Source organism: Calypte anna, chromosome 2 (genome assembly GCF_003957555.1).
Source record: "Calypte anna isolate BGI_N300 chromosome 2, bCalAnn1_v1.p, whole genome shotgun sequence".
Taxonomy (NCBI): domain Eukaryota; kingdom Metazoa; phylum Chordata; class Aves; order Apodiformes; family Trochilidae; genus Calypte; species Calypte anna.
Genome location: NC_044245.1, coordinates 68,079,831 through 68,368,188, shown reverse-complemented (window position 1 = coordinate 68,368,188; position 288,358 = coordinate 68,079,831). Strand labels below are relative to the sequence as shown.

General features: G+C 38.5%; 1 protein-coding gene across 1 annotated transcript; it reads left to right on the top strand.

The window, feature by feature from the left end:
* The first annotated feature begins 159,943 nt into the window (after positions 1 to 159,943).
* EXOC2 (exocyst complex component 2) lies at positions 159,944 to 278,642 on the top strand. The gene is made up of 29 exons (XM_030446225.1): positions 159,944 to 160,084; positions 171,129 to 171,188; positions 174,310 to 174,443; positions 179,082 to 179,258; positions 180,686 to 180,812; positions 188,921 to 189,034; positions 194,388 to 194,512; positions 200,509 to 200,589; positions 204,297 to 204,442; positions 204,543 to 204,624; positions 205,156 to 205,258; positions 208,261 to 208,379; positions 219,048 to 219,173; positions 220,989 to 221,113; positions 225,086 to 225,151; positions 225,404 to 225,561; positions 227,086 to 227,207; positions 230,843 to 230,904; positions 233,588 to 233,668; positions 234,367 to 234,426; positions 235,286 to 235,347; positions 235,947 to 236,013; positions 238,074 to 238,190; positions 242,126 to 242,267; positions 267,455 to 267,510; positions 270,633 to 270,755; positions 273,054 to 273,115; positions 274,866 to 274,925; positions 277,086 to 278,642. The coding sequence occupies exons 3-29, from the start codon at positions 174,326 to 174,328 to the stop codon at positions 277,177 to 277,179; spliced, it is 2,775 nt and encodes a 924-aa protein (XP_030302085.1). The 5' UTR covers positions 159,944 to 160,084; positions 171,129 to 171,188; positions 174,310 to 174,325; the 3' UTR covers positions 277,180 to 278,642.
* The last annotated feature ends 9,716 nt before the right edge of the window (positions 278,643 to 288,358 follow it).

Genomic DNA, 288,358 nt, shown 5'->3' with positions numbered 1-288,358 from the left:
TGTAGAAGCTCTTTTACATTCAGGCAGATGTGTGAACTTTGTCAAACTTCCTTCACATGTTCTGCCTGAGTTTAGGTTAACTTTGACGGCTGCTCTCATTAAAGTACAAAGCAGTTCTTCACACGTACATATCTTCCCAGTAGATCAATCCATTAAAAACGAGTTAAAGAGAATGCTTCAAGGCAGAAGTAATGGAACTGCTGTGACTTTATTTTTAGCTTTAGTTGACTTAAAAAATGAAGGCCCGGTTTAAAAATAAAGGAAAGAAAAGATAGATATTCACACCAAAACCAAACTGAACCCCATCTTCCATACTCCCCACAAGAAAACCAAAATGTGGGGGGGTTGTGAATAAAAGAAGAACATACATGTCTTAGCCTTGGGGTTTAGAACCAAGGCATTAGACAGGCTAAACTTATGGAGACCACTGCAGCATTTTAGGCAGATTTCAAATCCTTACTACTGAATTAGGATTAAAAAAACCCAAAACAATAGAAAGCCTCTCCTTTCTTCTTCCCTCACTGCAAAAGGCTACAAACTATGAGAAATAAAATAATAGAGTAATCCTTTTTTAATAGGGGAAGCTGGGGTGCATTTTTCCATGATTCTTGCTCTCCTCACCACTAGACAGGGTGGGGAGCATACTTATTCCTGCACAGAACCCCAAGTTTATAACTATGTTAAGAAGTTGCAGTAATGTTTCTGTGTAACCTCTTCCAATCTGAAGAGGGCTTCTGGAGAGAAATATTCCCAAAATTATCTGAGTTCAGAGGTGAACACTCCTTTGCACATATGAGCACAATCTGGTCACCCCCTTTCAATTTAGGTAAATGTGAATATGAACATATTACTTTCTTCTTTAAAATGCCTACAGATTGTCACATATTGCCTCAGAATGACTAAGGCTCTGAAAAAAATTACAGAAATGTAAATGAATGCAACTGCATTAATGGAGCTGCACTGATTTATACTTGCAGTGCTATGGCCTTTAAACAGTTTTTTATTTAGTTAAGCCTCTAGCCTACTTTCCAGACATATTTGCATAAAATATTACCCTTAAAACAGTAGATTATGTATTACTTAAGAAATCAGTTTTACACTAGAACTGTGTGAAATTTCCATTACAATGGGGAAAATGTAAATCTTTAATAGCTACTTTCATTACACAGATAGGTGTGGTTCTTAGAGTGCTGTTTCCCCGTGGGGGGAGGAAAAAGCTGCATAAGTTTTTTAAATACAGAACCGTGAACATGTGCAATGAAATCAGTTGAGAGATTTGAAATCCATTTTTCCTTTTATCTTTAAAGAAAGCAATTAAATTAAACACATGTACATTAATGTAAAGTTAAAGTTACAATTATGATCATGGAGTCTTTGAAATCAGTGGCAGAATTCCCGTTCTGTAATGATGAAAGCCAACACTCAGGATAAAAAATAGCAACAGGAGACTTGGCAAAAATATCTGTTTTCCTCCTGGGACTCTAAGGGAAGCAGGCTGAAAGTACTATCACTGTAGCAGTGATGGATAAAAGGCACACTTAGGCTTGGAATCATAAGATGACTGATTTGCTGTCAGAAATTTTGTCTTACAGAAAATTGTTGCTGGTTTTGTTTGTTTGGCTTTTTTCTTCTCCCTCACTAACTACACATTTCAAGGGGGGTTTTTTTGGTTGTTTTTTTTCTTTATCTGTGAAAGCTATTCTGTATTTCATGGAATTTAGAACTGTTGTACATGTGGAGGAGATGATTGCTCCTTTGGCATTTCTAGCTTGGGAGAGTGAATATTCTTGTTCCCTTCACTGGGTCAGGCACCATTTTGGGATGGTTTTCTTGTTGCATAGAGTGAGTGCTACCTCTCAGTCTAATTGGGAAGCTTGATAAGGTCTACAGAAATGAGATAGGAGCAGACTTCTGGCTTTCTGGAATACAAAGATTGAATCTGATCACGGAGCTCTTTGCATTGACTAGAGAGGAAGCCTGGGCAGCTGTTGTAAACCAGATATTTTTTTAGCAGTTAAAGGAAGATGAGATGAGTCCCATTTTTAACTTCATCTCTCCCTGTATTTCTCTGGGGAATCTGGTTAGCTGAAAACCAGACAGCTAGAACAGGGGGAGTTAAATTACTTGAGGGATGGGGGAACTTCTGCTTAGCAAATGTTTTTGTACTAAGATTTCATGCAAATTTATAGGGAAGGCCCTTCACTTGGATCATAGGTGGCCTGAAGGTACAGAGGGAAATGTGGATAAAAGTGACACAGCACTGGTTTCTTGGTGTGTTGCCCTGAGGAAGAGCCCCAGTACCATCCCTTTCTTGTGGTATTTGGATGAGTCAAACTAGACGAGTTTTCTTATGTATTATTTGTTGCAAATTAACATCTACTCTGTGGTACCACCTTAAGGTCTGACCAGGTCAGGAACTCAATGTGCTAATCATAAACACAAAGCAAATGACTTTCCCTATTTCAAAGGCTCATTTGAAATTTTCAACAAATTCTTTCTTTGTGTTCCAGCTCTCCAGTGAGTGTTTACTGGCAGGAATGTTCAAGAAAGCTGTGAGTGTTTAGCACAGATGACAAATGCAGAACCATGAGTATTCCCACCAGAAGCCAACTTCTATGAGTTAATTTATCAGAGAAGAGAAGCAGAATATTCCAGATGTCCTGTAGATGTAGCTTGAATTACAAATACCAGCTAGTCACACTGAATTGTTCACATGCTCTGTCCGAACAGTTCAGGGAATAGCCATGAGTAAGCCACAGCCTGCTAATGGGCAGACCAGTGTAAAAGGGTTTTTATTGCATGATTATACATTCCTCACACATGAAAAAGAAATAATGGCCAGGCTTCAGGTGTACTTGTAGAGAATAGTCTTTGTACAATTAAAAATAGAGACACTGGAAAATAATTGCTAAAAACCTTCAAGACCACAACTTGCCTTCCATTTCCCTCTGTGGGATGGAGAGTGGGATCTTTGTACACGGAGGGTAAATCTATGTACATATTTACATACATGTGTGCATTATCCTGTGTCCTTTGTGGAATGCCAAATTAGAACACAAGAGTTCATTCAAGTAGTGATGGGCCAGCTTCTCTGGAAAGCTTCAGAAAGTGTACCTTGAAATAAATATTGGATACATTGGCAAAGTCAAATACTCTCTAATCAAACTGTGAAATTGGAGGCATTCCTGTTTTGTTTGTTTTCTTTTGTTTTCCAGAACTGAGCAATTGTATTTTAACTGTTCAAGGGTTTGAAATCTGGGAATTCAAAACCTCATTCTATCCTACTGTGTTAGCAGTCTTTCCTCTGGTTTGAGTTAATGGCATGTAGCCATCTATAAAAGTGTAATTTGTGGGGATTGAATTAGTAGGAAGGAGCAGTTATTAGCTGTCATTTGAGTTAGTTTCATATCTATCCTGTGTTTCTGCCTACCCGGTAATCTCACACATGTAACTAGCCATGGAAATGCTGTTGCCCCACAGTACTGAGTAGCTATACTTTCTGGCACAATGCAAGATCTGCTCTGTTACTGACAATACTGAAAAAAGTCAAATATCATAGGGTGCCTAAGAGTAACTTGGCTATGAAGGACGCTATCACTATTTGGTGTGTACAATGTGATGCAAAAACATGGAGGACATTAGCATTTAAGGACAATATTTGAACACTTGGGAAAGGAGCACAGGGTTCTGCATCTGCTTGCTGAAAAATTTTGGAGATCATCTGCATGCCCATGCCTCATCCTGCTTTAATATAGACACTATGTCTGTTTAAATTGCACAACTTTCTGATCCCACCATGTACCAACTGTTTCCTTGTGTTTCCCGTCTGGATCTGTTGTCATGCTTTTTCATGCACGCGTATCGGAGAGTGAAGCCAAGTGACACTGTAATTGCTGATTCCATCCTCTGGTTTGGCAGGTCACTCTATCTGTGCAAAACAGATCTGTTCTATCTGTGCAAAAACCCAGAGAAAGGGTGCTAACTTCAGCCCATACTTTGTCAGCCTATTTAATGTTGTTGGTAAGAGGTTTGCTGTAATATTTGATTTAGAGAAATTGCATTTCATTTCCTTGCAGATCAGCCATCTGAATATTCTGCTTATCTGCTATATTAAAAAAATTTTCTCCCAGGCAATAATCATTGGTCTGATTACTTGGATGAGTTCTCAGTACCAGGAGTGTTAGGGGTTAGGAGGTCCATCTGAGAGCTGAGCTGAGATCTGCTGTCAACCCATGTGGCAGGTAAGAGTCTAAGCTTCAGTCCCAGCCAAAGCAAATGAAAACTATGTTTCTAAAATGCCACTGAAGATTTGGTGCCTGGAAGCCATTGCCAAGCTATATGGCAAGAGTTCAGGTGATCAGGCCAAAAACTATTCCTAGGTGCCGGAGGAATAGCAAGCGTGTAAGCCTCCTGGAACTTGCATGCTTGTGTTCAGCACTGACAAACTCCAGGTCACGTTGGCTCCAGTTGCTAAGGGCCTATTTCAATACTCAAGTAGGCCAGTGGACATTTTTCTTCCTCTCTGCTTTGGAGTGGAACCAAGCCTTGTGGAACACATTTTTTCCCCCTTCTGAGTTTATGCTAGAAGTGTTACAATAATCCACATGCAATAAGGAAACATTATTGCCTGAGAAGCTACCCAAGAAACGGAGTCATTGTGGTATTGAAACCTGATGGTGTTAGCATGGAGAATCCAGAAAGTATCACTGTACTTCTTTTCTTTAGGCATTTGGTGTCCATTTCAAAAAATCAAGAATTTTAACAATGCAGAGCATTGCATTTCCTTCTCTTCTTGTGAGATTAGGTTTAGCATATCTCTAAAACATATCATGCTGTCAGTGTTAGTGTCACTGAGGCAGTGTCACTGAGGCAGATGAATCTTGTGTGCTGTAATCCCTGATTTACTGAAATTTTTCTGAGTCCCTTGTAAGCATGTTTTCTTTTTATTGGGTACTTTGTCAGGTGAGCATACAAGGGAGGAAGTCAGTCCTCACAGCATCAAAGAACAGCTGTACTTCAATTTACTGAAAATGTTTGGAATCTAAGGTCAGCTAGAAAAGAAAAGTAAGACTTCCATAAGCCACGTAGGTTTTGCCAAAACAATTTTTATCAAAATCCCCTAGATCTCCATTGAACTGTTCCAGATAGCAAATAAAACAATCTTTTTTTTTTTTTCTTTTTTTTGCATACAAAATGTCTCCTTATGATAACTCAGTCCAAGACTGAAGTTGTTTTCATACTCAGAGAAAATTGCTTGAATTGCTTGAAGTCTGGTCATTAGCATAGTTCAAAGCTGGAGCTGTTCTATAGATATTTAGCATTTGGAGCAGTGTGTGGAACCAGTTGGGGATGAGAACACAATGTACTTCCAGAAAAGAAATCTTTCTGTTAAGCAGAGGGTAAGTTAATTGCTGAGAGTTTCTTTCTCAAATCTCAAGTGTTCTTTTTTTTTTTTTTTCTTATTAAAATCACAGAAATGTCTTCAGCCTCTTTAAATCTCATTATTAAAATATTTTTATTAGTGAAATTTCTGATTCAAATGTCAGTTACTTGTGTTTTGATGAGCAATTCTTGGCTGACTAAAAGGAATCTGTAGGCTGCTATAGTTTCTTTTAAGGTTACTTATTTAATAGGGCAAGCTGATTCATATTTTTCTTGCTAGGGTCATTCTTCATTTTCCTTGCTGTTATATAACTGCAATACAGCTAATATATTTTTGTAACATGAGTTGTATTTTGCAGTGAAACTGGTATTTGTGCAATGCGTAGCTCTAACAGTATCCAGCTTCTCTTCAGATCAGTTCTTTGAACAGCAAAATAGAATCCTTCTCCATGGCTTCACCTTGCTGAGCCTGAGGTGGATTAGGATGCTGGTGGTGAAGATGATAGGGACAATATTCACGTTCACTATTAATTGGGTGGAAATAATCTGCAAGTGGGAAAATCAGACCCACATGTGTCACTGAGACCAGACTCTGGGTCACTGCAATGCCCTTCTCAGGACAAGCCCTGAAGCAGAAGGTCACAGGGAAGCTGTATCAGCCTCTGCAGCTCTGCAGATTGGAGCCCCATTTTGGGGACCTAAATTGTGGGCTGTAGGGCTTTTTTGTCTCTGTTCCCTGATACAATATGAGATGCACACCCAGAGCGCCCCTGCCCTTTCTTGGGAACACAAGGTCCACTAGGATGCAAAGGACTAAGCAATTAAGGCAGAGTGGACTTCCTGAAGAGCCACCTCTACATCCATCATGGATGTAGAAACACAGGTGTGGTATGGCAGGGCTAAAACAAAGGCATAAAACAAGGTAACCTTGAGCTGGATGTTTAGCTGGTCTTCTGCATCCAGTAGTACTGTATCTCACCTGTAACCACTGTTGGGGGGCAGCAACCTTTGTGACTATCATAATGCATTGTGAGGAGTGATAGGTATTAAAGGTGCTCCAGAGGTCTCCAGCATGTGATGCTGAATATAAATGCTTTATCTTGAAAGAGCTATTGCCTTTAAGTGAGTGACTTTACTCACTGTTTATCTTCAAAAGCAGTATTAAGGATTTACCTAATTGCATTGTTTGAGAGCAAAGTAACCTGTGTGGGACATATAAGTGCTTTAAGATGAGAGGAAGCTAGTCGCAGTAAAAGTGCCACAGACCTGTGGGAGCACTAGTTTTTTTAATTTCTTAGGTTCACTCTTGGATTACTGAATTGTCAGCTTAGTCCTCTCATGTGACTGATCCTTATCTTGTCTGTAGATGGTGTGGCATATTGGTTTGGAGCAAAGGGAAACCATTTAAAAAGCACTGACATCCGTGAAAGCACTGACATGGTGAAATTTTGGCAATAGAAGGTGCCAAGAATGTCTCAAGGATCTGGGGGCTCTTGTTAAGATTTTATTCCTTCTGGAAATGCCCTCTTCTGCCAAAAGCCTGCACCTCAGGCTTCCAGGCTTCCTTCTGACACTTGTGTAATGTCTTATTCAACTGCTGTGATAGGCAGCATCTAGGAGAGAAGTAGATGAATTGTAAGGAGTTATGCTATCCCCAATAAGGTATAGTTTACTCATCTTGTGGTATTCATAGAGTTTGGTGGCTAATAGACCAACTATCTTCCATTCCTTAAGTATGTTTATACTGAGGTTAATAGGGAAATTTACCCATGTGTGGGAAGGATGTTTGGGGAATATTTCTCTGCTTGAAGTCTTTAGTCTCTGACAGTAATTTGCTGTGTTTGTCCCTTCCTCACCACAGCTTCTAACAAACAGTTTAGACAAACATCTGCCAGGGGTGGCTTTGACACTGTTGATCCTGCCTCGATGACCTTTTGGGGTCTATTTCATCTTGTGCTCCAATGCTGTGGCTTTCCAGTCTTACTTGTATGAGCTTCTAAAAATATTTGAAGATCAATGGCTTGCAATGAAATTGCTACTTCCATGGAGCATTAAAGCAGTTGCAATACAATGGGATTAAAAATTGCCAGCAACTTAGTGTATACTGGATTTATACAAACTAAATTTCTTTTTGTAAACTTTACTGCTCTGTAACTGTCTCTCAATTTTTTACAAATGCCCTCTGAGAACTTTGTGGGGTGAGGTTTTTTTCCCTTTTCTGGGACCTAAACTAAAACGTCTAGATAAATCACACAATACTAATTATATTAGGCAGCAAATAGATCTATTAAATATGAATTTTATGTAGATAATAGAATTCTTGCTGGAGCTGTCTTTGCCTGCAATAGGAGCCACAGAAATAAAATGCAGATATGTCTGTACTCAGCTCTCCATGTGAGTTGCATAAAGGAGGCTCGAGTACTGTGTCCAGTTCTGGGCCCCTCAGTTTAAGAAGGATGTAGAGGTCCTGGAACAGGTCCAAAGGAGGGCATCCAGGCTGGTGAAGGGACTCGAGCACAGGCCCTATGAGGAGAGGCTGAGAGAGCTGGGGCTGTTCAGCCTGAAGAAGAGGAGGCTCAGGGGAGACCTCATTGCTGTCTACAACTACCTGAAAGGAGGGGGTAGCGAGGTGGGAACTGGACTCTTTTCACAGACGACCTTCAACAAGACAAGAGGACACAGTCTTAAGTTGTGCCAGGGGAGGTTTAGGTTAGATATTAGAAAGAATTTCTTCACGGAGAGGGTGATTAGGCTATGGAATGGACTGCCCGGAGAGGTGGTAGATTCTCCGTCCCTGGAGACATTTAAAAAAAGACTGGATGTGGCACTCAGTGCCATGGTCTAGCAACTGCTCCGGTGGGTCAAGGGTTGGACTAGATGATCTCTGAGGTCCCTTCCAACCCGGCTAATTCTATGATTCTATGATTCTATCAATTGAAAGGCAATAGGACCACAGAGCACAGCAGAGGCAGAACTCTGTTTGTAGGTGGATGCCCAAAGGTTTTTTTTTTCCTCTACCTCCGAGAGACTTGCTCTGTGTTGCTGATATAGCTATGTTACGTGACTTCTCTTTTCTTATCTGTGGTCCCCCCCACCTCTCTGTTGTTTAATCAGAGGTTTTCAGGTAAGGGTGCATTACCACATCCATGAAAAATGTTTTGCAGCTATGTGATTTGGTAGTCAGTCATTACCTTACTATCAGATAAAGCCTATCTGATTCAAGCATTTTATTCACTGTTGAATAAACATTTCTGATATTTTATATTTTTTTTATGGGAATAACTGAAAGAGTAAAGCTCAGTCATTGCCCTTTGGAGGCATGCCAGTTTAAAAGGCACCATCTTATTTCCTTCCAGTTCTCCAGCAGCTGTTCCTAGCTGTTGTAGATCTATTTCTTTCTGCACTTCTTAGTTAGTCACTCATGGCAAATAGGTGTTACTGTGAATTTGGGCAGATGTGGGCAGGATTAGATCAGATTTCTAAGGCCTTTGAATTGGGCCTCTAGACAAATTAGGGAAAAGAAAAGGAAGGGGAAAGTACAGAGCAGTGGTCAGCGCATAGACCAAGAGCTGTGATCTTCCTGGGATGCACCGGTTGCCTTGTCACTCTGCTCTGGTCTCCAGGTCTCTTCCTCCTGGTGAGTACCACCACAAGGCTTAGTCAGTGCTCCTGCTTTCAAAGGCAGGTGGTACCAACATGCAACCCAACAGAAACCAAGAAAAGCAGCCCCAGCTGCAAGACATCTCATCTGTCCAGGTGAGCTTGCAGTCTGATGGAGGTCTGGTTGCAGAATCAGGTTGGTGTTTGCTCCATCTGAGAAGCAGGGAGACAGCTGTGCAGATGGGAGCTCAGCAAGTAGGAGTCAACTGGGGAGGAGACATCTAAGCAGCATTTCCAAGCTGCTATTGTGGGTGGCCCTACCTTCTCTCTTCCCCCTTGTGTACAGCACCGCAAGGTGTAAGAGATGTAATGATCTCTTCTTGGGCTGAGAAGGAAGGAATCAGTGTGTGCAAACCGAGGCCACCAAAACAAAGTGTTAGAAATGTAGTTAGGCATGAGGGAATGTTTTTATTAAAAAAAAAAAAAAAAAAAAGGAAAAAATACAACTTCAACAGTGTCAAATTTTATTTCAATATGGGAAAATGGCTTTGTTTTCTGTTGAGGGAAGCATTTTGGAATTTTGTGTGGTTTTTTTTTTTCCTTCCTTTCTGAGATGCTTAAAAAGATATAGTTTTTGTGGGTGTGTTTTGTTTTTTAATTTTATTAAAAAACACATTTTCAAATGTGGCAAAAGGATTTCAGGGGAGAGAAAAATAATTTTCCACACTTGCATTTTTCTAAAACTTTCCATTTTCCAGCAAGGAAGAAAAAAAAAAGGATTTTTTTTTCTCTGATTCCCTTTCTTAAATCTTCGCTTTTAATGATAGTTACTTTATCTTTTTTAAAGGAGGCAAAGCTATTAGGGGTAAAAAAACATCCACTTGTTCAGATTTGACAGAAAATCTTCAATGATCGTTGGCTGCAGTAATAAATACCATAGTGTAACAAATGTTTCCTTTTTCTTTATTCATTGCAATTTTATCTGTGAGTCACCTTACTCTTTCAGCAGCATTGAATTAATAGAGTCTGCCAGCTTTCTTGCATACATGGCAGAACTGCTCTTTTAATCTGATTTTTTCTGGGACAATGTAGTAGTACAAGTATATGAGGAAAATAAGATTTCACAAATGCTTTAGAGCAGCAGTTCCATTGATTTTAAAAGTTAAAATGTTAATTCAAAGTAGAATGTGTCCTTAATTTTTTACTGCAACAGCTACATTTCCATTCAGCCCCCTTCTCTTAGTTGGTCACAGTCACCTGTAACTTTCAATCTTATCCAGAATTTTGCAGTCTTGGTTTCTGTACAAATTCTGTGTGGTACCTGGAGTCTGATGTCTCCCTTTCCCATTCTAGCAGTCAAGTGGCAGGTTTTTTTTTCTGATGTTTTAGTGCTGGTATGATGCAATGGAGTGATAATTTCTTTAGCGCAGTTAGAAGTTATGTGGGAACACGTATAACAAATCCATTTACACAGGACTGGAGACAGGAGTGAAGTGTTGACAAAGGGCAGGGCTTCACGATAGTGTTTGTGTTAGCTCATTCTGTTTCTGGTAGAATTCAATTTGCTATTTCCATAAACTGGGTCTGCATCCAGGGTAATGATTGCAATCGGGCTGGCTGGCATTAATGCCAAAGAGTATTGTCTTTAGAGAGATAGGCTGGGCTAGGCTGAGTGTTATACTGGATGGTTAAATTCAGGCTGGATAAACAATGAACCCCAAGGCAAGACAAGAGTTCTTGTGTTCTTTTCTTCCTTTTTCTTTTATGCCTTCCGTAGTAAACTCTTACAGTGCTTTTAAACATGTTGACTGTTCTCAATATGAATAAATGCCTGATCTCTGAATGAAACTACTGAGAAAAGAAGTACCAGTCAAAGGACACGTCTTCAAAAGAGTAGTGGTGGCTTTGCAGATTTTTGTGCAAAGGCTACTCATAAAGTTTATCATCCCCAAAAGGCAGAATATACTAAAATTGAAAATTCATGCTACACAGCACTGAGTTATCTTGCGTTGTCAGTGCACCTCTAGACTCTGTGTACCTCACTCTTGGCTGCTGAAGGGGAATAATGTTACTTGCTAGCTTCTGCAAAGTGATTTGAGATTGCTCTGAGCACACTAAACACACCAAAGCACTGAGGGTAATGAAGTTACAAACCCAAACTCACTGCAGTGAAATTTTTAAGATTGTATAGAAAGACTTGGTGCAATCAAGAGACTCTAGAAAAATTGCTTGTTTCTATTTTCTGAGGGACTACCTGGGAAATCTTTTCCTTAATTGCTGCTGTTGGATAAAAAGACTTCCAGTATGTTTGCCTAACTGGGGCAGGTAGGGGGGTTGGTGATCTTTCTTTTACAAATGGTTCCTTGAAAGGTGATAGGTGATCTACTGTGGGACAAATCAGACAGGAATCTGAAGTTGCATGGCAGCTTTTCCTTGGAGAGATGGATGAAGTCTCTTTTTACTAACATTTGACTGGTGGTATAGTTCACCTGCTTGGGTTAAATGAGTGTATCTCATATCTGGCAGCATAAAAGTATCTGCTTTGCAGTGACCAAGGGGTAACAAAGCCTCTAATCAGGTCAGAGAGTGAACAAGTACCTTCCTGTGTGTCCCTACAGCCATAAACTCCAGGGCTCTTAAAGGAAGTTTACACAAAAGTTGCATACACAGGTTGGTTTTTTTTTTTTCTTCCTCCCTCCCAGCTCCTTCAAAAACCTGTCCTTTGGAAACATACCTGTGAAGAACAGAGAGCACCGGCTTTCAATCAGAGCAAATTTTTTCCCCCCAAAATTTTTCCCCCCCCAAAATTTTTCCCCCCCCAAAATTCTCTACTTCACTTTTGCCATTTAGTCTTCTGAAAGCCAGCAGTGTGTGTCGTTGTGTCATTGTGTCTCCCAAAGGTACAAGATTGTATAAAACATCCCCTTAAACAAACAACACCTCTTACAAAAGGCAGGTATGCTGGGGGTCAAAAGGGTCATCTCTTTGTTAGATTATTTTTTTTCCCTCTTGCAGCTGGAAATTTCCTGTGTGAGATTTACCTACCTATACATGCATGTATATGTAGCCTAGAATATAGAATATTTATAAGATCTACCTATAGTTTTTTACTAAAAATCTATATACATACATATATGTACATATATATGTGTGCACCTATGTATGTCTGAGCTAAGCAGTAGGCAACTCCTGGTAGGTGCAGACCAAGCCAAGTAACTCCCTCGACAGCCTTACAAGAATGCAAAATCTGTTCTGTATTAAATAGATGGAGTAAAAGAAGTTATAATTTAATTTTTGGTTTTGGATTTCTTGCTCAGTTTTGTCAAGGTGGAGGGCTGTAGGGCAGATTTTGAAGGCAAAGTAGCTGGTAAAAAAGGTCCCTGAAAGCATAGGAATGAGGGACTTGTATGAGGGACATTGCTGCCTCTTTTTGTTTTGTTTTTGTTGTTTTTTTTTCTTTCTTTTTTTTTTTTTTTCGAAGTAGTGTTGGCTTTTGGAATATGCTGCACCTCATACCTGTTCAGGAGCTCACATCTGTGTATATAGGGCTGATCCAAAATATTTTCTTTCCCAGTGTTACCGGCAGCACCTGTCAGCAAGAGTGCTGGCACGCAAAGCACAAGCACATTGAGCTCTCATGATTACACCAGCAAGAGCTGGTGTAACATTTATAACATTTATAAATGTTATATTTACGTTTATATCTGTTCAAGCAGAGAGACCCAGGCATTTATTTGTGAGTGCCATGGCAAGCCTAAGGGAGTATTTATTACCATACGAGTCACTGGGGAGAGCCAAAGCATTTTTCTGGGGAGATGTGCATTTGAACAAACCCCATCGTGGTATGTGCACTCCACTCGGGGCATCAGGAGGTTGTTTAGATATCTTGCAGGGAGTAGAGTCTGGATTGCTGAAGCCTGTGTAACATCTGTAGTTTATATGTCACTTGGACAGTAGGGTCAAACAGAAAGATAGGAAAGCAGGAGTGCTAAATCACTGAACTCTTTGCTGTTCCAAGGCGAACGTGACATGAGCTTGTAAACATCTTTGTGTTTTCCTTCCTATGAAGGTCTGCAATGAGCAGTTACACCTGAACAACCTCATCAAACCTTTTAGGGTAGGCTGCTCTGGATGAGAGCTGTTGCTGAGGTATAGTGGGAGTTGAGAAGGGGAATGAGGGAGGTGATGAGGTAAGTGAGCAGCTACGAGCACTCCTTTCTCATCAACACACGGATTCCTTGCAAATGTGGTTTTTTTGTTGCTGCAAGTCAAGAACAAGAACTGAGGAGATGGGAATGTGGAAGGGAGCAGGGAAGTGGTGCCAGAAGCTGTGCTGTGTCCAGGGAGTTGTAGTAATTATGTTTTCCAAATCATCAACTCAGGCAAAAAAGCCAAGAGATTTTCACTCCCATGCTTGAGAATTTGTCTCTGTTCTTCTTAAGCAGGGGTAAGGAAGTAATCCCCAGAGCAATTAGGAACCACTGGTGGTAGGCATTTGTCTTGTCAATTTAACTCCGATTAAATAAAAGCCAACACAAATTAGGAAATGAGAATCTAAAAGAAAGTAAAACTTGCAAGGTTGTCTTTTCTCCCCTCTCTCCCCTTAAACATAATTTTTTATTGGGACAAACAGGGAAACTTCTTTCTGCTTATCCAAATGTCAGATTGCTTTGCACCCAGCACAAGAACTCCTCTGCATTTGGGCCCAGTGTGGTCTCATGTGGCCTCAAGGAGATGGTGGAGTAATGTCCCATCAACTCTTGTTCTGTTAGAACCCTTCCAGAAGGTGCTGCTGACAGCCACAAGAGATGCATCCCCCATGACTGCTTTCACAGCGGAACATGTCCCATGAAAGCCCTGTTCTCCTTCTGGTGAGAAGGCAGGAGACATTTATTTCATATCAGTTGTGCAAGAATATGCCAAAACCTTTGATTCTTCAGGTTATTTGTGAGTGTTGGCAAGGCTGGTGCTTTTTAGGCAACAGCTGGTATGTGAGACTTTTCCACAGCATTTTACCTCAAAACCCAAATATTTTTCTGCTTATTAGGTCACTAGGCTCTGGAAGAATCAACAGCCTAGCAGCTGTGAGTGTCTGAAAGTTGCCTTCAGGTGCTTTTAGGATACAAAGAAGAGAAGGTTTTAGTTTGAAGTGGTGGATGAACCCTGGAACAAGCTGGTGGGACACTGGTCAGTTCTGGGTTCCTTCAGGTCTAGATCAGAAGCCCCTCTAGAAAATATGAGTTAAATGCAAACTTTTGATTTAACAGTAGTAGGAAATATAATGATTTATGAGATACTGAAGGTCGTAAGTAGTAACATGAAAGGGGTTTTTTAACAGGACTGTGAACCTGTGAATGAAGTGTCTTAGGTCTTGGGCAGACCAAAACTAAACAAAGTAAGAGGAAAATCAAATCCAGGTGGAGAAGTAAATAATTAAATTATATTATCCACATTCCTGCTTGGAATCTCTCAAGTTTCTTTATTTCTTGGTTGGATCCAAGGCTATATGAGTAAAAATCTTTGTAGTGTCTTTTCCCATACAGTAATTTTCCAGTTATTATCTGGGCAATTTGAAACCAGAGGTGTAGCACTAGATAAATAACATCTATGAAACAGCAGGGTGAATTCTTTGCAGTGACAAACCTAATATTTTAATATCAGTCCAAATAATGGTTACTGGCAAGATCAGCTCTCCTTGCCCCTGACAGAAAGCAGGGCTGCTAACAGAGCTCCAGCCACGGATCTTAAGCTCATTCTTGTCATCCAGATGATGAACTCCTTCCTCCAGAACATGGATGGGGACCACATGAGAGGCTATTAAGACTCTGTTGCCGCAGATCTCCCCTTGCCACCTCTTGTTTTGAGGAGAGCTGCAGCTGCATTGGCAGGTTGAGCCTCTTGAGCCTGCAGCATTACTGTGGGGTCTGCTGCAAAAGGGGGCTCCTGGTGTGGCAGGACTTGTATGTACAGCAGTAGGCTTTGATCCAACCAGCACCCATCTCAAATCACTCACCTGGAAGCCATTACCTTTACCCTGATAAAGCATGTGGACAACTGGAAGGACCTGCCATATTCAGTTTATTAAGAAAGAAAGTTTTAAGCAGTGTATAGGAAAGCAAAACTGCCCCACATCAGAGAAACATAAACAGAAAGGATAAGCCTCAAGCTTTTTGGTATGGGAAGCCTGGAGATATGAAGCATCACTCTGTGACAACTACGAGTTTTTCATATGTAAGCGGGTTATTATAAGGCTGAAATGAGACTCCCGAGGCATCAAAATAACACCAAAAGCAATCTTGGAAAAGGTGGGAGTGGTGCTGCACATTCTCATCACTTTCACAAAAATATATCTTCAAGGAAGAGACTATATTAAAAAATGCTGAGCCTTTGGATGGAAGCAAGCACCTCAGGGGAAATTTTACAAATAGATCTTACTTGACAAGACAAAATTGACTCTTCTACTTGACCCAAACAGGATATCACTATCTGGAATCTTGTTACAGCAACTTGCTTTTCATAATCAACATTGTATGCTGCATACTTTACATTTAGAGGTGTCCCAGTTGCTGCCTGGATGCTCATCAACATAATACTTCTTGAACTGACTTGTGGTGTGGACTTTGATGGGATCTCACCTGTTTGTCCTTGTAGAGAATTTTACCTGTGGGTTTTACTTAAGATACTTGAAAGTTGCTTTGAATCTGTCTTTCTGGAGCTTGGAGTTTTAATTGCCGTACTCTAAGTGGATTTACTGGAGAGGGAAGAGGTCAATGTTTTGAAAGTGAAAGCATCTTCAACCTGCTTAAATTAATACATACAAGATGTAACAACTCAGGAGTAATTAATTTTAATAATATTAGGTAGTTAATTCAGAGGCAAGTCTGAGTGGAAGTGTGAGTGTCAAACAGTGCAGCTATTCTTCATCAGGTGTGATCTGGTGCAGGCACTCGACTGATTTTGCTGGAGCTTGGCTGGAATGCATGGGCTGAAGAGCTGCTCTGTGGCATCTCCTGTGGCTTCTTTGAAGCCTAGTCACATCTTTGCTCAGCTGTGCCTTTCCTCTCATGTGCTGACCACAGTCTCTCCAATCCGAACAAGGCAGAGTGTTCTCATTGGAGCATAATGCCGTGTTCGTGTACCTTACCAGCTCCAGATTTTGGGTGTGAGATAGTAGAACATTTGCAATAGAAAACTGAAGATGAGAGGGAGATTTTTGGCTGTAAAGCTGAGATGTGCTTGAGTGAGCATGTCAGCTTAATGTTTAGATTTATTTAAGTGGAGGGATTCTTTTCCCCTCTTTTCCTAACACTTCCACACCTGTAAGGAGTATGGCTTTTTGCCTTCAGTAGCTGTGACAGAGAATCTGTCTCCTCTCTTGTTCTCCATAGGGAAAGGAGGAGGTGGTTTATCACTTCAGCCCATCTACAGAGTCTGGCCTGCTAAAATTGTTGCTTTTGAATTTGAGTGTGAGAATGTATTTCCCAGCTCGTATGGGAGTTTGCTGCTCTGACTGTTGAGCCCTTGTGGCTGTTGATGATGCAATCAGGTTGGGAAGGTGAAGCTCCAGGCAGAGCAGCTTTTCTTTGAACTCCTCCTGCTACAGCTATTAAAAATAGGTCAGGGTAAAGAAAAGTAGGTCTAGTTTGCAAGTGTATATTTAGCTGATCCTTTTTGTATCATAGACTGATACATGATCAAGATGATGACAGAGCCTCTTCCAGAATACTAGCAAATTTTCTCAGTCATAACCAGTTGGGCTCACAAAATACAGTTTATACACCAGATGAGAAAGCTGAAATTTTCCATAGCTAATTCCTTACATAGCTAGTTCCTTTTTTACTCTTTCCACTCTCCTCTGTACAACAAACAAACAAACAAAAGCCAAAAAACCACAACAAAAACAAACCCTCCCCAAAGTTCCTCAAACCTCGCAAAATAACAGCAACAAAAGAATGATCTGGCTGTCAGTTTCTGTCTTTAATAGATACTTGCACCATGATGAATTAACAAGTAAATCCCACAATAACAAATCAAGATGAGCAGCTAAGGAAAGATTTCAGAGAGATAAAGGAGGTTTATTATAAGCTAAGACAATTGACAAAAATTGTGAATATTGAATGCTGAGAAATTAACAGTTTGGAGCTACTTTCTGAATGACATTTAGGATATTGATCAACCAAAATTATGTATGGATAACTTCTGTGAGATTTGCATTCAAGGAGGAAGCAGTTAGTTCTTTATGTTGGGTTGTAGTTTTGCCCTGTGCCAAATCAGTGTTACATGAATGAGCTCAGGTTGATTTCATTTGTATTCACAGAAGTTGTATGGCACAGTTTTTGTATGTTCTACCTTGCTTATGCAAGGTATGTTCTACCTTCCCTATGGAAGCACAAACCAAATTTTTCAGAAGCATCTAAGAGACTTGAAGTCCATCAGTGGGATGTAGGTACTTCCATTATGAGGCTTGTGGAAGCTTTATTCCAGTTCTTTCTTCATTTCAGGGGCAGATGTTTTGGGGTTAGTGAAACAGATTTTTTGCTTTCATCTTGTTGTTCCTATGATACTTAGAGACAAGAAGAAAAAAACAAACCAAAACAAAAAAACCAAACAAACAGAAACACCACAACAAAAATGTTTGATTTTCTTAGCTGGACTCAAAAACTGTCCCTTGTGGCCTTGTGCACACTTTTCTTCTGATGGTTCATACTCTGGTCCAGAAGATGGAATGTAACTTGGGACACCTCTAGTTGTGTTATTTTGTGGTCCTGTGGCAACCAGGGTAGCAGGACCCACAGTCATAGGCAAAAAGGAGTCCATGAGGCATAAACAAAAAAAACAGGTAACCCTCTCTGCTTCCAGAGAACAAACATATCCCCTGCAGCTGTGATAAAAAGTAAATAGAGTTTTCGGGGAATGGGATAGGACCAATGCTCTTTGTTTAGCCAAGGGCTGATACGAGGCTACAATAAGTGCCTGGTGGGGTTACTTCAGGGTGATGTGTGACAGCCCAGTTTCAGGCCACATCAGTAAATCACTGATGCATTCATAAATCACTTTCAGAATTGGTGTTAGATTTGGGTGAGCTCATGTAATTTATAAAGTACCTCCATGCTTGGTCGTGTATTTTGATAATCAAATGTATGTATCTATTTTAGTAATTTTTAGATTATTTCACTATTCTCCTATTCAAATTTACATCAGCTAGTGTAAAAAAAAAAATCCAAACGTAGAAACAGACCCAACACCCCTTTCCACTGTTTGACTGCAGAACTTGTGTTTTCAGTGAGAATGTGTTTTGCTAGAAGCATAATTCAAAGGTACTTTCCAGAAATGCTGGCAAGTGTTTGATGCATTGCTTTAATTTGTTGTGGCCATTATGGTTGCTATGATATTCTTGAAGCTCCCAAGGAATGACCCTGACCTGTGCTTGAGCATGGCCAGTTCAGGCATCTTTTTGGTAGGGCTGGCAGAATTAAATTTACTGGCCCAAGGTAAAAAAGCTACTGCCTGTCTGCTCCTGCCACCAAGCTGGGTAAGCGCCCTGAAGACAACTTGGGCTGGCTGCCACTCCTTCTTTTGCGTGATGAGAAATCTGGGGATTTTAATAGCTGTTTTGGGAAGGTTGCTCTTTCACTCCATCACCCCTACATGGCAGTAGCCAGTACTTCTCACTGCCCACAGCAGCAAGCTTAGCTTTCCCAGGAGTCTGCTGCCTTCAGCATCTCTCTTTATTACCCAGGCTGAGTTAAAGCACTCACTAATCCTCACCTGCACCACGGATGTCTTGAAATGGCTTGGATAAGCTGAGTTGCTTAGCATGACCATATCCTGCCCTAGAAGCTTTGGTATCTCCATGTCTTCTCTCTCACCTTGCTGGGGAAGTGAAGAGGAAGCTCGTATAATGACCATGCTGCAGAAGGAGCTAAACACAGAGATTTTTCATTCCTTTTTTTTCAAACTCCTAGATTGGCCCAGAACACTGCTGCCCCTCAGATATCTGGGGGAGAGGAGAAGAAAATTGAGAGACAAGTTTCCTGCCAGTAAATATTTTATGTTGGTTAAAAAGAGGAAAAATTAAGAGAGGAGAAGGCAATGCAGAGAATTATCTCAGAGGCAAAGACAAAATGCAGACGCCAGAACCTTGCTTGGAGCCAGCTGGCCCCTTAGCTAGCCTGCTACAGGACTCACTCTTGCTGCAAATATTAGCCTGCTATACTTCTCCCTTTTTGTTTGAGATGAAGCAAGTGGCTGAACATTGGATGGCACAGAAAGGGCCTCCCTTCCACTTTGCAGATTGAAGGGTCCTCCCTGAGTGAGTCCAGGAGCAGCAAAAATATAACTACTCCATCTCCTGTTGGCTGCAGTGGTTTCATTCGCTGGGAGGCTGCCTTCCAGGGACTTTTCAGCAAACAATAAAATGGAGAAAGAGAGCTAGACTTAATGTCTCTCAATTGAGCAGATCTCCCCTGGAATTAGTGGGTTGTTTACTGCTTTGCAGCCTGCAAACTTTGACCCAACACTCATTTGCAGACTCCTGTTTTCTCTGTTAGTGTTTGAAGGAAAAACTTGGGGGGAGGAGGAGGGAGAAGAAAACAAACACTAAACAGAGCGAATGTTGAACTTAATTCTGCTCCCTAGTGCTTTATTAATGTTTCCAGTGGATTGCAAAGGAACAGGGAAATTATCCTGGTGTAAGGAGTTCTCACTCAGCATAGAGTCAGCCTATTTGTCTTCTGTCTCTGGAGCATCTCTTGCTATATATATATATATATGTATATAGGATAGATAAGAAGGTACAGGTGTTATGTGATGTGTGGAGCACCAAGAGAGCTTGGCTGCCAAGCAGATCATTCAGAACCATTCTGACCTGCTGGCAGCTCTGAGAAGGACAGGTGATTTTGGGACACATGGAGAATCTAACTTCCTAGATTGGAAGTGGGATTGGTTTCTTATAGCACTTAGTTATTACAGTTTGTTGAGCCTGAGGTAGAAACAGCAGGCAAAGAGAACAGAATGTAAGGGAAATAAAATTTACATGCTCAAGTAATCACTAAATTTTGCATAGGAAGTTATCTTTGAAGTGGAAATGCAAATGAGTCTGGATCTTAACCTGCCTGAAATGATTTGGGTTTGCCCATATAACCAGGAGAACAGGAGTTCCCCATCACCCCAAGCAATCTAGACAATAGGAAGCAGATAATGGGACATTTCTGTCACCACTAAGGAGGGCTCCCATTAAATTGCTTGTAGGTCTTTGCAAAGGTCAGTCAAAGCTTAAGCAACCCCCTGTTGTTTGACAACATCAGAGCTCAAACACCATGATCCTGGAGGACCCTGCACTTTGAAAAAGGGGGATGTTTAATTACCTTTTGAAAGCTGGCAGCAGGACAGGATGCAAGGATGTTTTCTTTCTTTTGTGTCAGTTGAGCAAGTTACTATTTTGGTACATGAGAGCAAGTAACCCACTGCACTAGAGGAGATTGTCCTTTCCTCTGACCTGCTGTTGGGAGAAAAGCAAAGGCAGGAGGATATTAGTGAAGGTGAGCCTGCTGCAGGAAGGAAGCCTTGACACAAGAATGTTTGTGAAAGCGGAGGAGGAGGCGGCTTCCAATGCCTTTCTTAATGCTGTATTGGCATGTCAATTCCATTTGCCTTTAAATATATACATATTTATTGGCCTTGCTTTGCAGGAAGACATCGGTGCAGTTGCAGGAAACCTACTGCTGTCACTTTAATGGAATTTGCTTTCATCACCAAAGGAACTGGCAAACGGGTTGCAGAAGTTTTAATTTTTAAAATTGCAACGCATCTGCTCCCTCCCAGGGGCAGTCTTTCACAGTGCTTTGTTTATACTCTTCAACTGTTTTTTGTTTGGGTTTTTTTGGGTTTTTTTGCTGGTTTTTTTTCCCAAGAGTTTGGATTTGTGGCATCTAAACGTGCTAAGCAGAAACTGTGCCTCAGGGAGAAACATTCTCTTAAGTAGTTGAAAATAAACTTGGATAGCACGCCTTGTGTGTTATACACATTCAGCTGTGCACATGGTGGGAATGGAGTATTAGACGTGGTTCTTACTGCTGTAAAGAGAATGTAAATGTATGTGTCACGTACGCTTGTGGTAACCATAAAAGAGAAATATATGAGAAAAAGATTGTTCGGTTTGGATATTTCCAGCCAAGCCTGGTCAAGAGGTGGAGTATCCCTCATCCTAATGTCATGTACAGTGCCTGTAGTAAGAACAAGTCCTTGCTGTGCTTGCTCTTCCTTCCCTCAACATTCACAGGGATTATTTGTTCCCTTAGTGGAAGGCCCAGTTGAGCGGTGCCCAGGGGTTGTAGCCAAACACAAAATATGAAGCAGGCTTGTCTCACCCAGAGCATGTTGTCTGATGATCAGGCACACCAGCTCAGTGAAGAAGAGTATGGACATGATGGTCTTAAGAAATGAAAGTCCAGCTAGGAACAAAATTTGATGCTATAGATTAGTAAGAGATTTTTTTCTATGGTGTGATATATAAGACACTGAAGTGGAAGAAGCAGATCTGGGTTTGATGTGTTTATTAATAAGGGGTAAATTACATGGCAGTCGTGAACTCTTCTTCAGCTATGTGCTTGTTTTGGCTGAGATAGAGTTAATATTCTTCATAGCAGCTAGAGCAGGGCTCTATTTTGGATTTGTGCTGAAAACAGTGTTGGTAATATGGGGATGCTCTAGTTATTGCTGAGCAGCGCTGACAACAGAGTCAAGGCCTTGTCTGCTTCTCATTCCATCCCACCAGCGAGGCTGGAGGGCACCAGAAGTTGGGAAGGGACAGCTGACTCCAGCTGACCAAAGGGATACTCCATACCATATGACACCATGCCCAGCAACAACTGCAGGGAAGAAGGAGGATAAGGGTGAGGAAGGCATTTGGAGTTGTGGCATTTGTCTTCTCGCGTAACTGCTATGCATGATGGAGCATTGCTTTCCTGGAGGTATCTGATGGGAAATATTGAAAGAACTTCTTACTTTGCTTTGGTTACACACAAAGGTTTTGCTTTACCATCTGAACTGTTTTTATCTCAACCCACCAGTTTTTGCCCTTTTACCCTTCCAGTTCTCTTCCCCATCCCACTGCAGGAGCAGCAAGCAAGGAACTGTGTGGGGCTCAACTGTTTATTGGGATTAAGCCACGACGAGCTGGTAGACCACAATGTCCACTAGCCTTTGTTAACCTTTTGGAGATCTATTTACACAGGTAGCCCAGAGCTCTCGTGCCTTCAGTAGCCACTGTCTCTGGTGCTTATGGTTAGCTTTGCTGTGGCCAGGCAAAGCAAGTGATTAAGAACTTAAGCAATATTAAGAAAGGTCAGCTGTGCGTCAGCCGCTCATCATCCTTCACCTTACTGCATACATGCAGTGACCAGCCTTGGAGGCCCCAGGCATGATAAGTCTTGGAAACCTGGACGTGGCCACACCTGAGATTGCTCAGCTGGACTCCAAGGGCAGCTTGGAAAACCTGGCCCAAATAGTTGCTTATTATGCTTGGAGGTGCTGTGAGTGTTCTTACTGATGCTCATTTTAGCTGGTATGAAGCAAGGTCTGGAAACTGTCTGAAGGATGTGGTGGTAGAGTATTATATATCCCTGAACTGGAAATGTGGCATCTATCATGCCTGGATAATTAGTTTCATTGCCACATATTAGGCAGAGAGATATTGGCTAAGACAGGTAAACCATACTAATTGCATACTGAAAGAATGCTGCAATGCTAATAGGTGGAAAGAGGCATGTGATACCTCTCAGATCTGTTGCTGCTGGTCAGTGTTAGTGCAGATTTATCTGACACTGTGCAACATTGGCTTTATGCATGTGTGACAGTGTAGTTTTCTTCATGCCCTCTGCAAACATCACTGAGAAAAAGAAAAATCTTGGCATTTTGACTGTATGCATTGGTTCCCAGGTGCCATGCATCTTATCAGGAGGTGATGTAATTACATAAGAGGAATTGTCCTGTAGTACTTAAAACATTCTCTGCAATATCTATTCTGGGCGTTGCAGACCAGCCTTCTATAGATCCTCACCCATTTTCCTCATCACCTCAAGCTTAGCTTAACAGGAGGAAGGTTTATATCTTGATTGCCTTGTGAACAAGGATATTGCTCTTGTTCCATCCTACCTGGAAATTCTTATGTTGTCATTTGTTTCTGACAAAGTGTAAAGGATTTTTTGCTTTGCCATGCACACTAACAATTTTGTGATGACCCTGTTTGACAACTAATTGGCTTCTTACCAAAAGTGAAAACAATAGATACCTATTTTCAGCTGGGAAAGCCACACTCAGTATGTTCTCTGGCCAAAATAAAGCACTGAAGCAGCATGACACAAAGTGTTATCAGCTCTGTCTGTGGCTTTTCTTTTTTAGCAGATCTGCTGATCAACTTGCCTCTTTTTCTCCCACGTCTTCACTCTTCTAAGGCATTGACTACTGACTGAAAGTATGTTTTTCTATAGTCTAGATTTTTCTTCTGTGCTAGCTGAATATCTGTGTGTGTGTTGCTTCTTGAGAACAGACATGGAGCTGTGCATGTTACTAAGGGAGATATGTGTTCACAGACTTTGTGAGAAGTTGGGAATTCCTGACATGATGAAAAAATGTTCCTATCTAGACTGAAAATGAAACCTTAGAAAAATGCTTGACGTTTCTCTATTATTGTTTCCCTGGTGCATACTGTTGCTATGTTTAATATCTGGAAACTGGTGAGAATAAATCAGATTGCTAGAAAGATTAGCCATACTTGAAATGTTAACTGCTCTAATTGACAGAGGAGTGGTAACTTATCTTTTCATATGCTTGTGGGTAAAAGAGAAAAGTCACTCAACCTTTGCACAGATGTATTTGAAATACACTGTTCACAAATGACTAAAATTGGAAAAGAGTTTTTAAAATTGCTATTTGTGGGATGAAAATGCGTATATCTCTTCTATGTTAGAATATTTTGCAGTCATCTTTTTAAACTATTCTTTGTTAATGCAGCAGTTCATATTAAAATCAGTCCATGCAGGATGTCTAAGTACAGAACCAAAAACCAAAATCAAAGCAGTTCCTACTCTACACACCTTTCTTTATATTCTTTAAGTTTCCTTCCCCCGTAGAACAATTTAGTGAAGTGAGGTCAGTCTTTCTAGGTCAGACATGTCCCTGCCCATATTTCTCAGAACACTGCATCAGGATCTGTTTGGCCATTTTTTTCTGATGTGAGTGCATATGTAGTGTCCTTTCAAATGGCTTGAGATGTTCTCTATCCTATAGTTGTGTGCTAGGGTAGCAGTTGGACTGGATGATCTTAAAGGTCTTTTCCAACCAAAATGATTCTATGATTCTGCAAATCCCTTTTTGCAGTCCACCTTCACTTTGCCAACCATAGCAGAAGACAAAAAGAGAAGCTTTTAAATCTTCACACCACGAGCTTCCAAGATTTTACCTAGATACAAGTCTCTTAGTCCTACACTAGCATCTTTCTGAGGAAAGGAGGGATAGTAGAAAGAGCTTTGTAAGGAAAGATGGCTGGATCCCTCTGCCCATGGCTCCCTAGCAGGTGGGGAATGCATGCAGTGTCCCTGCCATCCAGCTGTTAGGATTGTTTATCTTACACTCTTGATGTTTGGTTGAGTCAGTGGTGATGCATAAGATACAACTGGTCTTGACTTTCAGGTACACAAAGCCTATGGAGCAACCAGAAAGAATCCCAACCATTTGATTCTGGCAGAGTGCTAAATAAACAGTAGCAACACCTGCCTGTGTGGGTGGCAATTAATCACATCAATCAACCAGATCAGCTAGCAAAGCCTTTTTTTTCCTTTCCTTTTGTTCCCTGTCTCCTCCCACCTGATAGTTTCCTGGTGATTGCTCCTTCTGACAGTAGAGCTGGTGCTCAGCTAAGCAGTGTAGGTCAAATGCCATTATGTGGCTATGTTGCATAAACATTGTGCCACCCCTCCTCTAATGTCCTGGCAATTTAATGCTCTCAGCTCAAGCTGGCAGAGGACTATCACCCTGTCTTTGGGCATGGTTTTCTTCTTTCTTGATTTCCTAGAGAAATGATCCAAAACCACTGCCTGTGTGTTTGTAGATTTGTGTGCCTGTCCAACTGAAAAGTCCTCCCGGGAACTTTTGAATTCATTGTTTTGTTTTTGCTAAATGGAGTGAAGGAGTAAAATTTTCCAAGCTAATCCATTTCTACAGCTTTTCTAAAATGTGCAGAGGAGAAAATAAATTTGGTGCAGAGAAATGTACGATCACAAACTCTTCTTTTATTGGGCATCTGTGATCAACATGGAAGAGAGACTTTGAGAGATGAAACTATGGGATAACCATCTTTCAAAATTTGTGTCATGATAAACACCAGTGGTAATTGGCTGTGAGGCATAAGTCTGTAGGTGTGTTTACCAGGTTCCTGTTCCTTATTTAGTCTTTCTTTTTTTTTTTTTTAATAGGGAGATAATGAAAATATTTTTTTTCCTAACATTTTTTCTTTGATAAAAGTTATTTCACTTAAAGCTGGAGGAATATTTTCCCAGTCCTCCAGTTTTGGTTTCTTTTTTTTTTCTTTGAAAACAACCCACCAAACCTACATGTTAGACTTGCTGATGTCAAATGATAAAAACTGGGGGAAATAATACCTACATTAAAACAGAGACTTATTTGGAGTGACAGTGGCAGCTGATGGAGAAGAAAAGATGATCTACTGGGGGAACTGGTTATTTCTTTAAAGACCTCACTCCTCTCAGACACGAGTTTGCCCAGAAGTTGAAAACACTGAATAGCAAGCACCTTTATTTCTTGGTGGGTTGTTTTTCTAAAATGTCTGAAACTTTTACAAGGAGGAGGCAGTTAAATATTTTTTTAAAATTAAATAATCTCAAGACTTGGACAGCTCTCAGTTTTCCTTCCCACCTATGCTATTTTGAGTTCATTTTTGACCCCATAACGACATCTTAGGGTTGGTTTTTGTCACAGTATCTGTAAGGGAGAAGAAGCTGCTGTCTGAGCATCCACACACCACTTGAGTAGTCTCACACACATAGTCTGAGATTTTAACTGCAAAGACTGGAGTGCTTTTGCAGTGGGTGATGCTTACAATCAATACACTGTTCTTCACACTCCTTTTTAGCTTTTAGGATCCTTTAGTTTTTAGGATTGATTTCTAGACTAGGGTCTTCTACTTGCTCACTGGCAGAGGACGAGAGGCTGAAAACTCCTGAACTTAAGATAAGCACTACTTAGCAACAGCTAAAACATCAGCACTGTATCAACATTATTCTCATCCTAAACCCAGAATACAGCACTCCACCAGTTACTAGAAAGAAAATTAACTGTCCCAGCCAAAACCATATCTACCTGAAAGTCAACAGCCTGTGGTGTATGGCTTCATCAAATCTAGCTACTCAAGCTAAGTAATAAACAGTATCTCGAATTGCATGCTGTGACTCCTGAATCCTAAAGTTAAATGAGCAATTCGTTCCATGTAAAACTTACTGATTTATGCTAAACTAATAGTATTTTTTAACTTGTCCATGATGTCATTTTTCCTGGAGCTGAATCTCGACGATAGTATCTTGGCTGCTCAACCTGATGGGATTGAGCTCCCTGTTCATATACCTTTCCTCTAGTCCTGTTTCCAGTTTCATGTTATACACCTAACAGAGGAGTAATCTAGCAAGACTTAAACTGGCATTAAAGAAAGTGAATTGTGTATAAATACACTGAAGTTGTGCTTCCTTAGAATGGTTGTGCCAAGCCAAATTACAAGTTCTTCTAGCCTTGAATCCTGTCTCCAAAAGAGCTGCATGTGCGTGTCTAAGGAAAAAGGTTACAGATAGGGCAAGGAATCAGTGATACTCTTCCACCGTCCCGTAATTTGTGGTTATAAGACTTCCTGAACCAGAGATGAAGTCTTTGAATAATTATACAATGCTATGAAAAATTCCAGCTGTAAAGCAGTATCTTTTATTTGCATATTATAACATTAATTAATTATCCCTGCCGTTTTACCATACCTGCCAGGAAAGAGTTGTTTAAGCTGTTTTATCTCCCTGATGGTGGTAATTGATTTACACATAATAGGATAAGAAATACCAGAGCAAGAAGAAAATTTGCAGGAAATAGACAGGTGGGAAATTTTTGCCATCATCTGGAACTGGGCAGACAATAGTTTATTTCCATGCAGACTGAAAGATGTGAGCAGTCCTAACTTGTCTGCAATATTCATACATCTTTTGCATAAACTTAGGTCATTTTTGCAGCCAACCTGATTTGTGGGTATTCAGAAATGTAAAATTGTGGTCTTTGTGTGAAGCAGGAGGAAGTGCAGAACTTCACTTGGTGGCTCAAGCTCATGCTTAGGCTGAAAGACTTGAGGTGTATGTTACCATCCAAGCATGCAACCAGGGGAGAGTTTCACTCTAACCTTATCTGCCATGGAGCTGTAATAGGCATTTCAGCTTGAGGGGCTGCAGAAATTGTTTCTCAGTAGGTTGCAGGCTATTTTTGAAACTCAATCCATTTAATTTCTTTAATGGCATAGGCACCAATTGACATTGTGGAACACTGTCACTTGTCAACTTGCAATACAGTAAGCACAAGCTTTTAGTATATTAAATAGCTCATTTTAACTCTGTCTTAAAATAGAATCCTTGTGTATCTTTCATTTGATGTTCATTACATAAGAAACAACCATAAACCATGACCTTAGTCCCTGGCCCTAGTGGAAAACATATTGAATAAATATCTCTCTATTGTGGTCCTTGGCAAATAACAGATTTAATTTAGTGAATTTGGAGTTGAAATTTGTTCCTGTGTGAATCTTAACAAAGGCTGCATGTTCCTCAAAACCTTCGTATTTCACTAGAGAAAAAAAATATCCTAGACTAAAATACCTGATTCAAAGCCAGATACCTGGCTGTCTATTGTATAATTTTTACAGTAGATCCAGTTAATGATACAGGGAGAAATAACTGGCCAGATGAAGAGTGGTGAAGTAATAGAGGCTGCAGCCAGGAAATTCCAGGTTTTCATCTCTTCAGTGATTTGTTAGAATAATAGTTGTTTTTCCAGTGATTTTTAAAAACTTCATTAATGTAGAAAAATATCTACCCCCACTGGAATGGAAATGGCTTATGTACTCAGCATGATATTCAGACTCAATTTGCTATTCAGTGTTCAAGTGAAAAAACCTTTATGATCGTTTGGTTTTAGAATAACTTCAATCACACAAGGGCTCAGCAATTGGTCTGAAGGAATATTGCATCCATGTAAGCTGAAACTTACATTCTAGGACTTTGTTGTTGGTAAAAGCCATAAAATCACCTAGTGACAATGTTTTAGCATATTTTATCCAACAACTGTCTTGGAAATGGAAAGCTACCAGAAGCTGACAGTGATTAATTTGGCTAGGTAGCATTGTCAGGCTCTCTACTATCAGGTCCTTGACTTGTAGGTTTGGTCAAAAACCTTTGTTTTCTCCCCTTGCTCTTCACCCATATGTATTTTTTAATGTTCATTTCTTAAGTAAAGAATTTAGGACCTCCAGTCTGCAACACATCATGTTGGGTTGCCATACTGCTCAACTAGCTTTTCATATACTGTTTTTTTCTGACCAATATTAGACGAAGTTGCTTTCATTAAAATTTTGATTCACTTCATTGAATAACAGGAAGGTGAACAGAAGAGTTGAAAGCTTCAGAACAGAAATGCCTTTATTAATTCAGGAATGTTCTGCTTTTTACAAAATCAGCTTGTCCAGCTGTAGCAGGTAATAACATTTTTTGTGCAGCTCAGAAGATGGTGTGTGAAAAAAAGAAATTCTTTGTAGTGTTATTACCAGCTACCAGTGAAAAAGTTGATTACATCATCTTTCTTTAAATAAAAAAAAATACTTACACTTGCAATCTGACTTCAGTGAAATTATTTTACAATCATCAACTGTTACAATGAAACATCAGAACCCAACAACTACCTGAAGGGCAAAATGGTCACATCTTCTACTCCTGAAGAGTCAGATTTGTCCACTCATCTAGCAGCTATGTTTGAATAGAGATATAAATGTGCATTTCTTATATTCACAATGGAGGATTAAGGAGGTGCTGCTTAGTCTGAATAACCAGCAACAAATGTGATTCCCTTTCAGTCTCTCCTCTTTCCTTTCCCACATCCAGCGAGTAATACTCACCATAAGACCTCCACTTTTTGCCAACATGCTTTTTCTCTCTCTTTTTTTTTTTTTTTTTTTTTTTCTTCTCCAGACTGCAGACTGTAGGAGAATTCTGAAGTCCACACAGAGACCAAAGAGCTCACACCTCTGCTGAAATATTTCAAAGACAGGAGGCTTCAGGATGTTGTTAATACTTTATGAACTTTAAGGTAAGCATTGTCTTGGCTTTACCCTTGGTTTTTTTGTGTTCTTTTTTTGGTTCTTACATTTTCTAGATGAAAGAAAGAGGAATATGTCCTCAAGTAGTGCCACTCCCAGTGATGCAGATCTCCTCATACTCCTTGTCCTGTCCATCATTTATTTCCTGCTTAAAATACCCACACTGCTCTCTCCATTGTGTGTTTATGTTTAGTGGGTGACAATTTGCCATGTCCTATATGCAGTCATTTTGTCTCTGAATGGATGCAAGGTAATATTTATAAGAACATACCTGGTTTTGTTCTTTTGCTCATTTTTATTACATCAACACAGCTGGACATCATCTGCTTTGAAAACCCTATTCAAGGTGTCCTTCTCAAGGTATTTCAGGCCTTAATTTTGAAAAATATCTTGGTGGACTTGCCTTCAGAACATTTTATTTCTCTCTGTCCTGTGTGACAGTTACTCATGTGAACAAGGTTTCTCTGTTTTTCCAAGTTTCCTTTCTTCAAGAGAGACAGAACAAGTAGTAGTTGTGGGCGTTAGTAATGTTTGCAGATGAGGAATAACAAAGGAACTTCTGGGACCTGATGTTTGAGGAGGAATTGTGAGGACTAATTAGACAATTAATTCTCTAACAGAAATGGACTGCAGTTAATTTTTGCTGTGGACACAATTTTTAGCCTCAATTAAATTTTATTATCTGAAACTGTTTCAATGAAATTGCTGAGAAAATCCAGGGAAGACTCTCAATGACACAAACCCAAGGAAATACATCAGTGAAATGAGAACATCAAGATTTCCGTTTAGTCTGAAATGCCACCTAAAGATGCTTTTTTCAAGACTTTCTGGTTCTCTTGGAAGCTTTACAAGGATTTTTTTCCCCCTTGGGACTTCTAGAATTTCCCTGTTTAGACTGCAGACTCTCTGAAGCAGAGGTTGTTTTGATAAACTGTGTGTACAGCACCTTACACAATGGACCTCTGATCACAGCCTGCATCTCTAGGTTATGGCAATGCAAATAAATATATGAACAACTGTTCTTGAATGGGAGAGAAAATAAAAATTTGATTCCCCAGAGCACTGACACATATAGGGTAACCACTCTTCTATTATAATTGTTGTATTTATTGAAATCCAAGATTTAGTAGATGTTGAGCTTTCTTGAGAGGGCAGAAGTACTTTCTCATTTTGTTCTGTATCCTTGTGCTGAATTTCTTACTTGTTTGCTCTCTATCCTGTTTTGCCTGACATTAGGGGAGACTTTGTTTTACTAACATGTGTAGCAGTCACTTTGATCTGCAACAGGAAAGCTAAAGATTGGCTTCACTGCCCATAGGGAAATAGATGAGATCAGAACATGCCAGTTTTAAAGCCCTCATTAGATTGGTTATAGAAGAGATAGTCTTGTTCCTCAGCTAATTGTAAATTACATCTTTATTTTTAACAAAAAAACCCCTATATTTTCTACACATGATTAATTGTTTGTGAGGGCTGATGGCTGATTCCCATTTGTTCCTAACACACATGAGGCTACTTGTTCCTTGTAAATAAAAAAATATGATAGTTTCCAAAGTCTTTCATTTACTGCAGAGTTTTGTGCTTGCTTGTTTTCTAATGTCCTTTTGTCCTGGAGTTTGTTAGCAGAATTGCCACTCTTGAGAACTACTTCCAAAAATATATGTAGTTATAGAGCAGGGTAGTGTAATATCAGATAGGGTGTGGGTAACAAAGGGTTCCCTTCAGTTCAGCAACCATTCTGTAATTGCACTGATGATCATGACTAAGCTGGTTTCAGATCAGTTTCCCTCTTTGCTAAGAGGAGAAGATGGTGAAGTTGTTCAAGGGCATTCTGGAGGATCAATGAGGAATGTCAGAGGAGCAGATGAGGGCCATGCCAATTCTTCAGTCAATGTCTTCTGCCACAGTACTCGTGGATGGTGGTGGCTGGGGAGAGAATCATAGAATAGTTTGAGTTTGAAGGGACCTTCAAAGATCATCTAATCCAGTCCCCTATCAGTTAGAAAGGACATCTAAAACTAGATCAGGCTTTTCAAAGCCCCATCCAACCTGACCTTGAATGTTTCAAGGGATGGGGTTTCTGCTAACTCTCTGGGCAAACTGTTCCAGTATTTCACCTCTTCCAACTTAAAATTTCTTCCTTATCTGAATATTTTATCTAAAAATTCTTCCTTAATCTAAATATAGGGTGTTTTGGAAGGTTTTTTTGGGTTTTTTTGTTTTTTTAGTTTAAAACCATCAACCTTTCTTCTCTCGCAAGAGGCTCTGCTAAAAAGTTTGTCCCCAGTCTTATAGCCCCCTGTAAGTATTGGAAGCTTTCTCTTCTCCAGGCTGAACAGCCCCAACTCCCTCAGCATGTCTTCACAGGAGGGGTGTTCCATCCCATGGATAATTTCTGTGGCTCTCTTCTGGACCTGCTCCAACAGCTCCAGACCTTTCTTGTGTTTGTGTGCCACAGAAATAGACACAGTACTCCAGGTGGGGTCTCATGAGGAGCAGAATCAACTCCTTTGTCTTGTTGGCCAGACTTTCTTCAATGCAGGCCAGGATATGATTGGCTTTCTGGACTGCAAGCAATGGCTGGCTCCTCAGGGCTGCTCTGAATCCCTTCATCCCCAGTCTCTATTGACACTGGGGGGTGTCCCAGCCCAGGTGGAGAGCCTTGCACTTGGCCTTGTTGAACTTCATGAAGTTCCCATAAGCCCACTTCTCAAGCTTCTCCAGGTTCCTCTGGATGGCATCCTGTCCCTCAGGTCTGTCACCTCACCACTCGGTGTCTTCTGAAGATGTGCTGAGGGTGCACTCAGTCATTTTGTCCATGTCACTGGTAAAGTTATTAAACAGTACTGGTCCCAGTACTGGCACCTGAGGGACACTACTTGTGACAAATCTCCATCTGGATACTGAGCCATTTTCCACTATCCTCTGGATGCAACCATCCAGACAATTCCTTATCCACTGAACAGCCCACCCATCAAATTCCACTCCAATTTAGAAAGAAGGATATTGTAGGGGACCATGTCAAATACTTTACAGAACTCCAGATACAAAATATCATTAAGGGACTTGCCCTTAGTTAAACCATGCTGTCTGTCCTGAATCACTTCCCCATCCTCCATAGCTTCTAGAAGGGTCTGCTTTGTGATCTTCCCAGGCACAGAGGTGAGGCGGACAAGTTGGTAGTTCCCAGGGTCCTCCTTTCTACCCGTTTTTAAAATGGGTGAAATCTTTCCCTTTTTCCAGTCAGCAGGAACTTCACCTGGCAGCCATGACTTTTCAAATATTATGGAAGGTGGCTTGGCAACTACATCAGCCAATTCCCTCAAAACTCTAAGATGCATCTCATAAGGTCCTATAGACACAAATATTCACTTTCCTCAGGTGGTCACAAACCTGATCTTCGCTTACACTGGGAGGGTGGAGGGAACTTTGCTCCCCTAGTCCCTGCTTTGTGGTCCATCCACTCAAGAGGTGTGGAAGAAGAGGTTGCCAGTGAAGACCAAGGTGAAAAAGTTGCTGAGTACTTTAGTCTTCTCTTCATTTTTTTTGTTGCCAGTTTGTTAGTCTTGCTCATCAGGTGGGAATTACGCTTTCTTTGACCCCAGGTGTGCTGGCAACTGTGCTTGTCCACAGTGTTCAGCCTTTGGAGCAAGACCTGCCTCAGGATTTTGTAATCACCCAGAAGAGGCTCAAGTCCATTAATTAGAGTCTTCTGGTGGGCAGAAAAATTGTATATATAACTATGAATGTGCTAAAACTCCAGGATCATAGCTACAAGTGGCTCAGATATTGCAGCACATCTTATGAAAAAGGCAACTGTGCAGTCTGCTATAAAGGGCTAACTTGTGCAAAATGATTTGTGGTGGCTCAGCAGTACCCCCCAGACACCTAGCTGAGCTTGCTTAGACCTTCAAGGCATTTTCTCTGTTTCTGCTTGTTTGCACTAGAAAAAGAGGGAAAAGTCTTCCCACATTCCTCCCCCACTACATTGTGACTGTTCAAGGGAGCCTAGAGTTTTGCATGATAGATATGACTGGGTGGAGAAGGTGCTTCCTTATTGCCAGCTTTCCTCTTCCAGATATTTCATCCTTGCCTCTCCTTATGAAACCAGGGATTTTCAGGACTATGGAAAATTCGCTATAAGGACTCAGTAGATGCTGGAAAGCGTTTTATAGAGATACTCATTTAAAGTTGAAAACGAATTTTCTTTGACCTTTTTCATCCCCTGTTTGTGCTTGTTTTCCACCAGTGTTCATGTTGGTGCAATTTGGGGCTGGGGGGTATAGGAGTGGTCATAGAATAATAATTAAGTTGGAGTATTTGTGGCAAGGCTTTTCATTAGCACCAGAGAAGTGTCTGATTATGAGAGAGAACCTTAAGGCATCATGAAAGCAAAACAAAACAGTTGTGTCCAGTCAGGACAACTCCAACTGTGAATTTAGCTTATAAGAATCCTTACAAAGCATTCAGTCATTATGAAAAAAATGATGTAATAGATAATTTTATGTGAATAAATATGAGAACTCTGGATTAGGTGGCTGCCAACAATAATAACTTTTCTTTCCTATCCTCCCTTTCATCAAATGTTATCTTATTGTGCATTAGGTAGCTACTGAGACAGTTTATGATTACAAATGGGAAGACAGCTTCTTTATCCAATTATAGGAAAAAAAGGGAGTTATCCATAATTCTCTCTGCAATGTGTGCTATATAATGGAGAATGGGTGAAGCCCTCTAAGATTTGTAACTTTCAATCTTCTTTCTCCCAAAGTATATGCCAAGAATCTAGGGGGGTTTTGTGCCGGGGAAACTACAGAACATAACCATGCAACTTATTTGGAATAACAAACGCGTCATTTTTCTTTGGATAAAAGCTCTACTTGCTGGCAAACTTTGTCTTGAACAAACATTGTGAAATTTGGTGCTGGGCAAAAATTCAAGAATACCCCAAAACTCTACTTATAAGGAAGAGTGTCCCATATTTGTGCAGTAGCTTCTAGACTGATGCAGTCTCTCTCAAGAACTGGGGTAACTTTGCTTTACAGAATTTATCTCAAAACTCTAAATGTTATATTTCTAAAATCCAGAAAACAAACAAAAAGAAAATCAACTCAGCTGTTAAGGAGTGTGCCTGGCAGGTACCAGCAAGTTACATGGTAACGTGACATTCACATGAACTTCCTGTAGATAATTCAGCCTTACAGCAAATCCTATAATTCTCTTCTCTTATCCATCTCAAATATTGCAATTATTGCAAATATGACTTGGGTATTTCACGAGGCATTAATCACCTTTATCAGATATTTGGCTTCAGAAATTATTTTGTAATGTTGTTTACTTTGTTACTCAGAGATGAGTTATTACAGAACAGTAATGTTGGCCATGGGAAAAGGCTAAAAGGAGGTAAAAGGCTTTATCCTTTACATTTAGAAGCAAGTATAGAATGCTTATGTGGCTAGATGAGCACTTTCATAGGCAGCTATGCCTATTCATTGCTATTAAACCGTGAACAACAGTTCCAAGGTCTGCTGCTCAGTTTGGATTTCCACCCAGCTCTGCTTTTCCAGGTCTACCAAATTCAACACACCTGCAAGGTATAACTTAATTAGGAAAACTAGTGTCCATCAGATGAACTTTCTTAAAAAATAAAAAAGTAATACAACTCACAACTTGCTCTCTTGCATCTTGTGGTGTGTGCATACGCTACTTGTGAAAGATGTTGAATCCAAATCCTGGGCTTGACTGGAGGCAGATGCACTACAAATCCCAGCAGTGCAAATACCAACAAAAGAGGTCTCTGCCCTGGTTGCACCTGCATTAATGGTTGATAGGAATTAGTTAGGTTATCCATGTGCAGCATGGTTGGCAAGTAGTTGCTAGAAGCATCTGACGAGCTCTTCTGAAATTCTGCTCCATGGGGCTGGATTTCTGTAATTAGCATTGAGTTATGCTACTGTGTAGTCTCTATGTAGGAGGGTATTGCAAAGTATTATTTCTCAGGGGAAAACCAGCCTAAATCTCTGCTCTGGAAATGAGCTATTTAGCCAACATGGAAAAGCTGTCCAGACTTCTCCCCAGGTATCCTGATTTAACTTGCAATTCAGCATGTTATGTCTGATTAATATCTCTGTTAGCACGTGGGTGAAGTGTCCCCTGTTTTTTTTTCTGTAATTGAGCAGATGGGCATATTGCTTTTTATGTGGCATTCATGTCTGAGATGTCCAGTAGTGAAGTGAAGTCTAGGACAGTAGTCTGTCTATGACTTGTGTATCCTCCATATCTGTGGAGTTCTGCAGCAGTGAATGGAAGCCATAAACCAGAGAGTAACAAGGAGTCACTCTTCTTCAGACTGTACTCCTTGCTCTCCCTGCCCTGTAACCCTGCTATGGATGAACCTCTGAAAAAATAATTCCCCAGCACTTCCTCCTCACAGGAAAGAAGTACCAAAACATGTTAAAAATAAAAAAAACCATTGTGGAGTCCTCAGGAGATTAGTTATTCTCCTATGTGGTTGGTACAGCTTAAAAACCAGAAGTGTTTTAAGGCTGACTTCTGGTTAAACTGTGAATACAAAGTGGTGGTGTGGGTTATTTTCTTGTTTGATTGTGGTTTACTTTTTTGTTTGTTTGTATTCTTGCTTGTTTATTTTTTTAAAATCAATTTTATCTTTTTGTTTAAGAACAGGCACAGAGAAGTGAGAACCATGTGATATACAGTCCTGAGTATTTTGTTACTTTAAAATAGATGTTGTTGGCTTTGGATTCAGGTGTCTTCACATAGAGGAATTCTCATTTTCTCACTTCTCTTCCCTTCTTGGCTTGTTATTAAAATGAAGGAAAGAACATATTAGCAGCTCAATGGAGGAAGAAATTTTTGACTGCTGTAACTGCTTCATATTGAAAGAAATTGTCTGGGCTTGGGAAGTTTACAGACAGCAGAGAGAGAATGGCCAAGGCCAATCTCTGCTGGACTTGCTTGAGTGACATGAGCTGTTAGTGAAAATCTGAGTCCATCTTCCCACGATCTTGCATGACTTTTCTGACAGTGGGGCTTGTAAAGCTTGACTGATTCGAATAGAAAATAACTTGTTCAAGTTTAATGGAAGTAAAGGTATGAGGCAAATGTTCTTTATTTTTAAAAGTATTGTTTTATTTTAAAACATAAAACAACTGAAGTAGAAGAAAATCTCCTTCTGAATGATGGGATGGGATCTGGGGTTTAGGGAAATTCTCTCATCTTTCAGAGTGCTTTAACTTTAGGTTTAGAGTGTGTCTCTCAGGAGAATACAAATTAGATGAGAACTATTGAAAAGTCACTGTGATTTTATCATATTTACTACCTTGATCTCAGGACTTTTAGACTAAATCAGCAGTCTGAGAATACTTTCCTATATGAAACTGTAGCTTTCATGTCTGCAAATGCCTAGAGTCTTGCATTCAGGGATGATGAAGGGATAACTAAACACCAAGCCCAGAGGGAAGAAACATCTTGCAGAACCTGACCATGAGAGAGGTAACTGCAGAAAAAGGAGGAGGAAGAATGCCTACAAATAGAGGTATAATTCTAAAGGAACATGGTTGTGGAAGAAGCCTGCATATCAAACCAAAGCAGATCATGCACAAAACAATTCAAAGTAACCAGAATGGAAGGCGAGCAATGGATTCTGCCTACAAAATGGAAACAACAAAGAATCCCTCTGCATTTATGTATATATTAAAATATTTAGGACTATGATGAGAAGATGATAGCTGCAGTGTTTTCTTGTTTGTAAGAGGAGAGGGAAAGGCTGGAATAAAACAGAGAAACTAAGTGGGTGTAATGGTGCGTTAGATAAATGGACTTACTTGTTCTTTTTCCGTCTGCTCCTCCATTTCCAAATCATGTTGCATTTCCAGATTGTCTTGCATCCTTTGGCTTCTTCTTACCACATGCTTCTCTAACCCATCAAATGTTTGTATGCGTTTTCCATGCAGTACTACTGAAATTTCAAACCCCTGAGAAACTTGTGCCAGTGATGATCACAAGCCAATTATTAAAACCAGAACCTTGCAAGGCGGGTAATTATTCCAGGCCAACCTCAACAACAAAAAAAAAAGAAATCCAGTTTAGATTGCTAATCCCCACTCCAACAGTAGACATGCTTGTGACACACTGTTATGATAAGCTAGATCAGCAACTGTCTTTTTCAGTCAGTTCTTGTAAATTAATCCTCCTTGAATGAAACTTGTCTAAGTGAAAGCATTCATTTCTATATCTGGGCTCTTTGCTGCAGGTGTAGGGACAAGAGATTTAGCAGGAGTGGTTTGCAAGCCAGTTTTGGAAGCCTGATTCAACAGGAAACAATGAGCAAAGCTTACTGAGTAGGGCCAGCCCTGGATCCACAGATTACGACACATAGAGAGGCCAGAAGGAAACTTTGTGACTCTCAGTTCTCTCCTCCAGTATAAAATAAAATGTCACCTGAGGATTTTTTTCAGGCATTTCACTGATTTTTTGAATATGTAAGAGCCTTTTAACCTAAAACACTGTTTAGCTAAACCTTTAGGTATAAAATTTGAATTTGATTATAGAATCATAAAATGTCAGGTTGGAAGTGATCATCCATTCTAGTTTCTGACTCACCAATCATAACTCCCTAGTCTTTAAAAAGCTGAAAACTATCCTTGAATTTGTGCACTGCCATGGTTGTATTGCAGTCATGGGAACATTTAACCTGTTACACTCAGCTCTCCTGAAGGACATGAGCAACAGACCCCAACAAGAGTTTCATACCTGTATGTTTCATTTGGAGTGAGGTGCCTGAACAGAATTTAGGATCCTATGTACCTTTGTCACAAAGCTTGGCATGCTTTGTGACAATTCATGTTCTAATCACTTGCTAAATTTGTAGACCTTTTTAAAAAAATAAGTGAAATTAAGTATTACTGATAGTTACAGACCACAGCACTAGTAAATAAAAATTTCCACCAAAAAAATGTTTTCTTTTGTTTTCCAATTGGAAGATCAGAATTGGATACCTAAGATGAAAAAAACCATAGGTTGTAATAAAAATGGACAACAATCTAAGTCAATTTTTGTGAGTTAAAACTTCTGCGCTTTCCAGCTGGATCCTCTCAACAGTTATGTGTTGTAGTAATCAAGAATTTTGACAACTAAAATTCTATGAAAATACCATCCATTTCCTACTGGAAGAAAAATATCAGGTGTTTAGTAGAGCTTGGAAAGGTGATGTTCCTTTACAGCAGCAGTATATAAGGGAGAAGAACAAAAGAGGCAAAATAAAGATTTTTTTCCCCCTCTCTCTTTAGATAAAAAAGTCCACATGTTAATCTCTGGAGGGAGCAGAGTGCAGGTAAACTTGCCAGATTCCTGTGTCATCTTGGAAAATTTCTTATTCCTGTTCTCAGCTTTCTGAATTTTAAATCGTTCAGATTCACTGTCCTCAAGCGCACAGAAGCATTATATTAATGTGTTTCTATAAAAAAAGTATTTTTTTTCTTCCTCTCTGCTTCATGCTTTTTTAGATTAATTGTTCTTTGCCAATCTGATCCTTCCTGCCAGGAAATGCTTGATGTGTAGTTCTGGATTGGGGCATTCCAATAGTTATAGATACAAAACTTGTTAGGAAGATGCAGACATTGCCAGAAAGGTAGCCCTGATTTAGAAAGTGTCTCTCCCTCTTAATTCAGAATTCAACAAGTCATTTTATTGTTCTCCTCTTTGAAGTAAAACAAGTTCCAAAGTTTAAATCTGGGTAGGTGCAACTAAGTGTGGTGTGCCCTTCACGTGACAGTGACTTAACTAACAGAATATCAAAGGACTCCAGACTGTTTGCATAGCAGGAAGATGGAATCAGCATTATTGTACTAAGAGTGGGGGTAACACAATTATGATTATCTTTAAAAAGGCACATGAAAATTACAGCCACTCTTCTTCCTCCCTCCAGCTTCCTCCTATATTGCAAATTGTAACTGAAGATGACCTGCAGAGCACTGTGGCTAGGTTTTGAGGTTTTGTTTTGTTTTTTCATGGATGGAAAAAGTAAACAAGGAACATTTTTGCCCATTCAGGGCAAAGGAGTTAAAATTCTTAGGCATTGCCTGTTGTTAGCTTTGCTTGCAAAATTCTGCTAGCAAAATTCTGAGGTCTGGCTCCTGCTGCTAAGCTTATGGTGAGCCCAAGTGTCCCTCCCTTCCATTATACTCTGCATAGTAAAAGCTAAATATCAAAGAGCAAAGCTGTAGTGGAACTAGTCAATTCCTATTTGTTGAAGGTGATTTTAGTGTTAAGGTCTTGAATGACCATTGCTCTCCAGTGTCAGTGTTTTGCTCTATGTTTCTAATCATATATTAAGATCTACCTTGATAGGCTACTTGACTTGTCTTACTCTGATTGCAGGTTAATTCTGTCTAGGGGTTTTTGAATCAGTTGCCCAAAAAACCTTCAAATGTGCAGTCACTGCTGACATTTAAAAACAGATTGAATAAATAAATTCAAATGCCTGCTACAGCTATTAACTGAATTTTGTCTTTAATTACTGAAATATTATTATCAAATTATTTGCCAAAAGCACAGAAAGTTCTTGCTCCCCCGTGTGCTTTTAGTTAAAGGCAGCCATGGAGAGAACCAGATACAGAGGGAAGTCTGGTGGATTGGTCTGGAGTAAGAAGGATGATTTGGCAGCACTTGTTATCACCACAGTGCATGTTTGCTCAATGCACATACTCACAAATATAGGACTTTTTAGGATTGTTAGGTACTCATCCTTCCTAATCCTGCAGAAACATTTCTTTGCTCTTTTCTTGAAATGTCTGCATTTGTTGGCTTTCTGCAGGTGGATGCATGAAGTGCAAATGGGCACTCTTGTAGGCAAAACCTGGTTAGTTACACAGTAGTTTCCCTTGCCTGAAAACTTCTCCTTTCCTGCAGAGTTTATACAAACAGTCTGTGTCCTACTGGCAAAATGCAACTGCTTCCCTTCATGGCAAAGGCCTCCTGTGCCAATGAGCATCTTTGCTGGAGAGAGTAGGGATGCAGAGCTACTAACCAGGACTGCCTTATCATTGGGAACATTTATGTTGTACCAGGCTGCTAAAGTGGCAGCTGTAGTTAGTGGCACGTTTGTGTTGTACTTTTAGCTTAAGCCATCTTCTCAAATCTGCAGGACTTTTGGCACACCATCTAAAAGGCAGGGTTTCTTTCCTCAGAATCTTTGCTCACAGAGTCACAGTGGAGAGACACAGTGGAGTCAAACAAATACACATTACCTCAGTGGTGGAAATGGGCTGCACAAAGTGAATATAAACACAGCACTGATCTGGACAAACATAATGTCTTCTACTATCAGATATTAGCATTAATTTGTGTCAAATACAGATAGAGAATGGTTTCCTACTCCTGCTATTAAAGGGGTAAGAAGTCATGGATATGAGCATATAGAGAAGTCATCTTGAAGTACAATGAAAAAGGGAGAGTCTGTGTTTGATTTCCATTTCTGTGGGAGTTTTTGTTCTGTGCTAATGAAAGGTGCCATAAATACAGGGGTGCACAAAAATCCTGATTTTTGTTTTTAGTTAAACTCTACAAGCAGTAACAAGCACAGAATTCACTAAGGATCATAAGAGATGTGGACATTGACAGGAACTTTTTCAAACATAGAAAAAATACCCAACTTGGTAATCAGAACAGGATCTAAGTAGTTAGTGGAAAGAATAGTGGCATCTATCTGGGAATTCAGGTGGGAGAAGAATGTGGATTAGAAAGAAGACTAGGAAAGAACAAATGAGTGAAGAGGAATAAAAGACGTAAGCGAAAAATAACAAGCAAAAGACAAGGGCAAAATGGAAAAATAATGAAGAGACCAAGGACACAAAAAAGTTTTTCTGTAGTTTTAATTTTTAGAAAGCTTTTCTGGTCCTGACCATCAGCTAGATTTTTTGACACATTGCTTTTCTGAAAAAAGTGATTTATTGCATGTGTAGTCCTAGTAACAACCGGTCCTGACATGCTTAACTCTCTGTTGTATCTTCGTTAGTACTATTAGTTATTCTGAAACAACTCAGGGTAAGACCAGCACAGAACATCAGTAATAAAGTCCTCCACACTTTCATACAGAGGATGGGCTATATGGGATTCTGAATCATTTTACCCTAAAAATGTATGCTATATCTTTTTTTCATGCCAACAGTAGCCAAGAAACCGTAACCCTAGTAACTTCATCTCACTCAATATTTTGTTGGTTTTTTGGTTTTTTTTTTCCTAGCTTAAAAAAAACCCTCAACATGTTGAAACACAGAAGTAGGTGACTGTACAACAGAGCCCAAGGCTAACTTTTGTGGGCAAGCATTAGCTTAATCATGGAGAGACAGATTAGGAGAGAGAAGAAAAAAAAAAGTAATTGGATGTGTTTTATTCAGTAATTTAATTTTGGTTTTAGAAGAAGGTTTCAGGCAAAAAGATAATGACGGCAATTTTTTCTATTTATCCAATGAAATGTTTCAGATTATATTAACAGACTGAAGTGATGTTTACATGTGTAGTTGACTTTGTAGAGTCAAAGCTGGTTAGGTCAAGTTGCCTTTCACTAGTTGTTCTCCACCTAGATGCAGGCTACTGAGAAGGGTATTGCAAAAGCACAGGACTTTCATACTGATAATGTGGGCTAGAATTTCTTCAACAAACTGTCTCTCCTTGTGGTAAGAGGGTACAGACAAGATCTGGTTTGTCAAAACCAGAATAACTCCTGTGAAATTTTCAGATTGGGATTATTTCTTATTGAAATAATGTTTTGGAAGAGTTCTAAGGTCGTCAAAATGACCCGTTAGAATCCTTTCTGAAAACCATTTAATTGCGAATTGAAATAAATCTCCCCTGCTTTCTCAATCAACAACAACAGCAAAATTCAAAACTGAAACAGGAAATATTTTTATTTACTGGAGCAGTGGTGGGTTGTTCGTCAATTTTGTTTTTTCTTTTGCCTTTGGCTTACCAGTTCAGAAAAGTGTTGAAGGTTGGTTGCTTTTTGTTGTTGTTGTTGTTTTTCCCTCACTATGAAACAAGATAACTTTTCTTACCATTCGTGAATTATGGGTAAAACCAAAATGGTTTCCCTGGACTCTAGCACTCAGGGCAGGAAACTTGTTTTCTGTACGTAGCAATGCAATGTATGTAAAATATGCATGCCTTTAACAATGTGGCCCATTCTGGCGGGTGGCCAATGTGTAGATAGCTATCAGAGGTGAGCTTGGGAAGAAATAGATGAGGAAACTTTATGTAGTCTCACATTTTTCTTAGATTTCTTTTGTTGTTGTTTGGGGCTTTTTTTTTTTCCTCGTTATATTTAGTTATTCCTATAGTAACTGAGTGTGCAGTTATTCAATCAGTAGATGGAAAGGAATAGTCCTTTTCCCATGAAGGGTTGCATATACTAACCTGTAAGCTTTTCTAGGACTTGGCAAACAGCTAGAGCTGTCTGTGTTTAGATGAACCCCATAAAACACCTACATTTGCATAGCCAAATGCACATGCCAGCAGTGCTTGCACAACATCTCCCAGCTGTACACACAGGTAACCTACGTGGCAGCAAAGGCTCCAATAATCTCTGCTGCTTTGTGCAGCAACTGCTCACGTAGAGAATCCTGAACATTGAAGTTCAGAGTTCAAGTTGGTCCATTGAATTGCATGTGTGAGCCCCAGTAAGCAGATTGCATGGAGCCAGAGTGAAGCCCTGGAGCCAGGTGCAGGTCTTTGGAAGCAGAGCTAAAAACATTCCCTAAAAAGCAAAGGTGAAAATCTGGGGCAATTCCAATTAGTTTTGATCTTTGAAACAACAGCCTTTCACATATGTCATTTCTAGCTGGAATTACACAAGCAAATTACTCTGGAGACAATAGTAAGTTTTGAAGCACATATTGACCAGAAAGCTATATTAATATTCCAGCAATGGCACATGTGGTCATACATGCTGGCAGCTCACTGCCATTCTGCATATGTAAATGTAAAGGGAGCAGAAGTATTTCTCAGCTGTTTGATCCAAACGCATCCCACTTCTGTGGCCACAGACTCCCAAAGGCAAATCCTTTCATTCCTGCAGTGCCCTCTACTTGTTTCTTTGGTTTGGAACTCTGGGTGCATAGATGCATAGACCAGAAGGGAGCAGTAGATGCTGGGGGCCTATAGCTGTGGGATGCTCCAAGAAAATCCTCTGAATCTCAGTCATATACATCTACTTGCCTATTTTTTTTTATTATTTTATTTTTTTAATTCCAACTGGCTTAGAACAGAGTTTTTTCTTATTGCCTGCTAAGTGGAGATTCTTTTGCTTTGGACAACTAAATATTACTCTTATGACATTGATTTCACTCCTTAAGGCTCTATATAATCCTTTAAATTCCCTTTAGGTTGGTGAGGCCTCTCCTTTTTCCTTTTCAGCATTGATTACTGCTACTTCCCTTTTTGCTAGCTCCTTACCTGTGTTATAATTCTGCTAAAGCATATCTCCTCTAGTTTAAAACAGTAAGCTCCTACATGCTGTTATATCCTTAGAGGAGTTGACATAAATCTGCCACATTTCTGATGTCAAGAAAATCAGCTCCCAGAGAATTAGTGGTCAGTCTGCTGGAGCCCATTTTAAACAACTCAATTGATTAAACCCAAGCTCCATTTTATGCTGTTTTCTATCTACCCTCATGGAGTAACAATGCAACAGCAGTCAGGTTTACAGGACTGCAACAGCCACCCAATTCCTCCTTTCACTTTTCTTAGCTATTGAAACAGCTATTTGCTGTTCTCTACTCGGATGGTGTTTTGTTCCCATCACAGAAACATAATATGATAGAGGTATTTAAAAGGGAAAAACTACGATAGCCATAAATAGCTTATCAAGCTAGCAATTGTACTGATGTATTCCTCAATGCAATAATAATTCTTTACAGAAAGGCAGAAAGCATTTCTCCATGCAATTTTATTTTAAAAGTATAAAATATAGAGGGACTTAAAAGTTAGGGAATGTTATTACCTCTGATCTCAGTATCTGTTGGTTGCATATTATGTCAGCAAATTGGAAATAATATACCTATAACAGCTTAGTAAGCAAAAATTGTTGGAGACTACCAAATAGAAGTTAAAAAATTGGTTAAGGAGGAGGCATAATTAACTTTCAGCACACAGAGACTTAATGTGAGACTTACGTGCTAATGAGTAAAACCTGTGGGTAGCATGGTGACCCAGCAAGTAGGTGCTGGGGTGGCAGTTCAGACCCCTCAGTCACAGCCTTGGCCCTGGCCATGGTAATATATACAGTATTAAGTAGAAGGAAAGTGCATGAGGATTTCTATATAACTTCAGTTCATTGCTGTTGTTGATGCTGAGGATCAGATCAGCATTTATTTGAGTATAGGATGTTTAACATGTTGAAATGGGCTTTAATTATAATGTGTTGAAAGAGCTGATGAAAATTTGTCTGCTTTCTGCTCTTAATTTAGCTAGAGGCATTGGAAAAGAAAGCCAGGGGGTGGAAAGAATTTCTTCAGTCACAGTAATGGCTTCACCCGTATTCTTCAGAAAGCTTCCTTGTCTTTCCTTGGTGTTTAGACCTAGCAAAGCACAGCAACACATTTTTGACCTTGACAATATAAGTCCTAGGAAGCCAGAGGTGCACTTGAAAGCAAGCATACAGTATATATACTTCTGCTGGGTTTGGAGCTAAGCAGGTACCAGTTTGGATTCAGTTTTATAAATCACATGTCAGGCAAACCTGCAACAGGTTGGCTTCCTTTAATTTCTCCCTGCTGTCTGCACTTTTTCAAGGCAGCAATTCCCAGATAAATTCAGTATTTGAGCAATATTTTCTCATGCCTGGACAGTGTTGTCTGTTCAGTGAAGTAATGCTTCGGTATGCACACCACAAAACTACACTGGGCTATCTTTGGGGTTTTGTTTGGTCTGTCTCTGAGCTTCACCTTGTCACAAATGCACTTGTAGTTTGTTGTCCTTTCTCACTTCCAGCTCTCTATTAGCCTTAGTGCTTGTCAGTTTTCTTTAAGCCTTTTGTAGCTTGCCAGTGGTCTCATTGTTTTTCTCATTGTTTCTTTGAATTGGAAATCTAGGTGCAGAGACCATAGAGTCTTCTCCCTTTTAATGTTTCTTCCAGGCTAGTACCAATAATGCATATAATATATCAATTATTTCCCCCGGTAGGTCATAAATTGCATCCTCCCTCTTTCAGGACTTAATCCTGTAGGGTTCTCCACAGCTTTCAGGAGAGCACACGAGAGCATGCCATGGGAAGAAGTTGTGTTGGTTTCTTTGGGGCTCTTTGGGTGGGGAAACCAAGCACCCGTGTCAGTCCCTTGTGGTCTGGTCCAGCAGGTTTGGCCTCAACTGGTCAAAAACTGTAGAGCATGAGTGCTGGAAACAGGGCACCAACTCTGTAATGTTCCTGAGCAGCCAACATCTTCCTTCCTCTTTCAGAGCAGACACTGAGGTGCCCCAACAGTGCTCAGCACAAATGGTTGTAGTCACTCCCCACAAAGTCTCTTGAGCTGCTTTCTCTATGGCTCAGTAGTGAACCTCCAAGAGTGCAGCCAAAACACTCCCCTGGGAAGGCTCTGAAGTCGTGACAATGCAGATGGTACTGTGGAGGGAGGACTGGGGAGAAGATGGGTTGCTGAGCCAGAGGGCAGGAAGAGAGAAGGGGTTAGAGATCCAGAAAAATGTGGGTATTTTCCACCAGAAAACTGGCATCTCACCAGGAAGTCCTCAGGTCTGCTTGGAGAGGATATTAGTGTTTCCATTCTTGCTGCGGGGCTCTTTGGCTCCCAGGTATTTCTAGATAATTTTCAGAGTTGTTATTGCAAAGTAATATTCACATGAACTGATCTAGGAGGCAAAATCCCCGTCAGCTGGGTATGTGACTCATGGTGAAGCTTAATCAGTTTTTTAAGATATATTTTGTACCCTACTGTTTAGAATAAATAAATAAAGCTTCATATAAGAATTAGGAGTTTTAATAGACCCTCTGGGTAGGTTTTTTCAATATTTCTTCTATTTATAGCTTTTTGTGAGGAATGGCCACTGCTTTGCCAAGCATTCAGCAGAGCTTTTAATATGCATAGTGGCATTTCATGAAATTTTTTGGTTAGCTATTAGCCTGCATTTCTGGTATTTTAAAGGGATGGTTACCACCTTAATGTAACTGATCTTGGTGTCTGTGAGTGTGTGTTATGGCCTCCCATTTTACTTGTTTTTCCTTAAAAGAATGGGACAGAAATTAAATCTAAATAAAAGAATGCTAATGATGTTTGAACAAACTTGGACAAAGAGGTAGCTTGTGAAACTTGGGTTGTGAGTCTGGGTCAGATGATTTTTTTCTATGCTTTTTTGTCTTTTTTGACATAAAGAAATGTATCATATACAACTATTCACATACTACAAAAATAACTGAAATACATAAAATATTTTAAGCATAGAGACATACCATTGAAGAGAAGAAGCCCTTAAAGTTTTTGCTCGTCTCTGCATCTTCTCTAGACACCTGAATCTTTGCTCTCTATATTCCCTGAAGATGCTGTGCTCAGGTCCTCTTCCCTCCTCCCCAGGTTATGGGACTGTAGTGAGCTCTTAGTTTTTGCAAAGACTATTTGAATTGGTTTGGGAGGTGAGTGCCTGCCCTGTAAGGACACTAACAGGGATCAGATTCTTATAGTTCTGTACAAATCTATTTCAATAACTTGGGACACTTCATAGAGAAATGTATTTTGTCTGGAAGTATTCCAAACATTTATGGTCACTTAGTGTCTTTCTCTTTACTTAGGGGTATATTCTCTTGAGGTTTCATGCTATTCCTACACACTAGCAGTAACTGTTAACTGTAGGCATTAATATCCTCTGAAAATAATTTGCAGTTTGCCAATTGCGTGCTTAATTTCAACCACTTCTGCGTTCTGTGTATGAAATATCATTATGAGACTCCTCTGAAAATTTCAGCCTGTGTTTAATCTTGCTCAAAGCTCCAGCACTGTTATTTCAAGTTCAGCTTGCAGTTTGTTATAACTCCGTGATCCTTTTTTGAAGAGCTGCTAACCAATTACTCTCCATCCTATGACTGTAGACTTGTGCGTTTGTGCCAAAACCATAATGCTTTGTTCTTCTCTCAACTAAATTGAATGCTGTTTTTGCAGAGTATTTCTCCAATTTTCCTAGAGGCGTGCATATTAATAAGAATGAAGTTGTGCCCCTAAATCAGCCTTAACCAACTCATTTAATGAAGGTCAAGGTTTTTTAAAATTAAGTTGCAGGAATCCAAAGAAATGAATATGTGCAGATGGTGAAGAAGAGAGCTATAGCATAACACCTAAAACCATCATAGTTCAAGTTATGAAAATGTTAACTCTAGGAATTGTGTTACTATTGTACATTTCTACAAGCAAACATAAAAAAAGTATATTATTATACCAATAAACACAACCTTAGGTCCTTTTTTGCAATTAATCTGAATACCCAGACTGAAGTTATTTTGCATAATAAGTGGTTTCTCAAAATGACCAACATGTATAATTATATTTTTATATAGGTACATACTTGCTTGTATTTTCATTAAGAGGTTTTTTTTTTTTTTCAGGTTTGTTCCATATTTTACATTCTTCACTGTATATACATATGAAAACATGCAGTCAGTGGTAGGAAAAAATCAGAAGTCCTCTGGGTCTCATATCTGTGTCACATCTGATTATGGAAGGTGACAACTTATATGTTTAAAAGTGCTGATGTGATCACTGGAGTGACTTACAGATCTTCCTAATTCAGCTTTTCTAAAAACCTTCTTACACTCTGGGTATTTAACGTATGTGTGCTAGTTAAAATCAGTATGGATAATTTCAGTTGTAAAAACTGTTCAGACATGGGTTCAAGGAAGCTTTGCTTGTTTTCTTAGCATATATTTTAATCCACAGTTGGAGAGCTATTAAAAAAAAAAAGCAACACAAAGGCAGTACAAACACTAATGAGAAATATTGGACAGACTTGGCATGCTAATGAAATCCTTGCTGAAGTTCCTTCCTTCCCTCTCCACTCTTAATTTTCCAAGTACATCTTCTCATAAACTACCCTGATTGTTTGACTGCTGAGATACTATTAATTTCTTTTCTTTCCACAAGATTCCAAGATTTTAAGGCTGGCTATGGATCATAATTTTCTATATGCATGGAGAAGCCATAGAACCACACAGGTGATTTCTGCAACAAGCCCAGAGCAACTAGATGAACTGTAGCATCTCTTTAGAAAGCAAGTGAGCCTAAACTTTAAGATGTGAGTGAGGGCAAGTCAACTGCATCCATATGTAATCTGATCCAGAGGTTAGATTCTGATCTGAATTTCTTTATCATCTATTTCAAAATGTAAACTGTCATTATGCTTTTATTTTCCACAGCCTGCTAGGCTAAGAGGATGCCTGCTACTGGCAATTCTTCTAAGTTTTCTTTGAGAGCTCACTTCAACAATTTTAGCATTGTCAACCCATTTCTACATTTCTGTGACCCCCAGGATATTATGCTTATTACATTTATATCTGATTCATTAATTTGCTTCATTTAAAATTAAAAATATTAGAACACTGAGTGATCTTCCCTGCCCTACCCAGCCTAACACCCTGTCAGTGAGGTTTTACAATGAATTTTATCCCTCTTTTCTCAGGTAGAGCAATAAACCCTTATGGATTAAAGTAGTTATTTCTTATTTTAAAGTTCTGGAATGCTGTCTTATAGACAACATAGAATATTGTCTTCTAACAGCACCTGAGGTGAGCTCAAATTGTGCTCTATGATCTGACTCTTACCCTGCAAGTCATCAATACATTCATGTGTTGCAAGATTACTGCAAAATTCACCTATGTTTGTGAAGCTAAGTCCAGGCATAAGCCATCAAAGCTGAAAATGTTATTAATTAGTAATTAGACTACTAAATGAACTGAGTAGGATGAATTCTTTAATTCTACATTGAACCTTTCTTTTTAAAATATAGGATAGTTTCCTTAAAGCAAAGCGTTAAGAAAAAAAAAAATCAAAATAAACATGTATTAGCTATACTCCTGGACCTGCTTATATGTCAAAACTATTTTAACAGTATTGTTTCATTGTTGAGGGTTTGTGTACTTTACCAGCAAGAGGCAGAACATGTCCTAAGTAGGGATTTTCCATCACATGCTGCAATTACAGACAATTGACATTTGATTATAATAACCAGCAAACTTTCATAAAATAAATGACACCTGAGTTAGTTTCATAACCTTTTGCCTCGCCCTATGCTGGAATGTATCTGTGCTGCGTGAAGGCTCGGAACAGTTCTGGAGATTACAAACTGAATTATTTGAACCCAGGAAGACAGCAGAGGTTTCCCAAGACAGGCTGTACAACCTAACTCACAGGCTTTGGGAATAATTTGAGAAGTATTTTTTAACTTTGAGAGTTATCTGTGGTTATGAATACAGTAGCAGGAGTAAAGTAGCAGTTTGTATATGGATTATACATGCTTACATCCAACTTTCTCTGTTTCCTGGGTCTGATTCAACCATGCCTTGCATTTTTACCAGCACTCCATTTACGTCAGTGAACAGAAAGCAGAGGTGATGCTGCCAAAGCAGGATCATTTTTCACAGAAGTGCAGGAATTGTGACACTTGTTTTTGGTGCCTGTGGTTTGAGTGGCAGCAGGCAAAGCTGTTTGCCTGTGTGAACTGGTCAATTTGTTCTATAACTCTTCATTATAAATTTGCTTGCTTCATCACCAACTTCAGCTAAACTCGTAAGAGTGCATAAGCAGTGTGCCAAGAGAGTTAGGGTTGCAGATGTCTCTGGCTGGGAGTAGTGATATGTAAAAGGTACAGAGCAGGAAAGATACATAAAGGCAAAGCTTTCAGTGAGCAAGGTAGAACTGTATTTCCATAGGCAGAGTTTCTACTGAGTGGCCAGACAGCACACACACTTCTTCCACCTACTCAGTGAATCATCTGAAAGTAAAGTTTCTTTCTTAAAAAAAAAAAAAAAAAAGACTGAGAAAACAGATTTGTACCATCTTGATGCTGTCTGGAGTGGGATACGATGCTACCACACTGTGTATTGAGCCTTGTTGCCTAGATTGCTGGCTCTCAGTACCCTCAAAACTTTTCCTCCCTGCCACCCATCTGTGCTCCTTCACGATCACCCACTCACCTCCTGGATCTTACTTCAGTGTCGAGAGTGCAGCTGGACTTGAGAAATCATCCTTTAACACTTCTTGCTCTTACATTCTGCCAGGGAGGAACAAACCCTCGCAGCTGCGGTGGTCCCCTTGAATGGTGTGTACCAGGGGTCACAGAGAAAGCATAGACAGTGTCTGAAAGATGTTTCAGATGCTTAACTGTTGCATAGCATCAAGAATACTTTTACAGTGTAATCGGATGATATTTATTGTGTCCCTAGCAATTCCTTTTTTCTTTCCTTTTTTTTTCTTTTTTTTCTAACCCTGGTTTTGCTATTTTAAAAAATAGGCTATTAGACCATGGAATTTATTAATCTTAAATGTAGTCAACAGCTTAACAGGTCTGACATCTGAACTTTGGAGAACCCTTAAGAACTCTTGCTCAGTTTAAAAAAAAAAAGCAAAACCAAAAAACAAGGCCCAGCACAGAACAGATGTATAGTAATAAACTTATCTCATAATGTCAAATGATTAAACAGTGGATTCTTTTTTACATTTAAATATACAAGACTTTCCATTAAGGGGCTTTGTTGACTCTGATAACAATTTCACAACCATTAAGTTTATTTCTACATCTATTTGTTAAAAGCTAATAGGGAAAATAATAGAAACTAATTGAAAAGCAAAGCAAACAGAGCAGAGTCTAGAATGTTTCAGTTAATAAGCAATAGAGATTGTATTGATTTCATTTTATAAACAACATTAATCCTGAATAACAATTAAAGTGTAGACAGGTTGCTTGTTTAAGTTATCAGATAAGATGTCCTACTCAGGTATATATCTGGGGTAGTAATTTGAAAAGGATATGAGGATTCAAGAAGCTATTGATCTATCCATCATGAGCCTGTCTCATGAGAAATGTTCTTGGCAAGGTGCAGTAGTTCTTAAAACCACTACTGCTCAAAGCCTGGCAGTGCAAAAGTTCCTGCTGCTGGAAGACACTGCAAGTCTGAATGAAAATGTTTGAGTTTCCAAAGTAGCTTTCTGTATTTTCCTCAAATTATAGGGATGACTGAAGTCAGGTGTCAGATCTTGTCTTCACATAATACCCTGACAGTGGAAGTGAGTGCTTGTAGCCTCCAAGTAGAACCTGCATTTAAGACTATGGGAAGGTTTGTTCCTGGGTATCCTCTGCTGGCAGAAAACTGCAAAAGCTGTTCCTGGGATACTTCTGCTCCTAAAGCAGAAGCAGAATATGATCCCCCTTCTAGCTGATGAATTAGAAAGGGAAGGAGGTCTGGAAAATAATGATATGCAAACCTGCAGAAATCTGTAGACCAGCTTTTTGCACTTTACAAAGGGTAGCAGTGCAATGTTCCCGGCTCTGTTATTGATGGATATTTATTTGCAATTGCTCTGTGGCTCTGTGTGCTAGGTGGTGACTGAAAGCTTCCAAGGTATGTTGGTATGGCTGGCTCCTTCTGTTTCTCTGATGGTGTAACAGTGGCTGGGAAGAGCAGTAGGACAGATCCCAACAGGGTCTCTTTTAGCTTTGTGAGGAATCCAGAGATGTAGGTGGCTACCAGACTGCTGAAGGTAACACTGTCCCACCATAGCTGCTGTTAGTTTCTATGTAAGCTTGCTGAAAGCTGTCTGGGCAGATGTGTTGTGCTGCCCTAATACCTCCAGCTGTAGTGTGAAGATGAAAATGAAGCTATGCAGTGGCAGACTGAGGGCTCCAGCATGGTCGGAGTAGCAGGCAGGTTGGTACTTGCCTTGTGCTTAAGCTGCCCGTGGGTTCATGAATAAGCTGCCCTCTTCATCTCACTGTCTGCAGGACCTGATCCAGTGGTTTGTGGTCAGAATGCCTAACGGGCCATGGTTGGAACAGAGCTTGGTCATCTAGCCTTACATGCATCTGTTTAGTGTAGAAACACATGGTACCAAAGTGGATGCTTGGGTTCAGGTTCCCTCTGTGCCACACAGGATGTTGAAGTTATATTTCATTCTCTTGGCAGATGTATGGCCTGACTTGCCCTTCTCCTGCTGGAACTGGGCTGATTTTCAGAGTCTAGTTCAATGTTCAGTAGACATTTAAAGGAAGGAAGAGATTAAAAGAAAGAAGGAGACTAAGTGTGATTCTGTGATCTCATGTTAACCACTCGCATAGAAGAGAAGACACTTTGTCAGTTCCTGTTTTATTAAACATACAGGACAAAAGTGTGAAATAGGCAGTAAAACAGGCACTCTGGTTTCTTCCATCCAGCTGAACATCCAAGAGACTATGGACTGTCTCTGGCCAAGAAAATATCTGATTATTCCTAGTAGAATGAAGCAGGAAAAAGAGGACACTGACACCACAGGACACCACAGGAAAAGGGGACACTGACCCCAAGCTGTCTTATAGGCTCTTTGGGAGAATTAATTAAAATTAATTCCAAGTCAGGCGGACAAACCAGAAGAACCTTCCTCCAGCTGAGAACTGAGAAAAAAAGAGTGTGCTCCTGCTTCTGGCTACAAGAGAATCTACCTGTAGCACAGGGGGGTTGAAAGCCCCACAGGGTTTCCTGTGTCCTAAAAATGGTAGGATTTAAGATAGTCTTCTCAAAGCATTTTCTATTCTGTAAAAACCCTAGTCTGTGAAAATAATATATCTGGACAATCTCAAGCCATCCGAAGGCCTTTCCTCAAGAAGATACTCTGAGTAGGCTGTGTGAGGGGAGGGAATCTTTCTCTTTTCAGAGCTGAGATGCAGCCTTCTACAGAAGTGCAAAGCTCATAACTTTGGTGGAGAGGTAAAAGCAAGAAAGGCCATGCTACAAGCTTGTAATTCAATGTTCTTTGCTCAAGATAAAATGCATTGTACGGTATACAGATCACCTTTTATAATGGAGTTGTAGGCTGCATATATTTGCATTCCTTCTTGTTTAATATACGTGATTAATTAAAAAGAGCAATAGAGATTGTTGGAATTGAGAAATGACTGAGAGATAAGTTAGCAAATTGACATAAATGGAAGGATTTACTCCAAGTACGTACCTGTTTATGATACGATTGCTTGAATTTAGCAGAGGAGACTAGAAATGGTGGTGATAAAAAGAAACCAATGAAGCTGCCTGTCTGAAGGTAGAAGCTTGCAGTTGCCCTTGGTAAAAATTTCCTGGTAACTTTTGCAGTCCTTGGAGAGTAACCGACTGTCATCGATTCCTGGTCAATATTTGAATAAAGCTCCTTGGCAAGTCACACCATTTGCTATTTGCTCAATCAATGTATAATAGCCCAATGACTCAATATTATAAAACTCAATGACCTGTGAAACTTCAACATTTACATTTCTGTTAAAATCTAAAATAATTCTTTATTAGTAGGAACTCAAGCTAAAATGGCAATCAGATAAGCATGATGACAATTATTAGCTATTCTCTTAGTCACATTTAGGCAGATTCTAGTACTCTCTCTAAAACTGAATACTATGAAATGAATGAAACTACTCACAAGGAAAGACAAAACTCATTGTACATTTGAGAAACTGGAGGATGTGGAGGTCAGAGTCTGCTCCAAGAAGCATCAGGAACCTGTCTGAATTTTCCTGTTTTATTCAGCCTGTTTGCTATGAGATGCTGTCATTATAGCCAAGTGGGCATAAAGCCTGCTCTGTCTTATAGTGGGAGTCAAACATTTCACAGGAACTCTCTGCAAAACCACATTTTGTGTCTGATTATTGATGTCAGTGCAGGTTTTAGGGAGGTAAATATATTATGAGATGAAATCCTGACCCCACTGAATTCAAAATAAAATTCTAAAGGTGAATATCCCAGTCCTTATGGGGAATATAAAAACCTTTCCATTTGCAGCCTCCTGGAATACTGTGGTTACAGCCTGTTTCCCATGTTCTCACTGGCTCCTGGCAGCACAGGAGCAGAGCAGAGGCAGAGCCTACCTTAGGCAGGGAGGAGCAGGGCTGTTACTGCTAGGCTGGGTGTTCAGGCAGGGTCTGACTGTGTCTCTGTGTTGGGTGACAGCTTCTGCAAACACCTTTCTGCTGACTGGGCACTCCCAAAATTCTTGGAGAAAAATCAAACCTGGAAACTTAAGTTGCTACTGTAGGTGGCTTACATGGCTTAAAGCTCTGTGTTTGTCTGTTCTGAAAACATTAAAAGCACTCAGGTAGGCTATGAAGTCTGAAAAGCAAATCAGGAAACTGGTCCTCAGGGGTTACAGCTCCAGTTAATGCTCAGAGGTGGGTGCAGCACTTTACTTCATTTCAGTACAATTTCATATGGATGAAGTTAAACTACTTTCTGCTAAACACAAGTTGTAGACACCTGAACCTGCCCACACCAGCAGGTACAACAGAGATGCAAGCTAATTTCTGTCTCTCATCTGTTGCAATTCATAACCTCTAAGTTCAGAGACAAGTGCTGCAATACTGTGAATGTCCAACGTCAAGCTTGGGTGCTGATTTGACCTATTTTTTCTAGGCAGAAAGTTCAGATACATTAATGCTTTGGTGTGTCAGAGTTACATCTCAGAGTGGTAGTGCTGGGCTAATAAAGCAGGTTTAGGTATGTTTGGACATTATCTTTCGATGAATAGCAGCTTGAAGAATCATCAACAAGCTAGTTCACAGACATGTTTGACAGAACAACCATTTTGACAAGAATTCCAATTTATTTTTCTTATTAATAAACTGTTCAACAATCTATCAAAACTGGTTTCAGTTGTGAAGTGAAAACTCATAAGGAAAAAGAAGCTCTACTAAATAATCTGCCCTAGTTAATTATAAGGGCTGGTATAAGAACCCTCCGTTGATCTTTGATGAATAGCACTTGCAGGATTTAAGGAGAGAGAGAAAGCTGGCAGAATATGTGATATGGGACAAGAGAAGCTCAGTGCTGGCCTAGCCTTTTTTTTCTGTGGCAGATAAACATAGCACAGCCCATCAAAAGGTAGGTCTGAGTCAGCCTCAGCATCTATGCAGGACAGTGCAAAGTATGTTCCATTGGTGAAATGTTGGTGACATGCCCACACTCAGAGCTGTTCACATTTTACATTTTAAGTAGCTCCTGTACACTGATCCTGAACAATTATTGTAACAAGAATAGTTGAGATAGGTGAGGCATATCCAAAAACACACATGAGAAAGATATCTGGTGGCAATCAGGAGAAGAAAGATAAGTTTTATCAGTCTCACAGTATCTCTGAAGAACTTTTCTGACAATTTCAGCTGAATCTGACCATACTGGCCATAGTATGGCACTTCTGATCCAAAAGCATGGTGTGTCTGTTCCTTGGCACAATGGCTTCTGTTTACCTTGCACTGTATGAACGCTCTGTAAACATACGTGTATATGTAAGTGCAAGTTGTTACATGCACTTACTACTTGAAGCAACTAGGAGCAACTATTGGGTCACTATTTGCATGAAGAATTTGTGTGGGTTTATCATTATGCAAAAGGTACTAGACACACCTGCTGGAACAAATGAAGCATTTCTAGAGAAAACAAACCTGCCTTTTGCCTTAGCGAACATCTTCAGTCCTTTCTCTTGTGTCTTGCACCATTTCACCACACTTGGAGTGTCAGTACTGGTTTGGGGAAGTTTGGGCTGCCTTGTTTCATGCAACTCTTGAAACAAATGCTCAGGAAGCAAATTAAACCTGAAGCAACGTGAGGGCAGGCTAAGGGCACGGTGTGCGGGAAAAGGGAATCCATCTATGAAGGGAAACCTAAGGTTGTGTCAACATATTACAATGCTGCACAGAGCCAACAAATTAATAATCCTAAGCAGCACAGTTGGACCTAGATCCCTTAAGTAACTTCTTAAACTACCTCGATACAATCAGTGCTTGCTTGTCAGAGCTTGGTGGCAATGCCACTAGCACCATCAGAGCAGTTCTGTCTGTACCCTATGGTGCTTGCACTGATGCTACCCTGCCACATCTTTCTTTCAGACATTTCAGTAGTTCATAGGGTTTTTTTTGTTGTTGTTTTTTTGTTTTTTTTAATGGAAGGGAACATGATCAGGCTGCCTGTGAAACCAGGCTCTTACATCTGGGAGAAGCAGCTGCCCTTGGCTCCCAGCTCACTCTAAGGGCAGCCTTCAGCAGGAGTCCCCACCAAGCCTCTTCACAGAATCACAAAATCCTCATGTTACACTGAGGAACATACCCCACTTTTCCCCTTTTTAGTATGTGAAAGGAGGTTGTTCAACTCGGGGAGTAAAAACAGACTTTGGAGGCTAAAGTTCAATTTACCCTGCCTACCTTTTATTTATTCTGATTGCACTGTAGTAAATGTAGTCTCACCTACAGCTTCTCTGTTTAGAAAGCCTGTGAGGCTGTTGAGCCTTCTAAAAAGAAGCTCTGTTAATTGTACTATGTTTAATACAAAAATTGGAGCTATCAATCACATATGTATAAAATAGCGAGTAGGGTAGCCCTCCTGGGAATAAGCAATGGAAAACCCAAGCAGCACAGAAGGCAAACCACAAATGTCATTCATTATCATAATTATTTGAAGCACATGAACAAGAAACTACATGGACATTGAAATTACAGTGACTATAAAGTAAAAGCAACCAGCAAAGCAGTGAATGTCAGTTTAGTGTAAGGTGCAGTAAGTAGCAGCATGTTCCAGATATTAATGGAATACAAGGTATACAGAGAGCTCTAGCTTTCATTACTGCTCAGTATGTGGTGCTGAACATTACTTTTGCTGTGTGTGGATGAAACAGAGGCATGGACAGAGTTAATGGACACAATCACAATAGGTAATTTACCCTCAGTGTTTCTCATGGCAGATTTAGAAAGCAAATAATTTGCTTTATAAAGTATCTGTGCATACAGTCCTGAAAGCTGTTTTCAACATTGTGAGAGAAATGCACCTACAGAGCCCTGAATCTGCTTCTGTAATCTCGTGTTTCTCAGCCAGTGCACTAATGATGTGCCACTTTATGTTGGTTTCCTCTCCTGGATTGTTTGTTGTCTACTTAGGCACATTTTTGCTAGTTCTGTTTTTGCTTCCCCCCTACTGAGTCCCCCAATCTTAAACTGGATTAGAGCTTAGGCCATTGGTGGAGAAAGAAAGATTTGAGTACAGTTTCTCTTTCTCTGAACTAGGGAGTCATTCTAAACATGGTAAATCTGTGCCATCAAACAAGGTATTTTGCTCGTCAGTGAAAGAGAAGAGAAATGCCTTCATTATTGATGTCAGGCTTACAAACTGCAGCAGCAGTGAGGAAGATGCTGCCAAGGTAAAGGAAAGAATAATGTGCATATGTGTATCCCTTACATGCACACAAACTGAGAGACTGATTTAGTGAAATCACTCTCTGGTTTCCCAAGTGCATTGCTGAATGAATGACTGAATGCAGGAGTAAACAGGGAAGCCAGTAAGCCAAATGAATCTTTCCAGTGATTCAATTAAGGTGGCAAATTTTGTGCTTTTTAGTGAGAGGAGTGACCTCCAAAATTAGTTTGTCCTTTTATTTAAAAAATCCAAGAGCAGATCTGGCACCTGCTTCTGGTTAAGCATGTAAGTAATCTTAAGGAATTCAGCACAATTCTTTCCAAAGTTTTGTGTGGTTTCTATCATCAGATCTGGCACCCCCCCGTCACTCCCAACCTATATCCATGTAGGCAAATAATTAGCTGAGTATCAGTCCTCTTGCCTGAAAGGTGGTGTAACCTGCTCAGCAACCGATCGGAAATACTATTGAAAAGCTGAGAAAACAGGAAAAATAAACAAGAACCACAAACATGCACTGCTACAAAAGAGTTTAGAGATCAACATAAGGAGAGCTGCTCAAGTGATACAGACTGACAAATCAAGTTATACTCATCCTCTTTGTATATATATTACAAAAATGTATACAAATTAACATTAAAAAATATACATTTATTGCAACCCACAGAGTGTATCTTGTTTTCTTACTATGCTCTTGTGGTCTGGCACAATCTTTTCTATTACAGCATCTAGCTAGGAAATGAAATAAAATGAACTGTTCTTTTCTCTAGTTTCTTGCCCCCCCAAACAGAACACAAAAGGAGCAGATGCACAAAGGTTAACCAGTTGCTGCCATTGGTAGTGCAACATGTTCTCCAGGGAGCTTCCCACCCATGCCATTGCATTCTCTGCAAATACAATTGATTAACAGTATTGAGGAATGTCTAGAGAAATCTGAAACATCTTGGGTTTTCTGAAAAGTTTCATGTTGAGCCTACATTTTTCTGTAGAATGCAAAAAGTAGCTGGAGAGGCAGTGGGGGAAATCTCATATTCTTCTGTCTTTACTACAGAGGTTTGTATTTTACAGCTTATATTTACAAATGATGTAAAATAGTTGAGTTCTTCCTTGCTTTCATTCAAAAGGATTAAACCCTTTAGACTTTCAAACAGCCATGACAACTCCATTATAACGTTTACATTGCATTCCCTAGCTTAGGTTTTTATGTACACGGTTCCCAGTGGTTAAATGGCACTCGTCACCCATTATTTTAAGATTAGACCTATAAGTGCTGCAGGTTCCCTCTGGACTTAGGAAAACAGTAATGGGGATAGGAAGTCCTGAACTTCTAATAACCTCTGTTAGGATTACAAATATCATCTTAGTTTTGATTATAAAAAACTAAAGGAGTATACTGGTGCATCTTTGTGGATGTATCTTTTATGAGATGACGCTTTCTTAATTTTTTAACTGCTCTGCTTTTCCTATTCATATTCAACAGCTTACCAGTGGTTCCCCCCCTTAACAGATACTAGACATTTTTCCTTTGACCATTTTGATTTAAGCATGAAAAGTCTGAGTTGCTAACAATACATTAGTTTTTGGTTTTGTCTATGAGTTTCAGGGACAAACCAATAGGGTCAACTTCTCCTACCACATTACCTGAATAAAGGATTGATTTCTTTGACTCTTTCCATCTTGTCTCCAAATGATACCTCCTCCTGTCTCATGATGGAAACTTTTTTAAGGCTGTCTGAGAAAAGGGAAAATCCTAACATGCATGTGTGCATGCACACAAACACCAGAATTACCTTCTCAGACATTCTTAGGGACTTATTCTTAATGCAGATCACACAGGCTAAAAATCAGGCTCTCTTTTAGGCCTAATTACATCCCTTATATAAGTGGAGCCAGCTGGGTTTTTTTCCAGCTTCTTCAGTTCCTAGAAGGTTGTCCCAGCTCAGTGCCTATCAGGTTACTGTTGCCAAGGAGTATACAGCTGTACTCAGTATAATATGTTCTCACTATAATCTGTTATCTCATCTGTATGATCACACATAAATGTGGTATCTTGGGGACTGGTTTGTTTTTGTTCTTTTTGATTTTTGTTGTTTTGTTGGTGGTGGTGTTGGGGTTTTTTTGTTTGTTTATTTGGTTGGTTTGGGTTTTGGGGTTTTTTTGCCACTTCTGACATGCTGTCCTCCATCATCTGGCTGCTATTAAAAGAAGGAAGATGCTGGAACACTGAGAACAACTTTCAGTACTCAAGAAAGGCACTGATAGCTTAGCTTCAACAGGGATGGGTGAGGGGTAACAGAGTGAAGAGAGATTTCCTCTGAGCCATCATCTGTGTAAAAAGCATCCTCATGGTGCATGGTTTTTACAGAAATGAAATGCACCTCATATTTCAATTCTTTACTATGCCAGTCATGTTGGAGGATGGATTTTGAGCTGTGGTAGGAAACCTCTCTCTTTCTATTCAACATAAAGTATTCCAACTGTTTGAAGAACCCTTGTCTCCCTTCCTCTATTTGAGCTCAAGTCTTCAATTAGATGTAATTGAAAAAGGTAGAGTAAATGGCAGGTGCCTGCCTCTTTGGAAGGTGTAATTATGACTAGCTTGCAGACTTGGAATTTTGATGACTGAATAAACAAAGAAGACAGATGTGTTTGTGTACACACCGACAGCAGAATTGACAGGATGACACAGTGACATTTGTAGCTCTGTAGCCTGTAGAATGGGGAAAAAGAATGAGGGGTTTGTGCTGCTTTCTCCCTCTTATGTAGAAAATGAGCATCTGTTCTCTCTTCATGTCTATGGATGAGGTGAATTTCTTTATGCCTATGAAATATAGTAACAGCTGCACTTAGGACTTTGGCATTGATTTTGTGCTAGGTTGAGGATTCCTAGTCAACTTATTCAGTAAGATGTCCTCTCTTGTATTTCTGCTTCCATTTTTACTCTCTTTTACTTTCTCAGCATTCTATAGGTAAGAAATAACCTTCAATCTGATCAGAAATTAGAATGTGTTGCCAGGTAATCCTGTCTCCTAAACTTGAAGGTATTCCACATAAAAAGGCTGTGCAAAGGACTTTCATTTCCTGTGAGCTTTTATGAAACATTGTCTTAGCCTTGTTTCTTTTTGGCAAATTATCAATCATAAAGAAAAAAAGAAAGAAAGGCCAGTTCAAGTATTGCTTGGAGTGGAGCAATAGAATGTTTGGGTAACCAAGTTCTTCCCAAGGTCTTCATGCTCACTGCCATGGCTTGCAGGTGGTGATACTGGAGCAAACCATGTTTTGCTAACAAAACAATTACAAGCTGTTATCTAATCTCTAGCTTAATAAAATATTGATGCTTCTAAGGCTTCTATCTTCTCTTCATGCATTAACTTACCTATCATAATTGTATCTGGAATCAAAAAATGTTCTCAAAACACTGTTTTGTCAGCAGTCCTCTGTTTTTTTTTCATTATCTTGTATGTTGCAGATTCATGTACTCATATTATGTTGTATTCTTTGCACACAGTCACAGCGTGGTCTCTGTTTTAAATGACTCATCATTTTTTATTTTATAGAGGCCCCATGAGAAAACTGCTGGATATATTTTAGTACATTTCTGGAGATCTGATTAAAAAATGGTGTGCTAGTTTAAGATTATCTGTTTTAGAGCTGGTATTACAGACTCCATACATGGTCAGAATTTGCTAGACCTGCTCTGATGCCACTGTTGCCATGTGGAAAGGGTTCTGATTTGCTGTAGTCCACCCCTTTCTTCTCTTTTATTGATATGTAAGCTTAAATAGCCAATATGTAAATTAAAATAGCTAGCATGAGGATAATAAAAGTTTTGGGATGGGAGATTTCATTATATTTCTTTGTCAGTTGGGAATTTACCTCTGTTTTAAGTACAATTTCTTATGAACAGTATCTGAGAAAGCCAACCCAAAGGATGGTTAGGATTGGCTAAGAAAACAGCTTTACTCATGTATTTATCATGCAAAAATATCAATTGCCAGGAATATGCTTTCATTGCTCCCTAAGGAATAATAGAGAAAAAGAAAACATCTAATCTGAGGATAAAATATCTAAGCAAATAGTAAAGGAGAAACAGCTTCAAAACAGATTTTTTTTCCTATGGCAGACTATAATTTTTTTTTAGACTGGGTTTTTTTCTGTTCAGCTATTCCCCATTAGTTCACACTTCATTAATGGTTTCCCACTCTATTCTGTCCACTGAAAGAGTTTATTTCTGTAGCTGAGTGTCCATGATGTTGTGTACTTGGGCCCTTCGAAATGAAATGCTTTCATACTTCTCTTTCCTTCAACTAAAACAAAGGCTCTTATCTGTGAGATATCTGGTTTCTAACCACTGTACCCACTATTGTGGGCTCCTTTGTTGTGTTTATAGACCTGCACAGTCACATCTGCCTTTACATACTTGCACAATGTGCATTGTTCACTCTAACAAAGCTATTTTGACATATGACCTGGTTCTACCACATATCAGGCATGATTCCTGATAACATCCCCATACCCTTTGCCAGTTTTATGCCAAAAAAGAAAATGCTAAAGTATATCAATATCAGTGAGGTTGTTATTGTGGAATTGGTTTATTTCTGCCTCTGTTGATTTGGTCTTGCATTCAAAGGTGGTCTTCTGCCTTCCTTTTAACAGGAATTCTGCTAGTACTGCATGCTCAATGAATATGATGAAGATCATTGCTGTGAGAGCTCAGTTCAGCTTTATTACTTTAGATGATAAGGTAAAAGTCCATGCCATGTGTTGCAGGATAGTAACCCAGAAGATGAGAGCATTTGCTTAGAATTTCTGAATGTGGTACTAATTCTTGATTACAGCCCTCCTCCTGCTGCAAGCACAATGTGTAGCATTAAATTTTTACCTAGGAAATGAGTAATGGGTGCATTTAATAAAAAGAAATTACATCTGCTATCTAAGGCCATCTTCCTGTCTTGACTGGTGGGAAGTAACCCTGGAAAGTTCATTGCCAGAAGAGGTTTCCATTCTGACTACTGTACATAGAAGCAAAGTGGCATTTTTATTTTTATCATTTATAGTTGCTCCTGTTTCCTTTCATAAATTAAAAGAACCCCCAATTTGCAGATAAAGCTGCCTCTGTATCACAAAGGCAACAGTACAGTTGCCAGTCAGTACCTTTGTCAATGGCTGTCTCTCTTCACAACCCTTGTTTTTACTGGGATGTCAGCTAAGGTTGTCATATAATGCTGGTCTGAATCAAGGAAGACTGTGGTGTGGAGATATATAGGACTGCAAAGAAGGAGGAAAGGGAAATGGTTTCTGCCAGGTCTCATTTAATTCTTCCATTTAATTTAAAAATTACTTTTGCTAACATCAAAATAAAAAAAATTTAACATAGTTTTATTATTTTTTTTCCTTTGGTCTGGTAAAGGAGAGGAGAAAAAAGAATATCTGGAAAATAAAATGAGAAGTTCCATTTAAGGTATAAAGAACTGGAATTACATGGGCAGTGCACATCCATCTATACTGTAGAAGTTACATATGTACAGTGTTGTAAGGTCCCGCCAAATTCTTATACTATCTGGAGACCTGGGGACATGTTGGGAAGGGTGGAGGGGGGTCGGGGTCAGGGGATGCCTGGAGCTGTAGGGTAGAATCCACACAGATAAGGAAGCAGACAAATACAAGATCTCATACCACAATAGTGCACTGCAGCTATTGTCCTGGATCTGTGAGTCAGAAATGACATACTTCATACTTTCACAAAAGCTTTTGAATTATTGTGAAATATTTTGAATATTTTTATTTCCTCTATTCTTATCAAATGTAAGAAAGAAATTTCTTATGTCAAAATATAATATAAAAGGTAAAGGAAATAGAAGTCAGTGTTCAGGTAACTGTAATCTATATGAGCCAGATTCAGAAATGGAGCAAAACTTCAGTGCAAAGATTGCAGTTGGTCCAAAAATATATATTCTCCTGGTCCGTATATAGGGCATGTCCATTTGTCCGTTAAGTCCAATTTGGGCTGATGCTGTGGGCTGATGTTAGTAAAAGAAGTGGCACTCAGTGCCATAGTCTAGCAACCGCAATGGTGGTAAAAGGGTTGGACTCGATGATCTCTGAGGTCCCTTCCAACCCAGCCAATTCTATGATTCTATGATTCTAAGTGCACTTGTGTACTGCTTGCTTCCCCCACAGGTCTGATCTGAGTACACTTTTTTCACAAATTATCTTAGAAGTTAGGTGCATATATACAGAAACTGTTTAGTAGTATCTCACCCAGAAAAAGTAAGGAAATATTAAAAGAAAATGAAAATTTATTATACAGTTTGTTGGAATGGGTAATGTTTTGAGTTGAACAACATGCAGTGCAGTGAAGAAGCATGTTGCAAACAGAATGTGACTGATAGGACACAAATGATCATCAATCTTGATGCAGTTTGGAGCTTTGCCAGCTACACTTTTGATAAAACACTGGATTCTGGTGATGTTATTATGCTGTATAAAAATATCCCCTATTATACGATATAAACTATGGATTGCTGTAGTTCGTGTTCCAAAAATGTGGTTCATGTTCCAATTATGACTTTAAATCATCATGAGAATCCATCAGTTTCTTTAGAAGGTGGTGTTCCAGTAGTGATTCTCTCACATGTAATTATAAAATTATTCACGCAAAATACTTTGTCTCTATGATATCAAACTGCTGCAAAAAATTTGTATTTACAGTGGGAAAAATATATTAATCTTCTAAAGAAGAAAGTGATCAGTGGAGTCCCCAGAAATACTTTACTGGTGTTTCTGTTGCAGTGTATCCAAGCAGGATGCCTCTAGTCACATTCAAGATTTTGCAAGCAGAATGTTCAGGATTCTAGGCTATTTCTCACTTCATTGATTAACAGGGTACCCACTGCTGCATAATTTGCTGACTTAATATAATGTGTAATTGTTCCATTAATTAACTGTACCATTAATATCTGGTGTAGAGAACATCTTTTACGTCCTTTGATTCACAGTGATCTTCTTCTTCTAGTATTTCTGGCACAGGCATCCTAGCCTTTAAGGATTGGTTGCCCCTCTTTAGACAGCACAAGTGCAATTAATAAACTTTGAAAAAATCCTTTTCCATTTCATGTTGAGTTACAGATGCATATGCTTCAGCTAGCAGTCATTCCACAGAATAGAAAAATCACTCTTCAGATCTAACAGAGCTGTTCCATCCCGCACCCAGTTTCCATATGGAGATGGTGCTCTTGGGATGCATTAAGAACAGCAGGTCAAGGGGATTCTCCTTGACCAGTCAAGACCACATCTGGAATATTGTGTCCTGTTCTGGGCTCCCAGCTCAAGAGGAACGGCAGTATACTAGAGAGAGTCTAACAGAATGCTACCAGGGTGATTAGGGGAGTAGGACATCTGTCATTTCAGGAAAGGCTGTGAGATCTGGGGCTGTTTAGTGTGGAGAAGAGAAGAGCAAGAGTGGAACTTATTAATAATGTTATAAATATCTGAAGATTGGGTGACAAGAAGAAGGAGCTGCTCTCTTCTCAGCGGTGCCAGATGATAGGGCAGGGGGCAACAGACAGAAAATGAAAATCAGTAAATTCCACCTCAATATGAAGAAAAACATTTTTACTCTAAGGGCGATGGATCAGTGGAACAGACTGCCCAGAAAGGCTGTGGAGTCTCCTTTTCTAGGGATTTTAAAGACCTGTCTGGATATGCTTCTGTGTGACCTGCCCTGGGTGATCCTGGGGTTGGACTCAGTAATCTCCAGAGGTGCCTTCCAACCCCTACCATTCTGTGATTCTGTGTTTCTGCTGTGTTGCTACTCTAGTTCATGAAAATCCTTGTCAAGATGCTTTCTCCCTCTTGCAAAGGGCAACATCTGGCACCTTATCAGCATCCAACAGGCAATACTATTTCTTTCAATACAACTTGGCACCTCTTCTTTTGTCCTCTCAACCTCACAGAAATTTCAACTCTGGTATTTTCATTGTGCACTCTTATTTTATTTCTGGGTTTGTTTTTTATTTTGTTTCATTTTATTTCCTGGAGCATTTAGTGAGTTCTTAGGAGTTTTCTCTGCTTCAGCCATTGGCACAGCATAGCACTGCCCTGACAATGTGTCCTCAGTCATTTCCTGTTCCAAGTACTGCCCTATCTCATATTATATCTCTGTGCATAACTCTTGCCAGGAAAAAAAGGGTCTCAAATTGATTTTTCATAGAAAAACATGGATGTATTTATTTGGTTTGCTGCTACAAATATTCTTCCTCTAGATTGTGACCGGGTGAATTCCAGACCCATTGAGGCCAATGGAAACCTGGCACTTGGCTTCAGTGGAGCCAGGATTTCCACCCAGATTTTTGACTGTTTGGAGAATTAGAACTGACAATGATTGTTGACAAAAACCCTGGAACAACACAGCAATTTTTTATTTTTTTTTTTAAATCCCCATGATTCCATCACTTCTGCTACTATCAAATAATGACTTTTTCAACACTGTGTGAAAGCAATTCAAACAACTGAGCCTTATGTTTTGTTTGGCTTTTCTTTTAAATCATTACCTGTTGTTATTTGTGTGATGATAGGATCAAGGAGTCCCAGCCACAGATAAGAACCTCAGTGTTGTATAAACAGAGAAAGAAAACACAGCCTCCTTCAGGCTTGCCAAGTGAGTACTTACCAAGAGATGAGGGAACATAGGAAAATGCTCTGTCTACACTGATCAGCACATTAAGCTGCACATTTTCACCCTGGGAGTCTCTTAAGCTTTTCTAGCTGTGTTGGTAGAGGAAAGCTTTAGGAAGCATTTTGGTGAATAAAGGGGAGATCCACACTGGCAGACAGTTCTTTCAAAACAGAAAGAAAAGAAAAAGGTGTGTAAAACACCAAGGAAGCTGATAAGGGAGACTGGGGTTATGAGCTCTTGTCTTTGGTAGCCAAGAGAAAGATAGAGGTGAAGGATGAGCCAGGCTTGGACATGCAGGGAAGCATCCTTGGAGCAGCAATGGCCATCACAGCAGGAGCAGTGGGACTGGATGGCCTTTCCTCAAGAGAGGAAGCCATCTCAGTTCTCTCCTCCTTTCTGTTATTGTCCTCAGCATGGCTTCTTAACACAAATCGCTGGTGTTTCTAGTGTTGTTTGTATTCACAATACAAAATTCAGAGGCTCAAATCAAATAAATGTCCACATACAGACACTTTTCTCACACCATCAGCAAGTACTTTTGGAACTGGATGTAGCCCAGCTGGAAATAAGATGAGAACAGATTTTCTTGCAAGATTTCTCATAGAGAAATTGGCTGCATTGGAAGCATTTAAAAAGAAGTACGTTTTCATGTCATTTCAGCATTTCTTCCTCCAGTCAAAGCCAGAAAGCGTGAGGACAATGCTTTTAAAAGAGAAAGAGACTGAAACTTAATTGCAAAGCTACAGTAACTGATCCAATAGAAAGATGATAAGGAGATTTTTTTATTTGAAAAAAAAAAGAGTAATGGGGGTTTCAGACAATCTATGATCTAAGTGAAAATTCAATTAAGCCACTCTTCCACTGCAACCCATATTTCATCTTTATTTAATATACATGGGTTCAAACCAGATCCCATCTTGTAAATATTTTTAATTTTTGAGGCTGATATCTCCATCTGTGTTATAGTTTCCATATAATGAGAGTAAATAGCTCATCTAAAGTCAAATCTAAGAGTACAGCAGATCTTGGAAGCACAGTAAGTACTTTAGAAGAGTGACACAAGAGATGTTCTTTGTGGTGAAACCAGGTCTTTGAGCTGCTGCCCTCAAACAGCAAGTGCACAGCCTGACCTCTACCTTTGTAACAGCTGAGCAGAGCTTGTAGTTGAGCGTAGGTGTATGAAACCTGGATTTTGATGTTGCAGCTTGTTCCTCCCTCCATTTGACTGTGACAGGGTAGATCTCCCTGTCTTTTTCATCTCTATTTCGCTTTGTTCTCTTCTTGAGTCATGGTACCTCTCTCTTTTGCCTCTGCTCCTTCAGACTTCCTGGTTTATTTTTTTCCAGTCCCTTTCTATATGAGCACTTTGCTCATGTAGACACTTTTTCTAGACCCTGTATTTTTCTGATGGTGGTGGGAAGAGGAGATAAATATTGTTCTTGTGTATGATCTTGGGCAAGTGTTGCCGTGCATGTTCTTTTGATTGCTAAGCCATATTTCCTGCTGGCTTTGTTACCCACAGCAGCATGTAACTTTCCTTCCTTTGTCACATTCTTATAAAAGGAATCCATTCAGAAAGCAGTTATGGCTTCACAAATTCCAAATTTTCTACTTTTTTTCTTATTCCTTACTTCACAAGCATGTTCTTTAACTCTACAGGAATAAATGCTTACCCTGGTTTATTTGTGCCACGTCAGAGGTGCTCAATACATACCTTCAGTTTCCCAGCATAAATACTCCTGCCTTTTCTGGCCACTGCAATTTAAGAGTTGGAAGTGGTGTTTCTCTGCTTGTGCACCACGATACTTGATATTACCATGGCTACAATTGGACAAGAAACAGCTTTCCTCTTCTGCAGTTGGGTTTCAAAATTGTGGCTTTCATCCCAGTTGCAATCAGTTGGGAATTTTTTGCTTGGACCATGAACTTACATTTTCACTATAATTACCAGGTAGCTAGGAAGGTTTTTTCTAACTAAAGTAATTTTGAACTTGAATTGGCACCAGTGTGAACTTTTCTAAAAATACAAACAAAATGTTTTGCTGCTCTGGAAACATTTTTGTTAATATTTCTCAGATTGTGAGATTTATCTAAAGTGATTGTTTCCTGCAAAAAGAAAAAAATGTCTCTTTTTGACAAATGGGTGTTTTTTTAATGGAAAGTTATATCAAGAAATTCTCCAGGGCCTCCTCTACAGGCTTACCAATTTAGAAAAGTGACACATTAGAGAGCTGCTTTAAAAACTTTAATTCCAGTACTCATTCAGTAGTACTACAGTTTTTTGTTTTTTTTTTTCTAAAGCCTGATCAAAACTTGTTGTTATCAGTCACTCTGTGTTTAAGGGACTTCACACTTGGAAAAAAAAAAAAGGTGATCAGCAGATACTAGTGGCTTCAAATAACATCTCCCTGGAGGTCAGTGAATTTTCTCAGTCTTCCAGGGGATGGATTTGAATCATAACAAAGTTGAAGAGACTTTCTCAAGGCCATGCTGTGAGTGGGTAGTGAGATCTTGAACAGCAACAGCATCTCGTCACTAGACTTTGGCCTTTGGTACATGGGTCAGAATATATAAGCCAGAGCAGTAGTAATAATCTTTATGTTCAAGGTTTTAATTAATTTTTTAATCCAATGGTGAGAAGGAGTTTTGAATGTGTTAAGTCCAAGTGGATTTGCAAGCATATTCATGCAGTCCTGTGCAGTGCTTACTACTGCTACACTTAGTGGAGAGCTATGCACGTTGGATAATAAAGCAGAGTTTCAGAGGGAGCAACACAGCCTTAGGGATCACCCGGTGCTCTGAAAGTATTTATAAAAGAAATACTTATCCCTGTGTGCAATTCCAACTGGCTGTGCCTAATGCTGACAGCAGCTTCACTCTCCATCCAGTCCCAGAGCCTCCGTCTGAGCAGCTTAAGCCTTTAAGGCAGAGCTCTCAGTACCATAATATCTTTTTGATAGAGAAATAGCCATTAAAACCCCAGCAACCCAATAGCTGTAACACGAACTACAGACTGCTACACTCTCTCTGTGGGGTCACATCCTGAGCAGTTGTTTCAGCAAGAACATATTTCATGGTCCGTATTTCATCTAGACAAGGCTTTTAAAATTAGGTTGGCTCCTACCAAATTTAGTTTGTTATCCTAGACTTTCCTTCAAGGCTGAAATGCATATGCCTGCACCATCAGCCTCACTTACATTTGCCTTGCAGATCATATATTTGGAAGCTGGGGGGGGAAAAAAATGTAATTGTACTTTTTAAAAAAATGTTTGCCAGGCCTTTTCTGGGAAAAATGGTAGAGTGTTTATAGAGAATTTGAAGTTAATATAGGCTTGTATCAGTAAATATACCAAACCTTTTCAACCCATGACTTAAAATTACAGCTGTCCTTCTTCACTTCTAGAGCTCCTGATGTCTCAAGCCATCAGATGTCAGTTGACACTATATTTTGCTGTCAGAACCTGAACAAATATTTTTTTACTAACTTCTTTTTAATTTCAGTAATTATTCCAGTATTATACTTTCTGATATATAAGCAGTTCTGGGACATCTTTAATTTCTCTAACACTCCAACTTTATGCACTTTCTCTGCTCCATTAGACCAATAAGCTACTACTTTTCCAATCTGTATTTTATTATCGTGAGCAGTATTTTTATGTCTCCTTTGTCTGTCAAGGGCTGAACTCAAGTGAAGCATCCCTTGCTCTGATGTCTTTTTTTCCAATACATACTTTTCTCCCTTTTGCACAGACTTTTTCTTGTCATTTTCAATCTTGCTGTAGCACAGAACATCTGTCACTTTTTCCAAAGTTTCCCTGAGGTTTAATTATGTTCTTCTGCTGGCTTTCCCATAGTCAGAAAATTCCACTCCTGTTGAATATAAGGCCTAATGTAGATCAAGGCAATCAAACCCTTGCATGTTCTGAGGTAACTGTTGTGTCCTGAAATTAACTCAAATGTAGTTTGAAGAAATACCACCATCCAAAGTGCTGCATCTGCTCAGACTCGTTTGTCCTGATATGGTAAATGTTAGCTGGCACAATATCATGAGTTACAGGGGTCACCTCCTGTTGTGTTCTGACTTTAAACTGCCTTTGCTGCATTTTTTATGGCTGCCCATAACAGGAATTTAACAGAAGCCTAAACAGACCCTCCTGGAAAACTCACAGCATAAAACCAGGAACCTCAGTAGCAAAAAGAATGATTTAAGCGCCAGTCTCTGAAGGCATGACAATCAGTCCAACCATTGATGGTAGCTGTGATGTAGAAGTAAGTTGGAGATGTTTTTAGGAAAGCTCAGAGTAGTGAGCCTGGAAGCTGTGGAGTTAGCTAAGATGTAGGGTGTTTCTGATGCAGCTGAGGCACACTACAGGACAGTGTATTTAACGTTTACCTTCACTGGAAAACTACATTTGTGATCATCCCAGAGTGGAAGCGGATCTTACCTAGCCTAGTTTATTGGATGTCTCACTCCCATGAGTGCTTCCTGCCTGTGCAGGAGACACTCTGTATGAAGCATCTTTAGGGGTGACTATGTAAATTTTAAGGATTCCTGCAGAAGCTTAACCTGTGAAAGAACAGGAGGGACTGACTTGTTACTGGACAGTCCAGTATTTATGTGATACATCTCTGTGTTGCCTTCTTTGTGCCTTGGGACAGGGCTACCTGTCGATCCACACTTCACATTTGATCCACTCCACAAAAAAACCCAAACCTGTGCATATCCTGCACAGTCCTGAGGCATTGAGGAGAAGAAAGGGATGGGATTTTTGCCCCTTTTCCACCTGCAAATTTCTGTTGCTGTGACTGTTTAAAAACAACCTCTGAGTTGCTGCACTGTGTCCCTGCTCCTGAATTCCAGCTTTGTTGGGCTGTGGCTTGGAGCACAGGGTGCAAGAGGGAAGTAGGGGGAGGCAGAGCAGTGTGAAAGGGCAGAAAGGGCCACAGTTCAGCCTGCTGTGTGTGGAAAGGAGGTCTAATAGCACTAAAGAAAATTACTCTTTGGAACTAACTCTGGGGTAAGAGCAGCAACGTGCTAGCCATCAGATGGAGCAGGCAGATATCTCTCTGCTCCTGTACCAGCATCAGCCTCCAAGAAGTCACAGGAAATCCATTGGAATCTTTGCACATTTCCCCAGAAGAAACTGAAGAAGTGTGTGATCTCTGATGCTTATCACCATTAGAAGCTATGGCATTAGAACACCTGCTAACAGGCTGTCATAATCGTAGCCCCCTCAGTCTGGAAGAACAGGAGTTTGTGAGTCTTGGGAAAAGCAGCATTAAAGAGTCATTCTTTATGTATGACACACCATACATGTTCATTTCTTGACATACATACACTGGGAGATTAACTAGATTGTCATGTGTATAGTTGCATGCCTGTCTTGCAGGCATTTTATTCATGCCTAATTTCTAGTAGCAAAACAGCTCTGTGACCTAGTTCAGCACACATCCCAATGTAACAGGCAATCATAACTTTGTGCTTTATTTTCTAATTGACACAAAACTCTTCTCTCACAGCCTGAAGAAAGTGAATTGCTACACAAAGTCTTCTCTCATTAATTTACTATTATTGCAAAACTCCCACCAGTCAAGCCTCCCAGGGCAGATACTTTTCTTTAGCTGGCATTTCTGTGTTGGTAAAAGCCCATTGTAGTTAATAAGATGGAGGGGACACAATTCATGGCATTCAGAAGTGCCTACTGTCTGTATTTTTCATGCCAACCCAAGTCCAGAGCATGATGAATAGAAAAGCCAGATCTGGAATAAATTATGAGTGACAAAAGCTCAAGAAATAACATTTCTATTGAAAATTATTCATAAAATTATAAATACTCTAGAATTTATTCCTTAGTTTACATAGCCTATTTCTACACTATCTGTTAAGTGGTTTGTAATAAACCACTTAATATAATGAACTAAAAATCAGCAGAATGAGTAAGCTAACTGCCTGCCTGACCCTGGAATATGGCAATATTTGGAGCCTAAGTGAGAAACTTGTAGTTTTCTGCAGGATGTTAAGATTATAGTGCTACCACCATCCCTAACCTGTGTCACGAAATTCGGGGTTTCGATTAGGTTGATGTAGAAAAGCTTTACTAAAAGCTTGCTTATTTGTTTATTTTGTTACTGAACTTTGTTCCTGCTTCTCTTTTATGTGCTGGTTTGATCTGTGTTTTGGTGGAAGATGCACCGTACGTGCTTTTCTGTCTACAGGCACCTCTGCACCTACAGAGCATTCATCTAAATGGGAAGTTTAAGATTTAGAGCAGGGTGCCTTGAGGCACAGGACAAAGCTTTCCCCCCAGGTTGATGAAAGGCCCACCCTCAGCTCCTGCTGGAAAGCTGTAACTCTCCTGGAAAAGAGAGGAGAGTAGATCAAAGGCAAAATATAGCCAGAGAACAAAACTTAACAAAGATTCCTCACCCTGCCTAATTATCACATCACACTTTCAGTCAACATGGGAGGCTGCTGGTGCCAGCTGTGAAAAAAGGCAATAACTTTAAACTGAGCCCAGCTCTAGGCTCAGGATGAGAAGCTGTGAAGAGCTAAGTATGGGTAATAGGCTTCTGTTTTAGTCCCTTGATGTGACACAATGCTTGCTTCACGGTAGTGCAGCAGGGATGGCAGAAAATGCCTTTGAGAGACTTTGAAAAACATGATGAAGCCCAAATAGATTTTTAAAGGTCTCTGTTGATCCTAAAATGATAGCAATGGTGCCTCAAGAGGACAGGGCACATCACCGAGGCTGGAGCCCTGCACTGCAAGTGCTGCAAGGGAAGGAGCAAGGGGGTTGAGTTCTGCTATCCTGAGGTGAACTTTCTAATGGGAATATGGTTCTTTAGTGACACAAATTATACTCTGGCTTCCTTCAAAGAACCTTACAGATTCCTAAACACTCCTGGTAGAATCACTGCAGCAGCAGGCTATGTGAACTTTGCAAAGGTTACGTCTCCTTTTTACAAGAAAGCTTAAGCACAGGAGGCAAAAGGTCCATGAAGTCCCAAAAGGGAGGACAGCTGCTTACACCCAATCTGACTCTGAGTCGTCAGCTGGGTTCAAAATTCCAGTTCTGAGTCTGTGCAGGGCTTGTGTCCACCAAAAGAGGGCTCTTCCTTGGCACTGGATGACACTCTGAGTCAGAGAGGAAGGCTGTGGCTAAATGAAGGCTGTGAATCAGATGTCTTAATTTCCATATGTTTTCCTTGAAACATAAGACCTCTATTTCATCTTTTTAGCATTTGAATAACCCGTTCCACGTGTCTTTTAATACCTTCATGCACCACACACTGAGCATTTGCCATCAATGGCAGGATTGGCAGCCAGAAAAATGTTCCCCAATACCTGATATGTAGTTTATCGAAAGAAGGATTTCATGACCAATTTTACCACACATTAAGGGTGAAAAAAAATTGCCCAAGTGTGTTTTATATATACATCTAGAAAAAAATCCCTGGTATTTCTGGAGTTGCTTCTAAACCACCTTGTTTCAATTTGAGATTTTGCTATAAAATAAACCTTCTTAAAAGCTGCATGTCGTTATGTTTTGACTTAAAATTAAAAGAACATTGTAACTCCTTTTATTTTGCTAATATTCCAAAAATAAACATTTTTACTTATAAGGCTTTTAGGAAAATTCATTCCTGTTTACAGTCCCAGCACAGGCACCATGCTGGTTCCAATGCTGTCAGCCAAGCAGCTGTCCTGCCATTAACGCTCTTTAGCAGCTGTGTTCTCTCTGCTACCCAGGGACCTGTTAAAAAGCGTTTACAGAGTTTCATGCAGACAGGTGTCCCTGCAAAACCAACACTGCCCGCAAAGGAATGCAATAAGAACGACCTCTCTGCCAACACCTTCAAATGTTTTAGGTATTTTATTTCAGTAAGAAGAGAGAAAAGCAAAATTATTAAGGTGCTCCACCCATGGACTGCTCAGATAATTTAAACAAGGAAGTTGTAGAAGTTGTACCTTTGCAGGAGTGTTCACTGGCATGGAAAAGTCTGTCTGCCTGGCTTTGTTTCAGGAGTGCTTTCAGAAATGAACTAGAAAGGTGCTAATGAAGGAACTGCTGCAGCACGGATATTGTACGTCCCTGGCAGCTGCCTTTTTGTGCAGGCTTGCACAAATGAGGTGTCTTCTTTCCTACTTGGGTATCCTGAGGACAGGCACCACAGAACAATCACTCCCAGGTTTGGCAATATAAATTGTCCTTTTGCTTAGTAAAGGAGTTCACCTAATTCTCTGTCCTATCTTAACACCAAAATATTTTTGACTTACATTAAAATAAATTCAGCTGCAGAACTGAACATGACTGTGGTCTTGAGAAAAATAACTTGGGTTTAATCTCAGCAGTAACTGGGAACTAAATGTCAACATTCATAAATGTATTAGGCCAGCTCACAAAATTTTGAAGCACGCATGATTTCCAGAAGCATCATAGAAAGAAGCTACCAGCAAACATTTTAATTCATCAACAAAGTTAGGCACCTCAACAAGAGTCACCCAAAATACAAGCAATGCAGAAATGATCTTGTTTCCTCCCAGTCAGTGTGGCTTGCTCTTGGGCTCTTGGAAAGTTCTCCCTTTGATACTGAGAAATGGAGCTGTGGGGTTTTTTGTGTGTTGCTTTGTATTGCTGTAAATCTTTAAGAGACCACTGAAGTTTGCAAGGGTTCCTTGAGAGCTGGGTGAATGTAAATGGGTCCATGTTGTAACACCTCTGTTACGCTCAAGTGCATCATGACACGGACACTTTGTGGTTGATGAGTGTCTTTCTCAGTAGCCTTCCAATCAGGTTTGTCTACCTGCAGATGAGCTAAACACGTTCTGCTATGTCTGAGACCAGCCTTTGAAGAAAGCTTTTGGCCCGTACATGATCTAAGTGCCTTGTAAATCCTTAGGCTGCTCAAAGGTCTCCCACAAATCAGAAGGTGACCTGTCCAGTGGTATGACACATGTACATGTTGCCAGTACCTCTCTCTAGAGGTGGATGTAGGTTGTATTGGTGGTATGTCTGCATCAAGCATTGACCTAGAGACACCTGGGCAAGCCTCAGACCCAGTGTCCTAGCTACCTCAGACCCCAGATGCAGTGCAGTTATGTTAGCAAGGCTTGCTCTCTGACTCATCAGACCTCATTTGTAGAGCACTTGTGTGGGATATGGGAATCTTTGATCCAGGCCTCTGTCCTGGACCTGACCTGAGAGAGGTAAGATCTAGACAAACAGACCCCTCATTGCTGGAAAAAGTTCCTGGTTTCTTCTCTGCTAGATAAGGGAGCAGTAGAGACTTGGTTTTGCCAGGTATGTCCCCCTCATATTTTCAACTTCAAGAATTTGAAGAAATTCAAAACTAGATATCTAATTGTCTAGCCCTCTCTGCTGGAAGAAAAAAAGAAACCAGAGAAGGACAACTTTGGCAGTCAGCCAGGAATGGGAAATCTCTTATTATCTGCGTAAAACCATAGGACCACAGAAATGTTGGCTGAGAACAGCCTCTGGATTTCAGCTCTCCACTCAGACTTCACCACCAAAATCCTAAGCTTTATGTTATGGTTTAAGAAGGCAGTATTGTACTTCTGCTGTATAATTTCTTCATGTCTAGTTTTCTGCCTGAAAATAAGATGTCTCTGAGGATTTCCTCTCTTCTTGTCCAAGCCCGTCATGTTTCCACCAACTTTACAATATTTCTGGTTAGCTACAGGTGGATCCTCTTTTTATGCAGGTCTCTAGAAAATCTGGAATTGGCATGTGGTCATATCAAGCTGCTCTTGGCAGATGGTGGCTACAGAAATGGAATACATAAAATTCAGAGAGAAAGACAAAAATCATCACTTAACTTGCTTACTGAGGCATATGCAGTTAGACACAGGTGGGCATAGAATGATGCCCATTGGACTAGCTTCGTCATTTTCAGCTTTGCTTTCGGGGTTAAAAATTTTCATTTAAACTAAAATAAACAAAAGTGTCTGAAATTGCTCTCATAGATGTGACCAAAGGGGTTTAACCAGTAAAGGAAACAGGGCAGAGAGATTATCTCAAACTTCTTCCCTATAAAACAATTCATTTCATATACTGCTACAATGCAGCAACTTTATCTGAACTTCCTTTCAACCTCTATAAACATATCCTTAAAATAAATGCTGAGAATTAATATTTGAAAAATATACTCTCTGGACACAGGGGAACATTTTTTGAGTAGTAGTAATAGAACTTGCTTTGAAACAAAGTATTGCATTATTGGACGAAAGAGAAGTTAGTTGGAAAATATTCCTAGTGTGTAAACCAGCTATAACTTTAATGTAATATTTTCTGTCTTCTAGTGAACTCTGTTGCATAAAACTGAGGTTGGGATCTAATAGCTAATTGTACAACGGAGACAAAGCCTCCGTTGAAATAGTTTGAAAATATCTGTGCAGTACAATGGATAAGAAAAAATATATTTTTTCCCATGCTATACTGATGTTAATTATAAAATATTTTGTTAGGGAATATCCTTTTTCGATACTCAGTCCCATTCTTTGGAAAGTGCAATGTGTTTTGAAAGAATGATGGGAAAAAATATGAATTGGGAGACAAAGTACTTGTTCTAGGCATGTGGTCCAAGGTGACAGAAGTTGGTTCTGTCACTCAGCAAGGACTGCAGCAAGGCTCTGGTGGAGAATTTGAAACAAAGTTATAGATGAAGTTTCATATAAGCATGACCCTAAAACAAAAGAGAAAAAATAGGATTGTGTATCTAGCTGCATTATTGTTCTAGCTTTTAAATTTGGATTCTGATTTGACTCCTTTTATTATAATGTGAGAGTTTGGGTACACCTGCTGCCTTAACAGGAGAAAACTGTTCTGGAAAGCAGTATATACGACAGAAAATTTAAGACTGAGGATCAAGGGAAGGCTTATCAGGCTCCAGGCCTTTACTGTGTCTTTGGTCTCTATCTCAAAACTTGCCACCCCTACCTAGCTTCCCTCCCTTTCAAATGGCAGAGCACTCCAGGCAGACTTGGCTTCACAGTGGGGCTTATAGATTTTAACGTTGTTGCCTCAAGGTCTGTAGTCCAATTTCTTGCACCATAAATGCATATCAACAAATCAGTGTGGGTGAGAAAGCACTTCAGTGCATTTCAAGTCGGGAATGAGGAGCACACCTCCACCTCTTCCCCCAGCCACGCAGGTGTCTGCGGGAGGGCTGTGCTTCTGCTGTTTCCGAATGGTGAGGGGTTTGTAATGCCCTGACTTGACACACCCTGGGGGGACTTGCTTCCCGGGGAATAGAGTAAGAGAATTTGCTTTTAAAAGACCTGAGTGAGGTCTCACACCAAAGGCTCAAAATGGCAAGGAACAACCCTCAAAGATGGAAAGATGTCCACCACGAAAAATGCATTGGTTCACACAGTGGGATCAGAAAGCTCAGTCAAACCCCATGCCTACAGAGAGCTCATTTTATTTCAAACTGAGGGGTTGGTCAGACAGGGGACCCCAAGCCTCTCACCCTACTCCCCTTTCTCTTCCTGTGTGTTCTTTTTTACCCCTGAGGGGATTTTATTTTTTTCCTTTCCCTGGCAACAGCTTCTTAATGGTTTTACTCTGCCTACAGCAGCAAGCAGCAAATGCTTTGTGCACCTTGAAATAATTTCTTTTGCAGGCCATGCTGTGGAGCAAACCTGAGCAGCTGAGGTGCTGTCAGTACAGAGGAGCTGGGTGCTGGCATGCTGCAGGGGTGTGAAGCTGCCAAAATCCCATTGAGCTCAGCAGGAGATTATTAAATGTATGTTTAGGAAAAGCAGTGGAAGGCACAAGAGAGAATGGAGTCCTAAGGAGTGGGAATTTGGTGGTGAATTATGAACTCCTGTATTTTTCTAATTGAAACCAGAAATAACTTAAAACACCATGGTAAAAGGCTTTTTTAATTTATTTTTTTTTTAATTTCCACTTATTTTGGACACACTCAGGTTTAGGAAGGGTAATTTGTGCTCCAGGAATGCCAGGTGTCCAGAGGACTGATTAGATCCCTGGCGTCAGCTCGAAGAGACCAGAAGGCTGCTCTGAATTATCACCCCTCACTCAAAATGTAATTTGGCTGTTCACTGCAGTCCGGACCAGCTGCAAGACCCAAATTTTCTTGTACAGTGAAATTTGGGTTTGGACCTAGACAAATACGAAAGGGCTTTGGCATGCGGCCACTGTTGGTGAGAGAAGGTGGAGGCTACCAGCATGATGGAAAAAAGATCCTACAAGTAACAGGACAACCTACAGGATAAAATGCCTTGAACTGAAACATGAAGATTCAAATCTAAATTACTTAAATATAAGTTATGTAGAACAAGGTAGGGCTTTCTTCGTTTCGAACAGCCACCTAAATGTCTTACAATATTTAAAAGCCAAAAAGATGTTGTCAAGATGTTTGCCTCAAAGTCCAGTAGCAGGAAATGCTGCTTTTATGCAAGACCACAGCCATGCCTTCACAGAATCATTCTGGCTGGAAAAGACATTTAAGACCACCAAGTCCAAGCCATTAGCTTAACTCCACCAAGACCAGAGCTAAACCATATTCCTAAGCACCACATCAACACATCTTATCAACACCCCCAAGGATGGTGATTCAGCCACTGCCCTGGGCAGCCTGTTCCATACTTGTGGATGCACTGAAACTGTGCTATTGCAGAGTTGCCTTTTCTCAATCCCCTGTTGCAAATGATCTCTCAGCCTACCTGCACGCCTGCCGGGCATTCCCCCCTGGATGATGGCAGTAGCTTCAGGCTGGCACTTAAATGGAGAAGCTCATTCTAATCTTCTGCTTATCTGCCAGAGGAGTGTGATCAGACATGCTATATGAAAGGTGTATTGGGGTTTCTAAGCCTCATGAAACAAGGGAGAGGTTAACCCAGGCAACCATCAGGCTGTAGTTGAAAATTGGCCTGCCTTCAGAGGATAAAAGAGCGGTGGGAGGGTCTCTTTAGGCAAACACAGCAAGCTAGTGAATTGCTAAAAATCCTTGATCTTCAAGACACAGAAAGCAGGAGCTTTCTGAACTTGGAGAACGTTGGTAAACTGGAGGTTGACAGTGAAACTTTGGTGCCCCCCCACATAGAGGAGATGGGGACTGTGTTGCATGGACGCGTTCCAGTTGGAGGAGAGCTTTGCTATGAGGAGGATGCTCTCGGGTCAGGTGAAGACAGTGGGATTCTTGCAAACCAGATAGGTAAGTCAGCTCCTCAGAGCTGGATTTCAAATGAAACCTGGACCTGTTCATTATTCCGGGGTGGAACCAGGAATTTCCATGGCTTTGATCAAAATCCTACAAAAGTAATAGTTGTGGAGATGGCTAGCTTTGAAGTTTCAAATTTGAATTTTGAGAGAATATAAACTGCAAACTAGAATAGACAGAAATTTGTTTCAATAAAAAAAGTGAAAAAATAAATTAAAAAAACCCCAAACAAACATAAGCTCTCATGGAAAGGAAGGTGTTTTTCAAATTTGATGGAAAATGTATATCACATTCCAATTAATGCTCCTGATGAAAAGACAATAAAAATGTAAAATGTTTTCACTGAAAAAGGATTGGCTTTTACACATTTTCTCTGATTTTTAAAAATTTTAATTTCATCAGAAAGAACACAATACAGACTCTTGTGTACTTGATAATACAGTGGTGTGAGGAGTCAGATTAATAATTTTCTCCCTATTTTCCAACTTGCAAAAATCTTGAAAAACATAATTTAATTTAAAAAAAAGCATTTATTTCCTGAACCTTCCTTTGGGAAAATCTTTCAACCTCTCAAACATTTTTTCTTCTGTAAAAATTCTTAGGAGGTAAAATTCTATCTTGATACTCATCTCTAGTGCAACATAAAATCATTTTGTACAAACTCTGGTGATCAGAGACTCCTGACCTTAGCTCCTCTCTGTTTCTTTTAGGTAAACTGATTACTGTTATTGAGGAGGCAGGAGAAATATTTTAATGGAGCTCCAGATGTGGTTTTTGTCTGTGCGTGTACATGCATATATATAAAGGTACTATGTACTGAATATATGTGTAGATATATATAAAGTACATATGTTTGTGTTTTCCAGATTACTGGGAATTCTTGAATAAAGACACTGACATTTGATTGCATCCTGTGAGAAGAATAGTTTACGCACGATGAAGAACACAGTCACTATTTAAATCGTAAAATACTCTGTTTCGCACCACTTTTATCTTGATGGACATTAATGTAACTTTCTTTTGCCAAGATGAAGGTAAACTGTTTGTCTTGCAGTCTCATTCCAAAATAAAGAAATTACTGTAAGTGCCTCACCCCTAAAAGGAACAGTATGTGATGAAACAGAATATGCCTGAACTTATATTTAATTTTGCTGACAAATGTCTTTTGAGTGACTGGCTGTTCCTCAGCTTCTTTTCCAGCCCTCTGTTTTTACGAGAGGTTTTTTTTAATATTGATCTTTCCACAAACTGGTGGCACAATGTCATCTCAAGATTGGAATTTGTCAGAACATGTTTGATGAAATATATTTTAACAAAAATATGCTGCTTCTTGGACACCAAAACATTTTGCAGAAGTGCCGGTGTTGACGAATGGGGAGATTTCTGTATCCCAAGATGAGATCTCTGCTAATGTCTGATCTGAAAGCCTGATTGAAAACTTGATCTCTCTGACACAGAAATAGATGTTTCAACACAATTCCACACCCTTCCATTTGAAAAGTTTTTGTTTTCATTTCGAGATCATGTAAAAATAATTGGAAAACCTGCACAGTTTTGGAATGGGCTTATTCCACTGTCACCTAGCCAGCTCTGGTCGAGACCTTCTCTCCCACAAAAGACAGATTGCTAGAAATGCGTGCAGGGCTACAGCTGTAGTTCTTTAGCTCAGAAGTCACCTGTCACATTCACTGTAGCTTGAGCTTCAATGCACATCTTTTTTTTTTTTTTTTTCTCCTCGGGGTAGGCTACAGGCTGTCAGAGCAGCCCACATTCATGGCACAGCCACCATTCTGACTCAGTTTGTTGGCTCTGGGTTGCTGTCACAGCCATCCTTGATGATTTAGGCAGTGTGATCACTGTGACTAGTTTGTTTTTTTTTTAAAAAAGGAAACAACCCAAAAAGTTTAGAAATGCTTGACTTCAAATTCCTGCACAAGGACAACTTCATTGAAACACACAGCTGGTCGAACAGGGTTAGGCTGAGCCAAAGCAACCTCTGTGCCTGTTTCATTTGAAACTTATGGAGGGAAGATAGGTTCTTACATCTGCAGTTTCTGGAAGCGTCTTGTGTTGTTTTGTGTTGTTTTGAGCTCTTGTTGTGTTAAATGAGTGCAATGTTAGTTGTACAGCCTGAATTTGAATGACCTGTTTCTTGGTTTTAAAGAGATGGAGTCACATTTTCAACAGTTGAAACCATGACTGAAGATTAGGTAGATAAACTAAAAACCTTACCAGGTGCCCTTTATATTAGACTTTGGTTCTTGCAGTAAATGCCAAACTTTATTGGTCATGTTTCCACTCCCTGAGCTCTCAGACCATTTCCCAATAGACCTTGAACTTCAGAGTAAACCTGAAATATGCCATTGGAAATATTTTTCTTTGGATTCCCTGAAAGTCCTAGGCTTGATCTGGAGACAAAATACGTTTTAATTTTTTTATTATTTTTTAATTTAAGGCATTCTTTGAAACTGTAAGTAGTTTTGAAAAGGGTCTCTCTTGACAGTCAAAATATTAACAGCAAATACTCTGTTCTTTGAAGAATACAAGGAAAAGCAGTAGACACTTCTATCAAACTTCTCTTCCACATATGACCCTGTGTTGCCATTCTCAGGTATTCATAAGGGGTGAATTCTCCAAGTGCTCATAACTTGTTGGGAATCTAATGTCTCAGTACTGCTTGAGGAGGTGGCATTGGAGAACAAAGCATTGATGTCAGTCTGACAGGCTGTGGGCTCCTGATCCCTCAGACCATTTCTGAAAATGAGACTTGGTAGACAGAATCCCTGTAGAAAAATGGGGTGCAAACCTTTGGGGGGTTCCTTTTGCAGACCTTTGGAAGGTGCATCCTTGGGGTGACTGGTGTGAATGGTTTGACAGTGGTCTCTGTAAAGCTGAAACTGGCAGGTTGCATGGTTTTTACCTAGTTAAACCACCTAACAAGCATGCTCTGCAGCTGGTGGGCAGAAACCAGAGAGGAGCTTATAAGAGATGTCACCAAGATGACTGCAGTCCATTAAGGGGAAAAAATCCAACTCCACCTTCTCACAGTAGGAATTTATCATCGTGCCTCACTGTTACAGTGGGTGGTCTCTGTGCTACTAATAAGATGTAGCTGTTAGAAAGGTATTCCCATCCCTCATAATTTTGTAGTGTTTACTTAACCTTGCTGTGACACTGCTATTGACTCTGCAGCTGTAATTATAACTAATAATTCAGTAATCCGGATGATATATTGCAACAAATTGACCAATGATTACATAGGAAACAGTACTGTGGCAGTCACTGGGGACGGCCTGGCATCAGAGTACTTTAATTAGAGATGACTAATACCTTATCCAGCCTCCAGGGTGCAGAGTATGTTGAGTGATAAATGCTAATATTACTGTTTATTTACGTGATCTTAGAAGATGGCATTTAGCTAATTGTTCAAATAAAGGAATCTCTTTTTACAAAAAAGGGTGGTTTGTAGTGCATGGAGGAACACCATTTCAGCTGCTTTTAACTGAAATTAGCAGCATCCTGGATTGCCAAAATCAATCAGTTCTGTAAGGAGGAAAGGAAGTGCTTGCAGAACTGCCTGGCTCTTCAAAAGCCACTAAGTGGAAATCTCTTCCTGCATTCAGAAAATATTTCAAAATTCAAAATATGAACAGAGAGGAAGAACGGAGAGAAAAACTACCCCTCTCCATTCCAGCCTCCACAAGAATGATGTTTATATTTTCATTAAATGTGTGGCATGTGCCACTGTATTTTTCAATGTAATAGTGAGATGCAACATGGGAAGCCCTTGGGATTCATAGGCTACTTGTAAAGGACCTGTACCCCAAAATTAAGAGAAGACAGTCCATATATTCTGTGCACAGCCTACATGTGTGAATTCCAAAGTATATCTTCATTTACTTTAGAAAACTTGCAGTTGCCTACAAGTGGAAATCACAGTTTGTGACAAACACCATAACAAAGACCAACAGATACCTGCCTGTTGTTTGGATGGCTGCTGTTCAAGGTAAGGCTGTGCTTTCCTCCTCAGCACTGCTAATACAAGCACCATCATCATCATCCCTGTCTTCCTTTCAAATTGCTTTCCCATATGCAGGTCTGCTGCAAAACCAGCCCCTCTGTAGTGGCTTCAGGGCAGTGGAAGAAATGCATTGAATTACATACTCAAGCATAACCATGAAAATTAAAATGGATTCAGCTTCTTCCGTATCTTTTTTATCTTGCTTGTTTTCTTTACTCAGGGACAGGAGCCTTGTTTAAACATATGTTACCCTAACACCCTAATTTTAAATATGGACCTGTAGGCAGCAGTATAACATAAGTGTTAATACAATAACTTTGACTGCAGACCTTAGCTGAACCCTAGAGCTGTAGTTATTCTGCTGTACAAATATAGTCATTCAGGGGTGATCCTTTGCCTGGATAAAATGCTTCCACTCAAAAGTAATGATAGTGTTTATATTAATTAAGTTATAACTGAAGTTTTTCCATGATGCTATCTTAGAATAATAACCTAGCAGTGGTACCCACAGCCTAATCAAAATCAGGCTTTGTGGTTTTAGGTGATACACAGACAGTACTGTAGACTCAAGGTAAAATAAGTGGAGCATTTCTAAGGGAATTAAGAACCTCAAATTCACCTTCTAAATTCACCTTCTTAAATACCTCCCTCACTTTTAAAAGTGGGAATCAACACCACAAAGCTTATGCATGAACAGAGCAATGTGAGCCTGAATACCCTTAGAAAACAATTTTCAAAGTTATATTGTCACCTTCGGTTGTATATAAGCTGCCTGGGAGAGTTTCTTGCATGAGGTTAGTTAGAGAAGTAACCTGAAATATCCTAACAGGCATTTGTCTGTCTGCTCAGCTGGCATCTTGTTTAAAAAAAACCAGTGGTGTGCTAAGTACTCCACACTTGATCATGGGGCTCCTAAATTGGAAATTGTCTTTAGAGTTGCCCTGAAGCACCTGTACTGTACCTGGGAAAGGAATGCACAAAGGAAAAGAGCTGTTAAAAGCAAATACTTATAACAAAACAGGGCTTTTTATGTTAAAAGAAATGGCACGCTTTGTGTAGTGTGCTCAAAATGTCAGAAGCTCTTCTGTCTGAAGCAATCTGTGAAGTAAACAGAAGGCAGAAGGAAAGCTCCTTAAAGGCTCAGGCTCACTTTGAGCTTTCACTTGTATAAATGCTTTTTGACTGGTGTCTTGTATAAATTAATTTATTGTCACTTGTGCTGAAAGGACATGTTGGCTCTTGATCTTATTGCTCACAGGCACTTTTCTTTGTAAATCAGAGGGACAAGAAAGCATTCATTAAATCACATTTAAAAGAAAAAGGCAGAGAGGTCTCTCTCCTTCCTGTCTCCACATTTCAACTCCAGGAGTTTCAGAAAGTTCTGTCTTGCAGCTCCCTTCAGCTTCCCAGAACTGCCCATCAGTTCAGACCACCCCCAGCACAACTTTCCAATAGAGATGTACCAGGCTGGGATGATATTTAATTAAGTTGGTGAAATCAGGAAGAGGGCTTGAGCTTGGTTACGATGCGGGATACACTTGAGGGATTTTCTACTGTGTACAAACCAAGCTTGAGTTAATTCTGAAACTAATTTGACATCAAAAGCACAGAGACTGTTTGAAATCTTATCTGAATCAGACTGACAGATCATTTAAGGCAAACATTAAGTAAGATCACTTCAATTACTTCAATCAGTCAATCTCAGTAACTGAGATTGGGCTATTGAGATCAGGGGCTGATCTAAGCTATTAGAGTAGTAAAGAGGGTAAATTAACTGGCATGTATTTCTTAATGCTGTGGCTAAGCATCTGGAAAGTAAGGTCCTACTTATCTGGACCACACCATGGCACAACTATAAACCAGACTTAAACATCCAGGTTTGTTGTCTCCAGTGTCCAAATGGGTCAGTGTCAGGGTTTGGGTTTGGACCCACTGCCAGTTTGGTCACAAAAACTTTCTCAAGCTTTTCAAAGGTATTACCTTTGTAAATAGCATTATGATATTAAATAGAAAAAATACCTGAACACTCTTTGGGATAGCTGAGAAGCCATAGGACATATTCACTGTGATATGACATAGTTATTAAAATGTTTTTGTTGAATTTAAAGTACACTCACGTGCAGGCTGGAATCCTGACAAGCTCAGGTCATTTAAAAATACACCTGTGTATGAGGAGGTTGGCATTGTTTCACCTGCAGTGGTTTGTATTTAGAGGTAGATAGCTCTGATACCAGTTTATATGTACATATGAGATCTTTTTTCTCCCCCTTTTCATAGCTGGTTTTGGCTTGCAGCTCCCATCGTTGAGAGTTTGGGTTGGGCAGCTGAAACTTAGGACTGAGAATCTGAGGCCAAGTTTCTGGTCTCTGCCTTACAGTGCCTGCCTCAAATAATGTCACTGAGTACATTCCTGCTTCTCTTCACAGCCTGTAAAATGACTGTCAAAGCATTTGTCTGTCCTAAAAATTGGTTAAAGTTTTTCACTTTCACAGAAGAGAACTTTTACTTTTCCCTCCGTGTTGAAGCTGTTCAGGACCTGTACCTCTCAGGCTCATCTTTATTCTTGTTAATTCACTCTTTCTTGGAGTAAGAAATAAAGTTGTGTAAGAAAAAAATAACTTGGGTCAGAAAAAAATACATGGTTTCTCTGAATTACAGATCTTCAGCTCTCAAAAATACAAACTTTTTGTTCAAACTAAAGTCAGGCATTGGCTTTTTTTTCCTCTTGCTATGCATGCAACTGTTTCTTGTCCTTGCAGAGAGAAATACGCATTTTAAAAGAGAACGAGGGCCCAGGTCTGAGAGTGTCTTTATGCATCTCTGTGGAGGTACCTCAGCTCTTTCTGCAAAGCTCACTTTTGCAGGAGCCCTGAGCTGCTGGGTTTATAATGTACCCAAATGGAATCTTGGAGTACAGCCACCAAATTTATTTTCACTCCAAACCTCAGGTGGGGTCTGAATACAGATAAAAGGCTGAGGCCCCAACCCACCAAGTCACCTTACTTGTAAAAGAGGCTGGAGGAATCAATAACATACGTAATTTACAGCACAGCAGTAACAGTGGGATTTTATAGTGCCTTGCAAATATAGCCTTGAAATTGATTTCTTTACCTTCTGTGTATTAAATATGCATAACGCTGTGCCACAGGACTAGAGCAGGACAAGTGATGTGCATTATTCCAGTACAGCAAATAGTCTCAGGGTAATGTATTCACTCATTTTTTTGGGTACCTATGATACATGGTAAGCTCCCATGGCTCAGATACGCTTGCCCCTCTTTCCATATATATTTCACAAGTCCACAAGCTATAGCTGTTAATAATACCAGCAAATTCTTGTTTAAAACAAAAAAGAGAGGCAGATTCTTTTGTAAATATAAGCAACATCTGGTTGTGATTGGGGAGGAGACTAGTGTTGGAAGTCATTCTGAGAGTTTATAATGCTTCTCCCAAAACTGTTAGAAACTCCCCTCCCTCTTCTGCCCCAAGGCCTAAAAAAACCCCCAAATTTCTTTTTCACTTTGATATCCTTACATCTTCTCTAAGAAAAGCTCTAGTAAAGAACAGTGCTTAAGATCCAATGGAACTTATCTATTCCCTCAAGCTACAGCTTTTACCTGTTTAACACCTGTAGTTTGATTGATAACACTTTACAAGATGAGATAAAGACACTTGATGCCATTAGCAGTATTCCCATACTAGTAAACTTTGCTTGGAGTTACACAGTTCAGTCACTATCAGTAGCAGTTGCTATTTTCTGCTGCAAAGTAATGTATCAGAGTGTGCAAACTTCACTTTGGGTATGTAGTCCCAGTAAGAATATGACCAAGCATGTTCTCGTTTCATGACTGGATCTATATAAATCTATATAAAAATCAGGCAGCAACACTTCCTATCACCTCATATTATAAAGCAGCTGTGGACAACACAGTTAATGTGACAATGCGAGGTGTCATTTGAGATATTTGCCACACAGGCTTAGCATTAAAAAAAAAAATCCACTTCTTTCTTTCTGTGAAACTCTTCTTAGACGTGATGTCCAGCCTTAGCCTAGAGAGATAATACATGGTTTTGCACGCTGACCTTTGGGTTACGGCAGGTATTTTGTCAATAACACAACCCTATATTTTTTCAGTTTTCTTCATTCATAGCCCCAGATTTTCAGCACTGAAGGAATGCCATACTGTACTGGCACAGAAAGCCTGTTTTTTCCCCTATCTGGCTTCGTCTCTGGTTACTGTTTGTTTTCATTAAATGAATGCATTTAGTGGTGTAAATGAGTTTTCCCAGGTGTCAGGTAAAACATCGGAGAACTAAATTAATGAAATAAAAATTTAAAAATAATTTTTAAAAAGAGAATGAGAAAACGGCATCATCTTAATGTCCCCTGGGGCTGTACAGCTATACCAGTGTGAAAAGAAAATTTCAGCTTGGTAGGTCTTGGAAAGAGGAATAGACCAAACTTGTAGGACATCCAGTAGCTGAGGGCTATCTCCTAGACTTCTGGTGTTTAAGGACAGTCCTGACAGAAAAAAACTTAATAGCATTTTTACATTTACCATCCTACAGAGCAAGAAAGAATTAGGTTCAGGTCCGCTGAGATTGCCAGGCTTGTCTCTACTTTGGTCTCCTTCCAAGGCATCACTGATGTCTGTGCCTCCCTAGTCAAATCCTATTCTCAGAAAAATCCTTGCAACCACAGTGGTTGCCTGGAAAAGGCCACCCTAGTTTGATCAGCTCCTGGGGCAAAGTTGTAAATGAAAGAAGTGTTCCTAGTAATTCTTTTGCATCCCAGCATCGCCACTGGAACACAAAGAGAGCCAGTGTTTTTAAAGGTCTTCCTGACCACTTGTTTTGCAGGGAAGTGTGTTTTACATTTATTTTGTGAGTTATTTTTAAATATTAGCATCAATGATCTCTATAAATGACAGAAAGTGATGCCTTAAATACCTGTTCAAAAAGCAACTTTATTATGATCTCCTCAGCAGGACAGTTGTGCTTTTTATTTCTTCACTTCAGTTGCAGAGAGTTGCTAATTAAAGATGTCATGCAGACCCACACAGGAAGGAAAGAATTTCACAAAATATCCTGTTTCCCACCCGTTGGATGGGAATGGAGTGGGGGGAGAGAGAATGAATCAAAGGATGAGCACAAGAATATAGAGTTAAAACTGCAATAGTGACAATAAGGGTTTGTTCTTTTCCACAGGAGCCTGTCCCAAGAAAGGATTCCTGGTGGGATATTTCCTGTTCACATTGCTGTCTTTCTCATGAGAATCCAGTCTCAGATCCCATGCCTCCTTGTGGACTCTGACAGATGGTGGCATCCAATTGCACCCTGCAAAGTAAGGATGGGTTACTGACAAGAGACAGTACTGGTGGTGCTGGAGTGTGAGGCATAATCCACAGCCAATACTCACATTATAAATGTGAATAAAAAATGTTTTTGTGATTGCTTGTGGCTACTCCAAATAAAAATAATGCAATAGGTTTTAAGAATGCAAACACTTTATTCTATTTTAAGGCATGCTAAAAGATACCTATGGGGTCCTGGTCCTATGAAAAGATTTATTAAGAAGTGTTAATCAGATCTGATGTTCATCAAGGATGCTTAGGGATAATCAATAGGTATTTGGTACTCTGTACAGTTGCCCTTGGAATAACTGTTCTGTCAGTAGTGCTGTTGGCCTAAACTCCTACTTTCATCCATTTCGAGTGAAGAATCCTTATATGAGAAAGTTTCAGAAAGCAATATTTGCTAAGTAAATATTGTAAGGATGCTACTGTTCAGCTGTGTAGTGGCACACACTGCACCTATGTATTGCTGGTCTGCATATCTTACAGAAAAACTGGAAGCATCGAATCAGAGTTCCACTGAATGCTGCAATTAGTAAATTACACACTCTGGGCTTGGAAACCTCTGTCTTTAACTTGATTACTCTTCTAGGTGCCAAAAGAAACCTAATCAGACAGCACTTGACCTTATGGAAAATATACAAGATTACTTTTCTAAACTGCTAGTTAGGCTTTGATAAAATGAGGGCAAAAAGGCTCTTCCTGTAACTATACTCTCACAAGTAAAACCAACTTATTAACCAGGTATCTTAACTCCAAGTTTCAGAAGTGCTCTAGACACGTAGATATGGAACACTGGTGACTATGGAAAGGCCTGGCAAGACATTTTGCACATGGAGACAAACTGAGGCACAAAACCATTACAGAAAGCACATGAAGCAAAAATAATGGAAAAATTTGATAGGTCTGATATTTTTAATGTCTTTAAATACAGAAAGATACCTCTAAAATCTAAGAAGGATGGATTTTCATACTCAATAGGACTCAATTACTAGCTAGCCCTAGAGAAATAATCTATAAGCCACCAAGAAAAAAAATAAATCCATTTTTTCCCCAAGCAATATGACTGCTTTGGGGAAGTACCTTTTATTCCTGATAAGGAATTTTACATAGAGCTGATAAGAGAGTGGCAGTACTGTCCTTTAGACTAGTGAATAAGTAGATGGTGATCTTTGTCTGACCAAGTGCAGCCATTGAAGCCTGTTGGTAACAAGTGAACAAATACAAAGTCAGAGTCCTGTCCTGGCAGGGAGCATGAGGCAGTGTTGCTCCAGAGAAATCCCTTAAGACAGTCTTGGAATATTTCTTGTGAAATTAAATGTATGTTTGAATTTCTGCTTCTGTTAAACTGTTACTTAGTCCCCTACATTTCATCAAATTTTGTATGTATTGTCAATCTTAGTTGATACCATTACTGGATAATAAATGCAGATGGTGAAAAATTGCCAGAGGCTTGATTTTCAAAAATATCATCACATGCTGGGGTCTACAGTTTTGTCATGAAAACCTGGCCCATGACATGGGCCAGAAGGTGGTGGTCTTCACAAGAGCAAAGACTTGGCGATGCATTTTTACATCAGCAGGTCTGCTTTTACTTTTTATTTATAACTTTAGTGCTCTGTTTGGAAGAAATAAGTAGTGTACAGAGAATGAAAATTCACCTCAAAATAGAATAACAAAAATACTCAAAGGTCACATGGAACATAAATACTCAAATATCTCTCATATCAATAACATCAGGTATCTCTATATCAATTAATCTCCTGACACTGTTTTTCAGGAAGAGTTGCAGAACAGCTGCTCTATGATAACACCTCTTGGAGATAAACCTGCCAGGGTACAAATGAGTATTTTCAAAAATTTTCATATCATTGGCTAAAATCAGAGGGAATATCATAGTGTTCCTTATTATATCTGTGAGTGGCCTCTCAAGATCAAGATCTCAAAGTGCAAGAGAAGATGCCTGCAGGTTGAGAGAGGTGAAAGCAAGCATTATTAAAGAGAAATCCTAGAGACTCTGTGGTTCATGAGCACAGTGACAAAATTCAAACTTATGCTCCAGTATTAGAGTAACTTCAGTTCCAAATCCTACTCAGGAAATGTGATTTAATTTGGGGGTTTTGCTCCTCTCCTGCTGACTAATTCTAACTTTTTACTTGAAATCACTGTTTATATCATTCAGTAGTTTATCGCCAAGAACACCTGTGAGGGAACTGAAGCCATTAATCAAATTTTCAATACATCATTGTTTTCTATTAGCAAGGTGTGAGCATGTATAGAAGTTGCTATCTTTCACCTATTTAAGATAAGGGAATTATAAAATGAAGTGTGTTCTACCTATGGTCAATATGTAAAATCCCACCTGAAGAGATAAACATTTGGAAACTGTACATTAAACGTAAAAAAAAAAAAAAAAAAAAAAAAAAGTCTCCAAATGTTCACTAAGGGATTTTATCATGCATTTTGTTTCAGAACAGATCTTGTTTTGTATTCTTTTTCTATAACATTTTTAATGGCCATGCCACAGTGAGGCATTCACTTACATCTCAATTATGGAGAATTGTGTTTGGCAGCTTATGGTTTTTATCCTATATTAGTGCTTGCAAGGATGTATAACTGAATACAAATGTAGGGAGAATCCTAAATCTAGTAAAGTAGTTTTTCCCAAACAAAACCTAAGGAACTGTGCTGAGTTAACATGAGGGTTCATCTTTGTAACCTCACTCCAAGTAGAGTAGAAAGGTAACTTGCCCTTTGAAAATACTCTTCTTTGAAAACATCCTGCACTGGGGATAATACAGCTGAGGGGAAGGATGGACTTTGTGGACAGTACTGGCCTGGGAACCAGGATACCACTCATGAATTTTTACAGCTTCTCCTTTCCTGAACAGATAAAAATTGTCTAAACAGTGCTAAATTCAGTAGCCTTGACTCTTTTTTGAATCTGTGCATTGACTTCTTATTTTTGAGTTCCCTGATAAAACATCAATGCTGCTATTATGACATTTGTCTCACTTTTTTTGGACTGGAAGCTTCTAATCTACTCTTGCCCTTTGGGTATTACTGTGATACTGTAAGACTGATCTACTTCACTTGAACTGATGCAGCTGGTTGCTTATGGTGTATCCTTCACACAAACAGAGTAAAAATTTTATATGCATAGAAACACCATTGTCTAACCCGAGGCATTTTCCTACCTCTGTATTTAGTATGCAAATATGTAGCCTGGCTTTCAGATCTGTTAAATGCCTAGAGCATCCTACCACTCTCTGAAGGGTTTGTTCTGCTTATCTTGCTTTCTCGAAGCTTCTCAAAAGTCTGCTTTTCTCCTGCACATGAGACGACTTCTCATTGCCATAATGCAGACCTTATGGTGTGCTACTCCAGCATAGCTGGGCTTGAAAGACCTTGCCAGTCTTGTTTTGCATTGATTGAGATTTATCACTGTATCTATGCTTCTTGGCAGGGACTATACAGAAATCATGTTTCCTGGGACACAAGACAACCAGGAGACTTATTTTGAGTGTGGAGATCTTGGCTCTGATCAGACCTCACTGATCAGACCTGTGTCAAAAAAACCCAGTAGTCCTGTTGCTTTTTAGGGTTCTTCTCACAGCTCCCTTTGCTTCCCGTGTGAGCCACTGTCTCCTGATATCAAAACCAGACAAGTCTCCCTGGGAGAGCTTAGGTCTCTCTCTGCCCATGCCAGGCAGCCTCCATTGCTAGCAGCTGCTTTGCTATGTGAAAATATTTCTGTTGCTTCCTCTGAACTGAAAAGAGTGGTCTTGGCAAGCTTGTTGGCTTAATGAGGTCTGCAAACTGTCTTTGAATCCAAGACTCCCATGATGGCAATTGTTAGCACTTTTCAACACAGCAGTCTTTATATAGGGTGAAATATTCAAAGTGCTTAAGTGAAGGTCAATAAGACCTAGCTATTAAAATAAATAAATAAATAAACCCCAGACCCATAATTAACAGATGTTTGTGGTACTGCAATAAGTGAAACTATTTTAACAGCACTTTGGTAGAAACCAAATGTTGAAGTAACTCTTTGGTTAAAAAACAGCATAACTGTATAACCTGATGGGAAGAACTCCCTCCTTGAGAATAAGCAACGCCTGGGTTTAGGGAACACCTAATTACCCAGGAAAACTGAAATATGACTTAAAGGAGAGTGCTTGGTACTCCCCTATTGCTGTACCTCAGAAGAGCATCTCACCTGCACCAGGGTAATCTGTTCCTTTGTAGGCAGCTGGTTCAGGTTTTGGCACCTCACCTCATTTCTCTTTGTGTTGCTTTCCCATTTGGGACAGCAGAAAGCAGGCAGCATGGGGGAAAGCTGCTTGACTGGAGGGCTGTGTGGAAAGTCACATTCTGCTTGTCCCCCTTAGCCAAGGGATGGTGAGTGGCATCCCCAGGGAGGAGAGAGACAGCAGCTTCATACACCTCAGGAAGCCAAAGGATTTCTCTCTTGTGCCCTGGCTACTGAGTGAAAAGGGGAGAACATGACTTCTTTCTTTGTGAAATCTGGCTTTTTCATTTCCTTTGCTTTTACTACATGTGTCCAAAAATGAAGTGTTTCATTTTGGGGGTCAGAAGGGGCTTTTCTACACAAAATGACATTTTCTCTTTTTTCATTTTGTGTAGAAAAAGGTGAGAGAAGGGGGAAGTTGCATCAGTTTAATCAAGGCTTACAAAATATTTCCAATTCAGCAGTTATGCTGAAAATAAATGCATTTATTCCTGCAGCCCTACTCACTTTACACTCAACAGTTGTGAGATGATACACAAACGCATATATTTCGTTTTAAGGCATTCATTTACACAGTGAAGTAGCAAGGCTAAGCATGGGAATACATCTTTCAAATTCAGAGCCTGGATTTGTGAGCACTTATGATGGAAATGGGTGATAGAAACTGAGTTCAAATCCCACTTAGATTTGACTTCCTTCTCCTGTTAAAGCCTGCAGTTTGTGCAGTGTGTCTGACTGTTATTTGCTTTAACAGTAACAACTCTGTGTGGGTTGGAAGTAAAGCTTTGTACAATAAACCTCAGCTCTACTAACCTGACTAGATTTGACCCAAATGTTAGACTACTTTCTACTGCAGGCTGTGGGGTACAGTGTAAAATGTGAGAAGCATCTGTCCCTGGGCTGAACAAATGAAACACAATTTATGGAAGAAAAAAAAAATGTGCAGGCTAACTGGCCATCTCATTGATCCTTCTAAACATAAATGAAAATAACATGCAAAATATTATTAATAAAGCAACTGGCACCTTTGGGGTTTATTTTATTTTAATCCTGGACTCTGCCAAATGAAAAATACAATAAATATTTTTAGAGAGAGAACTAGGTAGGCTGGTCCAAAATCTGTTTTTGTACTTTTTTTTATAGAGATGCCAAGACTGTTTGATCAGCATGGGAGAGCAATTTGTTGACTCATGAACCTAGCTCTCTCTGATTACTGCTTACATAGCACTTTGGAAAGGTTGGCCAAATACCTTCAAGTCAAGTACCTTGTTATTATGAACATGAGTGCCAATAACAAAGGAAAAATAGCCTACATGTCACTGAATAATAAATCACGGGGGCAAACAAATGGCTTTTCTAAGAAATGCTCTATTTACATTTCACCACGTGACATGCCTTGCACATGCTCATGGACGTGATAACGCTTAAAAGAATATTTCCCTTTCAGGGCAGCATCTTGGCATCAATCATCTCAGTGCAACTGCATATTCTGGGATCTGTTTGCAATCAGGCAAGTGAAGTGGCGAGGGAGATTTAGTGGTAAGACCAATTTTTAACTTCAGTGATGAAGCTGCATAGGTAAACACAGTTGGCCTTATTCGGCGGTCCTAAAGCACCTCCCTCACATGAGCCTTTGGCATAATTACTCACGCAGAACCGGTATTCATCCCCTCTAAGCACCACATGAGTGAGGCCATGGTAAAGTTATGCAAAGGGAATATGTATCCAATCTGATAAGACTCTAATAATTGCTGGTATTTTCCATAATATTAGTTTAGGGATAGAGCCACAAAAAAAGGTTTAGTCATGTAAGCTCTGCCTAACTGCCTCTGTAGGCATTTGCGGCCAATATTTAGATCCTCAAAACCCCTGTTCAGCTACTGCCTAACCCTGGAGGCGTCTTAAGTCTGCAAGTGCCTTCATTCCTGCCAGCAAAATTCCTGAGGTGCCCAAAGGTCTGCTCCTGGGCATGCCTGGGACTGCCTCTGGTTTTTCTTTCTTCTTTTTTTTTTTTTTCCCCCCTCCTCCCTTTCCTGAGCTCAGTAGACACACAGCTCAGTTTAACCCTTGATGGAATCCATGAACAATAGCTCGGAGAAACACCCTTTGAGAAACCCCAATTGTCCCCTGACTCCCTGCAAAAAGTAGCAAAACCGATGGAAATAGTGGTTTCACCTCACCCTTTAGGGTGGCAGGACACCTGACTTCAGGTTCTCCCTGTGCAAGAGAGGGGATGGACATCCCCCCTCACTGCTGTGCCTCAAGCCAAAGACAAGGATGGTTATGTAGTCTAGGACATCATAAGAGCTCCACAGCCAAGGCTGATGCTCTGTTGCAAGATGTAAACCTGACGCCCTTGGCTGGGCAAGGTACAGCCCTGAGGTTCTCCTGCAGCTGACAAGTGTCCCCATGCCCTGCTGCACAGCAGGGTATGCCATTTGCCAGCCCTGGGGAACACCCCAGGGTGCAGGGCAAATGTGACAGCATCAACAGGGTGGGCTTGGGGCTCATGAGCCCTGCCCTCTCTTGTAGAAGTTCTGGCATTGCCGTCCTCTGCTAAGGCAGTTCAACTTCCTAAAATGCCAGAAAATTTATTTTTTGAATTTTTTTTTTTAAATTCCTCTCAGCAGGTATAACTTTCCACAGGCTTAGTGAGCTTGTGTCACCCCATGAAGAGATCCAGCTGCCCCCAGAGCTGGCTGGGAGAAAGCAGCATGAGCATCCCTGCTGGTGGTGATCAGCTGTCACCAGTTCCAGCAAAGGCTCGTTGAGACATCAGAGAAAACTGACTAAGAAATCTGACTGATTTTTCTTTCTGTTTCACAAAAGCATTTCAGCAGCTGGCCTACAAAACCAGCCTGCAGCCATGTTGCACAGGAGCCAACTTGGGTGCCTCACACCAAAGAAGGGTTCAGGCCTGGGTGAGACAGCTACTTTGTTACCAGCAATGGGAAGAGTGGGGGTTATTTCTTTCAGACACAAATTTGTCTAGTGTATTTTGGGCCACTAAGATGATCAGAGGGCTGAAACACCCCTTCTATGAAGATGGGCTGAGAGAGTTGGGTTTGCTCAGCCTGGAGAAGAGAAGGCTCTGGGGAGACCTTATAGCAGCCTTCCAGTACCTGAAGGGTCCCACAGAAAAGCTGGGGAGGAACTTTTTAGTAGGCCATGTAGTAACAGGACAAGGGTTGTAAATTAGAAAAGGAGAGATTTAGATTACATATTAGGAAGAAATTATTTACTGTTGAAGGTGATGAGACACTGGCACAGGTTGCCCAGGGAGGGTTTGGCTGCCCCCTCCCTGGACGTGTTCAAGGCCAGGCTGGTTGGAGCTTGGAGCAACCTGGGCTGGTGGGAGGTGTCCCTGCCCATGGCAGTGGGACTTGGACCTAGAGGATCTTTAAGGTCCCTTCCAACCCAAATCATTCTGTGATTTGGAGGTTCCTTCAGGTGACTTCTATGAAACCAGGTGTGGCCACTGTGCTTCAGAGTAATAGGAATCATGTGAATATGATGGAGGCATTTCCAACTTCTTGCTTTTTGCTCTGTCAGATGAAATCCTGGTGATCAACAACACAGCAAATAATAAATGTAGCAGATAAGAATCCCAGCAGAAGGCAGGTGAGATAAAAAGTCAGAGCATAGCTAGGGCTGGCAAGGATAAGGGAGAATCTGTGGCTGGCTTTCCAGGTTCTTCCTGAACTTAGCACCCTACTGCTCTGCAGTAAGCGTCCTTGACCACTTTCTCTAGTTGAAAAAAGCTGGAGAATCTCACATAAGTTTTATTTTTGTCTTTTCCATTGGTCTTTTAGGTAGGAGACCTCAGTCTGGGCTTTGCCTAGCCTGATCAGCTATAGCTAGGAATCAGCATTCAGCATGCCTAGGTGGACCTCAAATATTTTTTTGAATCAAATGTGGAGCTGAGATTCACCAGGACTCTGAGGAGGCAAGTTGCTGTGTGCAGGTAGGTGGCTGTGCAATTTCAATTCTTCTACTAATCTTTTGTCTTGGTGATTAAACAGTAGGAGAAATATTGACTCTGGGTATCCAGGGTTGGATGAATTGTGCACATATATGTGTGCCTGCCTGTACAGTTTCTGATTCTTGGGTGTATTCCTCAACCATGGTTGTACTGGTAGCAGTAGGGGATGAATCCACATCTTTTTAACAGATAACCCTGAATCACCTATTTAGTATTAAGTGTGTAGAAGAGGTGATGTTTAGACAGGCAGCTGGAGCAATAAGTTCAGATGGGTGATGAGGCTTAAGTTAGATAGCTGTGCCAAAAGTACAGGATCCAAGTGTAAGGAAAACAAGATTTGTGCCTGTTGGTAGTTCCTCTGTTTAATGGCAGCTCAACTATGTGACATTTCTGATTTAGCCTCAAAAAGAAATATTCCCTTCTTTTCAGACTGTTGCCACCTGACATGAATGTTACATCTTAATAGATGTGTTACAGTAATGTATCTAACTCCTTTTCTGCTTCATGTATGATTACCTTAAGATTTTCTGTTGGTGGCAGGTGCTGACTGCCCCTGCTCCATGTCTGTGAATTCCTCTAGTTCCTGCAGAAGCAGAGCCCTCCCGATCTGGGGGGAGGTCACTTTTTGGTGCTGCAGTATCACAAAAGGTTTTTAACAAGCAGTAAGTTGTATTCAGTCAAAACCAAGTCATGTGTCTTGTCCTTCCAGCTTTTACAGTATGCTGGACTTAAGATGTCTGGGATGCTTTGCTTTTTCCATATCTCACTCAGTTTCAGCCATGGTATAAACTATGTTTTTTATCAACCAAAGAGCCAACTTTAGGAGACATAAAGAGCATTGTTGGTTTCTGCCTCTTAGAATAGTTTGAAATTGAGACATGTACTATAGAAGTTCTCTGTTCCTGCTCTTCTCTTCCCCCTCCCTCCTTGGTCTGCTACTTGGTCTGTGAGAAAATGTGTCCTCCTGGTAGTGCCATATTAGAAAGAAGGGGTCAGTGTTTCCTGTCTAGTGGAGCTATCATCAAGTTTCAGTCCAAATAAAGCTGAAAGGATCTGCAGATTGGGAGCCTTTTCTGGTGAGACTTGCTCTGTACATTTGTTTTTATAGTACTATAGTTGCCAATCAAAGAAGCAAGCAAGTCAGTGCTTAGCCCAATGCAGACTAAACAGCAAGGGGACTGGTTATGGGAAATTGCTTACAAAGAGATTTCCTGTTCTGTTTGGAGGTCGGTCCCAGTAAAAATAAGATAGTGGAGATTTACTTGGTCCTTCAGCATATAAGAGTATAAGTGATAATCCCAGTTTAGCATGTGAAGAGTATGGGCAGGAATCTACAGAGTGCTGTAGAGAGAGACTTTTTCTCTGTTATGTTCTGGGGAGGTGATCCTTTTGAACTGACAGGAAGTCTATGCCTTGATTTTGTCTTGGTGATCTTAGTTTTCAGACTATAACAAGGGAGTAGGTCCTTGAAAGACAAATCATGGCAGGTTATTCTTACGCAATCATATGGGCAAGTTTCTATTGTAGTGATGAGAACCTGTTAGTATGTTCTGCAGTTTCATTTGCTTTTACTTGTTCTGAATTTTCATGTAAATGAGGGAGTAGTCGTTCAAACAAAAATCTAATCTCTAGGCATAATTTTAAAGAGGAGCTTGTAAATCTAATTGCTTCATCTGATGCAATCACTGTCTTGCAGTTAGATTAGAGCAGGTTTGTCATTTGTGCTGCTTTGGGGAACTCCAGGATATGTTTTATGTAGTCACACTACTCTATTATGATAGATGGTTAGAATTAAGCTGAGGTCATGTGTACAAATATAGGACACTCCTGGACAGCCATGTCTGTCTACAGAAGTACAGCCTAGGAAGGTTTTCCATGAGGCAGTGAGAGTTTGCTCTTTCCATTACACTATGAGGATGTGGAGCTAAAGCTGCTTTTCGAAAGGGAATTGCAAATGAACATCCTTTTCCTTCCTGATTCATAATAAAAGCCGTGTGAGAATAGCTGCCTTGGTTGGGCAGATTTCATGACCAATTTTTCCTTGGAAATGTCCTCTCCTTAACCAGTTGCACACAAGTAAGCTGGTGGTGCACTAGGAGGGGATATTGCTAATGAACAGTGTGAGTAATGAGTGACAGAGTTGTGTGGCTTATTATTCATTCACCTGCCTTCCCATTCTCATGAAGATGAGCTTTTCCAAAGGCCACTCCCAAATTTGGATGTGTGTGGCCCATCTGGAAACAAAAGATGCAAGATAAAAGTCTGCAAAAAGGCAAGAACTGCAGTTCTTGGTGAATTGAGATGCTGGTACCCAGACTTATTCCTGGTTATGAATTAACATAGAGTAAGAAACTGGTAACCCTGGTCAGTGAAGTCAAAAGGGCACAATTATAGCTACAGCCCCATCATCTCTTTTTAATTCTCTCCTTCCATTTACAAGCAAATGTGCCAGCAGAGGATGTTGTGAGTTATTGGAGTTCAGTCCAGTCAGAGTTTAGCTCAGCCTACATCACAGGTGAACCATTCCTATTAGCTGTGCTAGAGACATAAGCAAGACCCCAGCCATTCTCACTTTTTTTCTGGCTGTTCTCTTCTTGTCCTCTGTGTTACAAAGCCACATGCATTTTTCTTGTGCTGAATAGTGGGTTTTGGCCCTGCTTTCCTATATGTCTCTCTCCCAGCAGATGCTCTGTCTTCGTTCTTAACACTTATACTAGAAATTTCCTCTTCTTCTGGATAACATTTGGTTGTGAAGATACCAGATCAGTTCTGGTATTTGCAAGAAGTTTGTTCCATTAATACCCTAACTCTTTGCTTTCAAAAATATGAAGGCAGATGTTTTTATCTCCAACGTATTTCCTGCCTTCAAATCCACATATCAACATGGAAATAACAACCAAGTTGAAAATCCCTGATTTAGTTCTTAAGACAAACTTTTCATGAACAAATCTGTGGAAAATGCAGTTTTTACCTTTTGTGACATTAAAAACCTTTCCATATTTCAAGACAACTTCCATATTTAAGATGCATCCCCTCAGACTTCTTACATAGGCTGGAGTTTAAATATGCCAAGTTTCATGTCAGAGTGTTCTTTTGTGGTGGAGTGTGTGGAGATTAAAAAAAATGTAAAGATTTAAAAAAAAATTATTCTTTTTTTTCATTCAAAAAATACATTTAGTTCTGTTTTTGTAACCCTGACCAAAGTGTTTTGTCTATGTTTGCATTTACACCAAGTTGTCAAGCACATGAGCTATATTTTACACTCACTATTTCTGCGAGTCTTCTGGTGTAACATTGATGAAACATGTGATACTTGTGTTGTGTTCATCTGCACTCTGTCTTTATAGTGACATTGATGGCAAAACCAAACAATAGCAATGACAAAAGGCATCCTAGTTTGACAATGGGGCCTGTGCTGCATTTCTGTAATTGGTAAATTGAATCTTGATACAAAACTTCACTCATATCAATTATCTTTGCTTGTATACATGAACTTAGTCAGTAAGTGCTGGTTTCTACAGTTGTTTTACTAAATCTTCCATTTCTTTCTTTGGATCTGAGATAGAGTGCTTCATAGTTCTGGGTGTTAATCTTGTTGTCTAAATCAATCCTTTTTTATGACATTGATCTGTTTGGCATCTCTTGAAAGCGTTCTGCGGACTTCATAGTCTCATTCATCCTCACTTTAGGTTTTCTCATCTGAGAACAATTATAGTTTTAGCTGAATACACAGTGCTGTCATGCTGAAAGAGCCATGACATATCAACATTGACTACTGGTGGTGAATCTAACTGTAGTAACTCAGACTTTTTTTATGTCTTCTACTTTGTATTTTTTGGTTTTTGGGTGGTTTTTTGAGATGTGTTTGGTTTTGGTTTTTTGGTGGTTTTTTTTTTTTTTTTTTGTTTGGGTGTTTTTTTGGTTTGGTGTGTGTGTGTGTGTGCATGCACTACCTTTTTGCTCTTAGTTTCCTCAATGCTTCTTGAGCTGCTTGGTAATTTTTTAAGTTTGAGCTTCAATTTTGCCACATCAATTAGAATAATTTCCCATTTCCTCTATAAACTTAAGTGTCCTGGAAAGCTGCTTCAAATTTACATCCACTAGAATCTGTTCGGTAGTCGCTCTGCTGGAGAATTCCATGCTCTCTGGTGGATACTGTTCTCTGGAAACATTTGTCTTCCAGTTATGAAGCAGGGTACCAGCCAACATCCCATCAGCCTTCCCAAATTCTTCTGAGGGGAATAAAGATTGTCCACATCTTTGACTTTCTCAGTGACTTCCTGTAGTATCCTGGATATCCTCCTGGATTCCAAGTGTATTTTTTAATTCATTTTGCTGGGTTCATCGTACAAATGTCATTCTCAGAAAATGTTTGATACCTGTCTTGGAGGAATCAACTACTGATTTGCTGTCGATCTGCAAGCAGTTTCTTTGCTTTGGAAATTATAAGTAACACTGGTATTTTAGAGGATAACCACTCGTGGACCCCAAATGTTATTATTTCCCCCCAAAACTTGTTATTTTAGAGTTTAAATTGTTTTCTGTCATCTCTAGGTCTCTATGCCCTGCTATCCAAGACTGAAGATTTTCAGCATGCATTAATTTCCTGTCATTTCTTATGCTGCTTTTATTACTTAGCAGTGCTTCCTATATCCCAAAACCCCATTTGCATAGTTTGTTACACTGCTTGTAAAGAACTTACTGGCTGCTGCTTTCTGCAATTATTTTTTTCTAAGGCCTGTTAAATGTGCTGAGACAAAATCAATTTCTCAGAATGGCTGTCTGATTTTATTTCTGTAGGAGCTTTGGATTTGATTTTTATTTTTGTTACAGAAAACAAACAAACAAAAAACACCAACCCAAAGCCTCACTGTTATTCTGTCCCTTTAAAAGGACCTCAGGGTTTCCTTTCTGCCCTCACTGCTGCTACCTTGGTCAGTAGCCTCCCAAACCAGTTTATTTTTCTATGTCTCCCTGTCCTGGTGGGGCTTGCAGGGGGCATGCGGATTGCCTAAGGGTGCTGAACCTCCACACAGTGTAGCTTGAGGTCTAAGAGGAAGCAAAAATGCCAATTTGAGCACAGAGACATTGCTACGACCTCTGCCTAATGCTGGGCTGAGAAATGGAGGCTCTGCCTCTTCCACAGGTGGGGAAGGCATACCCAAAAAACAAGGGAGGGATATGCCCCTGGGCAAAGTGAGAGCAGGTTTCTGAGGGGGAATTTTAGGGTCTCTCTGGCTCTTAGAGGCCAGTCCTATCTATCTCTTTGAAGCAAGATCTGGCAGAGATGCACAGCCTTCGCCCTCATATGCTCCATGCCTCCTTAGGTGCTGTCTCACTGTCTAGCACCTGTGCTCCTTGTTGGACCTGGCCCTTCGCCTTCACTCTTCTTTAATATGAAATCAATTAATGTACAAATTAAATGGGTTGCTTTTGTTTATTGCTACCTCACAACATAATTGAACTTGGTCTTAAGTTAAATACAGTTCTGTGCAAACTAACAAACTGCAACCTCTGTAACTCCGTTTCTCCCCAAGTGGCACAACCTGTAGGTCTTTACAAGATTTATTATGCTTTCTTCCATCAAGAGCATTTTTACTTCCTACATTTTGTGTGCTTGAAGTAGCAAAATATTTCATGTGATGTTTAGGAACAGCAGTAGCTATGCAGTCTTAAAAAAAAATAAATCTTTTGATAATCTCCGCAAGCTTTCTAATATATTTACGTAGAAATTATTTTGGATTCACTGTATGCCTCCTACAAATCGAAGCTGAAACAAATCATGTGTTGTATTAAGCACTTGATCTCCCCCCAGAAAAATTCAGCTACTTTTTACTCAATGGTCTGTCCAAACAATGGATTAGTTTCTTCATTAACTGGATAACAAAGGTTAGCCACAACATATGTTTTTTTTCTTTTGAAGTGCTCTCAAAAAAACAGCTTACATTCAGATGTTTACCAGTTGAAAAAAAAAGTTTCCTCTGAGTGAGATGTATCCAGGGAGTTTTAAAAGGCTTTATTATTATTATCACTAGTGTAAATTTAGTAACACAGAGAAACAGGAACCCTTATAAAACTCTAAAATTAAGAAAATGTAAATGTTGCCATGTTCTTATGCACATGATTCTTCATCATTCCCTGAAATATAATTTTTAAAAGTGCTTAAAATAATGGCTGTGACTACTAATGAATGTTAGTGAATGCATATATTAAGGGTTTTGTTCTTTTTATCTTTTTTATCTTTATCTTTTTTTTATCTTTTTTTTGTTCCTCATATCTTTTTTATCTTTTTATTTTAGTTATGTGAAGAAACATGCAGAAATCTATACAGAAATTATTATAACCAACATTGCTGTTTTAAATATGGTTATAGAAAATCAGACTCATAGGCATGAATGTCTTGTTAATTTTCAAAGGTCTACACACCTACTAGTGGGAGTGGGAAGATATATTAATAGCACAAAATATGTCTTAAGTGTTACCTTTTCCTAAGGATTAACAAACATGACACAAAAGGTATAAATAAGCTACTTGTCAACGAGAGAATATTTCATGATGTTCTGTGTACCCTAAGATGATGAAGATGTAAATAAGAAATAGGAATTAATTGAATATGGGTATTATTCCAGATTGAAGGCCAACAGATTTTGGAACAGCTGTCCTGTGACACACAGTTATGAAATTAGATTTTATCTTTTTCTGGATTTCTGAATGCAGGCAACCCCCAATTCTGCTAAAGTTTTATGATACCTGGTTTATACTCCTCATGAGAATGCTTAATGAAAAGATTATCTCTCAAGTTTAAAAAGGGAACAGCTAAAGGTATTTAAAATAACAGGAGGTAGGAAGAACTTAGACCTAGTGCTCCTGTCTGATCATTCATACCAACCAAAAGGATTAGAGGACAATGCACAGGTTTGAGAGGAATAAAGTTTGAACCACTAGAAGAATTTCGGTTGTTTTTTTAAATAAAATACAAGTTATATTTTGAAAATAAGTTGTCTTACCATTGAACTGTGAGACAGATGACATAATACTCTTACAAGTGGTCACACCACTGAAAAGTAAACCAAGGGGGTTGGGTAAGTCATGAGTCAGACACTTTCTGTTGAGCTGCTTGGATTGTGGGAAACGGCTTCAGCAAGAAACTGTTTGAAGAAAGCCCCATATCACTATGGATAAACCTGCTGAAGGGTAGGGCTGTGCCATCAGCAGGTAGCTGGGAAGGAGGTGATGCATGACGCTCACCTCAAAAGCCTCTCATCAGCTGGGGTGGCCTGGGATGGGAAACGGGCTGAAGCATAGCATATCTCATCAGTTGCCATGTGTATGGATGCCCCCACCAGCCTTTAACTTAGCAGGATGTGCCCAAACTGCACCAAGGGACAAGCAGGTTTGTGGTCCCAGAAAACCAAACCCAGTGCTGTGACTGCCCAAAGACACCAGTCTGACTCATGCTTCAGCCTGTGGGGTGCTCAGAAAATTTCTCCCAGAAACTCCAGATCATCGAGGTTGAGAGAAGGAACAGCTCTGTCTGCAGCACCTTGATCTGGCTCCAGAAGTCTTCAGGTTCTCTTTCTGCTCACTCAGGGATCAGAATCAGAGAGGTGTGCCTGTATTCCTCTAACAGGCTGCCTCGTGGTGAAACTTCTCAGAAGGTGTGTTGCAATATTCACTGGGCTCCATGGCCCTTACTACTTCCATGGAAGAATCTCGGGAAGTCCAGCACTTCCAGTTCCAGAAAAGCTGAAGGTCAAACCACTCCCCAGCCAACACTGATGAGAAAAGTATGTAGCTCTTTTTGGTTCCCTCCAGTTTAAGGGTGGTAAAAATGCTGAAGAACACCTCAGTCTCATCCAATGATCCTTGAAAAAAAACAGGCCAAACTTTTATAAGCAACAGGAGTAAATATATTTCTAAATGAAATTTAAAAAATAATAGTAGCCAGAGTTATACTTTTAACCACTTTATTTGAAGACCATTTTCTGACTATAGTCCCATCACATCTAGCTTAGAGGTTTGTTTTTTTTAATATAGTACTACTTCTCATTTTCATTATTTATTTTTAAGTTTAAAAGCTATGTTATCAGTGGAATAAAGGACTCCTAACATATACTTTGGCAGCAAAAACTATAATTCACCGCTGACTTCTTTTAAGAAGCTTCTGCCTGTTTCCTTATAGGTGTTATTCATTGTGAGGAATTACCCTTAATTTTAGTGAATAACTGTGGATTTAACCACAACATACAGAAATTTTATGTTAAATTCTTCCTTTGTTTACAGTGGCATAACTTGTACTAACCTCAGTTAATGTGAAAAAAAAATAATCAAGGCTTATTTTAGAACTTATATCTCGATTTGGGATCTAAGTTTAGTTGAGTGAAAGTCCTAATTTTCAAAGGAATTTATTTTGAAGCTACTGCTTTTGATTGGAGCTGAGTTTAAATACCTTTCAAAACGGTTAAGCAATATGACATCTTTAAGCTGCAGTCAGAATGAATCCTGATGATAGTCCTGGGTCATTTTCTTCTATTGGTCTGTCTTCCAACCTGAGTGCTCAAGCTTTCCCTCTAATATTTAAACACTAATTGGTGACTAAGCAGATATTTTCACGCTAAAGAGGTATAACAGAAAGAAACTAATTTTTAGGTGAGGCTATGCTGGATAGCTAAGTGTTCAAAAAAAGAAACAAGGCTTGAATGTGATGATGGGTATAGATAAATGGATATAAAAAAATAGGTTCAATAGAAAGTGCACCCTCCCTTCATCAAGGAATGGAAGACTGCTCCAGACATGAATGCAAAAACCAAGAAACTCCCAGTTACAATACTTGTGGGAAGGAAATTGCCACTTGTTTTAATGCTATACCTGGTAACAAATACCATTTTAATGTTAAAACTGCTAGAGCTTCCTTTTTTATTTTCTTTACATCATGAAAAAGTTCTATTTTCCAGTGTCTTTAGGAAAGAACATAACCTACATTTGCAGGTGGAGAAATTGTGGCAGAAGCCATAACACGTATTCACAGAGCAGGGCAGGGGCAACACCAGGAATATGTCCCAGCTGTGTGACCCTTTCTCTTCCTGTCCTCTCAGAACACGTGGCCTCCTTCATACACAGCTTGCTGGGTCTTCCTTGGAGGTGAGCTATGACTGTAACAAAATGTAAGGGAAAGCCAAGTTTGCATACTATTGGCAGAATTTTGACCTTTGTCACAACCCTCAGCTCTTGTGGGAGAGGTTCTCTAGTTATTTGGACTGAGTCTGTGTTGCTAAACAAAATTGAGCCAGGGAGTGCATTCAAGTAATGACTGCTGAGCATCTGTGCTGCTTAATTTCAAGTATGTTCCCTGGCTGCTTTGGCCTTTGCTTAGTGGTGTTCTCTAAGGTAATGCCTAGACCTGGCACAGGGAAGTCATAGAGCAGAAACCAGTACTGATAGGAATTCTAGATAATATTAAAACAATTCAGACTCCTTGACAGGACAAGGTCACCTTTGCACCTTCCCACATCTCTATCCTTGTGCAACGCAGGCATCAGACTCGTATGAAGAAAACGCCATTCTGGTGGACCTGAATGGTATCTTGGGTATACTGAACTGAAAAAAAAAAAAACCAACCAAAAAAACCAACCAAAACACCAGAATGAAAATGGCCTTAGGGCCATCATGGCACTAGGTAAAGGGTAAAGGTGAGGTGGTGGGGAGGACCAAGGCCAATTACTGTTGATGTAGCTAGACAGGGAGGCTTGTCTTCCAGGCCAGGAACAGACTTGTTTTATTTGTAGTCTTAATCTAGCTTTAGAATCCAGCACAAACATGCTCTTCCCACTTTAATCATTTACTGTAATAATTGCTACTCCTTTTAATCTGTTTTCTTTAGACTTTTAAAATCCCTCGGTATCAGACCAGCAGACCTCTGTAGAAATCTAGATGAAAATGAACCAGAGTTGATGTAAAACAGCAATTAACCTCCCTTTCCTTCCAATTCTGCAGTGTAATTTATGCCAGAGTTTTTACATTAAGTTCTTGCAACATTTTATTCCCTACTAAATATATTATTAATATTTTGCAAATATATAAGTAATAAAAAAAGTTTTATTTGGTGTCTCCTGAGCTGGAATGATAAAATACTCAAAGTATTTTTAGGTCTCTTTATCATTTGCGCTTTTTCTTGGCATTGCCAGAGACCTGTGTTCACAAATATATTAAAACCTCAAGAAAGCCTATAGCAATTTCTCTCTATTAACATGTAAAATAGAAATATCAACCTTCTTTCATCATTCAGACAAAGCATATCTGTCATGCCATTGATTTATATGTTGTAAAGTATGCATGTCTCATAACAGAAAAGCAGAAATGTTGCGGATTTGAGATTTCCTTCTATTAGATAGAACATATCTTGAGAAAAGCTGTTCCTGTGTAAGGCTGTACAGTTTCTAAGATAGGAGATGCTCATCTTCACCTTCTACCAAAAGGTAGAATTGCATCCAGCACGTAAATCTGCCAGCATGTTAATCCAGTAATTTATTCATAAATACTGCCCTACTGCCCTCAACATCACGGGCACAGGCTCGTTGTGTATTGGGACCAATAAGTTACTCATGTGCCTCCAAAGATTTTGTTGTTGTAGTAATTAGGAGCCATAAAGGTTTCATGACAAAATGGGATTTGGGAAAATAGTTTTGTGTTACAGATTGTCCTCATCTTTTTGCCCAGGATAGCCCTGTAGCTTCCTGAAATGTTTTTACTATGTGGGGTTTAAACTTTGCCTTCCACTCCACTGCTGTACCAGAAAAAGAGCTGCCACTGTTCAATCTTTTGGTGCCCCCAGCCTACGGTTACTGAAGCCTCAGAGTGTGTTATAGATAAATGCTAAGGACTTCATAGATCTGAGCCCAGATAATTGTTAGAAGCTGCCTGATGTAGATGATTTGAGTTATCATTTGAGGGTTGGCGTTCCTGTAAAGAAAACCAAACAAACTTTAATGGAAATATTTGTGAAGCATGAATACACTTTAATCAATTGTAGCAATTTATAAGGAAATACAAGTAAGTGATACTCTGGGTCTCATCAACAAAGACTCTAATTCCACAGAATGTAGTCTTGAAATCCTCTTGAAATCATGGTAATCCAATTACTTTTGAGAGAAATGTGCCTGACCTGAATAAGTGTACACATTTCAGTTATATTTTTATTATTTCTATTTATTTGTTGGGGTTTTGTTTTGTTTTTTTAATATATTTGCTATTTCTATTACCTATAGTTTCAAAGAAACACATATCAATTCAAGAAACCACAAGAGAAGATTTTCTTTCACTTTATATCAGTTCAGTGCTAATGCCTTTCACATCAAGGGACATGCTTAGGTCAAGATTGCACTAAGGATTAAAAGGATCACATTAAGGATTAAAAGCAGACTGTAATTTTGTAATGAACAATATTGCTAATCATAGTTTAACATTTGTGGAATATATGAATCAGAAAGAGCTTATTTTCCTGTCAGAAAAAACGTGCAAGAAAATTGATTTCTCTCCAAAATAGCATGGAAACAGATTCTTTCCTTTCAAATATGAAAATTAAAGAAGAGCAAGTAGAAATAGTTGGTACATGTTTAAAAAATATCTTACCATGTTTTCTGGCACAGTTGTTCATTGTCAATTTACTTTTTGATCTGGTCAATACTACATGTCATAAAGGCAATACATTTTAAAATGAGATACAAGAATGAGCTTTATGGCTCTTTGAAATCAGTAATGCAAATGATTCTCTGCTTTCTAGCTTCATTTCAAGGCAAACATAACTTTTTAACAGAGCAATTACTCACTGCATTGTCTTAAACTTCCAGTTTCTATCCGAAATTATTACAAATAATCTACAAATATTTTAGAGTAAAATCCCAGGGTTGGTGTTTTGTAGGAAAGTGCTGTGGCTGATTATGATGTTGCCTTCTGGCTGCAGATTTTCAAAGCTTTGAAAAGTTTCAGCTTGACAAATGCAATACAAGGTATTTGTACTCATTTCTTTAACTTGGCTATTTTGTAAATGGCAAATTTACTTATATGTAGGGAAGGTGCTAGGTTAGATTAGGGGCCATTTTGTGATTGCAGTGTTTTAGTCTGCTATGATGTACTTCTACATTAAGCCCAGATGTTATGTGGAGGGTGTAACATAAATAAAATAAATATGTTTCAGCTTGTCCAGTATTGGATTCCCTAACCTCTGTGCAGATTCTTCTGCCTAAAGAGCAAAATGCACTTTTCAGAGGGCAAGATTATGGTTAGATTTTTTTTTTTTCCTGGTGACTCTGAAGTCCACCAAAGACTCTCCTTAGCTTTGGTGGAAGCAGAATTAGGTCAACAGAGAGGGTTTCTGATGGACTCGTTTTAAAGCACGAGTTCTAGTTGTTCTCTGTAACATACCTAACCTTTCTGCCTTTGGTCAGAATGGGCTGTCATACCCTGTTGAGTTGCCTGTCAGCAGTCTAAGGGTTGCTTATTTTGTGAGAAGGTCTGCAATACTTCAAAATACAAAGTGCTATATCAACTCATTGCTTTGCTTATGTTGGTTTGTGGCTTGTTTTGGTTTTGTTGGTTTTTGTTGTTGCTGTTTTGTTTTACAGAACCTCGGGAACAATGACAACTGCTTGTGTGAACAAAGCTTTTCCTAAAAGTGTCCCCCAGTTTTAAGGTTTCTTTTAGTCCTCTCCCTCATGTATTTATCCTTGTGCCTATATGGCCATGTTATGCACTTGAACAACGTGGAAGTGTTTGAAAATATGAAAAAATGCAATATTTCTTTAGGTTGCCCTCAAACATATCCCCAGTCAACGGAGGGCATAGGTGTGCACCAAGGCAAACTGCTATGTTCATAGTCTGTACACTTAGAGTTTCCTGGGAATGTGTGGGCAGGAAAACAAGCCTGTGCTGGAATTCAAGTACTATGAGATTATAATGCGAGCATCACTCCTGAGTAGCAGGAGTGATATTCCCCTATTAAACAGAATCAGTATTGCTTTGTCAAAAAGCAAAGCAAAAGCACATATACTACCTTCTTCCCTCATCAATAAGGATCCCAAAATCAGGGCTCCATCATGAAGAAGGTCAAATGCATTTTTTCAATCTGTGCAGCCAGTGTCCAAAAACTGGAAAATCCTAAAGCTATTCCTGAGTGTTTGTTAGGTTCCCTCCACTCAACGGTACCAGAAGGGTTCTCCTTTAGCTTCCTCGGGCAAGGCTAGTGTTTGGAAATCTGAAGGCTATTATGAGTTGTGGTTAGACATGGCTGGCTTGTAAATGTGATGTCTACTTGTATGATATGTCTCTAGAAGGTAAGCCAACTGCATCTTGCACAAAATGTGTTCTAAGCAAGGCCAAAACACTTTTGGGGATTAAAAGAAAAGTCTAACATACTTTATAGAACCTCTTACACACCATACTTTTGAAATTGGTCTCTGTTCAAATTTTAATAATGTGAAATCTTTCATTTGTTCATGGCTTGGCTTCGTGAACGAAGATTCAAGAAGGTCTCTCCCAACGCTTGCTGCAAGCACGTTGCTGGCTGATGAGGCCAATGCAGGACAGGCAGTGCGGGTGCAAAAGGCACAGCAGAGCCTCCTGTGAGGGGACAGCCAAGGCACAGCTCTTTCTGTGCTGTCTGTTCTCCTCAAGACTGACTCTACATGTGCTCTCAAAGGAGGCAGCAGTATTATGGATGGTGTCTCCATGTCTCCTGATTGGAGGCCAGAGTGGACACTGCTGGCAGTCAGTATGGTCAGAGCTGAGGGATTGTTTCAGGAAGTCCCTTGTATCTCTTCTCTGGGGCTCCTCTGTCATGGCAGCTGGTGGCAAGTTCACCACAGAGCACAGTTTTAGGGAGGTGGTGATCCTCCATCCTGGAGACGTGCCCTGCCCAACACAGCTGTGTCCTCAGTATCATGGCCTCCATACTGGTGACCCCTGCCTGTTCAAGGACAGGAACACTGGTCACACGGTCAGTCCAGTGGATGTTTAGGACTGCACAGAGGCAGAACTGATGGAAGCGTTCAAGGAGTCTCAGGTGGTGGCAGTAGATGCCCCATGATTCAGACCCATATAGAAGAGTAGACAGTACAGTGGCTCTGTGGACACCAATCTTTGTACTTTTCTTCAGGTGTTTATTGCTTCAGACTCTCTTATGAAGTCTTCCCAATGCTCTGTGTGTCTTTGCTAATCTGACGTCTATCTCTTTGTCGATCTTGGCATCCAAGGAAATAATCCATCCTAGACAGCTGAACTGCTGGACTGACTTAAGCTCTGATTCTCCTATGGTGATGTGGGAATGATGGAAGGCTTCCTGTGGTGCAGGCTGGTAGAGAACTTCTGTCTTCTTCAAGTTGTCTTCCAGCCTCTGCAAAGCAGGATGTTATGCACTGCAGAGCCGCTTCTGTGTGAGCGACGAGGGTGGCATCGTCAGCAAAAAGCAACTCTGGGACACGGGGACTTAGGGTCTTGGTGTGGGCCTTCAGTCGGCTTAGGTTGAATAGGCTCCCATCGGTACCATTTCAGATGTAAATGCCATATTCTTCATCAAGGTCTGCCCTGGCCCTTTGAAGCATTGTGCTGAAGACTGTGAATAGAGTGGATGTGAGAATGCAGCCTTGTTTCACACCATTGATTACTGTCTTGGCCCCACTGATCCTCATGTAGCAGGATGATCATTTTGAGAAACCTGGGGGGACATCCTAACCATTCCAAGATTTGCCACAAGCCCTTTCTATTCACACTGTCAAAAGCTTTAGTGAGGTCAATGAATGTCACATAAAGACCTTTGTTTTGTTCCCTACGCTCCTCTTGCAGTTATCCGAGGACAAATACCATGTCTGTGGCTCTGTCTATTGGCTCTGAAACCACATTGGCTTTGTCTTGGTAAAACTTCCTCTGCTATAGCACGTACTAATCTGTTCAAAAGTATTCTTGCAAGGATTTTTCCAGCAATGGAGAACAGAGTTATACCTCAGTGGCTGGAGCAGTCTGACTTTTCTCCTTTCTTCTTGTATGGGGTGATGGCTGCACCACAGAGATCTGGTGGTAGTATGCCTTGTTCCCAACAACTCACAGAGAGCTCATGAAACTTAGCATGGAGTGCTTGGCCTCCATGCTTCCAGACTTCAGATGGGATTCCATCAACCCCAGCTGCCTTGCCAGTTTTCAGCTGCTGTATGGCCTTAAGAGTCTCTCCCGGAGTAGGGGCTATGTCCAATTTGGTTTTCACTGGTTGTTGTGAATTGCTGAATTGCTGTGCTGAATTGCTGAGCCTTGGACTACATGGCTGGCACTGAAGAGAGTCTGAAGATGTTCAGACCATCAGTTCAGGATGAAGGTTTTCTCTGCGAGAAGCATTTGGCCGTCTGCACTGAGTAGGGGGCTTTGAACCTGGTGTGTGGGTCCATACACCGCTTTCAGTGCTTCATAGAGCCCCTTGTGATCACCCATAACTGCACACAGTTCAATCTTTTCTGCTAGGTTGATCCACCACTTGTTCTGGATAGAAACCACATGAGAGGTCAAAATGTGTCAAGGTCTAGAGGCACAATTTGGAAAAGCTCATTGCCCTTTTTATTACATTATATAATTCTAAAATATTTTAGTGTTTCTGAATAGCACTATTTTGTGCTATGGATGAAGGTTTTCTCTGCGAGAAGCATTTGGCCGTCTGCACTGAGTAGGGGGCTTTGAACCTGGTGTGTGGGTCCATACACCGCTTTCAGTGCTTCATAGAGCCCCTTGTGATCACCCATAACTGCACACAGTTCAATCTTTTCTGCTAGGTTGATCCACCACTTGTTCTGGATAGAAACCACATGAGAGGTCAAAATGTGTCAAGGTCTAGAGGCACAATTTGGAAAAGCTCATTGCCCTTTTTATTACATTATATAATTCTAAAATATTTTAGTGTTTCTGAATAGCACTATTTTGTAGTCCTCCTTCTTGTCACTCAAGCTCTTTTTGAAACTCATATAAGTCAGAGTAATTTCTAAAGTCTGGAAATGTAATCATAAGATATGGCAGAATGGCCATAGTAAGCATTCTACTATCTGAAGTGAGACATGAGAGAATGTTCAATGTGACACTTTGAGAAAAATGTGGAAATAATACATGGAACCTATTCTTGGTTTGGGTTTTGTTGGTTTGGGTTTTTTTTTTTTTAATTATTGTTTATGGTTAGAGCTTATGCCTCTAGTTGCAGCTACAAGGGAGGATGCATTCAAGATCTCCACCATGTTCAGATGAAATTGGCATCCTATGTGGTAATCCCTAGTCTAACATCAAAGGCATCTCTTCATGAAACACCAGTGTGCTCTGTTTGTTTCCTGAAATGTCTGTATGCTAATGCACGCAGCATGGGGAATAAGCAAGAAGAGTTAGAGGTCAGTGTACGGGCTAAGGGTTATGATCTGGTAGCGATAACAGAGACATGGTGGGATAGGTCACATGACTGGAATGTGGCCCTGGATGGTTATGTACTTTTTCGGAAAGATAGGGCGGGGAAGCAAGGTGGTGGAGTTGCTCTTTATGTGAGAGAGCAACTAGAATGTGTTGAGTTTTGTGCAGGGGCTGATGAGGGGCAAGTTGAAAGTCTGTGGGTAAGAATTAAGGGGCAGGCTGGTGTGGGTGACACAGTTGTGGGGGTCTACTACAGACCTCCTGATCAAGGCGAAGAGGTTGATGAGGCCTTCTACAGGCAGCTGAAAGCAGCCTCACAACTTCAGTCCCTAGTCCTCATGGGGGATTTTAACTACCCTGATATCTGCTGGTTGACTCACACAGCCAGCCTTTCACAGTCTAGGAGGTTCCTCCAGTGCATTGATGATAACTTCTTAATGCAGATGGTGGACAAGCCGACTAGAAGAGGAGCGCTGCTGGATCTTATACTAACCAACAAGGAGGGCCTTGTCAAAGAAGTGGTGGTCAATGGCAGCCTTGGCTGCAGTGATCATGAGATGGTAGAGTTCAGGATCCTGTGTGGAAGGAACAGAATACCCAGTAGGACCAAAACCCTGGACTTCCACAGGGCAAACTTTGGCCTCCTCAATCAACTGTTAAGAGAAATCCCATGGGACAGGGTGTTAGAAGATAAAGGGGCTCAAGATAGCTGGTCAATATTCAAGGACCACTATTTGCAAGCACAGGATCAGAGCATCCCTATGGTTAGGAAATCTAGTAAGGGAGCTAGGAGGCCAGCATGGTTAAAAAGGGAACTGCTGGGAAAACTTAAGTGGAAAAGGAAAATCTACAGATCATGGAAGGGGGGGCTGGTCACTTGGGAGGAATACAGGACTGTCGTCAGAGGATGTAGGGAGGCAATTAGGAAAGCTAAGGCCTCCTTGGAACTTAACCTTGCAAGTCAGGTTAAGGATAATAGAAAGGGCTTTTTCAAATACATAGCTAGTAAAACTAACGCTAGAGGCAATATTGGCCCACTAAGGGATGAGATGGGAGCCCTGGTGCCAGAGGATATAAAGAAGGCAGAGGTGCTGAACGCCTTCTTTGCCTCTGTCTTTACTCCTGCAGGGTTTCCACATGAGCCCCAGATTCATTTAGCCCCAGAAGTAGTCAAGATAGATAAGGAATTTGATGTAGTAGATGAGGATTGGGTTAGGGATCAGCTGAGTAATCTGGACATCCATAAGTCGATGGGTCCAGATGGAATGCATCCAAGGGTGCTGAGGGAGCTGGCGGAGGTCATTGCTAGGCCACTCTCCATCATCTTCAGTAAGTCACGGGTAACAGGAGAGGTGCCTGAGGACTGGAGAATAGCAAATGTCACCCCAGTCTACAAGAAGGGCAAGAAGGAGGACCCGGGTAACTATAGACCGGTCAGCCTCACCTCCATCCCTGGAAAGGTGATGGAAAAACTTGTTCTTGTCACTATCTCCAGGCATATCAAGGACATGGGGGTCATCAAGAGCAGTCAGCATGGTTTTATCAAGGGTAAATCATGTTTGACTAACCTCATAGCCTTCTATGAGGAAATTACTAGGTGGATAGATGATGGTAGAGCGGTAGATGTGGTTTATCTTGATTTCAGTAAAGCATTCGACACCGTCTCTCACAGCATCCTTGTAGATAAGTTGACCAAGTATGGGTTTGGTGATCAGGTAGTGAGGTGGATCAGGAACTGGTTGAAAGGAAGGAGTCAGAGAGTTGTAGTCAATGGGGCAGAATCTGGTTGGAGGTGTGTGACTAGTGGAGTCCCTCAGGGGTCGGTACTGGGACCGGTGTTGTTCAATATCTTCATCAATGACTTGGATGAGGGTATAGAATGTACCCTCAGCAAGTTTGCTGATGACACTAAGCTGGGAGGAGTGGCTGACACACCGGAAGGCCGTGCTGCCATTCAGAGAGACTTAGACAGGCTGGAGAGTTGGGCAGAGAGAAACATGATGAAGTTCAACAAGGAGAAGTGTAGAGTTTTGCATTTGGGGAAGAACAACACAATGTCCCAGTATAGGCTGGGGGCTGACCTGCTGGAGAGCAGTGTAGGTGAAAGAGACCTGGGGGTCCTGGTAGACAAGAGGATGACCATGAGCCAGCAATGTGCCCTTGTGGCCAAGAAGGCCAATGGCATCCTGGGGTGCATTAGAAAGGGTGTGGTTAGTAGGTCAAGAGAGGTTCTCCTCCCCCTCTATTCTGCATTGGTGAGGCCGCACCTGGAATATTGTGTCCAGTTCTGGGCCCCTCAGTTCAAGAAGGACAGGGAAGTGCTTGAAAGAGTCCAGCGCAGAGCTACTAAGATGATTAAGGGAGTGGAACATCTCCCTTATGAGGAAAGGCTGAGGGAGCTGGGTCTCTTTAGTTTGGAGAAAAGGAGACTGAGGGGTGACCTCATCAATGTTTTCAAATATGTAAGGAGTGAGTGTCAGGGAGATGGAGTTAGGCTCTTCTCAGTGATGAACAGTGATAGGACAAGGGGTAATGGGTGTAAATTGGAGCACAGGAGGTTCAAGTTGAATATTCGAAAAAAATTTTTTACTGTAAGGGTGACAGAGCCCTGGAACAGGCTGCCCAGGGGGGTCGTGGAGTCTCCTTCACTGGAGACATTCAAAACCCGCTTGGACACGTTCCTGCACGATGTACTCTAGGTGGCCCTGCTCTGGCAGGGGGGGTTGGACTAGATGATCTTTCGAGGTCCCTTCTAACCCCTAGGATTCTATGATTCTATGATTTACCACAAATCGCTTCTTAGAACCTGCTTCATAGAAAAAAACAGCAGTTCAGGGGCTATAACACAAGTTTCAAGGATTGCAAGTCTAAGCATTTTCTATTTCTACCAGAAGAAATTTCTACCTCTCCCTGACCTATCAGCTGCTCACTGTCTAGGCATTCATGGCAAATGTCTTGGTCAATGGTTTTATACTGTTTTCCGGTCTCCTGTTTAAGATAGTAACCCCCTGAAATGATGCTCGGGGCTTATTCCCAGCTTCATTTAAGCTTTCAAATAATAAAGGTACAGCTGTTTGAAATAATACCCTCACAGAGTCGTCTTTGGTTGGTTGGTTGGTTGGTTGGTTGGTTGGAGGATTTTTTACATATAACCCTGTTTTGTTGAAGTTAAGCCAAAATTAAACTATGACAGGGCAGAAAATTTGCTGCCCTGTTCTTGTCTCATAAATCTCCATAGTGGCACTTGCAAGCTCTGGTTTCCCAGTGTAACAGAGGCTGAGCAGGCAGCTGTATCATAGGATGTGAACTTTGCTCTGAATAGCTCCACCCCATCAGAACAGAAACGTTTTCCCCGTTCCCCTACCCTTCTCACTAGGAAATCTGTGCTTATCACTACTGATACAGACTGTTGCATGCTGTGCCATGATGTCCCACTTGTACAAGAGCACTGGAAAGGCTGGCACAGCAGAATCCATTCCTGTTGCTCTTATTAATGCTTTTCATCTATTCAGCACTCTTCCAGATAGCTACTCAAAATGCAAATCAGGGGAGAAGAGGGTGTTTTGATATAGTTTAAATTTGGGTTAGTGTGGCTCCTTGTAAATTCAGGGTGAAAAAAACATGAGTCTTTTTGCTTGTTCAGTGGTCTCTGCAACATTAAGGCTAGGAATCTCAACATGACCACCCTGGAGAGGTGGTCTCCACCTCCTGGGATCACAACCTGAGCATCCACTACCAGAGTACTGTGAGGCATACTTAGCATTAGACAGATCTAATTCCCAATGAAGTACTTGGGTGAATGGCAAAGGATCATTAAGATTATAGGTGTGGTTATGAAGTTTCTTGAATCAGGCTGTTGTTTTCTATGTACTTTTGTGTTTTGCTTTTTTTGTTAGTTTGTTTTTTTTTATATAAGAGGAGCATGTAGGTGCCACCTACTTTGCCTGTTCAGCTTGAGTCTGGAAGCCTCTTAGAGCTAGTTAGCACTTCTCATTGCAGGAAGATTCAATAGAAACAGCAAATGCTGAATGCTTTCAAAAATCAGATCATTCCCGGAACACAGCAAAAAGATTTGGTATTTCTGGAAGCTCCTACCTTTAATATGTAAAACAGAAACTAGAAAAAAGAAATCTAGGAAACTCCAACCTTAATGTACCAACACAGCATCTCTGATTTCAACCAGGCATAAATAGGCATGAAAGGATGAGAGTTTCCTTGAAGCTGACTTAGTAATAACAAGTGATTTATCACTATCTTCAGGCAAAGTGGATTTGAATGAGCTTCCTTGAGCCTTGGGCCTGACTTGGGGCCTGCTGAGCTCCGGGGAAGTCTCACTGACCCTCACAAGGTCAGGTTCTCCTCCTCCTATGTCGATGGGAGTTTTGCCTGGATTTAACTGGGAGCAGGTTCAGGCAGAGACTTATCACCTATAGGAAAACCCACACACATATACTATAAATAAAATATAAATATTAGTGAGTGGTTTAATTTAAGTATATATTTCCCAGCTCTCAAACAATGGTCTCATAAGAAATAAGAATAAAAAGGCCTTAATAAGAGACACATGTTTTTGTGAATGTATAAATAACATCCTCAACTTATTCTTCAGTCATGTTTTAAGGCTTGGCCTTTTCTAGCACCCCAGCTTTCCAAGAATTTTTCTCAACTAACTGAAAACAAGGGTGGGGCACAGCCCCAAAAGCCTTTTGTCCACCGTATGCCAGTGCTTTCCTCCACTTCAGTGGTAATCATGGGTCCCAGATGCTGAGCTGTACTGGATATGTTTCCCTAATAGCAACATCTGGCTGCCTGGCAGAACCTCCCAGCCTCTTGCACCGACAGTGGTTTAGTCCCTTGGAGCTGCTTCATGCTCTGGTAGCAGCATAGGTTTGCTATTCTTGGTCTGAGTAACCATGCTCACATGAATCCTTTTTTCTTTGACTCTTACTGTGTAGCTCTTGGTCATTTTCTGGTTCTTTACAGAAGTACTGATCTCCCACTAAGCACCTTGGGCAGCTGCTGTAATGCAAAAAACCACACCAGCAGTCACCATGTACACGCAGTAGTGTCCTCTTTGACAGGGGCTCACACCTCAGCCCTGCAGATGGGCTCTTCAAATACTAGTGCCACCTTCCCTTTCTAAAGCCCAGATTGCCTGGATAAAGCTATGGCTCCTTACCCCAGCCTTAGGCAGCCTGAGGGGGGGTGTCTTTTCATTGAGGTGCTGGGAAGCAGAGGTCAATCTAAAATGGGGCTTGTCTAAGGAATACAGCTAGGAGCAGCATTTTTTTTTTCAGATACACACATATGTTCATAGATCTACATTTGTGTGTGTGTGCTTTTTTATCAGCTAATAGTGTGGCCTCCTATAGGCTTTGGGGCACCTGTGCTGTTGCTTTGAGGAAAAAAAAAAAAAGTAAAATTCAATAATATTTTTTACTTTAGACTTTGTATTTCTCTTGGAAAACTTCAGGGGTGCATTCGTAGCTTCTCTTTCCTCACCACTTCTGAGCTCTGCAGTAGAAGAAAAATCTCATCATTTTTTTGGCAGTAACAACTGACATGTCTCACACCATTTTGGAAAATGGGGCACATAGCAGGCAGCAGATAGGATGCATTCTATCCATGCAGCACTGCTGTGACCAAGCAGTTAAAAATAAGAAAAACAAACTTACACCATTCAGCTATCTCTGAACCATGTTACAAACCCTGTGCACAGCAGCCTTGTTGAAATCTTGCCCTAACACAAGTTTTTAGTCTGGCTACATTAACCCCCAAATAGAAAGTCAACTTAATTTTATTTGAAAAGTCCCTCAATTTTAAGGGATTTCTTATGCAAACAATGGTTCCAAATAATGTTTTGGAATTTCCCATGAAGCACATCCTTCTAAAAGGATTATGGTTGTGTCCCTTGCTTTCAATGGAAAAAGGCTGTGACTATATAAAAAAACCAAATAGGACTCCACTGAACTGGCCTCCTTTAGGAAAGTATAACCTAGAATTTCATTCCTCACCATAGCTCCTAGCAATCAAATACTTATAGCACTCATCCAAGGACACCAGAGAAACTGTGTGGTGTTTCAAAGTTTGGTCTGCTGCAGCATGAGATGCTCACATTTTCTGCAGGAGTCAAGAAACTTAAAGGTAGTGATGATCTTCACTGCCTTTTTGTCTGTAGCTCTGTAGTTCATAAATGTCCACACACATACAAATACAGAGATGTAAAATGATGGATGTATGGCTGTCAAGGAAGTTTGAGTTTGCAAATATTATAGTGAGCTAGCTGTAACTTTTATAAATTATGTTCCTCCAATCTTTAATCTACTTAGTGTCATTAGCTTTTGAATTTTTGCCCAATTTCAACAGGTCAGTGTCTGACCCAATTAATCCTGTCTTTATATCCTGCAAGTGATATCTTTGTAGGATTATGACTCTGAATTTTCTCCAATCTTCTGGATGTTGAGAAATCCCAGATATAGCATGACTCAAGTTTAGAGCACTCTCAAGCAAAGACAGAACTTCATAACAAAAGGTGACCTCCAGATTATCACCAAAATGGAAGTAAATAACTCTGCAGTTATATGACTGACTTTCTTGTTGAGAAAGAAAAAGTTATAAATATGTTTTAGATAAATGTGATATTGCCTCATCCTGTACAAAAAAGCTGTATAGCAATCAATCTTAAATCCAGAACAAGTGGTTACTGAGAGCAGGAAAAAAAAGTTGAACATGGAAAAAGTCTAGTATAGTGGAAATGTCTTATTACAGTGCTGTTCTATTTAATAATATGAACAGTTTGTATCACAGCAGGAGGCAATTTAGAGATGTTCTAAATTATGGTAAAATGTGCAAGTAAATTGTTTTTTCCAAGCACAAGCAATTCTAAAGATGGTTAAAAAATGAGAAAAATCTTTTTGTTTTGGTTGCATCAGGTCTATTTTTTTTCAATTTGCTAGACTATCTTAAGTTAATTAGTTTTATTATTATATTTGTTCATCTGATAAAAAAAAATGTTAGGAAAGAAATCTCTCCAAAAAAACCCTTTATATGAGGCATAAAATATACATGGGGTATGCTAATAAGTGTATATTTTTTTACATGAAAAACAAAGCCAGCTGAATATTAATTATAATATCCTGATTATTAAAATGCCCTAATTATTACTGCAAAAACTGGGCTAGGTTCAGGGAAGTGTTTAAAAACATGTGGGGGACTTTCCTGAGTGGTAGTGTGTGTGCATAAGCATTTTTCCCAATTCCAGTTCCTTTCCTTGAACTGGGGTTGGAAAATTCTTGTCTTTACATGCAAAGAAGCCCAACATTTGCAATGCAGGTTCAGTTGCAATACACAATTTGTGTAGTCTAATTCTGCATCTCCTCACTCAGGGAATGAAAGACCAAGATATTTTCCTATTATGCAAAGTTGCACGTTTAACTCACTGTTGTTTTAACCCCCCTGGAAGCCTGAGACTGAAATCTGTTTCCTTGCTGCTGCAGAAGCTTTTCTTTTCTATTGTGTGAGTGTCCTGGGTTGTTTTTGTAGGGTTGTGATCTCGGGCTGTTTGGCTAGCTGTGTTTCTTTTTTAGTTTTAGTTCAGTGAAGCATTTGATCTGAAACAAAGCAAGCTATATGTGAACTGAATTGAAAGAAGCTCAAAGGTGTCGCCTGGTACCGCCATATCCATAATTTCTGAATTCTTTTTTGTACCCTCTGTGTCCATAATTGCTGGATAAGGTTTTGGACCCACTGTATCCATAATTTCGAAATAAGGTTGGGACCCATTATACCTCTAGTTTCTGGATAATTTGGGGGTCTTAAAGACACGTTCTCCACACGATACTCTTGCTGGCTGGTGGGGTTGCCTTAGTCCCAGCCCCAGGAAAATCCTGAAATGCATCTTCCATGGGTGTTAGAAGGCAGAAAAACAAAAACTTGCCTTCTGGCTCAGGTCACCATCCCAGTCAGTGCAAGCTGACTGAGTGGATATGCATGGATCATTTGCTGCTGTATGCATGCAGGAGGAGATTAAAAGGGATGCATGCACGATCTCTGACGATGTCTCCAGGCACGCAACAGCCTGAGTAACATCTGCCACTGAAGGGTTCGGATCAGGCTTCCCAGGGCCGTGGTTGGGTCACCATCCCTGGATGGTGTTGCTTAAGGGACGTGCAGCTTTGGCGCTGAGGGACTCGGGTTAGCCCTGGTCTATGCAGAGCTGGGCGTACTGATTGGACTCGATGACCCTTAAGGTCTTTGCCAAGCAGAACAACCCGGGGCTTCCGTCGTTCCCTTCACCCCATGCAGACGGTTCGAGGGCTGCGTCCTCGCCGCAGGTTCGGCACGAAAAAGCCGCCCCGGGACCGCTTGGTGGCGCTGGCGGCAGCGTCAGACCGCACCCTGGCGGCGCTGGGAGGGCCGCGCATCCACACCCCCTACACCCACAAGCCGGCATCCACCCCCCCTCGCATACAGCCCCCCTGCACCCACAGCCCCACATCCAACCCCGGCATCCAGTCCCCACATCCACACCCCCCACACCCCCGGCATCCACACCCCCGCACCCGCACCCCCCTCCCGCATCCACTCCCCCCCGCACCCACACCCCTCGCATCCAACCCCCCCTCTTCCCACCCACGTCTCCAAGCTGCGTCCCCGCTAAGGCAGCAATATGTGATCACGTCTGCTCTTCCCGAGTTCCTTTTGCACACCCCCTGCCACAGCCACTTTTTCGGGTTGTCTTTGGGACCGCAGCAAAAGGTGGTGCTCACTGCTTTTGGGGGACACCTAACCTTTTTTTGGGTCCCTGGAAGCCAAGCGCTTCAGGTGTGCAATAGGTTTCGGGTTATGAGAGGGCGAAGGAAGCTCTGCCAGTGGAAACTTTGCAAAAGAAGGAAACGGGGTTTCATGAAGGCCAAATCACTGCAAGCTCCTTGAGTGAGACAGACACTTGGTGCTTAGGAACAGGAGGAGGCAGAGCAACAGTTAAAGCAAGAAAGAAATAAGAGTATATATAGATATGACGTGATTGATACACCCCAATAGTAAGATTTGTTCTCTGGATGTATTATGAGCGTTCCTAGTGAAAATCTCTGATTCTGTCCTACTTTTGCCTAAGTCAAGAATTAATTGAATTAACCCTGGGGGTTCTGTAGTGCTGATATTATACAAATGCCTGAGGATCTGGTTTGGCTTAGGTACCCAGAACCTGAACACTTCATAGGGGTATAATACTTAGTTTCAACCTCACATGCACTCGTTTCCATGGATTTACCGTATAATATGATGTGCATATAAATGAAGAGAGAACTCTGTCTTTAGCTTTGTTTTTCATAAAGATAATCTGCAGATCTAAACTGAAGTTAGTGGAATAATGGTGGCTTTGGATTAGTAAGCACAACAGCAGCATACTATGTGTCCTGTAGAAAATACATATTCCATTCTTTTTTTTTTTTTTTTTTTTTTTTTTAATTTCCATTCAGGACTGCCAAGATACATATGCTAAGGAAGCCTTTCTCATCTTTTGAATTAATAGTGCCAATTTGCTCTTTCGCACTCTCCCTGCACTTTTGAAGAGACTCGTTGAAAAGGAAATCCCACAATATTGCCACAAATATAAAGAAAAGTCTACTGGGTTCATGATCAAAGACCTCAGTGCAGTGGTATTCCCACATTCTTATTTGTCCTTTTAATGTATTCCAAGCTCTTTTTCCTTTTTCTTTTTTTTTTAAATATTTCTTCTATTTTTCAGTCTGTAGGTGTTCTATATCTTTCACGAGACCTTTCTGACCAGCTCCCACTAAATCAGGAGGGTGAAGTGAACATATCTGACTGTGTTACAGCTTCCTTCTAGTGGACCATTTGCAAGTCTCTGCGTTTTGCATATGAAATTTCTAATTGGGTTAGAACTGCAGCAAAGGTTGGCTGGTTTCTTTGCTGAGTTTTCATGCTGCCAGTTGACTGTCTGACAGAGAGGCAGTTATAGCAAAGCAGCAATGGGATCAAGTGCAGACTGACCTAGAACTGTGTTTTCTCAGCCCATGTAAACCCAAATCAGGTCTCAATCCCCTTGCTGATGCCATTGGAAATCTTCAAGTGGTTGGCCTATGTTCCTGTATGGAGTGATGCCCACATCGAGCATTCTCTCTGGTTCTCAGGCCAAGGTTCTCTAGGATGCTTTGCATTCTCCCTGTAAATACTGCTGCTAGTTACAGAGGTTTAGTTGGCTACAGCCTTGAGGCTACCAGTCTTTAAGAGGGGGGCAAACAAGACTTGGTATATGTATCCACAGAGAGGTAAAACTACCTAAGAAACCAAAATACCAAGTGGGGTTTAGTGTTTGGGGTTTCTACGCAGTTCTTCTGCCCTTTCAGTAGTTCTTCAGGCTTTCTCACAAGTTCTGTTGACACCAAGTGTCTCTGCAGTAATGAACTTAACCAGTAGAGTTTTCTAGGAGTAATCTAGATGTATTCCAAAATTTGACCCAAGCCTATTTAAATAGCTAAGTTAGAACAGCTTGTTTATTGGTAGGTCTATCTTACCCTGTTTTAATTGCTTGTTTGTGTAAAGAATTTTGGATTTTTAGTGGATTTTTAGTTCTTGTAAGTGATGGATATTCAGTCTTATCACGATATTATTTGTACTGAATAAGGATGAAACTGAGATCCTGTGGGCCCATCTCTGCAAGCTGGTGGGTTCCAGCTCAGTCCCTGTAAAGTGGGTAGTCTCTTATCTCAGATATCACTCATGGGACATCACACGCACATTGCTGGGTATAAATGTTATCTTTAGGCACTAAAAATTCTGGGTTTATGTCATCTTCCTGACCTTTGAGTTTTAAGAATTATAATCCTTGACTTGTATTGCTATGAATTTTATTGTTGTGATTTGATTTTCCTTTATAAGTTAAGGTAAAATCACTGAGTCATGTCTTCCATTAGGCTGCAGGATTTAGACGACATGGCACTTCATACCTGCTGCAGGGTTTTTTACCTTAAGCAAGTCCAAGGCTGCATTAGCAGTAATGCAGTTGAGTAGCAGGGGATGTGTAAGAAGTCAGTAAGAAGACCTTCAGGTCTTTGTTACGTTTTGCCAAAAATCACATCTGACAAAGATGGGCTGTGAGGAAAGTGGTATGAAGGACAGAACCAAAGGTAACAGTTCCCCCTGCTTCCCATTTTAACTGAGTCTTCAAATAGCACAACTGTTTTTTCTTGTTCATTCTTGTAAGCAGAAAAAAAGTGGTTTGGATATTTAAAAAAAAAAATCAATTTCAGACATTATTAGGTGAGGATCTGTGAGGTATGGCATGAAGAGGGTCAGCCTTTGTTAACTGAGGTGATTCCTTCCTGGCCTTCTCACACTTTTTTGTGTGAGAAGTTGTGTGCTCCTAGAAATCCCTGATGGTGCTGCTTAATAAAGTTAATAGGATTTTAATAAAAGATAAAACCACTGGAACTGAGTCCACCAATGTTTCAAAACACAAAATAGACACCTTATAAAGCTGAAAGTGTTTGGTTGATAGCCATGGCAATTCATAAGTGTTAACTTAGCCACAGTGGGGCTGCGGAGTTCCCTGATGCAACAGAAATATTTTGAGACTTACAATGAAAAAAAATTAATAAAGCCCTGCATATAAAGACTATAAAGTTCAAAAAAGAATGGGCAAATGCAAACTTATATCTGTATTTCTATGAAATTTCATAAAATGGGATTTTACACTGCGTAATACAACCTGCTGCATCAACTGAAATAAGGCACTTGGTTTGATATTTTCATTAAATGCAAAGTATTTGTGGATACTGGTGGCAATTAGGTGTTGCAAATGCAGTCATCAGTTTGAAACTGAGCACATAAAAAGTTATTTTAATAAAAAATACAGTCACCTTGGTACCTGAATCTACCCTTTTTTTACTGTATGGCAGACACTCAATCCATTAGACTGCAGTCACAAGTTAACAAGAAGGGAAATTTCAAGGCACAGAATTAGGTACAGGAAAACTCCTCTATTATTGAATCAATGCAATAAAGAAATAGCAAAATTTACAAGGAAAAATTTAATAAAATATTGACTATAAAGGCTACAACATTCAATGTCTGCTCCATAGCTTATATCCAAATCTGTACATGTTCAAAAGACCATGCAAATTGGACTTAATTTACTTCGTTTTTTCCTTCTTCAGGAATATAAAGAAAGTTCAGTATTTTTCTTTATTCTATCTATAAATGCTTTCCTAAATGGGAGATTATTAAAAAGGAGGCAGGTCTGTCCAGGATGCTAGAGTGATTATGTCTTGGCAGAACTAGAAGAGGCTGAGTCCAAAGGCCTGACTGTTTGTTAGCATCTAGCCAACACCCCGGATCTCTAATCAGCTTAAGAAAAGTCTTAACAGTGACAAGTGGGACTCTTTCACAGCTTTATTTTTTGCCACCACTGACAGCTGCCAACTGGCACATTTTGGTACATTATTTATCTTTGGCTTTGTAGAAGGCCGTTAGAATTGCCATACCCAACTCTGCCAGGGATCCCCAAGTTTCTCTGATACATTTCCATATTAAAAAAAAAACAAACCTCAACAAAACGAAAAATATAAAAAAAAAAAAAAAAAAAAAGGGAAACTCAAACAACAACAAAACAAAAAAATTACACACTCACAAAAAAACCCCCCAACAAACATAAAACAGAAAAAAACCAACAAAACAAGTTTCCATCCACAGGGATGCTGTGCTTCCTGTCTTTTTTTCTCAGGAAGAGCTCATAAAAAGTAGGGGACAAATATAGCTGCAGTTTTTAAGAATGTAAAGGTACAGTTCACAGATGCAAAAACTAAACCAGTTTCACATTTTGTGTCTTAGACCCACAATAAATTTAGCCAGCCTTAGTTTACCAGTTGGTTTGGCATTGCTCTCCCTATCTCATTGCATGATTGTTCATCAGTGTGACTTGGACAGGAGCTGACTCTGGAGAATCGAGTTTGCCAGCTCCTACCTCTGTGCAGAACCACTCTCTAGCCTGCAGCTGTGGTGGCCTTCTCCTCCTCTGGCACTCTTACTAGGGGCTACACCAGCACATGATAATTTGTCCATTACACTGTTGCAAACACTCAAATCCCAACTCTGTATAAACAGCAATACTCGTACATCTTTTTAGCATCTGAGAGAATAGATGTAAAGAGCAACAGATCCATCAAACCATTACAGGGAGGTCTGAACAATGTTCCTGTTTAAGATTCACCCTGAGTTAGAAGTTTTTCTGTGGACAAGTAGTTTTCTGGAGGACCTACATATCATGGGACCTGCACCTAGTTCATACAACCACAGGAAGAAACTTGCCAGCATGAGAGGGATGAAGTGTTAGGGGCAGTGATAGCACTTTGTCATCCATGGGCCCAGGTTTCAAGGTCGCCTTCTAGAAAAACCCTCTTGGAAGCCAAAGATGATTTTGAGTCCAAGGGAAGCTCTCAGTATGAAGTGTTCTGCACAGCTTTGTTTCTGCCCTAGTTTAGAGGTGACCGGGGGAATAATGACAAGGGAAGGTATATTACCTGAGTGAAGGCTGGTGCAAGCACTTAATTTTGAGTTCTATCTGATGTTTCTCTGCATCCTTGCTATCCTGCAATCCATGGTGGTCCAGAGTGATTTTGCCTGTTTCCTCAGCCACTAGACAGAGTGACTTCTATTTACTTTAAAACCTGTGGTGTTGGTGTGCCAGCATTGTCAGTGACTCAGGCAGTGATTAAACACAGAGGTATTTTTCTCTACATTTATGAAACATAAAGATATTTGTTTTGATTCCATCATCGTCACCTCATTAGGCACCAGGGAAGTTAGGTTATACATTGAATCAGTTTTGCACTTGGTTTTGTTTACTTTTCATAAATTAACATGGTAATTCACTGTAATAAAATTCTTCGTTTACACAAAGATATCAAAAGGCATCGTCCATTATTCTCCTTAATGTTACAGCTTTAGAATGTGCAGCAAAAAGCTCTGTTTATATTGCAGCTGGATGGAGCACTTACCACAGAGCGTTACATCCCAGATATGCTCTGCTTTTAAGAAGCAGCAAAGAAATGCCAAAAAAAGAAAAAAAACAATTCCACCAAGAAACAGCACAGCTCCTTTCCCCCTCAAAAAAGCCAAACCCCACCTCCTCCATTAAAATGTCTCCCATCTAACCAAATTACTTATCCTAAACTCTGTCTCCTTCTATTTACATTTCTTTTCTTGGCCTAGCAAATATACTGTAATTGCAGTGAATAGAGGACACATAGGACACATAGGGTGGATGAGGTCTGGCCATGTTTTGCCACAGCCTACAACAAAAGCATCTGCAAGAAGAGATCTTCTGTGCAATAAGCCCACAATTATTTTTAAACAAGTATTCTTTATTATATTTTAGTGAATATTTAAAAGGACTGTCAATACTGATACTTTTTTAAAAGGAGGGACAACTGTGAAAGTTCATATTTTGGGGAGTTCAGAAATTTTTTGCAGCTTTATGAGTGTGTTTGGAGCATGTAGGAATATGGGTTAGGAATATGTCTAATAATCTTCCGGGGTACTTTTGAGGAGTAAAGAACAAGCATAATGGCATCCAGCAATAGAATAACAAGCTGCTCATCTAAAAAAGTATATATTTTGTGCGTTAATGGATAGAATGATGATAAAGGCTAAATTTTATTAACTTTAATATCAACCATTGCAGACACGGGGCAATAAATTAACTACGTTGTGGAAATCAGCAAGTTATACAAAGATTTATCACACCGTTTTCCACATCTGGTTTGTGGAGCACCGGTTGTACATCATTTACTTGCCGACAGTCTTCACCCAACATGCTGGATTACTCCTGGTAGACAAGAGTGGATTTAGTGGATGTGGTGGATTGTCTTAACTCCTCCAGAGGAGGAGGCTATCTGTGTGACTGCTGTCTGACTGATTGAACTGTGGAGGGGAAAATAGTCACTACATACAGGTCTGAGACCTTCAGCCGAGTCAGGAAGAACACGGAGCAAGAAATATTGGGAGATAAGGGAGGAACCATACCCAGGGAAAGCTCTCAGCACAGGAATGAGGTTTTGGTAACCAAGGGTCCTTCCCACCCCAAGGGTTGTGTCCACATGAGCAGGTGGCTGGGTTTGTCCCCCTCCATCCAGGTGGTCCCTCGCTGCTCTCCCACTTCCAGAGAAACTCCTCTTGCCATGAGGGCTTCTTGTTGCACTTGACTCCAAATCCACTCAATGTATGGAAAGATTGATGTTAAGGTCAACAGTGTTGCTTTGAGGCACTCTTGAATTTCAGGAGTTCAGAGTGGGCTCCTGAGCCTCCATCAGGTGTCACAAGGGTTGGGGGGAACAGTGGCAGGCATGGCAATGCCTGTGAAAGGCCAGAGTTTCTTGAACTTATTTTCTACCTTCCTGTCTCCCACATTTTAGGGATTTTTTTATGGAAAACACATTTGTCATGTATTCAATTGCATCTATGCAGGGGAGAATTAGATTGGCATAAAGGTAAACAATGGGCAAATTATTCATAATTCCAAATCTGCCCGATGTCTTTTTGTTCCAAAACTTTAGAAATTAGAGACTGCTCACCAGATGTTATAAAAGAAATTTCTAATTTAACTGCTAAACTGCTAAAAGGTTCGCTCTGGTAATATTTTCCTGCAGAAAATGTCTGTGTCTTGTTAAATGTTTATTGAATTCTGTAATTATATTACATTTGCTGTTAAATGATATTGACATTTTTGAATAAAAGGGGGGTTTTTTTTTGTTTTTTTTTTTCTTTTTTTTTTTTTTTTTTTTTTTTCTTTTTTTTTTTTTTTTTTTATTTTATTTCTTTTTTTTGTTTTGTTATTGTTGTTTTTTTTAATCCAGTCAGGATCTATAATGTGGACATCTGGCTGCAGCATAATGTGTGGCATTGAAGCAAAAAAAATAAATGAATTAAAATTCCCCCCACCCTCGAAGAAAAAAGACTTCTACCAATGTTTTTCAAACTAGTTCCAGCTTTTGTAGCACCAGCTATGATTAAGTACCAGGACTTTCTTACTATCTGCAAATGTTTAAAGGCAAGTAACCAGCAAAGCTTCAGCAAGTTGATGGCTGGTGAAAAAAAAGGTTATATTTAGCAATGAAACAGCTGTTTCTTGAGTAACAAACCATCTGTTTGGCTTGGAGAATACCTGTTAGAGTTATTAATCATATTAAAATGTGGGGAAAAAAACCCTCCTTACTCTGGAAGTCATGATAGGGAACATTTTAGGGGTCTTTTTTATAAAAAGGTAGCTTTGTCACTATAAAGAATGTAAGAAAAGAAAAAAACCAAAAGGGGAGGGGAGAGGGACTGGGGGCAGGAAAGGGGCTGGGAATCTTTTAGAACTACATAGGTATTTAAATAGAAACACTTAACATTGCTGCCCACTACCAATCAAGTTTCGTTTCCTCATTTAGTAGATGATGCTCTTGTAAAACACTTTCAAAATGTATCCTCATAAATACTTCTCTTGAATTACTGGGAAGGGTTCAGATGTGATGTTAGCTAGCAGCACCACCCAGCATACATTCCTTTTGTCCCATTTCCCATTGGGTTATGGAAGACAGAAGTTTGGCTCTCTTTGGCCCATGGGACTTATCTATAACTCAAAGAATGTGATTTCTACTGGAGGCTAAAGTAAGGAATCCATATAAAAGTGTACCATCTAGTTGGAATGTTAAAGACAGACTTTCCTTTATAGGGTTTCCCTGTCACGTAGTAGGTTTAATCAAGAGAACCAGTCATTTACAATGTGCCTGTGCTGAACAGACATGAGACACCACTCAAGTATTTAAATTACAACTAGTGCTATTCATAAAGGTGTTGCTGGCTGGGAACATCTTCAAAAGCAAAAGTTTCCTTATTTGTAGAGAGGACCCAATCTAATTCTAATGGCTCCAGGTGGTCTTATGCTGCATGGCATAAGACCTCCTCAAGAAAGACCCATGTATGTACATAAGCACAGGTTCTTTGGACAATGCATTAATTCACTAAACAATGGACAGATACAATTCTTTTGGTTAGATTTTTTGGATTTTCTGACTTAGGGCATTTGAGTTTTCTTTTGCTTTACACCTCTTTAACAAATAAGGAAACAAAATAAAACTTGGATATTTAAAACATTTCAGGTCTGAGAGACTTATTTCAGCTGTAACTGAACATTGCAGTGTTTTTCAATCAGAATACAGTATTTTGACCTGTCAGAATGAAATGTCTCTTTTAGGGGAATACGAATTGGAGAATGAAGCCACAATAGTAAAACTTTTATAAAACCGTAAGTATGAACAGAAACTTATCTGTCAACAATAAAAAGACCTCAGACTTCCATCAAAGAATTAATTATTGCAGTGAAGGCTACATGGACTATCATAGCTAAAATCTGCTCTCATTTATCATGGTTTACATTTTTTGTATTAGAGTAATCTGCCTGTTGTTCTGCAGAATTACTGGAGGGTCTGGCAGCATTCCCTCCCAACATACGATACAGCACGAATGTGCACACTTTTTCCCTGGGGCTGAACTACATCCTTTGCCTCACCAAATATAAGCTTATCCTTCTTCTTCCAGTCATGTGCCTTCTCCACACTTGAGAAGGTTTTGGGGAGTGGGCAATTAGAAGAGCAGATTGTGAGTCTCTCTTAGGCTACCACCAGCATTAACCTATCACTGACTCAGCAGACACATCACTTCAGCAGCTGTGTGTGTGATTAAAATGTTCCTGGATTCAGTAAATATAAGGCCAAGATATCATGTCCATATACACACAAACAGCTCACAGTAAGACAAATCAACACAAGTACTATGAAAATCTTAGAGGTCAATGGAACCACTCTTAGCTTGCAAAAGGTATTTGTGTTTCCAGGTTCTCTTTTTCCCCCCAGAACACCACCATGACTTAGCTCACAGTTGTAGTTTCACACAAGGATTTCTTGCAACTCAGAGAAGACAAAACTTGCATTGCAAGCAATGCAAAGGGCCATATTAATTTCAAGCGTGTAGGTAGGTGGAAATTAAGTCTGGTCCTTACGTTCAGAATAGCAAAAAACAGTTTTTAGGAAAAAGATCCCATATAAATTATCTTCATATAAGTTGTGTTATTATAATAACATTGTAATTACTATGATTAAATTATTAATCATATTTTTTGTCTTGTAATTCTATTTATATTTGTGTAAGCTATAAAAAAGTTCTGAAGAATTTTTTAACCACCTGAATCATTGCTGAGCATCTTTCCAGCAAGCCAAAGGAGAATTAAGCCAGTATGTGAAACAAATCTAAAAAATATCCTGCCAGAGTTACCAAAAGAATCTTTCCCAAGGGCTCATGAGTAAAGCTCATTCATAATATGGATAAGCACAAGCATACATTGTTGTATCATTGTTGATTTGTGCTCTTCATGGGAGGGGTCCCAGAACCACAGGAGGGTGTCTGCTCTCATCTCCCATCCTGAAGCTGGATATTCTGCATCAGTCTAACAAGAGATGAATGGTAACAAATGTCAAAAGTTATTGCCAGAACATATGTTCATCATCAGTAAAATGCTATCTTTTGTGACGATAGGCATTCCAGCAAATTAGTACTATAGAAATCCATTAAAAAAAATTAAACTATTAATTTATCTAGAGTTTTAGCCCCTTTATGTCCACTAGTTCCAGGCTGATCACAGTTGAAATGTCATTTTGCAGGACTTTGCATTTGTGCATTGATTTCAAGTGTGCAGCATTTGCTATTACCTTTTTTTCACTCATTGTTGCTGGTCAATTGAGAGCACTGTTTCTATTTCCTGGCTGGAGTAGTGCACATGCATTCCTTGAGAAATACTTCTGCACACAACTCTGTTAATTTCATTGAAATGGGAACAGAATAGTCTCCAAATGGTGTGCATTTATTTTTAAAAACTGTACCTTAGTAATATTTATTAAACCTCTGCCCCATCCTCTAAATTCTAACAACATTTCATTAGTGTTCTTATTTATTTATTTACTTTTACAGAGCAAGGATACATAGTTAGGCTTCAGGACCCAAAGTTTTGTTTTATATACTGTTCCCAAGTGTAGCCAAATCCAAGGAAAAATATACCAGAAACTAGAAGGCGCCAACAGGCGTTTTTTGGCCTGGATAGTTTTTATTCAGATGTGTTTTTCTTTTCACAAAGAATTCAAATCTGCTTGCTACAGGCACTCTGAATACTGTGATTTTCATCTTTCAGGTCTCAATGTGGATGCCCCATCCCTGGAAGTGTTCAAGGCGAGGTTGGGGCTTTGAGCAGCCTGGTGTAGTGGGAGGTGTCCCTGCCTAGGGCAGGGATGTTGGAATTTGATGATCTTTAAGCCCTTTCAACTCAAAAAAGTCTATGATTCTATGATTCAGTTCTTAAAAGACTTAAATCTGGCCTAAATGTTACACTGAGTTTGGTCCTATTGGCTTAAAGCAGAACTCCCTATCAGCCAAAGAAGTAAGGAGTGGGGTTGCAGTGAAAAGTCTTCATTTTGCCACCCTTTGCCAACAGTGCATTAGAAAGGTTCTGTGTGCTTTGACCAGCAAGGTGTTTGTCTGCCTCCTAACTTTCCATAGCTGGAGAAAAAATCCTGTCCAAAAGCAGCCTGTTGCATGTGACACCAAGAAAAGAGAGAAAAAAATATGAATCCTGTCCTCTTCAGTATCGGGGAATAACTGTTTCTGAATGAGGGACCCTTCTTCAGTAGCATAGATGACAGACATGTTTTGTGCCTCTTTCTCCCGGTAAGCCTGTAGAAGAGAGATGGAGATTTAACCTTCTAGTTCAGCTCTTTCCACAGTTTCACTTCATGCATGTAAGGACTTTTTATTCTTTTTATCTGAAGAGTGACTGTATGCTCTAAATCTTGTCTATTTTTTAAAAGTCTTTGAATTAGTCTACTAAAACATATTACATCTACACATCTAGCCATGGTTGTACCCTTGGATCATCATAGCTACAACACAACTTATAAAACATACTTATAAAGTTATAAAACATAATGTATCTAAAAAAAACCCACATTCTTAATAAAGTTGAAGAGAAGTGTCAAAATTTTTAAAATCTGTGAATACCATGAACAAAAGCAGGATGCAAAAATCCTGGCATTATGATTCCTAACTGGTTTAAAAGGCAGTAAAGATTGTTTCTTTTACTGTGCCGCAGTCACTTCCTTTTGCTAATTCATAATACCAATGTCTTATAGCAATGATAGTTTTGCATGGATCTCTCTCCTCAAAAGGATCTTTGTAAGGCTTGTTTCTCCTAAACAGCTTTCTCTTAGTCCATCCCTACTCGTCCTAATCTTTTTTGCCATGTCATGCAAAGTGAAAAGGTAAATCCCTCTTAGCATTCTCAATCATCACCTCTGCTAGAATGGCCATGGCATGCATTAATATATATTATTAACTGCATTAGCATTGTCATTAACATTAAAAGTGTTAGAAGTCTTGAAGTCAATGGAAGGATCACTGGAAGTCCAGAAAAGACCAAGCTGTTAACTCAGTTTCAGTTGTTTAGTAGGCACTGGGGCAGAGGCAAGTTAACATCTGAAATTAAATGTAATAAACAGAATTAATTTAAACCAGACATCACTACAGAAAAAATGGATGGAAAAAACTCTTCCTCCTACCAAATCTAGTTCTGGTAGAACATCCTGATAAAAGTTCACGTGTAAGATCTGTATTAGGAGTGGCTCTTTCTGGCACCGTAGCATTTGCTTGGAAGGCAAGAGGAATAAAATGCTTTTGGTCCGTGATGGAACTAATAGGAAGTTGATGGAGGATGTTTATTTGAGGAACAGATCTCCATGAGAAATGGAAGAAAGAGATTTTTTTTTTAATGTACTGAAATTGGATCAGCAGAGAAACTAATCTCTGAAACTGTCTCTGGTTTGGACGTCACAGGTATAAACCAAACTTACAAGAATAAATGAGATGTCTTGGGGTCATGCTAGATTTATGCTGCAGCTGAAGTACTAGCTGATATCCTAAGAGTAGAATTAAAAAAATAAATAAATCTGCCTTTCTTGGTTTAGGAACTTCAGGCATGAACATTAAATCTGATCTAACATCAGCCCTGCCTCCAAAGGTCCCTTCAAAAGTACTTCTGTGATCTTAACTATGCTATACTTATGCTGTATCGTCTTTTGCAATATTGGTGAGTTATAAAAAGTTTTAAGTTACAAATGTTCTCCATCATGAGGGACTGTTTTACTTCAGTAGTCTAAAGGATGGTGGCCTGAGCACCAGCTTCATCAAATCCTATTTTGCTATTTTATTCTGCATTGTCCCTACTGCAGAGTGGTCTTTTAAGTATCGCAGCCAAAAAAAAAAAATTGTTTCTGCAGTTTCTCATCTCCTCTTTACTCTTGTTTCATTTACTACATATTGTATAAGCATACACAAAATTAGGACCACTTGCAATTCTTCACTACTAACATTACCTACATGTAGAGGGCTCTTCACCAGTTATACTCTTTCTTTATAGGAACACAACTGTAGTGTTTAAAAAGTTAATATGAACCCTCATTTCAGTCTTTCAAGACTTCGGAGGACTGATAAAGCATCACAATGAGAGCTAGTAAAAACCATATTAAGCCAATATCAACCTTATGTAAATATTTCTTTGATAGAGCCATCAGGATTCAAACAATTATGCTCACTGCTTATCCTCTAGAACTGCAAAGCTCTTTTGGCTAAAATATATGGAAAGCTCTAGAAGTGCCTTTCACCTGCCTCTGTGATATTTTCAGGCTTTTATGTAGGAGGGCAGCCTCCTGGTTACAGCAGAGGGGAAGAAAACAGAAAAGAGGGCTTCATTCCAAGCCCTCACCCGAATTTTCTGTAGGATTTCAAACAAGTCATCAGAGATGGAGGAACTGAATGAACAGCAGAGAGAGGTGGCTAGAGTTCAGCATATACAAACTCTGCAAGGGTAAGAAATGAGGGATGTAACATTTTCTCTGCCTTGGGTACCTACCCTCTTTGCCTTAAAGCACTGTAATGTACTTTACTGTTTCTCAAGGTGATATTAAACCATATCATAGTTGTATCAGTATAGTAAAGGAATGTTTTCCAGATTGCACTACATCAGTGGCTTTCTATGAACTTCTGCAGATAACTCTAAGCAACTTTTCCTTGTCTTTTCTTCCCCCCCTGCTTCTTCTTTTCAAGTTATCCAGGGAGGTCTCAAGACTTTAGACCTGTCACTCTGGCATTGCATTGCCAGGCATCAGAAAGGTGAAATGCTTGAATCCATCAAATTAACATTTCACCACTGACAAAACGATCTGTACTGTTATCAGAGATGTGCATTGTTATTCACTTCTATTGCTTGCATAAATATGTTCATGGGTTTTTTCTTCAGTGCTTTTAAGAACCCCAAAATGAGGTTGATTCCTTCTGCTGAGAGATTTAATTGTTGGTGTATGTTTTTCCATGGGCATGATGAAAGCAAGCTAGAATTACTGTTGAGTGAACTAGAGCAATCCAGGATTATGATGAATGGGAGCAATGAATGATCAATGACTGATGTAAGCAAAACATTATTGAGTTTGAAGACCCTGTAATTAGAGGGACATGATACTTCAACTGAACATGGGACAAATACAATATTCATCTGTAAGCACTGAAAGCTTTTGAGTGAAAAATTAGTTAACAACAAACCAGTGTGTGGTTCTTACACAGCAAGCTAACTCACCCATTGCATAGCTTCAGCAGAACAGGTCTCATGTACAACAGGGATGAATTTGGCAAGTGAATACAAAAGCAGTGGGAAATGTTCCTCCAGAGCTTGAGCTGCCCCTGGTCACGTGAAGTTGTGCCATCCCATTACAAAGCTTAGGTCGTGTCACAAATCAAGAAGTGACCCTTTTCTCCTACAGCTTCTCATACTTGCTAGGCTCCTCTCTGAAATACCTCAGGAAATATCACTCTCTACTCAGACTCCTGCTTGCAGATAACTTATTTGGCCCCATGAATTTGAATCAGTAGCTCATTTTTTAAATTTATTTGCCTGGTAGAAGCTATGTCTCACAGACTGTGAGTGGCCATATCAGGATACATAAGGTGGCAGCAAGAAAGCTTACCTCTAGGGATAACACTTTACAGAGTTGATGATAATACTTAAAAGGATGTGACCCATATACAGGAAATCATGGAAATAAAGAAACCCTTTTTTTCTAGTAAAACTAATTTCAAGTGAAATCTAAGAGTTTCTGAGGCATAACTCAAACCTGACTGTGGGCAAGAGTAAGTAATAATAGAATATCAACTCTGAGGGAGAAACCAAGCAGGTCAAAGTAATTGGCTTTAATTAGAGGAGATGGAAAGTAGACTGAATATTGGCTTTTGAAGGCAGGACATCAGGAGTGCAGATCTTTACCTCCTATACAAAGCAGTATGTATAATCAGAGTATTGGTGGCATAGAGTGGACCTTAGGCTCACCCCTGTCCTCATTTCCTGAGGTTCTTTTGACACCACTGAGGTCTATTAAACACAATCTTCTCTGGCAGCATTTCAGGAGAGAGGGGATATTATGAAATGCAGCAAGAAGAGAGAAAAATAAATGATCATCAGTAATGTCCTTTCAACATTGTGTGTGTAGAGGGGGAGTGTGTGTGCACACGTGTAAGTAATCTGGAGTTAAACTGATTTTAGATTAAATGCTGTCAGATGGACAAAATGAACAGAAAAGAAAAGTCTCTGTTCTGCATCACCTGTATTTGGGAAAGATTGCTGGTGGCAACTGCAGGTAAAGAAAAATACTAGAAGAATGATTCCTATTGGTCTTGCCTCTTTTGGAGAAATTGCTGGTAAGCAGTTATGATGCTTTGTACAGGCTTTCTTTCTTTTGCCTCTCTAAAGGGAAATAGATCAAGGCCAGCACACTGTATATGTTAGCAGGTTAACATACTGGGCCATACTTGCACTTTATTGTAAATGTTTTTGGTACTTCTTCTAAGTCTGTGTTTATCTTGGGTATTTTCTTAGTTCACACATGTGAAATAACAGCTGGGACTTGCCAAAATATAGCAGTCAAGTGCTGTGCATGTAGTAGCTTTAAAACTAACACAGGTGTCCTAGATCCCTTACACAGAATAAACAGCAGCACACGATCAAGAGTGTGCCCTAACTCCTTGCTTCTGGAAATGACGTGCCTTGAATTGCTTGATCTGAGAGTTGCTCTTGTCCCAAGGAAGATGCATCACATGGGTGATACGCTCTTGATTTCTACTAACAAGAACAAACAACTTTTTGGTTTGGTTTTTTGGTTTTTTTTTTTTTTATTTTGATAGAAATGTTGTATCATAACCTGAATCTGCCCATTTCCACCCTTCTTCTTCTCCTTTTTTTTTTTTATTTCAAAGGAAAAGTAAGTATATTTAATCAGCTCAGTTCACTCCTGGGTCACATCAGGAGCAGAAGGACAAGACCTCCGTCACTGGAAAGACCACCCAGACAGGAGGAAGTGGTGCTTGCCCAGGAGGGAGGTAAGTCAAGAAGGTCCCAATAGTTTTCCTCCAGATCCAAAGCCATGAGTACCAGCAGCCTTGCCCAGGGGCCCCAGTCATACAGAGGGGGCCTGTTTCTTTTCAGCATGAGTAGACCACATTTTCTTTGTGCTGGCAAGTCTGTCTTGTGAACAATAAAACACAAATGCAATGAGCCACTTGTTTGGTTGGTTTTGGGTTTTTTATGGTGCCTTTTCTTTCCTTGGGGATTTTTGTTATTATGATTTTAGATTGTCCTACTGTTTCTGTATCTGAAAGAGAAATAAAATAGTATATAGTATAGGAGTGGCAGCTGCTATACAAAGAGGAAGAACTTGCCCTGGGTTTGCACAGCTGTAGTGAACTGGGATTGAAGAAATACTTAAGAATCCTTCTGATAATGCGCAGGGGGTATGGGAATTCAGGACAAAATTCTCTGAATTTTGTTCTCAGAGCAGTTTCAGCTCCACAAGTAGGGTATACATAGAAGTGATACGCCTGTGGGGACACCTGTGCCATCTGGTTTCCTTTGTAACTAACTGGAATTCGATAAACAAGTTTAGGCACATACAAGAAGAGCAGCTGGCTGTTTCCACCAAAACTGTGTTGCTTTCCACGGATAACAGAGTAACATTCAAAGTACTATAAGTGAGGATATTCACTTGGCAGGTTCACTTAACAGGAAGTTGCAATTTGCATAGTAATTTCTTTGACATCCACTTTCTCATGAAAGTGTATGATTCATATTGTTTGTAAGGGTAGAAATTAAGCTGTTGGAAAGGAACTGTGAGTTCTCTGGAATCAATGTACTCAACGTATAAGTGTTTGTGAGACTAGACAGAGGCTTCCAGTGTAGCTAATTTTGGCAAATGCATTTGTATTATTAACTCTAGCATACAAGATCCTATGGAAGTATCAGGGGTTTGCTGTCATAAAAATAAAAGCTGGAAAATTATTTCTAATTGCACCATGGAAACATTGTCCATAAAGAATATACAAACTTACCTTAGAAAGGGTTAATTAGGCAAATGCACAATGCCAAAAAACTTGTTTTCACTGCCAAGCTAATCTAAACTAACCTTCAGATGTTGCCCATAGCTGCACTGGATCCCTTCTCCTGAAAGCTAGCCTGGTTTTTCCAGCTATATCTGTTGATCTGATGAAAGATATTTCTTCTCCTCACAGCTTACCTTGCTGTTTTTGTAGATATTGCAGCTCAGTAAATATTATTGAGTGTTTCACCCTGACCTTTCTCAGGAGGTAAAAGTGTCTTGGATTCAGATCCAGATTCCTGAATATTGTAATAATGTAGATAATGTAATACATTTAGTTTTCCAGGTTGTGCCTGGCCAGGACAGGATTAGCATGGCATTAATCAATTGCAGGAGGATTAAGGAAGTCAATTGGGGCTGCTTTACAACCAAGAAAGTTGATGATCCTGAGGGCAAAGTCCCCACAACCTGGGGGCATGAGATGAAGCAAGCAAGATTTAATAAATTGCTTTGAAAAAGCCAGTTTATGTCCTGGTTTCCCAATGTTTTCCAGTTATCCCTTGGGGTAATAATATTTTAATATGATGCCAACTTTTTTAATATGATCCTTGAAATTTCTTTCAGGCCACCTAAAATATCATGGCTTTTTGCTTCATCAATCAAAATGTAATTTTTTTAACTGCAGGATGTTTGTTCAGTAGAGCATGCTGTTTTTCTTTCATTGGTTTTCTTTTTAACACACAGTTGTTGAAAACTTAATTTTGAGTTTAGTCAGTTTTGTTCAAAATGCATTGCAGTTACAAGTAGAATTTGTGGTATGTTTTCTGGAGCCTGATGTAAGGGACATATGGCATGATGGATGATGTTTGGAACGAGAAGCTGAATGAATACAGGCATTAATAAAGCTGCTCTCTTGATCTGAAAAGAGAAATCCCCTTCTTTGTTACTTCTTGATAAGGAATTTACAGTGACAGAGTTGTAAAAAATTCCCTCTGAAAAATAAACACTACTTTAGATTTAGCAGTAAGATGCAATTTCTGGTTTTTATCTTTTGTATAAAAACTGGTGAACATGAAAATATTTTAAAGTATTTGGGGGTTGCTCCTTTTTGACTTCATGGGTGCTTATTAGTCTTTCTATGTAAAACTAGCAGTTCTTCCCCTGGAATATTTTGCTCCTCTCTATACTACTGTTGCCCATTCAATATTACTAGTGAGCATTGGTTATTGTTAATTTTTATTCCTGTCCATACATTCCTCTAATGCCTGACAGATTTGCTGCCTTAGAAAATTGCATATGCTGACCCAAATGTACATTGCTAACTTTTCATCAAGGCAAGCATCTATTATTACCATCAGGTAATCTCCTGAAATTCAGTGATTTGGGGATTTTCTCTTATTCTGTCTTGGGAAAAAAAAATGACCAGCTTTTCCTATATTAGGGTCCAAGGAAACGTGATCTGTGGACAGAAGGGCTATGTGTTGTGGCAAAAACTGATTTTAGGTGATACGGCACATGAGGTTTTGATGGGAATATTGTGTCACTAATTCATCCCCACCACCTAGTTTGTCTGTTGAGCTCTTTTTGCTCTGGGGATAAATCAGAGCAGGAATCTCAGCTAATTGCCAAGGTGGCTCCTTCAGCAGTGGTGGAGAAGCACATAACTCTCAGTGAATACTCAGTGCCATACATCTGAGAGCTGTTCCTATATTTATACTCTTGGAAAACAAACTGTCTAAGTGCCTAAGCACCATGCCAGTTTGGGTGGGGTTTAAGAAAAGAGGAACCATGGGGCACAGTCCACTTCTCATACATTCTGCAGAGAAGAAGAAAACCAAATTTTAAAATAGATTTGTATTGCCTTCATACTGTCAGCAACCAGCATGCTGTGAAGAGGATATAATGTTTTTTAACTGATGATTTTTGTTCTGTTTTCTTAGATCACTAAGAAAGCAAGCACAGTGTCAGTAGGGCTAATGACATAGTATCAGGTCTCTGCATCCAAAGACATGACATAGTGGCCAGGACTGAAATCAACTAGCCAGAAGGGATGCAGCTCTGTAACTGCAGGATGGCAACGTATGGGAATTTATATAGCAGTTTATTTTCTCCATGTTCCCTCTCATTTGTGTGGGTGCATTTGACCATGAAAGGCATTGAAACATTTGAGAATGGAAGATACTAATGAAGCAGTATCTTTCAACACCACATGCATTTGCATGCTTAATTTAAATACTGCAGTTGTCTGCCCAGTGGCTTAATTCACATGTTGTGAAATTAGCATGAAAAACTGCAAGTCACTGCTGCAAAACAATCAAACAGAAGACCTCTTTCTTAGGAAAATTCTTACTATAACTTCAACAGGCTAAAGTTTCAGCTAGCATGAACCTGCATAGCTTCCTGTTCCAGAGATGGCTTTACACCAGCTGAGAATATGGCCCAAATAGCTTTATGCTTTCTACCCTAATAGTGCCATATCATAAAGAAGTGGTAACAGCCTTAGACTTAGGAAAAAGATCAGGCCATAAAGTCTCACAGGTTCTGGAGTAGAACACAGCCTTCTGAGCAGTTTGAAGGCTAGAGGAGTTAAAACACACTGACCCAACTGGATAATCTCAAAAATACAGTGACAGATAGGAAAGATAACTAATAGCTTCATTCTGAACTGCAGAGCACAGACAGATTTGGCTCCTGTACCTGCAGAATAAGTTATTAGTCAATGTGATTATCTTGCTGATAACACAGAAACCTTCCAGGGAACAAGTTGTGCCTGAACCACCATTCCAACCCTGTCAGGTTCCCCACACATGCCTCTCTCCTCACAATCACTCTCTCCTCCCCTCTGCCTTTCCTGGTACTGGTTGCCCATGTCGAATAGGAATACCTGAACTCTGTGTATCACGTGAGGGACTGTCACAAAGAGCTGGGGATGGCACTGGTGGCTTGTCTGGGATCAGCTCCTGTCACTGACATTGGTTTCTAAAGGGTCCACTGCTGCTCTCTGAGAAATACATTCCTAATCCTTGTGGCTGTAGATAATTCCCAACATTTTGAAAAAAAAAAACCAAAAAACCCAACAACAAACCCCAACAGAATCAGAGGATAAATGAAAGGAACTGCATTTTTTAAGTCAAAGCTGTTTTGGTTTTACTTTCTTATTTTCCCCTCAGCTGTGCTGAATCCCAGTACTGTTGCTTTCTGCACAAGAGGCAGTCACTGGGGCCACTGAGCAGAGCTGGAGTGAGCTTGGCCTCTCCTTCCTATCCTCTTCCCTCTGCCTACCTCACACCTGAGGGAGAGGGGCAGGGTAGAAGCCCTCTGCCACTAGCCCACAGCTTCTGGACATCAAAACAGAGGATGGGAGGAGGTTAGCACAGAGCTGTGTGCACCTGCATGGTGGGAATGGCACCGACGTGGCTGCCTGCTCTTGGCTGGATGTTGTCACACGCAAGACCGTGCTGCTTCCCTGAGGTGCTTTTGTTCGTGGATAAGTAACCCCAATGACCACTTTCAGAAAAGTCTTTCAGACAAACCCCCTGAAAAGGAAAAAGGAAGTTTTGAAAGGTGGGATCTAAGGAGAGGAAGTGACTCATGGGCTCAAAGAGAGATGGGCAGGGAGCAACAGCCGGCCAAGGCAGCAGCAGCGATCCCCGACTGTGCCGAGTCGTGGGAATGGGGGTGAGGAAGGAGCCTAAGGCTAGGGAAGCTGAGCTTCTGGAACAGCTACAGACCTATGCTTGCCTCCCAGTCATAGGATTTTTAATGCATTCCCCCATAGCCAGTTCCCAGGCTTACCAGTGTGCCTGGCTCCTCTGCCCACCTGGTCTGGAGCTGACTCCAGCTGCCCTCCCAGCCAGCAGAGCCCTCCATAAAACAAGGCTTTTGCCCTCAGGTTACATTTAGCAAATAGCCGTCTTTTGTCACTTTAAAGCAGTAAGAGCAGACATAGGTTGGGTTTTATGGGGTTTCGTGAGAGATGTGACATGACTGTCACATTTGACACTTCCATGCAGGCCCTTTGCAGAGCTTGTCAGGGTGAACATTTTTCCACTGGTGGGATGCCCTTTTTTACCTGACCAAGGCATGAGCTCTTTTCCTGCACCCTCTTTGAACTTTGAAATATGTGTAGCCTCTAGTAGAAGTTTTCTCTTCTGATGAGGAAGCTCTAAACAGTCAGGACTTTGTGAAAACTAAATGAGGAATTTCCTGGCTTTCAAACAATTTGTCCCCTTAGTTATGATGTTCTAATAATATAATTTATTTTGTTTCATTAACTGGTCTCTACTTGATCCTTCATGTGTGGAGTACTCCAATAATAAACTGGCAGCAATTCTGTCCTGCCTCCTAGAAAAGAAATGAGGCCAGAGATAATGTGATGCTACCTTTTGTTAATTTTATTTATTCATTATTTACTTATCTCTAATAAGTTGTCCTACAGATCCAGTAAGGTAGGTCAGACAAAAGTGCTGGTTTTGAACTCTTAACTAGGACCTTTTGTGCTGAGATCAAGACCACCACTGTGGTGGAGATGTGCACTGCAGAAATACTATCAAACCATGTTTTACAGGCTTTTCCTCTGTGCCATTGACTAGGCTATTTGTAATGAGTGTGTGTAAACAGGATTGCATATTAGTTAAGTACTTTTGGCATCGTTTAAAGCATCTTCTTCCCCAGAGAACTACAGAGCAAAACTGGGAAAAAACTACTTCCTCCATCACTGAGGTCACAGGAGTGGAATTAAAACAAATGGTAAGTTTGCTGTAAAAGCTGAAAATAATGTTCTGCAATTACATCTGCAAAAGCTGTGCTTAATTACATCCTGTGTGCACCTCCAGATTCAACGTGTCACAAAGACACACAGCTTCTTGCTGTAGCCATTTATTAGTTGAAGCTTGGTTTGAAAAATGTTGAAAAATGTTAAAGCCTGTGGCTATTCATCAAGGGAAAGACGTATGCAAGATGTCCTTTCTTCTGTGCCCATATAAAAAGTAGTGTATTGTAGAGCCTTTCCAGAGAGTTAAAAAGGGTAAAGATTCAGTTCTTAGCTACAGCAAATGAAGCTAATCTAATCTTTATTAATTTTACTTGGTTGATTAAAGAAACAGTGTTTCTATGTGTCAGGTCCTGCTATCAGATCTTGCCTTTCAGACATCTTCCTCTTAGGCTTTTACTGTAGTTTAAACTTTTAATTTTTCCCATCTCTGTAAAACCAGGACATGCACCCTGGAGATACTGACCTGTCAAGGGCAAACAAACTGTAAGCCTTATGCTGTATTGGCATGACAAACTTCTTGGGCTTTTCCTAGGATCTACTTTTGGATTTGGCAGACCCTACTGAACTTCATATCAGATAATTACAGTCAGGAATCATGACCTGATATTTGATTTTTTCTCCATTTGGACCATCTGTACAGTTCCTTTCTTAGTTTGTGTTCTACTCAAGGTAACACTTACCTGGATCAATCAGTGACCAGCTGACTGATCTGTAGCATGTCATACAGTATGTCAGTCCATATTTTGAAGCAATCAAGTGAAGCAACCCCTGAGGCTGGCTTGTAAATAACATCTCTTGTGTTTTCACACACCTGATGGTGTTACACAGATGCAGCAGCAGAGATCAAAAGTATGTTCCCAAATTATTATGTATTGCACTGTATTTGGCTGCCTACATCGTTTCATATTCAACTCTAATGTGTATCTTTGGCATACTAGAACTACTAAGAGTTGTATGCATAATTGTCAGGACCAAATTTAAAAGGCTCTTCTAATATAGTTCCATACGTATCAAGTGTCACCGTCCAGAATTTCTGCATCTATGTAGATCTTGTTGAATCAGCAATTAGTTTATTTCTTTGAAACACAGATTAATTCTTCCCTCATTCTTTTCATTGCGGCCTCAACATGCCTTTCCTTATATTTTTGAGAGGTTATGCCTCCCTCTGGTGGTTTTTAAAAATGAGAAAGCTAATAGAGAACATAAATCAAAATAACAGTAGTTTTGTGCACAAGAAGTTGTTGATGATTTACAGAAGGCTACATGCCTAATTCCTTCTCTGCCTGTCACCACACTTGTTTTTAAATTGAGCTGGGTTTTTTTATGGAGACATTTTACTGTGGTAATGTATCCTGAGAGAAGAAAAATGCATATTGATATATCAGAGAGTGATAAGGTAGACAATACTGCCAAAGTGTTGTGCTTTCAGTGATGGTTTCATCAGAAAACATGGATGTGTCTGTTAGTTCTTCACTTCCTTCTTCTTCAAATTCTTCATCTCCTGCATAGGATTTGGAATTACTCTGTAGCTATATAATGTAAAAAAAATTGTTAAATTTGTTTATTTTCTTGGTAGCTAGTGTGCAAATTATTCATAACATAAATGAAGAGTTAGACCCCACTCTTAAATAGCCATTTTCTCGATGTAGCATTCATAGGTAGAGACTCTATGGGGATCAGCAAAAGAAAACATGGAAATCAACAGCCAGCTCTTTTTTCCTCTCCAGGCTCAAATATATGGAAATGCCTTTTGCTTGAGGAAAGAGAACTTGTACAGGAATGTTCCACACTAGTTCACAGCTAATTACAAGCATACAGAACATGCAAGGTGAAAATTGCTTCTAATCATGTTCTGCTTCTGCAGAAGTCGGTGCCGGTGTGCAGGTGGTCTGGCAGCAGGATAGAATTTCAGGGCAGGCGTGTGAGAAGGGGACAAAGCCCCAGCTCTGCAGCTGGGATGCTCAGATGCCAGTTGTGCATCTGCTGTATGATTGCTGAAGAAACACTGAGGAAGCTAGGTGATGATCTGAGCCCAGGAATGTCTCTGGGACAGTCCCCTCGCTCTTGACTGTGATCTCTTCCCATGTTTTTTTCCCAGCTGCGTGCTGGTCTGGAGAGAAGAGCAGGGAACTTCCTTTGGTCTGCAGGAGTCCAGAAGCATCATGGCTAAACTTCCTATATATTTTCCTGCCTTTCAAAGTGGGCAAGTTTTGTTTCCATTTTCTTTGATGTAAACAATTATTGTAGGGAAGGAGAGAAAGGAAGAAGATTTAGAATTGAGAGGTAAATAGGTGTACCTGTAAAGATATGTGTGTTTCTGTTCAAAATACCTCTGAATTACTGTAATTTTATGGCTAACTAATTTGATCCTTCTGTCCCATTTAATTAAAATTCAAGAAACAAATCAGTTGGATTAAAATAACATGACTTCCACCTTTTTATTTTTATTGTATTAAGCAGATATTATTGGATAGTTTGGTTCACTGCCCATAGGAAATTGCCATTTAATTTAATATTAGAGCCAAATTTGGAGTTAGGAGCCTCCAAATCAGCCCATATCATGAAATTAGGGATGAACAAAGTCCTGGCCTCATCGCCAAAATGGCGATCCTCCCATTTTGTTCCATGAAATCAGGATTTTTGCCAAAATGTCTTAACTAGAAGTCTTGTTGCTCAGTGATACATGTATACTTGTATTTCCAGAATCTGTAGGTAGTTCCCACTATCAGGTGTCCCACTGCTTCTGAGGATAAGTATGGCATATGTTAGTTGCATACTGCAATTAGGAAGTATGCATCTTTATTTTATTTTTTTCCTTTAATAATAATTTTTACCACATCTAAAAATATTGTTCAATATTAAGGTCTCTGTCCTGAGTGCCAGCAAAGTCCTGCAAGGTGCTGGACACTCTGGCTCCCATCCAGCAAGACGCTTAGGCATGTAATTAATCTTAAACACAGGTCTAATCCTCAGGACTTCACTAAAGAGAAGCTGAAGAGATCAGTATCCTGCAGATACAGCCCCCAAACCTCCTCTGTATTGGTCTTCTGCAGAGCTTTGTTATAGTAATATGGTAAGAATTAAACCAATGGCATTTAAGGTATTGTTTTAAAAATACTGCACAAAGATAATACATGCTATATCATAGAGTAGATCAGTTTTCAAACTGGGAAAATTAAGTTTTCTGCAAGCTTCAGCTCCTTTGTTTTTTTGTAAAATAGGGAACACTCTTGTAGCATCTTATGTGGTTTTGATTATAGTATTTGTGATTCTTTAAATACTTACTCTTCAGCAGTTAAGAAACTTGGTGAAGGGGAACTTTATAAGAATTTATCATGGATCAAGTGTTCATGTGGAAAGGAAATGAGGCTCTCTCTTCCTATAGGGAAGAAGTATCTTTTCATAGAAGCTGTGGCCTCAGTGTGGCAGAGCATCATGATTCAGGACAATGATTAAGCATAAACACAGCCTTATACATATGTTGAAGTTCTGTAAGAGTTTTCTAGGCTCCCCAAAACAAAAAAAAATACTGCCTTGAATTGATGCCTATCCTCCTAGCTACACACAGATCTCTTCAGCAATATTAGATGTGCCATTTGGCATTCACAGCATGAGCTCAGCCGAAGATAGATGAGTAAATCCTCCCTCCAACCCCTGTAGGATTTGTTTGCTTTGCAGTGATTGGCAGTGTTCTCATGTGAAATACCACCAGGCAAATTCCATCTGATTAAATAATTATCACGTATGACCAAAAAATGCACCATGATGTGTGAAAACAAATTAAAACTCCCCAAATTCTCTCCACTTCCTTCCTTGCTCTGTTAATTGCTCCTTCACAGGCAAGTGACACAATTATTGACTTTATACTAAATAGGTTCCAGGGTAGGTATGATATTTGGAACTTTAAATATTCTGTGCTTATTATATTTTTTATACAGCTTATTTTAAACAGCTTCCCTGGGAAGAGGTGTGAAGTGTATCAACAAACGGACCCAAAGTTTCTTTCAGCACATTCAGTCACACTTTTCCCAGAGAGGGGCTAGAACTGCAAGACAATTATTTCTGCCTCCTAATGCAAATAGCTAGGTTCTCTTTTTGTGACCCAGTTTTTCTCCACATGGTGAAAGACACCATCTCATCCTTGCTTGCACTCGTGGCTACTCCTGTTTTGTGTGAGGACAGAAATGATGCCAGCCCTCCTTTGCAAAGGATAGGACAGTACAAGGGTCTGGCTGGTGGGATGAGGGTCTCCTGTGATGCTGCAGTGCCACCCTCAGCTGACAGTCGCAACATCAATTGGATAGAGTAAAACAGAGCGAGTTCATAGAGAAAGGGTTGCTGGATTGTTTAGCTGGATTGGTCTTTTAAGTTTCTGTTTTCATTTTGTTCAGGATGGAGGTCTGGCATAGCTCCTGCTGTCAACATGAGCCCTTCCTCTGACTTGCAGAAAGAGATGTATTGTCTTCTGTGCTTTTTAGTTTGTTTTGGTTGTTTTTTTTTCTGAAGTGCTTTGCTCAACTCAGTCTTCAGGTACTTTCCAGATACCACTTTGTCTATAAAGACTGTGCTAAAATAAAATTGTTTCATTCATGACCCTGTTTGCATCATGATTAGGTGATATTTCTGAATTCTGAGCAGAGACAATCTGAAAGGATCATCACTTCACCTCGGTCAGTATCTTGATAGTATTAGTCCAGACAAGCCTGGCTTGTTGAAATGTAATGTTTCTCTTCCTAGTTTCCCAAACTCGTGAGGCTGTTGCTATTTCAGGTGGCTTAAAAATATGTGCACAGTTTGTACTTTGAATGTTTAATAAGCTTAAAACATGAAATATATAATGCAGCTTGAACTTTCTAGTGTTATTTCATCACCAAAAAAGCAAAGTCTTGAGGCTCAGCAATTGCCTTTGTCAGAATGTAAATTCCATCATGTAATACCCAGGCTGTATGTTTCAGGAAATCAGTATTAACCTATTAGCATGCAGTTTTCCTTGGAGAAGAGCCATCTTCACACTGAGCCTGTATTCCTGCTTCAAACCTTCCTGTCACTGTTCCGTATCCACGACCCAGCCTAGGGCTGCCTTTGACGGTTCTCCAGCCATTTCCTGCATACTGCACTAGCACTAATTGAAAATTTGGGTGGCCTTGCTTATTTATTTTCCTGGAATGTAGTGGGTTATATTTTCATGGCACTTTCTCAGCAGTGCAACGTTTCAATTTCAAAACCACTGCAATATGAAGAAAAGTACCCCCTGAAATTAAAAAAATAACAATAAAAAGCAGCATAGCTTTGATTAATTTTTACAGTAGTTCTTTTGTAAAAATATATAATGGAAAAAAGAATTCAGTGTTGCTTTTGTCTCTCAAGATCAGAGGCAGGAGAAACAGTTTAAATACATGAACAGGATGATCACATACAGACACAATGAGGCATGAAACTTTAAATGTACAGATGCTGTGGAAATGAAAAGATAATATAACGTGTATTCTTTGCAAGTCTTGCAGAGTTCAATAGCTACACAACGTGTGTGTGGAGGGAAGGGAGAAGCAACCCCCCTGAACTCCCTAGGAAAATTCCAGCTATGTCTGGATCTGCCACTGGCATTAGCGCTGTACTTTGGCTCCCTGGATTTCTGCAGGAATGAAATTCCACAACATCCAGGGTTAGTGTGTCACTGTTACCTCTGTCCTTGGAGGTGCACATGCTGTTAGATTTGAAGTTTTGATCAAATGTTTTTCCCAGTCCCTCTACAAAGTGTCAAACCTACATATTTTTTTTCTGTTATTGCTTATTGGGTTTTTTTATTGCAACTTAATGTGTGTGTGCAAAAATTAAAGGTTTGTACAACCTACTTAACATTAACAAATAATATCCCAGTTTATACTTAAGGGATAATATATACTTAATAGTATCCCAATTACTCTAAGTGCAGCTATTCTAGTCTTTTGGGAATTATGCTTTTTTCCCCGGAATGTAGGCATAAGGAAATGTTTAGAATATATATGCCATTAAGATGTTGATTCATATCTCATAAATCATTAGTAGGAAGAGTGAACCAAAGATGGATTTTTACCTACAAGCACACACCTTAAGGATTACCCAGCTATTTGAATTTATATATGTTTCAGAATGGAGGCAAAGCTGGAGACTGAACGGGAAAGAAATAAAAAAAAAAATAAATTAATCTTGAGTTTTCAGGATAGCATTTGGGATTTTTACCTATAATTCTGAAATCTGGAGACTTTTTAGTCAAGCACCATACATTTTCCAGTAAATGTGTAAAATAATAAAATAAGCAGGATTTTTTGTTGTTGTTGTTCCATTCTGGGGCTTTGTTTTTTTGGGTTTTTTTGTTTTTCTAATACTATTATTATTTTTTATTATCAGAGTTAATCTCAAATCAAGCTGCTAGTCCTAGCTTCCCCCCATTTCCATTTCCTGCTTTGAACAGATGAGATGTCCCCACTAAAGCAAGTGCAGATTTGGAGTGGAGCTTTCCAGCCTGTTCCAAATCCTACTTCCAGACTCCTTCACTATACATATCCCAATGAGAGGGTTGGTATTGGAAGCTAAAAAATGCCCCAGGGTAGTGTAGCAGTTGGTCAAAGTGTCTCTTGCATGTGCATATTGTGCCTTGTTACAATTAACAGTGAATTCTGGTTCAGCTGGATGCTACAAACTCCCCAAAGTGTGACACAAGTGATCAGAGGGACACTTGCCTTTATATTTATGGCTGGTTAGTTTTGCCTTGTAACTGTGAGCAGCAATCAATTAGGAAAAATGGGTTAAAATGGAGAAGATGGTGCTTCCCTGGCCCTGCCTCTCCCCACTGAGCATTTCTTCCAAGAAGTGTTGGGTTTTGGTGGTTATGCTCTGGAGGAGAGAGCAGATACTTAAATGGCAGGATGGATCTCTTGCAATCCTGAACAATTGCTACAGACTGTCACACTCATAGATGATCACCGATGTACTAATGCCTCTGATTTTGATTTCGCATTTTTCCTGCAAATTCTCCTTTAAAGAAATCACCGGGTTTTCTCTTAGATCATGAATGATATTGTCTTTAACTGCAGTTGAGAGCTTTGGGAAATCAAAAAAGGAAATTGAAATTATTTTAGCCAGTTTTTGTATGCCACCTTTTTTTCAGTTGCTAGAAATACTTGCATAAACAAACAAAAAAACCGTCTAATTCTGGTGCTTAATCCTAACTGAATCATGGCATGGGTCTGAAGATCAGCTCAGGAGTCTGGCCAGTACATAGCAAGGTGCAAATACAAGCCTGATACTAGTAGCTGCATGTGGCTTTAAGGGAACTAACCAGTTTTTAAAGGCTTCAAGTGAAGGATGTTAAGTCAGTTTCCTAAACAACCTATACCAGTATTTTGTTGCCCTTAGTGTTACAGCTCTTCCTAGTGTCTCATCTGGATGCTCTTTGCTGTAGTGTCTCCTATTCATCATCTTGTCCCTCTCAGCTATGGAAAACTGATTTTGAATTGCTACTGGGAAACATTTATCAGGCTTTCAGAAGTTGAATTTGGAGGTGCAAAACACAATTAGTAACAGTAATAGTAGTAGTACTAGTAGTAGCAATAATACTGCTTAGAAGTATTATTAGTAGTAATAGTCATAGTAGTAATAATTTTTAGTAGTAATAATAATACTTTCAATAAGTAGAAACAGGACACAATATTTATTATAACTGTACTCAGATATTGACCATAATGTATATTTTAAAATGTGTGTCTCAAAGTAGGTTCTGAATGTGTGTCTGATGGGCACTGGGCCCTTTTGAAAAAATATCCTTGAAGTCTGTAATGTACTTGACTAATTTTACTGCTGTGACCAGTCTCACTCCCACCACAGGGCAAGCCAAGTGAATACAGAGAGTCAGGGCCTTGGCTGTGGGCAGAACTGGGCTGGGGGTTGTCTGAGTCCAACAGGTTACTTAATGTGAATGCTTAATTTTAAGTATTTGCTTTCAGTTCTTTCAGTAAAATGAGTAAGAGACCTGAATTTGGTTTAAAGTTAATGGGGATGCCTAAGAGCTTTCTTGGATGACAGCCAGAGTGCTCATTCAGAGCACTGCAGGGTTAAATACAGATTTAACAGTCTAAATTTAGGCCCCTATGCTTTAAAATACTAACCAACATTCTTTTCAGAGATTTCTTGGGAAATTGCTGTACACCTGAAGTCAAGGCCAAACATTTTGCTGTCATGTAAATCCACTTGTGCTTCTATGAATAAATGTCAATAAGAAACATTAAGGACTAGAACTGTAGTCAAATAAAATCACATACTGTCATGGATTTAATGGGTTTCAGATTAAGCTGTCTGATCTGGTACCTTTGATCATACACTTAGAGCACAGATCAAAATCCACATTTTAATGTTAATTGCTAATCTGATACATAAAAATAATGTTTGTCTCTAAAAGGAACCTCATAATTATATCTAATTCATGCAAAATGCAACCTCTTGCTAATAGCACACAGTTGTGATACTAATTTAAATGTAAATTATCTTCAAAGTTAATTTTTGAAAGAACAATTATACTTGGCCTGGATTGTGCCAAGTATAAGGCTAAAGTATATATAAGTTAATTACATATAGTAACTTAGTAACTATAAGGTTAAACTAACCACTTTTTGCCAATCCCGTTCCTTTCCCCCAGCCCTTCTTTGTAATGTTCTCTTCCCTTTCCACCATAGGAGAATTAGAGACCAGATGGGAGAAAGAAGAAAGGAGAGAGACAAATTGAGAAACCTAGGGAGGAATGAAAAATACAGTCACAAAGGGGTTCAGAAACAGATGGAATCCTTATTTGTAATATTAAACACAAAAACCTCTATACTGTTTCCTTTGAAATCAATGTGAGTTTGCAAGTGTATGTTTATATGATACATTTACTATATTGTCAAACCTGATTACTTATTGTGTATCAGTTGTCAGAAAAAGAGTCCCCATTGAACAGCTGTAATGGCAAAATAGATCTGTCCCTGAAACACAGTTAAAATAAAGCCATGTTCCTGTAAGAAGTTGCACAAACACATGAAATTACAAACTGATAGGCACTCTGGCAAGCAAACACTGACAGTGGCAAAGCCTGGTCAACCTTGGGCTGCTTCTCACTTCTCTCTTACATACACATCAGCAGAACCACTGAATGGGGCAAGTGAGGGAAACAACTTGGTTCCATCCAAATGATCCCAGCTGATAAGTAACTGGTAGTTATTTATTACTCCAGCTGATTTTCACTATGATGTGCTGGGAAGTGCTGACTGCTACTGGAGCAGAGGTATAGTTGCTTCCCCTGGAGGAGATCTGGGGTGCTCAGGTAGTGATGAACTGTCCCACAGGCACGGTTCAATTCCAAACAGGAAATTTGATCTCTGTCCTCACTCCACACAATTTCAAAAGTCTGTGAAAAGATTTCTAATGAACAGCTTTTCCCTGCTTATTCCCAAAAGCACACAAATGAAAGCAGTTGTGCCAGAGGTTGGCCTTGTGGAAACGAGTGACCGGGAATATGAGGGACAGAAACTGTCAAATGGTCTTTGAAGTGGTTTGTGTTTTTTCTTTCCTTCGAGAAAGAAATGTGGCAAAAATTCAATCTGTTTTACGTTTCAACTTCCCCTCCCTCCCACCTATTGTTTTAAAATACGCTCGGTAAATGAATGCTGGCTTGAGGATGTACTCAAACTGATGCAATTTAGTAGTTTGAGGAAGTCCTCAAACTGATGCAACTTAGTAGTGACACCCTTGACAGAGCTGTGGTATACAAAATTCAGTATACAAAATTCAGCTGCACAAAGTAATTTAATCATTTGTTTCATGAGTGCTGTTTAGAGAAATAATGCCTCTGGGTCAGTAGTGCACAGATTCCTTGGATAGGCCTTGAAAGGGAAGAATTAGGGTGGTGTTAGCCAAGAAAGTAAAACAGTGAGAGAATTTTGTGTACTGTTGGAAATGGTTTAAAGTGCAAAAGACTGTATTTTTTGTTTGATGTGGAAAAAGTGACTGCATGTGTTCTGGAAGAAAACTAAAAATATTGTGTGCATTAATTTATATGTCGTTTCTCTTGAAGCATACCAGAAATCATCTGGGGAAAACACTGATCAGTAAGTTATTTCTTTCTCTCTTGCCTTTCAGCTAAGATAAATATATTTCACTTCATAATGAAGATTTCTGGCTTAAACTCCCAGATAGTGGTCAAAATGTTGCCAAGGTCAAAGACCTTGTTTCTGTAGCTATTTATTTAAAAAATAAATAGAAGTGTAAGATTTAAGTAGATCACTTCCTGGATGGAGGTTTGACAGCGTAGATCCCAGATTTCAAATTTAGGAGGAAGCAAAAAGCAGCTGGTCTTGGGAGCATAACACAATAGAGGAAATCTGCTTGTAAATTGAAATATCTGTATTAATTTTTCATACACTCTATGACAGCTGCTAGAAGCCAACAAAAAAGTTCCATCAACAGATGAAGAAAATGAAGGGAAGTAAAACCGATGAGGAGAAAAAAGGTTCTTCAGGGAGTATAGATTTGTATATATAGCAGGCAAGGACAGGGTGACCTTCTTGATTCTGCTCTTAGTTGTACTTTCATGGCTTTGGCAGGTTACTGGTCTCTGGTTCAGAAGACACTGCTTGTGGCCATGGAAGCAATCCTCTTAATTTCAGACAGGCTTAAAGTTAAGTACAAATATATAAAAAAGGAGGAGGTGGATAGCTTCAGTTTGTGGAAATCATCAAGCAAACCATCTGCAATCATTAGAAGACAGACAGACAAGTAAAAATGAACATGAATTTGTCAAGAACGAATCCTATTGACTCAATTACAATAAAGTAACAGGTGTTTTACAAAGGAGAGAAGTATAAAAAGTCATGTAACTTCATTTTAGTAAAGCTTTTGGCAACATTTCTCAAGAACAAGCAAAGACAATATGGTTTGGATTGAAAATCCCACGGGGTCAGAAAATGCAGGGCTGAGGAAGAGTTAGCAAAATGAGGCGACTATTAAAATTTAGAAATGTATTGGAAAAGGTTCCTCTAGGCTCTCCTGTGTCTGATACTACTTATAAAACATTTGAAGAACAGAATAAAGATGAAGCTTGTTACATTTGGGGAGGCCATGGAGAGCAGCTAAAAGACAGTATGCAATTGGAGCAAGTGTAGTCTATTAGACATAGCATCATCAGTTCCCCAGATACAGGAAGGGGAAAAGTAAACAGGATTACAGTTGTATAGAAAAAATGTAGAGTGAATCATAGGCTAAACAGGAGTCACTGCTGTTACGCTGTTGTAAAAAAGGCAAATGGCATAACAGAGGGGTAGGAACAGGAAGACAGACTGCAAAATAGCCAAAGCAATTATCTTGCTCTGATAACCCATGGTACAACTTCATTTATAATTTTTCCTTTTGTAAAAATGTTTTTCACCTGGAGCATGCTTGGCTTGGGACCACTTTCAGAATGACCCTGAGTGGCTGCAGAATAGTGTGGTGAAGATCAAGCTTGGTTACCAGTCCAGAAAACATTAAAAATCAGGATATTAATGGGACTGCCTGGACTACTGAGGAAAAGAATACACAGGGGACAGAACCTTTAAAAATTAAAAGACTGCTACAGGGAGGGAGCAAACAATTGGTCTGCTGGGCCTAGTAAATACATTTGTTTCACTAATGGACTGAAATTGCAGTAGGGGATATATTCAGAGTATACATCAGAAAAAAAAGACCTTTAGTGATAAGGGTAGGGAAACATTGTGAAAGACTTCCTGAGGAGGTGGCAAAAGCACCATACTGAGAAGTCTTTAAGAACAAGATTGAAAAAACAGTTGTGCCATAGTACAGGATTAGTTGATCCTGTCTTAGGGCAAGGGAAAAGAATAGAAAGGGTGATTTCTTAAGGTCATTTCCAACGTTATTGGTCTTAGCTTTTTTCTGTTCTGATATCCGTGGCTATAATATTCACCTCACTAATTCAAATAGAAGTAGGGAGAGGTATGGTTTGGACATCCACGTGTCAAAGATTAAGGTGGTATCTGTAAGCTTGAAGGCTTTCAGAAGAAAATTAACAAAAAAGCAACAGTTCTAGAAAGGCAGTTATACAGTGCAGAATAAAAGTTAATCCATACAGTTTATCAAGACAAGGTGAAGGAGTAAATCTGCTGTATTTTAAAACCACCTTCAAAAGGGAGATTTTTCTGTTAACAAGAAGCAGTCTTGCAATGGACAGATGCTGTGGCTAGATCAATTTACCTTTTCAAACAACATTTATATTTCTATCAGTTATTTTTTACGTGTTAGGATAACCACTAAGAAAACTTCAAAAGTGCAGTGATGGATTCATCTTTTCTCCAGCTCTTTAAATTAAGGTGGAGATGTCTTTCTAAGAAGCAACTACAGAAAGAGAGTGGTGTGGTGGCTGGAGGAAATTCCACAGCTTTCAATATTCAGTTCAGACAAGATGATCATTATAATCTCTCTTGGCTTTCAAATCTGTTTACTCAACTTTGTAGAGAGATGTAATGTTTACAGATTACTGTCAAATCTGCATAAATGGATTAGAAAAAGGCATGAATGAGCAATTACTCCTGTGAACTCTATGAGGTATAATACTTCCTATTTACCAGGTGGTTACATTACAACTTGCCATGTCTTTCTTCAGTTTTAAAGGCAGAGATTAATCTCCTTAACAGCATCTGGAGTTCCATGGAGTAATATATTTATATTAGCAGCATTATATATGACAGCAAATATATATTATATATTATGGTATACACATCGTAAGATATATATATATGTGTGTGTGTATATATATGTGTGTGTGTGTATATATATATATATATAAAAAATATATATATATATATAAATATATATATATAACAACAGCACTAGTTTTCCTCCTTTTGTTCTGAAGAAATGTGTGGGGCAGTGTTTCTTCTCTCAGGTGAGCCAAAAATATATTCAGACACCATCAGTTTTGTTCTGGAGTCACTGAAGGGTTAGCTGATGGTTACCACATGGTCACCACATCAGCTGGGAAAACCACCCACAGATTCAACAACGGGCAGCACACAGGAAGCTCTTCACTGACAATATTATCCAGAGCCCCTGCAGATCATAAAAGTCCTGAATGCTTCTCTTGGCAATAGGAAGGTTTGCCCATGTGGATGCCTGTGATGAACCTCTGTGCACCATTTATAATGTTGCTGTCATTGCAGAGTTTGGCCTGATTGTGCTGTTCTGACAGGTTCTCCAGGACAGACATTTGGATAAAACCACTGCTAAGCAGCTGTTTAGAAACAGCTGCTTTAAACTGCTTAATGCAGAGGCTAGATGACATTTTCAGAAGGAGAAAGGCCTTTTGGCTTTCTTTTACTTCAGCTAACACTGGGGGGACTGGTCTCTTCACGAGTTCAGGCTTCCTCTTCTTAAAGCTTCACCTCTTCGGATTATTTGCATTTACAACAGGCGAGAAGATGCAGCCAGCTCTGAAGCAAAACTTCAGCAAGTTTGTCAACTGAATAAAATCTAATTAATAATTGTTTATTACAAAATCTTACAGGAAGACAGCTCCCTTTACAGTGGGCTTTTTGGGCACGGTTACTCCCTCCCAGAGAGAATTAGGCAGAGCTGGGATTCAGGTATGTAGTGTGCAGGGTGGGGCCTTCTGTACCAACCAAACTTTTCAAAATTCTGGTTTATTTGGCATATTCAATGACAGGTTTTAAATGGGAAAATGCAAACAAGTTGCCACAGAGAAAAAACACCATTTTGAAATGTATGGCAAATATACTTTTTTTTTTTTTTTTTCCTAATGTGATGCCAACTTTACTTTTCTTGGAGGACTGAAGGAGGACTCTTTCTGCTCTGGATATTAGAAAAATCTACCAAGTCATCAGTAACAAGTTTGAGGATGAATAAATAAAAGATAGGTACCAGCCACATCATTTTTCCCCAGAAAGATGCCATGTAACATTTTACAGATCCTAGAGGAAAGAGTCAGAAAAGTGTTGTTTATTCATGTGGCTAGATATTACAGCCTACAAATTTAACTAAGTGGCTTTAGAAAAAAAGTGAGGAAATAATGTTTCTTGGTCATTATGCTTTTACAGCACTTAAGTTCTTTGAGGTTTCACAAAAGGTAATTTGTTTTCCCACTAATGTCCTGGTTTAGGTTTGGTTGACAAAACTGAAGAATGTATTCTTCTTTCTTTGTTTTTTCTGTCATTGCTTTTCCTCTCCTTCCCATTATGATTTCAACTGAACTTGTTTTCACAACTGAATTTTGAACAATCCCAGTAAAAAGGGAAAAATGAGGTCTCCTGACCCTTTGTTTCCAAAAGGAAAAGGAGCCTGTGTCCAGCAGCTCCTAAGGCAGACAATCCCAGTACCTCCCTTCACACAACAGCATAGGGATGCCCATACCATCACTGCCACAGAATGAGCTCCTGCCCACTGGGACATAAATACAGCATTCAGTGATGGGTTTGTATAACTTATTATTATTCATAGACTCAGAGTTATTTGGGTTGTAAGGGACCTTAAAGATCATCTAGTTAAGCTCCCCTGCAGGGGCAGGGACACCTCTCACTAACCCAGACCGATCCAAGTCCCATCCAACCCGACCTTGAACACTTCTGGGGGGGGGGCAGCCACAACTTCCCTGAGCAACCTGTGCCAGTGTCTCACCGCCCTCACAGTGAAGAATTTCTTTCCAATAACTAATCTAAGTCTACCTTCTTGCAGTTTGAATCTTTCACCTCTCGTCCTATCACTCCATGTCCTTATAAAAAGTCCCTCCCCAGCTTTTTCCTGTAGGAAAAGGAAGGCTGCTGTAAGGTTTGCCTGGAGCCTTCTCTTCTCCAGGCTGAACAACCCCAACAGCTCCAGGTCCTTCTCCTCTTGGAACGCCCTCACTGGACACAGTACTCCTTGTGGGGCCTCACAAGAGTTGAGTAAAGGGGGAGCAATCACCTCTCTTGACCCTGCCCATGTTTCTTTTTAGGCAGCCCATGACACAACTGGTTGTCTGGGTTTCCAGACTGGTTGGTTCTGGTTTGCAGAACAGCGTGGCCAGCAGGTCCAAGGAAGTGATTCTGCCCCTGTACTCAGCCCTGGTGAGGCCACACCTCGAGTACTGTGTCCAGTTCTGGGCCCCTCAGTTCAGGAAGGAGATTGAGGTCCTGGAGCGGGTCCAAAGGAGGGCAACCAGGCTGGTGAAGGGACTCGAGCACAGACCCTATGAGGGGAGGCTGAGGGAGCTGGGGCTGTTCAGCCTGGAGAAGAGGAGGCTCAGGGGAGACCTCATTGCTGTCTACAACTCCCTGAAAGGAGGGGGTAGCTAGGTGGGGGTTGGTCTCTTTTGCCAGACGACTTTCAACAAGACAAGAGGGCATGGTCTTAAGTTGTGTCAGGGGAAGTTTAGGTTGGATATTAGAAAGAATTTCTTTACGGAGAGAGTGATCAAGCATTGGAATGGGCTGCCCACTGAAGTGGTGGATTCTCCGTCCCTGGAGATATTTAAAAAGAGACTGGATGTGGCATTCAGTGCCATGGTCTAGCAGCCGCAACGGTGGTTCAAGGATTGGACTCGATGATCTCTGAGGTCCCTTCCAACCCAGCCAATTCTATGATTCTATGGGTTGCCAGTGCACACTGGCTCAGCTGAATTTAACAACCAACCAACACCCCCAAGTCCTTCCCCTCAGAGCTGCTGTCCTTCCATTCTCCACACCACCCACACAGCACTCTATTCTTGTTGTGGCCACCACTGTCATGATTTTAGTCCTCCTTTGCTCTTCCTCCACGAGGGGACGAACCTCTACAGCCCTCCCCCCACTCCGCTCCGCGGCCACACGCGGGGGAGGCGGAACCAGGGAGCACTCGGGGCGGTGCCTGTACGGGGTGGGACTCCGGGCCGGTTCTGCCCCCGCCCCACACCTCGATGGTTCGGCGCTCCCTCGATTTTCTCGGGCGGCGGCTGGAGGTGGCTGTGCCCGCCGGACGCGGAGGCGCTGCTGGGAGCGGAGACGCCCCAGGTGCCGGATACGAGCGCGGCGGCGGCGGCTGCCGGTGAGTGACAGTGTGTGGCCTCCCGCCCCGCTCTTCCTTCACTGGGCTCTACGGAGCCGGCTCGCAGCGGGGCAACTCTGGCTCATTCCCCCCTCCCCGGGGCGGAGACCTACCCACCTCCCTCCGGCCTCCTCCCTTCTTCCCCACTCGGTCCCCGGCGGACCGGGGGGGATGTCGAGGCTCTCTCCCGCCGGACGGGGCCGGGTGTGGCATCCCAGGCCCCGCCCCTGCTCCGGGCAGCGGGGATGGAACTGTCATTACCGGCCGTGGGGACGCGAGGGGTGGGTGGGTGCGGGGGTGTCGCTGGTTTGCGGCCATCTCGTGTTCCGCGCCCCTTCCTCACCCTCACCGGGGGCACCCACAGCCCCGCCGCGGTGAGCCGGTGGTACCGGGCTACCACCGCTGGGATGGGTCGCCCCTCGTCTTCTTGAGGGCTGGGGGAGGACGGCGGTATTGGGCGCCCGGGCCTCGCCGATCCTGCCGGGGATGGAAGGAGGCGGTGGCTTCCCGGCTGCATCAGGCAGCAGCAGCAGCAGCTCGGTTTCTCTCCTCCCCCAGCCCGATGAGAAGAGCCGGGGCAGCTTGTCAGCGGGCGGTTCCTTGTCAGCCGTGACCCCCTCCCAGCCGGTGGGGGTGTCCGCCGGGTGACGGTGGCTGTGGGAGGTTGCGCTGAGGTCTGAGAGAGCGGTGGTCCCGACCGTGGGTGCGCTGGGAGGGAGGGAAGGAAGGAGAGGAGGGAGCCCTTCTGGGCGCTGGTGAGACCGGGCCTGCCAGCCAGCGGGCAGGGCAGTAGTTCCGTGGCTTCTGCCCTTGTTTCTCGGTGCTGACAGCGGTCTGTCGAGAGCTGCTGGGCCCGCTTGGTTGTAGGGTGGGAGGAGAGCGATCCAGAGCTAAAATTGTTCGGCTCAATGAAGCGTTTGTGTGGGGGAGGAAATCGGCAGAGGAGAGGCGGGATATGACCTCTGAATAGCTGGTTACTTGCCAGTCTGGTTTTGTTGTTCTTTTGGGTTTTTTTGTTCGGGTTTGTTTATTTGTTTTGCTGTTGTTTTTATTTTGGTTTGGTTTTTGGTTGGTTGGTTTTTAACCGTGTTTTCAGTGATAATATAAAGTTTCAGAAGTAACACCCCCAAATGACTGTGCACTTGGGAAGTACAGTAAGCAAGTAACCTAGCAAGTATTGTGGAACACATCAAATGTCTACTGGTTGAGAGATGACTCCTTTCATTGATATCTAAATGAAAGTGTTATGTTTTCCCTGTGACTTAGTATTTTTTACTTTCTACCCAGTTCTGCATTCCTTTCTTCCTTGGACTGCATTGCAGTCCAGAAAAGTCCATGAGCTGGATGACCAAACATCTTTCCTTTTGTCTCTCCTATACCTTAATTAACAACCTGAAAAGGATCTTTTACCAAGGGGAGCAGTTATCTGGAAATGTGTATGATCCTATTTCTAAAAGAGTGTGCCCTTCTATCCAGTTTTACAGCTTTTCAGAACAACGTCCTTTCTGTACTGTCGGGTTTTCTTTCCCTTTATTTTCCCCCCTGCTTTATTTGTTTCCTGCACTTTAGTTGCTATTTATGCAATAACAATTTCTAGCCATACAGTCCAAAGCTTTGAATTGAGAACCAGTGAAGTATTAAGCCTCTGATATAACATCAGAATAAATCTAAACCACAAATATTCATTCTTCAAAGTTGAGTTTAAAACCATAATCTCACTTCATCTTTCCAGGCTTTCTGACCATTCTTAAATAAGTGAACAGTCTTTTCTTAATTTAGTGATCTGTGTGCATTTCATTACTGTAAGCTTAGCTTTGGTTTTGTTTTTGTTAAAGTCAAAACAGTTAAAGTGTATCTATTTGTATTTTTTTCAATGTAAACTGCAAATAAACACATTTTGGGCTTAGAAGAGTGTTTTCTTACTTTACCTTTTGCTCACTTGAAGAAGAGCTCTATAATTCTTTGTACCCTGTTTCTCTAGAATCTATCACAGTTTGCACTGACCCAGCAAGCAGAAGCAGAAGGCATGTCCTGTTGATTTCTTTCCCATGGATAGCTTAGTTTACAGTTTTTGTGATTTATGCCCACCCTTGAACAACAATGTTTTTACTTAGATGGGATTTCTGTTGTCTTAAACATAATTTAAAACAGGAGGAAATGATTTTCAGTATGCTGGTATGACTTACTTTAGTGAAAATACCATTATATTACATTGCAACAATAAAACGTTTTTGTGCATGGAAAATGTAACTTTTTTTTTGTATATGCTACAGATGTGCTGTTTTATTTGAAACAATGTAAAATTGTCTTGTGGTTTCGTGGCCTTTATTCAATAAATTACGGTATTTTCACAGGCTTGATAGTATTTTTTTTAAATGCTGTAATTACTTCATCAGAAATTAGTGCTAAGTAACAAGCTAAGTTAATAGATATTTTTAGAATTAAAGTTCTAAACTGTGGGCCAATAAGTAGATAATTAAAAGCCTTTTAAAGAAAAATATGTTGACAACTTGCCATATGAGGATTGGATGTTGTGTGTTGAAATTGTTTCATGTTCGGTACAAAAGGTACTGTTCATTAAGTTTTTTTGAGTCTGTAGTATTCTGATCTTATTATTTTGAATTGTAGGATTTCTGGTGACTATGAACAGACTTTTTTGCTAGCTGTTACGAGCATTTGAGGCAAGAACTGACAAATATGTTAAAATCTGTTAATCTACCAACTATTTTCCCAAGGTCCTATTAAAAAGATACTGTATCGACTGACACAATCTGTTCTTTATTATGCTCCTTCTCACAGTGAAGCTGGACTAAAACAAAAAAAGTGGGTTCATTAGAGAGGCAGAGGCCACTGACCTTTTTTAGTAGTGCAGATTTTTAGATAGTAGGTAGAACTGTACCAAATCAGTTTCTTTCAATGTACCGGTATGTTTAGCTGTAAATCCAGTAAGTCGTAAGCAGTGTACTTGAAAGTAAACAGCAGTGGTATTTTAATCCTGTTCATTCTGTGCTTTTCTGTTTTCTTACTTCACATTAAAAAAATAAAGAGAGAAAACAAAAAATACTTCATCAGGAGGGTGACAAAAGGCTGAATGGAAAAGGTGTTCTTAAAACCATGGATTCTCATAGCTATTGAAGGTATCCATGAAATAAGCTTCAGTTTTGTACTCTAGGACAAAACAGCCTTTGAAGCACCAACAGACATACCTGGATGTATTTTGAATGGCTGTACGTATGCAAACAGGCAGAGAAGTTTTTTCCACTAGAGATACCAGTAGTCCTTAAGTTTACAATGAAGGACTGGAAGGTAACATTCAGAAGACTGTTGCCATGAATTTATTTTCTGCGGGAGTTTTTCAGTAAGAGTGGTATCTGCTGCTGTCCTTAAAACTACTCTGACAGTTCAAAATCCCAAACCAGCTGAATTAATATCTTTTAGGAGAAGTCAGATGTTAGCTCTTTAGTTTAACTTTGACCTTCTGCCTTGGACCACCTATATTCTGTAAATCTGTGCAACGTTGTCTTTCAAATTACTTTTCCCAGGAGAGAAATACCATGCTTGGTAATGGGGGAAATCTTGTTTGCAAAAGTGCTTGTAGGATGAGGGATGATTAGGCAGCACATGCGTAGCGCAGTCACGCCAAGATGATGTTTCATTTTTTTCACTGGACGTGAAAGTCATGGTCTCTGTTTAAAAACAAATCTGATTATTTTTTTTTTTACCTTAACCTGAAAATTATTTTCTAGTATTCCTGCCAGTATTTCAGTTCAAAAGCAGCTGGATTGTCCTTCCAGTGTTAGAGGGAGAACTCAGTTTTGTGATCTCCTGAAGGGGACAGGGGAAAAAGAACCCAAAGCATTTTTCCTAGGCACTGCTCAGTGCCTGAAAATAAGAATTGTGTAATAGGTATGTTACATGCTTTATATAGGGAAAGGTGAATGAAGTATTTAAGCAGTACTAAGTCAAAGGCCTCTCTTCCATCCTATGCAGAAATTATTTGTAATTATACATTTTATATTATTTTGGAAGTACATAGTGCTTTTTCTTTGAAAGGTCTGTGTAATTTTTTTTTGACAATACAAGTTGTTCATGAATATGCAGACATTGCAAGTTGTTAATCGATCTGCAAGCTGTTAATTAATCAGGTTAGCATTTGCAGTAAAATATACAGTGATCGCTTTCAGTGATGGGTGCGAAAGCCTGTGTTTCCTTTCTAATTTTGTTTGTTTTGTTTTCAAGGAAAACGAAATTTCTGAGATACCAGGCTTTCAATGTGTCTGGTTTTCTCTTGACCTTAAGGGAACTAGAGATTCCCAGATTTTCAGTTTAATTCTTAAAGGCAGACCTTATACTATATTGTGCAGAAGCCAGTGGGGACTCTGGCAGTGTAAACATGCCTGTGGATCACATTACAATATAAATCCATGATTTTTATGTATATTCAGACTTGCATTCTTTCTTTCGCTTCATGGATAACCTGAAAGCATTGTGTCTAGTATTTGGAAATTCATTCAAAAAACCTGGAGTAGTTAAAGATTTCAGACTACATTGAGCAAAAGCTCCTGTTTTAAATGCCTGTTTTTATATTGAGGACAAACTGATTTTTTTAGATAATTTCTCAATTGAAAAAAACAATTACTTTAAATTTTCTATTTAAGAATTCTGTGAATCTTGTGACACTTGTACCTCACTATCTGGAAAACTGATCAGACTTTTTGCTGAAAGCTAAGGAGCTGGTGGGGTTTTTCTCATGTTCATCAGCATAGAAAGCAAGAGAGCTTCAGTTTCTCACCAGACAGCTCCACTACTTTGAAAGCATGATAGTGAAGTCTTAGAGTATGTAAAGCAGAGGTAAGCTAAAAGAGGTAAGCCAGAAAAAGTATCTGTACATGCAGGCTCTAGGTCAGTGCAATGCCTGAGCATGTGTGTGACCATATGAATAGGGAAAGATGGGATGACACAGGGCTTGGGTACTGCTCGGAGTAGGGGCCAGAGAGGTGGTTGGGAGAAAACATGAAAAATACAGCAATCTCAGTAACACAGGTGAACATTTTGTCTTTTAAATATTTCTGAAACAAAAGGAATTGCCAATAAGTTACACGGCAAACCTTAAATTTGGTGCTGCAGTCCTACCTACAAGGACCCAAGTTAAAACTTCAACCATGTGAACTGTGTAATTACAGTGGCTGTATGGTGTTTTTATAAAGAATATTGTGTATAGCTACAGGGCTTAGAAAAAAAATCCCTGGTGTCTTGTTTCTTTTCTTTAGAAAAAAAATAAATCCCATCCCGTTGGGATTTATAGAGTTTATTTTTCTGAACTTCTGGATGTTTCTGAATACATTTGCATAAACGTATTTGATAGTTTTTGATGCTTGAAGTACCGTTTTTCAAATTTCTGCCTGTGAGTAGCATAATACAGAGGATGAGGTTGTATATTCTTCACTATTTTCCCAATAACCAAAGTAACACAGAGAAAATATCAATAACTTTAAAACAAATGAGGGATGAGTGGTTTCACTGGAGAACACTAAGGAGGATGACTTCTAGATAAAGCAAACTTTACTGGATAGTGGAGGTAGAAGCTGAGATAGGAGAGCATGTGCTTTTGAGAATTTAGAAATTAATGGGAGATTTATGGTAATCTGTTATACAGTTTTGTGTAAAGCTGAGGTGTTTTTTTTTTAATATAGATATGTTTATATATAGATATTTAAGGTTTTTCTTGACAACATTGCCGATTACAGCTATGTGTCATCTAATACATACAGAAGCCCTTAATCAAGTAGACAACTTCATTTCTGGGGAGTTGTCATGCAGTTTATAATGAAAATCATGGAAATGTTGAGGAAGAAACAACTGTGTTCAGACTTTCTTGAATTACATTTTCTTTCATGCTATCACCCCTTTCTATCCAATTCTGTATGACTAGAAGAGATGATCAGAAATTTTAAATTCATTTGGCTTAAATCTTTGTGATGAATAGCTAACATTGAATATACCAGCAAAAGTGGTTTAAGATTTTTTTTTCTTAAGGTTTTCCTCAACAACAGCATCCTAATCCAAGTTTATAGGGCTAATATTGACATTTGAATTATTTTAATATCCATGGTTTTGTTTAAGAGTAGCACTTGGAGATTTTCAGTGTCATTTAGGTAAATAGTTTTTGAGGTAAGGTGAAAAGGGGGCCGTGGTTCTGGGCTGTGCACGTGGAGTAAAAAAAACTATGTTCTGGCAAGTTTGATGGAAGAGATACATGTGTTCATGGTAGCAGAGTCAAGGGAAGGGAAACTTTTTTTTTTTTTTTTTTAAAGTAGACTGGCTAAAATGTTTTTTAAATCTTCAAATGTTTTGTTCATTTTTTTCTGCCTGAGCAGGTTATATAATAGGCAGATTAAAATATTTTCTGTACTAAAAGAAATAAAGTGTTACCTTCTTTCGATGCTTCCCGTTTTAAGTCTTTGTTCATGTGTACTATTAATTACTGTTGTTTTTTAATCTATTTTTAGAGGCTTGCTATTTTTACTTCTTGCTTCTGAGTCACAAACTCGGTGTTACACATAGGCGTGTTAGTTTCCTTCAAGTTGTTCATGGTGTAAGACACAAATGAAGAAAACCTCATTTTGCAATGGAATGCTTGTGGGAAAAGTCAGCATTTTCTTGTCATAATGTGTGCAGTTAATTGTTCTTTGTGGGGAATCTCTCCCCTCCTCAAATAAATGTTGTATCAAAATCCCTAATGTACAAATACATCAATGTACTGGAATGCTGTGCATCCTACCTGGCAATATGTTGTCATTTAATATGTGCCAGGAATAGATTTATACTTGTCTAGATTTTTTTTGACGTGTGATAGATAGAAGGTTAATTGATGTTAAATGGATGCTTTATTAGCCCTTCATCAGCTGCTAAACTAGTACAGCAGGAGTGCAAATCATTACTACAAAAGGCCAAGACCGGTGTGTTTTCTTAGAGGGATTTATAGGTTTTTTTTTATCCCTGCCTTCTTTCCCTCCTTCCCAGCCACACAAAACATAACCAGCTGTAATGATAGGAGGAGAGAGCAAGCAGCTTTTCTAAACACACACACACACACACAGAGAGAGAGACTCGGACTTGTGCCCCCCTTTTTCCTCCTCGTACCTCAGCAGAGTGACAGCTTCTCCATGTTGCGTGCGAGTGAGTTCAGCTGGTGCTGTGTGGTCTGGGTGTGTGGTCTCCAGCTCAACCGAGAGGCTGCTAACAGGGTGGATGAGAGAGAGCAACACTGTTTACTTTAATTTATTTCGGATGCCGGAACTGTGCCCGGAGTTTCTCCTGAGCTGGGTTCCACAGTTAGCGGTGTCAATCCCTCGCAGCTGCAGCCCAGGCTGCTACGGGGGGCCGGACCCCTCTCTGGAGGGCACTGACAGCATCTGCCAGGGGTCCGGACTTTTAATCCCTTGCGACTCCAAAATGTTTAAGGAATGGCCAGAGTGCAGGGATTATTTTGCTTTCACTCTGTCGAGATGCGTGGTCGTGAAGATGGACCTTGCTGGGTTAAAAAGCAGGACCTCTGGGACGCTGAGGGAACACACCATTTAGGGCTGTTGTGAAAGCAAAACTGCTCTGCTTACTCCTTGGGTACCCTAAAAGTAAAATCTCTGGTACACCCTATGTGACTGAGTGGAATCTTCAGGAGCCCTTTTAAAAAGAGAAGGGTATCGTATTACGTCACTTAATACTCCGCATCTTTTCATTTTCCTTATTTGCCCTCTCCATCGCAAAACCTTCACCTCTTCCCAAATTTAAACTGATTTTAGCAGTTAGTGTTGTCCTGTAGGTTAACATGTTTGTCAGTGTTAATATTGGCTTGAATCAACATGCCGGATATGACAGGGCAAGACAAATGAGGCTTTGTTTTTACTGTGTGATGGTGAAATTACCCCCTTTTTTTATGTTTGTTCATCTTTTCATTATTAGTAGCTTAGTGGTGTTTTGAAGAGGGTTTTTTTTTTTCCCCTAAATGTAAGATTTGTGAGCACTTCTTGTTTAAATTGACAAGTCTTCTTTTATTATTTAAATAAACATGCATAGGTTCTTAATATCGCTTGGAATTTCAGCATTGTTTAGCTTATTCACTTCCCAGTCTTTTCTGGCAGGCTTGCAGGAATGGACTTTATATTATTAATGCAGTGTTGAAGGCTGTGGAAATTCTAGGGCACTGAAGATCTCCAGAGGGGTTAATAAATGTCAGTTATTTTCACAGTGCTGCTCTTTGGATGCTTTTAAATCTTGGTTTATGTAGATTGTCTGAATTTATATTGTTGGGAAGATAAAGCGCAGGAAATGTTGCCATAGTGTTTTTCATTATTTTGTAATGGTTTTGAGTACAAACATGTAGGAAGCTTATTGCCTTGTTGCTCACCTAGGGGTCATTTACTGTGTCCTCTCACTGACTTTGTCGTCGTGTGTTGTACTCAAGGGACTCTTTGAGTTTTTTAGTGAAAACAAGTTATTTGATTTATTTAGCAGAAGCACAAGTTTGTGTAGTTTAAGGTGAAAGGGTCATCACCTAGGTTCTGGAATATGAATCTTTATTGCTCGTTTAAAAATGGGTGTTTCCTAAATTGGTTAATTTGGAAAGCATTTAATTCTGTGATAGTGTGATAAGAGCACTTCACCTACTGATTTCTGGTTGGTTTGTTTTTAAGAAGTAAGCAACAACATCTGAGGTATGCATTGATTTGAACATGGATGATGCTTTGTCATTCTAGCTGTTCCTGCCCCAAATCTTTAAAAATTGTGTTCCATTGCATATATATATATACACATATATACAAGTATATATGTGTATATATATATAAGCAAGAACAACTAAATGTTTGATACCCAAAGACTTGAATGCTTGCTTAGATTTTCTCAGCAATGACAAATAGGCGTTTTCCTTCCTCCCTTCTTGACAGCTTAGATTCCCTTTGCTAGGTGACCATGGCACTTGAATTGACTTTGAGCCTGTCTTTCTCCAGGACAGTCCTAAGTTTAACATCTGTGAAAAAGTATCACTGAGAACTTTAACTAATTGAATTTTAAATCACTAGAACTAACTTGCTATCTTCTTTTAGGATTTAGAAACTCCGTATTAAAACACTTCAATAACTATTTTTTCCACTGGGGAAATTTGTAAGATGGCACCAGGTTGTTATTCATGTTCTGAGGTTCCACGCTTTCATGGTATTTTAATTTTAATTTGGTATTTGAATTTATCAGACTATTTAATACCCTTCAGTACCGGATTTCTTTTGTTCACTTATTTTGTACTCAGGTTCTTTTTTCCAGAATGGTAAGCAGTTCTGTCTTCTTTACAAAACAGATAGGGGAGATATTGGCATTTTACATTGTGTTTCTTCATGGCTTGACACTGAAAGTTGAATGGGGAAATCTATTTAAGAATTCTCATTTTAAACCAACAGTTTTTAGGTTTGGCTTTTTATTTGTTTGTTTATGAAAGGCATTTTTCAAGATGGCTTTTTAGTAGGTGGTCTTTTCAGAGGCTTTCTAACTCCTTGCACTTTCGTAACAATAATCATGACAAGAATAATAGAGAAAATAATATGGGCAAGATCATGAGAGCAGTCAAACAGATGTCATCCATGTTAAACTGTTGGGGAGATATTGTGAGGAAAGAATTTTTAAAAGAAAGGGTGAGGGATGAGTTTAGAGGGAAAGAGACCTCTACTAGTGGAGAAGGTGATTGTCAGGTGCAAAAATACAGTGTTGTTAACACTTCCTCGGAGAGCCTGGCTCCTCAGAGGAAATGTCTTGTATAGAAAACTGTCTTTATGCAATATCCTCTAATCTGTATAAGAATCAGTTTTTCTATAAGAAGGGCCTTCTTTATATCATTGTAATATAATATTATATATAATACATATTTGTAAAGAATAGAACTTCTCTTTAAGGCACTGCATAGGATTGCAACAAAAGCTATTATTGTAATTTTTCATGAAATGAACTAAGTGATTTTTTTTTTCATCTTTGAATTAAAGATTTTTAAGTAAATTGGAAACTTGCTTTTGAGCACAGTAGTAAATTGGCTAGGCATCCCAATAAGCAGTTCAGGCATTTTAACTATTGACATGTTTGCCCTTAGAAGAAGAGGAAATAGAAATGAATTGAAGGCTCCCAAGCATTTGTTTGATAGTTGTAGTAGGGACAGTTTTCTAGAGTTCCTTCACTTACTCTTTGAAATAAATGAAACCAATTGCTGTTTAAAAATAATAATAGTAATAATGATAGAGTGTTTCAGTCCTATAGTGCTTCTGTCATGTGTTGAGGTTTACTGTGGTCTTCTCATTTCAGTGAGGTATTTTAAAGCAATTCTGCAATAAGTATGGAAATAGTTTAGAAGAAATATTAGACCTCTTGAGGCTCAGTCTTTTTATTAGATTTATTCAGCTCCTCATGAAGGGAGATCTAGTGCCAGTTTCTGAAATCCAGAAAAATATGTTTTAATATTACTTTTGAGTTTTGATGCTGATTCAAACCGATTACCTGTGTGCCTGGGTACTTAGAAAGAAACAGTGGTTGCAATGCAAGGGAACCATAACATTTGGGGTGTGCCTGTGTGTGTTTATAAAATCAACCAAATAATACCAATGTAGCTTCTGTATTACTTGTTTCCCTCAAGATGTCTTCCAATGGGGTAGTGGGGTCTGCTCTCTGAAGGCATTAAAAACCTGCCTGTGTGAGTTCCTCTGTGACCTACAATAGGTGATCCTGCTCTGGCAGTGGGGTTGGGCTCAGTGGTCTTTCAAGGTCCCTTCCAAGCCATAACATATCTGTGATTCTGTGGTATTACCACTGGGTTCCTGAAGATGGCTTTTTTTTTTTTTTTTTTTACATCTGTATTACTGATTAACATTCTATAGTAATCTTTATAAAAAACTGTTCAAAACTGAAAGAGGTGTTTTATGTTGTCTCACTGGTATCTAGACATGTGCTGCTCTGTGCAGAAGGCAACTGGGTTTGTATGTGGGGATGTAACCCCTCTGTTTCTTTACAGGTGTTGTGTATCTTCAAGCTCTGCCCAGGATTTGTGAGAAAAGCTGTGAAGACTACAGAGGTAAGATCATGAGGGAGAGCTGCAGTTTGTCCTCCTTGCTCTTGCTAAACTTAAACACTGGTTTTTCTTTGAAGATCCTCTGTGTACAAGACTCCAGGAGAAATGTCAAATTCTGAAAGGTCTGGACTTCTGTGCATATGGATCTTGTACAGGAAAGAACAAGACTTTCCCTGCAGTTTCAGATTCTGATTGCTCCAGGTAGTAATTAGGCTTAGCAATTGGAACTAAGCAGCTTATTTCTACTGTGCTGTGGTAATGTAGCTTTGAATGCAGCAAGGATGAGAAGGGAGCTGGGCAAACCTTGTGACTCGAGAACTAGGACTGAGTCTGTCATTTTCATCTATGAGGAGGAAATAGATCAGTGTTAGTGCACGTGGGCTATCTAGATAAGAGGGGTCAGTGTAAGGAGTGGGAGGAAGGTAAGGAAGAGGAATTACTGAGCTGCGAGGATTTGAAAGGAGAATTGGGATATTAACACCTCTCCCCCTTCCTTCTTGAACTTCTCCTTCAGTGCTGTTCTACCCCCAAAGGCTGTAGACTGCATGTGCTGACTAGTCAGTTCTCTGGCCACATATTGGGTTCCTGTAAAATGTTCCAGTATCTTACATACATAAGAACATCCATATGATGCCATCTAATTTAATTCCTCTTTCTTAAGTTTGTTGTTTGCAAAAAAGTGGGAAACTAATGTGTTATTAAGAAAAAAACAAAACGAAAACTCAAAACAAAACAAAACAAAAAATCAACAGCAGTAATTTTAATGTTGAGAGGTCAAGCAGTAAGAAATATGATGAGGTTTTCCAGTTAAAAACCCAAAACCAAAACAAACCACCTCAGCTCCAGACATACGCTGTGTGTTTTATCATGGGCTCTTTCTAGACTTTCTCCATGTATTAGACGTGGGTCACATACTGCAACTTATTATGTTCTTGCTTCCCATTCGGTATAAATCTGTGTATCTTATTAACAGCAAATTCTTCAATCATGGTCTCCAAAGTTCTCTAAACATGCTAATAGCTAATAACTACTAAAGATACTCTGTGATCTTCAGAGTATCTAGATGTCTCTTCCATATTAATGAATTTGCATCAAAAAAAGGTTTTGAGATATGCAATATCATTCCTATTTTAAACATGTGAAACTGAGAAACAGATATTTAATATCAAATGTATTTTTAGATTCTAGGGGTTATTTAGAACTTGAATATTTTAGAGCATTGTGCAGCATTCCCTGTGTTCAGGGTACATCTCACACTGACTTCAGGTTTTGCTGTGGGTTCTGAAGTTGAACACCCAGACTTGGAGAAGAAAAAAATGTTGTAAAATTTTCTTTTAAATGACCTGCTATATATCTGTGGTTTGGATGGATAGATACAGGATACTGTTCTGGTGATGGTATTTGATTGCTTTCACTACAAGATCTTCCTCCTTATTCCTGCCTTTTCAATTTCCATCTTCATTTTCAGTATGCATTCCAACTTAAGAACATGGAGAAAGGAAACTGATCAGTGGAAGATTCTTTGATCCTCATGACAGATCTGTCTAGTAACACTGAAAAATTTGGGGAGGCTGTATAGAAGCATGATGTGTGTTGGTACAAGGAATGCAAAGATAGCTTTCTTTAGTCTTGTATTTCCTAGCTAAAGGTGCTTGGAAGCTGCAACTTTACTGGAGTTTATTGTTAGGGATGATTTAAAAAGGTTCTGGGTTTCATGGACTTGACTATTTGCAAGTAAAAATAGAAAATATACCTTGATCTAAAATAATAATAAATAACAGAAGCCTTTTAAGGCTTGGGTTATACTTGACATTTTTTAACTAACCTGAGCTTTTAAAATCCTGTCCCCTAAAGTGTTCTGTGTTTGTACCTATGGTTATGAATATTGACCTTTGTCATAATTCCTGGGATGTCTTAGACATAAAAATATTTCTTTCTATTGGTTATTTTTGGTTCTTACCTTTTCATTAGAATGCTTATTAGAAACTGATCATAGATAACTTTATCAAGTTCCAGAATACCAAATGGAATTTTTTTCTCTGGCAATTTTAAGGAAGTTGTTGTGTCTCAGTAAAAGAGTTCAGGGCTCATGAAATGGAACAAGTGATGGAAAATTACCATGGAAATTGTTAAAAGCCAAAAAATTGTTTTTTGCCTGTTTTATGACTTCTGTAGAGCCTGCATACCTGTTTATGCTTAATAAACATTCTGTAGAGCCTGGATATTATGTTTAATAAGTGTTTTAAGTGCAGGGAAGTTGACTGGGAGCTGATGTGCTGCAGGCTGTATTCATTGGCTTCTTAGAGCTGCTGAGCTGTAGGAATTTGTGATCAGTTGCACAGCAGAATGATGTACACTGCATAAGACGTGCATAACACCATATTGGTGTTACTACTACGGACCTAATTCAAGTGGTTTGAGTTGACTCCTAACTTCAGGTGAAAAGAAATATTTCTCTGGAAATACTTCTTCAATAATTTTGTTGTTCTGCTGGGATATTGGTTTTTTTGGTTGGTATTCTCTCCTAGTGTAATGCTAGTAAGTAATCTTTTAATTTTCTCAGTTTATGTAAATATTGATGTTTTATGTAAATAAGTGCTGAAGGCTTCTCCCCATGGACCTGTTTGTTCCAGGAAGTCTACTTTTGATGGAGAACTAATCCAAATATGCAGTGGAGAAATAATCCAAATATGCATTCATAGACTATTACTTAGCTTAACAATTCTAAACTTTCTAAGGACTACAATTAAAACTTTATAATAGAGAGCTGAATAGGCTCATTTGAATTCTGACAGAAGTGATTTGGAGTGTGTCTGTATATAGTTCCGTGAAGCATTTTGAGGATCTAATATTTTTGAATATCTTTTTTCTTCACAGTTCAGAACTAGATACACACTTTAAAAAATGGAAGTGCATTTCTTCTGTTCCTTGATATCTGATTACTGTGTAGCAAAAAAGGCTTGGTTCGATAAGGTTTGAAAACGTGGTGTTTGATATTTACATTCCTGTTTTTCTCTATCATTTTAGTGCAGCTTAAAAGATGTTAAATCATTTTTACATAATATAATCATTGTTTTAAAATTATTGTTTCTTGCTAAATAGATAAACCCACTTCACTTTTCAGTAACTGAATAGACATCATGTCTCGAGCACGGCAGCCCCCGCTTGTAACTGGCATCTCTCCCAATGAAGGTATCTCATGGACAAAAGTTACAATTAGAGGAGAAAATCTGGGGACTGGGCCTACAGACCTTATAGGTAAGTTGAATAAAACCCAAAGCATCTTCTTCTGAGTCTGTAGAATATCACATTTAGAATATACTTAGAGATAATTTTTTTCATGGTAAAATCTAAGTTGCATGGTATAAGGAATACTCTTTTCATAAATATGTCCTTGAATTCATAAATGCAAGGGTGGTACCTAATATGTAACTAATCAGAAGCACCATAGTTTGCTAGATAATCCCTTAGCCTAATCAACACCCTGACTGAACACTAAGTAAGAATGAACACCTATGGAAGTGTACTGGATGAGGGTAGATGTAGCAGGATGCTCCTTTGTTTCTTTCCCAGGCATTAAGAATTTCAGGATGGAGATTTTCCTTTCAGCAGAGTTTTCTGTGTAGTAAGAAAGTCACTGAGCATAGCTGTTACTTGGATTAGTGTAAAAGTCAAATGCAAGAGTCGTGACAGAGGAGGTTTAATGCTATATATTTTGTGAAGAGACATTTCCTTCCCTGTTTTGATTTTGTTGTTTTGAGTAATCACAGTTTTTGAATTCAAAGAGGGAACAAGCAGTTTTCTCTGATTCTCCTGACCATACTTGATCATCACTGCTCTGTTGCTGCTTTTCTAGGTTGAAATGCCCTAGCATATTTAATTTTTTGCATATATCTTTGACCCTTCTTGTTGGTCTTCAGTGAAGCTCTTTTGGTTTCATTAAAAATGATGATCAGTGAACAGCATCTTGGTTACATGCACTGTTCAGGATGTGAACGCACTGTGATGCAATACCATGCTCTCACTTTTGTTATGTATTTCTTCCATAGAATTCTGTTTTCCATACAATTGTTGCTAAGTATCAAGCTGATGTTTTTTGTTGTTCTGCCTGTTCTAGTCCCATGATTTAGTTTTTGAGGGTTAGTAGTCAGTTTGAGCTTGTTATCTGTGAATTTAAGGTTTTGTCTGTGTGAATCATATATCTGTTAATTGAATTTCAGATGCTGTGTTATAGCATCTACATTATAGTGCATCCACTTTGTCTCATAAGGTGTGTTCTGCATTTTTCTAGTTTTTATGGTCCATACATTCCAAATATATGAGTATAATCAGCAGACTTTATAACCTCTTGATTTTATAATTCAGAAATTCCAGCACATACCCTGTAGTGAAAACACCCCATTTACTGTAACCCTGTTTCTATCTTTTAATGAGATACTTATCCACTTGAGGATCATATCCTATAGCTGCTTAATTTTCTTAAGCCTTTTAAGAAGGACTTTCTAAAATCTTCTGGAAATCCAATTTAACTATAACTACTGGAATTTCTTTTATTTCTTTTGTTAAGCATATGTGTATTCAGTGTTCATGGTAGAGATGATTTATCTAATTTGTGGTGGAATCACGACTCCTCTGAAGTCATTGGAATTTGTTTGGCTTTGCTAGAAACAATATTTCACTTCATGGCTGTAAACCAAGATTCCCAAATTCCATTCTTGGCCACCACAATGAACTTTATGGCCAAGCATAAGCTACTACAGTTTTCCCTTTCACTGCAGTTTGCTGTGTCTTGAAAGGGGAATTAGTATTTTCCTGAACTGCTTAGACAGGGTTGAGGGTACCGTAATGGATCCTTTTTGACAAATAATGAAACAACTGCTGATGTCATAGGTGAGTATATTTCTGTGTATTTGCGTGGTTGATGTAGTTCGATAACCTCATTAGTTCACTGGTATGATCTTCTTAGAAGTCATATTTGCTGGGTCCTTGGAAGGAAAATACCTCTTGAACTATGTCTCATTATTACAGCTGAATAACTGTTGTTAACTCTTGTGACATATGGCTGCTAATAATTTTGTGCTTTGAGGTAAAAATAAAATGATAAATAATGGACTGGCTTATTTTTTTCCCCGTAGCTAAATTCTTAGCTTTCTCCAGTGAGTGACTAAGGCCCCAGACATGTAAAAATTTCTTTTCATAATTAAATGAGGCATGTAAATATTCCCTGTGACTTGAATGGAATACTTGCAAAAGCAAGCCTTTTTAGGCATGCAATTTAAGCAAGGTCTAGTGAGGGTTTTATGAAGTTTATAATCTGCTATTAGAGATGCTTTAGCATAAAATTAAAACCAAGAAACGTTTCTAATATATAATCAAAGCATCACATTTAATATAAGAATCTGCCTCTCTGTTTCATTAATGGGAGCCTTCATGTAGTTTATCTGTATCCTTGAATACAGATAAACTTTTTGTTTATAGCTATAGCTCATGGTACAAAAAAAGCCAAATTCAGGAGATAACGTGCAACACTTATGCTCTCAAGTTCTAGTTTGTCTTTTAAGACATTTGCAGCTGTATTTTTAGGCATTGGAAAACTTTCAGTATATAAGCCTAAGCAAAATTGTAAAGTCTCAATAAGGTAATTATTGTGCCTCTTTGTAGAAAGGCACATAAAAGCTAGAACCCCAATATGATGTTCTCAGATCTTTGCACCATGTTAAAATGAAGCTTTATTTAAAGGAAAGTTTTCTCTTTTTGGAGAAAAACGTGTTGTATTTGTGCTGTCAGAAGGTCTCCTCCAGTACGCCTTTATTGATTTTAGAAATTATCTTGTGCAATTACTGCTTAGTGCAGTATATAAACTGTTTAAATAGAGAGTTACTTTCATTTACATTTTTGATGTACAGGCAAAGGCTGTTTCCCTCCATTTCTGAAGTGTCAGATCTGTGATCTTGTTCTCTCAAACTCTAGGAACTTCTGCTGAGTAGGACATTGTTGATACTAGGATCATTAAAACACCTACCCAAAAAGGTTTGCCCTACCAAATCGCTATAGTTTAGACACCAATTTTGAAATATTAATTAATGTAAGCATTAATTCAGATCTTTGAAATTCCAGGATGAAAACCTCTGAATGAATGGGTCAGACAAATTCAGTTAGTCTTACTTCCTACTGCAACCTTTTTTTCCTTCAGAAAAGCTGCTAGCATAAAATCAAAAGAATAGTAATAATATAACCTTAGGTTAAAGCTCTCATAAGTATGGTGGTTTTTTGGTTTTCTTTCCCTCTGAAAAATAAAAACTGGCTGAGTAAAATGTTGCAAATAAATAACCAAAATGTTGTGGTTTTTTTTTTTAAACAATTTTTTAATTGGGTGTCCTATTTTGCCTCCCCTCATTTTATTTAGGAATCTTTTAAGAAGCAAATGTACCATCCTTACGCAAGGAAAATTGCCTTCTGTTGTAATAAGATGTGGTGCCTTTCTGATTCTTATATTTTGGTTTTCATTTTCAAAATAGTTTTTGGCAGGGAGTAAGGCATTTTTATGTTTGACAACCATGAAATCTGCCAGATTTGTCTGCTGTGCAATGTCAGAGACTTAAATTGTGAGAAAAAGTGTGAAGCTTTGGTACTGAGCCACATATGCTGACCCTTTTCTGCCTGTAAGTATTTTTTAAATTGGTCAGAGATTTCTAGAAATTAAAAACAAAAACCAAGCCAACAAGGGAGGAACTGCTATTACTGACTTAATTTATTCTCCAGTACAGCCAACATACTAGTGCAACCTTGTCCTTTTGGAAATGTTTCTAGGTAAGGGTGTTATTCAAAAGAACCTTAATAAAGTTCTTAGAATACATAACTAGAAATTAGGATCTTGCCAGTTTCCCAGGACAACAAAACTCTGATTAGGAATATGAGAATTGTTGTTCTAGATCTGAGAAAACAAATCTATCTGTTCCAGCATCCAGAGTCCTGATCTGACCGGAATCAATCACATTGATTGGTGATATTGATCAGTTTGTCAGACTGATGTGATGTGAAGCCCCAGGAAGCCTTGGACCTTACATTAAGGTTTACTTTGACTCTTACGTATTATGAGGTCTTTTTAAACACCAAAGTTTGACATACTGAAACACACCAAAGTCTTTTCTATACAAGAGCTCTATGATTAAAATATATATTATATTTTTATTTCATAGTTTGTCATTTGTACTTCTGTTATGAGAAAGTTTAGAAAAGGAAATAGATTAATATTACATGGCTATTCTTTCATAGAGCAAGGGCAGTTTATTCAGCAGAATCACAGTCTTGCAGTGTGGATTTTGTACAGAATAGACTGGGGCAGAATATTTGTCCCAAATTAATTAATACTCTTTTGCCTCCCAAAACCTCCCGTTTCTATAAAAGTACTACTAAACAAAGAAGATATAAGAAGTATTGTTCACTGTGAATACTTTGGAGAGTTTCCTTATTCAATTTTTTTGCTATGCAAAATCACACAGAGTGAACTTATCAAAGATCTTTGCATGCAGTTTTGATGGAAGTTTCACGTAAGTACAATGCCAAAGAGCAGTTCTCTGGTGTCTTACAGACAGGTGATCTACTGTACATTAGGCACAAGTTGCAGCAGCCCATAACTGGTGGAAGAGATTAAAATAAGCTTCAATCAAGCACTTTGTGTTTCTCATGAAGTGACACTAGAACAGAAGAGCTGAAGTGATTTAGGGAATATCTGAAAAACTCATGATTCGTTCATTGTAGTCTGGTATAAGGCACAAGAGGAGGGTCATATTTATGTAAAATATATGAAGCATCATAAAAGTATTTGTATTGCATAATTTCAGAAAATACTTCTGTTCACAGTAGACTGCTTTTTTTTTCCTTTCTTTTTCCCAGGTTTAACAATCTGTGGGCACAACTGTCTGCTAACTGCTGAATGGATGTCTGCAAGTAAAATTGTGTGTCGAGTCGGACAGGCAAAAAATGACAAGGGAGATATTATTGTTACTACAAAATCTGGTGGCAAAGGAACTTCAACTGTTTCCTTCAAACTGCTGAAACCTGAAAAAATAGGTATTTTTCTTCTTTAAACTCTTATCTGTCTTCATTGATAAACAAATATAAAACCGAGTGCCTCTAAATAAAAGTATGTTTAAAATGGATTCACCTCAGGATAATCTTCTGTTATCTAGAAAAAGCAGAGTATATCAATAACATCCAAATAGATACATAGATAAAATCATGTTATATGTGAAATTAATCCTTCTATCTCACTATCCTGATAAAACCGTCAATGACTAATGGAAAGTAGTCCTTTATTTTTCTGTAAGAAGTAGCACTGAACTTCTAAATTTAAAAAAAAAAAAAAATTAACAGATCCAGTAATTACTCTTTAAGTGTAATAGATAAATACAAAATATAAACCAGCTCAAGAGCTTTACACCAAAATCCTGTGCTGACAGTTAATCCTTTAAAGAAAGCTGAATCCTCAGTGCTGTTTCTCATTTGTAATTCAAACCATCCTGCAGGATGGAAAGTCTTAAGTGTCTCTCATAAGGTGCTTAACCACACAGATGATGTTGCCAACCAGTCCAGGAGGACCTCTGCTTTATCTAGAGTCCATTCTGAATACCTGTTGGATTTAAAATGTTTCTTTCAGTACACCTCCACTGATGAAGTTGGGTAGTTATCTTTTCTAATATAGGGGTTCCCACAAGAACTATTTTAGACCTTTGTTCTTTGAGGTTCAGTGACAGTTAAATAGCAGATAATTTCTCCCAAACTATACTAAGATCTTTAAAGGGTGAATCAAGTGCAATCATTACACAGTGAAGCTTTTGGTAATGGGAGAGGAAAATTCATATTTAAAAAAAATTATTAAATGTAATTTCTGGTGTTAAGTATCTAATGGGTACTTTAAAGAAAGGCATGGCCAAGAGTGTGGCTGGCTGCATTTTGAGCTGAGGGTCAAGGCCTGTTTTGCCTCTCACCTTTATGCATCCTCTGTTCCAAGGCTTTGGAAATAAAGTCAGTCCTGTGTCCATCAAGGCATCCAGCTTGGCATGCGGCCAAGGTTCACTTACTTTTTCCTTAGTGGGTAGCACAGAAAAAGGATCTTCCCTACTATATGCAAATAAGACCATCAGGATAATCACTCATTTTAAAAGTAGTAGATGACAAGGTTTGGACAGGTACCAAAATACTTGGAGGAATGAAAAATACTAATACTCCATGATCAGAAACATCCTCTCAGTGTCCATGAAACTGTGCACTCTGTAAGAGGTAGTGTTTGATGCCCAGCCATGAATACTTTTTCAGCAGCTATAATGAAATAATTTAACATAATTGCATCCAGGTTGTTTTGCCATGTATCTTTCAATATATTACCTAGGCATGCATTTTATATTTATCAGGCTTGTTCAAATTAATTCAGTATGTTAGAAGTTGATGGTGCTGGATTGCTGGTGTTGTTACAAGGATCTATGCTTTGTTTTCCCTAGGTATCTTGGATCAGTCTGCTGTCTGGGTGGATGAAATGAACTATTATGACATGCGCACTGATAGGAACAAAGGGATTTCCCCCTTGTCCCTGCGTCCAGCTAATCCGCTTGGTATTGAGATAGACAAGTGAGTACCAAATGCCTCTAATCCACTTTTTTAGTGGTTTTCTCTATATGTGCCTCTGTGAATTCCACAAAAGTTTAACAGTTTACATGGCAGGGGAGCGTTCTAAAATACGTACGTATGTTAGCTATTGGTATGCTACTTGGTAGTCAGAAGAGTTGTTGGTGCGTATTCTATCCTGCTTCCTAATCCTCATTTTTGGATCATCATTTAGAACTATAGGTAATGTAAAAGCATGATACCTCGAATCTTAGTGATGTTTAGATTTTGAATGCTGGTAAATAACCCAAGGCTTTGAATTTATACATTGTAGTTATGGAATACTTACTGTTGCATTTGAGTTTCATGGAGCGTTTAAGGATGTTTACATTGGTCTCTGTTGCTAAAATTGAGCTGTAAAACATGATTTATTATACCACATCAGCTAGTTTAATTTATTGTAATAATGCTGTTTTCCAACCCACAGATTTCTTGACTTTTTTTTGTAAGTATGGTAGAATTTATTACATTTTTTTCTGAAACAGAAACTTTATAGTAAGTGGTACATGGAATTTTGAGGCCTTTAAATGGGACACACATAAGGCTCAAAGCCTGGCTGCCTACTAGAAATAGCATCAGGAATAATGCTGCTCTACCAAAAAAAAAAAAAAAAGGCTATTTAAAATTAAAATATTAGGAGGGGTCTCACGTGCTTAATACTCTGTGTGTGAGGAGGAATGCTTTAGAGAAAATCTACAGCGTTCTTTGTTACCTTGTTCTGATGGGGAAACTGCACTTTCCCAAAATCTGTGTGGCAATTTTAGTGGATCTGTCTTCAGCTTTGTAGTTTGTGGCTGTGCATTTCTTTTCTTGTTTGAATATATAGTTTGTATTTTTCTTTTTTTTTCAAAGTGTTAATGCACTAATTGGGGTTTTCTTTGTGAGCTGAAGATTTTGTCTGTAAGTGTTTTTCTTCAGCCTCTGATAGATTCTGATCGACTGCTTTTCAGCTCTGATAGATACTTCTTTCATCTCATTTTCCAACCCTACTAAAACGTGGACTCTTGAACTATGGACCATATGCCAGTGTCTTACTGGAAGACTTACTGTCTTTTCTCTACTCTCCTGCACTTGTTCATTAAATTAAAAAAAGAAATCCTAGTAATCCTGTTTACCACAGTGCTTCATTGGAAACTAGAAGCGAGTGGTTTATTCTCTTAAGTTGCAACTTTTGCTGCTGGCATGATTTCTTACTAATCTGTAGAGATGCTCTGGGTTCCTTCATCATAGCTACATCTTTTTGCATTTCACTTTGTTTCTCTGTTGGTTCCTTCCTTTACAAATAACCTTTTTTGTGAGGGGGGGAAAATGGGAAAATATAATACCAAGTCTTACTTATTGTTAATTCACCTCCAATTTAATTAAAGGTGAACCATGAAGATTATGGCAGGCACTGATACTGAAAATTATCAGTTTGAAAGAAGGAACACTACTCAGTTTAAGAAGTAGTTGTGCAGAGGGACTGAGTGTTAATATGTGGAGAAGGGAGAGCGACAAGGAAAGAGAGGAAAAGCCCTCGTGCCTTGATGTAAATAGTTGAGACCATAGATGGAACATTCTGTTTTCAATAGTGGCTCCCCAATGGAAAAGCTGTAATGATTTGCTTGAAAAATTGGAGGAATGTGATGTTTACTTTTAAAAAATAATCTCTGCTCTCTAATAAGGGAACTTGTGTGTTTGCAGAGAGTTGATGTATAGGATGGGTAAGTAGTAAGTTATACAAAGTAGTGAAAAAGTGAAAAAGACAATTATAAATTAGGAAAGGGAGTGGATAAGGAAGATATTTTAGCATAAGCAATTACTAGGCATGGGAATAATTTGTCACTAGTGATAAAAATTGTTAGAATTTCATGATGGTTTTAAAATAATAGAAAGCCTAAGACTGATGAAGATGAGTTGTGTATACAAGGATTTTGGACGCTGCAGCATAAGGGGTCTCTTCTTTATTAATACCTTTGCCCTCCTTTAACTATTTTAAATGTGTGCAAAGGGGGATATAGCTTATTTTTGAAGCTGACGTATTTAGCATTGGTATGACTTGGTGGGATTTACAACACTTTCAGCCCAGTGGCTGGTATGGAAAGGTGTGTCTTGTATTGGTTATGCAAATAGTAATTACAAAAGAAGCATCTACAGAGAAAAACAGTCATGAGAAAATAGGATAGGAATAAGCTAGATGGGAACACAGTGAAATGAAGGCAGAAAGTAGGTAGACTGAAAAGAGAAATCCTCCCTCTAGAAAGTGTCAGTCATCAGTAAATGAAAAGACAGTTTTCAGCATAGGGAAGAGTTAGATCACCAATCTGTTGTGCTTTAAAAATTTATTTTCATTTTTTAATATGAGTTATGCTTAGTTCTAGAAGTTCCTTTTGTGGGTTTTTTAAACATTGTTTATGGTGCCTTCCCAGTTAAAATGTGTCTAAAAATTAGTCATAGCTTTTAAATCATTCAAGTGATGTAAATTGTTGTAAGTGGAATACTGAAATAATAGAGAAAAGATCCCATAAGTAATGAGCAGAAGTGCTTTGGTACACCATTTTATTAAACTATTAGGCAACCACAGGGACAAAAATATATTTATGCTGCCTCAGTGCATTTAAAATTGGAGTTTAATTGGGAGTGACTAGGACTTACATGAACAAGATTTCAACTATGAATTAAGGGAAATAGATAACAGAGGATCTAACACATTCTATTAATTTCAATACTGCCTGTATATAAATTGTAGGAGTAATATACATACTCAAAATATGCACTGGAATTCTCTTCATATTCAAATGTTGCAAGGATTTAAAGTAATAACTATGAGCACACACATTTACCTTCCTAGTTGTCTTTTACATAGTCAAGATACTTCAAATTTTATATGTATGCACTGTGTGCAACCCACCATCTTTCAGCTTGCAAGTTTAGCAGGTAGGAAGTATGCATCATTTTTGTCTGATAAGGTCTTCATATTTTCTAAGAACTATTGCTTTTTCTGAACCATACAACTAAGAAAGGAATCAGTAGCTAAGTAATAGAATCAATTATATTATAATGAAATTTGAATTTGCTGGTTATTATGTTTCACTGATGTTACTAAAAATTTATTCACAAATGTATTCATTGAACAGTGTTTGCACACAGTTGTTCTCCTGTCTTGCTAACAGTTTGATTCATCTTTTAAAATACAGGACTAATTACACTAGGTGTTTGCTTTTGGTGGGTTTTTTTGGTTTGTTTTGCTTATTTGTGGGTTTTTTTTCTCGTTTTTTTGGTTTTTTTTTTTACATTGCTGTCACTTATTGCATATTGTGTCTATGTTACAAAGTGTTTCATTCACATCAGAAAATGGGTGTTTAAAAAATAATATTTAATCTTTGTGTTGTAGTTTTTTGGTTTTCGGTGTGGAGCAAAGACTTAAGCTTAAATTTTCTATCATCATCTTTATGTTAGTTTTAAGTGCAGGTCATATTTGTGCCACCTTCCTCTGCAAGGAATGTTTCTGGCTTTGGGGTTACACTTATATAGCCAAAAAACCCTTACAAAAGCCTTAATTATCTTGCAGGAAGAAAAAGAGTATACAGAGTAGCTACCTTAGAGAAATGTGGAAAGTTGAAATGAAAATGCTGAAGGTAACAGCAATGTTGTGGGACTTACTTTGGTTTTCACAGTTTAGAGCTGTTTGTTGCTTGAGCAGACTGGTAGGTTACATACAATTCAGGATTTTGAACAATTCTGGGAGAGAATCTGTGATGCCTGTTTCATAAAGGTACTGGTTGAAATCTGTAGATGAAAAATTTAGATTTGTGAATGAAGTGCTTGTTCAGATGTACCACGTACTTTTTCTCTCTTGCATAATAAGTCCTTGTTTAATCAATGGTTCCCTGCCTCATCTACATACTCTGGTACACTAAGAAAATCCATTCTCTGCTAAGTAGCACTGGCAGTCAGTGGTGGTTAGAAAATTTTTCAGTAGTGTTTGTTGTTTTGCATGTAGCAGAGGTCATTATAGTGGATCCATCTCGTACATGAAAGCAAATGCTGACCTGCTAAGTACATTCCACATACTTCTGTATCCACCCACTCAATACAGATGCTTCCCTCTTCCCACGCCAGCTTCCAAAACAGTTCATCTGGGAGGATGGAACAGATGATCTTACGCTGCCACCTAATGGTAAATGTCAGCTTGCTACCGTGAGCTAGGAAAAGACTATCTGGAGGCTTTGATAATTATTCATTTTTAAGTGGTTCGCATGGAAATGCAGTCAGTTTCATCCTTGAATACATCCTTGTGCAAACCTTTACCACAGAGATGCATGTGGAAAAATGTGAAATCTGCTGGAGAGATGCAGTATATAGTAATATATAATCCTAGTTTTATGACATAAAAAATATCGTAGCACTTCCTACTTGTATAGCTGAATCAATTGCAGCTACCAACCTTTAATCTCTTCATAGAATTCTCTTACAGCGTTCTGCCATTTTCCAAATATTGTTGTAGTAGTTTTGCTGTTGCATTTCTGATAAACCCACTCCAACTAGGGAGTATTTGCCAGAGTACATCCTTGCCTGTTGGTTGTTGGAGAGACCTTTGTTAACACCTTCTGATTTGTCATTTTTAGTCTACTTCAGTGTCCCTTATGCTGGTCTTCTTGCATCTATGGTTAACGTAGCACAGATGGCACAAAGCCTTCTCCTAGGAGTCTGACTGGTACCACACAGAGTGAAGGGGTGTACGGCAGCTCTAGCTGGAGCTTGTTTATGCTGGTTGCTATTCAGAATCTGTGTTTATTTGAAGTTGCTCCTTTTGACCTATAAACTCCAGTGGAATCAAGGTTCAAGTTACCTTTTGGTGGCTGTATCCTGTTTTGGGACCTGCCTCTAGTCTGCAAAACTTTTCATGTGCGCTGAAGAGCATAGTATGAAATTCTGAAACCCTGGGAGCAAAATAATCTTTACAAAAAAATTAAAATTTGCTAAGCTTCATTCAGAGGCAAGCTCTGTTCATTCAAATACATTGCATTCTGTTGGTATTACTCAGTTGTGACTGCTTAAAAGCAGATTTACCCATGGAGACTATAGCTAATCTTAAACCTCCTTAGAATATAAATGCTCTATGTATACACAAGTTTTGTAATAGAATTTGTAAAGCAAATATATGCTGTGATATTATCTTAGATTTATTAAGTATCAGGCTATACAGAACCCAGAGTTTGGAGTAGTGAAGGGACAGACTACTGTCATTGGGTACATGCATCACAAGTGAATAATTGTACTTTATGTGTTTTGGATTATGTGAATCCAAAGTATTTGTGCATGCTCTGTACATGGCAGCAAGGACATCTAGTACCTCAAATATTTTTGTGGAAAATAAAAGTGTACAGTGGCTTGAAACCAAATTGATTTTATTGTAGTTCTCACTAAAATAATCAATATGTGAAATCATAGCTACTTCTATGTTTTAAATTGTTGCTGATGGATGAATAAGTCTACTTTAAAATGTTCCCTGAAGTTAGTACCAGATCCAGTTATGTTTTAAATGAAAATAGCCTGCCTAGCAGAAAGTACTACTATATAAATCAAATATATGTAACTTTGCTGAAATTATAAAGGTAGTGAAATAAGTAGAGTTGGCAAAGATAGTAAGGTTCTCTCTCTTTTTCTGAAGTTTTCTGGATTAAATTTGTGGTTCCCAGTTTCTTTTCCAGTAATTGCTTTTTAATAATTGATTAAATATTCAGAGTTGCTTCTTGGAGTGATTCTCATATAGTGAGCAGCAGCAAAATCTTCAACAATTTCTTTGTATGTCAGTGTGGTCTCAGCTTTTGCTACTAGTTCATGCTCACTCTATAATGTTAAAATGAGTAAACCAAAAATACTTTCTCATGTCATATATTGCTTGTTTGTAAGTAAACAGTAAGTACAATTTCATGAGGACAGTCTCTGAAGACCAATTTATTTAATTTAATAATGGAATTTAGTGAAACAAACTTATGTGTATGTAGTCAGTCTCTTTTTAGGTGTATCTAGCCAGACTTTTTAGAAATGTTCAGTTTGAACTTTAATGAGCAGCTTGCTGTGAAGACAGCTGTAGCAAGTCATTCCAAGCTCCCCATATCTGTTAGTGGAAAAACTACTTGTAAAATTTATGATAAAAATAAGGATACTACACCACAGAGTATAACATATTGTTAACATACCGCACACATTCACAGTCATGTTTCTACTCTGTTGTGACTGTCTCTAAAATATGGCCATATTGATAAAAGCACTCAAAAAACATTGCTAATTTATGATTCTGTACAAATACATCTGCTGGAAAAAATCTCCTAATAACTTCTCAGCGCAGTCAAACATCAAACTGAAAAAAAAACCCCTCCATTTCTGTCCCACTGACTGTGGGCAAAACGCATTTGCAGGAATTTATTACATTCTTAGCTAAAGTATTGATCTTTACTTCAATATGTCCATACATAAAAATCATGGGGTTTTCCCCCCCTAGGAATTGTGTAGCTCTTGCATAAGTTTAAAGTGTTGTGCATATGTTCTAATAATCTTGCAATTATATGTAACATTTGTTAAAGGCATATTTAATCAGTATGTCTGTATCTGTTACATCTGTTTCTTTTTGCTTTGAGAAAACTCATTGATGTCCTGAAAAATATGAATAAAATTTTTCTTCTGTATTGTGTGCTTACAATTACGTAGTCCTTGCTTTGAAGGTCTGAGTCTCTTTTGAGGTAACTGAAAGTTTCTTACTGGTTTTGGGTTTTAGCATAAAAATTGTAACTGACCCCAAAGATGCCACCCTGTGGATTTAAAAGCTTTTTTGTACAGCCATGCCATGTATCTCATGTTAAGTACTGTCCTGCAAATTCATCAGCTTACTGGGCATTTTGGACTACTTTGAATGAAAAATAGAATATCTTAAAATGTCTTTAAAGGCAGGACAAATTGAAGCTTTCTTCTCTTTCTTATATTCATCAGCACTTTTGCTAACTAACTGGCTTTCATAAAATTCAAGGTCACTGATAATCCTGGCTCTAGCTACTTATGTTTTTATTTTTTTTTCTATTAATATTATCATTTTTTATTGAACACAGAGAAATGTTGGAACCTTCATTTTTAGCTCCTCACACTATTTTCCATATCTCTCTTCTCTCTACTTTTCACATCTGTCATCACTTTTCCTTGAATCTCATTTGATTTAAAAAAAAAATAAAAAAATATTGGTTTATGCCCCTGCTGTAATCAGGTGCTACTGATGAAGGACTTCTGTGCTATGTCATTATATGTATGTAAGTGCTTTGTACCTGCATGTGCTAATAGCCATTTGGATACAAGTAGAAACTTATACAGAAACAAGCGTTGGTTTCTGTAACTGTACTTTTAATGTGCTTGACTTCGCTTCACTTGATCCGCTGTTTGCTTTTTATAATAAAAACAGCTTTAGCTATCTTGAAATATGTTTAGATTACAGAAAGACCAAAACTAACAAATCATTGCTTTTGTGTCCATTCAAATGGCTCTGCTTGTGTATTAAATGTAATTCCAATAGCTGACACCAAATTGCTACCCCCATCCAAGTTTGATCTGAAATGCAAAGTACAGCAGGTTTGCATTTGTGTACAGTGTACTTGGTATGATGGAGTTCATCTAGCTTGTGAATATCAGAGATTTTCTTGTTTAAAACTTTAATGCTGAACGTATTCAACATCAGCTCTGTGGTCCTGCATTTGAATTTGAGTAGTATCCCAGTGAGTCTGTGTAGTCGCATTTTCTAAAGGCAGCAGTTACCTTTCTTTACCAGCATTTTGTACAGGCAACATTTTTGCCATGTAATGGTGAAATTAAAATGGTAACACTGGTTATAATTAGGTTAATCTCAATCTTATCTTTCCCAGTCATGCTGTATGTGTCTGTAATACCAGATTTCATTTCATGGTGAGATAGAAGTTTATATTTCCATCTTGTTGGAACATGATTTGGGGTTTTTGGATTTTTGGTTTTTTTTTTTTTTTAATGTGACTGTTGTTAACTGTTTGCCTGGATATGTCTCACTGAAGAAATGAATATTCATTTTTCAGAGGCAGATTTCCTCAGAAAGATTTAGAGGCACTGTTTCCTGGAATGAGTGCTGACTTCACTAGTGAGAACTTCTCTGCTGCTTGGTACCTGATTGAGAACCATTCAACAACAAGGTTTGTTGGGATCATATAAATAATTGAGCAAGTCACTTCATGTTATTTCATTATACAGTAAATGTGTTCTTGGTGGTTCACATTTACAGTAATAGACCTATATTCTCTAGTGCCTGTGGTCAAAAATTAACATATAGGATGCATCCACTGCTACCTGAAGCTTTCCCCTTCATCTTTAAATCAAAGAGAATACATTGGCTTCCTTGTTCTTCACTTTTGTACTCAGAGCTTTGCAGGTACTCTGATCAGTTCTAAATCTCTTGGCAGGGTCACTGGTGCCCACGTACATGAGCTATAAAAGGGCCAAATGCAAAGGAAATGTCTTTAAAAGAGCTACATCAGAAGCCATTTGTTACAAAACCAGATGGAAGGATCTAACTTCAAGTATCTTTACACACTCAAGTGCAGCCTGGGAAATAACTTAGAGGAGCCAGAGCTCCACATGTGGGATTAGACAAGCATATCATGGAAAAAAATTGGGATAGCTCATGTGCCTGGTCTTCTGTGAGGGATGGGAAAGGGGTCATCTGAAGAGCTACCCAGTAAAGAATTTTCTTCCTGGAGTTTGGACTTCACCTTTGTGTGAATGAACAGCTTGAATATGATCCCTCTTACGGAGCAGGTAGCAAGATGGTTGAGAATTTGTTCAAAAGTTGGTGAGCTGTGACATTGCAGTGGGATAGGGAAGTGAACAGATCTTTTGCAAGCAACTTGGGAAAGCCTCCAGAGACCAGACTTTGGTTCCTGTGCAAGACTAACCTCCTTGATATTCACAGGAAGGGCAGAAATCCAGGAAGCTTGCAGAGAGTTTGAGAATGACTTCTCAGACACTGGGTGGACACTGGGGCATGGGGCATGCAGCTTTCCTCAGTCTGGTTCTTGCAGACAAGGGAGGGGACGTGATAACCAGTGGCAGCCTTGGCTGTGGCGTTCACAAAGTATCTGACTGGTAGGCTCTAAGGGTATGGGAAAAGAAAGCAGCAGAGTACACACCTGGAGTTAAGCAACAGTAGTACTGAAGACAGTTTGGTGTTTGTCATGTGTCATAAATAAGAGTTGGCTGTCTAATACAAATCATCTTCTGTGTGGCAAGGCCATTTTATGTAAGATGTGGGGAGGAGTGTTCTGCTTGGCATTGTTACAGCTGCGGTTGAAGCGCTCTGCCCGGTTTTGACCACTGCTTAAAATGAGATATGAGAGCTGAGCCACAAAAATAGGAATATATAAATATCTGTGGGTATACGGCTTGGATTAATTAGGTGCTTTTAGAAAAGAAACAAAATTAACGCAGAATGCATGTTCTGAAATATGTAGTGGGTAGTTCAAGGATAGCCATCAGTTGGTTTTGGTTTACAAAGAATAGGACAAGCTGTCTCACTTTGCAACAAGGGAGGTTTAGATTAGCTGCAGATTAAAAGCAGTATTAGATTGCCTAAGACCCAGAACAGTGTAACTTGGAAAGCTGCAGAATCACTGTCACTGGAGAGTGCTGAGTATTGATTTCACAGCTGTATGTCATGGATGGCTTGGGATGCTCTGGATCCAGAAGATTAATTAAATGACTTCTTACAACTGACTAACTTACTCTTTTTGTCAGAATTACCATGGAATATGAGCAACAGCATAATGTAAAGGCTATAAATCTTATATGACAAAGTGTTAGTAAAAACACTGATTTTTCTATTCCTTAGTTTTATTAATTGAAATGAAATAATTACATTAGCATGTATGCCCCCTTTTAAACTTATGCTGTGCCAATGAATCAGTACTTAATAGTCCATTCTTACATGAATTTGAAACTTCCTATTAATTTGATACTTGACGATGTTAAAAATGTTTTATCAAGTTCTTCACCTTATGTGGCTTCCATCAGTTTGTCTTAGTATGTCAGCAGTTTCAGGTCAGGTCATGGTCCCCTCACTCCTTTGGAATAAATTCTAAATGAAAAAATGAAACCTTTTTTTTCCTTTTTTTTCCTTTTTTTCCCTTTTTTTTTCTTTTTTTTCCTTTTTTCCTTTTTTCCCTTTTTTCCCTTTTTTCCCTTTTTTTCCCTTTTTTCCCTTTTTTCCCTTTTTCCCCTTTTTCCCCTTTTTCCCCTTTTCCCCTTTTTCCCTTTTTTCCCTTTTTCCCTTTTTCCCCTTTTTCCCCTTTTTTCCCTTTTTCCCCTTTTTCCCCTTTTCCCCTTTTTTCCCTTTTTCCCTTTTTTCCCTTTTTCCCCTTTTTTCCCTTTTTTCCCTTTTTTCCCTTTTTTCCCTTTTTCCCTTTTTCCCCTTTTCCCTTTTTTCCCTTTTCCCTTTTTCCCCTTTTTCCCCTTTTTCCCCTTTTTCCCCTTTTTCCCCTTTTTCCCCTTTTTCCCCTTTTTCCCCTTTTTTCCCTTTTTTCCCTTTTTCCCCTTTTTTCCCTTTTTTCCCTTTTTCCCTTTTTTCCCTTTTTCCCTTTTTTCCCTTTTTCCCCTTTTTCCCCTTTTTCCCCTTTTTCCCCTTTTTCCCCGTTTTCCCCTTTTTCCCCTTTTTTCCCTTTTTCCCCTTTTTCCCCTTTTTTCCCCTTTTCCCCCTTTTCCCCTTTTTCCCCTTTTTCCCCTTTTTCCCCTTTTTTCCCTTTTTTCCCTTTTTTCCCCTTTTTTCCCTTTTCCCCCTTTCCCCCTTTTCCCCCTTTTCCCCTTTTTCCCCTTTTTCCCCTTTTTCCCCTTTTTCCCCTTTTTCCCCTTTTTCCCCTTTTTCCCCTTTTTTCCCTTTTTCCCTTTTCCCTTTTTTCCCTTTTTCCCTTTTTTTCCCTTTTTTTCCCTTTTTTTTCCTTTTTTTTTCCTTTTTTTTCCTTTTTTTTTCCAAATTAATTAATAATTCAGTTTATATTGGTTTATAAAATTGAAATCTTAGGATTGAAAGTGCAAAAGCTGTGTAAAACGCAACAGAAAGAATGTGTGAAAGGGCAGGATAAATCTGATAATTTAAAAAAAATAATTATAAGTAGCTGTTTAAATAAAGAACCAACAAAGCTGTTTTGGTTTTTTTCCCCACTTCAAAATGTGTAGTCTTAGAAATATTATGGAATGGTAGAATTATCTGCCCTACATAATTTGTGCTGCTTTTCTGAAAACATACAGCAATGGTTTAGTTCTTGTCCTCTATGTAACCTCAGGTAGTAGGAATGCTAAATGTGTGGTACACTGATATTTTGGTTAGCTTATGTCTGTTTTTTCCTTGAAGGAAATTCTTTTTAAGGAATCAGAATAACATCTTTTCTCATCTTTTTTCTATTTTTTTTTTTAACCCTGGCAGTAACCTGACAAATATAAATAAACTATTTAGGCATACTATAGGGTCATCAGATTAACATGAAACTGTGCATAAAAAGAGAGCTGTACACAGAATCATAGAATTGGCTGGGTTGGAAGGGACCTCAGAGATCATCAAGTCCAACCCTTGATCCACTACCGCTGCAGTTACCAGACCATGGCACTGAGTGCCACATCCAGTCTCTTTTTAAATATCTCCAGGGACGGAGAATCCACTACTTCCCTGGGCAGCCCATTCCAATGTCTGATCACCCTCTCGGTAAAGAAATTCTTTCTAATGTCCAACCTAAACCTCCCCTGGCACAACTTGAGACCATGCCCTCTTGTCTTGCTGAGAGTTGCCTGGCAAAAGAGACCAACCCCCCCTGGCTACACCCTCCTTTCAGGGAGTTGTAGACAGCGATGAGGTCTCCCCTGAGCCTCCTCTTCTCCAGGCTGAACAGCCCCAGCTCCCTCAGCCTCTCCTCATAGGATATGTGCTCGAGTCCCTTCACCAGCCTGGTTGCCCTCCTTTGGACCCGCTCCAGGACCTCAATCTCCTTCCTGAACTGAGGGGCCCAGAACTGGACACAGTACTCAAGGTGTGGCCTCACCAGCGCTGAGTACAGGGGCAGAATCACTTCCTTGGACCTGCTGGCCACGCTGTTCCTGATCCAGGCCAGGATGCCATTGGCCTTCTTGGCTACCTGGGCACACTGCTGGCTCATGTTCAGCTTCCTGTCGATGCAGACTCCCAAGTCCCTTTCTGCCTGGCTGCTCTCAGCCACTCTGTCCCCAGCCTGTAGCGCTGCATGGGGTTGTTGTGGCCAAAGTGCAGGAGATTTTTTTTAGTTTGAAAATGCTGCTAGTAAGTACTTCTTGCATACCAAGTAGGCTAATCTAGCTGTTGAGTAATGTGATTTCTGTCCAGCATATGGAAACAGGAAATAAAGTAAAATATTGTGACATTATCAGTATAAAAAGGAAAATGCCTGTAAGTGCACTAGTGAGGTTTGTCTCCCAGTAGGTGGTGATAGCCTTCTCACTGCCTGGGCTGAAGTTGGTTTGTTCTCTGTGTCTTTTTCTACCACTGTGGGGCAAAGTGTGTTGGTGGAATTGCTTTGTTTTCTTTACTTCATTGTCTCCCTCCCTCACTGAAGTTTAGTGCAACTTTTTGTTTTATTCTTTTGTATTAGGGACACAGGTTTGGTTTGCAGGTAGGAGAAAAGGCTTTGAGGATAAAAATCATGTGTTATATTTTTGGAATCCAGTAGCATAATTGCTGAGATCATATTCATCATCATCAACAGAAAAAACTCATATGTGAGCAATGAAAAATTAGTCATCACTAAGTTTCTAAAATAATTGCAGCTGCTAGCAAAAAAAAAGAAAAAGTGGGAAATTGAATGTACGCTGGCAATACTCTAGAAGTATTAGAGAACTAAGATAAAATAAACCTACTGTACAAACAACAATGAAGAGTTGGCAATTAATATTCCCCTGGTCTCTCAAAAATAATTCGGTAGACTCCATACAAAAAACACACTTTCATAAAGCAGAAACCTGTTCATCTTTTCTTTATTTTTGCACTACTGCTGTTGTCAGTTCTGAGCCATGTGTACAACCTAACATAAAAATATTGAACCAATTCAGAAAATGAAAGTGAATAAGGCTTGTGAATTAAGCTGCAGGGTTAAACAATGTCATTGTTGAAGAGACTTCTGACATCCCAGTGGTTAGTCTAGTGTACTGAGTGTTGTGACTTGTACTATCACCTATTTAATGTATACAGACAATTAACTAAGAGCAACATTGCATGTTTAGAAGAACTTTCTTGGCTAATTTGTACTGTAAAGAAGTCCATTTCATCACAAGTGATAGGACTTCTCCATTCAGGAACAAAATTAAAAAACTCTTTGGAATGAGTAAATTATTGTCATCAAAGAGCATCCTTGTTAGCAATTGCACAGTTGTTTCAAAAGTAGCTGGCTTCATTTTCCAAGTAGCTTGTTCTGTTTATTCATTAGCTGACCTTATTCAGTTGTTTGAATGTCAAGGGGTTTTCTTGTTTGTTTTCAGTTTTGATCAGCTCAAAACGGCTGTTGTGAATTTGAAGAAACAAGCCAATAAGAAAAATGAGGGAAGTCTAGCTCATGTGAAAGGAGGTCTCAGCACCTTTTTTGAAGCACAAGATGCTCTGTCAGGTAAAGATGTTTTGCCTTTACTAAATACATCATAAAGGAAAAGACTATCTTCTTGTATGATTTGATTTAATATTAAAAAAATACTTTCTTCACAGTCTCTTCTAAAAGTGATTAATGAACCCAAAATCTGTATTGTGTTGGTTGCAATCTGGGACTGGCTAGCTGGTTGCTGTGGTTTGTCTGCAAAAGATGGTGTCAAATGTACCTTACAGGAACTGGAAGGATTTGATGAAACTGCAGAAACCACATATCCAGAAGAGAGCAAATGTTAAACTGGAGATAATATTAAGATGACTTAAAACATGTAACTACATAAAGACTTGATTTTATGATGCCTTATCCCATAGTGAGACTTCAATATTTACATTAATATTCAGTACACTCTGACTTTGGAAATAAGCCTTTATATTCTGTTTGCCTTCTGGGAAAACACAACACATTAGTGAGATTACCTTAGAGAGAAACAGTTCAGATGCAGAATTAAAAACAAAGAAGAAACAAAACAAAATCAAACCACCAGACAGCAAAACCAAATCAAAGAAAAGAAACTCATTAATTCTTAGGTGTGGAATTACAATATTCAAGCTCCTCAACAGAAGACTAGTTTTAAAATCCCAGTATACTTGGGCTATACAGCATTTGTGCAAGGTGATTTGGCCCTTTTCTGTCTTTATCCATGATATGGTGAGTTTGTGTTTATTATTTTGTTCTTTAAAAAGGTGCAACTGGAATTTGTATGCATTTAAACAAAGCTACCTGAGGAATGGTTTATATTTGAGAGCTGAAAGATTGCTTCAGCACAAACTTTTAGGGATATAGTTTTGCTTCTGCAAACTTCCATTATTTGGTGCTGACTGTCACAGATGACTCAGGGATAATCATCATTGAATACTGTCTTCCAAAACAGTTTAAGTTTCCTGAGATGCTTTGCTTAGTTTTAATTTTTATTTTTTTAATTTTTTTTTTTGGGGGGGGGGTGGGGTGGGGGAGTTTATTCACTTCCTCTGCAAAGATTTCTAATGCATTTTGTGAAGACAGATTTTTTTTTTTTGTTTTATGGGCATAAATTTCATCTCTCAATATTCCCCTCCAGATATCCTCGGAACACAACTTTCCCGGGATGGTGCTTTTTATAAACTATCAGTTTTATTTTGTTGATGTAGAGCAGAGCTCTCTGTGTACATCTTTTTTCTCCCAGGTCTCTCTTAATTGTTACAAAGTGTAACTTCTTTGTCTGAGACTCACTTTAAGAGTTGTAACACTTGCTTTATGAAGTACTTTGCACTCATGTATTTGCATATCTGTATATACCTGCTTTTTAACTCATACACTTTTAACAGTGTTTATATATATATATACATAAACTTGATCTGGAAAACCCTGAATTACTGATTGTGATGCAGCTTTCTTCATTAGCTGGTATCAGTAAGATCAGTCTGATTCTAAGTGTGCCATCAGACTGTATTTTGCATTTAAAGGTGTATTCATATCTTCACAAGTAAACAACAAAAAACATAAAAAGCTTTCCTGAGATATTTGCTGTATTTTGTAATTTAGAAATTTTTTACTAAGAAATTAAGAGGTTAAATAGGGCAGAACCCTTGCTTGTTTGGTTTGATTTCTTGGAACAGTGAATTGCCTTATCAGATCCTTGTGACTGCCCGTTAGCTCGGCAGACACTTTGACGCTGACTTTGCTGCAGAGATGTTCAACAGGAAGTTTGTTTCATCAGCTGATGGGAGCTATAAACTGAGCTGAGGGGAATTGGGCTTACCTCAGCTTGACCCACTTTGTCATCATCAGGGAGTTCAGCTAATTTATTTTCCATCATTCTAATTGCACCTTTTCAGAAAGTAGCAATCCTAAAAGGGCTGCTGCTTATATGCTTGTAGATAAATTGTGTGTTTTTTCTCATTAGCAAGTCATGTTCTGCGCAGCAGCCTTAGAAAAGCTAGAAAATCAATTTACTTGGGCACTGCTTTTTTTCAGAAGTGCTGCTCTTTATAAAGAGCCTTAGGCTGCAGAGCTGTGTCATATGTACTCAAATACGGGATTACTACCTGAATGTTATGCACCTGGCTTGAAATGCCTAGCATAGCTCTGTGTTGAATGCTCTTGTATTGTGTGTGTCTATTAATGTTATCTTACTTATCCTGCTTCAAATGATAGAATATAGTCCTTGCAGGGCAAGAACAGCCTGCTGTTAAAGAGGTTAAGAAAGAGCAGGGCCATGGAAACAAACTGGCAAGGATAAACCAAGATGCTGCATGTATCTGACAGCCTATCAGTCACTTCAGTAACACTTTACATGAATATATGTGCCTCACAGTAGATGCAAGGTAGATTATTTCCATTTAAGAATTATGATCATTTCTCCAAGTAGTCATGAAGCAATAGCTGATGCCTCTAAGCTTACCATCTAGCTTTCTAGCTTCTGTCTGAAGGCGTGAGGTGTCCCTGTGCTACTCTTGAACACAAAAGCTAAATAAGAAGCAGCTGCACTATCAGTGCTACATATGTCATTCTTTTTTTTTTGTGGGCCTTCTTGTGTATGCACAATCACAAAAAATGGTAGGCTGATTTAAGGTTGAATGTTGAAAACCTGTTTTCTGATCTTGGAGTGCTAGATAGCAATGGGGACATTGCAACAAACAAAGTATGCTGAGAGATGACCTGACAACGGGTGTGCTGCTAAAGTATCTAAGTGGTGTTAGGTAGTTTGGGTGGATGCTTCCTCTTCATGCAGTGTCTACAACCAGTTTTTGTGGCAGACCAATTACCTTAATGTAACTCTAAAAAAGTGTAAGTTATGTGATCATGAATGACAAAAGGCTCAAGCAAACTTTCCTTTCATACAGACTGTAGCATAACAATTTCTAGGGGGTGGTTTTTTTCAGTGTCTCAAGCAATAGATGGTTTCATTTGAAAATGTTGTCTCAGTGCACAGTGAAATTCCTGTGCCCAAGCATGTGCCTGTTTTATGCTGACTGCTCATATAGCTTCTTTTAAAAAAGTAGGTGGTTTAAAGTAGTGAAATAATCACTAGCAGAATTTCTGCAAATGGATGCAGTCATGGCAGCTTGCAGCTACTCTGTGGCTGTCATGTTCAATGACTTTGTGTTTTCCAGGTAGGATACCATTTTTGTTTGCATTTGAAAAATAATAAAGTATCCAGAAGAAAGAAGATTAGTTTTGCATCTGTGATGATTTTCAAATACCAAATACTGCAGTTAACTGCAAATGTACAAAAAATTATCTACTATTAAATTTGAGCTCTACATTACCTGCAAACCATAAAACCAGCTTTATTTTGTTTTACTTAATTCCAGTTTGATTTCAATAGTGCTTTTAAAACACATGCAACATTTGAAAGATGCTCGTATTTCTACCATTAGTTTTGAAAGATACAGGGGTTGGCACTGTGTCAGTAAAAAGAAAGTAGCCTTTCCTGTACTCTAAAATCCTGAAGTATCCTGGCTAGCTCCAGGGTCCTAACCCAGAATTTTTAGTGGATCCATAAGAAGAGCAGTCAACTTTGTTTTCCTATATACTTCTGAGATATCTACCTGGAAATGACACACTTGCTTAAATATAAATCTGTGTGAGAACATAGTTATCTGGCTTCACAGTGTTGTTATACTATAATTTTTGGTCTCTGATTTTCCATAAAACCTCTTCCCCTAGCACCATGCTTGGTTTTTTGGGTTGGGTTTTTTTTTGTATGTGTGTGTATGTGTCATTGTAAGTCTGTCCATTTTCTTTGATTTGGCACTGTGTTGGGTAAGCAAGCTTGAAAAAGTAAATGTTAGAGAAACAAAACAGAAGCCAGCAATTAAAACCATGGTTCATTCACTTTGATATTTTGGATTAGCAATGTTTAGCAAATGAAGCCAAATTTGCCATGCACTTTGCAAAAATACCTGGAAATCTCAGGGCAGAAAAGCAAGACAAAAGAAAATTTAGGAGTAATGATTACTGGCTGATTACCTTATGTAATTTAGGAGTAATGATTACCTGATTTCAGGTTCTTTAGGTTTTCACAGTGTAATGTGTTACCAGCTCCACTAATAATATGCTGTCTTTGTACATTAATTTGCTTATAATAGACAGCTCTGTACTATTGTTGAAATAATTCAGAAGTTTTTACCCTACACAGTTCTGTTCTCATGGATGACCTTCTTATGCTTTGTTCAGATTACAAAAAAATAATTAATTCTTTGATGAAGGGAACCAAAGGCATTTTATTGTCTTTTTTCCCTTAGATTAAATAAAATCAACACAAGCAGCACTGAGTTGCTTGCTGTATACCACAAGGCTTGTGCTGTGGCTTTTTTGCCAGATTGAATTTTTACGTGTATTTTGATCAAAAATTCTGAAGTATTTATTCACAGTTTAGAGCTCTAAGCTTACTTTCTTCATTATTATTTTAGTAGCTCACTGACTGTCTGAAGTTTGCAAGCCTTTAAATAATCTGATCTAGCAGAAAATTTAAACAGTTATTGGCAAAATTTATACAAAATACACTTAATCTTCTGGCCTTAGTTGGAGCATAATGGGGCTGGCTTCTCCTCATCTTTATTTATTCTATGTTCCTTACAGTAAAGCTTTTCAGTAACAGCAAACAGGTTTCAAACTCCTATTCCAACAGCCCAGGTGGGGTATCACACAGTGGATTGCATTCCAGGCATCTCCTGGAGCACGTTAGGTAAACTCATAGTGTTCATCTTTTAATTTGGTTCCATCCTAAAGAAATCCAGTTGAGAGACTGAGGCTGCTTTGCTATTCAACCCAAAGCAAGATCAGCTGGCACAATGCGAGACTGATTTCAAAACTATATTTGTGTTTTGAACTAAAAGACATCATTCCTTGCTTTATTCAAAGTACTGAGCATCACTTTTCAAGGGTAGCTTAGCTCTGTGTTGTTCTACTGAGAACCATCAGAAAGCAGTAGGAGGTTTTTTAGAAGCCTTATTTTATCAGAAGCAACAGGAACTGGTGGCTGTTTGATAGAACAAATTTTGTATAGGTTAACAGGTTAAAAATTTGAAAGTATAGTATTTTTAAATAATTCTTTTATAAATGCTGAATGCATATGTACAGGAACACTTTCTTAATAAAAATAATAATAATAGTAATAAAAGAAACACTGATTTGTGCCAGTTGTAATAAACAAAGAAGAGGGAAGGAAGGCTGTGTAAGAGAGGGGAAGTGGAAGAAATGAGTATCTACACTGTTCATATTTCCAGCGTGGTGTACTGTAATGAAGCTATGCTGGTAAATCTTTCTATTCCTGAACAAGAAATAACAAAACAGCAAAATAATGCTGCTACTACACTTTTACACATCCAAAAAATAGCATCTTCAGAAAAAATAAACTTCCCTCCATTTTCATGCTGTTTTGAGCAGAAGCATCGTGATGCTTTTTCTTTGTAGTGGTTAATGCAGCATGTTGGTACAAGATAATTTTAAATTGTGTGGTTTGAGAGTGCATTTTTATGGACAAAAATAACTAGTAATGGGAGTATTCTAGCACTTGTTTTGGGTCCATCCAAATCCCCCATGACACTGCCCTTTAATTATTGGTAATTCCTTTTTGGTGAGATCAGTGTAAAAACTTTGCATTACAAAGCAGAAGTATTTTGGGCTTAAATTATACTTACTTTTCAAAATACTAAATTGAATTAACACTTGTACTACAAGATAGCTAGTTGGGATTATTCTCTCCACATTATCTTTTCCTTGATCATTATTAGTTTCTTGTTCAAGAAGATACAGAAAGTCTGTGTCAGTGTAATGGTTAAAATTCTTCAGTATCTGGCTCTAAGCCCTGTCTTCCACTAGGCTCTGCTGCCGTGTGGCATGTTTGTATTTTTGATGTCTAACAAGAAAAATAACTCTTTATTTTTAATTTTAAAAATGTTTAAAACTGTCACTTTAACGTAATGTATCCCCACCTATTAAAATGTTCTGCATTTTAACTAGACACTTTATTCCAGCAATCCATCAAAAACTGGAAGCGGATGGAACGGAAAAAGTAGAAGGATCCATGACGCAAAAACTGGAGAATGTACTGAACAGTAAGTTTTGTCCTTCCAGCAGCAACTGTTTATGGACTATGGACTTTTAAACAAGCTTTTACATATTCCTAGGAATATGGCAGAAAGTGCAAAACAGTAGTCTCTTTTGCCTTTTCATGTTTTTATCCTAGTGATTTTAGGGAGTGATAGTACCCCTTTTGAAATATTGGCAGCTTTTGCTGTGACTTTCAGTGGTGTTCATGCTAACAAAGAGGATAGATGTCAAAATTAAAGAGCTGTAAAGCACTTTATATGAATGCTTGTGGCATCTGAATTTTAAGTGTACAAAGAAAAGAGGAGCTGTATGGACAGTTGGATCTATAGAAGGATGAGCAAAGTTAAATACCAGCATTGTAAGAATTTTGAGCAAAAGAGGAAAAAAAACCAAACTATTTTTAATAACAATGCCTATTAACAGAATCTTTTTGACTTTATGTGCTGGCATTTAGACTATATGGAACAAGATTGCTTTTTTTGTTTTTTTAGAAACTTTGAAAAGCTGTCAGTACTTTCTTTTTTTGTTTCTCTTTATTAGCTGTAGGGTTGCATTGAGAGATGGCTTGAATTTAGTGCAGTTGGTATGTGTTTCATCAGATCAAAAAAGTAACTTTTTTAATTCTGGGATTTCTGCCAAGATAATTTTACTTTGTTTCATTGTGATTTTTTTCACAGAGGAAGGGATGTTTCCCTTAGTGCTGTATCAATAAGCAGGAATGACATGCAGATAGCTGACTCAGTGTTGGAAAGTCTCAGTGTGTTTTATGAAATCAAGAAAGTGACATGGAAGTTCACCGTTTTTCTTCTCTTCTATGAAGAAAGCAGTGACTGTGTGTGTGTGTGTGTGTGTTTGTGTGTGTGTGTGTAGAGAGCACAAAGAAAGTAGGAGGTTTTGTTAACAGCTCTAGTTTTTTTCTTTGTATCTTCATTAGTTCTCACAATAAAGGTGTATTTTGAACATTGTTATTCCTCCATCTTGTTGCTTGAGGTGCAAAAGAAACCCCTCCAAATACAAAAATTACCAAAAAGCCCCACAAATAACCTCAAACATGCTATATGAAGACTGCAGTGTGTCTCTTTGTGTGCACAAGGTTTGATGCAGACAGGGCAGGAGGAAGAAAAACAATCTGAAATTTGCCACTGCGATCCTCTGTGCTTTGTATTTATGCCATGTCATACACCAAGCACAGCTTTCTTGGGGAGCACTTCCCCTTTGACAAAATTGTGTGACAGATTTTTTTTTTAGTAAAAAAGCCAAAATTTAGGTCTGCGACATTTTCCTACACGCGCTAATATGAGGCAAATCTACCTATAATACATAATCCCTATGTCCTGTGATAAATGGTGGCTGCAATCTTTATGCAGATACTGCAGACTGTCTTTTTCAAGCTGGATCTGTAGAGGAACTTGTGCCAGCCACTTCAGAGTGGTGTTAAGTTTGGCTCTGCTGTGAAAAGAATTGGCTGCTTTTACTCCTGATACTTTGCAAGTCATGATGGTTGGGAGGCAGGGAAGCAGGAATACAAGGATTTACAGAGGGTAAATAATATTATGCAAAGTAGTTTAGGATCAAAGGTTTGTTTCTTGTCTGACTATTGAAAAGCTTCCATAATCCACCAGTAGCAGGACCTACTTTCAAAAATGGCTTCACATCTGCAGTTGAATTTTACATTTCCTGGACTGTAGGTGGATATTTTGAGAGACAATCAGTGTTGCAAGCTTGATTACAAGCTCCTAAGAATAAGGATGTTTTCCAGAGCATCAGAATGTTCAGATTTTGCCAAAATATTGCATTAAAAATGGCATGGGATCATAGCAGAAGCACAGAAGGTGTTATAGGTGGAGTTATAAATGTTTAATATTTTTTGCTAAATTGCTAAACTTAATTGCTAAACGAACTATTAAATATATATTTTTTTGAAATACATGGTGTAATGCAATGAATTTCATGAAGAATTGTATCTTAAAGGAGGTCAATGAAATTTCATTATGTGAAGTTTTTGTCAAGCTGTATGAAATAACAACTATTGGGTAACTAGAGATTTATTTTGAAGTAAAAAGCATCTGCACAAAGTAGATGAATCATCTATTTTAATAATATAGTTAGTATAAGACTTGAATTTTTATCCATGGACATTATTATTTAGGCTTAGGTTATTAATCAGTAATCAGAAGTCAAGGATTGTTAATGCAGAAAAGGATTTGGAGGGGTGAGAAGGGAAGACAACAAAATATATTTTTAAGTCTAAAAAGAGAAACCTGTTTTGCATGAAGTATTGAATTTCATTAAGACACTGATAATTAATTTGATATATTTTAGTTTCTGTATTAAATGGAAAAAATGCCCATAGGAAAAAAGTTAAATAATTTACCTCAATTGAGGATTTCCACAGCAGTTCTGAGGAGATGAAGTCATGCAGTTTTAAACTAAAGGTGGAAGTCAGTGTGCTATTCCTGCTGTTGTCAATTACCTTTTAGAGACATTTGTATGGAATAAAAAAGAGAAACTTTGTGAATATAACTTTAATTCCCAGATATAGTACATTACTTCTTGGCTGTTAAAAGAATGGGCAAGATTCATAAGAACTGAAACAAAACAAATGTTACTTACTGGAAGGATTTATCAAACAAGCATTTATTATAGCCTCAGGAGAAATTTCATACTTTATCAGTGGTCTGTATTTAAATGTCCAGCTAGCTGTTTTCATTGTGTATTTCTCCTTAATGGATTAAAGTATTCTGTGCTAAATAGTATGCAGTAGAAATAGCTATCCTGACAAAAACTTTTTTTACATTGAGGCTTCAAAATTTCAACAAAGTTTAAACATTATTTAGATACAACAATTATTTTACAAAGACTACTTTTAACATGAGCAGGCCACCCACAGTGTTGACTAGGGAAAATGGCATGCAAGCCACCCAGCGAGACTGATGTAATTTTTTTTCATCTTTGCTTAAAGTATAGTCACTAGACCAGATAATGTAGAAACTTAAACACGCAACGATCAAAAAGAGTAAAAAAAAATTCCACACTTCTCTTTTTTTGGTTACTTAAAAAAGGAGTTGAAAAATGCAAATATTCACATGCAATGTAAATTTTCCCTATTATAAATGAAATTCTATTACTCTCTGTTAGGAAATTATCTGTATTACAAAATTGACTTTTTAAACTCATGCCATTGTCTTTGATTTAGTCATTGGTACCTTTAAGAAACTCACTTAAATATCAATATTGTTAATAAATTTAAGACTTAATTTGAAAACAACCCAAAAAGCGTGGTTTGCAAAACCCAGGTAACTCTTAAAGCCATTGTTAAATAACATAATGAAATCACAGTTTTCTAAAAAGAAGACTTTCTATGACTTTTTCCATATCCTGAGATGCATAATTTAGTTGTAAAATGTAGATCTGGAGCCAAAGCAAACTATAAAATATCTGCAGCAAAGTGAAGCATTTGAACTAGGAAAGAGTGATTGTTTTTAATTGCACAGGGACCTTACCACATTAAAATGCTAAGTGGTTCATTTGAAATAGTATTTCACCAGTTGTAAAATGTTAACATGGATGAAGAAAAAAAGTATAAAAATTGAGCGATAACTACTCGTTTGCTCTAAAAAAGACTCGAATGGCTCATTAAAATGAGCAAAATCTGTATGTCGTTTGAACTGATTACTTTACTTTTTCTTATTTTCATCCATTTTTTAAATAGGAGCCAGTAACACAGCAGATACCTTATTCCAAGAAGTGCTGGGTCGCAAGGACAAAGCGGATTCAACAAGAAACGCACTTAATGTTCTTCAGCGTTTTAAGTTTCTTTTCAACCTTCCCTTAAATATTGAAAGAAATATCCAGAAGGTATAATTCTCTAAAAAATACAGTTTGCTGAAGTTAGCCTGTTACTTTTTTCTTGACAAATACAAATGTTTTTTAATTCTTTTTGTGTTTGTTGTTTAAGGGCGATTATGATGTGGTTATTAATGACTACGAGAAAGCCAAGTCACTCTTTGGAAAGACAGAGGTTCAAGTATTCAAAAAATGTAAGACATGGGTTTTGTTATTTTGTTATTTCTGGTTTTGTTTTGTTGTGTTTTTTTACTTGAAGTCTAAAAAGCACCTAGTATCTTTGTGGGATTTATATCAATTTTTAATCCATAAAAATAATGGATTTACAGGAAACAATAACTTCAAATTACTTCAAGACTTCAAGCAATATTTCCAGCAATTTTTCTGAGTGAGGTACATATTTTGTGAAATATAAAATGTTAAATCACAGACAAATATTTATTAAGACTCGGTATTACTGGACATAAAAAAAAGGTTACAGCAATTAAAATGTGACTTAAGGTATGTCTCACTTGTATATTATTGAAAAGACTTCAAAATCTAATTGTCTGTTCTTATAGAGCTGTCGTATACAAAATGTTCATATTTGGTTTGTTACAAAATGAGTTTTATTGATTTCCACATTAGCTCTGGAAGTGCTAGGAAAATAACATAATTTTCAGCTCATACAACTATTGAAGGCAAGTGAAGGCAAAACTGGATTTATTTGCTCTCTCTACTTCTAGATTATGCTGAAGTTGAAACCAGAATTGAAGCTTTAAGAGAACTTCTGCTAGATAAGCTGCTTGAAACTCCATCAACATTACATGATCAGAAGCGTTATATAAGGTAATCATTTGAGTATTCTCTTCATCAGACATTCAGTGTTACATGTGTAGTTATATCTGTTTCTTAAATAGGATAGTTTAAATACTGTTTATGGTCTAAATATCAATTTTAAAGTTGTATGTAGAGTATTTTGAGATTTTATGCTTATATATAAAGAGTGACAAAATTTTGTTCTTGATTGTTTATTGAGTGACTGAAAAACAGTTCTTGAATGAAAACTGTTTAGAGGGATAATTGAGATGGAATTAACTTGTTTAAAACCTTTAGATGTGTTTAGATTCTTTTGCTTCCTCTAAACCATCATATTGCAAGCTGTGTCTGAATCATTGCACTCATTGAGTTGCAGAGCTCATAATAAATGAGATTAATAATAAATTAAAAAAAAAAAATTAATTTGCCTTACACTTCAGCTTGACTTGGTGTTATATTTGAATCTTCCTGAGTCAGATAGTGGGGGGGGGGCTAATCCAAACTGTTATTTAAATTTGATATTGGTTCTTTTATTTCTCAGTGTAAATAATGTAATTCCTCTGATTCATGAGCATGAACCAGTTCCCCAGTTTTCATCAAAATTTCTAGATTTTCTGTTATTCAGAAAGCTGATGTCTGTTACAGGCGTACTGACATGAGTTGGTTGGACCTTTTTGTACTAGTAGACCTTAACCTGCTTTACAGTCCTTGAAGCCAAACTTAGGAGTTTTCTGAATCATTTGATGGCTTTACCTAGAAAACTTGTGAGTTTTGGATGTTAGCAGGGCTCCTGGTCTGTCTTGGACATTCTTAATGTTTTTTTTTCAGTTATCTTAACAAAGGTAGCCCCAGCACACTGTGTTTTTAAAATTCTGACACCTATGTGAGGTCTTTGATGTTTTGTGTGCTCACCAGGCCCAGTCACACAGCACCAAGTGCAGTAAAGGTGTCCTAGATTCCTTTTAGTTATGTTCATTTGGGGACAGAAACTATCATACATTTATGTAGAGTGCCTCTCATTCTTCTGGGTACTTTCTAAATATTTCCTGTTTATTGGAATTGCCTTTTAAGGTGAGTAGTTAAGTGTTTTGTGTCTCTGAGAAAGGCACTACAGTTTCTATGTCAAGCTCAAAAGACTTGAAGAGCAGCTTCTTTATCTTAGCCAAGTCTTATGGCCTCTTCTCAGGATTCTTTGGAAGAATCAGAGCTGTGTGTTGAATTCTGGGGTTTGGTTTTGGGGTTTTTTTGTTTGTTTGGCTTTTTTAATGTTTGGTTTTTTTCTAGCCCCTTACCTTGAAGTAGTGAATCTTTAAAAATATCCCAGCCTGTGTTACAGGAGATTGTGTTCATGTGTCATCCATGACACTATAATGAAGGAAAGCAGGGAGTAGACAAATATGGAATAATTTAGTTCTAATGAATTAACAGAATACCAGCGTACAAAGTGATTAAATTAGTTTCACTACTCTAGAAATGCTAATGTGGTTCTACTACTGTAAATTTTCTGGAGACAAACTGTGAAGAAAGCTTTCATCAGAGCACTTCAGCTAAAAAGAAATTAGCAAAATCCTAATTGTAAAATTATACGCATAAACCCTGCTATTTTTATCAGGTTCATTACTTTCTTTGTATGTTTGGTGTTTGTCTCCAATGTCTAAGAATGGCCAATCCCTGAAATACTGTGGTTTTCTCCCCCTCAGATATTAAATGTTTAACTTTTTAATTAGGCTTCAATTAATTTTTCCTCTCATTGTATTATGGTATTTACAGTGATAATTATTTTATACTGTTCAGAAACAGTTTACCATATCACTTAACAGCCAAATAAATCCAAGGTTTTATCCAAGGTCAGGGGTAATATTTTTTTTATTTCTTTTGTGTCTAAGCAAAGACTAAAGTCCCTTTAACACTAAGGAAGGACTGGAGCTCAGAATTTAGAAATCTCACCCTGTCAAAATCGTTGGTTGTGTATGGTACATCCAACCAATCTGACCTAACAGTTTATTTTTTGTTCAAGTACAGCTGACAGCTCTCAAACAAGACAGAATTTTGCAATACAGTTCTAATTAACATTGGATATTATGGTAGTAATAGAGCTTTTGTGAAGGAGTTAAGCATTCCCTGCACTGTGTAAGATAATAAATCAGTGTACTTCACCTTGAGCATCTTGAATTTTTCAATCTGTCCTGAGCCTCATTAATGGAAAATGTAATGGAGCACCATTAGATAGTAGAGCAGCTACTACTTTTTGGAAAATACTCTTTTAAAAGTACTGTTGGCAGATAGTCTTGAATGCCATGCGTTAGACTATATTACTTCTCTGTTCTTTTTGAAACCACAGCATTGGCTTTGTAGTACTCCTCTCTCCCCAAAGACAAAAGGTATTTTGCTTCTTTGTATTAAAAGTCCTGATCTTTTCAGTATCTCTTCCCCCAGGCCCCTCCCCTTTTTTTCCCCTTAACTGTATGTGCATTCTAATGCAATGAAAAATCAACAACAAAACCTAAAACAAAACCAGCCAGGAGCTTGGTTTACATTTATTTGTGCGTGTGTACGGTAAATTAATGAGCTGCCAAAAATTAATTCATTCTGTACTTACTTGTTAAGGTTACATGATGATACGATCAGGACATACTCTGTGGGAAGAAAAATACCATATTTTATGTGCTTGAGATGTCATCACTGATTCCAAGTGAAACATGAAGTACTAAAGTACAGCCTTGGCAGATAAAGACCTTGGTTTCCAAGTATTTTACTAGAGGCAGATCTGAAATGCATATTAATGTGATATTAAATATATGTGTGTTTGGGATTTTTTCTACAAGTTTTTTTATAGAATTTCTCTTAACTAAATGAGAAGGGGAGAATGCAAAGCTTGTATTTGCATTCCATATGAGTGTATCTTTACAGCTATTCTTGGATTTTTACAATTATGTGGGAAAAAAAGCATTTCTTAGTACATCATTGGTCTGTTTTAATGAGCCCTCCAGTGTGTCAAGTCAGAGCTGTGATTTTTGGACTGGGTTTTACAGATATCTTTCTGATCTTCATGCGTCTGGGGACCCTGCTTGGCAGTGCATTGGTGCTCAACATCAGTGGATTCTGCAGCTCATGCACAACTGTAAGGAGAGCTATGTCAAAGAACAAAAAGGCAAGAATATATTTTTGTTTTATATATATTTGACACTTAGGAATTTGGCATTGCCCTTTATTTGACAAGTTTTAGTGTACAAATGATATTTGGGGTTTGGGGTTTTTCCCCCCCATCAATTTTGATAGCTTTTTAGAAACTTGAATACTGATTTGTATTTTTTTTTCTTTATTCTATTATAAAAACAAAGCAGCAGTTGGAGTTTTCTTTTTGTTTAAATTATAACTTCTAAGTTCTTTACATGGGAAAAGAATTAAATTTCAATCATTTATCTGAAGTTTACTGTCCTCTCAAAATACTTCTTTGGGGTCACACGAAGTTTGGATTGTTGTCTGAATATGCCGGTTGGATTTCTTTGTCACAAGATATGCTGTTAATATATGGATATGCAGGGCACTGGGGTATAGTGGAATAATGTGTGATTTCTTGATATGCAGTGCATTATAACATGTTATTCTCTTGTTCTTTGTTCATGTGCAGTTTCCAAATCCAGATTACAATGTCCAGTCACAGGCCTGTGTGTTGGGCAAATAAGATATTTATATAGTGTTACATTGAGACAAATAAGAATACTTAGCCTCATTTTGGCTTTGTGTTTATCAGTGTTGCTCCTCAAAGAAATGTGTGCCCATAGGTGTTGCTTTCAGGTGTGGCCTCGGCTGCCAGTTAAGATCATCTATCTCTTTCGTCTGTTTTCAGTAGGGAATAGGTGGGAGGTCATTACTAGTAGTAAAATCTGAACATGAGATTTTAATTTAGAAAATGAGAAGTAGTGCCTTGCTTCTCGAGTAGTCTGATTGAATTTGCTTCTATTTCTGGAATGAGGAGGCATATTGGAATCTCAGCTCTCTGGACTTCTAGGTAACTCCCATGTTTAGTGTTAGTGTTTATTATTGTAATGCTTGTGCTCCAGTAAATGGATGGCAAATGTATCTAAATTCCTTGTCTTGAAAACCTCAAACTGCTTGATGTGTTTCTTGCAAAAAACCCTCCTTATCTCCACCTTAATATCAAAGGAGCTGTAATGTTAGCAGCTTTGTTTGGCTCACAGAAGAGGGAATTTAAATAACTTAAATTCCCAGTAAATGTATGTATGAAAAGTTAATACTTAGTGTATGCATGAAACAAACGTTAATGTATTATCACATTTATTAAGTTCAGTAAATTTAAATAGTTTTCTTTTAGCCTTTTATGTGGTCCTTACTATGATAGTTTTTGTACAGATTGTAAAATAATCAAAGATTGATCCTAGCGGATGGAATTTCTCACTTAGTATCTAGTAGGACAAAGGAAGATTGCTAAATGTGGTTTTTCCTTTCCATAGATCTTTAATTTCGGCATACATTAGACAGAAGGAAAAAAGAAAACTTGGAAGAATTGGTACTAACTGCCAAGTAAACCAATGCTGATTGTGATCAGAGACACAGAATGTATTTTAATCTTCTTTAATAGATGTATGTTTTTCAAACAGGAAAAGTGGGCTTTGACTCATAGGTATCAAATTGGCTATGCAAGGCTCTGAGAAATCTAATCAGCTTAAGTCAGAAATGTGGTTTATATGGTCAAAAATTCACAGTCTATTTTTAGGAGAAAATAGTAATAAATTTGCAAACATTAGAGTCCTCCACTTAAAACATACTTTAAAAAAACATTTTGCCTATCAAGCATTGGGAGGAAGTGGTGGGCCATAAGGTTGATACTGTAATGAAAAGAGCATGAAATCTTTTTCTAGTTTTCCCTTCTCAACGGGGATAATAGACATTGCTTCTAGGAGATTGCAGTCTTCATATTGTGGACACTGGAATCAGCAGACAGCAATTTTAGCCTTACCTTGAACGCAGCAAAAATTTCTGGCTATTCTTTGCTTAGTTCTTCTGCTGTGAATCTGTGGGTTCAAACTGACTGAGTCAGTGGAGTAAACTCAAAACCTCAGTAGCAGAATATATGTTTTTACATTTGCACACAATTTTTCAGGTTTCAACTAAGTTTGTGCCAAACCTAAATGAATTCTGAGAATTTACTCATAATTAAGTCACTGATATGGCAAGCCAATGGTGTACTCAGTGGGACAAAATTGTTCCAGTGGTCTCCGTACTACTAGGAGGTTCACCCTTTAGTTATTAAAACTGAAAGAATTTTTTTTAATATTAAAAAATACTATTTTCTATCATCTTTAAGAGATTTGGTGATGTATCGTCTCACCTAGGCCTCTGGTAAAGGAAGCCAAGACAAATCCCCAGTATGGATAAGAACTAGATCTACTTTCCTGTGTCTTCCATGGGTTCCTTATCTTTGCCTGATGATTGCTCATTTGCTAATAAATGTACTTGCAAGGGTTTTCTAAGCATAGTTGAAGAGTACAGTGAACTAATATGCACGCTAAGGTGATCCAAGGTGCTATCAGAAAATTGCATATTGAGCTGTATTTAAGTAACATTTATTTTGGTTTCATATCAAAGTACATGTTTTTGATCTAAATGAAAATCCTTCACTCTCACTAGTGCTATCACATGAAAAGTTTTTCTTCTTTTAAAGAGCCTGTGTGCTTGTTTATTACTAGAAATTTACTTAATTTTGTAGACATATTCTGCAATTATAAGCATGTCCTAGAACTGTAAATTATCATAGCATAGTACAGTCTTTGATGAAGACTCTGTGGCACATTTACAAGGCTGTAATGGTCTTTAGGTCTCTTTTGGAATTTGTTTCAAGGGTTAGAAGGGCATTCTGTGTATTTCAAATACTGTCTGTTTTCAGTTAATCCAACTTGTGTTGTTTTATTTCCAAAAACTGAAAGGTATATCAAGCTGTGCTAAACTTTGTCAGATTATTTGGCAGCTTAAGGGCTGACAACTGCCAACAGCAAATTACTCAATTGGGTATTTCCTTTAGCTTTTAATAGGCAGTAATTAATTGTAAAAGAAGCAGTAGTCTGATCATTAGCTAATTGGTTGCATATATTTCAACAGGTACAAGTAGGATGGCTAAGTTTCTCAAGGCCTGTGTACAAAGTAGTTAAATCAGCATTTTGGAGTGTATTTCCTTTGAGGAATGCCTCTGTGTGTGTATTAATGTACTGTTTCCCCTCAGTCTTAAACAACCCTATTGGTTTGCTGATTAGTCCTGCCTTACGTAGATTAATGTTTCATTGTGTGCTCAGATTTGGCTGTTGCTACTCACCCATCATTGCCTTTAACCTACTTGCTGTGTATAAGCAGACCTTCCTCATTTGTGAGGCAAAAAAAAAAAATACAGGCAAATTACGTTAAAATTATGTGAAACTGTTGGAATCCAAGCCCACATGGTTTAAGGAGCGAGTGAATATGCATGCATGACAGCAGACCAAAATTCTTCTGCTCTGAAGTATTCTAAGTATGAGCAGCCAGGACAAAGAGACCAAGCAGCGTAGCCAAAGTCATAGTGGAAGCATGAGGCAGCACAAGGGGTACACAAATCACAAAGCTCTGTGGCTCATGTTCTTCCATCAGGGCTTTCTCCAGCTTCTCTGATGGTCAGAATCTTCTATTAAAAGTGCAAATGTAGATACAGGACCCATGGGGAACTGGTTGGACCTCCAGCTCACCTGACATAATAATGGTTGTAAATATACAGATTTATTTACTTTTTTGTGTTTCCTACTAATAGTTATCTGCTTTACCAATGGAATCAGTGGTTGTGCTCTGTCGTTGGTTTTTTTGAAACTTTTTTTTTTTTTGTATGGTTGTGAAGTTACTTAACGAAGCATTGATGGATTCATTTTGTAAATCTGATTGTATCCTACTGTTGCTCCCCCCTGGAAGGATTTGAAGCAGGCAAAGCCTGCTTTTATTCAGTATGCTGCTGTTATTCAGTATGTAGACATGGAGATGCAGGGGACTGAATAGACAGGAAAAAGCATTTTTGAAGGCTATGAATATAAAACTTAACATGGAAGAGCACTATGTTCACTCAAAACAGTATTTCTGAAATCTCTAGCAAGATATAATTGAATAATAAACTGAATTGTGCTGGAAGTTTATGTCTGGTGTTGGCTAAAGTCTGAATTGCTTATTCTGAACTTTGAACTTATGATTTGTACAAGTCTGGGGACTTTCAGACCTGGTACCTGGATAGTAAATGGTTTCCCTCAATTAAGACTTTGCTTATTTGTAACCTGACTTGGCAATTCTCCTATTATTAGGGCATAATTGTTGTTTTCCACTATGGTTTATGCAGGAAGCATGGGGGATAAAATGACGTAAAATGACACAAAAATAAATGTAAATAAATGAGGCTTGGTTTAAAATTTGCTGAGGGCACTGGGCAGATAGCCAAAATGAGTTAAGCAATGAGATTCTTAACATGAGGATCAGGGAAAGAAGCCATGGAGGTTAAGACTGTTTTCTGTGTGGCCAGTGGTTATTTGCTTAGACTTTAATATTGGCTTAGTAGGTTTCATGATCCTTTGAGCTAAAATGAATAAGGACTGTAATTCAGTTATCGTCAAACCAACTAAAGACTTCATTTATTAAGAGGTTTTTCTGAGGCACTATGGAACATTACTGCAAATAAGTTATCTGTTAATATCCTTTAGGAATTGAAACTGTAATTGAAACACTAGCACAGTTCTACAACTGCTACTTTTGGGTAATACTAAAGTTCCCAATGTGGAGATGGCTCTCAAAAACTGGAGTATACTGGTTTGGTCATTGTGATTTTTGTTGTACATTTTATTGCTGGAAAAAAAATAAACTTTCTTGCATCATAGAGAATGTAATGCACAGCTCTCCACACATTGTAAAAAAAACTATGCAGGGTTTTTCTGTGCCAGAGTAACAGCAGCTGTACATAGTGGGAAGGAGAGAGATGGATGCTTGCTCTTTCTTCTGTGCCACACTGAGATTCTATTCACCTTGCAATGAATGATCCATCTTTGTTAGATCAGACACTCCGCCAAGGCTTGTGTCAAAAGGGCCTTTTCAATTTGTTATCCTAGCAGCTGGTTCTCTTCCATTGCCTTTGCTTACTGTACATCTGGAAGAAGACTTCTTGCAGCTGGGAGCCATTTCATGTCTAAACCACATCCCCTGTCCATAGCAGAAATACCCTTTTGACAGCAGATGTCAAGCAAACCTTTAATGGGTTATTAATTTAAAAAAAAAAAAAATTATCAGTACCAAATTTGACACTGCATTTTTTTTTCCTCTTTTACCATCTGTATCTGTAAATTTGCTGTTATTTAAAAATTTTTGTTGAATCTGACATGCTTAGACGTGCAGGGGGCTTTCTTATTTTATATAATACTTGAAATAATATTTGTAGTATTAAAAAGACAGTAAACATTGTGATTTAGAAGCAGGCGGTAAATACTGTGATTACAAAGCAGCTCAGGTAGTTTAAAATGAGAATTGAAAATATTTAGTACTGCTTAAGATAATGTGGAACCCTTGTCTCACCAGAATGTTACCTTGGTGTCTGTTCTAGTTTTTTAATCCCTTATTTGGGCAATTGAGTAAAAGCAGGTTGTTTTCAAAATTGCTGATGATCCTAATGTCCATTGGAGCCTAGTGCTAGTTAAATGATGTAATTTGTATTTATATGCTGAACTTGAAGTTTTTGGCTCTTGCTTCAGTATTTTTTGGTCTGCAGGACTGGCAGGAAGGCTTATCCCTAGGTTGTGAAATACTTAGAACACCACTAGAAAATAGAGCAATTACTCTTTGTGGTGCACTGAAAAATAATTTCATTATAAATGTGTTTAGTATAATGAACAATAGCCTTAAGATTTAAAAACATTCATTTTCACAGGTATTCCAGAAAGTTTTTTTCCATAAAGTGCAGCAATTTTTATCTTCCACACTCATCGCTTTGCTTGCGATACAACCCATTTTCTTCTGAGTCATTTAAAAATGCCAGATTCCTAATAAGTATTAGGTTAGGAAGAAAAAGTACTCCAGAAAAAAAAAAAAAAAAAAAAAAAAAGAATAAAATGTGGGCATTCATCTGTTGAGCACGTTAATTTTTCAGTAATTTCTCCTGCTCGCCTAATTTCTTGCCTAGACAAATTGAAATTCTCAGCGCGGTATCCTTGAAAGGAAACTTATCCTGGTTGTGTCGGTGCAGACTCCAGGCACTGTGTGTTTGGTCAACAAGCAACAGTGGGTGGTCAGGCTGTAGCACAGGACAAGGGCCCGCTGTGCACAGGAAAAAATGTTCAAAGGTGTTTAAGGGTGGTAAGGAAGTCTGCCGCCCTTCAGAGAGTCTGAAGGCTATAGATCAGCCTTCCCTCACTATTGTAGCCTGTGAGAAAAGTCACTGTAAAATACATAATGGATGAAAGAATACAGTAGCTGTATTCACCTGGTTGTACATCTGTAGTCGTCTTTTTTTTTTTTTTTTAATTTAATCTTACTCCTATGCATGCTATATACAAGCAAGGCTTTGCAGTGCCTGAAGTTTGATTTACCACGGAAAATCACGCTGGAAAATTGCTCGGCCTGAGATCAGTCACTTGTTAACAATTGTCTTTGTGACCACAAAAAGAACTGGCATTGTATTTCACCCTGACCAACCAGTAAAAAAACTCTAGCTGAATCTCACCTAGGTGCTGCACCGAGCTGGTAGAATTGCAGAGCAGCTGAGGATGGATTAGAGAAGGGAGGTGAGAGATCAGTGACTCCCACGATGAACCTCCCTGCCTGTCAGAACTGCAAGGGGGAAGAAGGCAAGCAGAGGTGTGGAGCAGTGGATGTTGCTGCAGGTTTTGCACTCAGTTTGAAATAGTTTAGAAATAAGGAAGCTGCTTTTAAGGATTGAAATAATTGACTTCTTTGGAAAAATCCATTTTAAGCAAACTTCGTGTTAAGTTGTCTTTTTCACTGAGGCTGCGACATGCTGTGTGCAGGTAACACCTCAAAAAGTGGAGTAGAGTTAGATACGTGAACCATGGGTACTGTAGGCACTTCAGTACTTTGTAGCAACTCTAGTATTTATAAACTCAGAGTAGACCTGTAAGGAGGGGTCACCACAGGTGACTTTTGATTTACAGAAAGTGAAAGCACAAATTCAATAAATTATCTTTAAAAGCATTGCAATTTTTATTTTTTTTTAAATCGTCTTTTTTATGAAATCTTACTGCACAAGAATAGGAGAGGTCTGGCAAAACTGTTGAACTCTTTTCATTTAACTAAGAATCTGAATGGTTTTATTCCATTCTAAAGACCTTTAAAATATCTGCACACAAAAAGTTTAAACCCAGTAAAATCCTTTAAAAAAAGAAAAGTAGAGCAATGGTAAGATCTTCAAACCTTTTTATTTTATCTCATGATTTTGCAGTGGTAAATTTAATAAGGCTTTAATTATACTTCTGGCTTGTCATGACTGTTAGGAAGAAGAGGAGAATGCAGTACATTTATTTTTCCTGTGTTTCCTTGGTTAAATATATACTTAGCACTGGAGTCGCTGACAGATATGCTCCGTGTAGATGCTGTATTTTGGAAAAAATACTTCTGTAGCTTCAAAGATGCAGTATATTTTTTAAAAAATTAAGGTCTGCCAGGAATTTGTTGTTCTTGCTGTTTATGCAACTTCTTGAAACCTGCTAGTGCAATAAAAAGTTAATTTCTTGAAATTTTAGGCTCCTTCCGTCCTATATTCAGGGTCTAGGAATGTAGAAACTGTACACAAATCGATTAATGAATGGGCAGTAAATTATTATTTGGGTAGTTTCTTTAGGTTTATAAATATTATTGTCTACAGTCCGTACTAGCATTAATTCATTGTCATTACACTATGCTAAATTTAAGCTGCTGGCTCCAAAGAGGGAACTAGTTGGGAGGGCAGAAAAATTACTTTTAAGTTAGCTCTGAGTTTTTTACAAGACATTTGTGTTAGTGTGCAGTCTTCAAGCGCTATCTTCTGGTAGGGTGAAAGCAAGATCAGCTTTGCTAATGTAGTCCAGATGTTTATTAGTCCTGAGGGTGTATGAGCTGTTGTAGTTCCCTGCTGCTGTGTTATACTTGCTTGTAATGCTAGACAACCAATTAAGAAATTAGTTCATGTTAAACTTTCTTTTCCTGGTACGGCTGCAAACTGATGATGTGGTTTTTCTGGTGGAACAAGAGAGTATTCTTCATGTGTTTTCTGTTACTGGTGAATATATAAACCATTTAGACAGCATGGGGTTAGTGTATCAGCAGCAGAATACAGAATACAGAATTTTCAGTTTTTCAGCTACCTCAAGCAAATGGTTTTAATTGAACTAATTCACATTGAGATGTTTGGTAAGTGTGTCTGTTTTTCTTAATTCTGTGGTTTAGTTGGCACTGTCATTTTTAGAGACCATCTGTTTACAAGAAATTCCTCATATTAACAAGGTGTTTGAAAGGTGAGAACCTAAATTCTGTGCGAAGACATCAAAGAGGGAAGTTGGCATATAATGGCTTTTTCTAATTGTAGTTTTTGTGAAAATAGCATTGCCATTGCTGCATCCTTGGGTTTCTTTTAGTGTATGTATTAACTAGCAATGTCTGTGACAATTCTGATTTGTCCTTCTTGACAGAATTTTTTTTCAACCAAATAACCTGCAGATCTGTTGAATCTGAGTCAAATTCTTGTGGATGCTCAAGAACTGTGTAACACACTTGAAATTCTCAGGGTCTTCTATACAATTTTATTTTGATTGTGGGTGGAATCTCTGTAAGATACTGAACACTTTTTTTTTTAAACTGGCGAGGAAGCAATTTGTTGTTTTTATTTCAGTAAGTTTGCTGGAATATTTTCACAGAAGCTGGTTGCTGCAGATTTGCAATATTTAAGATAAGTTTTAGAAGTCTTGGGTGCTTAAATAATAAACTATGATTATGCATGCCTTCTCACAGATCTGCTACATAGGTAGTTGCTTAGTGTGTGTTCATAATTATTTGCACTTGTAGCATACATACCTAATTTCAAAATTTTGAAAGCTTTAGCTTTTTACTTTCTCATTATTATTTTTCTTTCATTCAGAAGCAAAAGTCTTTCCTAAAATTCTTGTTCAAACTCATTGTAGATCTTGCCTGTAGTGATGGTGGATCATACAGTCCAGCAGACTACATATTGCTGAAAACTCATGAATTTTAAAGGTGCCATAAAGATGAGTTGGGTTTAATAAGTGATGTGGGAGTTAAGAAGTGAACAGAATGACAATACAGGCTAAAGATAGCACAGATGTGGTCACCAGGTGAGTTATTGTAGTGTGTCCATCATGACTATGAAAGATGTAGCAAACTGGATCCATTTACTTAGGTGTCTTACAGTATGAACAATAAGGAGATGAATGGAAGAACAGACAGCTTGATAATGACAGTGTCACAGAGAAATCCGTTTTAAAGCCATAAAAGAGTTAAGGAAAGAGCAACTTACTTCAAAAGGAACTAAAATCCCATACTGTCACCTATTTGAAGCTTGCAATTAAGTTACACAATACTTAATATTGCTCTTTAAGCCCCAGCTGTTTGAAGTAAAGGGACTAGATGTATCTTTTCTGCTACACTGCTCTGACAGGAGCATAAATTCAGAATAAATATTCCTGAAAGCCTTTTTACTTTGTGTTACTCTTGAATTCAAGTAGTTCAGTGTTACAGCTGGTCCTCTTACTGTGTGGCCTTCCTGCTATTTTAAGTGGTTGTAGGTATTGATGGGAAAGATCAAGCAATATAAACTCAAATGCTGAGACTCTCACAACAAAATTCAGCATGAATTACCAGGATAGGTTTCATCTCAATATGAGAAAGAAAGTTTCTCACTGTGAGAACAATCCATCACTGAATTAACCTTTCCAGGTTAGAATTCCTCTCAGTGGAGGTTTTCATGATGCATCTGAGCACGGTGCTAGGTACTCTCGTCTGGGCTCCCTGTCCCACAGAAGGCTGGACTATATGATTTTTTGAGATGCCTTCCAACCTGAGCTGTTTTATTTTCCTATGAGTTGTGATTCATTTAAGCTTAGCTGTTTCAACTCAGTTGACCAGTGAAATAATGATTACTTTCAGAAATGTACTTGTAAGGTGAAACGCATCAAGCAGCAATTTATATTTTAAAAGAAATATTGGCAGTGCTACAGTACATTAAAAAATCATCATAGTCTGATCCTGATTACATTATTGTTTTCCAAAACGTACATGAGTCTGAGGGTGTCCACCTCCATCAGATTACATCATTGCTTAAGACTTGCTAGCAGTTACTTTCATATGGACAGGTACCCAAAGAAAAATTATTTGATACACTGGGAAATATTTTCTGTATTTTTAGATATGCAGAAGTACGTGGTGTTTTACAGAAAGTGCGTCTGCTTCATAACGGATGGAGTCTGTCTACCTGAGCTCTGTAGAGGTCAAACATCTAAGAAGTAGTAGAACACATCCACTAATGAGAGTAAAAACAGGGAAACATAGAGATTCAAAGAAATATAATTCAAAGGATTATATTTCCCACATTATACTTAGGATTTTGGCTTTGCTACAAGAGTCAATAGTGGTATTATTGAATAGCAATAGTATAGATGAACAAACAGTGAACAAGCAAAATTAAGTACGGGTTTTTTTAGATAACTTTTATCTTGGTATTACTTCTGAATTATGTTATAATTACACATGCAGCATACAGTTTCATGTAAAATCACTGTAACTTTTTCTTTTTCCCTCTCCCTAGGTAACTCATTGCTCCACAGCCCCATGTTAGACCTGGACAGTGAGGTGCGTCCGTCACCAATTGGCCATCTCAGTCAAACTGCCTCATTGAAAAGGGGCAGCAGCTTTCAACCTGGCCGTGATGATGGTAGGCATCTGATTTATTTGGAAAAAACAAAGCTGCAATTCCCTACGTCCAGTGTGTGGTGTAGGAAAAACACCCAAACAGAAACCAACACTCTGTGCATTTGTTTTGGTTTGTTACCAAATAAAATACCTTCTTCCATGATTTACCATTGTGTATTGAAGGAATCCTTTGTGTTCTTTGCAAGCAAAGGGCAAGTAATAGCTGAAAGCTGCTTCTTAAAATGTAGCAGTGGTTAACAAGTCTTTTTTTTTTTTTTTTTACCCACTTATCATCCTTTGTTGTTGTGCTTTCTCTGTGTGTTTGCTAAGGTGGCTCTCCTTACATTTACTTTTAATGTAAATTCACATATCTGGTACTTCTTCCCCCATTCTGTGAACCCAGAAAGGGAGCCACAGTGTGTGACAAAGCTTGAGCAGTGTGTCCACAACCAGCTGAGTCCCTGTGTGTGTTGTAATTGTCTGCCACAACAAGGCTGTTGGACACCCTTGTCCAAACATCTTAATCTCAGGAGTCTTTCCATGGTGACATCACAGGAGACAGAAAACATGTTTTTCACAGGATAAATCATTTCACACCAAGTATTTTTTTGCAGAGACCAAGTTTTTATGAATAATTTTGACTTTGGTCTGCTTTGATGTTACTCTTCTTCCAATTCAGTGGACTTTCTTGAAAAGCCATCTATAAGTATCTGAATTTTTTTACAAGCAAAAAGAGGAAATGAAGGGAGTTTTTCAAGAGTGTAGAATAAGGAATAATGACAATTCTACATTCTTCTACTGCCACAGTGTACCTTCACATGAAAGACAAATTGCATCACAGTTTGAGGTTGAATGCTTGTATTTCAAAATCAAAATTACAGACTCTTTAAAATATACATGTAACCAAGTAATACATTACTGTACTACTGCTGCCTTTGTCCTTTCCCAGCCCTAAGTCTTACATGAAGTTGGTTAACAACTGTTATGAGCAAAACAGTAAATTGTTGGTTGTTATTGGATGCCATCCACTAACCATATACGTGCAACACTTAATGCAGCAAGCAACATACAGAATATGGTTTATTTTTTCCTTATTTGGATTCTTTTGCATGTTTCTCTGCTTAAATAGTTGCACCTAAGGAAGGCAATTCCAGTTCAATCAGTTGCATTTAGAGTCTTAGTTATGGATCTGTACCTTTTTACAAACTGGAAAAGAGAAGTCTTCAGCAGGCTTTGTAAATTCTGCCACCAGTGAGACACAAAGAAAAGTGCATGATCAGAGCATCACAGTACTTCAGTAGACCTGTCTACCACAAAACCCCTCGAGTTAGGATGAGTTACCTCAGAGCTGAGATCATTAGTGCTGAGGTGCAACGTGCTCACTGCATGCTTAGCAGCAGCTGACAGCTCTGCCATTCTTCTGCTTCTCCAAGCAGAGAGCCAAAGCAAGCAAACCACTTACAATACCTGCACAGGAGATGCCATTCCTAATATGCTATGATGCAATGCACTTTTTGACCATGATAAAAGACTGGCTGAATGGATTGTTAGGTGGATTGTATTAGAAACCCCTGAAGGGGCCTATTCTTCCTATGCTGTTATAGTGCTGGCACCTTTTAAGTTTATGAGAAAGGAACAAAGAGTTTGCATTTGTTCCAGTTATGTACACATATATGGACCAAGCCTCAGAAATTTTTTCACCCCAAACTTAAAGTTTTTATATATACACTATATATCACTTGTGCAATACGAAGTAATAACAAGTTATTAGTACATTTTTTATTATTAATTCCAAGGTTTTTAATTTTGCTTTTTCTGTCCCCTTTCTTCCTTTTAGCCTGGAGATACAAAGCACCTCAGCAAGTTGTATTTGTTGAAAAGTTGACAAAACTTGTTGTAAGTCAGCTGCCCAACTTCTGGAAGCTCTGGATTTCTTATGTGAATGGAAGTTTATTCAGTGAGGTATGGATTCTTCTATACAAATTATTTTAAGGAACAAAGCTCCATAATAATTGTGCTTGAAGTATTATATTTGATGGCAAGAAATGACTGGGCTTATTTTGATCAGTGAGGTTTATAAAACAATATGTGGACTCTTACATGTTTGAGACATGCTACACTGACGATTAACCTGTCATGCAATACAAACCTATAGAAGTGAGACTCTTAATTTTATTTTTTAAAGAATAAAAGCATACAATGGAATTACTTAAAAATCAGGCAGTGGTGTATCTGTGTGTATCTGTGTGATGCTGGAGTCAATAACTGTGTAGTTTCACCTCTTACTCATAGCTGGCTAGCTGCACCTCATTGGTGATCTGAAGTAATAGCAAATGGCATGAAGGATAGAGATATGTAAAGGACAAAGTCATACAGATTTTTTTTCTCTTTCTTTAGAATGAGAATACTCATTTATTGAGCTTTAACTATTTGGAATTGAGGATAGGTTCGAGATGAGAATTGCAGAATAACCGAGGCCTAGAGTGGTGTACACAGACATATAATATAGGGAGTTTAGCCTGGAAGTGCAATCAGCTGCAATCGCCATTGCTTCTATTCCTTCTTACTCAGATGATCTATTTTTTACAAATTATGTAAATAAAACATAATTATTATAATCAAGAATTCATTTTTTGTTTGCACACTATTAACAGATTTTGAAAGGATGCATTTCGTAAGTTATTTGTTATGGGTTGTACACAGCTCACCATCATAATCATTACCAGATAAACATAAAAGCTTTTGGGTTTGTGTTATTGCTAAAATTTGGTCACAGCATTTCATGTTGTACAGAGTGTTTTTACAGAGACTTCTAGTCCGCAAATCATGTAGATTCTTTTTCAGAGGGGTGACTGGGGTCGTGGCATATTCCCAAGGAGCAAGTCTGACAAAAAAACCCACAATTGGAGTGTGGTGAAAGGCATCTCTCTGTTCCCTCAACAAGTGATAAAGCACTTGATCACACCTCATCTGCATTAGTTATCACTAGGAAATCCTGCTGACAGCAGCTTGGACTCATTCATCCTGGCTCCTAGAAGAACTCTGAAGACGAGATCTGTGAAGAGATGTAGAGACAGTTCTAATAATGTAGAGCAGGTGGAAAATAAGCAAGCTTTTGCACATGCATATTACTCAGATGAGCTTCTATATTGAACCTAAAATCTGTGCATCTAAAACTTTCTGTTCAACTGTTGCTGCATCATTTCATTTGCTGAATTTTATTTTACCCTGCAGTTGTTACAGTGTCCTGCTGTGCTTAAATCGTTAAGTTATTATAGTCACATTATTTCACTACATGCTTACCACTAAAAGCAGAACAGCCATAGCTATCCACCATTCTTTGAAGCTTTAGTAGAAAATAAAAAAATTAACCTTGGGAAAAATGAAATTTGGAAACTTATTTTGTCATTTTACCTTTCTCTGAATACGTAAAACTATAGTTTCTCAAATGGTCATACTGTTTAGTGCCACTGTCTTTAAATCAATATAACATTTTGATACAATGGTATTAATAGGTGTTTATACATTGAACACAGTGTACAGATCATTGTAGCTCCAGTGGAATAGATTCTAATCATAATCCTCATTTTACATGGTAGAATTAGAAGATACAACAGTTACTCATAACATTCAGTGGAGGAAGTGGAATCAAGAAAAAACCTTAGTGCTGCAGACTTTCACAAAAATAATTCTTTTCAGAATTGACAGCCTTTATATTTGACAACAGCAGCATTGGAAATTACACTTTACACATTCGCCTGTTAAGTTATTGTTATTTTTTTTTCTCTGAGTACAATGAAAAAGTAAGCAGTTTCTAGAGAAACAGACATTTGATCTGTAAACAAAGTTGAGAAATTCTGCACATGAAAATGACTGCAAGTGGAAAATTCAGTGGTCCTACATCATGTCTGAGCAAAACATTGTTCCATGTATGTTCTAAAAAAAGAAAATAGGAGGGAGTAGTTTTCATGCTAGTCTCTAAGGAACATCTGCTTTTCTTTGGGGCCAGATTCTGAGCTTGTAAAAAATTTGATTTCTTACACATAGATTTGATTTCTTCTGCTCCTTTCATCTTTATAAAAGCCTCTCAAGAGGAGGTTGGGGAGTGAGGAGGGATTGTGCCCTCAGCTCCCGATGTATGTTCTGCATATGAGAAAGAATGGAGGGAAGGGGTGGTGTAAACTTCTTCCAGAGCATCTAAGAACACCTGTCACCACATCACTTCCAAAACTGAAGGTTTATATGTTTTGGTATCAGAAACCATACAGATTTTAATTGTTAATGAAGAATTTTTTTTAATATGTTGCTTGTCACACAGGAAGTAAGGTGATAGCTATGGGTCTTTAAGAAAAGTCCTGTGAAAACAGTATAGAAGGTATTTTGGTTATCTTGTTCAAGTCTTCAAGACATTTTAAAAATGGGGAAAGAAAATCCCCACATATGATTAAAAAACTTCATTTATTTTCTCTTGTTCCACTTGTAGGTTTTTAGAGGGGTGTTCTTTTTAGTTCTGAAGGGTTAGCTAGTATGACTTAAAATATTGTCAGTTACAGATTTACGTGGTATTTTCAATTGTTTGAAAAGTTGAGTTCTTTGAATCACTCTAGGTGAAATAGTGAGTAGTAACCGTTGGTCTTACCACAAAACAGTTTTGGTCTGTCTGTGCAGGAAAGGTTTAAGATTGGTCTTTAGCAAAACCACTAAGAAAAAAAAAAAAAAAGAAAAAGAAAAATATTTTTTTTTTTTCTTGTTCTTTATTCTGACTGTAAAACAGTTTGAATTTTAAATTGATGCCTGAAGCTTAAAGGAGTGCAGCTTATTTTCTTTTTAAGGTATTAGAGGAGAGAAATGGGTAATATATGCAGCAATAACTCATGTTGTTGTCCTTGTCTGAAACTGTACATTTCAGAACTTTAAAATTCAGGATTTTCATAGCTATGTATTTTCCAAAACTGCTAAATAGGGGGGTTTCTCTAATTTTTGCTTACCTCAGATTACTTGTTGTACCTTCAAAATCTAAAATACTTTAGATGAAGAGGGAATTGGAAAAAGAGACCATTTCAAACTAGTGACTTAGAAGTGAGCCTACTATCATTAAGAACACTCTTGTCATGTTATTGCACTTCTTGTCCAGTAGATGTTGCTGTACATACATAAAATTGGAGACTTTCTAACGATAAAAGTTCTCCATCTGCATTTAAACAAGTACCTTCTTGGGTATAACTTACTCTCCTGTGTTCTCAGGAGTGTGTTCTCACAAAGGGCTAGAACTACAAACAGGAAGACTATTAGTCAAACTATGGGTTTTTTCAACTCTAACTGTCTCCTGCTAAGTGTACTCATGTTCCTTGGTTTTCAAAGAAATGAATTGGTCATGGAGATGCTGATAATTTTACAGAAGCTCTTTTACAGTTACTTGAATTATTCAGAGAGCATTGTCAACAAAAAGCTGTTTCTAAAAACAAACAAAAAGAATCTCAACCCTCCCCCTCACATGTTACAGTTCCACATTGCCCCAATTCTAAGAAGTGTCTCCCACTTCACACTGATGCCCTTCTCTGGGCAGCTTCCATGCTGAGAAAATAGTTTCTTCATATAAACTTGGTGCACAATTGAACTGTATATGTTTATGTTATGCTCTCACAATGTTAGTGAGAGCAGTTTGTATTGCTTGAGCTAGTCTTTCATGCTTTTCTCTGACTTGTGTCTTAAAAACATATTGTTCCTCAATTAAACATAACCATGCTGACCTACAGTGAGTTCACTGAGAGATAAGAGTATAGTTTGCTTATTGAGATGCCATGAGTTAGTTTATTATAATTGCATCATAAACCCATAGGTTTTCACTTCTTCACTTTGAAACCATCTTTTTCAGAATTATTTTAAGAGTGGTTATGACATACTTACACTTTTCAATTTTTTCATTTTCACAAGACTGAAAAATCTGGCCAAATGGAAAGATCAAAGAAAAATGCTAGGCAAAGACAAAATGATTTCAAGGTAAGTGATGGGAGGGGGGACACCTTGCCTTCTTTCAGTTGTCCTTCATAGCAAGATACTTGAGTGTCACTATGCTGAAAATCAGATTTTGTAAATAATCTGTGCACCCTTATACCTCCTCATTTGCTCTTTACTGTGTGAAGCCACCTGTAAATCATACAAGCTAAACTATTTTGTATAGCAAGTACATGGCTGCTTAAGCACCTTGGTAGAGCTTTTTGTTTGATTTTCCTTTCCCTTCTTCTGATGCAGAAAATGATTCAGGAAGTGATGCATTCTCTGGTAAAACTTATCCGTGGAGCTTTGCTTCCATTCAGCCTCAGAGAAGGAGAATCAAGACAGTATGGTGGCTGGGAGATGAAATCTGAACTTTCTGGCCAGTGGCTAACACATGTTATCCAGACTGTAAGGTAAATGGATCTGCGGACATACAAAATGATGCTATTCCTGGAATCTGTGTGCTTTAAAAAAAATTGTTTTATTTATTGCATTAAATACACTAAATAGTGAAACTGTCAACATTTTCAAAAATGGAATTACAAAAACAAAAATGAATGATGACAGATTTAGGCTTCTTTATGCAAGTAATTAATAATATTTCATGATACAGCCTTATTATATAACGATAAATGTATTTCTTTCTGTTGCATCTTAGGAAAAAGTTTGAATAAAATAGACATGGAGCATAGACACTCCATGAATGAAGCAGGATTTGATTCTTTAGAGTAGAAGGCAATTACATTTGCTACACATCATCCCATCTCTGACAAAATGGGTGAAAATAGCATGCTTCTCACTATATCACTGTATCATTCTTAAATAATAATGTACATGTTTTTTTACAGATGGTGCTTATATTGTAATTCAGCTTATAATTGTGTTTATAAACATGTACACATCATTACTTACAAAATGTCTCATTAATATACAGAATTTGCTTCCTTTGGTCTGTAAAAGATATAAGAATTGTCATTGTCTTTTTGAAACTTGAGTAATACTTGGATATGATACTGTACTTTTTATCTGCAGTTTTCAAAGTTGATAATAAGCAAAGCACAGGAAGAAAGGAAAGGGATATAATCAAGTATAGATGTTCTTATTGTGGATGGAACCAGCAATGTTGTCAAGTTAACAGACTTTCCTGAAATCTATTGTCAGTTATATTATCTGTACTTTACACATTCAGGAGAAAAAATTTCCGTGTGAAGTTTCTTACTCTGGCTTAATTTTATGGAAAGCTTCCAGTTTAAGAAGGAACTAACCTGGTATTTGATGAAAAGAATACTATTCTTTGCAAGCATCTGCTGTGTTACTGTTTCTAAAGGAAAAAATGTAAATCAGTGTTTCCATCCTCAAGCTATAGCAGCTGTTGATTTGTGCCCAGTCAGAGTTGGGAGCAAAACAGTGATTTAATTTACTCTTCCCTCAGCAGGTGATGCAGTAGCTGTCTTCTGACTATTGAAATGTGTGTGCTCCTGGCAGTGTTATACACAGCCACATCAGTGTTTATGGCAGCTTGGTGGCTGCTACTGTTGTAACGTGGGTAAACAGCGTCTCAGAAACCGTGCTGGGGACCTAGGATTTGATCTAGGAATTCCCATGCAAACAGCAAAAGAACTTCTGCTCTAAAATTGTTATTCTTCTTGCCACAAGACAGGGCAGGCAGGGAAATGGAAGAGGTCAATGTGAAAGTTGGCATGTTGCTACAATGATATTATTGTAGTGTTAGAAGAGAATAGATCTGTATTTGCAAGCTTCTGAATTAAGCAAATAACTAATCTGCTCTGAATAGGATAATCGATGTTTAGAGTCACTGCAGATGGAGCTACTGTGTTCATATATACAGAAAACATGTAAAAAAAATTCAGCAAAGTTATATCAGCTTAAAGAACCCTGAAGACTGACACTTCAATCTAACTTTATTTGCTTTCCAGGCTTAGTTCTGAGTCTCTTACTGCACTTGAGATACCCAATGATATGCTTCAGATCATCCAAGATCTTATTTTGGACCTTCGTGTTCGTTGTGTGATAGTGACCTTACAGCACACAGCTGAAGGTAAGAAAAAGCTAGAGGCCCTCTTGCCTGCTATAATTTTTTTCTTTATTTATTTTTTTTTCTCTTATTTGGCCTAATAAGGCCAAACCATCTTCTCTTTGAGATAACCATATTTTCTACAGATACTGTAGTGGCAGTAGACTCCTGAGTTCGGTAATATCTTGCAAGAGTTGCTCAAGAATGTAGCTTTTCTGACAGAAATGTGTGTTGTGTTGTCTTTTCTTCCTTTGTTCTAGTGAGCACAGTTGCTTTTACCCACCTTCTTTGTGTTGAGATGGTTTTACGATACAAGTGATTTATCCTATTTGGAGCTTCCCCATTTTGAAAAAAAATGCTAGTTTTTTTTTTGTGGTTTTTTTTTTGTTTGTTTGTTTGTTTGGTTTTTTGTTTGTTTGTTTTTGTAAAGTGAAGAATTAAATAAGTAATGCCTCACGTCCAAGAAAAAAAAGAAATTCACAGCCCTTCATGAAGCATCATAGTTGTGTGTTTTCCAAGTCCTTTTACTAATATTATAATCCTCAGCCTTCCTAGCATGTACATAGGTTTTGACATAAATGTCTGGATCACCAGAGCCAGTAAAACATACTCTAAATGTAATCTGACTGTGTGCATCCGAGGTCATTCATCTTACGATCTTGTATTCAACTCTGCAACTTGAATGTGAATGAAATAAATATCTCAGAAACAATGTCTCTCTCAAAATCAAGGCAGATTGATGTACTAATTCATTTAGCAGGGATTTTTTTTTTTCAAAAGACAAATTACCCTCAATTTTTTTTTAATGGGCTTTCTAGTGTTACGATTTAATCAGTTTTTAATCTTTAACACATAATTCCTCATCATTTTGTAGGCTAATATGAAGTGTTTTATTCAAGCCTTAGGTGTGCTCAGCACAGCTGACTATATTAAGCAAATTCTAAAACTTCTGGTGACAACAAATTGTGAGGTTTTTGTATTTTAATACAATTTGCATATGCATTTAATCTTGGCTCGTAATGCTTTCACTTGAAGTTGGAAGAAATCTCTTTTGCTTTTCTTCACTTAGCACAATTGAGATCAGTTTGTGTTTGGATTTTTTGTCTTTTTTGTCTTTGTTTGGTTTTTGGGTTGTTTTTTTTTTGTGAATGATAGGTGAAAAATATTGCTCTGGGGTATTTTTGTTTGTGGTTTGGTTGGTTGGTTGGGTTTTGTTTTGCTTTGTTTTAAATTGACCTGAGGATGTCCTGTTGGACTGACTACCTGGCCTCTGTCTAGCAATTCAGATTCCTCACATTTCCTGACTGTTTCAAAGGAAGGAAGTATTTAGCTTTGAACAGTTTGGTTGACAATCATGAGCTTATCAGATCTTGGTGCTGTGCACATAGCTTCTCCAGTATAGTCCATAGAGCCCTGATTCATGATTAATGATGAAGCTCTCAGCCAAAAGTCAGCTGTCTTACTAGTTCTGTCTACTTGTAGCATTAACACCAATAGTCCTGTTCTTTGTTCAGATCCAGAGTTTCTGCTGCTTTTGTTCTGATTTTCTGTAATTATGTTCTGATTTCTGGTCATGGACATTTTGTGATGGAAAAAGTCTTGTGGTAGTCAGTTCCATAGATTTTTATTGAAGCTGTTTTACCATTCTTAGTGAAAATTATTCTCCGTTTGATTGGAGCATTTTCATCCATACCTTTATTGAATCAAAAGAGATGAGATATGCCTTAAAAATCATAGAATAGAGTCATAAGATGCTGTTGTGTTACATTGACTGGTTAATAAATCTCTTACACTTAGTCAATATAGCAGCCTTCCTTTACTGCTTCTTCCATTCCCCATCACGGAATCAATTCTATGTATTTGGCATAGCATAAACCAGGAGAAAAGTGTAAAACAGCCTGCCTGTATGGTGACTCTCACTCTATGTTGTTGCACTAAATGCCTTATCAAGTTTGGATTTTGTTCTTTAGCAGCTAAGAAAGAATTGTATATGTTGAATGTGTTTAGATATTTTTTCTGAACAGGACCAGGTTAATTGGGCCTTTGGAGAAACTGTTATTTTTAGGGAACCTATAAAAGAATAGTTAGTTGGTGTTCTTATAGAGCTTCTGTAAATGGGTCTCAGGTGTAGTTGTATCTCTAATATTAAAGGTATAAAGGCTTCTTCTGAACTTGGATATCACTTCTGTAATCTCTCTGAAATCTGTCCTGCACAAACTGCTGCTATGACATTCACTCTTATCTCTTGTTGCATGTTGGAGGTTGGTAAAAGCATTCAGATCAATTAAAATTTTCAATAAAGCACTTTATCATTAGCTACTTAAATAGAACAAACCTGTCTACATAGTTTTCTTCTTGTCTTTTGATGAACACTTTGTGCTCATGCTGGCTCTGAGTTCTTTCTCATATGTGATCACTGGTCATAAAGCCAAATTATGTCAGTGTCAGACCAGGCAGGGAATTAGTTTACAGGACGTGCATTTGAGTGGAATTTGGTGAGCAGTGAAATCTGAGAAAGAAATTTCTTTCTTTTTTATTAGCTCAGAACAGAATACAAAAGTTAACAGCCACAAAAGCATGTAAAAATTGACCATGCAATCTAAAGAATGTAAGTTGGGTTAAGAGTTTTACTAAACAGGGAAATGAACAGAGTAGTTATCCTGTGCAATCCCTTAATACTTTTTTATTCTTGCTAAGACTATTATTCCATAGGATGTAGAATTGCAGGGTCTGACACCACAGCCAAGCTTCTTAGTTTAACTAACTAAAGCACCAAATACTGAAGATATCTTTCAGCATTAATTAGTTATTTTTAGGGTTTGGGAAGCAATGCTAACTTACTGACATTTTTGCTCATTTGGAAGGGAGTTTCATGATGTACAGGAACTTCTGATGAGCAATTTCTGTGTGAAAAACTGGCAAAGCCCCCACAAACTGTTGATAAGTAGATTAAGCACCAAAATAACCCGATGGTACAAAACACATGCATTCATAGAAGGAAGTTGTTACCGTACATGAGCTTTGGATTCTCATCCAGACCTATCTCCTGTTAGCTTCACCAAACCTACAGAAGCTGGCACCTTCTGGGTAGCAGAAGAGTGCTTTTTGCATATGGTATCATGTATTTTTGAGGAAAGTCTAGCAGCATAAATCCTTGACCATGAGTGGGGACTCTGAGTCTCTTGTAGTTATTAAATATGAATTATATGGTGTCCTTTTTTCCTTTGCTAAAATGCTAGGCAGTGGCTCTTTCATTTTTAATTAAGAGCTGGCATATAATAGATTAGATACTTGGGTTCTTAAATGCAGTATTTTATGCTATCATAAAAAATTTACAAAATAAAAACAAACCCAAAGCCTTTACAATATTCCTTTAATTTTAAGCTTTCCAGTAAAAGATGTGCTTCAGGTAGCTCTTGCCATGTATCATAGATATGCTTCTCTATGCGGTGTCACCAGCATAACATGTACAAGTTCCATTCTTAGTCATTTGAGAATGCTGAAAGCTTTGAAGCTTTCAGTGCTATTTGCTTGAATGCCTACTCATTGCAGTCCCAATGTCTGTGGTCTGTCTTTTCAAGGTCAAGGAGTTTTTAATAATGAAAACGAATACCTACTTTTGCTCCCCGCCTCACCTCCCCCTTTGCTATGTCTTGCAGATATAAAGAGGTTGGCTGAAAAGGAAGACTGGGTTGTTGACAATGAAGGTTTGACATCGTTGGTGGGTAAAATTATGTGTCTTGCAAGCACTTTTTTTGATTGTTTTTTGTTTGGTTGGTTGGTTTTTTTGCAAGTGTAGGGAAACTTTTTCGTTGAATTATTTGAACTTTGTACTTGTGCATACATAATTGTCTATGGTTTTATTAATATGTGGAAGTACAGGAAAGTTTTGTTTCATTAGTTGCTTATTTACAGTACTCAGAGAGTACTACAGAACACATCACCAAACACAAAATTTGGGCTTTTTTTTTTTTTTCCCTTCCTTTTCCAAAATGTTTATTTGCATTACTTAAACTATTGCCTGAAGTAACTTTAAGTGATAATGATACCATCTGACAACAGTATTTTTGAAGTTGCAAAAGTAAAATGAAAAGTTAGTAATACAGTAAATTCTTAAGTGTGCTAGGATAATCACTGAGAATTTTATTTTTATATTTTATAAGGAATAGTAATTATTTTTTTTTAAAATGGATAAATAAAAGCTTTGTAGATTTGAGCCATATATTGACAAAAGTAAGTAGGAATTGGGAATCAAGCTATGTAGCATGACTTCTCTACCTTAAGTGGGGTTATTTTATTGCATCAGTGTAATTACTGCAGTTCTCAGGTGTGATTTCACTGAAATAATAAATAATTTTCATAGTTAATCATCTTCTTTTAGGGATGGGTTGCTAAAGTAAAAAGTTATTTTTGAGGTCACAAGTTCAGTTCACATCAAAATGCTTCATAACTTTAGTAGACACGCTACCATGAGATTGGTCTGTAGCTATATAAATAGGTCACTTATATGTTATAATGAGAAATTGAACTGAAAACCAACTAATTTAGGAGATTGCCTACACACAATCAACAAATAACATGAAACCAAATTCAGATAAATAAGTGAGATGCTTTCTGGAAATAAACAGTAATGAGTAATGCCTAAAACACAGCAAGCATATTGTAGGTGTGACTTAACAACAATCTGTGAAAGCAGAAAGGGCCTGTGGGAGGGAGGGTTTCTTTGAGTATTATCTAAGGGAATGCTCCACAGACTTTTTTAGTTTTTCTTCCTTGCTTCTATACATATGTGGTTAAAGTTGAGTAGGAGGACATTAAGCAGTCACAATATACACATTATAGGAAGAAGTGGTGTTGGGCAGTTGTAGTAGTACAACCAGACTTAAAGATCCTGGTCTTGGTTTCAGTTGCCTCTGACTTGGGCAAGTCCCTTTTTCTGTTTTGCACTCTATTTATCTGTAAAATGGAGGGAGGAGGCAGGATCTTAGTACCCTACTCCATCCTTGTTTAAAAATGCTTGAGTTGTTTTCACACAACGCCCATGAACAAATTCCTTGTGTATAGAACTGCCCTAGATACCTTTTGAGCTTCTGATTGAAACATGCCAGTTTTTAATGGTGATGGTTGTCTATGTTTTGTCATAGCAAGGTTATTTATCTACTAGAGTTCATTGTGATAATATTCTAAATAATATTATAACACTATAATAACACTATAAATAAGGGCTGTACAGTCTCCTTGGAGATGTATCACTGTTAAAACATAAACTGTATTTCAAATTTGTAGGAAGTATTTATTGAAAACCCCTTTAGCATTTACATTCCAGGTAAAAGGTACAGTAAGACACAGAACCAACTTTTCTTACTTTCTTAGTATCCAAAGAACAATGTAGATGTGATGTTTTATTGCGTAAAAACAGAAAAACAAGAGTAGCACATTACTGCTGGGTTTTTTTGTTTAAGCTGGTCCAAAATTTATAAATCCAGATTTTCTTCATGGCTTTTCATGCTTTTTTTTCATGCTTTCACTTTGATATTCCACCTCCACCCCAGCATTTACAGAAATAGATGTTAGTCCTAAGCCTAAAGTTGATGACATTTTATAAACTATCTACTGGGTTAAAAGCACATTTACATGGCTTAGAAACGTCTTTTAATCCACCCGTTTGGCCCAAATCCAAGAGGATGATGTCCCTTTTCTAGGCAGTGACAGTGACTCTGCTTCACATTGCCCTGTACAACAGCTTCCCCCCTGATACCAGCAGGCAGGCTCAGCCCCATTAAAAAGAAGTTGTGACTTAGCCAGGAAGAGAGAAAAACAGGGGAAAACTGACTCACGACTGATGCTGTGAACTTGTTTGCACTTTCAGAGTGAAATTGGTACATGAAGCAAGACATTCTTACGTTAGGTTTGGAAATCTGAAGGTAAAAAAGCCCCCTAAGCCAGTGGGCTTTTTACCTCCATGTTAAAGCAATTTCAGTCCGTTTTTCTTGGAAAAAATTTTCTGAAATAAAATGTGGGAATATCAGATAACGCAGGTGGAATTTTGTTCCAACTTAGATCAAGCATGTTGCAGGCTTCTGTAATGTAATTGTCAATATATGCTACCACAAACAGGCTTTAAAAATCTTTCATTACCTTTTTAGAGAAGGCTGTTTGATGTACAAGTTTTTCATTCAGATAAGAAAATCTATGTTGATCTATGGTAATATTTCTGTAGTTATCTCCAGTAGAGAAGAATATCACTTACGAAAAGATCCTCTGGTAATACATGAATCGTGGTTTGGTTTGGGGTTTTTTTTTATCTAAGTTGGGATAATTTGGAAATAAAGAGCTTATAATATGGCAGGGAAGTTTTTATTTGACCTGCTTATCTAAAACTAACAAATTATTTGGTCTTTCAGCCATCCCAGTTTGAACAGTGCATTATCCATTCCTTGCAATCTCTTAAAACCGTGCTGGACTGCAAACCTGGAGAGGCAAGCGTAAGTTTTGATGTATGCTTTTATTTTCACGCTTTTAATGTTTGGGTTTCAGAACAAGAACTTTCAGAGAATGATACAGTGGTATAACTTTAGTCTATTTTTTAAGTGTACACCCATTTTACTGCAGCTAGCTTTTAGAGTTCTTTTTGTTTTCCTTTGTTAGTGGCAATTCTGGGTGGGCGGGGGCAAATTGGACATTTATTTAAGTCTTGGAGCTGGACTTTTGAAAAATGCTGTTAATCTAATTTTCAGATAAGCAGTCGTTGTGACTTTTTTTTTTTTTAAGGGGCATTTATTCCTGAGTTACTCTTCACTTAGTTCAGATTACTTGCAGAACTTGAATTCAGTAGTGCATGGTAAATCCTTCTTGTTAGGGTGCAAAGATCTTTGAATATCCTGGGAGCTTTTGCTGCAGTTCTACTAGCCAAAAAGGACATGTGTCTCATGTTCTTGATATTAGAATTTCTTTCCTTTTTAGTGTGTCATCTCCTTGCACTTCTCAGACACTTAACTGGGAATTGTATTCTCTCCCCATTTTTAGGGTGGGGAAAAATTGAAATTGATCTGTGCCAAAACACTGTGTCCCAGCAGCCATTCCTAGAATTGTCTCAACTCTCTAGGGATAGGTTACTCAGGCCTTCCTTGAGAAAAAGGCCACATGAAGCTGTTTTGCTGAAACAATATGCTTGCATCTTCAGGTTTTCCAGCAGCAGAAAACACAGGAGGATGTGTGCCAGCTGAGCATTGGGATCATGCAGGTACCTTGACCATTTTGAAGTATGAAATTGTGAACACAAGTCATCAACAAAAATATGTGCTTTTTACCTTACTTGCTTCCCAAAAGGTGTCTTAAAGTTGTTTACTGGTGTTAAGCCTCTGATGCACTTGAGGATACTGAGAAATGTTTGATTTTAAAAACATCTGGAGCTTACTAGCTGAATATGTTGATATCAAATTCTCAGAGAGTGAATACGTGATATACTGAAGTATTTTACTGATTGTGACTGTTCAAGACTGTTCAGACTGATGACTGAGAGACACTGAGCTGATATATTCTAATATCAATATACTGTATTAAAAGAAGCAATACTGATTTTCATCAGCTGAATATCTAGGTTTAATTTTTGTATTATCAGTAGCCAGTATTCTTTGTAACAAAATCTGATTTTTTTTTTCTTTTTAAATGTATTTGAAATTAGGTAGTAGCATGCTTTTGAAGCACTTTTATAGTCTTCTGAAACAAGAAATCGTGAACCAAAGGAAAAAATAGATTTTATTGACGTTTCTGTGACATTTACTTGTGACCAGCTGTTCAGTTTGAACAGTTGAAAACTATTAATGGTTTGCACATCAGCAGATTATTACTGCATAACTTCAGCCATGCTTTATGAGAATCAGGTGAATTAAAAACTCTGGTGTTTTGCTACACATGAACAGTGGTTTATGTAAAATTTAAAATGTGCATTTAAAAGGTGTAACGAAAATGTTACTGTATTAATGTATGTAAGGTTTAAGACAAAGAAAAGTGGTGATGAATGTTCTGTATCTGTTGGTTGTAGTAAAATTGTTTTGTTTTGTTCTGGCAGAAAACGTAATTCTTGCTTTATTGTTTCCTAGGTCTTTATAGACTGTTTGGAACAATTGAGCACCAAACCTGATGGGGACATAGATACAGCACAGTAAGTAAAATAAATAGAACCTAGGTACAGTATTCTGAAATTGCAGATGCAAATCTTAAATGTTGGTGGTGTCGTTTTATCTGCTTTTGTATTTAATATTTTTTGTAAATACTTTTGTCTCTGGTTAGTGATGCTGTGAAATAAGAGTAGACGCTTTTCATACCATGTTAAGTGACAGCGTGTAGTAAATGTTGTGCCACTTATTTTAGAGACCAAAACAAGACAGAATAGCCTCAGTTTCCAAGAATACCAGTCCTTTCTCTGTGAAAAACCAGAGATGTACATATGTGCCTAATGCCACTTTCTTGTTTTGCTATTTTGATGAGTCTGTTGGCTGTGGCAAACCAGAGAAATTACAGAAAATGAAAATTATTTAAGAAGAAAAGGTTCATATTTAGAGTAGTACTTTCTGTCCACAAATCTCCATCAGGTTTTGTGGACATCTTTGAAAAACTGAGCAACATGAGCTGCTTTTATTATCTGGTGTGATGGGGCTTAAAACAAGATTCCAGTCTGCTATTTCAACTGTTCATTTGAATCCATCATGTATCAGATATTCAAAATCACTATTTTACTCACTCTTTAAACAATGTTTCTAGTCTTTCAGTTGATGTTTCATCTCCAGATTTGTTTGGAAGCATTCATGAAGACTCAACTCTTTCTTCAGTAAGTTTGGCTTTTATTTCTAAAAGCTGATATAAAACATCATAATTCTCAAACTTACAGGAATGCAGTCTTTCCCTTTTTTTTTTGTTTTTTTGTTTTTTTCAAAAAAGAACCAAACAAAACAATCCAGAAACTAAGGTGGCATCATTGAAATCAGTCAAAATAGCACCGATGTTACAACAATTGATGATTTTAATTTTGTTTTATCACGTTGCTTTAAATATGAACTGGTCTTATGATGATTAATTGCTTTTTAAGACCCAAAGATACAGATATTCAGAAATGTAGTATTGATTATTTGTGTGGCTTGTTTGGATTTGGATTTTGTTTTTTAGAAAACTGGAAAAAAGGGTTTTCAATATTCTTGCCACTTGGACCTTGGCAAATCTATTTTTTTCTAGTTCATAGAGTCATGGAATGGTTTGTGTTGGAAGGGGCAATAAAGATCCCCTAGTTCCAGCCCCCCCTGCATGAGCAGGGACGCCTCCCACCAGCCCAGGTTGCCCAAAGCCCCATCCAGCCTGACCCTGAGCACTTCCAGGGATGGGGCAGCCACAGCTTCCTTGGGCAACCTGTGCCAGTGTCTCACCACCCTCAGTGGCTGATGGAAACAATGTTGTTAGTCTCTATGAAAACTTAGTCAGGACATCTTCCAAGGCTAATATTCCTTAGTATAAGTTTTAAATGTTGTCAGAAACCTAGCTCTGCCTTATTTACAAGTCCAATATTCATCCATGCTGCAATAAAGAATCACAGATTGCCAAGTCAAGCCAAGTTTCTAAATTGTAGAGCATAATAACTAGATCATTGTATCATTTTATTCTTGCAACTCATTGATTTTTATACTAACTGGTGACAAATTAAGTTTCTGTGGCTGTTCTGGACTTCCTCCTGTATATCAGAGCTATGAATGTTTAAATAAAAAAGAAGAAATAACAATTTTTGATACCATGAAAACTCCACATTGTCTTAGCAGTTTTTTCCTGTGAATCACAAAATGCTTTCTCTTGCCTTTCCTGACTGAGTAGTGAGAACAAAGAATGTGAGTGACCAGAGTAATATTTGTCACTGTATTTTCTAAATGGTTATATTTTTAATAGGCTGCATACCAACTGATTATAGTATAAGGTAATGGAACACTGTGCATCTCAACACTAGTGATCGTATTACTGGAATAAAAAACCTGTCAAGAGTTCTTCTGAGTCTGAAAATCAACAACATTTTTAATAAGACCTGCAGTATTATGATTATATCATTGCCAAATAATTCTGTTTTCAAAATACTTGCTTCTGTTGATTTTGAACTTCCATCTGAGACAGCAAAATGCTTTCCCCTTGTGGGAAGGAGAGGGGAAGAGGGAAGACCAAATATATTTAAAGTGGAGTTCTGTCCTGTTTGGTTCTTTGTCTCTTTGGAAAATACACCTTGTTGCACAAAGGTCAGAGAAAGGCAGTTCTGGTATCTCTCCAGAATGTATCTGACCCTTCTTGTAATTAAAAAAAAACCACCCAAACAACACATTGTGTGACAGAGATGAGTTAAAACCACCTAAATTGTTTTTTCAAATTAAAATTATATTATGTACTTCTGAACTTTATGGTGTTTTAGAATGGGTGAGTACATTCATGCAGTAGTTCTTCTGCTTCCTTTGTTATAGCCAGCTGCATCTGAAAGTGAAGATGACCTTCAGTTTTATTTTTGTGATTATCATAGTCTCAGCATATTTCTTGAAGCAAAGTAAAAGCCAGAAACAGCTTCCTGGAAAGCTGTCCAAACCTAATTTTTGTGAAAAAGTCTTAACCGTGGTTCTGTATTAGTCACAGCTATTCCAGTGAATGCTTCAGATCCCATAAGAAAAAGTGCACATGTTCAGTCATCATACCCAATATTCACTCAGTTCTTGGTATTTTATTGACAGAAATCTTTGCAAACACCAGTTTATTTATCGGCATGTTTATCACACACAGAGAGTCAATAAAATACTATACATTTACAGTATTTGTCATGCTGATGTTTCTTCTTTCTGTTATACTCTTCCTTTTCTTGAACCAAATTTTTAGGAGCAGAGGCTTTTAATTGCACTCAGCAACTGCCGGTACCTGGAACGTCACACCTTCCTAAATGTAGCTGAACATTTTGAGAAGCATGGCTTTCAGGGTGTGGAAAAAATAACACAAGTAAGTGAGAGCACTGGAGTGAAGTATCATTGCTTGAAGGAAACTGTTCTTGTCTGGTTTACATGCTGTGGAAGTTGAGTGCATGGGTTCTTATGGCTGAAAAGACTCTTGGGTGAACCTTCTACAAACGAGTGGGACTCCCAGCATCAGTTGGACACATCAACAAGGATTTGGTTGTATATGTTCCTGTGAGACTTAAATAGCTGGTACAGATAATGTGACCTCTTATTCAGGACTTACATGCTTGGTGGCAAAGCTTATCAGATTTCTTAGTAAAGCTGTTTAATGTCACAGTATTCTTAATACAGATAGTAAAAGATCATTATCTCAGAAATATACTTGATAAATTATTTCGTCTGACAATGTGTGTTACTGATAGCTGTTGTTCATAAACTAGTCTAGGGGGTTTTGTTGTGTGTTTTTGGTGGTTTGTTTTTTGGTTTGGTGTTTGGTCTTATTTTCAAAGAATGAAAATGTCAAAGTGGGCGGCAGTAGCTGTCTCATTTTCCTGCCTTTTTGTAAAGATTAATCATTTTTTATGAGAAACGTTGTGACTTAATCCTTTGGACTATAAGGCTAGTTTATTTGTAGAAGCATTTGCTGCTTGGCAGTAAAACATTCTCTTTCCTGGTATAGAGTACAGTATATCACTTGAACTGATGTCTCTACTGTATAGATCCTTGCATCCATCTGCCTGAATGTTTTTGGATTTCTGTGGCTGAAATAACTTTGAACAGCATTTAAATGTGGTTTGTTTAGTACAGTGTACAAAATTACTCTGGCTATATCCATTCCTTGCTGCAAAGACAACTGAGAGTTCAACTAGATACAGTTGGTCTTGTATAAGCAAATAAGACATCTGTAATGTATTCAACACTCTGTCTTGCACAGCTACATCCAAGTATTGCCATATAAAAGTCTGGTAGGTTTATAAATCACAAAATCTGAATGTTAAAGTTGCAGAACCCTTTCAAAGCCCTGACTGGTGCAGCACAGCATATATGGGTGAGACACATCCATTAGTAATTCTAGCTGGAAATATTTGGATAATTGGAGAGTCATCTCAAGATCTCAGTTTTTGAGCTCTTCATTAATTTTAAGACTGACTAGAAGCCCACAGAAGGTATAGGGGCTTGTTTTATTATTTCAGCTTTTTATTGTCACCTACATATCTGTGAGTTTCTTGTTTTATTTAACTATTTATTAGATTAAAAATTTGCAATAAAGAATTTACAGAATTTTTTTAAAATAGGATTTGTTTCTGTCTGAGAAGACTGAAACAAAGCTATACTTTTAAATTAAGTTACCTTTATAAATTGAATTTTAAAGTTAATTTTGTAGTGAATATTGGTAAAAACTATCTGTTGTTGGGTTGCTGTGTTTTTTTTAATTGCTTTTGTTAAAAAGGAAATAATTATTAGCTAATATCCTGAAAATACAGAAATCATAACATTGTAACCAAGAAATTTTTCTTACATTATAGATGGGGTTTTTTTCCATTTTTTTTCTTAGTGTGTAAATACCAAGTTTCATGAAATGGCCAAATTTTACACTCTGCCTTAGCATATGACATCTTGGCACATACTTATGGTACTTAGCTGCCAGTAATTCTATTTAGCTTCTATATGACTCTAAAGTGCTTTTCTGTTGAGACTCTTTAATTCAACTTTTTGTTACAGTTTAGTCAATTAGCAAGAAAACTCTGTGTCCTAGTAATATTCATCCTTGCTTATTGATTAAGCTTCTGATACTTAGGTGAGGCAGAGAGGTTGCTATGATAGAGGCTCAAGATGGCTTTAATACAAAAAAGGAAAATTTTAGTTATAGGGAAGTTCCCAGCAGAAAGATGATAATGGGAGAGCTGTACATTTTTAAGAGCTTCTGCCTCACTTGAGAGTTGGGAAAATAGGTTCTCTGCATTCCACCAGCTGAAAAACAAGATTACCCAGGTTGAACTTGCATGAGTTAAAAAACTTGTACGGAATGTGCCTATGATATTGAATAACTGCAGAAGTGGAAGGTGGGATGACTTAATTTTAAATACTTTGTTAAGGACCACTGAAGAAGTTGTTTCACAGATCCTTTGAATGGGTCCCTGTTTGCAATAACTTCCTGATGGAGATTTTCCTTTATTTTTCCCACTAAAGAGGAATAGTCTAACAATGGTTATTCCCCCGACTGATGAGAGCTGGAATTAAAAAAATGTCTTGAAGCCCACTTTGGGTTTACATTTCTGTGACCCTGTATAAGGGGAAAAAGAAGGTCTAGTGAGGTTTTTGTAAATTATTTAGTGTGTTCTTTTCAAGTCTTGAGAGTCAATAGGCTGTTGGGTAAGAGGGAAAGAAGAAAATAGCCTGGATCTTCTCATGGAACCAAATTCCCTGATAATCTTATCTTTGGGATGTAGATTCTCTTGTGACAAATTAAATAAGGTTCATCAAACAGAAAAGCAGGAAGGTCTTACTGTCTCCTATTTCTAAGCACCAACTTCACCATCCCAACTTTTCTGTTGGGATGGCAGCAACTTTGACTTCAGAAATACCTCTGTTTTCCTTTGCACAGGTGATGAAATTCCTGAAGGCTTATCTTTCTGTCTATTCATGACTCAAATATTGCAGTTCCCATTTCACTTCAAAATACAGGAATACCAGAGGAGGACCCAGTTTAGAGACATCCCTGCAGTGAACAAGCTTTAACCCTTATTGTGCTGCTTGCAGCATTAAATCTTTTGTCTTCAATCTTAAATTCAAATCAATCTTCAATCTTAAATTCAAATTAAATCTTCAATCTTCACAGGATTGAAGTTTCTATTCTTTTCTTTCTTATTCTTCTGGATTCCCAGTTTAGTCTAGAGCCTTGCCTTCTTCCTCACTTTTAAACCATTCCTTCTGGAAATTATAATTTAGATACAGATACAGGTGATACAGATGTATAGATATATAGATACATACACACATGTGTTTATATATGTGCTTTTTTTGCTAATGGTTGAGGAAAATGAGTGATAGTTTAAAAGCTTTACTTTGCTATTTCTTCAGCTCATAGTTATAAATATATTTAAGCAGAAGTAACATTAAATTTTCAGCATATTTTATTTGCATTTAGCATCCATTATCATGCTAAAATACTGACTTTCTACTTTAACTTTTTATGATGCTCATTGTCTTCCTGAATTGTTTTAAAAGCTGCAGTTACAAGGTGTGGCCAAGTTTAATTAAAGTCTTGTATAAAATTTAAACTAGTTCAGCATCAATGGGAAAACTGTGTATATTCCTTTAGCTTTCAGTGTGGCTAAGTTGTGTCAATTACTAAAAACTGCATGGAGATGTGAGAAGAAATCTGGTGATGTTTGTGAGCTGCAGCTTATACCCATCTGTTGTGCAGCAGTGCAGGAATTGAAGTAGAGGGGGAAGTTCACAGATAAAGTTTCAGAAGGCAGAAACTCATTAATAAACCTATGTATTTTTCAAGTATAGAGCAGATAGTGAAAAATTTTAATATTGCAATTGGCTGATTTTAATTATTATACAAAAAGCTTAATGTTTCAGGACAGAAATTATTATGGGCATATTTTAAAGCATTAGAAAAATACATTCATTTACTTGGTTCAAGATCAAGACCTCCTGATATGCAGGAGGAAAATCATGCCATTAAACAGCTAGGGACTGGTCTGCTTGCTTAGGCATTTCTTGGACCTTTCCCAAAAATGTGTCTTGCTGAACAGAATCAGAAAAAAAAAAAAAAAGTGAATGTAATATGAAAGTTTCTGGCTTTTTATATATGTAACTATGAACTGAAACGTGCAAATAATTGCTGCTCCTTACGGAAAATTAAAGAAGACATGATTTAAGTTCTTTTGGATATGTGATTTAATTCTTGCAACTAATGGCTATTCATTACATTCCTTATTTTTCTTTTTTGTTTTTGTTTTTTAGGTTAGTATGGAATCCTTGAAAGAGCTGGATCAAAGACTATTTGAAATGTACATTGAATTCAAAGCAGATCCGATAGTTGGGTCATTAGAACCTGGCATTTATGCAGGATATTTTGATTGGAAGGATTGTCTAGTTCCAGCAGGTAAATATCTGCTTTTAAAACTCTCAAATTATATTAACAGTGATTGATAGGAGCTAAAATATACTGTGCAATTAAAAACTTCTTTCTAGTCTGTGTTTTCAACTTTTGACAAGTTCTTATTATAAGTTCTTTCTCACAGACTTAATTCCTAAATAATTTTCCAAATACCCCCAAATTATTATAGGAGCTTTTATTATTGATAATGTCTTTAATACTTGTTTTTTGTCATTATTTTGCTTCATTGCTTATATATAATAGAAAGAATTATAAAAGACATCTTTGTGATTTTCTTATGAAATTCATTGAAATTGTTTGGGATTTTTATCAAAGAATCTAGCCACTTTTGTAATAGATGTAATTACTGTTCTGAAAAGACAAAATTATGAGAAAATACCTACTGTAACAGCAATTCAGCAGAGAATGTTAAACCATCAAAGAAGGACAGGTATAAGGTATTTAGAATGATTGAGATGTTAGTCATTAATTAGATGCTTTATGAGCCTTCATTTTAAGGGAGTGTAATATAAATTTGTCACTTTCTTCCTCTTTTTTTTTCTGTAGTGAATACTGTCCACATCCTAACATCTAGGTCCTTTGAGGATCTAATTTTGCATATCTAAAACTGATACATGTAGTATCAGTTTATCACATGATACTTACCACTTGTTCACTTATCACATGAATGCCTGGTTAATATCAAGTAGAAATTAGTTACAATGATATAGTACATGGCATTTTGAAGGTATCTTGTATTAATTTTTGGTAAATCAGTGATTGACACAATGATTTGTACTTTCTTCTTGTGATTGCTTCCTGGAGTTGTATATTGCTAGTTTAGTAGAAGTTTTTAGGTGCTTCAGAATTTGATAAAGACATAATTACAAGAACATTTGTAAGCTCTGAATCCACAGCTGCACTGCTTGATCACTGGGCCTTAAAAATACAAAGATCTTAGGGTTTATTACTTGAAAGAAAATTCTTATCTGCCTTTCATTAATACTTTTGTGCTCAGAATATATGCTCTAATAACATTTATAATGGAAGTAACTGAGCTTTTAATCTTGCACATTCCAGTTTGCATCAGAATAATACATAACTTCTCACCGTGTTTAAATCATGTTTTTGTTTGGCAGGTTTGCATTCCCACCAGCTAACAAAGAGAGAAATTACATCAGATTTTATATGCTAACTTGTTGATAGGGGTCTACCTGCTAGACTTGTGTTGTCTTTAGGGTTACTCTTCAGGATTTTTTAATTCAAGGGGAATATGAAATTTCTGCCTTAGTCTGCTTTTTGTCTACTTTATTGTTGGTTTTAAGTACTTCCTCTGCAACTTTTTGGTTAAAAAGTGAAAATTGTGATTAGATACTACTCTTCAGTACTACATATAGTAACATACATAGTGTTGGCCAAGAGTTACCTATTTGAAGCAACAAGAAAGTAATTCGGATTTTATTAATCCTCAGGATAGACCTGCTAAGAAGGAACATAGATTCACTTCTTCCATGCTCCACCTCTTTGATAATTTATCTTTCTGATGGATAAGTTTTGTCAAATGTACCCTGTTGACTTGGTATAACAGTTTAACTTTGAGGATATGCAGTTTGTCTGCTTATGGCAAGGAAGAAAATATTAGTAAGTGACTGGGAGAGCCTGCCTCTTGGAGAAATTAGGTGAACCTCATTATTGAAAAGGACTGGAAATAAAAAAAACAAAAAACACTCTTCGTAGGGCATATATGAATCTGACTTTCTCTGGCACTCAATAAAAACAAATAAATAAATTACCCAGCAAGTATTTAATAGATTTGTTTTTTCTCTACACCCTAGCATTCACAAACAAAATTCAATGGTACCAGAAGACTGTAGTTGAAAAAATATACCATTATGTTATCTAAAAGATGCAATTAGAACTGTGGTAGATATACTATCTTCTCACTTTTCCTCTCAGAAAAACCCAAAACAAACAGCTCTGTATCACAGCTCCTGTCTATGTACAGCATGAAAAGTTTCTTCTTTATCAAAGTAGAATAACATGTACAGCATGAAAAGTTTCTTCTTTATCAAAGTAGAATAACATGCAGATGACTGGAACTGGGTCACACTGAGTCAAACACACAGCACATTGAAGGATTTTTTTAAAGATGGACATATTGATTTGGAAAAGGAAAAAAGTATTTGTGTAGTAGCAATTATTATCTGTTCTTCAGTAATCTTTACTACTGCAATATCTAAAGATTTTGTTTTGAGTCGTTTGGTTGGTTTAGATCTTGACTTTTGTAGCCTTAATTTAAAAAAAGAAAACAGGCTGATGGTGTTGGCAAGGCAAAACCATTTAGGCCTCAGTTGTGTTTCTGAATGGTACTATCAGTGATGTGCAGTGTTGCATAATAAAGTTACTCATTGTTCCTAAATAGATAAGACTATGTCTGATAGCCAAGTCTTAGATTGGGCTGACGGTTTTTTTAATGTGGTTTTTATGCATTAGCTTTCAAATAGTACTAGTGATAGTAGAAAGGCACATTTTGACAAGAGCATTTCTTTTCTTGAAAGATAGAAGAGGGAAAAGGCATCCATTTACTCATGTTTAAAAGGCAAGGTAAAAGGTAATATTCCTGATGCAATCTGAAACTTTCAAGCATTCCATCTGGCGACAGAAAATTTGACCAGAGTGGGGATGTGTTCATGCCACAGATACCTTTTGCAAAGGACATTTTGGGAAAATGTGGGTATGAAAATACTTGGGAATTGGTTAGGAATAACATTAAGCATTTTCTGATGATGAATTTTCCATCTTGCTAGTCGAGCCCAAAGCTTCAAGACTGCAACTGGTTTTGAACAGTTGTGGTGGTCACACAGTAAGTAGTAAGTATTCCTTTCTTGATGCTCCCCCTGCTGTTACCCAGCAGAATTAAAAAGCTGGGAGCTTCTAAAAAATGCAGAGAACACCTGATGTGGAGGATAAGGAAAATAATGCTTGTGGGTAGATGGAGGTGTTCATATGGAGAATACCAATAGCGGTAGAAAGTAAGGTAACTTCAAGGGAGGGAGCCATCTAGAACAAAAAGCTTGTGATGAAGACTGGTATGAGGCAAGGAACAAAGGTGGAACAGAGGGAGAAGCCAAGACTGCATGAACAAAGTAGAAATGCAGACTAGGGTAGAATTTAGAAATAGAATTAAGAGATAAATTGATTGAAAGGGATTATACAAATGACTTGAAGTGGAAATAAAAGGGCAGAGAGGTCTTTATACAACCTAGATATGTGAGTTTACCAGAAGATGCAGTGTAATTGAAGAAATCCCCTCCATTCTACAATTTTGTCCTCCAGGAATGATGGCCTATTAGTGTTACTGATCACTTTCTTTGCACAGCTGGCAGAAATGATGTGTATGTATTGATACATACCTACACTAACAATACAGGCAGTGCCACATACTACATATAGGCAAAACCTCTGAGAAGCACAACAGAGGCCAAAATGTTTTGTCTTGCGGGGGCTGTCAACATTGTTTCTTGTTTAGAATCAATGCTACGGAAGTCTAGCTCTACAACATCAGCCAAGTGAGTCAGATTCATATAAATCTGCTGTACAGAAGTTGTGTATTCTGTTTTTGAGCTGTATAGACCCAATGCAGTAGGAGAATTTTCTGATAATTGTTCTACTTTTCTGGTTTCTTTTCAGTGCCAGTAAAAACTATGTACGGAAAAAAATACAGAAAGACAATCAAGTATAATTCAATCTTTAAATATTTTTTTTTTCACATGGATACTCTTGACTTGCTTCATGAAATGGAGGCTGTTTTGGAGCTAAAAATTACTTAAGTGGATCTGTTACAGGCACAAAGTTATCCTTGGCTGTTAGAGGTTTTGAGAAGAGAGTGAGGCATAATCTGTTAGGGAAATAAAGGAGAGACAGGATTCTGTCCCTGCATCTGCTGTGGGGCTTCCTGTGTCACATTAGTAACACACTCAAGCATTTTTATCTTTATCATTAAAATGCTTTTTCTGACCCCTGTCAATTTGAACCTGAAGTCTTGTAATGTATGGAATATTCAGAAAAATCTTGTCCAGAAATCTTGACAATCTATTTACCATCAGCAACTTTGCAGTCATCTGTCTGTAAGTACCAGGGACAATACTTGTTCGAACCATATAGCTCATGGGGAAATAGAAGAATGACAAGAACTGTAATAAATGAACAGTTCTGAAGAAACAGAAATAGAACACAGTTAAGATTCCTGCCTTTGGAGCAAGCTTTGAAAAAGTACGTAATGCTAAGATTTTGTACCATATTTTTGTCAGCTTGAAAGAAGTATATGCCTTGCTCCCATGGACATTTGTCTTGTAATTGTCCGATATTTACTTACGTATGTTTTTTGTTACACTTTTAAATATACAAGGAAGGTCAAATTGCTTGCATGGGGCAATTTTTAATTAAGCATATGTGCTTAAACTTTTATTGTTTAGTTTCAATGCTCTTCAGTGTGAAAGCTTTGAATATCAGAAAGCACTTGTGCACAATGTAATTATGTATTTGCCCCTTTATTTTGATATGAGGTGTGAGTGCTGGTGTTAGAAGGCAGTATTATTAACCTAGTTAGATTTATTGTTAGTAAATAACTTTCATTTAAATTTTCATTTTATTTTCAATGTTGACTTCTGAGTCTTTACAAGGACTTCAATTTTAACATACAGCAACAAGGCAAACTAGTTTGGTTCTTTTTCTCTTCTTTGAAATATTGTTCTAATTTTATCTATGGTATTAACAGAATTAAGAGATCACAGGAATGATAGGAAACAATGTTAATAAATTGCCAAATATGTTTATAGAATTATTTTTTGTGTGTACCAGTCAATCTGCTAGCTCAGCATACAAGGATTTTTGGGTTTTGTTCATTCTTCTCTCTTTTAGTAGTAGATTATGTTTTGTTGTTCTGGGTTTTCTAAATTCTGCAAAATGCAAAAAAAATTGGTTTAGTCATCCACTAAAATCAGTCTCTGAGATCTCTTCTGGTTTCCAAGGCTATAGTCTTTTGGAGGGCGAACGAGGTGTTTGTGTTACTCTGAATTTGCATGTATCAATTTGAACAGAAAATGTTTGTGTGTATTAAAGTTTGTGCAATACAAGCAAAAGTCATTGTAGTTGGTGGGATTTCAGTCTTTAAGATTATTAATGTGAGGTTTTGCATGCAAATGTCAAATTATTTTTAATAATGTGGCAAGTTTCATTGTATTTTATATACATATACAATAGCTACATAAATTTGAGACTATAGTATGTGTGGATTTGTTTACCACACAAAAATTGAAAGTATTTATTTTTCTGAGGAATTCAGACACGGTGGTCTCTCTTCGTGAATTATTTTTTAAATACTGACTGCTGTGCAGTCTTGCCGATATTCATTCAAAGTTCATAGCATACAGAATTGTAGAGGCTGTTCTAAAAGTCTTTTTAAAACAAGTATCTTCTGTGTTTCACTGGTGTTGTCAGATGTTGGATAGAGTTTTTTAGTAGTATTAAAATTTGCACATTGCACTGAAAGTTTCAGGTTATTTCACACTTTCGACTGAAAGTTGATTGTTTGTGGTTTTTTAGTTATTCATCCTGTGCATAAATTAAATATAGTGCAGTTATATCTGAATTTTTTCTTATTTGGCATGCTAAGGGAGCATTGTTTGAAACATTTCAAATATATCAAATGCCACTCTTAAGGTAAAAGTTAAAGAGCGTCAGATCTGATAAATGAGATTTGATATACTTGTCACATCTCTTATCTGTTAGTTGTCTAATTTAAAAATCTCATAAAAAAATTCTAATGGCAATAGCCTGATGAAAAGGTATTCAATAGTTAAAAATGAAATATCAAAAGGTATATTTAATGTGTAGATACACGGCAACATACTTGTCAACCCTAACTTTTCTTCTCTTGTTTAATTTGGGGCGCCAGCACCCTGCTTACATGAAAGATGACAAGTGCATTTACATCTTAAAAACATTTGGATACAGTAGAAATCTCTCTCTTTTTTTTTTCTTTTTTTTTCTTTTTTAAGAAACAAGCAATTACTTTTTGACTGAAATTTGCAAAATAAGTTTGGTTTGAAATCTCTCTCTGTAACCCTTTAGATTTCTTCTAACACTTGAAATGGATGGCTTCAGAATTATCTTACCTAGATATAGATGATACTGAAGTCAAACAGATCTCAGACTATTGATGTCCTGTGTTTGGGAACTCTCTTTCCTTCCTGTGCCTGCCAAATCCTGCTATTTAGATACAGGGATATAACATGCCAGTCGGTCTTCGTATGTGAACAGGAAGAAACCCAGGGTTGCTTCTGCACCTGTAAGAAATAAATGCCATAATAATGTTTTCAAGTGTTGTGCATTGGCAAATGGAGTTGCTAAAGGACTTGTCAATTGTTCTGTTTTTGTTATTAAAAGGCCACTGATTATCTGTTTGTGACAGTCAGATATAAATTCCAGTACCTAATTATTTTCATCTAGCCTCCGGAGTAGAAGGAGAGGGTACAAGCTGAAGCCTTACCTTTCTTGCAGCCTGACGATTCTTGTGTTGTATGCCATTGTACTTCATTTCCTTGCAGTATTTTTCAGGTTTCAGTTTAGAGTGCACAGGGGATTCAGCATTGGTGAGAGTGCCAACATTAACTACTGAAATGGGAACTTGAAGTTAAGTGCTAGCAACTGCAGCAGCAAAGTCTCCTCTTTTTTTCTTCTTTTTTTCCCTTGGCAATTAAGTATAAAATATAGCTGAGACTCTTTTCTACATCCTAGAATAATTTAGCAGCAGCAGCAAGCTCATCTGGGATGTGTGAAGCCCAAAAGAAAAAAGAAAGAAAAAAGAAAGAAAAAAGTTATTTGCTACTTGAAATATAAACATAAACTACACTGTGTGCTTCAAGAGACCTACATTTGTGTAACTTCGTTTTAACCTCAGATTTTTCTTTCCTATAGTTTCGGCCAACAGGTTAACTTTAATTTCTGACTGTTACACAAATTTCAGTAGAAACTGTCCTGATAAGAAAATGCATTTTCCAGTCCCTGCCTGACAGATATGGAGCTGCACTTGCATATACACTTTATTAGATATCTTCTTTTGCTTCCACACACATCCTGCATGCAAGATTTTCTGCTTTTGATTTTGAACAGAGTTCCTTGTTGCCTGATCTCAGCAGACTCTAGGATTCACATGTGCAGGCATACAGCAGATGTTCATCTGCAACGTAAATACTTTATTCCTTATGCTTCCTCTTACTTTACACGTCTACTTTCGCTTACAGGTCTGCTTTATAGCATTTTCTGCTATTAAGCTTACCAGTAGTTGACAAGAATGTTACCCATACCAATCCCAGCTTCTCTTTGTCTTTACCTGTCAGCACTATCCCTGCAATACGTTTTGACATTTCTGTCTATGCTTTCCTGAAGAATATTAAGCTCCAGAAATTAAGCTCAAAAAAAAAAAAAAATTATCTTCAGTATTTTTCATTAGAAGTTGGAAAACCTGCATTCTTCTCAAACTGCAAAATTCAGTGGGCAGCCAGTTTGTAAAAGGTCTATTTAAAGTAGGGTGTATTTAAAAGAGGGAAATAATATGAAAAAAAAAATGAATACCTAAGACTGGCTTTATTTATAGTGCATGAGGGATGGGAAAAGTGTGAGCAACAAAGCCTTGTGTTTCCAGAAAGTCTTGCTGTGATTCCTTGGCCAGACTGCATAGCTTGAGAGTTGTGTCAGTTCAGGTACCCTTTCTAAGTGATGATATTATAAGTCACTGTAACACCTCAATGACATGATGGTTATCACGGACTAGTCCAGAGGATTTACCTATCAGCTATGTCTGACACCTCAGAAGTCTCTTTTGTTGTGTAGCCATTTGTAGGAAGATGTGCCTTGCTTGTGTCCAGTTTGGCATTTCAAAGGCCAGTTTGAGCTTTACCTGGGAAGCTTGTCATCACTTCGACATTTTCTAGTCCATGCCGTGTTAATACACAGTCCCTTTCTGGGTGTATATGTGTTAATATTATCAACCTTTTTTTGTTTGTTTTTTCCAAGGAAACCTAAAGACTTTTTAGATCCTCAAGCAGTGCACTCTTTGAGAAACACAGTTTTCATATTATTTGGTATATTTCTGATCAGATAGCATCTGATCTTTTGATTGTTCCAAGTCATAAAATTACTTGGGGATTTGGGCATTATCAATGATAATGCATAGGGGAGAAAGGATAAATGCATAGGGGAGAAAGGATAAGCATCATTGTTTCCTCTTGCAGCACCCCTTATTATGTACGTGAATGAGGGGATATCCACAGAAGTTTTGTACTGCCTCAGCCCCTTCAATAAGATCATATCATCAGCAGAGCAATACTCCATGGTCTAACTTGTTTGTTGTTTATGTTTACTTCACGTTTGGTAGTGACAAATGCTATTTCAATGTTTGTCATTTACTTTACAGTCTGGGTGCCCCAATGTTACTGGAATGAGGCAGGAAACAGTTCTGGATCACTGGCAGGTTTGGTTTGCAGGCTGAATCAGTGTATAGTGGTGGAAGGGTGGGAGAAGAAGAACTCTGTTGTTTCAGATGGGTTTGGGAAACAGAACTGAAGACCAGGGAAGTGAGTGAGGTACAATAAAGTCATAGCATGAAAAGCCAAAAGTCACTAGTTACTATTGCTATTATTGTTCTTGTTTGTTTATAAGCCAAAAACAAAAAAATTAAAACCTTGATTTTGAAAGAGGTGTTTGAGTGGGCTCAGTGTTAGACTGTTTCTTCAGTCATTACCCTTTAGAAAATAGATCTTTATTATCTTAGTAAGTCTCAGGGTTGTTTCTGCAGCAATCGTTAACAAACTGAGATGTAATGAAACAAGTGGAGAAAGTCACATGAAAAGTAAAATTACCTGTAGTCCCAAACTGTGGTGTTGGGTCTGTCCCAGACTTAGTTAGGTGTTTTAACTTAGTCTTGTTCTCTTCATACAAAAATTAGTTTCCAGAGATGTGCTCACTGTAGATATTTTGCTATTTCTCAAATAATATCCAGTGTTGGCTGCTAGAAGACCTTGAGACTGCCTTCTTCTTGTACCCAGAACTGTTTTAAAGTCCTGTTGGCAGTCTAGCCAGGTTCCAAAGGACATTCCTGGTTTCGCTGCTGCTGCGTGGCTGCCAGTTAGTGTGCAGGTCTTAGTCTTCTGTATTGATGGAACTGATTTTTTTTACTATACATCATTTATCTGCTGAAAGATTAAACTCAAGGTCAGGTTTATCTCTTTTTTTAATTCCATGTTTAAATGTATTTTTCTCACTTGGAACAGTTGTGTTTTTCATATTATACTGGTTAATGCATACAACTACATTTCCTGTTTTGCCATTGACAGTGCTCTAGACAGACAAGATCTCATGGAAGACATCCGTAGTAAAAAGGTTGGGTTTGAGGCAAACTGATATGCTGTAGAAACTGTGGAACTTCAAACAGGGAAAGAGTTTATTAGGTCAAAATCAGTTCATAGTCAGTTTCAGAAGGCTATGCATGGGAGTATTGTGAGGTCAAGAAGTATTTACAGATCGTCATTAATTTTTGGGAAGCTGTGGTGTGTAGTTGTTACCTACTAATAGGTGACTGTGGCTCTCATTTAAAGCTAATGGTCCATCTGTAGTAGAGGTTTGCCTCTTACTTTTTGTAACTAAGTCCCGTAGCTCAGACTATAAAGGATTGGACTTCTGTGTGTGATATTTAAGAAGGAATCCCCAAGCTGAAATTTTGCTATTGGTTGTCCTGATTTGAGCTTGGTCTGTTTTGGCCTAAGTAAACTCATCTGTATCAAAATTCCCAGGCTGGCTCTGTGATGGGAGCTGCCTATACAGATCCTATAATTCACACTGTTTTGCTTAGACAATGATTTTGTCTTGGTAGCTTTTAGCATGTAGGCACTGGTTAGAAACAATTTATAACAGTGTGTGTTCTCCCCCAGTGAAGGTTCTTAATATCTTGTGGTAGGGGTTCTTAAAAAGCTACCCAAATTATAGCGTTTCAGTGCCTCATGTACCCACCTGTGCAGGTGCAGAGAATTATTTTAAAATACCTCCCCCCGCAGCAGGGGAGGTCCAAAAGTCCTGATGCCAATAGTAAACCCACTGGTCAGTTCACATTCTTGGTTATGGTTTGAAACGTAGCATAAGGAATTTATGGTCAAGAATAAAACAATACTGAATTCAAGATGAAAGAGGAGTGATAAAAGTTAGTATTTTATAATCCCAGAATGTGTGCAGTAGTTCAGGATGCTGTCATTGTTATCGTTTTTAAAAAAAAAAAAAATGATGATGAAAATACAGTCTCCAAGATGTACATTGCCACTGGACAGCTAGACTGAGGAGCTAGAGTGGGGAAATATTTGTCTGCTCCCTAGTTCAATAATGCTTTCTGCTTAGAGGGGTGTGCGTGATTTAAGTTGAAAAATTTAGTGTAACCAAAAGCCTCAGCTTTCTATACAAAATACCTATACAAAATTCAGCCTGGAGCATATTCTTTCTATAGCCAAGCTATCAAGCCCTTGAACTCTTACTTTCTAAGTGGGAAAATATGATAGACTTCTAACAGTACAGCGGATCCTTTGTAATAAAAAGCATTTCATTAGCTTAAAATTTCTTTACACAAGGAATAGCAATTTAAATTTAATGAAACACTTAAACTTTATTGATGTGTGGGTGAAATTACAGTGTTGGACTGTTCAAGGGTTGAAGTAATTCAAAATTATTAAAAGCCTTTACTTTGAACTGTGAAAAATCTTAAGCTTTCCAGTTATTGTGGGTCACTCCTGAGTCCAGATAGATTCCAAATGTTAATTTTAGACTTGAACAATTTTTAAAGTTCTGTTGTTCAGGTCATGCAAAGACATTCTTCATTTCAGATCCATGCCCTTTTTCAAATAGCTGTACATGGTTCATTGAAACCTTGGAAGTGGAAAAACTATGAAATAATAACACTGGAAGCCAGTGCAAGTTTTCACCTTTACTCTAATAAATGGGATAAATGTGCAGTCTCGCTGCATATTCTGTGTGCCTCACAGAATTTTTTTCTCTTTTTTTTCTTTTTTGCTAGCAGAGCAGGGAGCAATAAGGTGGTATGTTCTGATCCAGTTGTTAGGTGTTTTGTTGCATTTTTGTTTTGTTTTTTTATTGAAGTAACATCTCTAAAAGCTGCTGTGGTCTGGTTCCAACTCGCTCTTTATTTAAATAGGCAGATAAATAAAATTCTACATCAGTTAATGGCATTTCTTGCCATAAATTTAAGGTATAGTCTTGTAAGGTGTTTTTACTGATTTGATGATTTACATGCATTTGACTGCAGTATGTGATGCAGTTTTAAATATATACATTGGTGGCAGTAAGGACTGGCTGAAGGTCAAATTGGTGACTGTCTATTCAAGGTCATCACAAGTTACCACCTATGTGGGAAAAGACCCTAGATTTTACTACAGATCTCAAGATATGAGAATTGGGTGAGATAAAGCAGAGCATGACCTTCTACTTCATCTTCCACATAATCCACCACATCTGTAACCAAGGTCCTCGTGACTCAGTACTTCCACTGTGCCTACAAAATACTGCTACCTATTAGTGCTTGCTTGTAAGCTAATATCCTGGTTTTGATTCAGTTGACAATTTGATGAATGTAGTTACTAAGGACAAATAAAAATTCTGTGTATCCACAAATGGTACACAAAGCAATTTGGAAGAGAGTATGTACAAGTATTAACAGCCAGTCCTGTTTCTTTCAATGTGGTGACTGCGTGCATTTTTCTAGTTCAGAACATTCACAGACCTTTGCAGAATCAGTTTCCAAAAGAAATTAATTTTTTATTAAAACTATATTTGTGCTGCCTACTTGTTACATTTGTACTTCAGATATAATACAACAGAAATAACAGCTGTAAAAAAAATAATAAATTGTATTAAGAAAAATACATAAGACAAAAAAACTATATATCTTATTGCTACCAGTAATCTTTTTGCTCAAAACACCACAGTTGAAGTTTTTTTACTTAAAAAAAAGAAAAAATCTCTTTTAAAAAGTCCATACTTCCTTTTGCCATGTTTACCTTTTCTTTTACTTACCAAAGTGTATCTGTCTTAAGTCACTGCAAGAAATGCAATAGGTTTCACTGGTAACTACATTTGTGTTCTGTATCTTGAAGGTTAGACAGATGCAGGACATAACTGGACATTTAAATTATTAGTGTCTAAATTGTTCCAAATACTTTCTTTTGAAACTGGTCTTTTTTGGATCAGTTAGCTTCAGTTTTTTCACTTCTTATAATAATAATATTTGAGTGACAACCACAATAAATTCATAAACATAGTATATCTCTAAGCCCATTCTTCATTTATGAAATTGCTGTCATTTTGCATATGACAGGCTATTATTACAGTACCAGTGACTTCAAGAATCATAAGAAAAACACAGTTTCTTGAGTGAGTCTGTATTTTGAAAGGTTTTAATAATTTCAGGTTTTATAAAATCATGAAAGGACACCTCCAGGGTGCCTTAAAATGATGTGTTTGAAAGAAATAAATGAATATTCTTGCAGACTGTGCTTGGTTTATGCTAATGAAAGGAAATATTGCTTGAGACTTCTGGATAAAACTGTTCTCAGTTTTGATAGAGATGATGATTTTTAGTATGCTTTACAATTAAAGAACTGACTTCCTTCTCCCGCAGAATTGGCCATTCTCTATCTTTATGCTGCATATAGCTACCCTCTTTCATCTGTGAAACTCTTGTTTTTAAATTGATGCTTCTTGCCATAATATGAACCCTCCTGTATCAGAATATTTGGGGATAGTGTGGAGGGCCTGGTCTGTGCTTCTGACTTTGTGGCTGGGCATTAGCCTCTGCACCTGTAATGAGAGAGATGTGTCAGAGATTGGCAAGGCCCCCCCAAACATAGTGAGTTATCACACTCAGGCTTTTGGAAGCCGATTTCAAAACTGTGAAATGAAGAGATACAATTGGTTTCTTTTTTTTCCTAAGTGGCTCACTTGTGAAGAATCTGGAAGATGCTTTAGGTAAGTAATAAACAGAGAACAGTACTGGAAGCAATACAAGAACCAGGCTTCAGAGGAACGTAGGTACTAGTTTTACAAGATATTGATACTCCTGGTATGTCTACCAGCCACTAGCTGGTGTCCCACAGTTCTTTATTTTTCTTAAGTCTGAAAAAGAAAAAAACCTAAAACCAACAGAGAGCTCTTAAGCAGCAGACCAGTTTCTTGGTCACCATGCTCTAGCTCTATTTCATGAGAAAAGTGTTGATGTAAATGACTTTTTTTGAAAATATGTCTAATATGTATCAAATACACATACAATAAGCAATCAGTTGTCTTTATGTGCGGTATTGTGTCTTGCTCAGTGGTTCTCTTACAGATAGACAGTTGGAGACCGAAGAATGTTTTGAGGCCAGAAAACAGCCATTAAGTTCCCACTTTGCCATATTTCCTGGACATACACAGAGGGATCATAGTCCTGCTGTACAAACCACTAAAACTGCTTTTAGGAACCCTGTCATACCAGGGACGTGTGCCCTGTTGGTTTTTCAGTACACACTGCTGTGTCAAAAGAAAACCCTTCAGCATTAAAATTGTTCTTATAGTGATAATCTAGTGATCATAGAACCTAGATACATAATGCTTTGACTAATATATGCTGAAAATTATGGGGGAGGGAATTTGTTAAAAACTTTCCTCGGAAAGATTGAAGTAGTATTTGCTTAGGAAAGCCATGCTACAGCTAATGGATTGCTGGTAGAAAAATATTGAGGTAATACTGAAGCATCCTTAGATGTATTGATTTTCATGTGAAGATAGAGGATTTGTTGTAAGTAAGAATCTCACACACAAATTTCATTCCTCAGAAACTAATTTTCCCTTTCAGGAAGAGCTATGGTTTTGATTTGGGTAGTATATTATACATTGTATTTGGGGGAAATGTCTATTTCTCATAGTGCAGGTTTTTCCATATACCTCAAACCAGCAACCTTAAATTATCTGATAGTTGTGATTATCTTATACTCTTGGTGTTCCCCTTAAGTCAAGTATATATATCCACTTAAGTTTAACAGTGTTGGGTAGCCCCAACACTGTTAATGCTGCAGTAGAAACAGTAAGATTTTTTTAATAAGTGCTGATGAATCTGTAGGGGGGCACACTGTTGGCTGTAAAGTGATTGTATTCCTATTGTCTCAGCATGTCATTTCTGGGTTACAGCCAAACACTGATGGGTCGACTGTGCATGTAGAGCACCATTTAATGGCTTTAACTGTGCCTGGCAATGTTGTTGATACTTGAATGACACATAAGCTTCACAACAAAGTCAAGTTGCTGTGGGTCATATATCTCAACTACTAGGCTCAGCTGAGGGTCACTGATGCATTTGTATACAAGTGGTGAGCTGATACTTGTGTATGCTTAGATGAAGAGGTATGGATGGCCTTTAGCTCTGAAGTAGATACGGTTTTACATTAGTACATAGAGCTTTGGGGGGGTTTAGAGGTTTGGGGTTTTTTCTTTTTTGCTATTTACTTTTCTTATTACCAGATTAATGAGCTGAAATTTGCTTATTCTGGAGTAATTTGAGAAGCCTTGTAGTTCAGTGCTCAGTGTGGTATGCAGGATGCTTCTGACCTTCAGGTCTGGGTTGGTAAAAGGCCCTTTACACATGGTTACTGTGTTTGATGAAAGAAATAGAAGTAAATCCATCTCTTAGCAAAGCTCTCCTGAGAAAATTCATATGCATCAAATTGGCCTTTCAAGACCTACACGTCTCTTAATTAGATGCTAGCAACCATCTCTTAGAATCATAGAATTGGCTGGGTTGGAAGGGACCTCAGAGATCATCGAGTCCAACCCTTGAACCACCGTTGCGGTTGCTTCCAAAGGAAGCACTCTTAGGCTTCACATTTCATGTCTTTAATGATGAAGAAGATTAAATTCTGTCCCAAGGAGCAATGGATTTTAATGTGTGTGGGAAGGATCAGAGTGCAGCAAGTATTTGGTTTGCAGATGGCTTCAGCTTTTGCTCAGAGCCTTCTGGCAGATTGGATGGAGTCACAGAAAGTTTTAAGAGCCTCAGCAGCTTCCTTTTTAAAAACATCTTAGTTTGGGCTATGCACAAGTGCACAGAACCAGTATTATTCTCTTGGTGTTCTCCTGTAGACTGAAGTTCATGCCTAGGCAAAGGTATTAGTCCTAGTATTGGCTGTCTTTAGAGCTCTTCTTAGTCCAAGCTACCTGAAGCACAGAAACTTTCAGGTTCTTTGAACATCATTACATAATTCTATTGCTTGAATTAAATGAGTTAAAAAACTACAACTAACATCAGTCTTAAAAAGCTTCATGTTTAATGTTTTTTTGTAAAGTAGTTTTGTGGCTACTTGTATCAGGTCTTTCAAGTGACATTCAATGTGTTACATTAATGTAGTGTCATGACTGAAAATAAGAGCAAAGTATCTAATTCAAGTAAGTAGTGCTCTGGCCTTCAGATCTCAAAATATTTAGCTAGGTTCTGACTCTCAATGATCAGGTTGTCCTCCCTGGTTTCAGAACTGTTCTTTGTAAAAGCACTTTCCCACATAGATTACCAGTAATTTCTTCATTAAGTTTCAATTATTGATAGCTGGTTTTTTTGGTCATCATTATTTCTTATGACTTTTTCTTTATTTCCTAAAGACCTAAATATTTGTCATAGCCATGAGCTTTGGAGCTAAGATTTTCAAAGAAACATCAATCTGATTCACCCTTTAATTAATTTGGAGCTAGTAAGAACAATAGATTTATCAAAACATTTTCAGTTTTACCAAGAAAGACCTGCTAATGAGCTATCTATAGCACACTTGTATCTATTTTTGTCAGTAGTCTAAGGACTGACTTAGGACAAATGGGTTAAAAAACAGGAAATGTGGTTAAATAAGTGGGTAATCTCTCCAGAGAGTTTCCAGTTTGCCTACACATTCACATTTTCTTCTGAATGTACTCTCAAAACAACACTAAGTACAATACCTTGAAATCCATCTCCGTTTAAAGGAGGGAACGTTTCCAACAATAGCAGGAAGTGGCCTAGTGAAAAATTTTACGTTCATGAATAAATTCCAAAAAGGTTCTGGAGTTGCTGTCTGTAAATAACATTGTCACTCTCTGTCACTCTCTGCTCTAGTAATGTTGGAGCAGTTGTATGACATTTCACTTGGTTCAGGTGTATCACATGAACACATAAAAGTCTCTGAATGCTGTAACTGCATCTTCAGTTCTAGACTGGTTTAAATTCTTACTTTCTATCAACTTCACTCCTTCTTTTCCATGGGGATGTACTTATTTGTAAATATACTATGCACATTTTTTATAAAATATATATAATCATGTTTGCAGGTAGTAAAAATGGTTTCATTAATAAGACTGCCTAAATCCTACTGTAAACATGATGATAATTCTCTAGGAGGTGGTGTCCATATTTCTTTCTTTGGGCAAAGCAGAAGCAATAACTAAATTAAAGACATTCTAATTACTAGCTTTTTTAAAATCAACTTTAAAATTATTTCTGAGTCAAAACAAGGAGGGAATATAATTAAATAAAGCAGCTTCAGTATTGTAAAGGTTATGACCTTGAGGAGTTCTCCAGTTTTTAGAGCTGCCAGATACGTCTTCTGCTCTTAGCATCCTACAGACAATTTTCTAAAAGTGTTTTTATCCAGGGCAAACAAAAAAGTGTGATAGCAACTACGTTTTTACTGATCAGAAAGAATAAATAGGCTTATCTATCTTAATTTAGAAAACAGGCCACTGTTAGTACCAGTATTTGAATCTGATTTCCTATCAAGTGCCTTTGAAGAGAGAAGCTCGCGTGCTGTGAGAGTAGTAGAGATGAGCTGCTTTGTTATGTCCATGGGGAAATTCCAAGTTGCATCTCTATCTCTACTTTCCTACTTTTTTTTCTTTTTTTTTTTTTTTTTAAACATCTGCAAGGTGTCACGTTAGATGATATCACTGTGTGGGTGGGGGCACTTGAGTAAAATAGCACGACATACTCATCGACCAGGGCTGTAGTTCATGAAAGGCTCATGTCTGCAAACAAGTTAGGTTTCTGTCTATTCCACGGTTAGGAGACTATTTTGAAAGGCATAGGATTTTAAAACACTTTTTTCTAAGCAGGGTGTTGCATTCATTAGTAGTTGCAAATAGTAGTTTTTAAAATTATTTCCAGAAACGTTAAATAATTTAGGGCATTTTCCAGTGACTCAAATACAGCTTGTTCTAGAAGCATACAAAGTTTTCATTCATAATGGAATTTTAATTATTTCAGTTAATTTATACAGTTCAATTGAACAGACTGTCAGTCGTATTAAATTTTCCCTGCCTATAAAGTTGGATTTCTAAACAGTTTTGGAGGACAGCACCTTGATTTAAATGCGTTTCATGTAACCTGAGGCATAGTCTTAGTTCTCATGGCTAGCAAATGCCACCCTCTACTTTCATGTCATCCTGGGTGCTTAATTCTAAATATAAATTGCATCTATGTTTTTTCACATTCAAGTTAAATGGTCTGTAGGAGTCAATAAATAAATTTATTCCAATAGCTTCACAATGCCAACATAATGTAAAATATTTTTTGCTATTCACAGTTCTGTAGCTGGAGTCTCTGCAATGTTTTGCATGTAAGATATAAGTCATGATTATTTGAAAAGATGCATACCAAAAATGAAAATATTCTGGTGTTAATTTTAATTTTCACTTTTAGTCTGTGCTTCCTCTTGTTCATTTCTTGGGATAAGGTAGCTGATAGATAAGAGTTTTATCACACTCTGGGAGGTCTTATGCAGTCATCTGTAAGTATAGAGAGCCTGGGACATTTCTGTAGGTCTCCTAAACTAAAATTTGTGTACTAAATTGTGTGCACAGATTATTTTCTTTTTATTCTTCTAGCAACTACTGTGTGCAGACAGCACTATCTGCTCTGTTGACCTCTCTGCTGACCAGCTGAGAGCTCCGACAGTTTCACTTTTTAACGCCTGTCTGTAATTTTAATTTTCAAAAAAAGAAAATTTTAGTTGAAACTTATGGGTTAAGTTAGACTGAAGAGTGAAATTCTCTGGTAGGTGTGAGGCAGTCAGGCAACTTGATTTCTTGAGAGGCATCCCTCTGACTTGGACAGCCCTGAGTAGGCTGCACAGGGAAGGATGGTGCTCACTTGGTGTACAGTCTGCCTTTCCAAGAGCTGCAGAAATACAAATAACAGGCTGCCAGCCCACAGGCTATCCTGCTAGCCCATAGTACTGCTTTTGTACCATGAATTTCTTGGGGGAAAAAATGTCCTAACCACACTAGAAATGATGCTTGAATAGTTTTAGTTAAAACAGTTGTTAAATCCTGCTTATTGCTTCAGTTGCAATGCAGCCAGAACCTAGAGGAAATCTAACTGTTAAAACCAGACTGTTTAAAGAAGTTACATGACTTTGTGGATACCATTCATTAGTTTCTTTTTTAATGTGCACTACACAGCACTGATTAACGACTTGCAGTAGATGGGTGCAGTTTTTTTCCAGCAGTTTCACATAGCAAATTAAAAACTTAGAAAAGAGCTGCAGGAGCTTAGCTGCTATACAATTCAAAACATTTTGTGTGTGACTTGCTGTAATGTTTGGTACTATATATACACTATATATCTGAAGCTTGGAGACAGATATTTCCAGTATCAACTTAGTTAAATCTGGCAACACAGTGTAAAGTAACTGAAAAGAATATATATGAAATAATTTTAGAAAGCAGGTGCCTTCCTTAGAACAGAGCAGATGAATTATTATTTTTTTCTTTTAATTTGTACTACTAGGAGTATTTACTATTCCTACTACTATCAGTGTAGCAAATGAAACATCCTTTGACCGTCAAATATCAGTACTGTGCAGATAGGTGTGAAAAATACAAATCTCTTTGGATCACTTAATTCTGTTATTATTTTGGAGGAAAATTATTCTTTAAAAATAATCACACAAAAGTTTTCAGACTGATTCACTGTTACTGGCATTAGTCACTAAACAGAACAATAAATTGTAAAAAATATTGCATACAATTGGATGGGATTAAATTCTGAAATTTCATACTCTCAGGCATCAGTTTTCCTTAGCTCTTCAAAGTCATGTTCAAGCCTCAAGGCCTGAGTGCTGTCTTTTCAGAGGCAGTAAGAAACATTGCTACCACCACCAGTAGCTGCTTGCCCATGCAAGTACTGGCCTCCTACAGAGCCCAGAATCTCTCTGCTGTTTCCCAAAGTGATGGCTCTGTGCTGACCCAAAACTTATTTCTGTTTTAGTCCCTCAGAGCTACGTTTTCTAATAAGCCAGTCGACTCAGTCTTGAAACAGGACTGGTAGCTCCGTCACCATATAAAGAACCATTGGTTCCTCTTTGGTGAATCTGTCTTTGATTTTCTCACACACACTAAAAACAGGCCAAAAATCACCACAATTGAGTGACAGCTGTCAAACTGTAGATCTTCTGTGAATGGCTTTTCTAACTCCTCCACAGAAGAGCAGCAGCTTTTAATATGTCTGCCTGATTTTTATTTGACTTTAAATTTGCTTCAGATTTTTCTTTCTTTTTGATACTCTTAGCCTCTCATCTTCATGTGTGGTGTGGTTCAATGCTGGTGAGGTACCTGCTGACACCACCTACTTTTTCTAAAGTTACGTGCTTTTATCATCCCCTCAGTCTTTCTTAACATGAAGCAAGCTGAAATGTTTGTTCAGCAAGAGGCTTCCCAGTTGTCCATCTCAAATGAGGTTCTAATCTTACAAGAGTTAAAGTATGTTGAACCCAAGCTGCTTGGATTAAAATTGCCCGTGTGTTTCAGATGTCCTAGCTGAACATCATTCTTTGAACTTTGAAGTCTGCAGAAGATGTAAAAATGTTTGATGCTCATATCTTCTCTCTCCATCAAGATACTTTAGAAGGGCTGAGAGTATTTGAAGACTGTTTTAGTTTCTGGCAGAGAAAAAGCATACTAATGAGTTCAGCTTTACCAGGTGTACAACTTTTGTTGTATTTGTTCATCCAGGTTTTTGTAGCTTCATTGTGCCTTAAACTTATGCTTATGGTATTACAGTTCGAGCTCTTGCATACTTATTCAGTCACTTTGGAAGTTTTGTAATCAAATGCTGTCATCTGAGTAGTTGGTGGAAGCATAGCTCTGAGAACTTCATGTAGCACTACACCATCTGAAGATCTTCTGAGTGACTCCTCCACTGACAAGCCAGAAGTTTAGTTTCTCTTACTCCTGAGAGCTACAAATATTTTTTTCCTTTTGCTTTTCCCATAGTTCCCACGGTCATCCTTGCTACAGCTTTATGGATTTGTTAAAAGTGCTTGTAAATGTAGAGTTTCTGACAGATTTAATTTGTAAACAAACAACAAAAAAAAAAAATAAGTGGTGTAAACTGGATTAAATTTAATGGATGATGTTGATTGATGCTTCACCAGAAAAAGTACAGTGAAGGGCCCAAAATTGGAAGGTGCTGTTTTAAAGTTTCTGTCAGCCATTTTAATAGTTGATGGCTGAAACTATCCTTCATTTTTATTTCTTACATCTTCCCATCCATTTTTCTTAAGAGCAGTACTGGGGCTTTGTTAGTGGCAGCTAGAATTCTAGCAAGTCAGAGTCTTTCGCTTTAAGAATGGAGTGGGAGTGGAATGCATTTATGCTGTAACAGAATAATAACATTTTCCTGAGAGAAATTGAAAGGGCTTGTTGAGACTTCTTTAACACATTTCTGTCAGAACTATGGAACGACATTGTATTTGTGCTTCAATATGCTAAATAAGAGATATTTTAGTCTTCAGAATGTTATGTTTCACTTGATTAGCCTAATAGTTGCAACCTACAGTTACATGGTGCATTAGCTTTCAGTGCTGTATAATAGGACTGGCAGCATGGTGTCCCGAAAACTGTAATTGCGTGGGATGCTGAACAGTTGTAGAGAAAACTGCACAAAAAAATTCTATTCTAGACAGAATTTTTTCATTTTGAAATGAATTTCACAACAAATTCACGGTTGGATGCCACTGCTTGTATTTCCAGTGAATCATACTCCAGAAAAGTAATGCTTTGCTTCAACAAAGCCTACCACAAACAGTGCAGTGATATAAATCAGAAATTGGATATTTTTTAATTGTAGTTTTTCAAAATATATTATAGTTATTAACAATGCCTGCAGGTCCTGACATTCAGATACTTCTGGCTTTGTCTCCACATGAAAAAATTAAAATCCTTCACAAATCAGAGAAAAAAAAAAAAAAAAAGTTCCTGGGGGAAATACCCTTTTTACTCTTTTTACTTCTGCTCTGTTCATGATAGGAAACTGACTCCCTAGCAGCTATGCTTGTCACACCACCACAAATTTAATGGCATCATGAAAGCAAACCTGTTACTCAGTTACTTTTAATTTCCAGCCTAAGCCCATAGATAGTCAATTCATTTACGCCTTCCTTTCTTGTGCCACCATTGTTCTTCAGCTTAGCTGGTTCTGTGTTCTCTCCCTGTCTGGTTCTACTTACTGGCATTTTTGGACTCAGTCACATCTTCTTTCCATCTTTGGCTTACTAAAACGTGGTCTTTTAGACCATTAGATATTGCAATTAAGGCAACTACAGTTTTGTATACATGGGCTGCCTCTAAACTGCGTAACTTTGCACAGTTTGTGCTGAATTATGCACCCTTAAATTGCAAAACCTGTCTAAGAAACTGAGGAAATCTTGTGCTGAGCACCCTGATCCTGCAGTCATAGCAGGACCGAACCTGTTATTAAAGGTCAAAAGTGCTTAATTAGCACTACTGGGATTGCAAGCAATAACGTGCTTTAAGCTTTTGGTTCATCTGTTTGTCCTTGAACATGGTACAAGGATGCAAGATAAAATACGTCTGCTAATGCCTCTTCACTGAGGTGCAAGTTAGAAATGCTGTCTTGCAGCTGGGGTGGGCTAGCAATGTACAATACTAAGCTACTTTCACTTCATTTTTAGTATAGATTCCATCTGAATTCCATTTAGTCAATTCATTCTGAAGTCTTCAGCTATGAAAATCAGAATTTAGTTCTCGTTCTTAGCTGTGCACCACCAGTCAATGGTATTTAACACCTGGTGGTAATGTTGCTGATATTAGTGTTTCATGCTTTTAGAAACTAACAGTACCTGGTTACAGTATCACAGTGACTGGCTAAGAAATATGTTATGGAAGGTTTCCACAGACATAGTTGATAGGCAACTTTTACTAGCACAGTCAAAAGTTATTTAATTTGGATGCTCTCAGCAGCAGCAGACAGAATTAGTAGCTCTTACTCTGAGCCAAGTTGCATGAAAGCATGAGACAGACGAGGCATGCTACTTCAGGAGCTTAGGTGGGATGGGTGGGAAATGAGGATTCTTCCTTAGAAGCACATCCCCCTCCTACACAACCCCCAAGCATCAGTCTCTATGCATTCCTGCATTTCTCATGCCTCCTTGATAACACTTCTTCCCAGCTCAGCCAGCTGGGCTCCTCTGTGCAGGACACACACCTGCCCTCTCTGTGTGATATAGCAGCCCCCTCTCTGCACTTTTATTATGTTTCCCCAGCCAGGTTTTGAATGAGATAATGTCTTAGAAAACCATCAGCTGGGGCATAGAAATGCTGTTTCGTTCACAAGTGAAATTGTAATTGTCTAAGTGATCATTCTCTGGCTGTGCTCAGGTATTCACAGAGAAGGGAAACACTAAAAGTTAATCTTGTGCAGCCTTTGTGCAAAAGCAAAAGGACAGAGTTTCCACATGAAAGATCCTACTGTCACGAGAGTGGTAAGAACCCAAAAGCTGGATACCACATAGGCTTGCAGAGCAAAATCAACACTGTGAGCCCTGAGTGTGTACCCTTGATGTGATTTGCATGCCACCTTTCAGTGCGTGGTCAAGCTGTATTTGCATGTGGGATATGATACAAATTTTGTCCTCTGATACAAAGCCTGCAGAGGATTTAAACTGGGGCAGAGTGAAGCAGAAGAAGGAAAGCAATAAGAAGACAAAAAAGGAAGGGGGTGTTGCATTTCCACATATACATGTGATCTTTTGGTGTGCTTGACATACTGGTGTGTAACATTCTTACATTGTTTTACAGGGGAGGAGAAAAAAGTCAGTTTAATAAAATTTCTGATGATGCTCTATTCCTCCTTCCTTGTTGCAAAAAGTCACTAAGAGAGCAAGAACTTGTAAGCTTGCAACCTAGTATACTATGCTGTTTGACTTGTTGATTTAGCTTAAATGGAAAGTGAGATTTTTCAAGAAAAAGAGTGTGAAAAAAGGCATTGGAAGTGTCTTGGAATGTGTGGGAAAAGTCTTGTATTTTACTTTACCTTTTTCAGTTATTTGCATCTCTTCCAGAGTGAAAAATCAAACATTCCTTCTAGAAAAGTCCTAATTGGTATGTTCAGAAACCAAACTGCTTTTAGCCAGAGCAATAAAATCTTCTTTGATGCTTGTCTATGAACTTTTGAAACAGACACTGTTGTGATACACAGGCCTGGGTGCAGAGCTCAACTGTGTCTTGACTGCACATGTGAACAGGAGTCACTGTTCAACAACTCTACCTCAGCTTTTTCCCCAAGCACCCCACTTCCAACAGGAAGCTTCTGTGCCCTGCAGGGAGCACCCTTCTACCTGAACTTGGGGTTCCATTGCATCTCACAGTGTAGACACAGGTGATGAAAGCACTCCAACCTCATGCAGTGGGATCCTTTCCTTTTTCAGTCCTACTCTTACAACAAGTTTGCCTGGAATTGTCTCAGTAAGAAAGAACAACTGCCTCCTTTTTAGAACTTGAGGTGAGTTGTGGGACCAGTGGTTAAAAAAAAAATGAGGACAACTGACACTCTATTCTTCTGTAGAATACCTCATTTCGATGATCTCGGGTAGCTCCTTTTAAAGCTATTTTTTGTAGCAGGATTGAGCTGCTGCATTGGTGTTACCTGAGAAAAGGTGGAGCAAGTGGGATGAACTGGTTAAAGATTCAGTTTGTAATTTTTTTAACAGCAGTGTTAGTCACTGTGGGGTCTCTGAGCTGTGTGGTCTCACCAGTTGTTGTTTGTAGTTCTATCTCTTACTGTTGATTTAATAAAAAAAAAGGGAGTAATGGGGTTGTTGCACTTTCTCTGATTCTTGCTAGAATAATTGAAATTGGAAGTGGAGGACATGTGGATGGGTAAACTTTCATTACTTTGGTTTGTGCTTTGAATATTTATGCATACTTGAGTGAGTTAAATGCTTTATAATTTGCCCTTGCCTAAAAACTGTAGTGCCCAGAAAAGCAAATGGGGCGGTTTGAGATTTTTGCCTATTTTAAATCTCGCACAACTGGAGTATGAATCTGGGAGGTTACTCCAGAATTAAAGCAGCATAGAGGTCTAAAAGCCTGTCCTAACTAAAGCATACCCTGCTGGATGACCTTCTGTTTTGAATTTCCTTTTTAGATAAGTTGACAAACATTTCATATGCTTGAATATGAAATAAATAAAATGCTTATTTGACTTGTCCACCCTCCCCAAGAGGAAATTTCTACTGAGGCATGACATCTCCTATGAACCATCATGAGTAATATCTTCTGAACTACTTTCAGAGAAAAAAGAGTCCTTACTGTTTCTATCTATAGTAATAATTTACTCTCAGAGAAGGTGATAAAGGCATAAGATCATCTTGAAGAGTCTTGTACAAGCAAGAACCTTTGTCTTCTGTGTTTCTTGAGAACTTAACAAACTGTAGTGTGTTCTGTGCCATGGTGTGGGTAATCTAGCAAGATAACCAGAATTATTTTTTTTTAATAATGCTGGGTTTTTATTTAATTGCAAAGTTGGTGAAATTGGGTTGCCAGAGATGATGGTTACTGAAACAGGAACCTGCTGGCTTTTTTAACCTTTTGCTGTAAGGAAATGTGCCTTTCTCCATTATATTTGAAAAAGGAAATAGACTGGTGGTGTGGCTATGGAACTTTCTCTTTCTTCTTCTGATTGCAAAAGTGCTAGTGAAAGAAAAGAAAAAGTATCAAAAAGTAGAATTCTATGGCTTTATTGAGACAACAGAATGAAAGTAATTAACTATCCTCTTGACTTGTTTCAGGTGTCAGAAACTATTTGAAAGAAGCATTAGTGAATATCATTGCTGTACATGCAGAGGTGAGAGAAACTTCAGATTGTTTCATGCTTACATTCATATGAATAATTTCAATGTACTTTGCATGATAAATCCTGACCATCATTACCCCGAAACATCTGCCCATCTTGAAGTGTCTTCATTATAGATGTAGGTGCTTTGGGTTAGGCTTAGCCAACCAGATATGTGATTGCTTATTATAAGGGCAGAGGGACACAAATGGTTCCTGTTTATCTTCAGTAACACTTCATTAGAATTTTTTGTTTACACTCTCTGATGAAGAGGAAAGCCAAAATCTAAAGCTGAATTCTTCCCTTTTAATGCATATAGATAGATAGATAGAGATATATATAGATATAGATGCCGAGATGATGTACGTTTCTCTTATTAACTTTATTTTCCACAACATATTAAAATGGCGTTGTGCTTCACTTTAGAAGAAATGTACAGTTTACTCCACAAGTAGTGAAAAGGCAAGATATATCATTTTTGTACATAGGGTTACGTACAAAACCCAGGAAGTTTTATAGTCTCTGTCCAGTACAAATTATATTTGAGATACTTAAGTAGGTAACTGCTCATAATAGGGAGTGCCTACCGAAATTAAAATACTGTTATTAAAATAATAATCTTGCCGGGATGCAGTTACTTGGCCTTTTGTGTTAATATGCAGGAATTTTCTGTACTCCTTCAAATTATAGCCTCTGTTCTACATACTGCTTCCTTCTAGTCATCAAGAGTGTTACCAGATTACTACTGCTCCTGGTACAAGCAGTGGTGGTAGTAGTATCACTCTTACCTTTCAAAATCCTACAGGTGTAGCTGTGCTACCTCTTACATCCATGTGAAATCTGATGACAGCCACTTGAGGTTTTAGTTTATTTTATTCTTTCTTCATGTACAAGGATTTATATAAATTTAAATATTTCAGAAATTTCCAGTATCGCTTGCAATATTTTTATTCAATTTCAGTATTTACTTGAAACAGTTTTCATAGAAGCATTGCTAATTTTACCAGATGCTTTTGCATGAAGGAATAAGCAACACCAAAAACATATACCAACATGACATCCATTTTTAAATGCTGTTTTTCAGTGTAGTAGAAATTAATGAAAAAGAAAATGAGAGGGTTTGCTTTCAAAAATTCAAAGGCATTTTGATTTACTGAGCTAGTTCTGTAAACATGCATATTTGTTATATTGCTGCAGCAGAAAGTGTCTTGCTGATTTCTTTGAGATGCTTACTGATTTTGGCCCAAATACTGTTGCCTTCTAGATTTCTCAATGTGAAATATTACAGAAATATGAAAACATATTGTCAAAATATGAAAACATGTGTCAAGACGAAACTCCCATTTCCACTGTTTTTTGGTGAAATTCTGTAAGCTGGGTCACATTTCAGTTTAATTAGCAAGGCTGCAAGTTTCTCTTGGTAGAAACAGCAAAAATTAACCATCAGCTGAATAGTGAGCATGGACTGAAGTAGAAAGAAAATAGTTTCTCAACCTTTGAATTGAAGATTAGCTGAAATCAGAATAAGGGCTCCTTATTGCAACTTTGTGATGATTCACCATTGTTGAGAATTTTTTTCCTGGATTCTGCATGGTAACTTCAAGAGTGCTCGCTGTGAGCACAAATACTCTCAACAGAAGATCTTTGGACATGTTCCTGGCATGTTTGTGTTGAATTACTCAGCAATATTTGCTGCTGAAGCAGATGACCCCTTCCCAAATCATTATTGGTTTGGTGTTGCTTTGTTTTTTTTTCTTGCTGTATGGTTAAGTATGTCACGTACATACATTTTTGTGGGTGAAAACAGTTAAAACAGGCTGCATGTTTGAATTAGCAATGGTAAATCTGTGCTGACATGCATGTGGTCAGTATACTGAGCCTACTATGGAGACTTGCCTTTTGAAACTGTTTCTGAAATCACTAAAAACTGTGTAAGAATCTTCCACTCTTTCTTGTTTTTTTTTCTTGCCTGAATTTACCTCTACACACGTTTAACTATATTCTTTCAATTCCGCAATTTTTGAGTCAGACATTGGCTACAAACTTAACATAAATCAAAGATATTCTAGCAAAAATATACGTACCTACTTTTTAGATCATTTTAGATTATCTGAACAACTTTTTAGATCATTTTTAAGCAGAAATCAGGGGGAGAGCAGGTGTTTTAAAACTCTGTGAAGTTCATTTTTTCTCTTGCACCACTGTGGTGACATTGTCTTCAGTTCCTTGTGTAGTCTGTCTGCTCTGCACAGTTTTGATGCAGCTTTATCATCACCTTTAAATCTTGACATGAGTATGGTCTGTTTAACCTATAATCTCACTTCCTCCTTTATTCCAGCTTCTTGGCCTGCATTTTCCCCAATTCTGTATAGAAAAAAAAAATTTTTTTTTTTAAATTTACCAACAATATCTCGCTTCCTGAAAGCTGCTTTTATGCTCTTCTTCAGGCATAGGTCTAATGTTTAATTTTGTGTTGCTGTTGTGTTGCACTTGCTATTCTGAACCTCAAATGGTGGGTCCAAGTACTACTTGGAAAAGCTGTACAAATAAGCAGTTTAAAAGGTGGCCTTAATGCCCAGAAAAAACAGTAAGGTGTAGTGGTTTTGCTAGGTAACTAATAAATGGCAGCAGTGGAAGAGTCTAACTAAAAATCCATGATCCATGGCACCACCATAGTCAAACGTTTTCCTTAGTTTGTATCTGCCATGGAGCGTAAAGCCACTAGCCAACTGACCATGGTCAAGTATAAAGAATTCCAGACAAAATAATAAAATACATGGGCATAAAGTGTCTGTATGTGTAGCTGAGTCAGTCAGTCACACAACCCTTAGTCAAAGGTGGTCTCTACAAAGCAGTAGTCAATACACAACTACCCATCTACCTGCATCCGTTTGCTGAGAGAACATATTTTGAAGTCTGTTTGTAAGCATTACAGCAAGAATGTTGTCATAGTTACATGTTGTACAGCAAACATGGCTGTTAATAGAGATGCTTGGTCTAAGCACAGGGTGAGCATCAAAGGAAACCCTTCCTATTCCAGTTGCATTGAAATTTTGTTTGTTCACTGATAAAACTGAAGTGGTCCTTTCAATCAAAATGTTTAGTGCTCACGATTCTTCTTTCATATAAATCAGGTGTTTACCATTTCCAAAGACCTAGTTCCTCGGGTAATGTCACGGGTTGTAGAAGCAGTCTCTGAAGAACTGAGTCGACTGATGCAGTGTGTTTCATCCTTCAGCAAAAACGGAGCTTTACAGGTACCTGAATACACTGTACTGTTAAACATCTAACTCTAGAAAACTGAGAATAATAGAGAGCTCTAATCTGTGGATTTGTTGGATTTATTGCAGCAGTGAAAACAAGGAGATAAAAAGGATTGGTATACAACCTGGTTCAGATTTATGGATTAATACCCTTTGGGATACTGTTTCTTGATTGTATTTCAGTGCTGCTTTTGTGTTTGAGTGCATAAAAGGTTACCTATGTCCTAGGAGATAAAAAGTATCATAGTGGTATCTGTTTGAAATGCTGCTAAATGCTGTCTTTGGGCTGTCATCAAAGAATTATTTTAAAACAAAAAATAATTTTGTGCAATTTTGAAATTTAAAAATCTCAAGAATGCAACATGGTAGGATGTTGCAAGTCTTTACAAAACTGGTCACTTGTCTGTTACAGTTTCTACAGTAGCACTTTGTTGCAGCATGGGTTGGTCAGATTCTTACACTGGCTTTTTTATTTACACCTGGATTTGTGGTTGTACTTGATGGTGGAAAGGGTTTAAAGGAGTCTAGGAAAGAAATATATCTTTAAAAAATCCCTTTTTGTCAATGACTGCTATGGTTGTAACAGTCATGAAGACCAAACTCCCAATTTCTGTTGTCCATGACACCATTCTTGCAGTATGATGATAAAATAATTACCCAATTGCAAGCCTTATTTTCCAATTGCTAGTAGCAATTGCATTGGACAGAGAATTGATTTAGGAAGATCACAGCCAGATAAGATTGTGTATTTAGAAGCAAATCAAGGAACAGCAGCAAAGCAACCTATATATGACTTTTGTTTGACTGGACAGCCCATCGTATAAACTTGCTGCCTAAACCCAAAACTGAAAGAATTTTCTCTACCTTCTGTAAATTTGTCACTCATGGTCATTGTTCCTCTGAAGACAGAAAATGCTGTCTGGCAGGCAGTAGCAGTGTGAGAGAGATCTGAGCCTGGGCAGAGTGATAAAAAAAATGCACATTCTCAAAGAGAAGCCTGAATCTGTATTCCTGCATCCCACTACTCAGTTTTGCAGGGTTTGCCCAACAACTGTGTTTATTTAGGTTGCAGTACTTGACCATGTGACAGATCTCCATGGTACTGCTGCTTCCTAAAATGTAGGAAGGACTCCAGAATCTTATGTGTAGGACTTTTAGAAGTCCAAGGCTGTTGTACATGGAGCACCATAGGAAAAGAGGTGAACATTCTGTGGTGAGAAAACCATTTCTTACCATTAAAAAATTGGTGGGTGGCTATGTCATATTTTGTGCAGGAAAGTTCTGGCACTAAGAAAAGCATAAATCTCAAGTGGCTTCCTACCTAGGGGAGAGATGAGGGGAAGATCTAAAAGCCAGGCCTTTCATTAGAACTGGAATTAGAAAGAAGTCTGTGTTGCATTATAGAAAGTTTTGTTTGGGAAGAATAATCTCATATTAGTTGGGTCTAAGCATGGATCAGTAATGGCTAACTGGATTACATTTTATCTTAATGATGAACAAGAATGGAATATGAAATTGGATGAAGCTAATTTTATATTTTTTAATGAAATAAATTATTGATCACATGCAGTATATTTCTATTTTGTATAAAACGTGAGATAATTATTGCTTTTCAAAGACTTGAGAACAATCTTTTAAATTTGTTTAATTCTTCAAGTTTATTCTCCACATTTGCCTAAGTGAAAATCTATGCCTACACATACAATGCATTTCAGGAGTAAAATGCCCAAGTTTGTGTGCCCACCAGATGACAGACAAGAAACAGAGCACAACCATTCTATTTCCTCATCTGATGGAAATAAGAGAAAAAAAATCAACAGGCAAACTGAGAATAAAATGTGTATTGACAGACTTTTATACTCTTTTGTTTCCTTCCTTCCTGGCTAAACCATGCTGTAGGAAGTTAAGCTCCCTGTATTTAATAAAATATAAAAAATACAGACAGATTGAGTTGGTGCTCTTCTATCTTTTCTGTCAAAGTCTACAGAGGAGGTGAAATGGAATTGAAGCATTATCACTGTTACTGAGAGACAAACCAGTGTTTTTAGATTGCTGTGTAGTGACTGAACTAACAGTTTGACTTGCATCAAAAGTATGAAATTGTTCCTTTTAGCAGTCTCCTGACATAGCAGCATGGCAAAAATACAGGAAGCAAATTGTTAAAAACCAGGGCTGCTTACAACTGCAGCGTGCAATATTTGCTCCTAAAAAAGATGTAGCTTTTGGTTATTGGTATTCACTTGATGGAAGAACATTGTGTTATTGCTTCAATATTTATGTTTCTTTCTTTAGGCAAGACTTGAGATCTCTGCATTGAGAGATACCGTGGCCATATTTCTAACACCTGAAAGCGAGTAAGATGTGCTATAATGTCTATTTTTTCAGTGTAATGGAACCCTTGGTAAATATACAAAAGCACGTAATGTAAGTTAAGGATTAAGAAATTTTACTTCAAATAGAATGTGTGCAATACTAGGTAAATATATAAAAAAAAGATTACTTGCAAGGCTGAAAGAAAGTTAATTGCTTCTTTGGTTTTTGCTTGAATTTTTAGACATGATCTAGTGTATAGCACTATTGCTGCTGAGGAAAATGATGCTACAAGAAAAAAGTAGATGCTGCTGAGTTTCATCCAGTTTTACACAGCAATTACATAAAGCATGTGGCAAAGCACATGTCAGACCCATCACAGAGGCTACAGAACCAGACACAAGGAGCATACCCTGACAGGGACATAGAGAATTAGGTCTTTCCAGCCATACTACTCTTCCACACACCTTATCAGGGAAAGTGAATTAAGCTTCACACTGTCTCTTAGAATGAAAGCTTTCAGAAGACTTGCAGCAATTCATCATTTCTCAGTGAGGCATAAGACCAAAGGTAGTGTGGAACACACATGTTCATTAGCAACAGTGGTAGATGCAGTCAAGTTATGTAAAAACAGACTATGAAGGCTGTCAGCAGTTTTGAGTAAAGTTGATTCATTGAAATTTCTTTGTGATTATGTTGGGGATTGGATATGGACAGGTTCATTCAGTATTTTAATTACCCACGCTGCTATTAAGATTGACTTTACATGTTTCCACATATGGCAGTTTGGTCATTTTACCTAATCAGCACTTTGTAGGAGACATCACAGAGCTTGAGGGCCTAAGCTTGAGGGCTTTCGTAGTGTCAGAGATAATATTCTGTGGTGTCACTTCATTCCATTTCAAAAGATTTGCTTCCCCGTGTCTAATAGGGATGAAGACCTCTAAATGATACTGGCTCAAATTGGTTAAAATGGAGGAGGTGTTGCCTCTGATCAACATAGTGGTAAAGCACAGTGAACCCTGGAAGCTGAAGCTTCATTGATGCCTTTTTATTCCTGGTTTTGTCACTACTAGTAGCTGCCACAAGTCAGCATATTAATATTTTGACTGGAAAATTGTACCTATCTGTGCAGGTCCTGCAACATTTCCTGCACTTGTCTTCCACACATGGTGCCCAGAGAGGGGTGAAAACCCTATCCTTGGAGTTACTCAAAATTTGACTTGATAATGCCCCAAGAAACCTCTACTAACCTTAAAGTTGACCCTTTTTTGAAAGGGCTGTTGGACCCTGAACATCTCCACAGATCCCTTCCAACCTAGATTATTCTACTAATCTTCATTTCCAATACAAACCTCCTGCCTGTAATTCTGTTTGTAGGTCCCTTCTGTAGAGAAGACTGCAATGAGTTACCTGTCTACTGAGCACATAAAGCTAAAATAAGAGTTTTAGCTGTACTTTTTACTCTGATGGTCACTTAGTTTGAGTCAGAAGACATGCTGGCAACTGTCTCATTTTAGAAGAGTCCAGGATGTCAGGCACAGTCCTAAATCAGCTGCTTATTTAATATTTCCTGTTGGCATATGGTATACGTTGCACTAGGAGTGTCAAGAGACCTGCTTAAACACATGACCACTTTATCTTCAATTTGCACATGAATTTCAGATGTCAAGTTAATATTTTAATTTATTCATATAAGAATGGATAAAATATATCTCATGGGGTTTATAGAGAGAAACTGTGAATGCTGGAACTTGTACCAGTGGAATGTGAGCATTTTTGGTTTCCTTGCAGCTCAAGCTTTAAGCAAGCTTTGGAAGCCTTGCCTCAGCTCTCAAGTGGAACTGACAAAAAGTGAGTACAATGAACTTTCTGATCTCCTTTCTCATCTTTGGAGCCACTGCTTTTTGCTCTTGTATCAGAACTTTGTATTAAGTGGGTTAATGTTCACTGTATTTGACCGTTCTGAATTAAGACCAGAAGTCTCTTTGGACAGAGTTGAGAATAAGTCCTCATTCATCATGGCCCATTAAGTTATACAGATGAAACAAGGGCTTTGTGGCATATCCCTCCTACCCATCCTAGTCTTATCAGTTCATTGTAACTTTGTATTTATTTTGTGATTTAGTCTGTTTTGTTAATTCTAAAGTTTCCGTGAGGTCCATTGTTTTGCCAGTTGATATATGGGGAACTCTCAAAACTAGCCTGTTTCATTTCAAAACCAAGAAGGGTCTGTGGTTCTTTATTAAAATCAAGAGAGAGGAGTTTTGGGCTCCTCCTTCCCCACCATAGCAACCTCTGACAACCAGGCTGCTTTTCTGCATCCAACCTAATATTTGGTGGTCTGCTTTACAAGCATAGCTCAGTAGTGTATAGTAAAACATGGGTGGATTTGTAATGAGTATATTTAGTGAAAGTACAGATGTTTTGAACTTGAGATTGATATTATGGTACCTTCAGGAACTGAACTGCATCAAACCAGTTTGTACTTAACAGACAAAATCCAGAATGTTTTGTAGATGCAGAAAGATACTATTTGTATGGCCTGTGGTCTGCTGACTCTGCCTTCTTCCAGATGTCCTGTCTCTAAAACCTGCTCATCAGTAGCCACAATAAGTCTCAAGGATACCTCCTTGCCTTACTTAGCTCTTATGCTTTATTAAAGACAGCAACCAGTTTTGAGTAAGGGGAGTTCTTTCAACTCAGACTTTCCGAAACACCTGTAGAATTATTTTTTTTCACTTAGTCACAAGCATTTGAGCTTCATGGGACAGTTGAGAATCAAAAACTGCATCATTTTTACACCTGCCTCAGAATTCTGAGCCCTAGACTATGCAAAACTCATTCTGTTTCCCAGGTCATTAAACAATAATCATCTTCATTCCAGGCAGCTCACTGTAATCTACACATATTTGTGGAAGAACTCACACATCTGTGCACTGATCTGAACTGTTAGTTTCTGTCCATTCAGAGCCGTTAGTATAATACTAAATAATAGAAGTGGACATAGTCACCTTCAAGAGGACCTTCTGAGGAAGCAGATACTGATTCTTTGGTTGAAGTTGTTGTTCTTAAGGCTGTTTGTTTGGATTTTTTAACATGCAGTATAATTTCTTTTGTTACTGGCTCTCCAATGATCACAGCTTACTAAAGAGTTGAGCTGATACATGTCTGCCCTATCTAGCTTATTTTTGAAATAGAGCAAAAGGTTTGGGAACACATTCTTCCCTAGACCACAGAGAAAATAAAACACACAAGGAAGACTGTAAAAACTCAATGCAACTCCACTGTTAAAATAAGTATCTCCTACAACAAAGGTGTCAGCACTGTTGGTCCTACACCTGTAGTTTGTAGATTGTAATAAATACTATTTGTTACAGCAGCTACCTTCTTGGCAGCTATGAAGGTGTAAACAAACCATAGTTATGCTCCAAAATTATAGTTATAGTTTGTTATCCTGGAAGGACAAAAACACCCATGGTTGCTCGTGAATTAATGTTTCTCTGGGAATAGTTGTACCATCTCTGATCTTTCAGACATGATACTGAAGAGAAATCAACAAAGTACCTACAAAAGACAAGTCTGAGAACTGAAATTTTTTGCACACAAAAAGCTATAGCCTTGAAAAGGGATACTGGTTTTATGGTACACAGTTTCTGGCTTTTCTTTACAGAAGTATTTTATTACACTCTCTACCAGTCCTTTTGCCATTGTGTTTTGCAAATATTTTTCTCTCAAGAAGATGGTCTTTATCTGGAAGGAAAGACATATGAAAGGCTATTTTAGCACCTTGATAAAATCTCAGTGACCAAGTCCTCCTCTGGCCACAGATCATCCAGACACATTGGTACAGTTCTAAATATCTATAATAGTAAGGTATTTGAAGAAATCTGACTTTAAGCCTTTTATTTAAGCAGACAATGCATTTGGAAGCCAGGGACAGAGTGGCCAAAACTTTTGGTAACTGCTCCCTTTTCAAAATCTGCCAAAGTTGTAACTATTTTCCTTTTACAGGTTGCTAGAAGAACTATTGAACAAATTTAAAAGCAGCATGCACTTGCAGCTGACCTGTTTTCAAGCTTCTTCGTCACCAATGATGAAGACATAGACAACAACACAATGCTGGCAACTCAAAAGACAAATGTGCCTAAATGTCACCCATTTTTTCTGTACTTCTTCAGTTCCTTTGAAAAATTTGAAGAAAACAAAAGGAATTTGACTGAAGGAGAAATTATGAGATACAACTCTGAGTAATGGTATGGGGTATCCTGCTGAGTGAGGCTTGCGGTCATAAATATCATGATTAAATTGTTTTTTGTCTATTGTAATTCATTCTGTGGAGGGGAGTAAGCCAATTTTATTTACATACACTCTTCTTGGCTCTGTGTTCCTGAAGAAATATTCATTAATGTGCTCTGATGTGTTTCGTTTGTTAAAAATATATTTAAATGTATTTTTTACCAAATGTCACATAAAATTTGAGTATATTGCTCACATTGTTCAGTGTATCAGTTACTTTCTAGATGTGGAAATGTAGATGATGTAAGTGACTGGAAGACTCAACTTCTGTAAACTGTTGAGTAGAATGTCATAAATATTATTACATACAGCTAACTAATAAGTGCCTCAGATACAGTATTGAGAAAGATACTGCTTCTTTTGCATTTAAAAAATTATCACTTTTTTTCTGTTATTAGCTACAATTTCAGGGTTTTTTTAAATGGTTGAGTAAAAAGTTCTTTGAGTAGTGGAATAGTTAACCACCTCTCACATAGAAGTAAGGAGGAGTGCAATATGTCACTGAGCTTGCTGCTTCCTTCTTACTCCTCTTTTCTTGTTCTTATGGGATTACTATCACTGTCTTCCCCTTTCACTCTTGTATGTCAGTCCTCTTTTCACCACCAACTTACTGCATTTGTGTAGAGGGGAATAGGATTAAGAAGGAAAACAACAGTTTTGCTGCCATTGGGATGTAATTACACAAAGCTCCATAATTGTCTTCTCAGCAGGGGAATGTTTGACACTGACTTCATTTTGGGGCTTTCATAGGAGATGCAGGAAGCAGTAACAGAGAGCAACTATTTGAAGGCTGGGGACGAGAGGTAGGTTTAATTTATAACTGGAAACATGACTCGCAAGCAAATCATGCAGTAATAATGTATTCTTTCTATATTTACAGTCATTTTGACTGGGACTTCTCAGAAACAGTGCACAGAGTTTTCAAACAATTTTTTAATGTCAATTGTTTTCTTCTGCCAGCCCAGCTACATGCTTTAAAAATACAGCATACAGTTCCTATAGGAGGAATTACTGAAGAAACAATTTGATGCACGTGTTATTTACTCATTAAAAACATAATGTAAGTAGTTATAGCGTGTTGAATGGAAGTTTGAAACTTCAAATAAAGCGTCATTATTGGCTTTCAGGGAGAATTGTTAAACACCTGAAGTAATGTTGTTTTGTTAAATGTTATGCATTCCAATCTGGTTGTAGTCTCAGCTGCTGGCATTAGCTGGAATATTAAATCTGTTAAGGATTTCACGTCATAATAATAAAATATTAAGAAATATGGTCGTAAGCATTGCTTCCTTCTAACACCATTTTCTTACTCATCTTCTGTTACAACAGCTTGTCACTTGTCTTGAAAACCTACAGTCAGATGTTTGTGCTCAGTTGCCTTTCTGAAGCAACTGACAATTTAAAAATGTCATTGACAGCAAACAAGAGAGTAATATCAAAATATTTCTTGAATTCAACCTGATAGGAAAGAAATGCTCACAGTTAAGTCAGAGCCCTGGATTTCAATAAATCCACTTGGTGGAACAAAGGAAGTCTCTGAGCATCATGCTACAACAGGCTGCACTGGAATCTCTGCATGGAAGGAAAGTTGGGACTGCTGAGGCTTCATAGCCAATGTACAGGAGGCTGCAGTTCCTCTGAAAAGATAACAAAAAACAAGAAGTGGCCAGTGTGGTTTTTGAAAAAAAAAAAAAACAAAAAAAAAACCAAAACTAAACACACAAAAAACTTCTAAGACACAGTGAGGTTTTAAAGAATATTATTGGAAGTGGGAAAAGATTGGGGTGACCACACCAAAACACACAATCAGTTAGGGCTTGCAGAGACAAGAGAGGCAGCAAGGAAATCAACGTAACAACAACGTAACAGAAGTGAAAGGTTCTGACATTTAAAGCAAAGGTAAGTGCTACAAACAGTAGAATAGAACATAAACTGATTTTTACATGAACCTTGAACCTCTAGACAAATCTAAAATAGATTCAGCCTGGGAAAAAATTGACACAAATGAGAACCTGGAGAGCTTTATTTCTCATTTAAGAGAAAAATTTAGGAAATAATAAATCAGTAAAATATATCGTGATAAAATGAGTTAAAGATTTACATGAAAATTAAATTCAACTGTGATGTGCTGTGTTGAGCTGTTCAACCTCTGGGGATGTTGAGGCATTCTCCTAGAACTGTATTTTGAACATTTATTTTGAATAGTCATGAATAGTTTAGGAGGTAATTAAAGAGGTATTAAAAAGCAAATGCTATATCAATGTAATGAGGCAGGGAAAGGGTGTGAGCACAGAAAAAAAAAGTTTAAATCCATTGGTAAAATGATGGGGGGAAAAAAAGGGAAAAATCATGTCTCTGAATGTTAACTTAATAAACAGATCAAATAAGAAGCATGAAACAATGAAGAAATCCTGCCTCTGCTACCCATGAAATTTTTCTTTTTAAAACTGATATTCTTTAGAAATTATTTTCATGATACATACTTACAGCGCTTTGTTGTCAGAGTTAAACACCTTCCTGTAGCTTTCAAAAAAGCCACTTAGAAAGTTTCAAAATAATAAAAGGAGCCACATCCCTGCCAAGTTTCATGCATGTGCTGAATTTCAAGCACATGACTACGCAGGAACACACTTGCTCAGATCTCCTTTCAAGGAGACACGACAGAATACAAAGTCACATATACCCTTGTGAATGTCTTGAGCATCAGGGAAGTTGTATTCCGTGGGCTAAACCCGCTGGATATTCATATACTGCATTAAAATATCCAGAGCTCCAACCAGTTTAGTGTTGGCACCAGAGAAGGAAACGAGAATCCGTGCTGCAGAGGTGTTTAGGGTGAGAAATTTCTTTTTTTTTTTTTTTTTTTTTTTTTGCTTCCTACCCAGACAGCCTTTTGCCATCCAGAACTAAGAAAACATTTCTGAAGTAGTAACACAGTTCTGTGGCTGTACTGGTAAGTAGAGATGATGCAGATGGGACAGGGTCATTGAAACTAGTGCAGTACCTTACAGAGCGTGGGCTGGAAGACAAATGAACTTAGGTTTTTAGTGCTTTTATGATTCTACTTAAAATACACAAGGCTTCCAGGTAGGCTGAAAAATTTAAGAATTTGTTAAATGAGGTGGTAGACTTCAAATAGGACTTTGGTCCTTGGGTCTATTGGCATTTCTGGTCCGACCATGTATGTGGAGAAGCTCTGGGTGACAACAATTACCCAAAAAATAAAAAATAAAAATAAATATAAATTATAAAATATAAATAAAAAATAAAAATCATTGTAACTTGTAAATTTGTTGAGATTTGTAGGAGAGAATCTGCTGGGTATACAAAGGAAAACAAATAACAAAAAATCCTGCTCTATCATCGCAGAATCATAGAATGGTTTGGGTTGGAAGGGACCTTAAAGATCATCTAGTTCCAACCCCCTGCATGGGCAGGGACACCTCCCACAAGCCCAGGTTGCTCCAAGCCCCATCCAACCTGGCCTTGAACGCTTCCAGGGAGGGGGCAGCCACAGCTTCCTTGGGCAAGCTGTGCCACTGTCTCACCACCTTCTCACTAAAGAATTTCTTCCTAATGTCCAACCTTTAAAACCATTACACCTTGTCCCATCACTACACATCCTTGTAAAAAGTCCCTGCCCAGTTTTCCTGTAGGCCCACTTCAGGTAAAGGCCACTGTAAGGTCTGGCTGGAGACTTCTCTTTTCCAGCCTGAACAACCCAAACTCTCTCATCTTGTCTTCATAGGAAAGGGGCACCAGCCTTCGGGATCATCTTTGTGGCTCTCCTCTGGAGTCGCTCTGACAACTCCAGGTCCTTCCTGTGCTGGGGACTCCAGAACTGGACACAGTACCCCAGGTGGGCTCTCATAAGAACAGGGTGGAGGGGCAGAACCACCTCCCTTGACCTGCTGGCCACACTTCTTTTGCTGCAGCTAAGGATAGGGTTGGCTTTCTGGGCTACAAGTGCACATTTCCAACAACTCCAAGTCCTTTTCTTCAGTGCTGCTCTCAATCCATTCTCTGCCCAGCCTGCATTTGTGCTTGGGATTGCCCTCTTTCAGGTGCAGAACCTTGCACTTGGCCTTATACCTAGTTATTTTCCAGCCTCTCCATATATATCAGTAAAGAGATGATTCAGTTTACCTGCTGTTTGTTGAGCAGTTTTCCTGTTCTGTATTAGATGTTACCTTTAACTGTGCACACATGAGGATGTTTGTAGAGTTGAGGCTGCTTCTGCAGCCCTGTGCTTCTAGAAGCACATGACGTTCTTTCTTTTAACATTGTTAAAGAAAGCCATAAAAAAAATGCTAGGTGATTAATTACAGGCAAAAATAATTTTGCATGAGCTGTTTTATGTGTTAAGAGTATTTTGGCTTCCTGTGGTTGACAGCTTGTTTTCTGGCTTTGCAGTACCTACTATAGGTCTTTTTTTGGCATGAAATAAAAGGGAAAACTGGGAATAACAGGGAACACAGTTTCACTGGGGAACATGATAGCCTTTCAGTTCCCACTTTTTTTTAAGTTCTAGTTTTATACGGTGCTGCCATAGGTGAAAGAGGAGACTGTGATTCAGCTCCCTTTCTCTTTCTGCTGTTTTGAGCTTGAGAGCTCTAAAAGCTTGTCTGTAATGAAGATACTTAGGAAGGATGTCCAAAATGGTACATTTATTTCAGAACAAGGTGTTTATTATGTAAATTATATACTTCTTTCAGTATTACTTGACAGCTTAAGGGGCTTTCATTTGAAAAGTCATCAATGCACCCTTGAAGTCCTTTAAAATAATGTATGTCAGTGAGTAATTGAAACAGCACAGTTTGCAACATTTATCATTGCACAGTGAGGGAAACTTGCTTTTGGAGTAGCAGCAGTAACAGATCTTTCCTGATTTATTTATTGGAGAAGTCCTCCTTTATTGCACCTCAATTTTTCTGTTCTCAACATCCAAGAATACATCTGTGATCCTCTTTTCTCATGCCCTCGCTATTTAAAGGCTTGTAATAGTTCGTACAGATCTTCTGCAAGTAGCCCTCCTTGGGGTCAGGACCGAGTAAGAGAAATCTTCAGCCAAATTCCTTTTGAATTGGAACATTTAAACAACTTGAGGAAAAAGGAGCAAGACAATGGAAAGTGGAATCCAGCCTTATTTGTAACAGATGCTATTAACACATGCTTCATTTTATAGCCTGTTTTGGCACCCTTTCTCCTCTTTCTTCTGAAACTTTAGTATTAGAAGTTCATTGCCAGTCACAGCCAAAAGCACCCAAATAAAATTTAGTATAGCTCATTAAAAATGCTTTAAATACAAGTTAAGGATTAAGAATTATCTTTTCCTACCTTCTTCAAATGGGCTTAGGGTTACAGGTAGGGGGACAGACAACTTTGTTTAGCACTTCTGTGCACTGACACCACCTGTGCAGTGAAATTAATGCAGTGGTGATGTGACTGCAGAAAACCAGGAGGCTCTGCATACTCGAATTGGGAGCCCAGCACTCCTACCTATTTCTAGATGTATGGTGATCAAAAGACAACCACGAGAGTCTTCTTTTTGGTGATGGGGTTTCATGCTCTTGCTGTACTAATACAAAATTTCTGTGGCCACAGATTGGCTTCAACCAAATAGGGTATGTCCCTCACTTTCCTTGGTTCATAAGCAGATTTTTTTTAGCATAGAATGTCAAATCAGATAATTTATCAAGTAAAATTAGCAAAATGAGAGTCTTCCTCACTTCTCATTACTCATTTTTTCTGATAAATTTTACACATTGTACTTCTGTTTGCAGAGGGGCTTCCCCTTCCAGCGTATCTTTCTAGACAATCAGTAGATAATTAAAATTCAAAATGTTAACGGTGCTACTATTTTTAGAACCTGGTATAAATATGGGCAGACATAAATTTGAAAATAAAAGGAGAACAGAGAGCTCTGAACTGCTAGGGTAAAAACCTTGCTAGACACCTGCTGAAATCCCCTTTGGTACAGCCTGCACAGGGAAGGGAATCCCCATCTGTGTCTCTTCAGACATCTCTGCTCACTGATTGTAGGGAGCAAGAGATGGTGATGCCTCAGTGCAGAAGGTGAGATGTTATTCTGGAATAATTAAAACCCTGCAAAACTGAATAAAATAAACCCCAGCAAAATTTTCTGTCTCACAAAAACAAAATCTAGTCTGTATTTTGATACTTCCAAAGCCAACAACACAACACAATTCTGGTACAGTCCCTGGAGAAGATAGTTTTTGCTGACACTTTTTACTCTTGTGCACCAGCATTGTCCAGGTGATCCTTTTGGGGCAATTACTTAAGTGTTGCGACAAACAGGAATGCCCATTTTTAGCTCACATAATCAGTTCTGCTCACATAATCAGCCACTTCAGAAACCCAGGCAGCTCATGGATTAGTTCATGAGCAAAATACACAGTTTTTCTGAGCTTTCCACATCAGTGTATGTTGAATCTCCTTTTGAACCTTGATAAACTCCACTCCCTCAGGGCCTTGTGTGTTCATGTATGTGTTTTTTTCTCCCGAGAGCACTGTCTCCTCTGACCCATCTGAACTATGTTAATCCTATCATACTTCAGTCCAGCCTCCTGATGTCCTTGGGGACATTCATTTTCATAGCACATTAGAACTGTGTATTTACTCTTCCAGCACCAACCCCATAATTTATATGCCAGCCAGAAGATTTTGTCACCTAAGATGTGATGTTGGCAAAAACCAGTAGCTGAAGAGCAGGAGTACTACACTAAATCTCCTTACCTGTACCTGCAACTCCTAAACATGGTAGGCACTTGTGTGGTTGCTGTTGCATTTGCAGAAGGTGTCTGTACCTGCTGGCAGCTGCCAGCACTTGAGTGTTGTCAATTAGCTACAGGCATCCTCCTCACACCCAAATCACAACTGTTGTCCTATAGCTGAACTTCTCCTGTGTCCTCCTAGAGCCAGGAGCTCCACTTGGGCGCTGCAGCCTGGGACTTCAAGACAGTACCCTGGGTGGGTTATATTTCTGGTATGAGGGTCTCTGGTTTTATGGCCTCCCTTGCCTTTTGCAGTCATGTCGTAGCTTCTCTGCCATAGGTTGCACCGGGGGAAGGCTTAAATGTGCAAGAGCTGAAGATTCCTTTTTTTCACAAAGAAGGAGCCTAATGGGAGAAGTCAGGACAGGGAAAGATCCACATTTAAGTTTTGAAGACTGTTTAAGTGTTGCAGCTAAGGAATGTTTAAAGATTTAACTTCTGACTTCTAACAACTCATGAAGGTGCCTCTTCATTCAGCTTGTATGCTGCTAAGACACCTTGTTAAGGTGTTTCCCTTAAGCTGTTAGGAATGGGTTCTGCTGTGGAACTGAGGCATTGCAAAGTTGGACACAATGCTTCAGGACATGGCTCTGAGGAGTGCGAGACTTCTGCATCACCAGCCCAGCCCGGGCCTCCCACCCTTGTCTTGAATTAATCATCAATTGCAACAGATTACTGAGCAGATGGTGTCCAGAGGTCCAAAAGGGTTGGTGCAAGGAAGAAGGCAGGGATCAGAGCTGAGGAACAGGTGGTCCAGAGCTGGATGGGCTGAGAGCAGCTCTGCTTGAGGTGGGACAAAATGCCCAAGGCTCCCCTCCTGGTCTGAGATCAGCCACGGGCATTGATGCCACAGGCATGAACCACAGACACAAAAAGTCCTTGAGCAAAATTGAGATATTCCTATTTGGCTAGCACAGAACAAGCTTGACACTTCAGTGAAGGCAGCATTCTCTTAGCAACAGCCCCACGCAATGCAGGAGCATACTGAAAACTAGATTTGCAAATCCGACATAGCTTCCAGTAGCACCCTGGGGCCTTTGATCTCTGACTCCTGATGTCTTTTGCTGGGATGACCACCAGGACCTGTGAAAACCAATGGACTCTGCCCCTTGGCTTCCACAGTCCCAAAATCACCTGCCTGGTGCTTGCCAGCTGAAGTAGCAGAGCTGTTCCACCAGGTATGCCACAGTCTCCCCTGGAAAAACAGAGGAGTGGGGAGGGGACTCAGTGCCAGCAGCAGAGATTGCAGGCAGGGATGCAAAGCCCTGGGACTCTGCTCTACCCAGAAAACCTCACTCTCCAAGGTGTGTTCTGCCAGCAGTGAACTGGGTCGGGTTTCATCCATGAGGTGGGTTTAAAAGGAAAAGAAAGAAAGAAAAGGAAGACAAAAGCAAGAAAGATCCATAGCCAAACAAACCCTTCTGTAGTACTCATTCATGAAAAATTAAAAGCTTCAAAAGCTTTCTCAACTTTTCTGGAAGCAGATTATCACGAATAACTCTAGATACACTGTGGGTTATCTTTGTCTCTTGTGATCTTGTGTCTGACTAGCTAGCTTTTACTAAGGATAGTAAGTGATAAACATTCACTGTTAAGTGTGGTGAGCCTTTCTGGGAATCCTTTTTTATCAGACCACTTGGGGTTGGACAGCTCAGATTTTGGTCTAAGCATGACAGCTCCAGTGTGCTACAGAAATGAAGGATGAGTCCAACCCTTCCCCCTTCATATGCACCTATGTTTAAAGAAAACTAAAATCAATACAACACTAGAACTGTAGTAATCAGACCTGTACACAGTATGGTCAGCCCTGACCAGTAGTAAACACTTATCTGGAAATAGGTGTTTGAGGCTTGCTGGGTGGTGTTCATAATGTCACATTCTCTATAACAATGTATTTCCCATCAGCTAGGTCCAAGATGAAGTGTTTGCAAGATCACTCTGATTGCTTTACAGATGGTTTTTTTTTTGTTTGTTTGCTTCAGCTTATACAAGAATGAGTGAATCTCACTAAATGACTCCCCCTTGAAAGTGGCTGATGGCCAATCTGCCATTGAACATCCTTCCTGTGCTTTTATCACTCTGCAGAGAGTAGGGAGGGGAACAAAGCCATACAGGGCTGATGGAAGTGACATCCTCTGAAGTGACTTTTCACGCCACAAAAGGTTAGGCTTTCTGGAATGATACCCTAGGCACTTATTTCCCTCTGTTCTTTGGCTTGGGGTTGGTTTTTTTTTTGGTTTTGGTTTTGTTTTTTCCCACTTCCCATATCTACATTTTGTTTGAGTTTTCAATTACTCAATTCACCATGCTCCACTGAAACCCAATTTCTGTCTTTTTGTCAGAGTTCTGTGGCTGGTCTGTCCATTTGGATTTTGTGTTTCATTTGTTTCCAGTTTGCTTTGGTCAGACTTCTACTGGGGAGGGATTATTTATGTATTTGATTTATTGGAGGGGGTGGTTACTTGAGGGGCATTTTTCAGTGCTTATGTCTTCTTTTTAAAATTTGTGCTTCTCACCAATATATTATTTCACTCTTAACTTCTTAACAAAGATTTTCTCTCCGGCAGAAGGGAATCCATTTTATGAGATCTGCTATTTGACATAAGAAATTGTGCCATTCTGACCCTGGGAAAGAATAGGATGTGCAGCAGCAGCCATGCTGGCAGGAGATATCTAGCAGCAAACAGAGGCTCATCTTCTCCAATCTGTCCTCTGGTATGTCTATCCCAACTCACAGATACAAACACACTATTTTACTTTTAGGATTGCCCCTAAAAGCTCAGGATGAAAGCTCAGGGGAAGATGGCTCTGAAAAGCATGATGCCTTCCTGAGTGTGAGGCAGAGTAAGTTCTCCAGCTTTACAGGTACTTGGTGGAGAATTTCACTACAGCATCACTGCAGTTCTTAATGTCTGCACAAGATTGCTTCAAGATGGCTTTTCGTCTGCTTTTCCCATTAGCATTATGGACAAAAGAGGAAAGGCGTTGACTTACCAGACTTTTAATTTTTCTGCTGAACTGTTACCTCAACAATATTTTGTGCAGAGAGTTGAAAATTGGTTGAAATTAGAGAGAGAACAGCTACAAGTTTTTCCTCCTGTGCTCATGTGCTAATTGAAGTATTAACCTAACCTATGCAAAGAACTGCATGTATAGAATCCTACAGTGGTTTTGCTAGGAAGAAACCTTAAAGATCCCCTCATACCAACGCCCCTGCATGGGCAGGGACACCTCTCACTAAACCAGGTTGCTCAAAGCTCTATCCAGCCTGGCCTTAAACACTTCAGTGAGGAAACAGCCACAGCTTCCCTGGGCAACATAGGCCAGTGTCTCACCACTTTCACAGAGTAGAATCTCATCCTAATATCTAACCTAAATCTCCCCTCATCAGTTTAATGCTGTTACCCCTTGTGCTGTCACTACATGACCTTGTAAGAAGTCCCTGCCCGGCTTTCCTGTAGACTCCCTTCAGGTACTGGAAGACCACTATAACATCTATCTGGAGCTTTCTCTTCTCCAGCCTGAACAACTCAAACTCCCTGCTCCTGTCGTCATAGGCTTCATGTTCCTCCCTTGGACTCACTCCTACAGCTCCACATCCTTCTTGTGTTTGGGACCCCAGAACTGGACACAGGAGTCCCACTGGAGTCTCACAAGATGGAGTAGAGGACGGGAGAACCTGCCGGCCACAATTCTTTTGGTGCAGCTCAAGATGCCATTGGCTTTCTGGGCTGCAACTGTACATTGCCATCTCATGTAAGAGTTTTTCATGTACAGTCTCACCACTCTTTCCTTGTGGGGAGGAGTTCTGGTACTCACTGTATGACCAAGTACAGCTAAGCGTACTGGGCTGGTCCCATTCCCATGCCAGATCCTGACAAGTGTATCAGCTGTTCCTAGTCGTGGTTACTTTGGCCCACAGTCACCGACTGGTGCCAGTGCTTCCTCTCTCTGTCTCTTGCCCATGGGCACTGTGCAGATCAGGCTTCATTTCTGGAGGTGCTTGTGCTTTCTTATTCCATGGGGTTGGGACTTGCTGCAAATCCCGGCTGCTTCCAGGCAGTAGCAATGGAGAGGAAAAGGGAGACTAGGACACCAAGTGGAAGAGAGAGAGAAAAGACCTGGAGGAAAGCTGTGAAGATGAGCCAGAAAGCATCAGGGAGTGCTAACCAGCATCCCCTAGGGCAAGTGCCC

Excerpts from the sequence above, each read along its gene's own strand:
- EXOC2 (XM_030446225.1), top strand. The coding sequence starts at position 174,326 with ATGTCTCGAGCACGGCAGCCCCCGCTTGTAACTGGCATCTCTCCCAAT. Across the intron at positions 205,259-208,260 it reads GATCAGAAGCGTTATATAAG|ATATCTTTCTGATCTTCATG; the intron begins GTAATCATTTGA and ends TGGGTTTTACAG. Across the intron at positions 234,427-235,285 it reads TGAGCATTGGGATCATGCAG|GTCTTTATAGACTGTTTGGA; the intron begins GTACCTTGACCA and ends ATTGTTTCCTAG.